The sequence below is a fragment of the Musa acuminata genome, chromosome BXJ1-10, assembly GCF_036884655.1.
Source record: "Musa acuminata AAA Group cultivar baxijiao chromosome BXJ1-10, Cavendish_Baxijiao_AAA, whole genome shotgun sequence".
Lineage (NCBI taxonomy): Eukaryota > Viridiplantae > Streptophyta > Magnoliopsida > Zingiberales > Musaceae > Musa > Musa acuminata.
In genome coordinates this window covers 21,819,766-22,038,377 of record NC_088336.1, presented here as the reverse complement: position 1 = coordinate 22,038,377, position 218,612 = coordinate 21,819,766, and the positions used below count along the sequence as shown (strand labels likewise).

General features: G+C 40.6%; 24 protein-coding genes, 1 long non-coding RNA gene, 1 other non-coding gene and 1 pseudogene across 46 annotated transcripts; 13 read left to right on the top strand and 14 right to left on the bottom strand.

Moving 5' to 3' along the window:
• Positions 1-6,646: 6,646 nt before the first annotated feature.
• LOC135582815 (regulator of nonsense transcripts UPF3-like) lies at positions 6,647-21,330 on the top strand. 4 transcript variants are annotated; one of them, XM_065086487.1, is made up of 12 exons: positions 6,648-7,062; positions 8,188-8,294; positions 10,462-10,557; positions 10,667-10,765; positions 10,896-10,975; positions 13,504-13,596; positions 16,627-16,777; positions 18,401-18,471; positions 18,562-19,258; positions 19,347-19,468; positions 19,548-19,602; positions 20,605-21,330. In XM_065086487.1, the coding sequence occupies exons 1-11, from the start codon at positions 6,923-6,925 to the stop codon at positions 19,584-19,586; spliced, it is 1,695 nt and encodes a 564-aa protein (XP_064942559.1). In that variant the 5' UTR covers positions 6,648-6,922; the 3' UTR covers positions 19,587-19,602; positions 20,605-21,330. The 4 variants fall into 4 exon arrangements, 3 of the variants coding, with proteins under 3 accessions (XP_064942559.1, XP_064942560.1, XP_064942557.1); XM_065086485.1 differs by having other exon boundaries at positions 6,649-7,062; positions 20,624-21,330; XR_010480388.1 differs by lacking the exon at positions 20,605-21,330 and having other exon boundaries at positions 6,647-7,062; positions 19,357-19,468; positions 19,548-19,607.
• Positions 21,331-22,074: 744 nt separating this feature from the next.
• LOC104000760 (phosphoribosylamine--glycine ligase) lies at positions 22,075-26,107 on the top strand. The gene is made up of 5 exons (XM_009422891.3): positions 22,075-22,301; positions 22,385-22,659; positions 23,803-24,176; positions 24,597-25,127; positions 25,474-26,107. Exons 2-5 carry the CDS (start codon positions 22,392-22,394, stop codon positions 25,888-25,890), a joined length of 1,590 nt encoding a protein of 529 aa, XP_009421166.2. The 5' UTR covers positions 22,075-22,301; positions 22,385-22,391; the 3' UTR covers positions 25,891-26,107.
• Positions 26,108-27,412: 1,305 nt separating this feature from the next.
• LOC135595494 (uncharacterized) lies at positions 27,413-29,422 on the bottom strand. Its single transcript, XR_010480387.1, has 3 exons — positions 29,032-29,422; positions 28,349-28,636; positions 27,413-27,620 (listed from the first exon to the last, which is right to left on the bottom strand). It is a non-coding gene; the product is annotated as an uncharacterized LOC135595494 (long non-coding RNA).
• A 5,684-nt stretch (positions 29,423-35,106) lies between these two features.
• On the top strand, positions 35,107-38,202 carry LOC104000762 (GDP-L-galactose phosphorylase 1). Its single transcript, XM_009422893.3, has 6 exons — positions 35,107-35,593; positions 35,691-35,803; positions 35,885-36,187; positions 36,298-36,483; positions 36,605-36,865; positions 37,630-38,202. Exons 1-6 carry the CDS (start codon positions 35,488-35,490, stop codon positions 37,963-37,965), a joined length of 1,305 nt encoding a protein of 434 aa, XP_009421168.2. The 5' UTR covers positions 35,107-35,487; the 3' UTR covers positions 37,966-38,202.
• A 2,233-nt stretch (positions 38,203-40,435) lies between these two features.
• Positions 40,436-58,144, bottom strand: LOC135595493 (phosphatidylserine decarboxylase proenzyme 2-like). Its single transcript, XM_065086484.1, has 21 exons — positions 57,860-58,144; positions 57,691-57,770; positions 55,642-55,666; positions 54,412-54,471; positions 53,936-54,004; positions 52,439-52,531; positions 52,279-52,329; positions 51,086-51,169; positions 50,896-50,987; positions 50,592-50,747; positions 50,377-50,461; positions 49,110-49,221; positions 47,294-47,394; positions 45,187-45,234; positions 43,520-43,666; positions 42,733-42,828; positions 42,568-42,642; positions 42,268-42,360; positions 41,486-41,572; positions 41,337-41,387; positions 40,436-40,794 (listed from the first exon to the last, which is right to left on the bottom strand). The coding sequence occupies exons 1-21, from the start codon at positions 58,055-58,057 to the stop codon at positions 40,645-40,647; spliced, it is 1,953 nt and encodes a 650-aa protein (XP_064942556.1). The 5' UTR covers positions 58,058-58,144; the 3' UTR covers positions 40,436-40,644.
• Positions 58,145-68,521: 10,377 nt separating this feature from the next.
• LOC135582807 (transcription factor CSA-like) lies at positions 68,522-70,184 on the top strand. Of its 2 annotated transcripts, none has more exons than XM_065085485.1 (2): positions 68,522-69,347; positions 69,467-70,184. In XM_065085485.1, the coding sequence occupies exons 1-2, from the start codon at positions 69,176-69,178 to the stop codon at positions 70,081-70,083; spliced, it is 789 nt and encodes a 262-aa protein (XP_064941557.1). In that variant the 5' UTR covers positions 68,522-69,175; the 3' UTR covers positions 70,084-70,184. The 2 variants fall into 2 exon arrangements, with proteins under 2 accessions (XP_064941557.1, XP_064941558.1); XM_065085486.1 differs by having other exon boundaries at positions 68,848-69,335.
• A 2,337-nt stretch (positions 70,185-72,521) lies between these two features.
• LOC135594988 (NAC domain-containing protein 104-like) lies at positions 72,522-73,587 on the bottom strand. Its single transcript, XM_065085484.1, has 3 exons — positions 73,343-73,587; positions 72,927-73,240; positions 72,522-72,830 (listed from the first exon to the last, which is right to left on the bottom strand). Exons 1-3 carry the CDS (start codon positions 73,500-73,502, stop codon positions 72,684-72,686), a joined length of 621 nt encoding a protein of 206 aa, XP_064941556.1. The 5' UTR covers positions 73,503-73,587; the 3' UTR covers positions 72,522-72,683.
• Positions 73,588-76,590: 3,003 nt separating this feature from the next.
• On the top strand, positions 76,591-86,327 carry LOC135582797 (TOM1-like protein 4). 4 transcript variants are annotated; one of them, XM_065086479.1, is made up of 10 exons: positions 76,591-76,779; positions 77,002-77,117; positions 78,012-78,090; positions 79,024-79,122; positions 79,220-79,333; positions 80,005-80,156; positions 81,417-81,498; positions 82,758-82,843; positions 82,936-83,124; positions 85,425-86,327. In XM_065086479.1, the coding sequence occupies exons 2-10, from the start codon at positions 77,011-77,013 to the stop codon at positions 86,071-86,073; spliced, it is 1,557 nt and encodes a 518-aa protein (XP_064942551.1). In that variant the 5' UTR covers positions 76,591-76,779; positions 77,002-77,010; the 3' UTR covers positions 86,074-86,327. The 4 variants fall into 4 exon arrangements, with proteins under 4 accessions (XP_064942551.1, XP_064942555.1, XP_064942553.1 ...); XM_065086483.1 differs by having other exon boundaries at positions 76,767-76,883; XM_065086481.1 differs by having other exon boundaries at positions 76,771-76,898.
• A 2,006-nt stretch (positions 86,328-88,333) lies between these two features.
• On the top strand, positions 88,334-95,961 carry LOC104000794 (nitrate regulatory gene2 protein-like). The gene is made up of 4 exons (XM_065086478.1): positions 88,334-90,002; positions 91,042-91,253; positions 93,472-93,695; positions 94,568-95,961. Exons 1-4 carry the CDS (start codon positions 88,661-88,663, stop codon positions 95,331-95,333), a joined length of 2,544 nt encoding a protein of 847 aa, XP_064942550.1. The 5' UTR covers positions 88,334-88,660; the 3' UTR covers positions 95,334-95,961.
• A 1,539-nt stretch (positions 95,962-97,500) lies between these two features.
• Positions 97,501-98,436, top strand: LOC135594764 (protein BPS1, chloroplastic-like). Its single transcript, XM_065085273.1, has one exon. It carries the CDS (start codon positions 97,501-97,503, stop codon positions 98,434-98,436), a length of 936 nt encoding a protein of 311 aa, XP_064941345.1.
• A 288-nt stretch (positions 98,437-98,724) lies between these two features.
• LOC104000271 (uncharacterized) lies at positions 98,725-104,729 on the top strand. 4 transcript variants are annotated; one of them, XM_065086477.1, is made up of 4 exons: positions 98,725-98,862; positions 98,950-99,207; positions 99,290-99,433; positions 104,433-104,729. In XM_065086477.1, the coding sequence occupies exons 2-4, from the start codon at positions 99,040-99,042 to the stop codon at positions 104,574-104,576; spliced, it is 456 nt and encodes a 151-aa protein (XP_064942549.1). In that variant the 5' UTR covers positions 98,725-98,862; positions 98,950-99,039; the 3' UTR covers positions 104,577-104,729. The 4 variants fall into 4 exon arrangements, with proteins under 4 accessions (XP_064942549.1, XP_009420550.2, XP_064942548.1 ...); XM_009422275.3 differs by having other exon boundaries at positions 98,727-98,866; XM_065086476.1 differs by having other exon boundaries at positions 98,728-98,866; positions 98,953-99,207.
• Positions 104,730-106,002: 1,273 nt separating this feature from the next.
• LOC135594986 (WEB family protein At1g75720-like) lies at positions 106,003-107,725 on the top strand. The gene has a single exon (XM_065085483.1). The coding sequence runs from the start codon at positions 106,855-106,857 to the stop codon at positions 107,551-107,553; it is 699 nt and encodes a 232-aa protein (XP_064941555.1). The 5' UTR covers positions 106,003-106,854; the 3' UTR covers positions 107,554-107,725.
• Positions 107,726-108,460: 735 nt separating this feature from the next.
• LOC135586870 (autophagy-related protein 2-like) lies at positions 108,461-132,526 on the top strand. The gene is made up of 15 exons (XM_065086473.1): positions 108,461-108,619; positions 108,790-109,100; positions 110,380-111,428; positions 113,238-113,386; positions 115,746-116,002; positions 116,118-119,315; positions 119,398-119,510; positions 122,876-123,077; positions 124,136-124,249; positions 128,408-128,515; positions 128,614-128,746; positions 129,553-129,755; positions 130,300-130,496; positions 132,035-132,279; positions 132,376-132,526. Exons 2-14 carry the CDS (start codon positions 108,915-108,917, stop codon positions 132,093-132,095), a joined length of 5,970 nt encoding a protein of 1,989 aa, XP_064942545.1. The 5' UTR covers positions 108,461-108,619; positions 108,790-108,914; the 3' UTR covers positions 132,096-132,279; positions 132,376-132,526.
• A 716-nt stretch (positions 132,527-133,242) lies between these two features.
• On the top strand, positions 133,243-136,732 carry LOC135595492 (isocitrate dehydrogenase [NAD] catalytic subunit 5, mitochondrial-like). 3 transcript variants are annotated; one of them, XM_065086470.1, is made up of 8 exons: positions 133,243-133,438; positions 133,806-134,024; positions 134,858-135,178; positions 135,288-135,449; positions 135,534-135,608; positions 135,771-135,880; positions 135,951-136,023; positions 136,271-136,732. In XM_065086470.1, the coding sequence occupies exons 2-8, from the start codon at positions 133,854-133,856 to the stop codon at positions 136,460-136,462; spliced, it is 1,104 nt and encodes a 367-aa protein (XP_064942542.1). In that variant the 5' UTR covers positions 133,243-133,438; positions 133,806-133,853; the 3' UTR covers positions 136,463-136,732. The 3 variants fall into 3 exon arrangements, with proteins under 3 accessions (XP_064942542.1, XP_064942544.1, XP_064942541.1); XM_065086472.1 differs by having other exon boundaries at positions 133,785-134,024; XM_065086469.1 differs by having other exon boundaries at positions 133,245-133,401.
• A 555-nt stretch (positions 136,733-137,287) lies between these two features.
• LOC135595491 (E3 ubiquitin-protein ligase RGLG3-like) lies at positions 137,288-144,347 on the bottom strand. 6 transcript variants are annotated; one of them, XM_065086464.1, is made up of 14 exons: positions 144,203-144,253; positions 143,754-144,061; positions 143,191-143,344; positions 142,656-142,740; positions 142,396-142,536; positions 142,177-142,290; positions 141,046-141,143; positions 140,889-140,968; positions 140,711-140,816; positions 139,161-139,288; positions 138,919-139,054; positions 138,703-138,759; positions 137,840-137,864; positions 137,288-137,733 (listed from the first exon to the last, which is right to left on the bottom strand). In XM_065086464.1, the coding sequence occupies exons 2-14, from the start codon at positions 143,810-143,812 to the stop codon at positions 137,480-137,482; spliced, it is 1,437 nt and encodes a 478-aa protein (XP_064942536.1). In that variant the 5' UTR covers positions 143,813-144,061; positions 144,203-144,253; the 3' UTR covers positions 137,288-137,479. The 6 variants fall into 6 exon arrangements, with proteins under 6 accessions (XP_064942536.1, XP_064942538.1, XP_064942537.1 ...); XM_065086466.1 differs by lacking the exon at positions 143,754-144,061 and having other exon boundaries at positions 144,203-144,347; XM_065086465.1 differs by lacking the exon at positions 144,203-144,253 and having other exon boundaries at positions 143,645-144,196.
• A 563-nt stretch (positions 144,348-144,910) lies between these two features.
• LOC135595490 (aldehyde dehydrogenase family 3 member H1-like) lies at positions 144,911-149,370 on the bottom strand. 3 transcript variants are annotated; one of them, XM_065086460.1, is made up of 10 exons: positions 149,059-149,370; positions 147,936-148,004; positions 147,752-147,848; positions 146,784-146,990; positions 146,416-146,531; positions 146,222-146,326; positions 145,971-146,143; positions 145,806-145,893; positions 145,519-145,668; positions 144,911-145,326 (listed from the first exon to the last, which is right to left on the bottom strand). In XM_065086460.1, exons 1-10 carry the CDS (start codon positions 149,263-149,265, stop codon positions 145,087-145,089), a joined length of 1,452 nt encoding a protein of 483 aa, XP_064942532.1. In that variant the 5' UTR covers positions 149,266-149,370; the 3' UTR covers positions 144,911-145,086. The 3 variants fall into 3 exon arrangements, with proteins under 3 accessions (XP_064942532.1, XP_064942531.1, XP_064942534.1); XM_065086459.1 differs by having other exon boundaries at positions 145,806-145,896; positions 149,059-149,369; XM_065086462.1 differs by lacking the exon at positions 149,059-149,370 and adding an exon at positions 148,109-149,013 and having other exon boundaries at positions 145,806-145,896.
• Positions 149,371-149,976: 606 nt separating this feature from the next.
• Positions 149,977-152,122, bottom strand: LOC135594985 (aspartic proteinase Asp1-like). The gene is made up of 8 exons (XM_065085482.1): positions 151,766-152,122; positions 151,579-151,696; positions 151,263-151,486; positions 150,960-151,187; positions 150,748-150,886; positions 150,472-150,666; positions 150,326-150,401; positions 149,977-150,253 (listed from the first exon to the last, which is right to left on the bottom strand). The coding sequence occupies exons 1-8, from the start codon at positions 151,975-151,977 to the stop codon at positions 150,144-150,146; spliced, it is 1,302 nt and encodes a 433-aa protein (XP_064941554.1). The 5' UTR covers positions 151,978-152,122; the 3' UTR covers positions 149,977-150,143.
• Positions 152,123-154,475: 2,353 nt separating this feature from the next.
• On the bottom strand, positions 154,476-154,548 carry TRNAR-UCU (transfer RNA arginine (anticodon UCU)). The gene has a single exon. It is a non-coding gene; the product is annotated as a tRNA-Arg (tRNA).
• Positions 154,549-154,755: 207 nt separating this feature from the next.
• LOC135595488 (serine hydroxymethyltransferase 7-like) lies at positions 154,756-159,934 on the bottom strand. Its single transcript, XM_065086458.1, has 4 exons — positions 158,715-159,934; positions 157,427-157,832; positions 155,209-155,310; positions 154,756-155,118 (listed from the first exon to the last, which is right to left on the bottom strand). Exons 1-4 carry the CDS (start codon positions 159,780-159,782, stop codon positions 154,895-154,897), a joined length of 1,800 nt encoding a protein of 599 aa, XP_064942530.1. The 5' UTR covers positions 159,783-159,934; the 3' UTR covers positions 154,756-154,894.
• Positions 159,935-160,729: 795 nt separating this feature from the next.
• On the bottom strand, positions 160,730-163,780 carry LOC104000282 (nifU-like protein 2, chloroplastic). The gene is made up of 4 exons (XM_009422292.3): positions 163,556-163,780; positions 163,371-163,473; positions 162,373-162,683; positions 160,730-161,028 (listed from the first exon to the last, which is right to left on the bottom strand). The coding sequence occupies exons 1-4, from the start codon at positions 163,655-163,657 to the stop codon at positions 160,837-160,839; spliced, it is 708 nt and encodes a 235-aa protein (XP_009420567.2). The 5' UTR covers positions 163,658-163,780; the 3' UTR covers positions 160,730-160,836.
• LOC104000526 (FT-interacting protein 3) lies at positions 163,653-167,385 on the bottom strand. 2 transcript variants are annotated; one of them, XR_010480386.1, is made up of 2 exons: positions 164,082-167,385; positions 163,653-163,788 (listed from the first exon to the last, which is right to left on the bottom strand). XR_010480386.1 is itself a non-coding variant. In XM_065086457.1 (1 exon), exon 1 carries the CDS (start codon positions 167,343-167,345, stop codon positions 164,190-164,192), a length of 3,156 nt encoding a protein of 1,051 aa, XP_064942529.1. In that variant the 5' UTR covers positions 167,346-167,385; the 3' UTR covers positions 163,958-164,189. The 2 variants fall into 2 exon arrangements, 1 of the variants encoding a protein (XP_064942529.1); XM_065086457.1 differs by lacking the exon at positions 163,653-163,788 and having other exon boundaries at positions 163,958-167,385.
• A 78-nt stretch (positions 167,386-167,463) lies between these two features.
• Positions 167,464-171,210, bottom strand: LOC135594984 (transmembrane 9 superfamily member 1-like; annotated as a pseudogene).
• An 18,312-nt stretch (positions 171,211-189,522) lies between these two features.
• LOC104000283 (FT-interacting protein 3-like) lies at positions 189,523-195,669 on the bottom strand. The gene is made up of 5 exons (XM_065086456.1): positions 195,512-195,669; positions 194,348-194,440; positions 193,940-194,208; positions 193,143-193,630; positions 189,523-192,869 (listed from the first exon to the last, which is right to left on the bottom strand). Exon 5 carries the CDS (start codon positions 192,853-192,855, stop codon positions 189,724-189,726), a length of 3,132 nt encoding a protein of 1,043 aa, XP_064942528.1. The 5' UTR covers positions 192,856-192,869; positions 193,143-193,630; positions 193,940-194,208; positions 194,348-194,440; positions 195,512-195,669; the 3' UTR covers positions 189,523-189,723.
• Positions 195,670-196,521: 852 nt separating this feature from the next.
• On the bottom strand, positions 196,522-197,698 carry LOC135594983 (myb-related protein 308-like). Its single transcript, XM_065085481.1, has 3 exons — positions 197,443-197,698; positions 197,222-197,351; positions 196,522-197,128 (listed from the first exon to the last, which is right to left on the bottom strand). Exons 1-3 carry the CDS (start codon positions 197,639-197,641, stop codon positions 196,660-196,662), a joined length of 798 nt encoding a protein of 265 aa, XP_064941553.1. The 5' UTR covers positions 197,642-197,698; the 3' UTR covers positions 196,522-196,659.
• A 3,530-nt stretch (positions 197,699-201,228) lies between these two features.
• On the top strand, positions 201,229-202,180 carry LOC103974872 (dirigent protein 22-like). Its single transcript, XM_009389775.3, has one exon. It carries the CDS (start codon positions 201,404-201,406, stop codon positions 201,992-201,994), a length of 591 nt encoding a protein of 196 aa, XP_009388050.2. The 5' UTR covers positions 201,229-201,403; the 3' UTR covers positions 201,995-202,180.
• A 2,735-nt stretch (positions 202,181-204,915) lies between these two features.
• On the top strand, positions 204,916-205,646 carry LOC135595487 (dirigent protein 22-like). Its single transcript, XM_065086455.1, has one exon. The coding sequence runs from the start codon at positions 204,947-204,949 to the stop codon at positions 205,535-205,537; it is 591 nt and encodes a 196-aa protein (XP_064942527.1). The 5' UTR covers positions 204,916-204,946; the 3' UTR covers positions 205,538-205,646.
• A 620-nt stretch (positions 205,647-206,266) lies between these two features.
• On the bottom strand, positions 206,267-206,644 carry LOC135594763 (uncharacterized). The gene has a single exon (XM_065085272.1). The coding sequence runs from the start codon at positions 206,642-206,644 to the stop codon at positions 206,267-206,269; it is 378 nt and encodes a 125-aa protein (XP_064941344.1).
• Positions 206,645-218,612: the final 11,968 nt, after the last annotated feature.

The window sequence follows — 218,612 nt, the reverse complement described above, 5'->3', positions numbered from 1 at the left end:
AGCTTAAATTTTTTTTTAAACTTTATAATATATTAAAGAGGAATGGATGCAAACTTAGGAGAAGATCCATGTCATTATTAACATGAAACCTCTAGGCTCTATTAAAGAGGTTCAACAACTAACTGGTCGAATCATACTGCTTAGTTGAATTATATATTAAATAAGTGATTGGTGTTTATCATTATTCAAAATCTTAAAATTGGAAGAAAGACATACAGTAGGAGTTATGCCAGAGTCAAGACAATGATCACGTTGGGAGTTCGAGAGTTCGACGGAAGTTCGGACAGTCGTCGGAGGTTCTGCGGGAATAAATCCGAGAAGTCCATAAGCTTGCCAAAGAAGCTCGTCGGAACTCGCCAAGTGAATCGTCGCAAGTCCAAGAGTTTGCCGGAAGTCCGCAGGAGCATCACCGAGGGTTTATTGGATGATCGACGGAAGTTTGCCGGAAACTCGCCGGAAGAAGCGATTGACGCACCGGAGCAAGCTGCAGAAATTGTCTTAGGATTTATCGTAGTTAGCACAATGATTAAGTTGGAAATGGGAGGTGATCCCATTAGCTTAATCTTGGGGCAATTGGGCCCCTGAAAAACCCAAATTGGGCCGAATGGATCTACCCATTCAGACCCTGATTGATGTGGGAGGTGCAACCGCCCAAGCCAGGAGGTAGCACCGCCTGGGCTAAGTCTCCCAGGGAGACTGGACGGTGCAACCGCCCCAGCCAGGAGGTAACACCGCTTGGGCTCAGTCTTCGAGCGAGACCGGGCGGTGCAACCTCCCCTAACAGGAGGTAGCACCGCTTGAGCTCGGTCTTCGAGCTATAGCAGGCGGTGCAACCACCCCAGTCAGGAGGTGCAACCGCCTGAGCTTGGTCTTCGAGCTCTGGCAGAGAGGTGCAACCGCCCCTGATAGAGGTGGCACCGCCTAAAGGCTCAGTCTTCAAGCTCTGCCAGGCGGTGCAACCGCCCTAGTCAAGAGGTGCAACCGCCTGATCCCAAAATTTCGGGAATTGACAGTTTTGAGCTCCAAATTTGAACTGGGTTGGGGCCTATAAATACCCCACCCATTCAGCACTGAAAGAGCAGAACTTACACTCGAAATCTTGATCTTTTTCTATGATTCTTAGAGCTCAAAATTGTTGTAAAGGCCAAAAGTTATCCTCCCTCTATTCTTCAAAGTTTTGAGTTATAAAGAGAGGAGAGAAAATTTCTGTAAGTGTTGTCTCCTAAGCCCGTCAAAATGAGTGAAACTGTAAAAGGGTGGTTGGCCTTCGCCTATTGAAGGAAGGCCTCTAGTTGACGTCGATGACCTCATCGGTGGAGGAAGCCAAAAGTGGAGTAGGTCAAGATTGACCAAACCACTCTAAATCTCGGTTTGCATTTACTTTGAGCATTTTATCTTTACTGCAAACCTCCTAAATAGCTACTGCCTTCTGCGCTTTTACGAACGAGTTTCTAAGTTCAGAGCTTTCTGAATCTGCGTTTAGACGTAAATCGGCTTTTTCGTACGATCATTACATTTCAGTTTACGTTTACGTTTTGATTTCAATCATAACTGCAAACTGCCTTCTGCGCATTTATAAAACGTATCTCAAAGTTCAGTATCTTCAAAATCGGCATTTAAACGTAAACCGGTTTTATCGTACGAACGTCACATTTCAGTTTGCGCTTGCATTCTGATTTTCATCATAAACTGCAAACTGCCTTCGTAGATTTACTTTAACGTCATCTCGCTTAATCTTAAGTTAAAGTAATCTTAGAATCGACTTTTACATCGAAATCATTTTTATCAAACGAACGCAGCTTTCGATTTTAATAGTGAAAGATTTCCGCTACACTAATTCACCCCCCCTCTTAGTGCTCTTGATCCTAACAATCATATTATTGTTTTGATAGATTAGCTAATGTATCAGATCCTCCGTAAGCCAAACATCATGAGAAGGCTTCTTAAATAGGTGATTGGACTTAGCAAATTTGATATTTCTTATAAGGTGAACCGCTATTAATTTTAGAAAATTTAGGAGAGATATCACAAGGCAGCGGAAGAACATTAAAAATAAAACCCTCAATTTTCCAAAGATGTATTCGTCATCGTGTGAAGATTGATGTGCAAAAACCGTGGAACTTAAAACTACGTATATGAAAGATTATATTACCTAGGGAGATCGCATATCCCTAAATCCCTGCAAATCTCGAGGAGAGGGTGAAGGGGGTGATTCATACAGCATGGCCGTGACAATGCTCCTCAAAACTTCAAACCTACTATTTGAGGAGGAGAATAGGAGAGGTATCCCAAAAAGCTCTAGTTTATTAGGTATTGGATCTCTATCTAACTACACAAATCTCTTAGATTAGGGGATCTCTATCCATAATATCTTATTGGCTCTTATTGGATCTCATCCATATGATCCAATAATTCAGGGACTTATTGGATATCTAATAAGATAGGGGCTCTGACTGATATCTCATATCTGAACCTCTACTCATTGCAATGCCTACCATATGTGTTATATAGGCCTAATATCGAGCTAGCTATGAGTCATACATGTCAAAACTCCTTTTGGCTTAGTGAATTATTGTCTTCGTAATAATTCACTCTACTCATCGGCTACGGATGTACTAGGCCACTACGTCGTAGTTCATAGACAATACAGGAAAATCCAATCCATTAGACTTATATGTCCTAAGTTACCATATACCTATAGTTCCTCATTCATATAATATCCAAGAGATCGTATACCGGGTATAGTGCTGTTAGACTCATATGGTATCTGCTCGAGTCTCGCTCTAATCGGATTATCTCATAGAACTCTTTCTCTCTCAATCCGAATGACATTGACCATGGATTTGTTTGAGTAAGAACACATGAGATATTCCTTTCATAATACCGAGAGTGGATGATCCTCTATCAACACTCAATAGTCCTTGACTATCACTCTCGATGATCGGATATGCTAAATCTAGAACCTCAAAACCTATAAGTCTGGTATCAAAGAATGAAGTACTCATACAGGACATCCTTGACATCTCAAGTCTAAGGACTAGATACACTACTGGGATTATAAAATCATTGTCTGATAATAAGGCATCATCAATCATCCAGCATTTCGTGAGCGGATCAATTAGTGAACTCATTTTCCAATGAGCACATGTACTATATCCATAGTGTCCCCGCACGAATAGATATGAGACCAACTACATTCATCATATGGATGGGTATACAACATACTAGTCTGTTCATTTATCTCGATGTTGCTCTCAAGTAACCTATGACCGGGATTATTTATGATCTGTATTTAAAGGCGAATCGGTCTCATTATCGTGATCTCATCACAATATGACATCACAATATATTCAAGCAACATACAATATAAAGTGATGAAATATAAAATAATAATAATAAGCAAAAAGACTACGTGTCAAGTCATATGTATCATCACTCACGTGATTGGCTTGTAGAGCACATATGACTAGTAATTAAAGCACATATGGCTTGTAGAGCACTTTGTAGCAAAAATGACTCTTGCTAAAGGGATATTCATATATGTTATGTGCTAGACTCTACATGTTGATGTGTTTAGGTGGGCATCATTACGCTTGGCCTCTTTGAATCATAGCGCCACTACATGCAGCCTTATCGACCCTCTATGTATCATCATGTCTAGTCTCTTTGGCCCCTAGTGTCACCACTTGCAGCTCTATAACCCTTTATGCACTACCATGCCTGGTTGTAATATATTTTTTCGCTACCATACCCGGTCAAGAACATATCAAGTTTTGATGCTTAATCGACATGCTATATTAATACTACCTAACCGAAAAACTTGAGTTGGGCTTACCAAGTTAGGCAACAAGAGTAGGTTTACCAAGGTTGGTAATCGATTTGAACTTACTAAGTAAAATGACATGAATCAACTATTTTATAGTCACTTATATAGATAACAGATACCAACCAAAGTATACTTCATAACTACTAGTTATCCACGATGTTTCTTGGGAAGTGAAAGGCATGTGTTAAAGCAAGAGTGACACAGTTGTCTTGTCAAAACCATATGTAGTTGATTCATCAACACTCCATGCCATCATTCCTGCTATCAGCCTAGCAAGGGCTCCTTATTACATGTTCAAACTATTAGTCGAGGCCAAGCTAAACAGATAGAACTGTCCATTGATAATTCCAGCCGATAGTAATTTTAACCAACGTAACACACAAATATAACAACTCGAGATTGTCGATTTATTATAATCGCTTATCACTAAATAAACTATATAATACCCCTTCTCAAGCACCCACTATAAAAAGGATAATACAAATATGCCCAATATATAATACGAAATAACAAACAAAATTCGACCAGTGTGACTAGTTTGACTTTATAATATCCTTCATTTTGAATTATTTATGTATCTATAATTTTTATTTAAATATTTTAATAAATTAAATAAATTCTTATTAAAATAAAAAAAATCATGATTGTCATAAACAACTGAATAAAAGATATTACATATTAATCTGACTAGTTCAACTTATAACACTAGAGTATCAAAAGGGTATTATCATGATTACTCCCTAAATTAGTTTTATAAGGATCGAACATCCAACTTGATAAATTTCACTATGACCGGATTAAGAAAGAACTAGGTAAGAAATAAGATAATATTATCAATATAGAGAATGAAGAAACATTAGATGGGTATTTCAACAGAGGAGTCAATCATCAAGGAAGGAAGAGGAGGTAACGATATAGATGAGCTATAGGTGATAAAAGGGATTGTATAAAACGAAACTTATTAAGATCATTGATAACGGGAAGTCAACATATTAGTTCGAGGTCTTCTTTCATCACTTATAAAAAACATAGATAAGCATGATAAAACATGTAAAGGTAATTTGTTTTCTAAACAAAAAATCAAAATTATTTTACTGAATAAATCTAATACAAGCTAATAGCATGCTCATCGGAGCACAAGAAAATTATCCAACTTCTTTTGCTAAGAAGACCTAAAAACTGAGAGGATTTTAAAGAAATGACAAAAAATGTACTAACCAATCAACGCTAATATTTTTCATCTCTATAAATATGACATAACTTATAAGCTAGAAACATTTGAATTAAGCTTTAGATAATTCTGATAAGATTCAACAAGCTCTACGAGGGTGTTTCCTCCTTATTGAGGAACTTCATGGTAAGTTCAGCTCCACCAAATTGCTATGAACCAAAAAATATCCATTAGCATCAAAGTTTAAACCATCTTCTATTAGGTTTGAACCATGTTATAAGGATTTGACTTCTTCCCAGACACCTTCAGATTGTGTATAAAGTTTACAGCATGATAAGTTTGCTATAGCCTTGCAAATGACCAAATTAGGTGAGTAATTTTTTTTCCATTTAAGACTGTCTTGTTTATGATATTCCAGATCAGCCACAGCTAATACACTATCAAGACCTTAAGAGGTAAGAAATTGGATTTGGTGAGATCTTCATCCTCTCTCAATCACCCAAAATCACAAAGATATCAAGAATGAGTAACACATATATTATACTTAGTCAACTTCTTAGAGGCAGGGAATGAGCTTCCACCAAACACAATGACACTAGGAATAACAAGGATTTTCCAAAACAACTTTCATCCTTCCTCACCAAAACTGGTAAATTCAAAAAAGCCCTTCAAGAATCTTTTAAGCTATGATGATTTATGTTCGAGGACAACATTTGATCATGAAGGTGATGATAAAAAGGTTATATAACAAGCACAAATTGATAGTAAAACTTCGACAACTTCTCATGTTATATCATTACAAAAGTTAAAATTATATTCTTCTTGTGAAAAAGACATAGCCACCTATAGAATCTTATTTTATATAATTTCTAACATATCTTTTAAGATTCGTGAAGGTTTGATTATTTTTGTCATGATTCATAAATAAGCCAAATAAATCAAGATCCAAGACTCGATTTGGATCGAGCCGAAGCCACTTGTGACAATTGAACTTGATCATAATACGCATATATTATGTATACATATATAAATTTTTATTAAATTATTATATCCATTATACCTATATACTTTGTGTCTTCTCGTAAACAAAATTTGTGTGATCTTTCAACATTTTAATTGCAAAAGCTCGTATAAGTGAGAACTATAATTAAGAACTATTTAAATGAAGGAGAATATAAATAGGTAAATATGATTATTTGAAATATATGAGCTCAATACATATTTTAAATATGAATTGATATTTTATATTTTTTTTAAATCATATTTGCTTGAATGTTGAAGCTAGCCTAGTGTAGTATTGCTAATAAAAATTATTAAATTTCTTAAAGTATCCTATGATATTATCTAAGGTCATAAGATTATTTCTGTATAATAAAAATCCTATCCCATCTTCTCTTCCCTTCAATTGAATTTTTCTTGACTAACTTGATTTATGTCTAAAATTTTATTTAATTATAGATATTACTTTATATTTAATTATATAGTTATATAGTTATATTTATAATATATCTAAACCACATATTTTTTAATTATACAAATTTATTATATATATGAAATAAATATTAAATATTTCATAAAATTATGAAATATAATTTTTCCAAACAAACCACTGAAGCGACCCACGTCGCCCCTCATAAACCCTTCCGCTGAAATTTGGCTTTTTGTTTCCTTCCGCTTCAATTCATGCAAATATTCTCTCACTCGCGACCTCTTCACATCTGATTGGAGACCCTTCCGCTCTGGTTCTCAGATCGAAACCCTACTTTGGGGGCAAAAGCCCTAGTCATAATTCAAGGACTCGGCGACATCCAGGCTGGAGATGCGAGTCCGTGGAGGATTCGCGTAGTGCCGACTGCGATTTCGGCGCTTGCGGGGATATTGTTCTCGTGGAATTGTCGGGGGTGGCGGTTTCTAGTGTCGAGCACATGAAGGATTCCTCCGATCGGACGAAGGTTGTGGTGCGGCGCTTGCCGCCGTCGATCTCGCAGTCGGTACTGATGGAGCAGATCGATGGCAGGTTTGCTGGACGATACGATTGGGTGTTCTTTCGTCCCGGAAAGAATAGGTAAAGGGGTTTTATTACCCGTTCTCCACATCTCCTATCGTCTATTGTTGGTTCGGCGGCAACAATCGTTATGGAATTTGATAGTTTGATGTTTGGATTTTAGGTAGGATGTTGATGTCGTTGATCGATGTAACTAAACGTGGATATCTTGGTCAGCATGCTCGGGGCACGGGATTTGCTTTGTTGTCATTTGGAGGGGCTTCCTTGAGGCCCTAATTTTCTAGGCTTTCTTTGAGTATTTTTGTTCCGACATATAGGTCGGTGGAAGCCGGCTAAACATGGGGTTTCAATCCTTGTGTCTGCGGACATTATTCTTAAGAATGTCTAATATTTTAAATTCGGTTTTTTTTTTCCCCATAGGTTATCCTTTTTGGTTGTTAAAACGTAGTTTTGACTTTTGAGTACTTATGACACAAAGTTTGTTTACTCTGTTGAACTCGGTTCTGTTCCGGTGATATATTCGGTTGCTTGTTTCTCAAAGTTAGCTGATCTGTGAGTTCCTATATCGTCAGTAAACATTTTTTGTGGTTTACATAAAAGCCAGGTGAGATTTGACAAAGCAAATATGCTTTGGAAGAATTCTTTAGGTTTTTATAACTTTTGATTTCATTCATATGATGCATATCGGATAATTTATCAAGTCAAATTATCCGTGAAATGTATTTGCACTTAAGACTTTTTTTACATATTCCTTTCATTTCCCAACAGGAAAGAAATATGAATTCATAGGAAAGATAGCTTGTTAGATGTTTTTGATTTATTAACTCATAACAGACATCCACTTTGTTTATTTCTTTAAATGTTATATTTTTGTGGAGACATTCCCTAGTGATAACTTTCCAAACTCTGCTAGATGTCATTTTGGCTTGTAAAATTGGTGTCTTGAGCTCTCTGTGTTAGCATCATTGTTTTAGTTCCCTGAATATAATAAAATTTACTAGTTCAGTTACCATTGCCTTTATTATCTACAACTGCTGTATATTCAGTATACTTAGTACTTTGCATCTATAGGCTAACAGGCTGTCTGTAATTGGTTTGTATGTTCATTTTTCTCTCGTTTAAAATTTATATTTAGCATGTCTATTATGGTTTTTTTCTTTCTCTTATATTCATTCAATCTGGCAGCCGAAAAAACCAGAGACATTCACGTGCATACCTTAACTTTGAGAGATCAGAAGATGTGGTTGAGTTTGCTGAGTTTTTTGATGGGCACATTTTTGTCAACGAGAAGGGTATTCATCTTTATTTTGTTCTCATCACTTTTACTTAGATTGAGTTTTTATTGTTCAGTATCCCCGGAAGATCCTAGGTTGTCACATTTTAATGCAAGAGGAAGTATGTTTATATGATAAACTTGATTTTTCTTTATATTTCAGTTGTGTTGTTTGAGGATTTTCATTTCAATCATGACATAATGTAGCATATTCTCGAGTGAGATTTGATATAATAAATCATAATACTAATTAAGTTCAATTGGCTGGCTAATTTCTTTTATAATAGCCAATTCTGCTAATATATCTTTCATTGGGGTATCTATTATATTGGTTTTAGATTTTCATCATGTTTTTTTTTTGTGGGTAAAAGCTGTAGTATTTAAGAAATGATTATAAGGTTTTAGTTTTAACTGGTATGGATGCTCATGTTACTACTAATTCTTGCGAGTGCATGTAAAAGACACAACTGGAGTGAGTCTTTATGATGATAGCAGCATATTAATGCGAATCTTATCAGCACTGCAGCAGTTTTCTGTATATTGGTGGTCCCTGTCTTGCAATGAAAAACCAAATTGCAAGAAGAAAAGGTTTAATAAATGGGTAAATTAGGAATACAAAGATCGAAAGGAAGAATTTAAGACTACACTGGTAAAAGTTTTGCTTGATTTCTATGGTACAGTGAATCATCCCTATTTGTGGTTGACCACAACACTGCAGGTTAACTAGCTGAAGTTTTGACCACTAGGCTTTTGTGGGTAATAATTTGGCTTGGTCTTCACATGTGAAGAAAGCATAAGGCTTACCTCCGAACCTGCCAAGTAGGTAAATGGGGTAGTGTTGTAACTTGTAAGGATTTGATTTTTATTTGTGGGGAAAGGATTTTTTATGTTTCTTGAGAATGAGTTTTTCATTAGACCTAAGGTTGGATATATTAACGTTCCCTAGACTTTGCTTTGGCGGGAGAGCATGGTGGTGGTCATGGCCAGTGAAGGTTATCTTGGACCCCACAGGAGGGGGACCATGACAAGAAACCTCGAAGAAGCAGAGCTGCTTTCGCCTATGGTTAAGGTCTTTCATGCATGCACTGATTTTGTCTAAAATGGTGATTTCATTCTTGTGTCGGGCGTGAACACAACTAAAGATCTCTATTTCACGTGTTTTGGGCAGGAAGCAGTTGGGCTTCTCAACCGAAATCGTTAAGATTTATTTTAAACATAGTTAAGTTTTATTTATAGTATCTTTTCATAATTAGCATATAAATTAAAACATTTAGTTGTATATAGTTATTTAGGTTGTAGATATAAGTAGTATGTACTGTAGTTTAGACTTGTCTCCCTACTCTCATCCCACAAATTTTAATTTTGAATTCTTTTGAGCCATGTCCTTGTATCTTGTATCAGATTTAAAATTTGTTGGACACATCAATCCATATCTCTCAACAACACTTTGTACCCGAGTTAGAGCAACATAGTTGATCACAATATATTCATTAATTAACTATTTTTAGTTAATAATAGGCGCATGTCTAGGCATCATAGAGGATAGATTGAAAACATATTCATGATAATGCGTTCTTCTATGATAGGTTGGTTATTGGGTTCTGTGTGATCTATTGATGATGCTGGTTTTTAAGGTCTTCTATTGGTTGTTTGCATCTCAAAATTCCTTTTTAAGAATCTTCTCCATCGCTGGATGTTAGCACAGTGTAGTTGCTTGTTTACTGATATTTTGAGTTTGGGTTTTCTTCTCTATGTTTTTTGTACCTACTACCTTGGCCACAGTGTTGGAATAATTATTATATTGTAAACTAGAAGTTATAAAGATAAGAATAAATAATCTCTTTTATCAAAACCATTTTCATGTTTTCTGTAAGAGTTCAACCTCCTTCCTTGGCATGGCCAGGCTTGTACGCATGTGTGTTTCTTTGTGTGTGCATGACTTCTTGCTTATCGTTTCGCTGATACACAAAACTTACTTCTTACCCATATGGAACTTTTGTGTTTGTAGGTGAATTGTGTGCGCATGGTTGCACATTTTTTCAAATAAAGTTCAGACTTGAGCACTAAGCTAGCTATTTACTATTCCGATATATTATATTTAATTGTTTAATACTTGTGATCGCCTTTTCTATGTTATCTATGTCATGGTTTTGAATGATGGGTTTTTTTGAAAAATGTCATGCCAGGTGCTCATTTCAAAGCTGTCATAGAGTATGCACCCTCCCAACGAGTTCCAAAGCCATGGTCAAAGAAAGATGTTTGTGAAGGGACTCTATCTAAGGGTACATCTTCCTCTATGTACTTGTTTTTTATATGCTATGACCTGGTATATTATGCTCGTATTTATGGCATTCCATTTTAGTAATTAGTAGTTCTCTGATGAATAATTAGATCCTGAATATATGGATTTTCTTGGGCTCTTATCGAAGCCTGTGGAACATCTTCCTAGTGCTGAGATTCAGCTAGAGAGGAAAGAAGCTGAAAGAGCTGGTCAGTTTTAATACTTGGATGCACTAATGTCATCTTAGATGGTGCTCAATAGAGTAATTCGTAAGATTATGAGCTCATTCAATGAGAAAATAATCTCTTGCCTTATCAAATTTATTTTCCTGTTCCATAGGTGGTACAAAAGAATCACTCATAGTGACACCCCTAATGGATTTTGTTCGACGAAAAAGAGCAGCTAAAGGTGGTGTTCAGGTATAATGTGAATCGTGTGGACTTACAATTTCTCTTTTTGTAACTTTACATCATCTAACATGGGTGTTTGCCTATATCCAACCTTATAAAGGAACTATTGATATATGTATTTTGTAACAGATGCCTATCTTGACACTTGGCCTGTCCTGCCATTATGTGCAGTATCCACCTGCACATTTTAGGGTTTTAAGGCCAAAGGCCACCTAAGGGATGGGGGCATCATCAGGGTGCCAAAGGCTTGCTTGTTGGTTGGGTGCTTGCTTGATTCTTATTTTCTTTCTTATACATCTATACCTACACTTAATGGAATATAATTGCAGCATTGTTGCTTTTGCCCTTTTCTTGTTCACGGCAATAATTCCTGGATGCTCCCATCTCTAATTAGTAACTTGATGACCATTTTAGAGTCAGTGAATTTGTTTTGTTAAGCAAACAAGGTGTTGCTGTTTTCTGATTTCTGTAATGTTTCTGCTGATAGAATTTACCCTAGTTACAAACTTACAATTCGCTATTTTGATTTAAACAATTTAATGGAGTTAATGTCGTTGTATCATGTATGTGTAAAATTTAACGAGTTAATCTTCTTGTGTATAGCTACACATATTTGGCACTTATGAATAACCTATTGTAATTACTTCAGGAAGATTTTTGACAAATTTATTTGTGTTGAAAGAAGTTCTAAGCAGAGCTGTAAAACTCAGAGGATGGTATCGGCTGGTTGAACCAAGAAAACCAGGAATGAACTATCAAGCATGGTATGCGGTACCGAATGGTACCGTCCGGTATGGGCGGTACGTACCGGTCCGACGACATACCGGTACGTGGACCGTCCGATACCGGACGAAACGTGCTATAGTGCTATACTGTAGTAGTGCTACAGTACTACAGTAAAGAAGAAAATATATAAACCCGCTCGGTACGCCTTGGTGTACCGCTCGATACGACGGTATTGTACCATATCGAACCAACCTCGAAACATCGGTATGGTACGATATTGCATACCTTGCTATCAAGTATCAACAACCAGTACAGTTCACTAACTACTATTTGAGATTGAAATGTCCTTAAGGATATCTAAATCTTTAAATTATAAGGATGATGGATACTCATCACTCTCTTGTCCCCTTAACATGTCTACTCTTTTGTCATCATCGTCACCCATACCATTCACTTTCACTGTTGTTCTCTTATTTATTTCTGTTAGAAATATTAAATTTATAACATTATCTATGTATATAATATTTCTAACATAATGCATAATTATATTTATTATTAAAAATATTAAATTTGTGGTCTGACTAGTTGATCCACTGGTTCAACCAATAACCTGATTATTGATCCAAGACTTGAATGGGTTGATAACCTATCCCATTTTGATAATCATGATCCTGATCATTTAATAGCAGCTGTTTATGTTATATTAAAATGTTTACCTTTTTTTTTTTCAGTTGTTACTGCTTACTAGTTACTAGTTACTGGTTACCTTTTGCCCTTGACACTTACCTAGATGCCGATAGTGGGGTTTGAGTTTGGATTTTATAAGTTGAGGAAAAATCAAATTTAACCTGTAAATTTTCTGCTTTATACTGTGGTTTGTAGACAAATTGTAGTTACATAGCCAAACTGATCCAAGAGATACTCCTTCATTGTGAACCAATCCTTACTTTAGTTACATAGTTTAATTCTTATGACATGATTGGTCTTGTAATTATTTAACAAGATTTACCTTTATATTCAAAGTTGTGCTTGGAAGGGCTGCACCTTAGATGGTTTTAAGGGCATGCACAAGGTGAAACCACTACTATGTCATCACTTCCTGCATGCTGTCTACTAGGAACAATTCTTAGAAACCTGACAAGTGTAGTTGAGTACATCAGTGATAATGATGGAGGAGATTATGATACTCTCAAACGGTGGTACATTTGATAGATGTCATCGCCCATTTATAGAAAGAGTTAGCATTTTATGACTTACTTTTTCTTGGAAACAAGCCACATGGTTTTAGACATTGGTTGTGACAAGATCTATGATTCTCTATTGTTTATATTTGAATTAAAAGGTTGTTTCTGACCCTTCCTTACAGTATAATATCTGTTGATTTTTGAAGTTGGTTGTGGTATGATATTTTGATACTTCGTTTAGGGATGCTATATATAGCAGAAGCTTTTGCTGGTAGTGACTCTTAATGGATATTAAGTAATAAGTGATGTGTATGTGTTTTTGTTGAAGTTATAAACTCTTTTTGTGCTATAAGAAAAGGTTTCACAGGCTACAAGTTCTAATTGCTTTCAACAACTGATGAAATTGGCCATGTCTGCTTATGAAGTTACATTTTTTGAGCTACTTTATAGTTTATATATCAAACTTAAACTTGTGTGGATTTTTAGGTTGCCTGATCCATAATAGATATCTTTGGATTTGATGTCAACAACATTTGATGCTTGTTTTGCTTTGCTGGGCTTTTAGATGCAGTGCTTAATTTCTTACTATGCCATTTGGGTGTAAGCTAAGATATCCTTCTGCTGCAGGGACCATGCAGTGGTGGTAAAGTTAGCAGAAGAACTATAGTGGTTTCCACTGGCAGCTTGAGCCCTTCTAAAAGAGGATCTGAGAAGTGTAAGGTTGTGATTTCAGTTTTATGTATTTGCTTACTGTATCATTATTATTTCTTTGAATTGGTTTTGAGATGATGCAAGATCTTGGACATGAATCTGAAGCTTTTTTTTCCTGAAGATGTTTGTATATTTTCATTCTTGTTCAATTTGGAGATTTTTTTTTCTTTTCGTATTTGCCAATTTTTAAAAAATATAAATTGGCAATGAATACAAACTGCTATTCAAAAGTCATTCTGCTCCTGCTGTATCAGTTTGTGAAGTGCATGCCACTTCTTTTTTATTTTCCCAATCTTCTGTTTGCTTGAGCTAACTTGATATTATCGGTCAATCTTCTCATTATGAAATATGAATATGATAAGCATAATATTTGTTGCATCCCCTGTTTATCGTTTAAGCAATCTAGATATTTTATCTCTATAAGCAACCGTAAATCAGCATTTTTGTTTAGAATAGCTTTCTAGAAATATGTGGAGCCACTCAGCCACTATTACGAAGGGAAGCCTCTTTGTTTACATTTATTTACCTGAATAAGCAGTAGTTAAAAGCTGTTGACTAAATTATTGATATGTTTTTGCCATTTTTGATACATGAAAGATGTTTTCTTTTAAGATCTAGTGAGGTTTCTGGACAAGTTACTTGGGTTTCTTGTAAAGGAACTTAATATGTGGGACATAGAAAGCAACTCTATGGTGCTGATGAATTGGGATAGTCTATATTAGCTGTCACTATTTCTTGCTTGAAAAATGGCTGCTTAAGAAATCTATGTTAAATTGTTAATCCATAGTTGGTGCTCCAAATGATGGTAAAAAGCTGTTTCCCCTGCCATACACACAAATTACAATGAAAATCCAAAGTGTTGAGAATTTTAATGTTATTTCCAATATTCTCCTTGCACCAAATGGTTGAGTACGTGTAATGTTTTTTCCAAGTTTCTCTTTAGGCCAATTGGTCAACCATACCTAATACTGTCGCATTGATGCATATATTCATTCTTTATTGCTCACTGGATAATCATGGCTATCTTCTCTGATTTTGGCCCTTTACATTGTATGCTTTAGTGCTGCAAGCATTCCATGTGCTTTGGCTAATGCAGCAACTTCAATATTGTGTTGATATATAAACTCAGGAAGTTTGTGTCAATGTTTTGCAGAATTTTGTAGCTCATGGAGGTTAGGTGATTTGATGAGTGAAGATAGATAACAATGTAAATTAGCATTCTTTAAAACTTCTTATGGTGTATTTATGTGAAATCTTTTATATAACAGGACCTTCCTGAGTGTGTTCGACATGCACTGATTGCTCTTCTGGATTCATCAAAACAACCAACAGATCAGATTACATCAAGGACCAATTTAACTTCATTAACAATCTCTTGGTTCTGAAATTTGAAATATTTATGCTATAACCTAGTTGTCCATGTGTGTATAATCACTTTTATGCATGTGGGTTGATCATTGGTCGTAATCTATTGCAAGTTACACATAAGATGTGTTGAACTGGATTCAACTTTTGTCAAGACAAGTATGTTGTAGTGTATCCTATTTTATCAGATATGTCTACAGTTACTGTCTCCTGCTGTGTCGATGCATGTTTCTGTGTGTAGTTTCTACTTTTCTTCCTTTCTTAACCACCTCTCCCTGCATAAGTTTTTATAAGTATCTCTGCTTGCATAGTCTTTTAAATGATAGTATGAGAAATAAAAATCTGGCTTTCTTGTCTGTTCATGATGCTTTCAAGCAAGGTTCGCCGTACCGTACCGTATCGGCGTTTTGACCCGGGCTCGGTACCGGTACGGTACGGTATACCGCTCGGTACACTCACGTGTACCGAGCACTGTATACTGCTACACTGCTACTGTACGCTGCTACAGTACTCGGTACGGTACGGGGCGGTCCGTGTACCGCTGACCTGTCGGACCGGTACGTACCGCCCGTACCAGGCGGTACAGTCGGTACGGCAAACCTTGCTTTCAAGCACCCCCAGTGATCGTGGAACCAGTGGCTCCTAATAAAGATTGATCGATAATGATAGTGTAGCCAGTAGCTCCTAATTAAGATCAAATTCTGACTTGAAGGTTATTTATGAACCAATTCGATGAATTTGCTTGTAATGATTCCATCTACGATTTTTGGTAAAATTACGTATAACTTGAGCCACTCAAGGATGATAAAGAACATAATAATTTGGCTTTTGAGGAGGTGTATTATCTTGTTTCATATGGATTTTTGCTTACTGTGTGATTGTGTAGATTGAAAGTCAACCATGTGTTATATAATACCATGCCATACTATTGTGGGGTTAGCATCTTTTTGCTAATCTGTGTGGTACTTCATTGCATGCTGGTACAAACAAAGTCATCCTTATCGAACAATGATGTCAAAATGCCTTGGCCACCCGCACACATTCATAACTTTTTGGACAAAGGGCATACACATGCAAAACACAATGAAATGTGGAACTTTACTACAAAAAAGGATCTTTGCAACTCGTTGCCATAAGACACAATGGCACATGGTTCCAAAAGCAGGGAAAGGGGAATTTGTTATTCGTAAACATTGCACAAGAGCAAAGTGGTTGGTTTAACCCTCAATTTCCACCTCCTAGGTACTATCCGGGTGGGTATCCCCCATATGCAACTAGCAAATTTACAAGGTGCTGAGATGGCTAGTGTTTTAACTAGTTAATGATATTTTTGTCCCAAGTTAGTGTACAATGACATGGGAAAAATCCTGCGGCAGCTCTGTAGAAGTGTCTGTTACGAGAATAAATAAGAATGATTTTGTATAATTTATATGTTTGTTAGGCACTGTAACTGCCTAAAAACATTATATTTCATCAGCCAAAGGACCCTAACAGTAATTGCTGATATTAAAATGTGCTACTACCACCTAGCAGTGTAATCAAATGCATGCATTGGAACATCTGAATGTGGATCATTATATTAATTAGGCATCTTGAGACATCATTATAAACCCCATTTTTGAATATTATCTACATACTAAGATGGATGATGATTTTGTTTTTTACTCTCTGCAGTATGTGTCAAGGGAAACTATGAAAAGGGGGAAAACCAAAGACAAATCAAGTTACATTTTGATGTCGATGAGAGAAGAGCAGCAGCCATCAGTAGATAAATCTGCTCCTGTTGCTTCTGCAATGGGAAAAGAAGCTTTGAAAGATGATTTTGGTATGTTGTCGTGTTGTGTTCAATTGTCACTACATAAACATTCTGTCAATTCAAATGTCATCTAATAGGAACTTGGGCTGCCTGTTCTATTTTCTTGTGGATATTCTGATGTGCTTGAATATTTAGTTTGCATTTAAGATGACGTTTCAGTTAAGATTTGTTTGCACTGTTCTGGGCTGCTTTTGCGGGAAAAATTTGTGGCACTATATTATGAGGTAGTTTCGTGAAAATTCGTGAAAAGATCCTTTACTGCAACCTCAGATTGCTGTGATTTCTTTCTGTTGCTAGTGGTGTTTATATGATGTTATGACTGATATTGATATGTGGATAATGGATAGTTTGGAAATAGAATTTTAACTCTTTTATGCTAGCTTATAATTTTTATAGTTTTCCCCTGCTAATTTACTTCATATATAAGAGCATCATCAGGAATTCCAGGATTTTCTGTTTTTTATATGTTCTGATCGGAGTTTTTCATGAACAGATTAAATTCTAGTTGTTTAAATTTTCAAAATTTAGATGCTTCATGGCCAGAAATTGAGAATGCACATTGTTGCTCTTAGTCTCATATTGTCTGTGTATTGATTTAGTTGTTTGATTGTAGTTGTGGCAATTTTCCAACATTTGTGTGAGAATGTTTTGTAAAAATGGCTCGATGAACTTCCCTGAACCTTGTTGCTAGTCAGGTGCTTTAGGTGAAGTTCATGTTTCTAATGAGTCCTTAAATCTCTTAAAAATCTGATATATACCATTGAATATCCTATTGTAGAACAAAATTTGAGTTATGCAGGTTTGCACTCAGGCACAGGTGAAATTCAGTTACCTGAATAAACAGAACAGCTCATATCTGAACCTATATGTGGTTCATGTATGTGTATCTCCATAATCTTGCTTATGTTTACATATCTGATCCTGAAATTGTTTTATATTGTTTCATATTATTTGAAGCAAATTATTGTACACAGATATTTTTTTTAATGGCCAGATGAGAAACAGTTCCTTTAGGACTTTTGTGTATCTGATAGATCAGAAACTCAGCATATTTACATTGCTTATGTTTAGATGCTTATATGGGTGTACACATACTGCTGATGGCCAAAAAGCATCATAAATACTTATGTGATAAGCAAAAGAACTTTGACAGCGCAGTTAAAATGAAATCAGATTTAATTATAATAGGTGCAATGTGGCAAATGACTTTTCCCAGTGATCACAAAATTAAATAATCCATATATTTAGCATATTGGCCATTGTCATTTAAACTCTGAATCCGTAGTAGTAAACCAAAATTAGATGAATAAGTGATTTAAGAAAAGTCAATTAGAATCATGTTTCACTAGTTGAAGTCAAAGTGATGGACTCTATCCATCCACCCTTTGAATAAAACATCTAATAGTTCCAAATCTTACGGACAGACAAAACATACTCACTTCTAATTGCCTAAGAATAAGCCCATTTGTGACCAGATGCTGTTGCAGCAGCAGTTGAAACTTGAGATAATGGTTGATGTATATCGTTATGGTTAAAGGTTTTAAGCTGAGATAATTGATGCTATATCATTATGATACCGCATAAAGTAATAATTGTAATTGTCAGTAACTGGATTTAATGGAACTTCTGTAGCTTCTGTAATTGTTGAATCCGGAAAGAGCAGAATCATTCTCTTGAAAGGGAAGGAGAAAGAAGGTTCTGATGTAAGCAACTGATTTCTTTAGTGAATTTTATGATTCCTTTGTCTTTTATTCTTTATCACCATGGTAACTTCTTTGAATATCCTGGGCCAGCCATTTAGAGGTGTGGTGCAACAGCAGGTTGTGATGTCATCTGCGAGAAACTCACCAACTTCAACATCGAAACACAACCGGGCAAGTGGAATAATCATTAGAAGCATTCTCTCAAAGGAAGGGCATCTGAATCAGTCATGTGTAGCTGCATCCCATCTTGAGCTGCAAATACAGGCAGCAAATGTGGAGAAGGACAATCACTCACCATTGCTTCCCAATGCAAGCTCAAAAAATGACTATATATCACGTAGTTCGTCAATTGCATCTGTTTCTGATGGTGACGATAAAAGATACATAGACACTAAGGTTGTTGCTATAAACAATGCACATGGTTCTTTATCAATCAATGTAAAGCACGAAAAACAGGCCCGAAAAAAAGATAGACATGATCGTGGTATTTGGGCTCTTCGGCGCTCAGACATAGCTCAACCTAGTGATAGAACTCCATCCACTGATGCCCCCCAGATGTTGACAGATTCTTTAGGAAGCATCTACGTTTCTCAACAGGCAGCTGATAAAGTTGAAGAGGTGGATATGTTTGTTCCGAGTGCTTGTGTTAGGAATGGCAGTAATTCACATGCTGCCTATGAGCTGTCATTAGTTCATGGAGAGAGAAAAGCTGATGTGCCTTATACAAGTAGAAGTGAAGACATGAAGATTCATAGAGGAAGAAGTAGTCTTTCTGCAGTCAAGAATGGTGAGAATCTGTCAATTGCAAATTGATTCAATGTCTTTGTGCTTTTTTTACTACTACATGACTGATGAGCATTTGATAACTTTTTTAGTTTCCCATAGGCGTGTTGGCCGCCATGGATCAGCACGTGGTTTAAAGGAAGTGGATAACTCTTTGAGTTTATTAGAGGGAAAAAGTTCCAAGAGAGGATCCACCAGTTACAGTTTCCACGAGGTGAAATATGATAAAATAGTATTTTTAGACCACTTACCCTTTCGCAAGATTGCACTTATTTTTCCTATATAATGTGCAGAGACAAGTATGGGTTCAGAAGGCAGGCTCGAGTTCGTGAATATTCTAGTTGAATAGTAAGATTTTTTTTATAAAATTCCTAATAGATTTAACTAAAAGTTATCTGCGATTGATCTGCATGTCATATATTGGGAAATGAAAAAAATAAATGTCATTAGTATGAAACATTGAGGCATTTTTCGCTATATATTTCATACATATTGCGCCATATTTCATAGGCTGCAATGTTAACCACCATCTTTTCTTTCTTATCGTCTTTCATCAGTCTTCACTATTACCTTAGGTTCATGGTCATTTACGACCCCTTAGCCCTTATTTTTCAGTTACTGTGGCATTTTTTAAATTCATTAAATTGCAATTGTTGTTACTGTTCATTTTACCTTTGATATCTTCTTTCATGGCCAGGTCATTTGTCATCTGCTATCAATGCTGAAAAAGAAGATGACCATGTTTGATAAGATGCATTTATGATTTGTACGAGTTTGTAAATACTATTAGGGAGCTTCAAATTATTAAAAATTAACTACTATATTCTCGGCAATGAATTTGAAAAATCTTCCTCCTAAAGTAACAACTATATGTTATATAGAGTTTTCTTCGACAATATCCATGTAGTTTATCACATCTTGTGATTACTAGCAATTTATTGTTCTTTAGCAACTTTAAGTTGAATCTTGTGATGAGTTATTTGTATCTTTTGTTTGGTTGACTTTATTTGCAAGGAATAGATGTTACATAAACTTCTAATGAAACCCTCTCTTCATAACCCACACTGGTGGGAGCTTCATGCAACTGTGGTGTTCAAATATCTTGTATCTATTATTAAGTTTGTAGTTCAATTTAATAAAACCAAATTTCATGAAACTAGTTCATTGTCGTTGCAGATTTTTAATAAAACCAAATACCTTCAGGAAAATCATGTTTCTGTACTCTGGAAAGATAACAATTGCAAGTGTTTTTCCTATATCATTGTTGTTTCAAACACTTCATGTTTGACTCCTTGCATTATATTATATCCACCTATTTCTTTGATCTGCTTGCTAATGTTTTAACTGCAGGATACATGTATTGTTGCAGATTTTTTGAATTGCGGCAACATTTTGGTTTTGGACCTCAGCCTGTTCTCAGTTTCTGATTATCTAAATTTCACAGAGAGTAAAAAGCCTCTTTGGGTAAATGCTTGTTCAACTATCCTATTATCAAATTGTTCCCATAAGAAATTACATCTCCAGCTTAGTCAAGGGCAGCATGATCTAAAAAGTAGCTAGCAGGTGAAATAATTAAGCTAATGGGTCTTCAAGTTGCATACAAGAATGGGTTCCTCTGTTAGCTAACAGTTTTAAAGGATGGTGGCTGTACTTGGTGTGGAAATGGAAGATCTGTCTTACCCTTTGACCATCCATCAGTGGGTTGGTTCAAATATTACCAGCATGGTGACGTAAACGAAGTTCTTTCTCAGGCATCTTTGCAGAAGAACAAGGGAGCTTTTTTCAGCAACCTCTCTAGTTGAGCATGTAAAGAATGCTTGGTGTTTGTTGTTTTGGGAAACCCTTGTGTGACACGATGCTTTTGTGAACTACCTGATTTTGGTAAATGTAATAGTAGGAAACATCACTTTCTAAGCACCCTATGTTTGTCATTAGTGGTTGACGAGTGGAGTGGTGGTTGGATTTGAGTGAAGAGAGTGATGTAAGTGACTGAAACATTGGAGTGGGTTCTGGGGAAGATCGGTCTGGATGAAATTTGGTGTTGACTGATATTATAAACTAAGATTTTGTGTGTGATGCTTTGTGCTGTTCTTCGTACGAGGCAAATTTTGAAGTATTTCTTAATTGCTTACCTCGTTTATTTTGTATGTCATGATTTGCATCTCTCTGGAAATGATAAAAATGCATTTTTTAAGTTTGAAAACATCTTCCGGCGTAAAAAGTAATGATTTTGCATGAAATTGGTGTTTGGTTATGCGTGAGAAGCAGTTATGTTTTATTTTCTTTTAATCAAAAGGATGATAATTGTTCATTACATTTCTTTATGTTTTTTCATTGGATGTTGTGAAAAGAAATATCCAGACAATTAAATGGCATATGTATATGGTATTTTCTATAATCAGGTAAATCTTCTGCCTGTAAGATTAGAGCGATGATGAGCCTTGATGTTGCTAGAATCGTCAGCCAACAGAACTAATCAATATCCATCCATCTCACTAAACAAAAACATTCATCAACATTTCCTTCATCTATCAATATGCAAACAACAATGTTGCGTATTCCTAGCTTATGGTGCAAGGGTGTCGTTTCGGACCTGTATCCAGATCATCAAATCCATTGGGTCCCTCTTAATCTGGGAGCGACGAAGGAAATGTGCTTCTCCTCGCTACCCGCACCCGACGGAGAAAAGGAAACGCAGCACCTTCTCCTCCTCCACAAAACTAATATAATGGACCTTCTATATCAGCGACCAATGTGGTCTTCTACTGTGAGCCCACCGTAAGCAACAATCCCGCGGTCCCACCCCTCGTTTCATTGCTTTCTGTACGCTTCCAATCTCGATCTCCGCCGTCAGATCAGGTACGCTTTTTTGATCGTTGAGATCATCGCAACGCAGTATACAGCGGGCGCGGTGGCATCGACCCTCAGACGCCGCCTTCCTTCGTGGGTGTATTTAGGCTCTCCGGTTGTCAGTGGCAACGCAAACAACAAAAGCACGAAAGCAGAACGCCTTCGATTTTCCCCTTTCCTCCGCCGAAACTCCGGACGTGAGATCTTTTTCTCTTCTCTACTTCTTTGGTCTGTTTCCCGATCCTCCTTTTGTTGATTTGTTGGTTGTGCTTGACGCTAGGGAATCGATGGCTTGTGTTGGGAACAGCGTCGGCTGCTCGTGGAAGCTACCGGCGATGACACTATCCAAGAATCGTTTTTGCGCCGGTTTGAGTCATAAGGTCTGTTTCCTGGGTCAGCGGCGGACTTGGAGTGCCTTGTCGGTCTCCGGTGCTCCAGAATCTCTCACGTTGTTCCCTCGGGGGAACTTCGTCACGAGGGCTTCGATTGGTGTTAATGGGAAATCTGATGATTCAGACCTTTCCGGCAGTGACAATGGCAGCGCAAAGGATTCCGGTGAGATATTCCGAAACCTTAACTTTAATGTTGTGCGATGTAGTTAATAGTTCTTCGGGGCTTTGATTGAGTGAATAGACATATAATTTTGCTGATGGTTTTAACGGGTTGTTTTAGTTTGATCGATGCTGTCTGAAATTACGGAATCTGTGTGATGATGTTGATTTGTTTGCATCGGCTGTATTTGGTTTAGATTTCAATTTGTTCTCAAAGGGAATGGAAGAAAAATGTTTTGATTGCCTTTGAGAGCAGAGGGGATGGTTGTATGCGTTTGATTTAGAAATCTATCTTTTTTTGTTTTGGAAAAAAAGAAAAAAATGTTTTTCTTATTACCAGATTCTAAAAGTTTGCTGTACTGTAGCAACAGAGGATGACATTCTCCCAAGACCTAAATAACCTACTTGCTTGATAACCTTTGTGGAGTTGTTTCTATGTTGCCGGAAATACTTCAAACTGTGATTGTGATTGGCACTCGAGACGTTGATGAAAGTCTATCCTTTCCTTGTTTCCTGATAGGACCATTGAGGTGTAGAAATATGGACCAATAAGTTTGGACATTGCTGTAGGTATCCTTCTCTGTTGTGCCAAGGTATTAGAAATTACAATGTTCTTCAACTTATAAAGACAGATCTGCATTTAGCATTTGTGACGGAACCTTCTAGTTTAAATCAAAGCACATGATTTTCAGCTTGATGTATAATCTACAATTCATCAGGATGTGATATAGCACAAGCCACTTGTTGTGCATCTTGCTACTCAAGATAAGTACATAGCCCTACTATGTGAACTCTCTCTGTGCAAAAAAGTATGCATATATATTGTAATAGAAGGTTAGAAGATCTTTAATTGGTCACATTCACAAAAAAATTGCACTTTCTTCTAATAATATTCAGGTCTGATATGCAGGTGGCACTTCCAGAATGAGAAATCCCAGCATTACCAGGGGCACAAAAGTCCTTTTGTATCATAATGTTGTTGCTGTTTTCTTACTTGCTGCTTGTAATTTTTCAAATTTACTTTCAAGGCCAATATGTTTTTTTGTTGTTTCTTATTTTTCTTATCTTAATATCAGTTTTTTTCTTTAGCTTAAAATTTCGTTTACCAGCATGATTCTTAACTGACTTTGCTTAGTTTTTCTGTCAGGAGAGAGAGTGGTGGCCTTGGTTATTGGTGGTGGTGGAAGGGAACATGCACTTTGCTTTGCCTTGCAGCGATCACCATCCTGTGATGGAGTCTTTTGTGCCCCTGGTAATGCTGGGATTTCTCATTCTGGAAGTGCCACCTGCATATCAGACCTGAATATTTTTGATAGCAAAGCTGTGATTGCCTTTTGCTGCAAATGGGGAGTTGGACTGGTGGTAGTGGGCCCCGAAGCTCCTTTAGTGGCTGGCCTCGTAGATGATCTAGTTGAGGCCGGGATTCCAACCTTCGGTCCCTCGGCTGAGGCTGCAGCACTAGAGGGATCAAAGGACTTTATGAAGAAGTTGTGTGACAAATATGGCATCCCTACAGCAAAAGTATGTTAAGCTTCTGTTCTGATAGGCTTTATCAGTATATCCTAATACTGGCGCATTAATTTTGCAATACTTCATTAGTGATTCCACTGTGTTTTGGAGGTTGCTTCAGAATAAGTTATCCAGGTATCATAAATGATTAACCTCAGTCATTAACCTAATGAAGTTGATGACCAAGGTTAATCATGGACCCAGCACTCCTGATAGATACTTTTGATCTCGCTTGTTCATTAAAATTTTCTATGTTAAGGTATTATACTGTGAATGTTGAACCCATATATACCCTATGATTATCATTTTTATATTCAAGTCATTCTCTTTCCTCTCAAATGAGTAACACTCATCTTTCGTGGATAATTAATCTCTGATCTTGGTATTTTAATATTAATTTTTTGTTTCTAAAATTTGTGCTCATCCATGCAGTATCGAACTTTTACAAATGATTCACTTGCAAAACAATATGTAAAGGAGCAAGGTGCACCAATTGTTGTCAAGGCGGATGGACTGGCTGCTGGGAAGGGAGTCATTGTAGCCATGACTTTGGAGGAGGCATATGAAGCCATAGACTCCATGCTGGTTGATGGTGCTTTTGGTTCTGCTGGTTCACAAGTCATAATTGAAGAATTTCTCAAGGGGGAGGAAGCTTCTTTCTTTGCACTGGTAGATGGTGAAAATGCCTTACCTCTTGAATCTGCACAGGATCATAAAAGAGTTGGTGATGGTGATACTGGTCCAAATACTGGTGGAATGGGTGCATATTCTCCTGCACCGGTACTAACAGAAGAGCTTCAGTCTGTTGTCATGGAATCGATAATTCTTCCGACTGTAAAAGGAATGGCAGCTGAAGGCTGCAAATTTGTTGGTGTGCTTTATGCTGGTCTTATGATTGAGAGAAAAACGGGATTGCCTAAGCTCATCGAGTATAATGTGCGCTTTGGAGATCCAGAATGCCAGGTAAGTAGTTATCCAATTCATTTTTCCAACACAAAAAGCCAATCATGCGATACAATTCCATTCTAGTATCCACTATCTTCGTGGCAGCAAATTATACAGCAAATTGTCCACTATCTATTTTTCATGGCAGAACATTGCAAACTTATATGATTCAGTTTGGCACCTCTAGACCTACTATCTGACTGAAGCATTTAAATTCTGACACATTAGCATATTGTTACTAGGTTCATCGTTCCATGCTTGTAATAAGATTCGGTTCCTTGTGTGGTCATTTCAAGCCATGAGTTAGTCTCTCAGCAAGCAGTCAACTAACATATTTTTTCTGTTTTGTTCCACAATAAAACAGGTTCTGATGATGCGTTTGGAGTCTGATTTGGCACAAGTTTTGCTTGCAGCCTGCAGAGGAGAATTGGGTAGTGTATCACTGAATTGGTCAACTGAATCAGCAATGGTGGTGGTCATGGCCAGTGAAGGTTATCCTGGACCCTACAAGAGGGGGACCATGATAAGAAACCTAGAAGAAGCAGAGCTGCTTTCCCCTATGGTTAAGATCTTTCATGCAAGCACTGATTTCGACTCAAATGGTGATTTCATTGCTGCCGGTGGTCGAGTGCTCGGAGTTACCGCAAAGGGAAAAGACATTGAAGAAGCTAGAGAAAGAGTTTATGATGCAGTTCAAGCAATTGACTGGCCCGAAGGATTCTGCCGCCATGACATCGGCTGGAGAGCTCTTCACCTCCGGCAGTTAACCAATAACCCATGAGTAGGCTTTTGTAGATATCGTGCTGCCTAATCCCTGATCTAGTTATCTTATGAAAGATCTTGCAAAAAAAACTTCGGGCCAGTCAACTGGAACTGTGCTATTTGATTGATGAACTCTCTTCAACTGAATGTTGAAGCAATTATGGTGCAATGTAATGAGAACAAATTTGGGGTGGTATATTAAAATATTGTCAAGTGGAACTAAAAGGTTACTGAGACTCTGTTATTATGTGATCATAAAGGTCACAATATTTCATCTAACCCAATTTTAGTTTCAGATTACTAGCAAAGTTGCAGCATATCACCGAAGTCAAATTTTCATTGTTTCCACATCCTGAGTCCCCTGTGTTCCCTATGCTGTCATTTTATGGTCAGAACTTTGCAGAAACACAATTGCTTCAGAATAAGCAAATGTCATCACTTTTGGTAGCCATTGGAAATGCTTCACCATATGAATATGAGATTTCTTTGCAAAAGGACCACATGCTGCAACCTGTTTTGGTCCAGCATATGTTGTCTCCCTCCAAAACACTGAAAGTACATAGCAAGATTTAGTACTTAATAGCTGCAGGAGAATGCTGCATGAAACAAGCATGATAAAATCTGGTGAACTCCCAGTTGTAGTTGATGCCCTTGATGAGCATACTGAGTCGGAGATTGAAGATGCAGAACATGAGTAAGAAAAACACAGTTACTTAACAGGGAAATTGAGAGGGCACACACCGATGAACAGCTGAACTTTGTTGATAAATCAATAGGGGAGAAGTACATTTTGACAAGTGACCAAGGGGCATATGGGCTTGTACAAGATCTGAATGGATCAAGGAGGGATTGAAAGCTAGGGAGAAGCGAAGGCATGGTGGTCATGAGAAGGCCAAATGATCCCTTCTCTTGGGCAAGGTAGAGGAGCCGGTTGAGCGAGGTATGTTGGATAGAGTTGCCCTGGCATCAAGACTGAGAAGTCAACTGTGCTTGAAGTTGCCACCTACAGAAAGAGAACCAGAATTAATTTTATGCACAAGTGATAAAAGAGAGAACTAAAAACTGTGGAATTCATGTATAACACAGAACTAAAAGAGAAGTCATCCATGTCAAGGAAGTCTGTGTTACTGAAATCATCATAAAGCTGAATCTTTTCTGGATGTGGAGTTCAATTTTCATGTCCTTTTGGTCGATTGCAGTGGGAAGGATGATATTTCTAAAGAGATTCAAACTGACATGCTTGTAAACTTACATTTTGCCAGTTCTTGATCATCTTTGGAGGCATCTGATCCTGTTCTTGGCGCATCTCCAGGTGTCCATGAGCATTGGTTTGAGATGGTGGGTGAGAGGCCCTTGATCTGAGTAAATGCTCGAAGATCGCCATGACGAGGAACATGGATACCAAGATTGCTGTTGCAATGAAGCCAAAGGAGAGAGCATTCATGGACGAGCTCAAGTCCTTGAAAGCAGCCTCCTTGTCATTTGTTCCTGATGGAGTTGTGTTGTCACTCCACATCTTTGGTCGATCTCCAAAGCCATTCATGGTGATCAGCTGCTGCTGCTGCTACTATTCTGCAACTAGTAAGGCTCTCCTTTTCGATGTGCTCCGGTTGGTTGAAGGATTAGCTCAATAAGGCAGGGGAAACTAAGATGATAGCCATCGTAACTTCGGCACCACCTTTGAATCCTTTTGCCACCACAAGCAGCTGTCTTTGTCCAAGCACTTTCAGAATGAAGCAGAACACAAGTCTAAGAACATGTAGAAGATGACGATCAGAAGAAAACTTACCACACTATCAGAAACATCACAGTAAATAAAAAAAGTTCTGAGATCATCAATTCATTTTGTCAAATTAACATCCAATTTGGATTTGCTTTCAACTTATTATTATACACAGTAATCAAGAGCAGTAGTAATAAACTGTGTAGCAAATTAACTAGCAACAAATTTCTTTCCAACCAAAATCTTTTCCTGGTAAGAAGAGATTAAGATAATCAATCAGCAACCTAAATAAAATATTTTTGTTCATTTGAAGGAAGCTAAGCAAAATGTCATAGCAGCACAACAGACCCAAGAAATAAGCATTAATTAGTCATGCAAATATAAGTTTCCTTGAGGGAGAGTTGGGAGTGATGTTTCCCAAGTACTAAGTTGTAAAAGCTAAGCATGTATTCTACTACACATCCACAAAAACTATGTCAAGATCTCCATAGCCTCAAGAGCTACATATTAATCTGGATCCATACTCCCAAGAAAATAGCTTGGAAATCAACAAAAAGAATTGCAGGTTGGTCTCCATGATAAAAGGAAAACTCTCTCCTCACTATGATTGAGTTCATTTAGCACAAATGTCTCATACTAAAACTAACAATTCCTTGAAAGTTGACAGAAAAGCAATATGATTTGGGAGGTGAAGAACAAGCTCAGCTTCAATAGCATAGAAAAGAAAAGAGGGAAAATGGAAGAAATAGCCAACCTTGAGCTTAAGATCACAGCTGATCTTAAACTGAAGCTTCCTGAGAAGACTTTTGTCCTGTAATCTGGTGCTAATGTGGTCTTTGCCTTGTTGTAGCTTAACTACCAAAGAAGGAATAGTTGACGGTGCCCAGGCTGCTTGATCTCACTGCCTATGAACTCACAAGCTGCATTACTGAAGGCTCAAAAGAATGGCAACCCCTAGGATTCTTCTGAAAGCATAGCTCCGTCCCAGTTTCAAGTTTGCCGAGTTCTAATAATCACCAGAAAGAAAGGATTGGATTGGTCACTGTCACAAGCATAAGAGCATTGCTGTCAGTCTGAAAAGGATAAATACATAAATAAAGATATGATGATGGTCTTCTACTGCATCTTCCCTCCACTTGTGAAAGAGGAAAAGCTGCCAGACCAAGGTGTGATCTTTATTTTAACAGATGAAAGGCTGCAAGAATGGTGGAAGACAATGTCTAAACCACATTTGAATGCTGGAAACACATGATCAGATGCCACAGAGAAGCAACTGAGATGATATCAGAGAGAATAAGACGAAGAGTATTATTCCAAGACAGGAAATCTTACAGACATACATCGACAGAAGTACAATGTTCAAGGAAAGAAACTAAAATGAGAGAAATGAGTCTCAGCATAGCAGGTGCATCCAAGGAAAATGATCGAATTCCTCACCTTTGATGATGAAGATAACATGTTAATCCTCCCTAGGCTTTTGCCTGTGACACACAAGGAAGCAGCAGCAGCAGATTTATCCAGCACATGCAGAGACAAAGAAAGGCAAAAGGATTGTAAAGATTCAATTAGTACTCTAACCAATTGGTGTGCACACTTTGCTTCAAAGAAAAAAGAATATGATGCAGAAGCTGCACTCATTAAAAGAAGAGTTGACAAGGCGGCAAACAAGAAACATGGCTTTTTAGGTGTTTCAACTTGATAATGAAGATGTCCTGGAAGAAACCAAAGCCTACAAAGACCTACAAAGTGATGGATTAAGAGGGACAAAATAATTGGATGATCTTTCTGAATTGTATATGGATTAACAGAGAGACAGAATAATGACACCTTGGTTCTAAACATAACCAGCTGATTCAGTATGTGAACCACACACAATATGGTACTAAGTTTCATGCATTAATTGACATTTATTTCAATAAATCATCATTATTCTGTTTTAGGCTTGTCTGAAGACCAAGAAAGGTTTTGGTTTCATGATCCTGAGGTGATTGTAAAGATCAAGCCACTAACTGTGCACAACCATCTCTCAGAATCATGCCTGTTTCTGCTGAAACCAAAGACTTGAATCACTTGATAGTAACTTAACAATTTATAATTTCATTATTTCATGAAGATATATCAAAAACTTTTTCTTCTTTGTCATCATGAAAAAGGACAGTCATCATGAAAGGACTGGCCATGCAAAAGAAGGTCCCCCACATGGTTGGGATACAGAGACACAAGGTGGGAGCCGGAATGGTAAGGATAACTTCATGCATGAATCAAGGCCCCAATTCAAGCATTGATTTTCTCTCAAGGCACTCGAAAAAGAATTAAAAGAAGAAAAAAAAAAACAGTTCCAAGGCATTAAATAAGTTGATAAAAATTTTGATTGTATTTAAAATTAAACTTAAGCGCATGATGATACAAGTCAACTATATGGAAGAATATTACACAAATATTAATTAAAATATTAGATGAAACAAAAGTATGTAGATACATATTTCGGACAGACGATATGCTATAATACCATGAGAGATTTTTTATTTTAATGGATTACCACTTATCCCAAAAGTTTAAGCTATTAGAAGAAGTTTCAATATTAGATTCATAAATAAATTAATAGTAGAATAATTGGTGACAAGATAAGAATATATCGAGTGCGCAACGAGTTACTATAGAGAGAAGTAAGATAAGTAGTAGTAGAAGTCAACATAATATCAAAGCAGACTTACTATGCTATGAGTTTCCTCAATGGAGACCTGACCAATAATACAACATTTAGGACACCTCACTCAATCTACTAAGTAGTCAATGATACTTCCAGCTAGGGATAGGAAACAATCTAGAGATAGCAATTAAATAAAGTGCTGCTGCTGCAACTAGGGGGGCAGACCAAAAGCATGATGAAACAACTTAATGGTGTTTAAAGGGTTCTCAAATCCTGACATTACCAAATGATTGTACAATAAATCCAAAAAAAATCTGTTTTTTTCACTAATGTCACAAAAAACTCAACTCCGTAATTCCCCTTATTAAGTAGAACTCAGAAAAAAATACTCCATAATGTATGTAATTACCATGCCTAAACGCAATCGACAACCGAAAAGATATTAACCTAATGCATTTGCTTGTCAAAGAGATCTTAACTTATCTGCTCAAAACAAAAAGGAAAAGAATTCTTAGCTTGCTTTTGTTTTTCTCTTTTCATGCCAAGTTCTTTTTGGTTTGTCTCATATTTAGGGAAGTCTCACTTTATTGCTTTTCATTCACAGTCAAACTGAAGTCTGACCTTTCTTTTTTTGTGTGTGAAAAAGTTATTATATATATATATTAAAAAAGTATACAAAACTTGATACCTATCTCTGCTTTGATTCTACAGCACTTATTACTAATTAGGCTATGAGGCAGCATCACCTACATGGCCAAGTTAGACCTTTAGCTGAAGGATTAGGACTTCAGTCAGCACAAGTAGGTGCTGAGACATGTATGGATGAAACCTGACATAATGTATTGAATTGATGCATATTGTTTAATAAGATTGATGCATGCCTAAGCCTAATCCAAATTACTATATAGTGGTAATGAAACCTTAACTCGAAAGAGGCATTTCTTGGACTGCATGGGGTAAAATCTCTGGAATAGCTCATGCAAGCATGGATGAAGACTTCCCACATGTCTCTTGTGAGGGACTAAATCCACAGCCCTACTTTATGGGAAGACAATCTTGCCATCATTGGTCTTTCAAGCTCTTTACACATCTAGAATTTAGCAACAAGAGGCAGCTTTAGATTAAACTTTGACATAATCTCAGAAGTTATAAATTTGATCAACATAACAAAATAAGAAAAAGGTTCTAATTAGAAAGCATAATTGTCTCCCTCTCTTCCCAGTGATGACATAACAGCTCAAATGCGATAGTTACACTACCACACTCATTATGAATACTCCAACATATACTGTTGCTGGTATCTCAAACAAATGGAGGGAAATGGCTGCAGGCTGAGGCCAAAGGATCCAAAGGACTACAAAAGCAAGAATAGCTATGATGAACAAGTAGTGTACATGGACCACAAGTATAGCCACATTCCCACATCATCCATACTTTGTTAAATGAAGGCCTTTACCTTTCTACAACCTAAAATGATAATTGATTTGATTTACATTTTCAACATCTTACTAAGGCATGCAACTTGATCTGATCAGAAAGATATATATAAATAATTATGATGTAATTTCTTTCTAATGTGGTTGCTTCCGCTTTGGTACCTACCATCTTAATTGTCATTTCATATTGAAGTTTAAACAGTCGGATGAAATATGACATATAATTTTGTATTCTTAAAAAGTTTATACCTAGTGGTTTTTGAATTTGTCCATGCAAGTTGTCTTCAATGATGATCTTGTCAAATTGAAAGATATCAACTTGAAGACTGAAGCAATCTCTGTTTTTTCAGCGTAATTCTTTTACAAGTAACATTTAGCATTTGAGTCATGTTGATGTTCAATGTGTCACACTGAATTACATGAGAAGTTTCAAAAAATAAAGAGAGATGTATAATTTAATCTTGTGTTTTGCTTTCAGCAACCATCTGCTTTTCTAGGTTGAGAACTTTTTGTAGCACCATTTGCTCATGTTTGCTGTCAAGGAGTATTAGGATTAGGACTACAGTAATGCAAAACTTTGGTTGCTAAAACCATGAGCTGAAGGAGATCTTGGTGTGTGGAGCTTATGGTCACCTGGTTTTAATGTTGGATTACTTGTCTGTTAGTGTAGGAAGATCTTCAACAGTAGTTGCCAAAGGGAGTTGGAAGCCGACCTCTCCACCGGCTGCTCCTCCTCCATGAGGCATGCTTGCCCACATCTTCCACCACCTCTCCTTGATGTGCTCCCTGCTAATGCAGCAGAATACAGCAAACCTGATCTGAATCTGCTAGGTTGTATTCAGTGACTGAGTCTCCAGTGTTCATATACAGCTGGATCATCTGAAGTCAAACTCAGAGAGCTCAATTTGCTGACATTAATTCCACATTTGTAGTCCAAAAAGTCACCACATAAGATAAATGTCAACATTACTGTTTACAAATCCATGTCCTCCCAAGAAAGCCCTTAAATTTCAGATCTGAATTCATTGGCCCTTTCTGATGTTTTCTGCAGTATGCTAAACCACTAAGCGTGTTTATAAGCCACTTCAACTTAACCAACATTTCCAATTTTTCTTATAAGAGATGTCAAAAAAATATGATTCCAGAGCTGAGTTAACTCTCATCCAGTTTTTATGATGCTTTGAAATCAAGGTTTAAAGCTTGATTGCAGTAGAAATACTTACCATTTCTTTGTTGAGATATATACTGGCATATGGAAGTATGAATCTATCCATATTTAGGTGAAATCTGAACTCTAATGAACACAGATAGAGAGCTATTATTTTATAGGATTAAACCATCCATTTACTTCATCTCCTATGCAACCTTAAAGAACCTACAAAAAAAAAAATAATTTAAATCTCTTTCACATTACAATGGTTCAATTTACACATTGGAATTGTACATAATTCTGGCAAATCCAATATACTATGAATGTATCTGCAGAGCTGCAAGTTCAATTTCAGTTATAGTAGATGCCACCAAATTGTAGACATCAATGCTAATTATTTCATCGAAAAGCCTTTAAAATATAATTAGCAGAAACTTTATTATAATCCTCACTTGAAAATGTCAACAAATGCGAGAAATTCAAACTTTAATCTTTGTAGAGAATGAATGGCCAGACTCATATGAACTAGTGGCAGCTGAAGAAGTGTCATCATCTCAGATGAATGGTGAGGAAGGACAATTCGAATTCCACATCTGCATTCATGGTTGATTTCAATGGTGTCACACATTACCACTCAGCTGTTCTGATGGAGAGTTGCATGCTCTTGAAGCAGAAGGACATCATCTTCATGACAGTTCATAGGATCAGGACCTCACAGGAAGATATTGGCTGTGGCTGTGCCACGAGCTGCTCAGAAATCTCTACAGGAATTATTCTAAATTGTATTCCAGAATATTTCTGGAATATTTTTAATGTGGCCCGTAAGATCCGAGTCAAAGTTTCTGAATGAAAGCAGACAAAGATGTGTGCATTAAGATTATTACGTTTGAGATTTTGACCCCTCACCGCCGTCCTTTCCAGACTTTGTTCAGCCTGACATGTGATCCATGCTAGTCCACCAAAGAAACAAAAGAAAAAGCAACACAACATTTAGGGCAGATGAGAAGAATGGCAAGTAGCAACAAAGATGTCATTTTTCTCTGTCATGAATGAAACCCAGAATATTCTGGTGAATAATATACTACCAGCTTATCAGTCAATGGCTTCTAAAAATGTGATGACTCTCATCAAAATCTCATCTTGCAAATAACATGATTCTGATGATACCAAATAATTAGGACGTAAGCGCTTACAGAAACATAGAAATCTGATGAGCCATCAACTTTGACTCCTCTGTCAGCTAATTATTTATTGAGCAAAGCCGAGATGACCAGCCATCATCATGATTGCAGCCGAAAGCTTTCTCTGAACAAAGAGCAAGCAGGATTCCAAGTTCATGGGCAAAAGAAAGGGACAGAACAGACCACTTGAGATCTCCACAGCCAAGAAAAAAAGTCTGCACCACCACCAGAGAACCAATGAATAAGAAATCAAAAAACGATGTGAGTGGAGAAGAATCACACACGCCTCTCGAGTTCTTTCATATTGGCTTATCGGATGCCTCATGCCCACATGTTTTGTTCTTGGCATGATATGAGGGCAGAGATTTGCCACAGTTTCTGCTTTGCATCCATGTAATCGACGGTAACTTGAGCATGATCTGGAGTCGGACATTCGATATGGTGTTCGCCGAGCTTTTCTGTTCATGCTTGAGATCTTCTGAAAGTTATTTGCTTAATCCACATGTTTTGTAGGCAACAAAAATTCTCTTTTCTTATGTACTATATTCTTTGGTATATGGAGATCTCTTGCAAGTATCTATTAGATTCTTATTGGGTTTTGTTAGATTGAGAAATGTGACTTATAGTGTCTGTTATAATCTCATATATATATATATATATATATATATATATATATATATATATATATATTGTTAATTAATCTCTTGAATTATAAACCCACTAAAATATATAAAAATTAATAATACTGTTAATAATGATGATGATAACAATAATGATAGTGGTCAAGATTTGGGGAGCTATAAATCCAGTGGGGTATCCTCAGATTTGATTCATTAATGATTCGAATCGGATATAATTCGAGCATTCATATTGGATCGAATTGGAATTTAGGTCCATTGACGTTCGTCAGCATAGTTGTCATAATAATACAAACATAATTAAAATAAATAAAAATAAATTATGAGGATGGATGCAAGAGGAGACGTTTCCCACCACGGGGGGATAGCGTTTCCCGCTCCAACCGCGGGTTACTTTACGGACCACAAGTCTTTCCCACCTTCCTGTCGATAAATAGAGAGCGCCCCGATGAGCGAGCGGCAGAGCCGATTCCAACACCGGAAGCGCCGCAAGAGCGATCGAGGGAGAGGCAGCGAGGAAGAGAAGAAGAAGAAGACGTGCGAGGGTTGGGCAATCACGGCGTGTAGCGTTGGAGCCGGCCGGTGGGGAACCCACCGCCTCCTCGACCCCGCGCAAGTGGAGAACCTCAAGGGCCGCCCCGGCCTCGTCTTGGACAAGGCGCGTAGTCCCGCGCCCCACGGTGGTCGCGGTGCCCTCCCAAGCGCCGGCGGAAGCCCCTCTGACCTTCTTTTCTTAGCCGGAGGCGGCCGTTCCTCTGTCGTCTCTCATCTCTTAGATTAGTTTAGCCTCCCCAACCCCTTTCCCTGCGTTCCCCTTTTCACGTACGACGACAGAAAGATGCTGACCATCAAGAGGGTTCCCACCGTGCTTTCCAACTACCAGGAGGATTCCGGCGAGTCCCGTGGCTGCGGCCGGAATTGCCTCGGCAAATGCTGTTTGCCTGGTAACTCACAAAATCCCGTCTTGATTGGTTCTTGTTTGCTTCAAGATTTGCCTTTTCCCCCATCTGATTCTATTGAATTTTCTATCTATATTTGCAGTATCAAAGCTTCCGCTTTATGCCTTCAAGAGCGATGCAAGACCGGAAATTTCTTCCTCTGGGGTGGATGAACCACCATCTGATTTTTTCCTCAACAGCCTTCTGCTGGGAGGGGTATTACTATTTTTCGCAATCAAGTTTTGATCTTTTTTGCTTTTAGTGCCTTTCCTTGATTAAGTTTTGGCAATATTGCAGTGGGAGGATCGGATGAGCCGTGGACTGTTCCGGTACGACGTGACAGCATGTGAGACCAAGGTGATTCCTGGCGAGTATGGCTTCGTCGCGCAGCTGAACGAGGGCCGCCACCTCAAGAAGAGGCCCACTGAGTTCCGTGTTGATCGCGTCCTCCAGCCCTTTGATCCTGCCAAGTTCAACTTCACCAAGGTCGGCCAGGAGGAGGTCCTGTTCCGTTTCGAGGCCGGGGAAGGTGACAAAGCTCGATTCTTAGAGAGTGCTGCTGTTGGTGAAGCCAACACCCCCAGTGTTGTTGCAATCAACGTGAGAGATATTCCATACTGCTTTTGTTATGTGGTCTTCGTTGTTGCTATTTCTCTTTCATCTTTCCTTTCTCTTCGTGCAATATATTGCTGAACTTGCTGCTTCTGCAGGTGAGCCCCATCGAGTATGGTCATGTTCTGCTGATTCCTCGTGTGCTAGACTGCTTACCCCAGAGAATTGACCCTGATAGTTTCCTGCTCGCCCTTCATATGGCTGCGGAAGCAGGAAGCCCGTACTTCAGGCTCGGGTACAATAGCTTGGGTGCCTTTGCCACCATTAATCACCTTCACTTCCAGGTAAATCTCCAGCCTTGCTCAGTCTTGCTAATTATTCTCCGCTTATAACTACTCTTAGATTGACACAAGACAATGGCACCTCAATGAAGAGATTGACGAAAAGCTTTGCTTGTCATGACAGGCTTATTTCTTAACCATGCCCTTCCCAGTGGAGAAAGCTCCTACACAAAGGATTCCAGTTGTTAAAGGTCTGTCCCAGAGCAAAGTTAAGGTTTCAAAGTTGCTCAATTATCCTGTGAGGGGCCTTGTTTACGAAGGAGGAAACACTTTGAAAGACTTATCTGATGTTGTTGCCAACTCTTGCATCTGTCTTCAAGAGAACAATATCCCATTTAATGTTCTTATCTCTGACTCGGGCAGGAGGATTTTTCTCTTCCCCCAGGTAAATTAAATTACCGTTGTCATTCCTACCCACCTCTGTTTATCCTAGTGTTGATTTATCTTGTTGGTAGTTTTGTGGATTCTTCTCTTGTATTTTTCCTAGGCAAGCAAACAAGAGAAATGCTTTTCACATATGAAGTAGGTTTGATCCAGGTAAATCATGTGACAGATAGGGTGAGGAAGCAGCACAAATTAGATACAAGGCTTCTGGAGAGATTTTTCCAAATCAATTTATCTAAATATAGTGCCATATGGGTGGTATATAAAAATTGTTTGCTTTGGATGCTTAACTTTTAGGAGATTTACGCTATTTCAGTCATTATATTTCACTTCTCAGTGTCGAAGGGTGATTAGTACTTACGATTCACTTGATTAACTGCCTCTATTCACTTCTACAATTCATTGGCATGTTACTATTCTATAACATGATTCTCATTACATTGTGTAATGCCTTCATGCCTCTGGAGACTCTCAATTAATAGAGAAGTTGTTGAATTTGCTGTGGCAAAGCATGAGAGATAGAATCCTTTGTCAATCAACAAATTCACAATTAATCAATAGATGGATGCTTCAAGGAACTAGATACTACTACTCACACTGACATAGGAGTTCCCCAATTGAGCTTGCACTTGTCTAGCAGCACTCTTCTTTTACTGCCCTTTCTCAGTTGAAGAAGTTTATAAGCACTCTAACATTAAACAAGTATCTACTTTATGATAACAAAGAACCTTTCTAATCAGTTCTCTGTCTTTCCATACTTTGCAGTGCTATGCTGAGAAACAGGCTCTGGGTGAAGTGAGCCAGGAGATCTTAGATACTCAAGTGAATCCTGCTGTGTGGGAGATTAGTGGGCACATGGTGCTGAAGCGGAAGAAGGATTATGAAGAGGCATCAGAGGAATATGCTTGGAGGCTGTTGGCTGAGGTCTCCCTTTCTGAGGCTAGGTTTGAAGAGGTGAAAGCTTACGTCTTCGAGGCCACTGGTCTGGAGTCTGAGGAGGAAAAGATTGAGCCTGAAGAGAATAAAGGAACACCACACCAGTCCTCCACTACAGCGGTCGCTGCCAATCACTTCCCAGAAGGTTGCCTGATCCTTCAGTGAGAAAGACGGTCACCTGTATTGCCTACTGCTGCTATTTGCTGATGCCTAGTTGTTCGAGGGGAATAAAGAGCAGATGTTCTATTTTCACATCAGCACTGTCTCAACTATTTCCTCCTTTTTTGTTTATCCTTCATTATAGTTTGCTTAAATATACTGCCTTTTGGATTAATCAGATTGTAGATTTCATTGTATGGATTTGGACCTATTAATAGTTGAAGATTCTCATTGTTCACTTCAGATTCTGTTTGTGTGGAGAGCCATGGCACATTGATTCTGTCCCTGTTTCTCTTGCTGTTTGACTTTGTAGCTTGCCTGTGCATTTCGATCATCATATTACTATACTGCCTGATGGATCTCAGCAAGGAAACACACACAGATTGATGGAATTGAGGAATAATGATTAGTAATGCGAAGAAAGAAGGGAAATTGGCTGATGATAGCAGATAACTTATTTGGAAGTCTTGATTGATACTTCAAAGGTTGTCCATTCCCTCCCCTTTTCTTACGTGTTACGGTGATGAAGGAATTCTTGGATCATGCTTTGCACACATCGCAAAGCATTGAGTGCAGCGAAGTGGAACTTGGAATATATATAATGCTAATTATAGCCGTGAGTTTATATATATATATATATATATATATATATATATAAGGATTTATTCGATGGGATGAGAAAAATAAATCAGGAGATACTTTATATTATCTATATAAATACGAGATGAGGACGAATAGAATACTTCTCATCTCATACCCGTACTCGTACACGAATTAAAATGTTTAGCTCAAACATTAAATATATTAAATTATCAATTCAAATTACATGAGATAAAACTACAATAATAACTCCTCCCCGTAGCCCGTGCATACTTAATCCCTAATTGTAGGCTCTCAATATCGATTGTTTGACTTCATCTTTGTTAGTCCTCCATTATACTCCATCAAGAAAAAATGATTTCTCCATCATTTCATACTCTTTCGAGAAAAAATAATTTCTCTGACGACGAACAATGAACAACGAAGATAATTCATCACCATCTATTTCTTTTTTTCTTTCTATCACACACTCCTTTCTCCCTCCCTCCGTCTTCTCGACATCGCAATTCATGTCACTTCATCACAACACCTCTGCCCCCTCGTCATAGCCTTGACAGGTTATCCTTTGCCCACTTCATCGCAACACATCTGTCCCCTTATCGGAGCTTTCGTAGGTTATAGAGGATACAGAGAACCTACACACAATATAACAAATGCCGATGGCACATCAAATATGCTGTATAAGTTGTATCTTTTCTGTACAAGCGAACTGACAAGTACTCGGATCACGTCCTTCGATCTCCCTCACAAACATTTCCCCCTCTTCCTCTCGAAAATCTTTTAGCAACTCATGCCGTCAATACGGGCAACAAAAGAAGCAACGAACGGCTAAAACGATGGCCGGTACGTTTGCTCCATTCCAAGGTAATCCATCATCTCGTCGTCGTCCTCTTCTTCCTCCTCGTCATCGTTATCTATGCGATTGATGTAAGTTTTGTCTTTTATGCACGGCACTGGTTTTACACCCTGTTGAGAGAACAGTCAACAAATCACCAATTAACAACTGAACCCTGAACCTTCGGGTCTTCTTACCTCTGTGAAGATCTTAATGGCTTCTTCTAACGACTTGCTGCTCAGTATCAACATTGCTGCCTCCTGAAACATCAAGAAACGATGGAACAAAAATGCATCAGCAACCTACGAGTGGATCACATGTACCACACAGATCTCTTCTGAAGAAGAAAGAAGAGCAAGTTACCCTCGCATTCTGGAGCTCAGCGTACGTGAGGGTTCGAGGCTCTAACTCGATGGAAGATGTCCTCTCCATCTCACTCTGCCTCCTTGGGTTGGGTGGCTGTAACACGAAAGGCGTGAGGGAACAGCCCTGTACTCCCAACAGTAAGAGAAGGGCGGCAACACGGAACACGCGGCCACGCTGCATGAGAGGGCGGCCAATGCCACACGTGGCGAGAGGTGGACACGCTGGTGGCGGTGGTCGACACGTTTCGACCATGCAGCGGGTTGTGGCGGCCGCCATGTCGTTGTCAGAAAAATTGCATACAGTTCCTCCATTAATGAATTTATCAGTTACCCTTATTACTTTTAACTATCATAAGATCACCATTAATATCATCACAATCATATCATTCATCACCGCTATCGTCGCACTGCTATTGCCACCGTTGGACGCTTCTGGGCACCAGCACTATGTATCACACCATCACCGGGATCATGATCCTACAACACAATCTCATGGTGTTACCCAAGGTACCGACGTATCAAACGATACATCATGATATATCGATCGATTTCTATAGCACTATAGCATTGTTACAGTGTAATACTATAGTACTGTAGTACTATCCGTCCGATAAAGAACGATTCACATATCGATATATTATCGGATCGATATGTATCATCCGTACCTAACGGTATCAATCGAAATTACATATCATAATATTACCATTGACATTTGTGAAAAGATTACTTTTAGAATCATATTTTTGAAGTTAATGTAATTTTTTGCAATGAAACATATTAACAAACATGTAATTATTTTCATACACTTGTTTTAAAAATCAAGTATGTTAAAGAGAAGCAATGTCAAACACAACATTGTAGTCTTCCGCAGCGTACGCAGCACCATCATGCTTCTAACTTGCATGTTTCCATATTTGGCAGTTCATCTATTCTTCCGGACCTTTTGGAGATGCCTAATCTCATACCTACAGAAACTAGAGTCTCGAGTGATCTTTCACTGTTTGAAAGAAGGTCCTCGTCTATCTGAATGGCGTCCTGCAGAAATCAAACAATAGATGGATGATAATGGATAACGACGAATCAGGAGAGCTATTGATTTAAGAAAATTGATGACCACTAATAAGAAAGTGTTTTACCATCAGATGCGTACAACTAATGAGAAATGCAATGAAATCAAACTAGAAGCGTTCAGTGCAGCAAGTGTATACTTTTCTGTTTTATTCTGCTCCCCTCCTCCCGTTTTCTCTCCCGGCATGATGAGGTAGTGTGTGTGCACTGGTACATGGAGAACCCATACCAGTCTAGACCAGGGGTTGGTATCGGTCTCAGACCAAGACACAAAACCTTGCAATGGATCTTAGTTTGAATAGTGATATTGGCCTCCATGAATTCGACCGTACGTATATAGGATCTTCTGGCTTCTTGTTATATGAATTATCTTAAAAAACCACAAAAGTCTATAGAAACATCGCTTACTATTGGTATGAAAAGAGTTCTATAATTTCCAGCAGAAAGATTATTTTGTATAATAATGGAGGAAATAAGATGATTTCTGAGGCATGAATCAGAAGACAAACCTTTTCGAAGACACATATCACAGTGCTTCCACCAAATGAAAAATACCCAAACTGAGAAATAAGTAAAAAAATATTATGTTTAGAGCATATAATATCTTTTTTCCACGTAGGGTAGAGCAAAGTAATAAATCAAAATAAAAAGAAAGAACCTCATCTCCTTTATGGACATAGTCACCCTCATTCTTTGTAAAGGTAATGCTTCCTACCATTGTAGCTCCAATTGCAACAAATGCCACCTGTAAATAAATGTGAAGAAAATAGGAATGCTAGTATGCTTATTATATCGAAAAAATTATTCTACAGAAGAGCCCAAATGCCCTAGTTATTTGCAGCTCTATTCAACTAGAAATATCCACTTGGTAGTAGATTTAGACAGATGCGCTGTAGGATAATTGAAAGGAAAATAATGACTGCTGGAAAATTCTAACTCCAACAAAGTCAACAGTTCAAGAGATTGTATTTGTTCCAAAATAGGAAAGTGAAATTCCTCGAATAACAGAAGTTTCTTATGAAGGAAATTCCTTTTAGTTTTCTGGGGAAGTATTTATATCTATTGGTTGGACTAAATATATACAGAAATAATTATATTCATGGAAACGTATAGCATTGCTCATACAATAATGAAAAAACTGGATATATCAATAATAGAACAAAAAAACAACTGGCAATACAGGTAAATAGTCATAACTTGTCCATTGTCATAGAAGAATGACCAAAGTGTCTGCTTTATTGTAATGCATGGGATTTCAAGAATAAATTCAGACTAAAACAGCCTCTTATAAACCAATAGACATCTTGAAGATATACTATGAAGTATGAACTATGAGCTAATTCACATTGTTCAGAAGAAAATATAGGCAAAATACTTCAGAACATGGATAACCCTTAACATAGAAAGATTTAAGTTCATTATATTATAGAAAGTACAAACCTTCCCAAATTCTGAGGTTGAGATGATAGATACAACTCGTTTGTTCTCGGTGAAAACATTACAGTACTTACTGTTTACAGCAATTGGGTTCACCTTCATCAGAAAATCACAAATTAGGATCAAACAGTTCTTAATGATAAGCTTAAAAGAGACAAAAGCTAAAGAAATTAGAGGAAGATATTTTGACAGGATAAAAGAAAACATGTATATACTGTTTATTAAAAGCCTAATCTTAAAAGAGATAAAGCTAAAATAGAAGAGGAAGTTATTTTGACTTGAGAAATGAACATATGTACATACTGTATATAAATATCCTGGAATATCAACAAAACTTTCGATTGTACCAGAGACAGGAACATGGAAACGATGGTAATCCTGCAACCACGAAATGACTAAATGGTAACATTTAACATATAATAACAAATTCAAAAATCATTTTACAAGCAGTTATGGTGAGAGCTACACCTGTGGAGCCAGTCGAAAAATTACTAAAGATCCATCAACAAAGGTACTAGAGCATGTATCCTTCCCTAGAAGGCCTTGAATAGAGAACTTTCGGCCCTGTAAGCTTAAATAAATATATGTTAGGTGGCCATTACTTTCTCAAGTTATTAACACTTGCCAGTACCTAAATCTTTGTTTCTATGTCCTCAATACACATGCAATTTCTTTACTTGATTTCTGTACTCAAAAGAAGTTCCAACAGTAAAATAAGGAGCCACACTAAGTGAATTGTACAATATATTGCATACAAATGACTGTAAATAATGGATGGCAATACATTAAGTTTCACTGACATAGATCACCTATATCGTTTTGGATAATATGGATATTGGAGTTTAGCAAATGATCACCTTATTTCAGGTTACAATGCATATGGAGCTAAAGTACTACTTGTCCACCTGTTTAAGAGCTTTTGTTTATTTTTTGATAATCCTAGGAGAAAAGCCAAAGTTGAGAACTCTTCTTGAATCAGGAAGAATAGAATAGTTAGAAAGAAATGCTTTTCTTTCCCAGTTTCTATCTTCTTGAAACAAATTTTGTCATATCAAAATTGCATATTAGAAAATGGTGAAAGTAAGTTACTAAAGATCATCAAGAAAGAAAGATGAATCTATCATGTAATGATTTTGATAAGATATCAAATGACAACAGCTTTATGATAAATGTTCCACGATGTTTTTCATTAAATTGTCAAAAAAATATAATTATATTATAATATGAAAAAAACACCTGGAAGAATAAATTTCACCTTAATCCAAAACCTTAAACTCTCATTAGCAGAATTAAAAGCCATCAGGCGGCAATCAGCTCCACAGATAGCAATGTCATCATGTTCAGGGTAAGCGATTGGTCTTGCACCAGGCTTCAACTCTCGTATAAAGAACTCGTTAAAGGTCTGCAGTAGATATATTTAAAATTAGGACTGCAGTAGATATATTTAAAATTAGGACTGCAGTAGATATATTTAAAATTAGGAGGGCAATATATCTCTTAAGAATAAGATGATTACAGGATATATATCCTCTTTGATACAGTTTATGTAAAATTACTGAACAACAAGTGTTTTGAATCCACCAAAGATATAAAAAAAGCAACATCATATCCTACTTTATCCAAAATTTAGCATTACACAACAGAAGCTTTTACAGCTTCTGCCTCTTCCATCAATTTCAAACAACCTTTCTTATGACTGAAACCATATAAGAGATATAATTTGAGAAAGTAATTTGTCAGTGATAGATTCCAATTGATATATCTGCCCTATTTTACTGATTATAAAGTATTGGTCAAATCAAGTTAGAGATAGAGTACATCAAGGTTGACTTGAAAAACATCGATGTTTATATATGGAAGCAACCATTTGTTCAAGCCCCAAAATCTGGTCTACAAAATTTCTCTTCTTTTTTGTCTTTCCAATGTTTACAGGATGTAATTCACAGTTATCTCTCAATTAGCCAGCGAACAACATTTGTAGATATCGTTTGTAACATTCTTCCACCACTCTATTTTGCCTTGTTCACATGCTTTTTGCTAAGGCAACTAAAAAATGATATGGAATTCACAAGAATTGTCTTAGAGCTCTGATTGTCAATAAGGATCTAGTAAAATGTTGGCAAATGCCAGTTTGAGATTTAGAAAACTATTATTTGGAGGTGTTGGATACACAGACTGCAAACATTCACTTATTCTGCTTGTCTTATTACGAGTGATGACATCATAATGTATTAAATCAGATATTTCATTTACACTAGTTCAAGTTATTCCTTGAGTACAGAACATGAGTTAACAAAAGAAGATCAAATCAACTAATAAAGAAATTTGAGTACATCAAATGTGCATTTTGCAGGTGGCAATTGCAGTACAATTAAAGCAATTTAGATTCCTTCGTAAGGTTAAAGCTGCCAACGGTGTGCATAAAGGAACTTCTTCAAAAGCTGTCACAAGTTGAAATGTAAAGAGGGAAAATCAGAAAAACAAAAGCTTCATGCAAGGTTTCAATAACAAGGAGCAAGGAATCAAATACTGGGAGGATCAGTACTACCCATTGCATTAATGGTCCAAGGAACGACTGGGTTCTGGACCCCATAGGTTGCTACGGGTTGCTATTGAATTATCTATTGATATTGGGTGGTATGAGCTGGTATACCAATACTATATCAGTTCAATCGGTTACCTAAACCAGTACCAAACCAAGATTTGAATCCTCAACTAGCATTATGATCGAGCTACTGTTTCCATCACATCACTTGTGTCGTACTGCCTTTAGTTTACCATTCACCAAGTATTCATGCCGCGAGACACTCATATTACCTCCTACTCTCTTTCAGTTGAAACCCTAGCAAACTATAAAGAAGATATAATAAATATGATGCAAAACATGAAAATTGTTGATGATAACTAAATTTGGGAAAATACCTTGAAATATTCAATTGGATACTTGGCCTCATCCATTTTAAGTTGACCCTGCACCAGCATAATTGGACGTAGAAAAAATAATGGCTTAAACAAAAATTGTAACAAGAATACCATGATGTATATACAGAATAAATAAAACTAAAATTTAAAGAGGAATTGGCATAGTGCAAATGTCAGGCTTGCCGAATGCCAACTAAAGAGCCCAGTGTTTGATAATTTTGTTTATTCTCGTTGTTGGACGTCATCTTCAGTTTCACAACACTAAGAAAACTGGAATTAGAGTAACAATACCATCTCTGGATCTTAGTCAAATATCTTAGACAAATAACAGTACATAAAGCAAACTATAAAAAGTTCATATAAAACTATAATTACCTTCATATAATAATGTGAAATGGTAGCAAATTAGAAAGAAAACAGTGTAAGAAGAGCCCCCTACTAATTGTGTATTAAATTTAGATAAAAATAAACTGCCTTCCTGACGAATTCTGAAATTTTGACAAAGTAATGGATGATAGACCACTAAGAACAGATAGCAACCCTGCACAATCTTGTTGGCTCTACTACAGTCAACTAATGTTCGATTATTTGCTCTGTTATGTTATCCATTTAGCACAGAATCTTCATATTTTGCAGAATACAATGATTCCTGCTCTGCAAATCACAATTATCTGGCCAAGACTATATTCTTTTAGGTTTACTAAATATCCACCTAGAACACACATATTATGTTATCCAAGTTTGAAGTATTAGCTGATTCTGATATATTATCATATCATTTTCATTGATGTAGGCCAAGGCTGACACAATTTTAGTTGATTTCTCAGCCAGCAGAAACTAGCCATGATCAGTTTTAATTGATTGTACTACCCCAAAGTAGGCACATTTCAGCCAATTCCAACCAATTCACTAACTCAGAAAGAAAACAATTAGGAGGCCACATCTGTCTGGATGGCCACCATAGGAAGGGAAAGTGAAGAGAAGGATGTAAAGGAGGAAAAGCAAAATAATATGTGTATGTCTCTGAGGCATTCATCATAAGCATCAGAATAGTTATGAGCCCATTTTAATTAATTCCAAAACCTCAAGAGAAGAAAAAGAAGAAAAGTGAGAGGAGCTCAACAACTATCGAGTTCAAGGCGTACCGCCTGATACATGGTTTTTTTTTCTGAAATCATTTTTTCATACACCTATTAAACAGAGTATGCACCTGAAAAAAAAAAACTTGATATCAAGTCATAGTAAGAACATCTGCATTTGAAAATCACATGTCTCTAGAGTCTTATTTTAGGAAGTATGGATTTAAAAAGATTTAATTTTTTAACGCACGCGGTATTATCAAACACAACATTCCATGTTCCAAAGGCTATAAAAAAATCTTCCTTAAATAAACAATGTTTAGAAATAGATGATTCATTCCTATTAACTTTCCAAAAGTATATATTCAAAATCATACTTAACCATAGTGAGCATTTCCGATAACAATATGAATAGTAAAACAATGAAGTATATGCCCCAAAAGTATATGAGCAGTATCCTATAACAATGAAGCAATTCTATTATTCCTTTAACCAGTAAAAAATAATATTCTTTTTATAGCATGGCTAATGTCACAATATCATGATCTATATTTTGACTCCTATATCAGGTCATTTGAACCCTAACAAGAGAAGATGACAAACATCTTGTAGGCATTCCTTAATAAACATTAAATTCATGGATCCTTCAGCTTCATTCTACATATCTACGAGGCAAAAAGCCTCTTTATTCATAGGAAATGGTTGTTTGTACTTTGTATATTTCCTTACTAGAAGCTTATTAGCTTTGAGTGATTTTTCTTGGTCTACACCTTCAGCATGGAGATAATGTGGTTCCTAGTAGATGGAGAAATTGGAAGTAATTCATTAAAGATCTGAAGGAAATTTGTAATCATCAAAATGGCAGGTTACTAATTATTATTACAGTCACAAGTATTTTCAAAATTTAAGCCCTTAGTATGCATGGTGTATATAGGTGCACATGCTTTCTTTTCTTCATTTACACCTAATTTTGTGATTGAGTATAATACTAGAATTCTAACTAAAGAATAAAAACAAAGGGTCCTTACTTTAAAGAATTCAATGAACTTTGGTATGTCTTTGGCAGATTCATGTGAATTCATCCGCTTCCCCTGCTTCTCTGAGATGTTTTGTAAGAGGTCCTTAACTCCTATACATAAGGAAAATATTGAATAGAAATTTTGTAAGCAAAAGTATGCAGAACTACTATAGAAAACATCACATGTGAGTACGTGACAGAGGTATATAGCAACAGAAAAGTTCACCAAGGAAAAAATAGCTTCAAAGGCACCTCAATTCTTCTTATGAAAAAGAAATAGAAGGAAAAATGTCACAATAAGTTTGTTGAAACTTGAAAGCACAAAGCCCACAACGAAAAGCATGAATATGACTTGATACAATCAATTCATTTGCAACTCATTCTTATTGTCCTTCAGAATTTGATGAGGTTTATTGACATATATCAATTATGATTGATTAACTTGGAACAAAAAATAAATTTATGATTGACTAACTAATGCTTGACCTAGAGAAACCATGAAGACACTTTTTGCAACATATGTGGCAAGGATTTAAGTCACTAAGACAACCTTGACTCTTGTGATGATAAGGTCATGTACATGGATCCTTCCTAGACCATGCACTGGTAGGAGCCTTATGCACTTTTGCCACCCTTGGATTTAATCATTTAACTACATATATTATTGCACTATGTGAGCAAAAAAACCTTAAAATTTATTGGTTAAAATGACATAACATACTGGAAGAGTTTCTTAAACATTATGAACGTTTCATTAATGTACCTTAGATTATTACATTGTTTTAGTTGCATCGATTACTTACAGATTCTTACACTTTAAACTTTTGATCATCACGTGCTGGAACTTCATGTGGAATTCCATTCTTAATTTAGACTACTACTAGGACACAAAAGATACCAGAGCATCAATGTAGATTATATTTTATTATCAATCGACATCACATGTTGATCCAAGTTGAATTCTAGCTGAACCCAAAATGCCTGCCATTTACCCATCACATTAATTCCAAAAACCCTGGTCATTTTTGTCTAGTTTTTAACTGAATCAGTTAATCTCAACTAATCAGCAACTGATCCTAATTGGTGTATGGCCATCTCAAAAGGCCTGATCATTCTATGTCATTTGAGTTCTCCAATCTATTCAGTCAGATCCCAGTTATACAAAATCCATCCAGATCTTGTAAAGCTTGATGCAAGATTCATACTCATAACTCACCCTTGCTCAGTAAATGACTTTGTATAATGACTGTGTTGCTGTATTGTTGAACTTTTAATGATGTATAAACTGGATGATGAGTTTAAATCTGAAACATGAGATTTCTTGGTAATAACATGTGGAGCATGATTTCTTGTTGATATGCATTTATCATACAAGCACATGTCAAAACAGGGCCGGTGGAAGTTAAGCTAATGTCGAGCTAGGTAGCAAAAACTTATTTTTAAGCCTTTGTTACAATGTGGGCTTTTTTCGCAAAATTTAGTACAAAGATTACAGTCAACCATACAAAAAGTTCAAGCACGTACTCTGTTCTTGCACAAAATGCAAATTGTTAGCTTTCTGTATGATGAAAAACTTAACTCAGAATTCATGCATTCAGATATTGTAATGAAAACAAAAGTGTATGTCAACGAAGACAAAATGGAATGCTGGAATGTCATAATAACCCTATAAGATGCAAAGTCAGGATAATAATATCAATTATAAAAAGCCCTTGACTTCACAAGGTAATAATGGTTTCATATTCTCTAACACTGTGGAATGCTAGAATAACTGGAAATTTTGCACATGGAGATCCAAAATTCCATATGGTGTTGGATCGGAATACCTGTATTTATAAGTGTCAAGCCTACTTTTGATTGATATATTGCTCTCATGGACAGAACTATCTTTCCATCTATTATTTCTTCAACCAATCCCTTTGTTCTTCGATCAACAACCTAGCATCCAGTTATATGTTAGATATTTTCCTATTATTCACTACAATTATGCTAGAAAGGTGCTGCAAATAGAATGCATTTCTTTTTTTTTTCCAAGTATCATAGAAACACAGTTCTTGAGAATCAAGAACCACTTAGCCGAGGGAAAAACTAGTAATTGGTATTTGGTAATACGAACATAATGAGATTTAAACACTCCAATGATTCACAAAATCAACAAGATAAACTTTATAGATAACTGAAAAACAATTCACTGATTATAGAAAATAATAACCATATCACTTGAGTAGGGGTATATCTTGAAGAGCAAAGAAAAACCAATGTCATATAAGTATGATCATTTTCTTTTTTCCATTTTTCCTTTTGACAGAGTCAAACAGAGTTTATAAATTGCAAAAAAGAAACACAATTGGTTACAAGGGGAACACAACAAAGTGTTGACACATATCATAAAGAAAACCAGGAATAAAAATTTAATGCATGTCTAAGATCCCTCTATTACCCAAATGTTTCTTCTAATTATTCCATGCATTTATGTCATACCCATTTTTTCTTGAGTTCAGAATATGGTTATTATGTCAATTGGATTTGGGTTACCGATGTTAGAGACGATAAAAGAACATTGGAGAAATGTTTTGGACATTCCTTATACCAAGCCAAGAAATAAGAAATTTCTGGTAGAACTGCAGCTTTTTAGCAAACAAAAGGCATCCAGCTAGACTCGAATAAGAATTATGAAGTGATATACTACTGATGAATATCTTATCATTTGACTGCAGAAAATTTAATACCGTGGAAATGAATTCACAACATATTCCAATTTATATTAAATACTGAAGATCACAGATGTAACAGAACCTCATTGTTGCTGACTATGATTTTAACAAGTTAGAATGATGAACCATCTCCGTATAGAGTAAAATGAAGTCGGTAGTGGATGGCCATGTCAGTTGAATATTGATATATGATATATTGGCACAAAGGAACACTAAACCGATCTCAAAGTCAAAACTATCATAGCTTGTAGGATATTCCACCACTGGAGCTTGTCAAATGATGTCATAAAGAAGATAATAAGCCTTAGATCTTAGTATCTTTTTACTAAGTTGATTGTTGTACTTAGTCTGATGCGTGTAGAAACAAAACAAATTGTACCAAAATATGTGAGGCACTGGATCCAGAACGCAGACCAATGTCATATGATGAAACATGGGCCCACTCACTAAGTTTGAATATCCACCTGAAATATAAAGAGGTAGATCATCTCAATTACACAATTAGAGAGTTCAAATATTTCATTCTAGTTGGATGGAACTTGGAAGAACTGCATTTGGATGAATTATTATTTTAGAAAAAATAAGCAAGCTCACCCATAAGATGCTTCCTTATCTGTTAGAAATCCACCAGTCATAACCTGATTTCCAGTTCCCTCATCAAAGCATAATGTCATATGGATCATATCATTCAACTTGTCAAGCTTTCCAAGACTCTCACCACATACAGGGCAGTTATTGATCAGTGGTTCACTGCAGTACTACACAAAGAGTGTCAAGTCATGTTGAAACCAAGAAAAAAATAGTACTACTTATTCATACTTTGGCAATTTTGACAATTGAATTTGAAACCACCAATGGCTAAAAATAGATGGCATATAGAGCAACAAAGGGTTAATACTTTTCTTGTTGAACAGCTATCAGTGTTGCTAACTCATCCAAGTCAACTACACCATCACCATTCTTGTCTGCTTGCTTGAAAAGATCTTCCGTCTGTTTTGCAAACAAATGTTCTTCATGTACCAATTATTTAGAAGTAAACAAAGAGACAAGCAAGAACCGAACACAAAGAAACTGTAAATTGTTTTGACCTTGATAGCAGCCACTTGATTGCCAAATGCATTGATCAATTCGGCAAATTCAGAATATGATAGTTTGCCATCTCCGTTCAAATCCTGATATCAAATTTCAAGAATTCCAGTCATTTGAAATTTTAAAAAAAAATTAAAAAGAGAAGATGTGAATTTATCCAAATCGAGATCATTGAAGTAGAACTAGAACTTAGTAGAGCCAAAAGATACCATTTTTAAATAATTCTTTTATAGTTTGTCTGAAATCTCTGTAGTGTCTTAAGTTGGAAAACAATTGTGCAGTTACTCATGCACAACCTTTAGGAACACTTGAATTGTGGAGATCTGTTTACACCAACTAAACGAGCAATAAATGGACTTTCAGCTCCTTAAAAATAGAAGCTCGGCACTATGTGCATATGGCACCAGATCAAGTTAGCCAATTTCCTTCGAGTTTATGTTACAATATAGATACTGAGAAACACAATCATATTTGCATACACATAGCAAACACCGAGCACCCACTCTCAGATCTAATATCATGCATTGATCAATAGCCAAGTTTCCTCTTTTCATTAATGCAAATTATTATGGATGTATGTTCAGTGTAACACACGCACACACACACACACACACATGCATATATATTGAAATGTGAGTGGATATTTAAAGGCATTCTAGTCATTTTCTAGATAATTTTCCCAGTGCAGTCAAACCATTTGAAAATTATCGAGGTAGTGAGGTACCATGTTAAAAGTGATGATGTTTGGTTGGAACTAGGCTACAAGTATTTGGAACATCACAACTATAATATTATGAATGTAAGAAGCCGCAAGGCATTAGTAAGTTCTACAGGCACTATCTAACTCGCATATTAGAGTGAAGGTAGAGAAGCTATTTTTGAAATTTGAAATATGTGGAATAATGAACAAAATAATGCTAAATGGGAGACATTTGTGTATGTCTAAGTGAGCATCACAACTGAAAGACCATATGTGATATAAATCCAAGTTGATGACAAGAACTTATATGATTAACCACCTTAATGGTTGTATAAAAGGTCCACCTATCAGAGGACAGTGTCCTAATTCAGAAAATTGGTATTCAGAATGTAGTGAATGATACAAAATATGGATATTATGTTATAGTTTGTTCTTACAACCACCAAAGCAAAAGAAGAGATATCCTAAAACATGGAAAGATGAAAGACATACCACAACAGATAAGATACGACGTGCGAAGAATTTTTCTGTTTCAATTGGATCCTGCCATAAAGCCAGAAATATTACTTTTAGATAATTCAAGCTAAACTATGAGCATTTTATTTGTTCCAAACAAAGGAGAAGGAAAAGACATGATAAGTTGTGTATATACCTCAACATAACACAAAATAGATATACTACCCACTGTTGTACTTGATGAAGATGGGTCTAAGAGGCTAAGTTCTTCAATGTTGTTCTCTGATTCCTGCAAGAATCAGTGAGACTCTTATGTAAAATGATGAGATCACATAGTAAATGAGACTATTAGGGAAAAACTAAACTCCAATTAGTTGTACGGATTCTGGAAGCTGAATTATGGTATAAAATAAAAATTTGACATCTTGTCAGACTGCTATAGTATAGTACCGATATATCGATCCATACCATATGATATAAATGAAAAATAATACTAAATGTACATTGACTTGTATGAACCAGTATTGAGCTATATGGTTTGGTATAAATCCTTGGTCAGACCAGTAAAGACCAATTGGTTCACTCTCAGTATTGAGCTATAAGGTTTATGCATAGGAGATTACAAACTTTTGTGGCTCCCCCTTTTTGTGTGCTCTCGAATAACCAAAAATGACAAGTGATGCTCACTTGGCCAAATCCTTTTTTTGCCTGAAGTACCATCATGATTTGCTGGAAATTGACGAGACAGGACAGACTTGTCCTACAGCTGATCCTTGCAATATTGCTAGATACTGCTGGTTAGGTTGATTACGGAGACTCTCAACAAGTTCTAATGATCCTGACCTATTTCCAATGATGGAATACAGCCGATCCAACTGACCTGCAAACTTCTGCACCATAGCACAGACTTATGGCATACACTTACCAAGCACATATTGTTGAAGAAATTTACAACATATTAAAACAAGTTTTCCGCTGCCATTTCATTTAGCCGTGTAGTTGAGCTGCCCACTCCTGAGACCCAAGGTAAACAAGACCATATAATTGGGCTAAATCAGGCCATTTTGGAACAGACTGGATCGATTTGGTCCAAAAAATTTTGAAATGCCTTGATTCTTTGGTCTTGAAGCCACACAGCAGACCTCTCAACCCCCATTCACGAGTTTGCAACACCATACCACCACTTGCTTTCATCAGAGAAGGAAAAATCTGACCAGGCATGAAGTGGCAGGTAGACAATCGGGTTTGCCTTTTTCTTCCAGCAGGCATGGAATACAATTCACCATTCTAGTGACCAGCCAGCAGCTCTAGTGTTATTGAAACTTAGATCCTACTGAAGTGTACAAGTTTGATCCGCTTTGTATGTAAGAGCAGACAAGAGAATTAGGGGCTATAATAACATTGACAAAGTTCAAAATAAAAGGAGTTGGAAAATCTCTGTGGGAGTGGTGTCTCAGTGCCATTTGATCAGAATATGATTACAAGGTACATACAACTGAAGACGTAAGCTCAACATATGTAATAAACTTGTTTGTTTTCATATTAGTAGTTCATAAGATAATATGAATTAGTAATACACTGCTCTTTCCACAGGATCCAGAATGATCTACAGGTAGGAGAGCTTTCATAAAGAGAAGTACTATATGTTGGGAAGCATTAAATAGTGCAGAAACAGAAGATAAAGTAATCTTACTTGACTTAGCACTTCCAAGAGATTGATTTCACAGTATCCAACGAGATTATTCTTGGATAACCTATTTGTCTGCATAAGGGTAATTATGCAATAAGTGCCTTACTGTAATTGTAAGATAAGCTATTCAATTGAAACCAAATCAGGTATTTGGAAAGATAAGAAATGAATGATAAAGAAACTCAACCCATCAAAATTACCATGTGATGAAGACATATACTATAACCAAACAAAACACAGAGGGCAAGGTGTAAAGAGCTCAAATGCAGAAAGATTAAAGGTGATAGCAGTATAGCTGACTACTGAAAAGTTCAAAGATCTCAAGGCTCAAAATCTCTTATTTGATAAAATTGAACATAGGTGAAAAAGTGATTAGTTAGAAAATGTAATCATGCTTCTTAGAACATTGAACCAACTGATCTCAAGTAATGAGAAGAAATGTAAAAGCAATTTTGTTAACAGTCCATATAACAACATACCTCAATTACTGATATACGAGCAATAGTCGGTCCATCTTTTTCCAACACAAGTTTCTTTTCCTACAAAGAAGTAAGAACAGAAGAGACTGAATTACATTCAAATACTGGTTTATTCCATGACCTACACTTTCATTAAAAAAAAAAAAAAATGAGGAGAAGGAATAAATTACTTTCTCAGATGATAGGAATAAGAGAAGTTTCTTGATCACGACATGTTGTTATATTAAAAACATGCAAACTCTATTCTAGTAATAAATCATTGTCTATTATAATGCCAAAATTCAAATATGATTTGCCTTGGCTCTGAGTTGACGAATAAATCATCCAAAGATCCAAACAGAAAGATCGTATGTTCCAAGTTTCTGAAAGTGGTTTACTGTTCCCTCATCTGTTAAGGGATAAACTATTACCAAACAAGAAGTAGGATTAGAATGTATGGTGCTAGATAATGTATGAAACAGGTACAAGTAGATCAAAGGGCACAAAAGGCAGGGACCTCATCTCATAAGATTCAATTTATAGCTTTTTATATGTTCACTGGAACTGGACACAGGCAAATGAACGAGATGTGGTGGTATTAGAATGAACAGATTTTCTTAATGCTTGGTTAAAGATTATCAGACAGCAGTGCTGCAGAGACAGAGAATGTCAAGAAAAACATTAACATCCTCATAGTGCTCTTGGTTTAAGGTGAGTACTGATAATAACAATCAAAAAGTAATGACACTTGAGTTAGTAACTTAGTATCATAATGTTAATTATGTTATGTATCCATTCTAGTCTAAAATCTTAAAATTAACAGTATTGACAACTAAAAGGAATGATGCATCTACAATCAATTGGTAAAAATGTGATATCTCAGGACTAGTTGGCAACACTTGCTAGTTGCTAAAGGCCCTATTATGCTCTAGACAAAGCCACAAGACTTTTGCATGAAAATAAATTGTTATTCAAATAAGGAACATGATCATGTATTATGGGGAGTGGATGAAAATGATCATAAGTGAATTCCCAGTGTCGGGATTCAAAAATTTTTGTTCATATCAGAAGGTTTATTGTGGTCATTTATTCAAAGAGTACTGCAAAAGACAGCATATCCAAGTCATAGCCATAAAAGTAACAAAGATGAAAAATGGAACTCTGCATATTACATGGATGTATTACTAACGTAAACTATGTTATACATAAGAACAGTCCCAGTAGGAATGGTGATGAGAGCCAAATACTCACTGATCTCCAGATGGGCTTCTCAGTGCTGCAGCATTGTGCATGTGGCCGGAAAAAGAAACCATTATAAGTACTTCCATAAAAAGATTCTAAGAGATACAATAACACAGGCAAGGTAAAATCATTTAATAGAGACAAACAGAATCTGCAAATGGAAGAAGAATGCACTTGAGGTAAATTCAGACACTCTCATGAAAAGAAGAGAAATCCAATATCAGAAAAGCTAGTGACACTAATTACAGAGTTATTATCGTGTAATACACTAATGTATACTGGACATACACAACTCATGAGAAGGATGGGGCATAGGCTCTAGTTTGACTCTAAACAGTAGTGCATCGCTTTTAGATGATCACTGTTGGCTATGTTAATAATGGCATTGCCATCATTTGAGTTCTTTTAAACTGTAAGCAATAATGATGTGGAATTAGGTTATTTCATCCTTTTACAGAATGCAAACAAGAAAGATTGAGAATTTTGATGAGGTCATCATGGTCATTGTTTAAGCATTCTATCGTAAAGATGAATATCTAAGGGTCGCACTTCAAATCAACAAGATACTGTGCCAAAGTTTAGACAATTATCCAATTGGCTGGCTACTGTCCTAGTCTTGATCCTCTAGGATCCAAGGTAAGAAAGAGTCAGCTTCTGTGACCTACAAGACAGAACTTGGAAAATTTTTATGTTTTGCTAAATTACCATTGAATCTAAGAAGATAAAAAATTTGTACAAAAATAACCAGCAGCAAATATTCCCACTTACCTGTCGTAAGCTAAATGGATCTTCTCCTGCCATTGACCTCCATTTAAGGGCAAAGCTAGTAAATAGTTCAAAGTCCATCAAATGTTTTCGTTATTTTTTTCTTATTATCTTCCTACCTTTCACCATTAGTCGAAAGTAACTAAAATCACCTTACAAATGCACTAGTAGTTCTTTTGTTCATAAGTCCAAAGGACCATCAACAACTTTCCATCATATTAATTTAAACTGGAAATATCCCTTTTTCTTTTCTTTGTTCTAGCTTTTATGTTACAACTCGACATCCATCTTAACATTATCATCGTATTAACACTAAATATTTTTATATGTTGTTTCCTAGCTACCCAGCATCCTAACCTATAAAGCATAGTTAGCCTTAAAACCAGTAAGAATGTGCAAATGAACCACAAAAACCAAACCTAAATGATTCATTTGTCTCATTTCTTTTTAAGTCTTTTTTTCTCACCTAATTGGTTTTATTTCTATTTATGAAGTTGAAAACCAGACAACTGTTCATCGTGAGCATATTTGTGAATAATAAAAAGTGAATTGAGAATATTAGTTAGGGAAAGCATTAAGTATTAAGCTTTGGTATATTACCAAAGTTTTATTATTATTAATTAGTGTAGGTAAACTAAAATATTAATTGATTCCAAAAACTAAATCATTAATGAGGTAAGTCATAGAATATTTGCTCTTGCATTAATTGAGTTTAGAAGAAGAGTGTCCTAATGCACAAGGTTTATGCCTATAGTTCACAGTCTCATCAGATTCTGATATGATCCGTGTCGATATCAAACACGGCCGATCCAGTTTTGGCCAATCTCTCAGTCTTATAGTTAGAAACTTGGCACATCTTGGCATAGACAACCCTGTTTAATTATGAAACTAACCTATAAAGAACATGGAAACCACGATACTTAAATGGCAAAGATCAGCTGATACCCATCATCTAAGGCTCTCTGCAAAACACTTGGCACTAAACAACGTGGTTTAAAGCTGAATCTAATACATGAAGAACATGAAATTTGTGATACTTAAAATGGCACAGATCCGTTAAAACCACCATTTATACTGTGTGTAAGAAACTTGCCACGATTAGACAAACAACCCTGTTTAGTTTCCAATCTAACCTATGAAGAACTTGAAATCTATAACACTTTGGATTGCAAAGATCAGCACATAATCAAGCATGCAAATGCAAACTTGTAAATTCTGAAACCCAATTGATTCAGGAAATCAAGAACATCTGCTATACAAAGAAGGAAAAGCGAATTAATCATCAAACTCAACTGATCTGAGGTCTCCGTGCGGTACGTACGCTCTCCCAACGACAAGCAGGCGAACCACCGATCCTTGAACTGCATCTCCGCCTGCGGAGTCGACGGGCCCACTAGCATCATCGTCGTCCCTGGAAACAAACCCAATCACCACACAAAGGAAAGGGCTAGGATTAGCTTACGCTGATGATCTCGATGCGGGCGATCCCTGCGAAATCGTCGGCGGCGAGGTTCTTGACGAGCGGGGGGTCGGAGCCGTGGTCGTGTCGGTTGGTCCGGAAGCGCCGCCGGAACCGGGAGAAGCGGGAGTGATGGTGGCGAGCGTGGCCATCGCCGGAGGAGTCGTCGGACGCGTCGGCTCGCGAGCTTCCGTGACCCATTTTGGCGATCGGGCGATCAACGGGCGGGTAAGTGAGCGGAGCAGGTGCGATGGAAGAGCGCTGCAAATAATAGATTTTGACTTCGAAAGGGTGGGAGGACTTCGTCAAAGAGTCCCGTTGTTGGTTGATAATAACAATAGCGCCACCCTCAACGGGTTCGTCCGCTACGCGAGCCAACAGGGATAGAGACTGTCAAAGAGGCGGGCCGACGTGGGGAACGATCAATGGATCGTCGGGTTCTCGGTTCGTGCATTGTGTCTCCGAGTTCTCGAAACTTCTGATCCCATGTCGCGTTATCCCACGGTCTCCGAGTTCTGGGGCCCGCGATTGAGCTCATCGTGACCACTGGTCGTACCTTACCCGTCTTCCCACCGTAGCGGGCCCCAATGCTATTGAACTCATCGTGACCACCGGTCAATCGAATCGAGGAGGGTATATGCGTCCAGGTCCACGGCGGACCCATCTCCTAACCATGGTGGGCCCCACGGCAATTCGCGGGGTACACGCAGCGGGGTTCATCGTCGACCCACATTCTCACTGTGGTGGGTCCCAGGACCAATGAGCTGGGCCCCTGTTCCAACAATTGTGCAACGTAACGCGGGATCATCAGGTCGGGTAATTGGAATACGCGGAAAGATAGCATGTGGATGGCGTGATCTGATTGGAATACGCGCACTAAGCCGCCGTCATGATTAGATGGGCCCCAACCCACAAAGTTATCTGCCATATGTAACCATCGCTTACTTTATGAACCAAAGCACTAAAAAAGCCATTTCTACTTTCTTGGATTTCCATCAGAGCTAATTTTTGGCTAACTGTGTGTACCTCACACAAATGCCAAGTGCTCATGCTTTCACAGAACCCCACTAGAGATGGCAATGGAAGAAAAGTTGTGCCACTTTCGTAAGACAACATATCGACGTCACGCCAAAGTGCAGAAAGGCTCATGTTTGCAGGTATATGCTTAAAGTCGTGACCTGTTTCCTCACACGTTTAGTGGTCCTTTTACTTTATCTCCCACTTCCTAAAAGTTGACTATGACACGATGATCGAAGAGTGGTCAAAGTCAAACATGAACTAAAATTAATTCCATTTATAGTGCGTGCAATATAGATTGCTTGGTTTATGCTTCGGCCCGAAGCCCGAGTCAATAGCAATATGCTTGTTTTGTCCAACAAGTTAAGCCCAGAATATCCAAGCCCAAGTCTTAGATTGTTGATCCATTAACTTGATGAATCGTTTATGTAAAATAATTTTGTTAGGTTACTGATAGTAAATCAATCTACAATGTAACAATCTAATAAGTTGAGTCGTTTGGACTGCAGCTCTGTAAATGCAAACACATGCTATCCGGTGAATGAATGATAACGTTGTTTCGTTACTCTTAATTTTACTGGAGATTCTAATTACGGTTATCGATCGATAAAAAAATATTTATTGATATAATTTCTTAGAAAATCACATTTATAATCTTCTAGAAACTAATAGTGAATAAATGGATACAGAGATACGTGGGTATGCAAATATATGGATACATTATATTATTAAGAGATTATAAATCTTCTCTCATATCTTCTTAGTTTCGTAAACCAACTAATAAGACATTACATATTTTCTTTCATCTTTCATTTGTCCGTGAATCTATCGAAAATATGAAAATAAAAAAGATAAGTCTAATTCTCCTTGTATATCGGTGTCACTATATATTTCAGATCCAATAACAATGTGTTTACGGATCATATAAAGATTTTTCGAGCAGCATTAAAAGATAAGCATCATAGATTTAGATTAATAATTATTTGATTTTAAAATTTAATATTAATATTTTTAAATAATAAATTATTATATTATAATTTTTATACTCATGGTTGGTATCAAAATGATTATGAAATCAAATATTTTAGATTTATTTGTTAACATCTTTCACTCATAAAAAAAGTCTTAATCGATTTTTATTTACGATATATAACGATTTATCTATATTACTAATTTAATTTTTTATTTAGTTCATTTTATCACAGCAATATAAGGTTTCTATGATCGATAAAAATCTCGATCGAGAGATCAGGCTTTCGAAGCATTTGTATTTTCCTTCAAGAGGTCAAAAAGCTAAATATGTGTCCCATCATTTACAGTCGGCTGTTAGGCTCATCAAGCCGTGGGCAGCTGGTGTGCTTCTTTGACTGCAGAGAAAGGATAACATGATTTGATATCTGACATAGATGGCCATTGTTTCTTGCATTATCATCACAACAACAAGCATATATATATATATATATATATATATATACGACTCAAATCAAAAGCAGAGTTGACCCTCAAAGAATTTTCAAGCACTTCAATCGATCGTGTTATGCAACATAGGTAAGAAATGATCTCACTATTTGTCAAAGGTATATGTTAGTTGGCGAGTCTCATAGTCCCACATCGAGAAAATCAGGCTTGTTATCTCCTATTGAAACTATAAATAAGGGTTTGGACTTTGAAGTCAGATGCACCACAAGAGGCACCACAAGAAAAACCTAAGTATTTGCTTTGGGTTTAAGTCCATACTTAGTTCAATAGTTTGGGCTTATAGTTGAGGTTTTTCTTGTTTAGTATTTTCGGGTGTTTTATGGCCTAGAAACATCTTCCTAAGGCATTTGTAATAGTCTCTTTTATAGTAGTGATGATTTGCTCCTCTTTCGTCCGTGGATGTAGGTCAAGGTTAATTGACCGAACCACGTATATCTGGTGTTCTTGTCGCTTTTATTCTTTCCGCTTTATTGTCTTTGTCGGGTTGCCAAAATTACCCTTTGGTAAATTTCCTAGGGCTAGCTTTAACAAACTGGTATCAGAGTTTGGTTTCGGGATCTTTTGGCAATAATGACAATATCAAAGATCATTGTCGAGAAATTCGACAGAAATGTCAACTTCGGCATGTGGTAACTTAAGATGGAGGTCATTCTGGTTCAAGACGGAGTTGATTTGGCACTACAAGGGCTGAGTGTTGAATCTCGTATTTTGATGATGAAACTACTTGATATATGTTTATGATTTAATCTGCGTTTTGAGTGACGCAGGATGCTTCGATCAGAATGAGACAATTAAAGCAGGAAAATCATGTTGTGCCGAAGGAACATGTCAGAAGATTGGACGTCGGGCCGGTGGATCGGTCGGCGTATCGATAGAAGGCTTCGAGCCGTGGACTCGGGCATTCGGCCAAGAAGAGCAGGTATTGTGCCAAGGATATCGGAGTTGCGGAGTCAACTGGCCGATTGGGCAATAGGCTGCAGGAGAGGACGATGCGCCGAAGAATCGGACGAAGCGTCGAGAGACCAATGACATGTCGGACAACTTGGTTAATTGCTTAGAATTAATTGTCTCGATCGAAGTTTTGTTTTTGTTGTGCAGGATTAACTATGATAACGATGAAGACATAAAGCGAAACAAAGTGTCGGAGTCAAGCGCGAAGGATTTGTTGCGAGTTCGAGAGTTCGACGGAAGTCCGAAGATTCGTTGGGAGTTCGCGGAGCTCGCCGAGAAAGATCGGAGCTTGCCGAAGAAGCTCGTTGGAACTCGCTAAGAACAAATCGTGAAGTCTAGGAGCTTGCCGGGAGTCCGCAGAATGGTTTCCGAGAGTTCATCGGAAGACCGCCGGAAGTTTGCCGGAAGCTCGCTAGAAGAAGTCTTGACTTGCGGACTTTGTAATAGCTTAGAAAATGTCTTTAAATTCATAGTTAGCACGTTAATTAGGGTTAGGATTAGGTGTTAATCCTATAACCCAAGTAAGGGCCAATTAGGCCCAAGTTCGGACTGGTTTGGACCAAGTTTGGAGCCAAACCAAGTAAGCTGGAATAGTGAAGAGGTGCCACCGCCAGGGTTGGAGGTAGCACCGCCCAGGCTATGTCTTCCTGCGAGGTTGGGAGGTGCAACCGCCCCAGCCAGGAGGTGCAACCGCCAGGGCTGCGAGGCTGGGAGGTGCAACCGCCCCAGCCAAGAGGTGCAACCGCCCAGAGCTCAGTCTTCGAGCTAGACTGGGCGGTGCAACCTCCTCTGCCAAGAGGTAGCACCGCCAGAGCTCAAGTTTCGAGCTCTGCCAGGCGATGCAACCACCGAGCTCAGTCTTCGAGCTCTGGCAGAGAGGTGCATCAGCCTGAGCTCAGTCTCGAGCTCTGCCAGGTGATGCAATCACCGAGCTCAGTCTTCGAGCTCTGGCAGAGAGGTGCATTAGCCTGAGCTCAGTTTCGAGCTCTGCCAGGTGATGCAACCACCGAGCTCAGTTTCGAGCTCAGTTTCGAGCTCTGCCAGGTGATGCAACCACCAAGCTCAGTCTTCGAGCTCTGCCAGGTGATGCAACCATCGAGCTCAGTCTTCGAGCTCTGGCAGAAAGAAGCAATCGCCTGAGCTCAGTCTTCGAGCTCTGCCAGGCGGTGCCACCTCTCCAGTCAAGAGGTGCAACCGCCTGATCCCAGAATTCTGGGATTTGATCGATTTGATCGTTTTGAGCTCGAATTTTGAATTGGGTTGGGGCCTATAAATACCCCACCCATTCAGCACTGAAAAGATACAGACCTACACCGAAATCTTGATCTTTTCTGTGATTCTAAGAGCTCAAAAGTGTTGTAAAGCCTTTAAGTCTCCTCCTTCTGTTCTTCAAGTTTTCAGTTGTAAAGTGAGGAGAGAAAGGTCTGTAAAGGTTGTCTCCTGAGCCTGTCAAAAGGAGAGAAATTGTAAAAGGGCAGTTTGGCCTTCGCCCATTGAAGGAAGGCACCTAGTTGACGTCGGCAACCTCGTCGGTGGAGGAAGCCAAAAGTGGAGTAGGTCAAGGCTGACCGAACCACTCTAAATCTCTGGTTTGCGTTTATTTTCGAGCACTTTATCATTACTGCAAACCTCCCTCATTACTACTGCTCTCTGCGCTTTCACGAACAAGTTCTAAGTGTTGTTCTTCCGAATCTGCATTCAGACGTAAATTCGTATTTTCATACGTTACTGTTTACGTTTACGTTTGATTCTGCAGAACTGTCTTCCGTGCTTTTACGAACGAGCTTCTTTGCAGTTTATACTTACATTTTGATCCTATTGATAACTGCAAACTTTCCTCTACGATTTTACGAACGAGTTTCAGCATTTAGACGTAAAGCTGCATTCAGACGTAAATCGGCTTTCCTCGCTCAATCATCAGATCTCAGTTCACGTTTACGTCTTGATTCCAACTGCATACTGCCTTCTGCGAGTATACAAACAAGTTTCAAAGTTTAGACGTAAATCTGCGTCTAGACGTAAAACTGCGTTTAAACGTAAATCTGCGTTTAGACGTAAATCTGAGTTTAAGACGTAAATCTGAGTTTAGACGTAAATCTGCGTTTAGACGTAAAACTGCGTTTAGACGTAAATCTGCGTTTAGACGTAAATCTGCGTTTAGACGTAAATCTGCGTTTAGACGTAAAACAGCGTTTAGACGTAAATCTGAGTTTAGACGTAAACTGCGCTTAGACGCAAAACTGCGCTTAGACGCAATCTGCGCTTAGACGCAAACTGCACTTAGATACAAACTGAGAATTTGCTTTTGCATCATAACAGTTTTTGAACGAACGTAGCTTTTGGTTTTTAATCGCTGTAAGATATCCGCTGCACTAATTCACCCCCCCCCCCTCTTAGTGCTCTCGATCCTAACACTGAGAACATTCCAGATGGCACGTCAAAGGAAGATCTTGCGGATATGGATAAGAAGGCTCGATCCTTTTGGCAATAATGACAATATCAAAGATCATTGTCAAGAAATTCGACAGAAATGTCAACTTCGACATGTGGCAACTTAAGATGGAGGTCATTCTGGTTCAAGACGGAGTTGATTTGGCACTATAGGGGGCTAAGAACATTCCAGATTGCACATCAAAGGAAGATCTTGCGTATATGGATAAGAAGGCTCGATCCAGCATTATTCTAAATCTCTTTGACGAGGTTTTACGGGAGATAGCTATGGAGACTACGGCTAAGAGCATGTGGGACAAGCATAAAGCCTTGTATATGAAGAGGATAATAGAAAATTGTCTCTACTTAAAGCAGAGTTTGTATATGCTTCGGATGATTGAAGGTACATCTATACTCTCACATTTTGATAAGTTTAATTCTTTGGTTATGGATTTGGAGAATATAGATGCAAAAATTGATGATGAGAATAAGGCTCTATTACTTTTGTGTTCTCTTCCCCAAGCGTTTAAGCATTTCCGTGATACTATGATTTATGGAAAAGAAACAATTTCGTATCAGGAAATTAAATCTGCACTAAAATCTAAGGAATAGATAGACAGAGATATCACTGGGGAAAGTAGAGAGAATCCGACTGAAGGTCTGGTTGTTATGGGGAGAACAAATAAAAGGGAATTTGACAGTAGTAGATCTAAATTTAGATCTAAATCCAGACATAGAAATTTGGAGTGCAGATATTGTCATAAAATAGGGCACATTAAATCTGATTGCTTTAAATTGAAAAATAAATTAAAACAAAAGGAAAATTTTATTGAGAAAACTATTGAATCTGTTGAAGCTAGTGTAGCGGCTGTTGAGAATGTTGGAAATATTTTCTCTGCTATTGATAACAGGATGATGTCTAAAAATGAATGGATTTTAGATTCTAGTTGTTCTTATCACATGTGTCCTAATAGAGATTTGTTTTTCACTTATGAATCTTATAATGGTGGAATTGTTTTAATGGACAATAATGCAGCATGTGATGTTGTTGGTAGAGGAACAATTCGAATTAAAATGCATGATGGTATTGTGAGGACGCTCACTAATATTATACATGTTATTGATTTAAAAAAGAATCTCATCTCTTTATGTACCCTAGAGGCCCTCGGGTGTAAATACACAGCTGAATGTGGAGTTATGAAAGTTTCTAGAAATGCCCTTGTTGTTATGAAAACTTGTAGGTCTGGTAGCTTGTATATTTTGCAGGGAACTACTATCACAGGATCAGTTGCAGTCTCGTCATCATCATTGTCTGATTCGGACATCACCAAATTATGACATATGCATTTGGGTCATATGAGCGAAAAAGGTTTGAGCATATTGAGCAAAAGGGGTCTATTTTGCGGAAAAGTACTGGGCCACTGGATTTTTGTGAACACTGCGTTTTTGGAAAGCAGAAAAGAGTCAGCTTCAATTCTTCGGTAGTTCACAAAACGAAAGATACTCTTGACTATATTCATTCAGACCTTTGGGGTCCAGCTCATGTTCAGTCTAAGGTTGGTGCCAGGTATATGTTGACTTTCATTGATGATTATTCCAGGAAAGTTTGGGTTTATTTTTTGAAGCATAAATATGATGTTTTTCTAACATTTAAACAATGGAAGGCTTTGATTGAGAAGCAAACAGGTAAACAGATTAAGCGGCTTCGAACAGATAATGGCATAGAGTTTTGTGAATGTGACTTTAATGAATTTTGCAAAAATGAAGGAATCGTTCGGCATCGCACTGTTAAGACGATACCTCAGTAAAATGGTGTGGCCGAACGTATGAACAGAACACTTTTGGAGAGAGCAAGGTGTATGATCTCAAATGCAGGGTTGACAAAGGACTTTTGGGTAGAAGTAATTAATATGGCATGTTACGTTGTCAACCGCGCTCCGTCTGTAGCACTTAACTTTAAAACTCCGGAGGAAGTTTGGTCAGGTATTACTACTGATTACTCTGATTTAAAAATTTTTGGGTGTCCAGCATACATGCATATAAATGAAGGAAAATTAGAGCCTCGAGCTAAAAAATGCATTTTCCTTGGGTATGCTTCTGGAGTGAAAGGATACAGATTATAGTGTTCTAATCCCAAATCCCCAAAATTTGTAATCAGTAGAGATGTTACTTTTGATGAATTATCTATGTTATCTTCTAAAGAGGAATCTACTAGTTGTACAAATGATAGTGCGCAGAAGCAGGTGGAGCTTGAGATTGGTAGTTCTGATTCTTTTCAGTCGAACTCTTCTACTCAAAGAATGCTAGTAGATGGTCCGGAGTCTACTGACGTAGTTGATCCAGAGGAAGAGCAATATTCCATAGTTAAGGATAGACCACGGAGAGACATTCGACCACCATAAAGATATGCAAATTTGGTTGCATATGCTTTGTCTATTGCAGAAGAAACAAGTGAAGTTGGTGAGCCTACTTCTTACTCGGATGTAGTTTCTTGTGATAATTCCGCTAAGTGGTTGATCGCGATGAATGAAGAAATTGAATCTCTCCATCGGAATAGAACTTGGGATCTTGTGGAACCGCCTTCGGGTAAAAAAATTGTTGGATGCAAATGGGATACCATTGCTGAGGGGAAAGTCCTTGTTCAGAAAATTCATATGAAGGACAATCCAGTTGATATGCTTGTGAAGCCTCTTCCGGTTTACAAGTTCAAGCAGCGCTTGGACTTGGTTGATGTTTATTGTTGGTGATTACCCGTTGGGCTTTTATGAAGAAAGTGGAGCAAGTTTTGTTGAGACATGCCAAGGTAGAGATTTGTTAGTTTGGCAAGTCCCATAATCCCACATCGAGAAAACCAGGCTTGTTATCTCCTATTGGAACTATAAATAAGGGCATGGGCTTTGAAGTCAGGTGCACCACAAGAAAAACCTAAGTGTTTGCTTTGGGTTTAAGTCCATACTTAGTTCAATAGTTTGGGCTTATAGTTGAGGTTTTTCTTGTTTAGTATTTTCGGATGTTTTATGGCCTAGGAACATTTCCTAAGGCATTTGTAATAGTCTCTTTTATAGTAGTGATTTGCTCCTCTTTCGTCCGTGGATGTAGGTCAAGGTTAATTGATCGAACCACGTAAATTCGGTGTTCTTGTCGCTTTTATTCTTTCCTCTTTATTATCTTTGTCGGGTTACCAAAATTACCTTTTGGTAAAATTTCTAGAGCTAGTTTTAACATTATACATATATCACCTAGAGCACAAGAGTAGTAAATCTCATTGTCAATCCTACAACTGCTCTTCATGCACAAGAGTAGTAAATTCGGTGTTCTTGTTTGGCATGATGTCCTTTGCATGAGTAGACCTAAACTCTTATTTTTCTTGTGATCACAAAACGACGTGGACATGCAATTTTTCGACCAACGCTATCATGATGTTTGTATTAATATTTGTGGCAGCAGATATGAAGATGAAAAGCAGAGCAAGGAACCACTATCTATAGGCCCTAGAAAGTTAGATCACATCAGATAGCATTTATTGGAAGATCAATCAATGTGAAAAACACTTTTTGAATGAGAGGAACAATTTCAGAGAATACAAATGATAGCCAGAGCACAAAAAAAGGTTGGCACTTAAAGGACCCATTCTCTGCATCTGTTCATGCACTTGATACCTTAACTTGGATTCATGTTGATTGGCTCTCCCAACACAATATTTCTGCTCAAATCATATTGGTTTCTTCTTATGTTCATCCCTCTCGAGATAATGGAGCTTAAAGCAGATAAGAAGTTGCATCCTTTGCGCCAGATGTTAAACTTCGAGTTGGAGTGAACCACAATCTTGCACGTCTGCTTAGCGAAAGCTACTCTCAAACTTTATTACTTGATGACTCATGAGAGAGGGTAAAGGAATGCATTTTGATGTGGTGAAAGGAAAGATGAAACAAAGATGTCCAAATGCAGGATGAAACAGGTGTATACACTATTCTGAAGCATGAATCTGTTTTACTCTAATAACTCTTCCCTTTTTGTGTGATTGTGACTTTGATAATGATGATTCTTAGAGCAGGTTTATATAATCTGCATGTTTAGATTGTTGATCTCAAGTAAAAGCTTGGGATATACTAAGTCAACGAGGTTGAAGACTCTTTCTTGGTATGGGTGCATCACAACATCTATGAGTGGGATTAGGTACCACAATCTTATTTGAGTAATCCTTGTCGTTGCCATCAATGTGGAAGCGACTTGTTGTTGCCGACGATATTAGCTTTTCTCACGTCGCTTCCTACGTGATGACCGGTGGATATATCTACTTTGACTAAGCACCTCCTTGATAACTTTCGTTATGTTATGGCTGTCGTAGAAGAACTTAAACCCTGATGGATTAAACGAGGGATTGCGTGGCTGGTCAAACAATGCATGCTGAGCTTAAATGATTGACGTGGACTAAACCACTTTGGCAAATTGAATTGAAGCACCAGAAACGTATGGCCATGGCGTTGCCATGTTGACCATGCAAACCTAACTTTAATCTCGTCGACCACGGATAACATTGAATCTGAGATATGCTTCTCGTACTTTTGCCACGTGCATCATTTTCTAGTGTCCTTTCGAGAAGGCAGGGATGAACTCCTCGACAAAGTTTCATGAAGAATCTAACTGTTCCTTTTTGAGACTTTTCTAAGCGCATGCGTGTTTGTTTCAGTCAGATTCCATCATAAATTCCCACCTGGTATGAATTTTCTGGGCTTGTGCTAACTTTTAGGGTTGATTTTTTCCCGGTTGCTACTTATCATGCTTCAAGTAATCGCGATTGATACGTCGGAGTTGGAATTACTTGATGGATTCTGTTTGCTGTTTGACTGATGCGGAGAGGAACGACATCGGCTTAGTTTCTGCCAAGTGAGATCATGAAGCTTTTTTGACCTCCGGAGAAAGACTGCTTTGGCGTGCGTGGCGGAAGCAGATTAGGGTTCTTGGTGAGTTGATGAAGAGACCGCTTGCCATCTTTGAGACTATTATTATCCGCCAACGAACTAGTCATTTAAATTATTGTCTACTATCCGATCTTGTCGTTGCTTGGACTTGATTATTACCATATGGCGGCACCTATTCCTACCAAACAACAAGAGATATCATTTCATTATTGTGCTTTAGCATGTAAAGTTCTATGAATCGTGATGCGGGAAAGAGTATTGTCGAGGAAGTTACAGAAAAGGATGTGTATGTTAGGTTTGATGCAAGTTTACAGGAAGAAAGTGATGAACACGCAACTGTAAGGGTGATGGCTGCAGTGATATAATACTACCTCTCCTTGTCGTGCAGAGCTAACAAAAAGGACTCGGCATCCGAACCCTAAGCCAACTCAACTCGCTTATCCTCTCTTCCTCCCTATTACATTCCCTGTTCTTGTCTCCCAGCGCCTGTCTTCGTCGGACTTTTGTGTGGATAGGAGTTATGGAATCGACATCTTCGGCGTCAGCAGGATCCGGTGGCACAAAGACGTGCCGGCGTGGGCACTGGAGGCCTGGTGAAGACGAGAAGCTGCGGCAGATCGTGGAAGAGTTTGGACCTCGCAACTGGAACTCGATTGCTGAGAACCTGAAGGGGAGATCAGGTGCAGTTTCCGGTGATTCTGTCTCCATGATGCACTGCTGTTCATACCGAATTATCACTCTATGTATGCTTTGCCTGTTCCTCCTGTCTTGCTTCCTAAGAAATGGATGTTGTTGCTTTCATCTTCTGCAGGTAAGAGCTGCAGATTGAGGTGGTTTAACCAGCTTGACCCGAGGATCAACAAAAGGCCATTCACAGAACAAGAGGAAGAGAGGCTGGTTGCGGCTCAACAAGTTCATGGAAACCAGTGGGCGCTGATCGCACGGCTCTTTCCCGGGAGGACAGACAACGCGGTGAAGAACCATTGGCATGTCATCGTGGCTCGCCGTCACAGAGAAAGATCAAAGCTCGTGAGGAAGAGACCCCTGCAACGGTTCCAAATCCTATCCGACGTCGAGCTTTCAAGCATCCATTTGTTGCCGCAAACATACCCTAATCCTAAACGTAGTTCTAGTGTTTATAGGAGGAGTTCACAGCTCCATGACCAGCCACCTCGCCGTTATCGTCATCTACCTCGCTGGAGTCTCGTGGCATGCGAGGAGGATGCCAAGTACAAGAAGGCAGCTCCTCTGGATTCCGGTAACTGCTCCTCCGAGAGTGATTGCTGTCATGCAGTAAACGCATGCGAAATGGTCGGACTTGGGGACGATTCTGACATGTCCATCGATCATAGAGGCATGAATGAGAAGACTGATAGAAGGAAGAACGTTCCTTTCATAGACTTTCTGGGCGTTGGGATGACTTCTTGAATCCAAGAACCTTTTTGTTCTTGAAAGTTTGTGGCGAATGCTTGCTGTAATGACATCTTTTGAGTTTTAGGAGAAACAACACACACAACATTTCCAAGAAATCTTTATTCCATGTGCATAATGCGAATATCTGACGATTTATAATGCTTGCAATTTGAGATCATCGAAATGGTTTGGTCTTTCTTACACGCAAAGGGTTTTTTTTTTTTTTTTGGAGTTCACATGTTTCAGACAAAATTGTGCAGCTACATCCATAGCCGCCGGTCGATCGACCAAGTAGTCCCTCTAATTTGAGAGAGCATAATGAGACATTAATAATAGGGTTAAATCGACTTTAATAATTTTTCACAAATGCCTCTCCCTGACACATGAAAATACTAAAGCGTCTTCCAGATATTAGTCGTCAAAATAGACGAGGATCGGTACGCTCATTGTTTAAAACGGATAATTTCTCGTAAGCCTATGAACCGTACCAATGATCGATCGACTAAATAATCCCTTATTAGGGATGTGAAAATAGCAAAGCGTGCCCCGTCGTAGACGGATCGATGTGTGAAAGGACGAGCGTGGCTCGTGTATCCCATTCCAGCGACGGATGTCGAGAAGACCACCTCCTATTGGTTAACGATCAAAGGGCGTCAAAGGGCCCCACAAGCGAGTCTCGGTGGCTCGAGTTCTTGCGTGAAGCATCGCTCGGCCCAGACACAGGAGCCGCATCAAACAACGCCCATCACCCTGTGATTCGTGCTACAAGTGAACTCAGCGTACGGAGTCCGATGATGAGGGAGGCATACGTATCATTTAATTACTTGGATGATGATAAATAGATGAGATTTATTAGCTAACATGCATCTTCATGCGAACCACATGCTGAGTTAAGTAGTTTAGATTAATCTCACCATAAAAAAAAGAGGATTTTGAGTAGTAGATATCCACATTTAATGCAAAACCTTTCGATTAATCATTGGATTTTTTTTAAATATATGATCTATTTAAATCACTATTAATTATATTTCAAATTGAATATAGATTATAAAAAATGGATATTAGAGATAGGTTTACCTTAACCCATTTAAGTAGGACAAAATCTACAACCACAATAGGAAAATGCGAGTCTTATTTTCTACGACAATAGATTACCAAGTAAAAAAGGATTGTTTCCAACTTTATGGGTAAGTTAGGTCGAAATCCAAATGTCGAGTCAACTTCCCAACCCTTGTCTTCTTTTATGTGCACATTCGATCTAATGATGAGCATGGCCATAAGATTCTCTCCAAGGAAGAGCATGGCCCGCTAATTATCACTCTCATGCCTCGCTTAATCCACATCATAACCATCATTAGCCAAGCTGAAAAGGTAGATGATGATGCATTTCCAATGCAACCCAAATAAAGCCCCACTTCCTTCATTGTCAACCGATGGCTCTCATGATCGTCGTCGACAAGAGAGCAAAAGTGCATGGTTTTGCGTAACACGCCACACAGCACATGCTTGGGGATTTTTGAGTAAGCTCATGCATCAAGGAGCACCACTCGATGGGTTTGGAAGGGAAGTTGAGGAGGAGCTATCTATGAAATAAGAACAAATGTCTGGTGAAGTGGGGATGAGTAGAGCTCAATTGTCACAGGATCATTAAGCAAAGATGGTATGGGCAGTGCATGGGATTGATGTGAGGTGTTGTGGATGGAACTCCACCTCTGAGGGGTTTGGCACACATCTCCATCATTCAGATGGATTATAAGACTTCACCAAGAATTGCATACGCTTTGCCAGCAGTTATTGGATGGCACGTAAGTTGGTGTTAGGATTGCATCGATATCCCTCCCATCGATGAAGACATGCGGCTTTTAAGAGCTCGGTGGGTCCGAGAACCCATTTTCGAGAGGTTCGAGCTCAAGCAAGCTCCGCTCGGTGCTTTCGGCAACCTATAGCTAGGCTTATTCCAGTGATGGCAGAGGTGACCTTATGCTAGTGTTGGGTGGTGACATCGGGCTAAAGGAGAGAGGGAATTCGACATGGAACCGATCAAATTGATTTACTCGTTTTGTTGTTATCATCAACTTAATCGCATGTGTTGTTATCAACTTAGACTTTGTTTAATTTTAAGAAAGAGAGATATTTATTATTATTATTATTATTATTATCATATAGTGAATAATTTAAGAATATTGAATCATGTAAATTTTATATTTATTATTGTAAGCATATATTTTATTATTGATTCTCTTTGCTGTTAAGTGTTCTTCCCCACGCTCCACCCATCTTCTTATGGCAAAAAGAAGCAAAAGTACTTTGCTTTGTGGCAGAAGAAAGCCACTATGATCATTAAATACACAGAAAAAGGACATCACAGGGCAAAAAGAAATCAATATGCATGGCTGCTCCACAGCCACTATATATATATATATATATATATATATATATATATATATATATATACCAAAAGTCTACTTGGACCTAAGTATATTGCAATAAGGACAGCATACAGCTCGCTTGACTTAGCCTAGTTTACTTATTGAGGATGAACATGAGAAGAGCACCGAGGGATCTTAATTACACTGTTAGAGAATTACTCTTCGACTGGACCTGCAGATGAGGCCTCAGTTTGGCAAGCTTATGTCATCAAGATCATCCAAGGACAAGAACACCTCATCCAGGCAGGAAAGCTCTGACCCGTCGTCGTGGAAGCTCGACTGCGAACCCCCGGCCGACTCATGAACTCGGCAAACGACCCATTTGTTCGATTCCTGCGTGGTGATCGTGTCACCGGATCGGAATCAGTGGGGCTCAGCGAAGGGATTAGAGAGTTTTCTTGTGTTGGTTGAGATGAAACATGTACTTACTGTTCTTGTCGGTTGACCTGCTCTCTTCCTTCTGCTACTGTTGCTGCTGCTGGTGCTGCCACCATTGCTGCTGCTGCTACTACCAAGACCAGCGTCGGGTAGATGGTACTCGTGCATCAACCAATTGGTCTTGATGCCCTCAGGTGCTTCGCCAAGATAGTACCTGAGAGTCTTCTTTATACCAACAGGCGTGTGATTGCTAGTCACGGTCTCGTCGGTGCTGACAGCATGCCAGTATCCGTTAGCTGTTGCCCTGTTCTGGCTTCTGCGGGTGAAGAAGTACCAATGGCGGTTTCCTCCTTGAAGAGCTTTACCTTCAGGCACAGTCCACAAGAGAGAAAGAGCGAGAGATGCGTCTTATATTAACTGCATGCAGCAACAAGAAAACTACTAGACTTGCAGGGGAGTTTGCTGACCATCGAGGTCCCACGGGTCGCAGTGGTGGAGATCGATCGTGGGGATGATGTCGGGATAGCAAGGAAGGTGCGCGGCCTTGGGACGGAGGAAATGGACGACCAGCTCTTCGTCGGAGGGGAAGAACTGGAAACCAGGTGGTAGGTTGCTCCCTTCTCCCATGCTTTCGCAGGACAACAGCACCAGATAGAGAATGGAGATAAGCAGTAAAAGGTCCACATTTATAGCCCGTGACGCAGGCAAGTCAAGAAGGGCACGAGCGCAGTGCGGAAGTGCAGCAACATGGGAATATTAGAGTTATTATTATGCATAGATTTTATGTCACTATAAAGCTACAGCAATACAGTGTTCTATCAACGACACAGAGATGAGTGATAGCAACATCTTGTCGAGACGACTTGTCCTATGAACGGAAGAGTATAGGCCAAAGCTTAATCGAGAAATCCAATGAATGGTTGCAGTAAAGTCGTTTCATATAAACAAACAGCAAAACAAGGCTAATCTAATGCTCTCTTAACCTATTTTGAAGGATCTCTTTTTCCTCATGTTCTTTGGACGGCTCAGTACAGAGAAGTGGTAATGGTTGGGACGGTCACATTCGTACCGGAGAGTAGAAGGCAATACGAAAAGGACAGTGTCCAACTTGCTGATCCATTCATCTCCTCAAGGTGGCCTTCTGATCCATCCATCTCCCCATCATGCCACTTGCCGCTTTCCAAGTTTCGTAGTGTTAACAGTGAAATCATCGTAGCATCAGTCTTTTGTGTGTGCTTCGACACAGACCATGTGGTTATAATGAAGATGACTGCTGGATGCAACGAGGCCTTCGCGAAGAACCTTCTGATAAGTGTCTGTCTATACCTTCCACTTCCTTGAGATTAATGAAATCCAGCTTGGTATGCTCCTTTCATACATGAGCTCACCTGGGAAAAGGATGTGTGCTGTCGAAGTTTGTGTGCTGGAATCTTTTGTGGTTTGGGTTACATGCATCCACCGTGTTCCTAACACATTTTCTGATACCTTAATGGTGAGTTTTGGCCAACTTGTCCTTAAAGAGAGAACATATGCCCCATGTCATGCCACCCAATTCTGTACGTCACCCCTCTCCACCACGGCACTTCTCTTCTTCACTGTAACCAGAATGATAGCCTCCAGCTCCATGACATGGTGGCAAAGTACGAGAACATCACTTGAAGAAGAAGCCATGGATAAAATATGCACCTATAGAGAAACTATGTGCCCCCGTCTATGGCTGCGGGCTGCCGCTCCCGCTTGCTTCGTGCCTCGCCTCTTAAACCCAGCAATGATTGCCGAAGGATGCAGCTCGGTGCTCCACCGCCCGTGCTGCTGGTTTCACCGGGAGATATACTGCTTCATTAAAACTAGACAAGAAGGAACGAAGCCCTCATGGAGAGGAAAAAGCACCACCTCTTTTAGTGGATGGCAAGCCAGACATAAGAGCTCTCCTTTCTCCGGTGACGCAGACGTGATGCAACCTCGCCTGCACGCAGAGCACCTGTGGTGGGAATGGTGGCACCGAGTCTTGGCCTAGTGTGCTAGCTTCATTGTGGGTTCTCAGAGAGAAGAAGAGGGAGGAGCTGCCACCGCTTGCAATATCCATGTTTGTGAGATGTTCCACTTTCTGCGTTCAGGCTTTTCTGGGTACCTTCACCTTGTTCGGTCAAGCACTGGGTGGAGCTGCCATTCCCAGTAGGATCAGATGGTGGTGGCTTCGGCACAGGCTGCACTCCTGGAACTGAACCTTAGTTGAGCTCCTTGTGATTGCAGCAGCTCCAATTCACCATATGGTTATCGAAGGAAAGTGTGCCTTCCACTCGGGTAGCAGCTGTATTCCACATCCTTATCATTCGAGGCGCAAACAAAGAACATTACTGCTTCTTCATTTACATCGGAGACGATGAAATGAAGGATTGCCATGTCAAGTATGCACTCACTTCTGCTGTTTACTGATAACCAGATCTCGAAGTATCTCCCAGTTCGTCCAAATCTTGGATGACCAGATCAGTAACATGCTGAAACCAAGTGTCAACAATTTGTAAGCCCATCAAGTGTAGTTCATATATGAATTGGCATTTACAGTCTTCAGAAACAGTTTATGTTTGATGGAAGATCAACTGCTGCATGATGTTCATGGACAGCCTATGGCATCTACTTCTGACCTAAACAGTGATACACCTCATTTTTGCTTGTAGTAATTGTCTATGGTGGATCTGATTCCCAGAGACAATTAATTTTGGCACTCAAATGAAACATGGAGCTCAGTCTCTTCCTGATTGTGGAGTTGAAATGGCAGCTTGGATAAGACAGTTACAGCCAAGAAAAAGATCTTAGAGAAGGGGGAAATCAAAGATAAACTAATAGATAATTACAACAAAGAAAGGAGAAACATGAGAGATCTATGAAGAGGAGAAACAAAAGACAAACTACAAGACAATGACAGCTAAGAAAGAGAAAACGTGTTAGAAAAGATTGAGACCATGCTCATCTTCTTTGGACTTATTTGCACCTTTGTGTGCATTCACCTCTCAAGGCATTGACTTACCTTCATTTCTTTGCTGGATGTGGAAAATGTAAGGTGTCATATTGTTAGTTGCAGATCGAAACATTTGGTCATATTAACTTCAAACTTAGATTATCGAATTAATTCAAGTATTTTCTTACTTTAAACTCCGATAAATCGATCACACTTTACAACTCACAAAATCGAGTCAGATCGAGCCGAACTCAATGCATCATCAAGGAAACATATGATTCCTTGGTTAGATCCTATGGCGATAATGGATCCAAAGAGACGGATCCACACAAAATCCTGGCTCCAATCTTAGTTGAATATCCAATATATAAATAGATCCAAGAAGCATCCTTAGTTCGATTTAAAGTAGATTACCAATGAGTCATGTAACTAAAAGTAGATTGCCCGATGGTTAATAATAGCCATGGAAGGGAAGACTTAGCACCGAATCCCCAAAAATCTCATTGTCATGCAACCAAAATTAGATTGGGTAATATTGGTCCATTACACAGTCAAAACTGGAGGGTTGATGATTTTGGATTTACCATATACATATGTATACCTACAAAACCAAAACTTATAGACATTATAGTATTAATTATTGGTAATTAAGTGTAATTTGGAATGTAGAATATTATTTTAGTAATATTTAATACGAGATGGTTTCTAAAATAACAAGCAAAAGAAAGGGAGAAATAAAGGCATGTTTGCCATTTTCTGTGTCACATCTTTGAACGGCTTCCAACTCCCACGACGACTTCTTCTTCTTTCCACTTCTCTTTATTTTTATCAAAGTCGGCTCTTTGATGAGCTAATCCGCCTCGCTTTCTTCCATAATCCCTTCCCCAAGATAAGAATCTGAATAAGAGCTTCTTCGGCGCCCTCTTCGTCTCCTTTGGCGTAAAGGTAAACCCTTTGGCCTTGGCAGCCTCTGATTTCTGCCCGTTCCTGTCACGTACTGATCCGATGTCCCCTGGAATTCTGTGAATCTTTGGGTGCTTCGGTCTTATGTGGGTTTTGATCCGGTCTGGTGCTTTCTCTGAAGGAGAAAAGTATAATTTTGGAAAAAAAAAGAAGAGATGATTTTGAGGGTTCGATTTAGATTTGATGGATGTGTTCGATTTGTAGGACGTTTCGATGGCTGCCGCTGCGGCGTGTGCGGAACGGGCGACGAGCGATATGTTGATCGGCCCGGATTGGGCGATCAACATCGAGTTATGCGACATTATCAGTATGGATCCCGGGTAAAGTTCTTGACTTGTTGTTTAGTTTGGTAGATCTAGTTTGTAGGGTGTTGACATTTGTTTAATTTGGCATAGATATTCGAGTACTGTAGGGAGTACTGTCAAATGATGAGCAACTTGGTAAAGATGGTTCCTTTTTTTCCCCTACCTGGGAACCATAGAAGTAGGTTTTTGGGGTTCCTCCCCAATTGCATCTAATTGTTCGGACTTTTCTGTAGGCACTTCTGTAAAATTACCAAAGATGTGAAACTGAACGTATTAGTTTATGGACCTATACTTCTCTTACATGAACTGTATGTTTGTTCTGGGCATTATCTGGCTATAATCTTTATTGGTTGTTGGATCCAAGTTTTTCTATGCCCAAATACACATGGGCCTTATTTGATATGTACCCTTGAATTATTCTATCTGCTAAATTCAGCATTGTCCTTATCTGGGGCACCTTGAATTCCAAGAAGAAAGTGTGGCTCCTTTTAAATGATAAGCTAGAAATCATGAAACAGACATATGAACTTGCTGGACGTGATACTAAACACTAAACAAAATGTTGAGAACAGTTTCTTTGATGGTACTTTATTTTTTCCACCAATATATAATCCCACCATCAACCACTTCATGTGGGTATTGCATCTTGAAGTATGCAGATTTGTCACCAGATTTACTGTTTCATTGATGTCAAGAGTGATGCAACTGACTATTCCTGGGGATATGGATAATCATTTAGGGAGGAAACCCTTATCCACTTAACCAATTCGCTAAGGAATTTTCTGATTTCGATGTGCTTTATTTTCTTGTGTCCTAACTTCTAAAGAATGTTAGTTTCTTCATAGTAGTAAAATATTTTTATTGTCCTTTACTGAAACTTCATCTAATAATATTTCTTCTCACGAGCAGACAGGCAAAGGATGCACTGAAAGTACTCAAAAAGCGTCTAGGAAGCAAGAACCCAAAAGTTCAACTTCTGGCACTTTTTGTAAGCACATGCTCTTCTCCTTCACTTAGAACTTGGTATACCTTCAAAAGCTTAGATTTCAGTTGTTCGTATCAATCTTTAAGTAATTCATGAGTTACTAACAAGGTTCACAATTTTGAGTATCGGTTAGGGCTCAGGTTGATACTATACCGGTCTGGTATGTTACTGGTATATACCAAGTGTTGGTACATCTGTATGTACTGAGTTTAAAAGAAAAATCTGAAAAAGAAAATTGTCTTTATTTTTCTCATCTTCTTTAGAAGTATTATGTCAATATTTCTTGTCTTTGCTGTTGTCACAGTAGAGAACTCCAAATGCTGTTCTAAGTTTTATGTATATACAATAGGGCCCTGTCAACTTCAACCTACAGCAATTGGTTTAAATGAACGACTCAAGACAAGGGCCTTGAACCACAGTAAGGTTATTCAACTGGAATGACCAAGATTTGAGTATGAAAACATCCTCTCTTCTGTAGACTGTGAACATTGGTCCTCCCCGAACTCCACATTGGCGAGCGCCTCTTACATTTGACTGCCCTAGTTCAACTTGACCATGTTATGCAATTTTTACTCTAGGATCACATGGAAGATTTGTTATATCCACAAGGGTTACTCTGGCTGTGCATGCTTTTCTCTAGCATCTCTAGCAAGTGGATGTAATACTGATGTGTTGTGTGCAAGGGTTTTATCCATGTAAGAATAGATGTCAGAACAGATTCTGCAGCTTATATAAATTAATTTTTTGCATTTATACTTTGGTATGCTCACTGACACAATGAAGCAGGGCCCTTGGGGTAAACTAAACTCTCTAACGGATTATTCTTCTTTATTGGTTTAGTTGGCTTCTCATAGAAAAGTATTCATATTTATATTTTAGATGGTATTCTGTCTTGAATAATAATATTACGGTCTGGAAAATGCTGTTGCTAACTAGGTGCTAGAAACTCTAAGCAAAAATTGTGGAGACAATGTTCACCAACAAATTGTTGAGCGGGATATCTTACATGAAATGGTTAAAATAGTGAAGAAAAAAGTAAGTATCACTTCTCATAGCACATCTTGTAAGTTGCATTTGACATCTTCTTATTTGTTTTCTAATATTCTTTTTGTTTCCTAAATCTTATTTGCAGCCAGATTTGAATGTAAGAGAAAAGATATTAGTTCTGATAGATGCATGGCAAGATGCTTTTGGTGGATCAGGAGGGAGATATCCTCAATACCATGCTGCATACCAAGAACTTAGGGTACTTTCTTTTTCACCTTGATAGATGTGGCCATTCCCTACAAGGTTGTGTGATTTGTTTGCTGTCCTGCTTAAGTTTCTCTTTATTTCGCCAAAGATCTCGAGGGAATTCATTTAAGTGCTAGTCTAAACATATAAATGACACTTAGTATGTTTTGGGGCTCTGATAATTTTACAATGAACTTCTCGTTGCTCTTTTTCATCTTGATATACTGTTATACTCATGTGATATTTTGTTGATGTGTTATCTATTGACCTACAATAGTACAATTTTGCATGGTTGTTGGAGCTACCAGAATTAATGTATCTCCTGTACCTGTGAAATAGGTTGATAGATGCACATGCTTTGCATGTTTTAGATCTTCTGTTTTATTTTAGAGTTTGGCTTTCTTAAAGGCAGATATTTTCAGAATTTCTCCTTTGTATTGGTAACTAAATTTTTTGTTACATAAGTGATTTTGACTGTTTCCTTTTGCTTAGGAATTGTAGACATTATTTGTTCTTGATATTTTGACATCTGCTTGCTAGCAAATATTTGTGTAACCTATGATTTGCTTATTTTGTGCTTGTTACTTGCATTTCATGGTGCGATTAAATCTTGTGTCCATGTTAGTTATATAGTTATTCATCAAAGAATAATTTTGGAAGATTTGTTCATTTTTTTTTGGACAGGCTGCTGGAGTTGAGTTCCCACCCCGTACTGAAAATACTTCACCACTGTTTACCCCCCCACAAACACACCCTATAGTGCATCAACCTGCTACATCAGCAGATGAAAATGCTGCTTTAGAAGCTTCACTTCAGTCTGATGTTGCTGCTCTCAGGTTCTTGCTTTATTCTTTTTTTTAATATGCACATAGTGATATTTGATCTGTTTATGCACCTATATGTGTTTAGTGGCCAGCTAATGATCACTGTTTTACCTTTTTTAACATATTAGTTCCCTTTGTCTATCCAATTTTTTGTCATTTAACTTTTTTGCTGTTTAGACTTTAGACATGATAAGGATATTGCAAAACATTATTGACTTCATAACTCATGATTTCAAGTTTTCAACTACTAAGTGCCAAACATTTATTTCCTATTTAATAGTGATAGATCAAACGTACAATCTTGCATACAACTATGGTGATTACAAATGCATACATCATGCGTGCGACTAGTTGTAAAGTTGGCTGTTGTTTTAAAGTGGAAAGTGGAATGTAAATAATCATTTATTTTTAAGAGGACTGCATCAAGATAAAACTTAAGATGATATGAAGTACATCATGACAAGTAAATACTTGTACTATTGGAGTCATTGGCTATTGAGGAATAGCGTGACCATATAAATTTTGAATGTGTAGATATTTTGCTGGTTTATGTTGCTTTTCTAGAAGAAGCATAAGGTGTGTTGAAGGGGCATTTGGATAGAATGTCCCCTCATTTACTTTTTATTTGGTGATGTACCCATTTGAAGAGGTTAAGTTTGTTTGGTTTAGATATGGATTAGTATGCCAACTTTTTTAGTCCTTTCTGTTGTTTTCACCAAGGTCCTAAACAGAATTCTGAGGGATTTGATGTGTGATTATGAGTTATGGCCTTTGAATAGAGATTTCTTTGGGTATCATAATAACAAGAAACTAAATCGGAAGTTTCTGGTGGAAGCATAATGCTTTGGTGTGGTTAAGGGAACTGATTCAGTCAAGTTTTATCACTCAGATGAATCTTACAGGAGGGGAACCATGTAACCATCCCTAAATAGTTGGGAACTTTGGCTGTGTTGTTATTGTTTGTGTAGGAATTAGTCTGAGGTAACCTGGCTTTTTTGGTGGAAAATGAAGTTTATTAATGTTGAATGAAAATAAAGGCAAAGATATGCATGTGCGTACTAATTAGAGAATGGATCATTCCTGCCAAAGATAGCTGAGTCTGCAATGTACTTATATGGTACTTAAAATTTGTACATGAATTATAAATCATTAATAATTCTTACTCGTATTTTGATGGACAGTTTCATTTTTAAGTAATAAATTTAATAGCTTTCCACATATTTATGAAAGTCGTATTTCAGATTCTAATAGCAATCAATTGTCTTAATTCAGCTTGCAAGATATTCAGAACGCTCAAGGAATAGCAGATGTGTTATTTGAGATGCTCAATGCACTGGATCCCAAGAACCGAGAGGTAGAAACTTTTATTTTATTGCTGTTAGAAAATATGACGTTAGGGGAAAATTTTCTTTTATTGCTTTTAGATATTGACCATAGGGTTCAGTGGAAATATATTATGTACAATCAACTAAACCATTTCATGTTTGTTCAGATCATGAGATGATATAGATCGCTCCTATTTATGCACTTGGCAGATTTTGAAACTTGGAACTTTGGTTCCACTTGGTCACTTGGAATGGCATTGACCCTCTTTTCACGCATATCTTTGGGTGCTGTTGGATCAAACATTCATAATTGTGAGTTTGTGACTGCAACACTGAGACAAGCAAGTGGTAGAAGCTTTAAAGTTGCTTACCAAGTTGAACAAATTATAAGGAATTATGGAGTTGGTAAAGTTGCATCGGTCTGTCTTTATAAAAGAGAATCTAATTTGCATCTAAGGCCTAGAAAAGAGATCCCTTCAATCTATGGTTGGAGTCTTAGCAAGGACATCTTTAATTCTTCAAATGACCGAGTCCAGACTGCAGTTTTCATATTAAGGAGCTTAAAATGTATGGGAATAGCAATTCAAACAGGAGTTAGGAAAGGGTGCCTTGCATCCACATTCTGTGCTGTAGGTCACTTCAATTTCTGTTACATTTTTATGATATAAAGATGGAATTGCTGTTAGAAACTAACTGACAAACATGCTTATAATGATATTGGAGTAATTGTTAAGTTTCATAATAATGTTCCAAATGGGATCTGTTATCTAGAACATCATGTAGCTTTTCATTTTTTTTTTAATGATCTTAGTGGAGGTTCATTTCCTGTGTTCATCTCTATTACTTTAGCAATACAGAATGTTATTGATCAGTTATAGTATATGATCACCAAAATGTCTTCTATAGCTACCTTATAATTAGAACGTTTATTATACAATATACCTCTGTACATAAGTTGACTACAACTTGTACATTGCAGCAAATTTGACATAGTAAAGTATCCATGTCACGTCACTTCATATGCTTACATTTCTTGTAACTCAAGTTACATTTCTTATCAGAAACTGTTGCATGCCAAACATGTGCCCTGATGTGTGTAAGATGTAATTGGCAGGATTAAATGAGTTGTAGTTCAAAATTATCTTGTTGAAATGCATCCTGCTTTCTTCGTGACAGCTTAATCTTTTGCCTGTAAAGTATCCACCGGAAGTCAGAGCATTGCAGGTCAATACATCATTGATTCTAACATCCTTTTTAATGTCGTAGCTACTTGTGCCTCATATGACAGGACTTAAAACAAGAAGTTGTACTTGACCTTGTTGAGCAGTGCCATTCTTATAAAAAGCGTGTCATGCTTCTAGTAAATAATACTGGGTATGGTCCAAATTTTTGGTAAGCTGTAAAGTATCATTGAGTTGAAATTTATATACTGATTATTTTTTTCTTCACTTTGTTGTATGCTACAGAGACGAAGAGCTTCTTTGCCAGGGTCTGGCTCTGAATGATGAACTTCAGCGTGTACTTCAACGACATGATGATATCTTGAAGGGAACTGCACCAAGTCATGAAGCTCCACTTGCTTCAGCTGTACCTCTTGTTAATGTAAATCATGAGGATGACGAGTTTGAGGATGAGTTCTCCCAGTTGTCTCTCAGGTACCATACATGATGGTTCTCTATTCTGTTTTTATGTCTATTGTTTTATTTAGTTTTCTATAATCTATAAAAAGTAAAGAATGGTGTATGTGGTGTCACACCTATACTGCTAAAGGTGTTTTTTTTTTTGGTTGCTGTTAGCATACAAAATTTTGTTTGTCGCTTCAGCTTCTAGGAATTAGTATTGAAGATTTTCTTTGTTGTAATTTCCCACTCATATGATCCTTATATTACTGGTTTACCTCAAAACTAACCTGCTTACGAGGAAAAAATAGGTGTTAGTTTAAATACTCTTTGTCTCATCTTACAAGGGGGGTCCCCTAATCATTTATTTTGAAGAAAATTTATTTAATAAAATCGAGGATACAGGAGCCTCCCAAGGTACAAAGTTTTCCTCATGTTGTTGAGGATTACAAGAATTTCTTGCTATGTTAGCAAAAGAGTGTGCAACAATATTAAGATACTTATTGATGTGTAGCCAACCCAACACATTAGTTTCCTGGGCTAGCAATGACATATCTTTGCAAAGACTTCTTAAAAACCAAGGAGTCGGGTGAGGATGATCGAGAATAAATACCAGTTCAAGTGAGTCTCTCTTGACGAAGAAAAATTGAAGCTTCTTATGTTTGGCTTGTGTGAGTCTATCCCAAATTGCCCAACATTCAGCCTGTAGAGGATTGGTTGCACGATGTCTTCTGCTTCCAGCAAAGAGAATTAAACCTTGGGAGTCCTTGAACTAGAAAACCTACAAACAAAGAGGAATTAGAAAATGAACCATCACAAAATAAGATCCTGTCAAATCCCTTAAACAAATGGGATCGGATAGGGTAATTAGCCGAGGGTGAGATAGTGAAGAAGAGGGTGAGTCTTTTATAACCGTGGGAGGACTATCATTAAAGAGGGGTAAAACTTTCCTTCACAAGGAGGATGGTTGGATGAAGTGATTGTTGAATTTGGAGTCATTTCTATTCTTCCACAAGGTAGTACCAATTAGAGATGATAAATATATGGAGAAATGTTTGTTAATTTGACTGCCTTCTATTGATCTTCATGTTTTGATATTGATGCTCTTGAAGAAGATAAGATGAAATACTCTGACCCAAAGATTGTGATGTTGAATGGTAAAGAATAACACTTGCCCACATATGTATGATCCGTCCAATTCTTGGCCTATGCTGGTGACACACAGATGTGCCGACTGGCATGGCTTTGGATACTGGTCATTCTGGAAGGCTATTGACATATCTCCATAATGCAAAAATGCAAAAGCTCATATTTGCTTATGCCTATAATGGTGCCTGTTTACTTCTCACATGTCAAACCTCAACTGTTCTTTTAGCACAGCGATGGAAACTTTGTTGTTTCCTCAATCAGATTGGATTAATTTTCTAACTTGAGCATCTTGGTGTAATTTGAAGTTCTGTAAGGAGGTTAAGATTTTAAAGCAAAGCCAAATTAGCCGATGGACAAACCAATATAGATTTGTAATATCTTATCTTTGTCAACCAATTGATACCTTCGGAGTTATCAAATTAAACATATTAGAGGCAATCTGATCACAAATTACAAGCTCAAAGTCTAATAAGATTAAGAAATAGTGACTAAAATTTATTTCTGGTGACACATTTACTGACTGATCTCTAATTTTGGATCGTTTTAAAGTGGTGCCTAAAGAAACTCAATATCTCCATTTGTGAATCATCAAAACTGTGATAATACAAGATCTTGTAAGAGCTTTCATAGTTTTGTCTCTTGGGCTCTCATGATGCAGATATAAATAGTTAGTGTGCAATGTGTTGAGTTGGGGTGTTAGTTGGGTGTTGAATTTGTGTGAGAAACTGTGCCGACCCCAATCTCTCGTCTTCCGGAGGTCAAGCTTTATGGACTTGGATGTGAATTATTTAATCAAGCAATTCATGCAGATTTGAATGCTTCTATTAGTTGTTCCTTCACCTACAAACAAATTCCAAACTATGTTTTCTGTGCCAGGAAAGAACCATCCTCTTCATCCTTATTAAATAAAAAAAAAAGAGTGAAAGCAAAGATGGGTATCAGTCTTTTCTTCATTGAACTTTTCCTGATGCATTTTCTTGATATTAGACAAATTAGTGCTATATGTAAAAAAAAAAGTTGACTGCTGGAGTTTGTCCTTGTTCTTCCAAATTAGTTGTTCTCTAGATAGTGTTGGACCTTGTTTTGATGGCAAAAATATTGGTTGACATCCTACAAACGGTAGCAAATATGCTTTAAATTGATATGCATACCTAGTATGATTATATCGTCTTTGAACATTGTTACAGGACTTCAAGGGATAGTGCAACAGGACAGAGCAGCAAATCTTCTAGTGGCAAAATCCCAAGCCCTCTTCTTCCACCACCTCCACCGTCGAGGCCAATTGGTAGAGAGGCAAGCACAGTCGACTATCTAAGTGGTGATGTTTTCAGATCGGAGCAACCATCAGATGCTCCTCTCAACTCACCTTTGCCACCATCATTGTCTCCAACTTCCCCACTCTTTTCTGATTCAGCTCCATCTTCGAAGTCCTCTGGGCTACCCAGGTATGATGAGCCTATTCAAGCAGAAAAATCTAGTGAAGTGCATCTTCCAACGATTCTTCGGGAATCCCCAGCTTCCGGTGTATTACCACCACCCCCATCAAAATATGGCCAAAGACAGCAGTTCTTTTATCAGGAGAAGCATGGTTTATCTGATGGGGAGTCGGTAGGACTTTATGATGGATTGACAGCTCAAAACCAGAACTTCTCTTTGAATCAAGGAAATGCTGGCTTGGGTCTGCAACATAATCAGCAACAAGTGGGTGGGACGGACTCATCACCATCAGCTCAACAAGCCAAACCTGAGGACATACTCTTTAAAGACTTGGTTGACTTTGCAAAGGCCAAATCATCTCCATCAACCAAGCCGACCAACAGTCATCAAACCCGCTAAATGGTGTCCTCAAGCAGGTTTTGTGCATTTCATGGTGTTTGGTCTCTTTATCAGGCTAAAGAGGCGACGGTCGCGAAATAAAGTGTGACATTTATGGTCCTGATTATTGTTCAAGTTGGTTATTCTGTGGTGTATATGATGAATAGAGTAGCATTGTTGCCAGACGTATATCCTGTTTATGTATATCTTAGGCTATTTCTATGTAAAAAGAGATCATGCTTCTTTTATACATTGACTTCCTGCTGTTGTGTTCATTGTTCGAATGCATTATCGTCTCATGAACTCCCTACACATTTGCTCCAAATGTATAGGAGCTTTTGCAGTGCAATATGTTATCATTCTTAGAGCTCACTGAACTCCTCAGCGTGTATGAACAAATTTTACTTGTCCAACTTCAATGATCTGTTCTCGTATAATTTGCTGAGTCTTGAGTTCTGACTCATCAAAACTGTTTGATGAGAGTTTAACAGTAGAATAGGTCCTTCAAAGTCAGGGATATTTGTTTTTGCACACATATGTAGTGTAAATTGCCTATGCAAAATTTACTTGATTCAATTGCTTGCTAATCTTTTTTTCTTGATCTTACCATGGAAGTAAAATATATATTTCAAAAGCAGTTTTTTTAAACTTATTATATAAAACTATTCAGGTGTTCCAATAAAATAATCTTGAACATCGGAAAAGGTCTTTTGATCCTCGGAGAGGGTTTGACTGCAAGAATGTATTGTATTGCTGCTGTCAGTTTGCCCTTTTGAGATCGTCTTGTCTCGTGTTCTGTGTCCAGTCCAAACATTCACACCAACATAACGCAACCCTTTTTTTTCTTTCCTCAATCTTTTCCACGCTATTGAACGATTTTATGTCGCCTTCTTTTTTTTTCCAAACGACGACTTTTCAACATCCTTTTGGTCAAACGGAGGTCGACGTGAGGACGGCGGTTGACTTCTTCTAATGGAAACAGAACATGACCGTCCCATAGAAATATTAAAGGTCATTTGATTGTTTCTGAGAGAATTTATAGTGTTTCTTCATCCCTTCTTTTCCCGTTTGAGTTGTATTATCTTAAAACATATATATATATATATATATATATATATATATATATATATATATAATATTCTAGTCAAACCCCAGCGTAACTCAATTCCAAGCAGGACCTTTCTAGTCCAAACCCCAACCGTACCCACACGTCTTGCTTCCAGAAGCCGACACCTCGTGGTCGGATTCCATGGCTCATAGATCTGCGGGCCCCGCTGTAGCGCCGGTGGGCCCCACGAGATCCTTGGGGAAAGCGCAGATGAATTAGCCCCCACCGAACCGGCGCGAGGATGGCACCGTTACGTGGCGCCCGCGGAGGCGTCGCCTCGCCCTGCCGGTCTAGTTGCCCGTTCCAACTCTCAGAGACCGACTCCACCCGTCGTTCCACCGGTTCATGCCGCATGGGACCTGTTACGGTAAGTAACTTTTTAAGCCGTGGCCTCGGGGCCGACGCGGCTCGGTTCTGGGGCTCGGAATGTCGAGGATCTCGGGCGCAGCTCCCCCGGAGTCTCCCGGTCGGGGTGGTGGCTGCGGGGGGTAGATCGGGTCGGCAGCTCCGCTGCAGCGCCGGGAAGAGGCCACCTCGTCTTCGCTCCTGCACACAGGTCGGGTCGGAAGCTCGGCCCGACCCCTCCGACGATCAAGTTAGAGGAAGAGATGTGGAGGGGGTTTTGGAGGACGGAATGCCTCCATACAAGTGTGGTGTGCGAGTCTCCTCCTCCTTCCTCGTCTGGAACCCTCTAGTATTTATAGATGGGCCTGGGTAAGTACCTCGCGCTGCGTCTGACACGCCCATTGGGGCTGTGTTGGAGGCCGGGCTGCTGCAGGGTATGGCGCATCTCGATCGGTGTGTTCCTTACCCTTGACCGAGCCCTGGCGCAGGCGCAGAGCTGGGCTCGTTGGACGAGGGGTGAGTGTGTGGTGGTGACGGACGGGATCCAGTCCGGGCGTTAATGCGCCTGGGACGGCGTCCCAGGGTTTCGTTGACCGCGGGGTGAAGTCACGGTACAGGGTGGCTGACGTCATTCACGTCGTTTCGCCATTATTGCACTCATCAGGACCCACAAAATATTCTTCGTCGATCCTTCGTGGGGGTAGTCGTAAACACGCGTGAGACCGTAAGTATCGGAAAAGAAATCGCATGGATTGGCGTCCGTGCGTATAACTTTGTGTCCCCCGTTCGCGCCCTCTGCGTCTCCTCTTCTCGCCCGCCTGTCTGTCACCCGCTTCACGATCATTACCGTTACTTTCCCTCCCCCGTCTCCGTTTCCGATTCCGATTCCGATTCGGTTCCCGTTTCGGATTACGGGCCCCGATGCCCCGCCTGCGCCTTCGCCTTCGCCTCGTATAAACACGTTATCGCGTAACTCAACCGTTACGAAGTGGACGTTACTTTGTATTTGGAGCCGAGAGCTCTCCGGGACGGAGACGAAGAGGCGGCCGGGAAACGATCGACCTGGGTTTAGGGTTTCGTGATCGACTGCGTTCGTCCATGTCTGGGTGCGATGGCGGGTGGCGGGGAAGCGATTGAGGCCTTCGGTTGCGGGAGATGGGATGCGGGAGCTCCAAGGCGGCGGCGGAGTCGAAGCCGGTCGAGCTGTGCCGGGAGCGGGTGGAGCTGATCCGTGCGGCGAGGGACCTACGATACGCCCTCGCGGCCGCCCACGCCGCCTACTTCCGGGCGCTCGCAGACGTTGGGGACGCGCTACACCGCTTGGTCTGGGAGGATCTGGCGCCGGCCTCCGCGCTGCCGGCATCACCCGTCCTCGTCGTTCCCTCCTCCGAGAGCAAGGGGAAGCCTGGTTCCGTCCGCGGAAGTGTCGTCGCTGCGGCTGCGTCGACTTCTTCTTCCGCGACTCCGCTCTCGCACTCCCTATCGCCGGAGGGCTCTCACTTGCCGCTTTCGTCCGGGTCGGAGGAGGTGAGCCCTCGGGCCGGAAGCGGGGAAGGAAGTGAAGCTGGAAAAAAGGACGGAAGCGGCAATGATGGTGCTGAAGGGGGGGAGTCATCTTCTCCGCGTCAGCGATTTAGGCCTCGGAGCCCTGATTCTTCTTTCATGAGGTCATCCACAGCGATCCCCACTGTGGTCTACCAGGATCCACTGACTCCACCTTGGTCGAATTCTGCGTACGATGGCTATGGGTATGAATTTGGTTATCCACCCTACGGTGTTCCGATAGCATCTCTGCTGCAAGAAAGAGAGGATAGGATGGATCCTTCTGTGCCGGCGGTTGCCCCTGGTACTCCCCCTCCACCGCCACCTCCGGCAACGTCTTCTTGGGACTTTTTCGATCCGTTCAATTTCTATGAAGGATTCTTTCCTGATTACTCCGGAGGACGGTATGGTGTGCGCTTCTCTGTGAGCAGTCCTGATATAAACGAGGTGCGCAAGCAGGAAGGAATTCCCGACCTTGAAGAGGAAGCAGAGGCACAACCAACGGAGGCAAAGAAGCAGATGAAGGTGGTTACGGATGATTTAGGAAGGAAGAATCCTGTCGTTGGAAGCTCAAACACAGTTTCCACACCAGAAATTGGTCGAAAGGATGACAATGTTGGTGACATTGAGTTGGCAGACAAAGTGAGTGTGAGCAGTTCACCAAACAGTAAAGTGAGAAGCAGTGGAGAGGATGACATATCCATCAGGAAGAAAAAAGGGGTGACATTTGAGGATGTATCGTATGATACAGAGAAGAGTGTGCCTAGTGGTGATAAACCCTTGTCTGCACATATTGATGAACCACTGTCTTTTAAAGGTTCGAAGGATGTGATGGAAGTTGCTCGGGAAATTAAGAAACATTTTAGGTCAGCTGCTGGTTGTGGTGAAGAGGTGTCAAGGATGCTTGAGGTGGGCAAGTTGCCATACCAATCAAGAAGTAATAAAATGTATAGAGGTGGGTTTTTTATTTGGTTCAGTTATCTCTTGTTTGATTTGCTGTGCATGCCATCTACAAAAATCCTGCAAAATGAAGCTCAGAATGGAAGCCCTAGGATCAAATGGATAGCTATTTTAACATTTAAGTTACCTAGACCGAGGTTGTTCACTTCATAGTAGCAGGAGGGATCCATTTAAGGAAACAATCCTTCGTTTAGGAGGCTGAATTTGATTTTTTGTTTATAGCTGTTCTAATTTCTAATTGGTTCCTTGATTCTGGAGAGGAATCACTCTAGTGCCCCTTGGACTCAAATGTAACTGTAAAGAGGCTGCATAGCACATTTAGCAATTTTTCTTATATTATTGGCTCATCCAAATTTTCTTGTTCTATGCATTTATGACAGAATCATTTTGGTTCATCAAGGGATAAATATTTGTTATAGAAAAGTCCATCTGTCTCTAGGTTTCACTTCATTGGATGCCTTTGTTGAGTCGAAAGAAATTATAAAATCATGTCACTTGCCAAACTAGATTTAGCCATAAACCTCTTTTTGAACTGCAAACTCCTAGTTATACAGTCTGCTGTATAAAACTGTAAGCTTTTTGGTGAGAAATGCATCACTTTCATGCATTTGGTAATTGGCTTTTGATTTGTTCAAAATAGGTGACCGAGATCATCTCTTCAATATCTGCTGTGTTTTTGGTTCTTGGTGCTTTTATAATGCTTTTCTTTTCAAGATAGTTCTTTGTAGATGTTAAAAATATTTTTAGACCTCATGCTGTTATAAATTCTCTTTCCCATGTCACACATGACATTTTGAGGTACACATTATATTTACATTTTGAAATTTCTTCTACGATTCTTAACTCACTGTTTTCCTTATTGTGTATGGATGCTTGTATTTTTTCCCTTCAATAGTTCTGTACTGTAATATTGCTACAAATTTAGTGCATGATCATTAAAATTCATCTTAGCGCTATTTTATAAGAATCTCATTTGAAGAGGCTAGTTAATCTAAAATAAATGCAATTTGTTAATCTTATGGATCTTGTTCCAGTCATATCTTCCAGGATTTTGGATCCTAAGACCCTGCATTTGCCATTATCATCATATCCTTCTTTCAATTGGTCACGGCATTCAACTGAGAGTACAACAATAAGCAGAAAAGCTAGCATGACAAGTGACCACTCTACTACAGGGTCTAGCAACATTTCATCAACATTGGAGAAGTTGTATCTATGGGAGAAGAAACTCTACAAAGATGTAAAGGTACAAATCTGTATACAAGAAACCACCTAAATACTGCTCTTCAATATGCATTAGCAGTTGTTCACCATCATATGTTAGCCTATTTGATGTTAGTACTTATCATGTGAAACATGTTGATCTACAACAGGATAATCTTTTGCCAATTGCAATTTATTGCTATTGAAAAACGATTAGGTTGGCTTACTTAAATAATCCATTTTGTAAAAGAAAAATGACAGTTGAGCAAAGGGTGGAAGTTATGAGGAATAACAATAAAGGGATATGATAAAATATCAGGTCTTGTAAATGATTGACTTATGAATCAAATGTTCTAATGATTCATCTCAAATACTTTAGAAAAATATAAGTATTATGGTACATTTTGTCCAGTTATACAGAAGGTAAATGACATATTAGTAGTTTGAAAGTTGGAAGAAACAGTCATATTTAATTTACAAATATAGAGAAGGTCACAAATCTTCTTAAGGCTTTCTCATCCAGAATCAGTCTTTCTTAACATTTTACCTTGCGAACTTAAAGAAAATTAGCTAGATTACACATTTATACCTGTGATTAGGTGGCTACATGACCCTGCTCAGGATTGGTTATACACTGCCTCATAGGATGATTGGGAGCTTGATGGAATAGTGCTTGACTTATTTATGATCTAAATCAGTGTTCGAAAAATGGGTCAGACCAGTATGTACCACCTAGGATTTGCTGGTCCATCCAACCAGGAACTGGCACTCAGACTCAGCAATGTTGTCCGGTCCATTCAAAACTGATTATGTATGTATGTATGGGTGTGTATCTATATATACATACATACATACATACATACATATATGTATACATATATACATATATATGTATATATATGTATGCATATGTATACATATATATACATACACATACATATATACATATATATATATATATACATATATACATATACATACACATATATACATATACATACATATATATATATATATACATATATATATATACATATATATATATATATATATATATATATATATATATATATAATTTTTTGAAGAGTGAAGACAACTTCAGGCCTTCCATCTCCTCAACCTCCTGTCTTCTTCTAAGCCTCTCCTCCTTCTCCAAATGGCCCCATCTGGTCCAAAACTGAACCTTTTAATAATATTTAATGTCAACAGTAGGCCTCCTGACTCATCAGCCTCCTTCTCCCTGTCCCTGTCCCTGTCCCTCTCCTTTCCTCTCCTCCTCCTCCCCTCTTCTCTCCCTTTATCTCTTTAGTCTGTGCTGACCAGTACACCGTACATCGGCATACCATGTTTGGACCCCAGTTAAGCCAGGGACAGTTTGTACAGGTCTCGGACTGAGACTTGTATCCTTGATCTAAATTATGAGAGAGTGGTTATTCTCTTTTGTGTTTTTGAGAACTTTGGAAAATGGATCCAGCTGGTCTCTCAATGATGAGTAATGAAGTACTTATTCGATATAGTGGCCAAACGAGAACACATGCTAGTTGCTCTCTCTCTCTCTCCCCCCGCCCCCCAAAAAAAAAAAACACGCACACACACACAGTCCTTTTGACATTGGGAGCAAGCTATAATTATCATGTATAGATGCAATTACAAATATATGTTATGTGAATACAGGAGCTCTATTGAAACCCATTTTCCATGGTTGATGTAGAATAAAAAAAGAAGATTATGGATCAAACTTTACACTTAGGAAACTGGAATTAGAAAAAAATGATAATTTCATGGTGCTCATGTAATTACACAGATATTCTGTGAGACTGTGGCAGATAAATGTTAATTACTGGACACTCATGTGGAAGTAGATTATTCAGAATCATGCTTATAATCTCAAAATTTCACGCTAATTTAACATATTCAATTTATTGTGTTGCTGGAAATATTCTAACCTTAACTTGTACCAATAAGTCCTGTGTGAAAATCATTTTGATTTTTGAGTAATTGCTAATACTCAGACTTATACCTTTATCAATATTAACATGTAAATAATTAGTATACCGAACCTTAACTTCAGGGGCGAATACTTAAACTATATTATATGCTTGTCTCTTGTGGTAATGATGACCCATAATCTTTTGTCAATCTTTTTTTTCCTTCAACAAATTGAATGACAGTAAAAAATATAGGATCATGATTGGTCCTGTATAGTTTGATGCTTTGTGGGGGTCAACATTTATGTTAAATTGCTTAGGTGGTTTATTTAGGATGAAGAGAAACTACGGGTGAGCTATGACAAGAAGTACAAGCGGTTGAAGGATTTAGTTGATAGAGGGGCAGAGAACTACAAAATTGATTCGACTTGGGCATCAGTAAGAAAGCTGCGCACAAAAATAAGCATCATCATCAAATCGGTTGGTGCTTTCTCAAGCAGGATTCATGAGATAAGGGGTGAGGAGTTGCAGCCCCAACTTATCGAACTAATCCAAGGGTATGAAAGTTTGAAGTTTTTCATATAGTGCATAGTTTGCTTGCATTAAAATGTTACTCTTTTTTCTTGATCCTTTTATGTGCTTACATTTGATGATGATGCTTTTCAAATTAAGTTATTGATAGACAGAGATCTGATGGATTGGATTTTTGGTAACATGTGATTTCTGAACTGCTTAAATCCTAAAAGTCAGTTGGTGGCCCTAGTACAAATTTAGTCTTCTGATATGAACATTTTATATGTTGATGTAGAGGACTACATCAACATATACTTTAAGATCAATAGTTAATTTATTAATTATGATTATTTTATCAAATCATTGTCAATTAGTATATAGTTAATTGACAACACCAATTTGTTGGTTTAAAAATTAAATTAGGAAATAATTAAGAAACCAACCACTCTTTCTTTAAAATTGAAGTGTTTTATAAAATGAAAGTTTGACTTTAGTGTTTCTTCTAAAGTGAGACTAGTATGATAGGAACCAGAAACCAAAGATTTTCTTATGCTATGATCTGCAATTGGCACAATGATCAGTCTATGGAATATTCAAAGTCATTCCTTGCCCCTATATGTTCTATATTTGTACATTCTCTATGCCTTTTATGCTAGTTAGTTTTGGTATGCAATTGTTATACTTGTTATATTGATCACCTTGCCAATGATCAGAAGGAAAAGAGAGGAGAAGGAAAACAAATCTATAATGTACCAGTGCTTGAAGTTATACGATGGCATTTTTCATAGTGATTTTATATACAGGGAATAAGTAGAAATACATTCTTGGTTTATCAACTTGATTGACTATAGATGACTCTCAAGTAGTCTTGTCTAGTTGTAGTACATGCTCAATAGTTGCATTATCCTCACTGCAGATTCATAAGAATGTGGACATCTTTGCTGGATTGCCATCAAAAGCAGTTGCAAGCTCTAGTTGATTGCAAAAGACATAGCTTGGTGATGAAAACCACAAGCCAATGGAAGTCTGCTGTTAAGGTAACAAAGGAATTGGAGCTGGAACTCCTAAACTGGTGCAATTGTTTTCATGACTGGATCAGCATCCAGAAATCATTCATTGAAGCCCTCAATGGATGGCAAATGAAATGGCTTCCTCAAGAACAGGAGCTAACACCTGATGGACCTGCTCCTTTCTCCCCAACTAGAATTGGTGCTCCATCAGTATTTGTCATATCTAATGATTGGTACCATGCAATTAAGTGTGTTTCAGGAGAAAAGGTTATTGAAACAATGCGTGGTTTTACGGAAATTGTCCACATGGTATGGGAGATTCAAGATGAGGAACAGCACCAACGACTCGAAGAAGAGCACCTGTCACAAATTTATGATAGAAAACTAAAATCTTGGCAGGCTATGCAGATAGACCATTTAGAGATTGTGTCCGACATTAATGATGGTCTGAAGCACCATGATGATTCCTTGATGGCATTGGACCTAATGAAACAGAGATTGGATGAGAAGCGAGCAATACGTAAGGAAACTTTAGAACGACTTCAAACTACTGCTTCCAATATTTTGCCAACTGGTTTGGTTCCAACTTTTGAAGAGTTGGGTACTTTTTTGTCAGAGGCGCTGCAAGCTTACAAGGGAATCAGAATTAAAATTGACAGTGGAGGGACATAAGCTATCATAACTAGAGCTGCTTGGCTGTATTACACAGGATTTCAACCGAGGCTTAAAATCATCCAGCTTCAGTGGAACCTATATGATTTTTTCCATCCACTTTGGAAAATTGAACCGAGTGGAGTTTTCAATAAGGTTTATATTTTTGAGAATTAGGGATGGAGTTTGTGATCCAATAAGTTCATGCATTCAAACTTTGATGAAACACCCTATCAAACAGTTTTCAAGGGCAACTAAACAGATGCACAGAATTCACTGATCGGTCCATTGGTTGGATGGTAATGATGTTAGCCATCAACTATGGATGCTGTTTGTTCTGGTGATACATACCAAAATAAAATTTCAATGAGAGTACTAACCACTGAATATTACTGGAGCAATTCTGATTGTGTACAGAATTAACTAAACACATAAAAAGGTTATTCAATTTTTGCTCTCATGTTCTCTGCATCAATCTTGAGAAGATATTGCCTGAAGGTCATTTTGAGTTGCTGTCAACATGGTTGTCTTTGGTCTATCACTGCTGTTGAAACCCTGGAAACACATTTTATATCGCGGCACAGCATGTGTTTGCTTATGTGAAAGATGTCTGAGATCACCTTGTAACAAGTGACTGTACAAAATTAGTGAATGCAGTAAATACATATACCACAGATTTCCTTAACATGAGTTTATACTAACATTTAACTTAAAACTTTTGTTAATATCTCCCCTACCTCAGGTTCTTTATATATTCTATCCCTTAAGCTGCGATAGTGTTTTCCTTTTTCCATATACCAATTCTTATCTTTTTTATTGTTGGTGTATCAGGGGGGGAAAGATCCCAGATCAGCAAACCGGGAGGCAGAATGCTGTTGTACAACACATATATATTGTTCATCTGATCAACCGTCTTGCATAATTTTCACTTTAAATTGGATGTCGCATCAGGTGCTAATATTATCACCTCCTTACTATATAAATTACATATTTCTCTTTGTTATCATTAGTAACTTTAGGCCATTGCAGCTTGCAACTTAGGAGATTTCTTGCATACACAAAGAAAAGGAACATGCTAATATTATCAACTCTCATATGACTTCCTTGTATCATAATTTTTGTAGCTGTTTTCCTTCAATTCCAAGAAGAATATTTCTTGTCCTTCCCACTGGCCTTGTGATCACATCTATCATCTGTTTTCTTATAGGAAGAAGAAGATGAACCAAGGAAACTGGGTCAACCATGTTATGTAGAGTTTGCTCCTCTTCCAGGAACGGAACAAAATGCAAGTATTCTTTCAACAATGTCTTTTTCTTCTCATTCATTTGTTTTAATGGGTTCTTATCTCAATCAGAACCAGTTCTTGCGTGCAGCTGCCCCCCCTTTCTTGCATAAGAAGGATAAGATTTAAATATCAATCAGGTACTAATTTTGATAACTTATGAGACTCAATGCATCAAGTTATATCTCGAACTATATGTTTCCATACTGATCTTGATTGGACTAGCAAATATTAATCAATACATGTTGATTCCTTGCTACAAAGCACTGCTTATTCCCAATTAAAGTACATGACTTGCATCCTTATATCCTTCATCCACAAGTTTAACCTCCTCATCCTTATATCGAGTTAAGTGATCCAAAATCATACTGGTCATGTAGTTAGATCATAAAAGATTGTTGCTTGTGCTCCTCTAACCACAAGAAATATTCATAATCAGACGTCAGGTCAAGGATAAGCTCTCAAACACAAAGTTTTGAATTGACTTTTGACTGCTAGATGATCTACACGTAATTTTTTTCCCAAGTCAACGATGCATCATCTTTCACGTTACCTAGACTTGATCGAGAACTTATCTAGAATAATTATTTATTTCCAGTCTTAGCAGTTGGATTTTATTATTCTTTTATATACTGATTTGGAGAAGTGTTATTGGCAGATATTATTGAAGCCTGTTGTGGCCAATCGAAGGAAGCTAATAGTGGATTCCCCTCTTGCGTGACTCTTCTTCCTACTCTTCTATTTGCTTCACTTCGAAGCTCTTGAGCTTCACGTATTCTTATTGTTCTTCTCCACATTCATCGAGATAAAACAAGTGCGAGTGTAGCAGTTCGCAATCATGCAAGGGGACAACGAGAGTTGCCTTACGCTTGTTGGGTGAACAGGAATTGGACAATCTCCGAGGAAATGGAAGGATCGGCTCTACCATGCTTAAGGTGTCAAGGGCTCAGCTCTACCCCTTTGACAGAGGATGCCTCTACCTTCTGCACTTCCCTCACCGAGGACCTCAAGGGGCTCGAGCTGTCGCTGGCGAAGGACTCCATCTCCCTCAGGTGGTTCGTCGAAGCGATGAGCGTCTTGAAGAGGATGCAGGTGAGACTCCTTGCCCTGCTGAAGAAATCTGAGTTGCCGATCTCGTGCGAAGCCGAAGACTGGTTTGATCAGTACATGCAAGAGTCTGCGTCTCTATTAGATTTCTGCAACTCAATGAAGTCTGCCCTTTCCGGGATCAACCGGTCTCGCATGGCTTTAAAGCTCGCAGTCCATAAACTAAGCGAAGACAACGAGTTCGGATTGGAAAGATTACAGAAAGCTCATGAGGAAATTTTAGATTTCAGAATAGAGAAGGAAAGATTAGGACTAGCTAAAGGTGGAATTTTGCTCGGAGGAAATGGAGGAGACGACAAGAACATGGCAATCGTGATGCTTGCTGCTAAAACCACTGTGACAGTCTTGTCATGGTTTATGATTTCAGCAATGATTTCTCCTGTTCCGGTTAATATGGAAGACAAGGAGCTGACTTCATCGATCCCCGAGCTGCAGCAGTGCATGGAGATGCTTACAGAGCTGACCGGAAGCTTTGACAAGCGGATTTCGAGCCTCGGCATCGGTCGGGAAGTTGCTCTGGTCGAGCATGAGATGGTGAACGAGGCAGTCGAGGAGTTACAGGCGGCGGAGAAGAACAGCCATAGTTTCCTCAGTGGTCTGGAGAAGTTGAGAACAAGGTCATTTGAGCTGAAGGAGGGGATCGAGAGGCTCGGCACAGTAGTGGATGAGGTGTTCGAGGAGGCCATCAGAGGAAGGAATGAGATGCTTGACATCTTCAGGAATGCAACTCTTTGATTCCTGGTGGAAACCATGCATTCTACTGCAATGGAAGAGCTAGTTTTCAGTCTTCTTGTTCTATGATAATGTAAACTACAGTGGATCAGCACAGCCATGTATGTACAAAAAATACAGCCTTTTTCCATTTGTTTTGCATTGTAAAAGGTAATATTAGCATTTTAAAGGTTCTCACATACATCTCTTCATGTGTATTCATTTTTATTTTTAATAACATGATGAAAATTATGAATCTGGGGCGAAAGATGGCACTTTTTTCAGCGCAGCAACGGCGCCGGCGTCGGAGTGGGTGGCGGAGCTGCCGCGGCGTCAGCCAGAAAGGCCATGTGTTTGTTGTCTGCTTCTTTTTGGTCCCACGATATCACCGCCCTCAATTTCTGCCCTTTTGTGGGCCCAACTTTGAGTTCATGATCCTCCAATCATAAGGCAGGTACGAAGTGTTGGTAAGTCATATCGGATAAAATAATTTTCGTGTGGGGGATTAATTGGCGTTCTAATCCTACACCCAAACAGAAGATCTTTCGAACATCGTATCCCTCTCCGCCGTGCGTCGACCACCGTCCACCGTCCACCGGCCACCGGGGCTGCCGCACCGATCAGGATATGATGGATCCAGAGGCGGTGAAGAAATACCTAACCGAGTCCGCCGGAAACGCCGTTGGCGCCCTCCCGGCGCGGTTCTTCGACGTCCTCGTCCTCAACGGCCTCCGCCTCGACCTCTTTGAGCCCGGCCGCGTCCTATGCTCCTATGCCGTTCCTCCTCGCCTTAGCGTAGGAGAGCCATCACCTCCCACTTCCCTGTTTTCCTCCTTCGAGTATATCCATCTAACTTTGTTTCTTCGCTCATCTGCAGAGCTCCGGCAACGTCCTCCATGGTGGCGTCGTGGCGACGCTGGTGGATGTGGTTGGATCTGCGGCCATAATTAGCTCTGGACTTCCGACCACTGGGGTTTCGCTGGACATCAACGTCTCTTACTTGGATCCCGCCTTTACTGGTGTAAGTATATGCATTCGGCAAAGTGTCATCTATCTATAAAATCTAGATCGATTTCCGTTTCATCGTGCCAAGTTCTTTCTTTTAAGCAAGGCTGTTAAACACTTTCGTACTTATCATCAATCAACTTTTCCTTTTAATTAAAACCTGAAGTTGTTCAAGCATGAAAGAGGACAGCAAATAGATAAATTTGGATTTATAGCCTTGTTTGAAACTTATTTTTTCCAGAAAATAGATAGAATATGTAGTCAAAAGAAAGCATAGACGAACTTATTCTAGATGAAAAAGTGGTAATAGAAAAGGGTGGATGACAAACAATAGTATTTGCATTTGGAAGAGATTGAAGGGGGTTTACACCCCAATTTCTTTAAGGCTTTCTATGACACATGGTGGCTTTGATGTAAAATTTAGTCCAACACTTCCCTTTTGTAACTGAAGGAACAAGTCATATTCTCCTGTCAGAGCTGAGTTGCAAAGGAAGCATTCGTTTCATGGTGGAATGCCGTGGAAATCTTGCAGCATAAGAGATATTACCTGATAATTGGTATTGGTTGTGAAGAAATTTAGGTATGTAAAACTTATTCTACTTGTAGAATGTCATGAACTTAGTTAGTTTTGTCTAAACTATGCAGCACCCTTGTGTGTCCATCCACAAACGTCAGCGTCCCCGAAACGTCCTATGGCCCCTTAGAACTTACAAAAGAGAAAACGAGTTAGAGAAAATATTTCATTCAGGATCCACAAGCAACCATTTCAGCAAACACTTTATAGATAATGCAAATTACAACCATAGACTTCACAAGCTCTGAACGGTTGCACAACAAAGAGTCCAAAATGGTCTACTTTAGACCGAATTTGCATAACCATAACCTTTGTTTACAAGCCTAAAGTGACAACCAAAGCCAACGAAAATGGAGCTGCTAAGCCTACTATCAGCTCTCTACATGTTGTGCAAAGCATGAATAAAACCGAAAGACACAGACATACATGAGCATTACATCAAACACCTCGTTTACAATTTTGTTCATGACATTCTCCCCCACTTATTCCTTCAACGTCCTCATTGAAGCCTTTGCAAACACTGCATCTTCTCGCCTTTATTGAGTCTTCAATCTTCTGCTCCAAATGTAATGCGTCTTTTGGCTCCCAGTTGCACTCCGCCGCTATTGTTGAGTAGTTGAACTTTGATTTGTCATGCTGATTCAACTCACCAATGACTCTGATTCTGGTGTGAGGTCGGCTTAGTTGTGTTGATCTATGTTGGTTCCTGCGGATCCTTCATATGAAGGAAAAGACCATCCTTGGTATGCGCTAGTCTCTCAAATGTCTTACGCCGCTTGAACTGGGTGGATGCTTGTTAGAGCTTTAATGAGCATCGCCTCACAGACTTTAAAGTTTTTGGGTGCTTCCTCCACAAAATTTATCGATTGACTCTTCTGTCACTTAGTTGTCACTTCCAAGCAGGTTCGTATTACTTCCGCTTTCAATTGACATTCTATTGGGAAATGAAGTGTTCAATCTACTTTCAGTAGCACCGATCACCATTGGTGAGAATTTGGCAACTATTGTCTTTCATTAGGTTTCTTCGAAGAGTCTTTGAACCTGTGTAGAGCTCTTCTGTTGGATAGATAAGAGAATTAAGGTACTCAATTTTACTCATTCTCTTAAGAGTTGGAAAGACAAAGGTTACTTGACTTCGCCTACCTCCTCGAGGGTTGTACACCATGTATTGAGTTTGTTACTAGCCTTCGCCTACTCTTTGCTCACACTTCTGAAGCACTTGAAGTGTTTGCACTCATTGCGTTGAGTTAGCTACTGTGATTCACCTTCTTAATGTTATCGAACTTCTGGAATGCAAGAAAATTTCACCCTAACTTGGAGCAAGTCTCTAATAGTTTTGGTCGCCTTTGGGATTGTACCGTCTTCTCTATCATCTATATCACCTACTCCTCTGAGTAGCAAAGGTACAACACCACGTATTACCTGTTTCATTCCTTGGTTATACACTCTTGCATCGATTCTGTTTTCCTTAGCTTCCTTGGTAACAACGTTCGCTTACTCAGTCATGTCCTTTGACTTGTCGGGCTCCCTTGAGCGAATATGAGCTTTGGAGTAATCAAACTCTCTAGTTGCTCCAATCATACATCTGCATGATTAAGTCTCCCCTCTCATGGGACTCACCAGTACTTATATTCGAAATTCTCCCTTGGTGGTACACAACCACCTTCATTGCATTCTGATCATTATGGGATGAACTCAGGCTACGATCTCTCCGTGTGTGGGCTCTATTATCACATCGCAAAGCCTTTGCTACCTCCGATTGTGTTTGCTCCTTTGGCAATTGACCTTCGTCCACCCGCTCTCAGGTCAACACCCTGACGAAGAACAGCTTTCGGACAATCTGTCGCCTAGTAGCTCTCGAAGTCTACTAACTTCGCTGAAATTGGTGCACCATTGTCTGGATCTTGGGCCTTTGCCCTCACCAACACAATCTTCGTTGTGCACCGCTTACTTCATGGTAACTCGAATAATAGCACCGTGGCATATTCTTCAAGAGTACCCGCCTCTATGTCCTCTTGCCTCGTGCTAAGGCCTTCTGACCCAACTTCGCCTCAACAAGTTGAGTCGTCTTAGTTCCTCCATAAAATGCTTCTCCGAGATAAGGTGCATGTGCTTCGAAGCTCTCTTCATCTTTGGCACTATGCAGGATGAGTCTGCTCCATCAGAATAAGGGACTCATGGAACAACATGATCCCACTCTTGCCTCTACAAGAGTTCATGTCCTTGACCTCTGTCCAAGGAAAGCTTCATGCCTCCACTCCATGTTTTATTTTCTATGCTGACTTCATTCATGCGGCTCGGGTACTTCAACAAGTTATGCTTAAGTTGCTCCACTCCTCGATTTGCATTGAGTTGATGGTGACCCTCGCACCTACCATTCCACGAGCCAGCCCTCTGTTGAGTCCAATCTCCATATCGGCTTCAAGTGTTCCTTCATTTGTGTTGCCTTGGGTCGCTCCCCAACTTGATCTCGCAATGCGTCCACTAACGCATTATATCTTTCGAGATCATGCGATGACTCCTCGTCGCTTGCTCGATCCGTTGAGCTTTGTGGAGTTGTTATCTTGAGGTACTCCTCCTCAACATGTGTAGTCTGTTGTATATGATTCTCCTTCTAGAGAATCAAGACTTATCTCTTCTAGATATCTGTCCCGTTGGAGCAACTTCTCTCTTCGTATCCTTTTCTCTGGAAGTTTTGGAGACCATCATCCTCTTAGATTACTCTGTCTTGTTGAACAAACTGTGTATTGTTTTGTCCCTGTAAACACACTTGTCAAATTGTGACTTTTCGCCAATACAGCCCCCGCTGCACCCCTCAAGGCCTAGTAACATGCTGAACTTGCTGCACACTTTAGCCTCCTATAGACATATTCTTCTAATGCTGAAGAAAAAGTTTCACTGCTCTATGGCGTCAAGTTTTGGTCGCCTTAGAATTGCCACGAACATTCCATCGTTCATATACAAGCCCTTGCATAAGTACCAAATTCTTTGAGTTAGCAATTCTTTTTACCTCTGTAAGCTTTGCATAACTCTTTCGGTCGCTGAGTTACCCATCCCACTTTGCACAGTCTCATCTTTTACCAAGCGTCTCGCTTGCCTTGAGCACCGTTAAGTATAGTTGCCAACATTGAGCCCCAACTCAAACACAGCCATCCCAACCTTTGTGCGCTACGCATTCTTCATAGTTTACTTGTCATCATGGTGTCTCTCGCACGAAGGGTTGGCCATTCCTTTGAATGTCATTCTCATATGCCCGTTTCTGTAAGTGACTCCTTTCACTACATCTCAATGCCCGTTTTCTCTAAACGATCGCACATGTTAGCTGCCCTCAGTGCAGCCCCGCTAGATCCCCCACGTTTTAATGCCAAGTGTTTCTATGTGTGCTTGTCCCATTCTGATACCAAATATTATGAACTTATCTAGTTTTACCTAAGTCGTGTGGCTCCCTTACGTGTTCGTTCGTGAACGTTAGCCTCTCCGAAACCTCCTATAGTCCCTTACAATCTATAAAAGAGAAAACGAGTTAGAAAAAATATTTCATTCGGGATCCACAAGCAACCATTTTAACAAATACTTTATAGTAAATACAAATTACAATCATAGACTTCACAAATTCTGAACGATCGCATAACAAAGGGTTCAAAATGATCAATTACAGATCGAATTAGCTCACAAATACTCACATGTTACGATCTTTATTTACAAACCAATTAAAATGAGGTTGCTAAGCCTACTATAAGCTCTTTGTGTAAAACATAAACAAAACCAAAAGACACGAATATACATGAACATTATATCAAACACCCCCATTTATAATTTTATGGGTGACGTAGCACATCTCATTTTCTCAGCTTTTGTTGATTGCTATCAATTGTTTTATCATTCTTAGTCACTACATATTTTGTATATATATTTATGCATCTTGAATACTCGTGGAGTAACGAATTGTGTGGGTACGACGATAAGGCTTCATAATTGGTGCTATCATGGTTCCATTTTCTGTTGGCACATATGAAACCTTATTCCGTATGTAGTGAATGAGAATGATTTTTTTTCCGTATGCTTTAGGTCATGATGTCTCGGTTTGCCTTCCTACAAATTGTCACTACTGTTGTCATTCCTATGAGTAAATAAAAAAAAAGCCTCGTTCTTTATAAACTTTTTGCCTTAGATTGTTCTTAGAAAATATCTGTTATGCATAATTAAAAAAAGGCCTGATGAGTAGGTTATCATTACAGAACTCTTTCTTTTTTTTCGTTTTGATGATCAGCTTTCTGTGATTCTATGGATCATGGTTCTTATTAGGGGATTGCAGGAGAAAATGACTACTCTGTCTCTCTTTCTTCTCTCTTGAGCAATGAGTAAATTCATTTGTATAGTCTTGTATTGACAGCTTCCAACTGTAAAGTACTCTGTAAGTGTATGGTGGTTGTTTTTCCAGGAAGAAATCGAGATGGAAAGCAAGCTTTTGCATGCTGGAAAGGCAGTAGCAGTTGCCTCAGTTGAATTTAGGAACAAGAGGACTGGAAAGCTACTAGCTCAGGGACGACATACCAAGTATCTTGCTGCATCCAGTAAATTGTAAATTGCAATGACATGTATGTCATCTTTGCATTTCCATAAAACAACTGTTTAAACTATGTGCAGTTTGTCATAGTAATTTCATGGTATACAGAAATAATTGTTGGAGAGCACAGATGAACTTTATTTATATAGGTTTTTGAGTCTCTTACCCTTCTATACATTGAATGATGCTGGACACTGTTAATCATGTTGTGTAGACCCAAAAAATCCGAATATTAATGTTGTTGGAACATGCATGTAAATTGCCAACCTGTTAGATCTTACACCACCAAAACAAGATGTACCTGATTTGGTTCTTCTGTGATGCACCTTGAATATTTTTACATCCTGCAATAATTGTGACACTTCTTATTCTTTTCAAGCTTATAGTTCTTTGAAGGCCACTTACAAGTCCACCTAAGGAAGAACACAGTCTTTTTCATTCTATAAACAATCTAGAATACTAGCTTTTTTTTGCTTCCCTTCTGTGGTTCTCCTCTTCTCAGAGTCTTGATTGTTTGGGTAAATTCTTTCTTTAAAATGCTTCCCTTAGCAAATATGTTGGAAGTTTTTGGCTGTCAGGCTTAAACAAATATTACTAACTTTATGAATCAAGAGAAAAAGCATGATGGTGTCATCCACCTAACCAATATCTTAGTGTGAATTCAGTAGCACAAGTGGATTAGGGAGGTAAACAGGAATATCAACTCCCTCTCAATTCATTTACCCACATCAACTAAAGAAACCTAATTCCTACCTATCAAGACAAACAAGATTGGTTTGATGTTGAATCTAACAACAGTCCAAGGGCATATTATGTTTCATTCATTAGGTAGTTGGATGTCCTTATTGCTTTGTACAGTCGTCCTTTGCAAGAACAGAAGGGAAAAAAGTGAGAGCTAATACTACTCCAGACAACATGGATTACATACAACTCAGGGAAGAGTAGCATGGAAGGAATTCTCTCTTACAAGCTAGCAAATCGTCACAGATGCGTAGTTCATCGTACTCCTTCAATAGGATTAGAAACATGGATTACATACATCTCACCTTCTGTCTTCACTTGGAGTGGTGTGCTTCCTCTCGAGTGATGACCCTCAAGCTGAGCACAGTGACTGCTTCTTAGAGGACACAACTCGCTGAATCAAGAACAGCTTCTTTAGCACCTTCACCATCAGTATCAGACTTGGCGATCTACGATGAATCAGACCGCCGCTCTTGGCGTCTTTCAATGCACGCACGCAGTGTTGCTCTGACGCACTCGAGCTCCCCTCCTTGGCCATCCTTTTCCGGTCACACGACACCCTCGCAAGCTCTTCATTGAAATCCTCCCACAGCAAGTCCATCTTCTCCTCATCAAGCCGACCGCCGGCGCTATCCGCCTCGAGATCCCCTCTCATCACGTCAGCATCCAGCGATGCTTCTCCGGCGGACGAGGAGCTTTTCCGGCAATCGACGACTGAGGACAAGAACCACAGGGGGGATGCGGCAAAGTGGGGGAAGGGGAGCTGATGGAGCGAGTCTTGATCCGCTGTGATGGTGGGAAAGCTGAAATCATCCATTGCTTGCTCTCTACTCCCCCTGAAACCTCCTTGTGCTGTTGACAGGCACCACCATTAGCCATAATCGGTGCATGTGAGAGCGGGAGATTAATGGCGTTCATGGGTGGTGCGTTTGGTGATGGCGGGACCCGGCAGGGGGCAGAAGTAGCCGTTTGGGCAATGAAGCCAAACCAAAGCAAAGCAGGAGCGCGGCCATTAAGTGGAGTGGAGGGTAATGGTTTGGTCCAAGTGCTATAAAGCATGAAAGCATTTCGTCGAGCAGTTTGAAAGGCTTCATTTAATGCATTCTTTAGCCATCTAAAAGCCAAAAGCTAATCCACATTCTTTAGCAGTTATCTTTAGGGACTTCATCGTGTCTCCCTGCCTTTGTTTGCCCAAAAAGATTTGGTGGAAGCAATCAAATATGGGTCCTCGAGTTGTCCATGTCGTATGCTTACTTCTATCTTGACTCTCTGATGTGTGTGATCTTCAGATTTCCTTTGCTACTCTGGGTCTTCGGTACTGTCCTGCTTTCTACTCGTTGAGATTAGGTGTTCTTGCAAGCTTTAGCTCAAGAGTCATCTTCTCTCCAGATCTTACTTCTCCTGGAAACAATGCTTGGTAGCCCACTGGTGTGCCTTTGAAGTGGACGCCAAGAAACCCAACTCATCATCGACAAGTCGTTGAAGCAATCTCTTGTCTCCTCCTTGCACTCTATAATTGTCTTGCGTTCTTACGCACTGCTATGCTCCCGCCACCATGGTCTCCCAGCGCGCGGAGGTGGACACCACGAGTCCATTTCGATCCGTGAAGGAGGCTGTTGAAATCTTCGGGGAACGCTTCCTCACAGGCAATGTCAATTCTCACAAGACCAGCTCGTCTGCCAAACTCGACATCATCAGAAGCCCCCCGATCTATTCTTTGCCACCTCCGAAGCCTCTCCTTTCAGCAAATTCCTCGCCGCCCTCCTTGTCTTCCACCGCCCGTTTCATTCATGAAAGAGATGACGAGCTCGTATCTCTCGACGCGCTCAAGAAGTTGGAGCACGAACTACACGAGACAAAGTCCGAACTGAAGCTGCTGAAGGAGAGGCAGTCTGAGACAAAGCTAGCAGTGGCGAGCCTCTGTCTCCAGCTCCAGAAGAGCATGTCCAAACTGAGAGAGATCGAAGCAGTTGAGGCGGAACCGAGCAACCTGGCGATCGAAGACCAGCCCTGTAAAGTTAGAAGTGATCGATGGCGAGAGGATAACATCCGGGAGAGCGAGTACTTACCGACTCTGGCTCAAGCGCTTAGCCTTGGGAGGATGGAGCATGACTTGTGTGGAAAAGGACGGAGAAAGCTGCAGAAGAGGAAGCCCATCGTTCCTCTCATTGGAGACATCTTTGCCAAGAAAAAGGAAGCTACTGATTGCAGAAACTCCCTCTACACCCCATCCTTTTACAGTGTTCTGAGCTGATGCTTTGTGTGATTCTTGTTTTGGTGTTGGCCTTCTTGCCTTCTTGTGTCCCATAAGCTTTAGATGAGAGGATTTTGTCAATCTTATGGAGAACATTTGTTTTATGTTCACCTTCATTTCTTGTGTGTTATAAGCTTTAGACTAAGAACTTGTTATTGGTGAACATGGAAATCCTCACAGTATATATATATATATATATATATATATATATATATATATATATATATATATATATATGAATTGGCCAGTTATGTAAAATCATTTAGGTCAGATCAATTATGGAATGCCAATTAACCACCTGATCTGTATTTACTATTGTGCTTCTTCAAAGTTGTATTAGTATTCTTAAAATATTTTAATTTTATTTTTTAGAAAGAAAAAATATGAATATCCTCCTATTGTTTTAGCATGATGTATAAAATCGTAAAAATATTTTAAATATATAAAAAAATTGAGCTAGATTTGAGCTTTTTAAGCTCTATTTGGATAATAGCTTAAGAAAAAGAAAAAGAAAATAAAAGTGTATATATATATAACTAAATATATAATACAAAAAAAAAAAGAAAATATATGCTTTGAAGATTTTTTTTCTGTTTTTCTCATTAATTCACTTCAAGAAGAAACAGAAAAAATATTTTTAGGAGAATCGGTTTCCCCTGATCTATGCATATTTCCCGAAATCGACTCGGCCCCACGTACGTGTCCCCTGGGAAACGTAGTCGCATTAAGCGTCGTAGCTAATATAAACTGGGCAAAGGCAAAATTGCGTGTATGTATAGAACTCCGAAGTCGATAATTCTTGTATTTATCTTCTTAAATTAATAATTTGACATATACGTGCCTACAGAATCTACAAACTTACATATATAACATTGCAGTTAATCTCCCTTTTTGTATATAAGGGAGATATAAAAGGGGTGACGTTTCCGACGCTTTAGGCTTCGAGAACCGCTCTTCCCTTCTCGGATCGAAACCCCTTCCTCCTCCCGGCCGCCCGCCATCGATCGCTTTTCCTGGCTTTCTGCAACTGCGGGGAAAAAGGACGGTTGTCGATCCTCGATTACCGGTCGGTTTCCGTCTTATTTAGTTAGGTTTTGTTATTTGATGATTAATTTATGGGTTTCGGCTGGTTTTGATGGTTTCTTGGATTGGTCGGGGGCTTGTCAAGATTTCAATTCTACGTCATCTTTTCGTTCCTAATTGGGTTAATCGAGAATGTCGCTGTCCCTGTTGCAGGAGTCTTGTGGTGTATGCTTGCTTGCATTCTCCGTCTCCCTCTCCCCTTTCGCGTCGCTGGATGGACACATATTTGAGGGAGCCCTAATCGGGTCTACGTGAAGGAGAGGGGGGCGGGTACAGGAATGTTCTCGGGGTGGGACTTCTCGCGGTCGGGCGCGATCAAGCGCGTGTGCAAGTTTCTCTTGAAGAAGAAGCTGGGGGAGGTGATATTGGGCGACATCGACCTCGACCAGCTCGATGTTCAGCTCAGCACCGGCACGATCCACCTCTCTGACCTCGCCCTCAACGTGGATTTCCTCAATCAGAAGGTGATCGCGTTGCTCCTTTCCTTCTTCTTTCCTGTATTCCTTTTCGTCTAGGATTTCCTTCTTTTGTTTTTTGTTTTTGTTTATTTTCTTGAATTGCAACTGGGACCTGAGGCTGTAGTGGTTTGTTCGTTTTGTTGGTGAATCTTGGATTGTTCCCCAGTACGGTGATATAGGCCAACATGACCATGATTCTTGTGCTATCCTGTATATATTAACAATTGAATATGGTAAAATAGTAGAACCATGACCTTAGGATTATGCCAATATGGTAGAGAAGGAACCAGACTTCTAAAGAAGGACCTGCATACCACCAGTCCATACTGCATACCTTTACAGCAAGGTGTGTCGCCATACACTGGGAAAAAACACATTTCTGCTAGAGTTGTAGTTGATGTTCTACATGCCAATTTGCATCAACTGATATGGTTAAAACAAACCATTATTTTTGTCCATGCCTCTGAAAGAGGATGAGAGGTTGGGAATGAGAAATTTGGGTTTTGTAGGCTCTTTTGTTGTGGTTGGAGCTAGAGGGTTATCATTTATGTGGCATTATATTGAGTGTTCAAATAGATAATAAGCTTTGTAAAACCATTGATAAGTTATGGTGCACCATTGGGTAAAATTATTAAAACAATTAAAATGAATGATATTGTGTCAGTATTGAGCTATATGTTGCCATTCTGGTCTGTATATAAATCCATAGTGAAAACTCTTTTAATGGCAGATTATTTATGGAACAGCATATTTGAATGATAAAGTTCTAGGTTGTCTGCCTTTAATCATATGAGCTAGGTATCTCTCTTGCAGTTAATCATCCAGTTACATAAATATTGTTCTGGAATTTTCTATTAAGAAAATTAACTATTTCATTGTTGACATAGTCTATCCTCGCACATGTTCCATTCCAGTGCAAGGATTGTGGGCCAACTTTTGAAATCATTATTGATAATGTTATGTGAATTGTGGACAGAAGAACTCATAAATAAGACATTTAGTTTTTGTTGTTTCCTAAATTTAGTTTTCCAATACTTTGAGTTGAAATTTGACCTTATTTATTGATGAAAGTGGTTGTAATATTTTGTTTTGCTAATTCTTTTGTTTTTAGAGTTACACTCTGTTTAAAGTGTTTGTCTCATGTCTGGCAGGTGATTGTCTTATCTCATAGTGCAAATTTTAGCTCAAGTTGTTTACCAATTAGCATGTATTTTAACTCATGTCACTATTTACTTTTTTCCTTCCATTTATATGTAAGTTTAATTTTTTTATTCTTATGTTCCAGATCGCTGGTGCACCAATTGTGGTCAAAGAAGGATCGCTGAAATCCTTATCTATTAAGATACCTTGGAAGCTAAGGAATTGTGAGATAGAAGTTGATGAACTTGAGCTTGTGCTTGGACCATTTAGTGAGAGCAATATCCCTCCCACAGATGCTGATTGTTCACCATTGAGTCATGATGGTCAACAACGAATAAGCACCAAAGTTGACAAAATTGAGCCAGGACCTTCCCAAGATTCCTACAGTTCTATTCCTGTGGATGTGCATGAAGGAGTCAAGACAATTGCCAAGGTTGTGAAGTGGATCCTCACAAGCTTTCATGTTAGGCTAAAAGGAATTATAGTTGCATTCGATCCCCGTTCAGGTCTGGATGAAAGCGGAGGCATGTTTCATAGACTTCTGGTTTTTAGAATCAAAGAAATTGAGTTTGGTACTTGTGTTTCTAAGGATTCTATGGCAAAGTTGATGAATTTTGTAAAATTTCAAGAAGCTAACTTGGAGTTTCTTCAGATGGATGATATTGACGATGGTCCTGAGCTTCACAGTGTTACTGGGAGAAGTTTTAATAAAAGATGTTTAGGTTGTGGTACCATTCCAGTTTTGTCTGGGGTAAGTGGTGGGTTCTCAGGCACATTGAACTTAAGCATCCCATGGAAAAATGGATCCTTGGATATTCATAAAGTTGATGCAGATGTTTCTGTAGATCCCATGGAATTAAGGTTGGAACCCAGTTGTATTGAATGGGTCATTGCCATGTGGCAAACACTCTCTACTATTGGAGCATCATCTTCATGGACTCATTATCATCAAGCTGCAGATTCCTCTAATTTAAATTGTAGAAGTCATGATCGATTATCTATGTTACATACGATATATCTAGATGCTGATGGCGAGACATCATTAAAGGATAGTGAATTTAGAAGCATAAATTCTACAATTACTCCAGAAAGAGCATTAGATCCTTTGGTTATGAGGAATGTAATCCACAATTGGGTCCCAGAATATGTTTATCAAGAGGATAAAAGTGAGCTGGAGCCAGATTATGGTGCAAGGTTATATTGTCCATACTCATTATATAATTATATATATGCTCTCCTTCAGTCATCATCTCGTCATTTTGATTTTGTACCCCTCTTATGGGAATTCTTGTTTTATAGAGTAGAATTTGAATTCTTATGTACACTAGCACAGTGAATTCTTTGTTCCATATAGGCACTCCTTATATAATAATTCTTGTGGATGAGACCACATCCTATCATATATTTGTTAGCTTGACAAGTAATTTTTCTCATTTTTTGCTATTAGATTAGAATAACATCTTGAAAAATAAATTTATGAAAAAGTGTTTCTAAATAGAAATGCTGTCGAGCAATATCTTAGACGTTGCTTTTCTTTTCATTGTACTTTTATTTGTTCTCGCTAGTACAGAATTACAATTTGTTTCATTTGAGGTGCAAAATAATTCTGCTCAAACATGGGAACTTACATTTGAGACTCATTGATCAGTAGCACTTTTTATGGGTGCTATACACACTTTCTCACCGCTCCAAAGACCCAGTATCTTGATTGCACCAATTAGCCGCCTGTGAACTGCAATATGCTGGAGAACAGTATCCTGGTTGCCTGAGCACCCCCAAAAGCTCACATGTCATTCGAGACTGAGGTTTGTTGTGCCATAGCATACCGTTCGATACAGTCTGTGTGTATCGGGCCGACAGGGGACTGCTTTGGACGGTATATACCGGTTTGTTGGTACGTTCTACCATACCATATGTCATTATATCGGTATGGTTCAATACATATCGTACCAATGTTCGGTCGGTACACCAGTACAAATCGGTAAGGCAAATCATGTTTGAGATTTTTGAGTTTGTACAACAACAAAGCCGTAAGTTTCAACTATTTGGGATTGGCTATATGGATCTTTTACCGCCATTGAAATATGTAAATAACCATATGCTTAGTGAAATCGGTTAAAATCCATATTCATGAGATTTGACATAATTTTACGCTAGTTGTCAGTGACCTAATGCAATCCTTCACCTTTTTCATCTGAGCTTGAGATCAGCATTAGCGGTGTTAGACTTCTGAGTTAGTATCGGGCTAAAATCTAGGATGAATTAGATATTAAACAGACAGAACTTTGGTTATTAAGGTTTTTAGGTATCGTTTCATTTGCACCTCAGATAGGAATATCCACAATTTCTTTTTCCTTTGCAAAAAGGTGTCAGTTGCAAATTGTATGTTAGCTTCAGAAATTTTGTCAAGAAGCTTTATGAAATTGAACTGAAATGCTAAAGTTTCTTAATTATCTACCTCTATAGAATTAAATGGGTAATTGCTGTCAGTCTGTAAGGTGTCAATTTAGGTGAATTGGACAAATTAGATAACAGCAAATTGTTCTTAAATTTCCTTTAGTTTCCTTGACTTCCACTGGATTTATTTTTAGTTCCTATTAGATTTAAACTTGACTTATGACTTGCTTGTTTCTTTCACATTGGAAAAACAATCATTTATCTGGATGCCTACTTCCACTAAAGTAGCATAACATCCCTTGGATGCACATTTTAAAATGCAAGCATGTCTATGTTTAATATAATATTCTATATCAGTGCATCCCTACACTTTAACAGATGAATATATAATTCATCGTTTATCTATGAATAACCAATGTTGCCAGATCCTTCTGAAAAACTTGCTAGTTCATAAACCTTTTCATTCTATGCTATCTCTGTTGATAGTGTACAGTTAATAGTTCTAATGTGATGAATGCAATTTAGTTGATATAATCAAGTCATATAATCTTGATTTCATTGATATTGTGAAGGATTTCTCAATTCATTAATGTATATCTACTGCAGCATTGATCAGTTTTTTGAATGTTTTGATGGAATGAGGAGCTCCCATGCATATTCTGCTAGTAGTGGTATATGGAACTGGACATGTTCTGTTTTCAATGCTATATCTGTTGCATCCAATCTTGCTTCTGGAATGGGAGATGTTCCTAAAGGTAACTTCTGTTGATCTTTGTGAGTTCCATTGCCATCTGTTGCTATCTCAGTGTTAATCCTCTAACTTGCTTTGAGAGATATTATTTGTTTGTATGGCTCATTTGAATGACATGATACTTCTGTTTCTGCGGAATCATGAAGGTTCAATATCTAGTTGGTCTGTACTATGGTATCGTTGAAAAATAATGAACATCAATTGGTAAGAAGCTATATGGGCCTTGGTCAGACCCATAAATACTGATCAGTGCATACTAATCCGATCAGTGTTTGCAATCTTGTCTATCATTATACCATTATACTTGTAGTATTCCCACTGTATAAATCAAGGAATTCATTTTGGTATACTGGAGCTGTATCAATCTAGGCTTGGACCTGTATGGGTCTGACACAGTCCATTGGTATGCAATTGAAGATTGGTTCTCACATTTTCTTGCCAAATACAATCAATTTTTATAACAATAGATACTAAATCCAAAAATATATAAGATAAAGATCACAAGCAGTATTTAAACTTTAAAAATACATGTAAGGATAAAAGAGATATGGACTACATTGAAGGATCAGGTCTAGATCCGTATGAATCTGGCTTAAATCTACAAGAACCAAAGCTTGATCTTTGTAAATTGTCTTAAATGAGGTCTAAATGGAAGAGATGTAAGCTTAGGTTGGAAGTGAAAGCATAAACCTTAACCTAATTGCATGAAATTATACTAGAGATTAGGTTCAGATTTTTCTTGTTCTGAAGAGAAATTGGATCCAATCTTGAACTCCATCTTTTTCTTGAGCAAATGGTTCTCCCATCAATGTTCTTGAATGATTTTGAAAGAGAATTGTGAGATATTTAGGAGAGATTTAGAAGGGAATAGGAGTGAACAAAACAGAGTTTGTTGGAGAGAACAAAGAAGTGAGTGAGGCAGAGGGTTTAAAGCTGGTTGGTGTGTCTTTGGCTAAGGTCACTACCTGGTATCGTTACTGGTACAAACCCATTACTGGGCGTATACCAGGCGGTAAACACCATTACAGCGGTTACCGACAGTAACCCCTGTACCTGACCTGAATCACCCGGTTGGGCTTGGTCAACATCCCGACAGCTGGCCAGACCAGTAAATACCACATATACCTTACCAGTCCAGTTGGTTTTGCAACCATGGTTCAAATACTTGTTTTTAAGTTTTTGTCTTCTTAAAATGAGCATTTTCTTAAAATGATATTTTTGTTTTCTGCAGTTATTTTTAAGATCTAACATCTAGTCAGACTGTTCCATGGTTTCACTGAAAAGTATAATAAGATAATGAATACCAACTGGTACCGAGCTATATGGTCCGTGGTTGGACTTGAAAATACTGGTCGGTGTGTACTTATCCGATCAGTATTTGCAACCTTGGTCATCATTATACCATAATAGTTGTAGTGTGCCCATTTTTCAAATATTAGTTTAACATTTTTTTACTACTTCTAAAAGTAAGCATTTTCTTAAGCAGCCTTCAAATGCTCGAAATATTTTAACTGTGTAAAGTCAACTTTATGTCTCATTCTTTTGTAAACTGAATTATAGTTATAACAGGATTCAAAATTTACCTTTAGAGCATCACTCTTGTAAACTGGTTTTGTTGTTTGATCCTGAACAGGGCATTAGTTTTAAATTAATAATTTTAGCACAAAAAAGTCATAAAAAGACTATTGTATCTTCTTTGCTACATCAGAATTCCATTAAGATTTTTCACGTACAACATTTTCCGAGACATTCAAGACTTGAATCAGTAACTTTTGTTTCCTACATCTTTCCTGCAACTTTTAGTTCCATTTATCTCCCTTATATGCCTGTTATCAATATATTACCGTACTTAAAATTCAGAACCTTTGTTCCTACATGCACTTTCTACATCTTTGCTGCAACTTTTAGTTCCATTTGTCTTCCTTAGATGCCCCTAATCAGTATATCACCCTGCTTAAAATTCAGAACCATAGTTCCTACATCTTTGCTGTAACCAGCTTTGCATGATTTTGCACTGGTCAATTCAAGGTTTTTGTAACTTTCATGGTGCATGTCTATGTACTAGCATGACGCATAGGCACAGGTCTGGCACCTAGCCAACACAGTATTGTTATGTTCTTGGCGTAACATGAAACCTTGTGCTTATTTTGATCTGGCACAATTGTCATATGTGCCAGTATCCAAGGGTTCGGATGCCCTTTTTTTTGCTCCAAGCATTCATCATTGCTTGTAAACTTCTTGCATGATAGCCAAGTGACAAATTTATTGATTAGAATTCATAATTGTGTTATGTTATAGCAACTATTTTCCAGAGCTTGTACATTAATTGTAGGCTAAACATTTTTTCATTCTTCCTGATGCAGAACAACATGTGGAGACGAGTTTACGAGCTGTAATTGCTGATATATCTGTTATTCTTTTTCTCAGTGATGAACAGCAGTATTTACATGGTTCTAACAAATTTATTGACCCATCAACGAGTGAGCTAAGCTCCGAGTCTTATATGAGCTGCCTTTCATCAATGAATACTAATGTTTCCACTGTCAGTGAAGTTAATCCTGTTAATAGAAAGATGCACTACCTTGCAATGAGGTGTCAGAATGTAGTTCTAGATTTGGAGGTAAAAATTCATCTTCTTTGACTGTTTCTTATTCATTACGTTGTCAATATTTTGAAGCTTTTGTTTTGAATTTTCTTTATGTTGGCTAACTTTGCACATTTGATGTAATCAACAGACATATTCTCAAGATACGAAGTTTAATGCATCAGTAAAGCATATCGAAGTTGATGCATACCACGATACTCAAAACTGTGATGCAGGAATTTCATCAAATAATTGCAAGAATGACTCCAATGAGCAAATGTTTTTGAGTCACTATTTGCAGGAAAAAGTCCAAAGTTCTCTCCCACCATTTCCTTTTCATATACGATATCATGCTTCAGAATCAGCGGTGGAGGATAATGCTGTGAATGGCCTGGTCCAAGTTAGATTGTTGGAATCATTTGGTGACTGCAGCTGTAGGTTCAATGTCAACTCCAAAACCTCAAATGGTGTATCAATGACATTGACATCATTTGTCATCGATTTGCCACCTTTTGTTTTGTGGGTTCACTTCAACCTATTCATTGTGTTGCTGGATCTTTTTAACAGAGCAGAGTCTTCCTTAAAAGAAAATAATGTTTCTGAAAATGTTCAACCTAATATGCAGAATAAAAGAAATAGGATATCATCTCCTGATGTTGCTGAAACTGGCATCTCTAGTAGCATAGCCACTGTGTCTCCAAGAGCATCTTTTCAAGGAAATATAATTATTGCACAGGCAAGGATAATAATTTGTTTCCCTTCCGAGTATTATGGAGATTTTAGAAACTCAACCTTGTTGGATAATCTTATTATTCTGGAACATTCTTTACCTTTAAACACTGAAGAAACTTCAGGTGTCCTTAAAGTTCCAAAGGCGACTTCTGCAAGAGATCAATCTTGCGCACCTTCGAGTTCACTCCATTTGAGTATAAAAAACTTTGATATTTACATGGTAAAATCTTCAGTGGAAAATGCTTTGGATGATCAAATCTGTAATTTAGATAGTCAGCTCTTTTGTGCAGTGAAGATTCTATCTGTAAAAGGGTTAACTCATTCTGGAGTTACTATGCTTTGGCAAAAGGGTCCTGTGACTGGTACATGGATGGCAGATAGAGCTTGGAGTTTGGCCTCATCACGTGATCAAAATAGCAATAAGATTATTGGAAAAGGATCTGAATTCTCTGTATCTAGTGGAGAGAACCTTGAGGAAACAAGCTCCAATATCCGCCAGGAGCTGATCCTTAGTTCTGCATTTTTGTTGCATATTAAGTCGTCTTATGTTTGGATCAATCTTGATAATCATGATTATAAGTTTCTGGTTTGTTTGCTAAATAATGTCATTGATAAATGTTCAAGGGAATCCAACAGTATGGACACTAGTACTGACATGGGCATGAAGAATGAACAGATGTCCCTGAGATCCTCTAATATATCTCAAACATCGATTCTTGTGGAATGCAATGCCATTGACACATGTATTAGGCTAAATGAATTAGTTGAGGTTAGTCGCCCATTGCAAAAGGAGCTACAGGGATTATGGAGTTGCTTTAAACTGAAAATTGAGAAGTTTGAGTTGCTATCTGTCTCTAATATTGGTGGAAAAGAAGATGCAAAACTTTTATGGCTCAACCATGGAGAAGGTGATTTATGGGGTTCCATCTGCAGTAGTGATGAAAAAGCTTGTGCAGTAAGACACGATCTACCTTTGATAACCTGTAGAAATTCTGCAATGAGACGTGGCAATGGCGAAGGTGCTAACACATTGGCTTTTGGTCCTGCTGGTACTGTTGTCACACACATTTGGAATCCACAGTTGCACCAAAGTTATACTTCCATAATTGTTCGTTGTGGAACTGTAATTGCACCTGGTGGTCGGCTGGATTGGATCACTGCTGTATGTTTGTTTTTTAGTTCGCCACCCAGAGGGAAAGGGAACCCAGAGGATGATGGAAAGACTCAAGTGTCATTTTTACTGAATCTGGTTGATGTTGCCTTGAGTTATGAACCTCAGAATAAACAATTTCAAGTCAACAGTGAAGTTCCAGGCCTTGACCATAATTTTCATGTTGAACTCAACAAAGAGAAAGACGAAGGGTACACAGCATGCCTTTTAGCTGCAGCATCGTTGAGCCTTTCTGTTCATACTAAGTCAGATCCAACCACTAATTATGATATTCATATGAAGGATATAGGACTCCTTATTTCTGAATCATTTGGTTCCATCACTGATATTGATGGTTATTGCATTAGTTATCTTCAGAAGGCTCGATATTCCAAAGTTGCTCAAGTATCACTTCTGCAGGCCATTTTGAGAATCAGAGGGATGTTCTGGGAAATTGAATGTGAAGAGTCACATATTGATTTAGAATCTTGTCGTGACACGACTTCTGGTCTTTTTCGTTTAATTGCTCAGCTTCAGCAGCTTTATGCACCTGATGTTGAAGATGCTTTAATACATTTACAGTCAAGGTGGGATACTGTTCAACAGACGGACATGGACCAGAATACAAGTTATCTGGCTGATCCTGTCTCAAGCAATTCTGTAGATTTAGGTTCTGGGTTGTCAACTAGTAACAAAGAATGTCAAGCTTATGGGCTTTTGGATGACATACTTGAGAATGCTTTGGAATGCCATCCTAACTCTGATCACTGTGGCATACAATCTCATGTGTCATGTGAACAGTGCAAACTTGGGGACATATTAAATGTTAATGCTTCAAGAGCTGGTGATGCTTTCGCAGCAAATTATGTTGATTCATCATGCAGCTCAGGAGTGGAAGCTTTTCAAAACCAATCTGACAATGAAAAATCCACACCCCAGGTTATTGAGAGCTACTATGCAACTGACAGGCTTTCATCATTCCCATTATGCGTTGGCAATAATTCACATTGTGAAGATAACAGTTGTGCACTAGATATTTCATTTCATAGAGATACTGAATATAGAAGAGGTGGATGGTACTTCGGTGACTGCTTGACAATAGTAGAAGATCATATCTCGACAATTCTGAATCAGCCTGATGGGAAATATCTGCAGCAAGGAGAACTTGAATCTGACAATTCAAACTCTGCTGATTGTTGTCTTCTGAAAGGGAGAATACTTCTTAAAAACATGGATGCAAGGTGGCGTATGTACTCTGGAGTTGAATGGTATAAACCAGAGGCAGTTCCTACATGTAGTGTGAATTCAAATGGGAGAGATGTGAGCTTATGCCTGGAGCTTAGTTTGGTAGGATTGTATATTCAGTATGACATATATCCTGAAGGAGAAACTAATGTGTCAAAGCTTTCTCTCTCTGTTCATGATTTTAATCTTTATGACAGAAGCAAAAATGCTCCTTGGAAGATGGTATGTACATTTGACTTCGTTGACAATATCCTCTCACTGGTAAATAATAGTGTTTAAATTTTTTATTATTTTGGTATTGAAGGTTTTAGGTAATTACCACTCAAAAGATCATCCAAGAGAATCCTGTGCTAAATCACTCATTTTGAATTTGGAAGCTGTAAGGCCCAACCCACTGACACCTCTGGAGGACTACAGGTACTTGTCAGATGCTTCATTCTATTATTCAATTCATTTATTTTATTTTGTGATAATTTATCATCTACTTAATCTATAATGATGTGTGCATCATTTTAACTGAAATGCTATTGGTTGCTTTAGCAAATCATTAGTTAGTGCAATAAACATAATTATAAAGCGCCTCCTAAATTGCCTACTACATTTTATTTTTGTTTATGATATCTATTGTCAAAGTTCAATTTACACTAATGCCTTGCAGTTTTCTTTATTTGCATATCTTCTGGAACAGGTGCTATTAGTCTAGGTGATTCTCATATCTAATTGCTTCCTTTTTATTAGATTATCAATTATAACTACTCAGGTACTTGAGCGTTGTTGTTCTGAACTTCATTCATACATCACCTTATTTTTCATATAGTGATGTTTGATTCATATTTTAATAACAAAATAACCATGTAAACATAAGTTGTTTATTTTGTTTCTTTATGATCCTTTGCGACAAGGGTAAGGTTGTATGCATTGATCCTCTCACACCCTATATTAGTGGGAGCCTTGTGTTTTGGTCCATCCTTGCTGCATGTGAGCTATATAAGGTTGCCAATTTTAGATCTAAGTCCACATTATAAATCTTATATATGAAACATGTGCTCTAAAATACTTTTATAACCATAGCAGATATGTGTCAAATATAATACTTGTAGCACACTTATATTTCTGAAGTATGTTTCAAGCAAAGTTCATCGTATCGTGGCATACCATCTAATATAGGCAATATGTACCGGTTCAACAAGGGGTTGGTATAGCTGGTACATATTGGTATGTTGATATGTCTCATCGTATTATGTGTCGGTACATCAGTATATTTTGGTGCATACCGTACTGATAGTTGGTTGGTATACTAGTATGGATCGGTAAAGCAAACCATGGTTTTAACTTTTAAGTACTCTCTCAAAGTATTTGTATCTTTTATAATTATCAAAATTGATTGAATAAATTTAGGACATTTAGGTGTTGATTCATATATACTTCTTAGGGGATTTTTTTTTCTTAAATTTTAAAATTGATTGAATATTATTATGACACTTGGGTGTTGATTCATGGATAATTTTTGTAGAACCTTTTTATATTAAAGTTAGTGATTAATTTTTTAGTTTGATAGATTGACTTTGTTATTTGCATTAAGCGAGATATGCAATACCATACCGTACAGGTATTTCGAGGTTGGCTCGATACGGTATAGTACGGTATCGGCATATCGAACGGTACACTAGGGCTTACTGAGCGATTTTCTCCTATTATAGCACTGTAGCACTGCTACAGTGTAATGGTCCGTCCGATAGTGGACGGTCCGCGTACCGGTATGCTGTCGGATCGGTACATACTGCCCGTACCGGACGGTACCATTCGAAATTACATATCATGACATTAAGCACCAAATTACTTGTAATAAAATTAAAAGAATGATCTTGCTTCATTTACCATGTGAAGCACCTTACTAAGACTCTTTGTTCATGATGAATGCATTAGATATGTTAGTTGTTTACTCCTTTTGGCATAAGCTATTGCTATTTTTATAATTTGAAGTTTATTTTAGTATAATGGATAATTTAAAATTCTAGTTATATGTTGTATTTATCATGGTATAGTACCTATTCTTACTCTACAACCAAAGTTAAGGGTCTGACATATATAATATTATATATTTAAAAAACTTTTTTTTTGTTATCATATCTATTGATTCTATTCCATATAACATTCTATCTTTAAGAGTAGGGATTGCCATATATAATAATATATAAATAAAGATCAATTTTTATTATCATATCCATGCCATATAACATCCTATTTTAAACATTTTGTACCAGACCATCCATGCCGTGTTGTATTGGTATCCTATATCTATATTCATGATTCACATTTCACAGCATCTGATTCGCAATAGACCATGATGTTCTGTCAGATACTTTGTATGAGATGGTTCCTCTATTTGATCATTACAAATTAGTTTAGCATGGGAAACAATGCAGGGCAATATGGGAGAGAACATCTGACAAATTTGTTTAAAAGTTAATGTTGGAACATAATATAGGCAAAAAGATAGAATAGCTCTCAATATGGGAGGAAGATAACTTTGTTGAATTTAATGTCAGTAGATTCACCTCAGTATCTTCCCTATTGAGAGCTTAAAAATTATCCAGAGAGAACCTGAAATTCTGATTATACGAACCAACTATCCAATTACAATGCCTCCTTTAGTGCCAGATAATAAGCAATTCCTTTAAAAATGACAATAAGATAGAAATTATTTGGATTGACACAATCTTGAACAGTGATTTAAAAAGCGCTAGACGCCAAAAGGCGCTAAGGTCCAAAAATGCCTAAGGCGCTAGGCGCTCGCCCGAGCGAAGCAAGGCGCTGAAATATAAAAATATATAATATAATTAATAAATATAATTATTTAAAATTAATAATTTCAAATAAACCTAATAATATTAACAGTATATAATATATTGTTAATAGTATACTGTTGTATACCGTTAATAGTATTAACAGTATACATAAGGAGAAGAAGGAAGAGTGTAAGGGGGTGCTGACTGCTGATTGAGAAAAGAGAAAGCAGCAGCGACAGCGGGAGCCGGAGCGGGAGTGTAAGGAGGCAGCGACAGCGGGAGTGGGAATGTAAGGAGGCAGCGGGAGCGGGAGCGGTGAGCGGCGATAGCGACAGCGGCAGCGAGCAGGGTTAGGGTTGGGCAGTGACAGCTGATATCGGTTTTAGTTGGTTCGATTGAACCAACTAACCACCGGAGACCAAACCAGACCTAAAATCCTGGTTCGGTCATCTGGTTTAACCCAGGCGCTCGCCCGAAGCGCCCAGCGCCTGGGCTTAGGCGAGCGCCTCTTTGAGGCGCGCCGCCTAGAAGTTTAGCGAGGCGCTCAGGCCTCGCCTTGCCTCGCCCGAGCGCCTTTTTAAATCACTGATCTTGAATAAGAAATACTCAAATCATTGTTTAATTTAGGGGTGCAAGATATCTTGTAGAGACGAAGAAATCTTTGGAAGCATACAAAAGAATTACTTGTTGAGTTAGCTTTGTCGAACTTGCTGGTCTATTCTGGGTTGCATATAATTGTGATTGTTGAGTTTGTTTGATCCTTGGAGGAATGCTAGTATGAAATGTTTGGAGTGATGGATCTACATTTTTGAAGGGGGATCCTTTGAAGTCTATTTGCCTTTTGAAGCTTTAGCCTACTTATTTCTGCAAATGCTGGAGAAAATTTCTGAGAATAATTTAAGGAGGAGTTAAGACACATTTTATTTCATTTTGACCTGTGTACGTTGCATAACCTTTTTTTCTTTTTTTTGCTAAGTTCTGATGATCTTTCAGGTTACATCTTGAGCTCCTTCCTCTTCGGTTGCATCTTGATCAATCACAGCTCAATTTTCTCATCATTTTCTTTGGCAAGGAATCATTTGATGATCCCTCTCCTATTTCACCGAATAATCTGGATGAGTCTGATATGTCAAAGGCGAGCAGGAGGTTTGGAAGCCAAATAATAGTAGAAGAGGCTCTACTTCCATTCTTTCAGGTTAGTTCTTAGAACTCATTATTTTTCTTTCCTGCACAATTCAAATCATAGCTTGATAACAAATGTATGCTTCTGTTAATATTCCTTGATTGTTACTTTTTAGTTTGTATTTGTAGGTAATTATCTATTTGTAGGAAATTCAAATCATAGCTTGGTAACAAATATATGCTCTGTGTTGTTGAATTTTATCTTCAACCGTGTTATCAAGAATAAAAATATATGCCCTTGTAGATACTTATTCATATTAATAGGAAAATGGTGCTTAATTGTTTTTTTCCTAGTTGCTCCAGATTAAATAACATGGAATAACTATCAATTAATTTTGCAGTCTTTGATATATTTAACAAGTCCTTTCTTGAATGATCTATGCCATAAGACTATGCCTCACGGGGATCACATATGGTCCAATCCAATATAAGCCATTTGTTAATCAACAATTTGATCTAAATTAGTGACCTGATCTGGTTATCCGATCGATTATCAGATCAGTTCCTGATTGACCTTGGTCCAATCTGTTTATGGCTTGATTTATCAAGTCGGTCAAAATGTCCAGAATTAATAGGTCTAGAACTTGATTATATGGTGTCTAGATAAGATTCGAATAACCCTTTTTGGGATGTGCTCAAATCAGATCAGTTTGCAGATTAGATATTTGATCCTTGACTGGATTGGGTTTGGGTTAACTTTTAGTTTCTCCATCATATTGTTAAACTGCATTGTATCTTTAGATGATGGATATATCTATGAAACTCTGTGCTGCCCTGCAGAGTAGTTAGTTGAAACTGATTTCGATCTCTAAGAACCACAATTGGATTAAAATTGAGTGTGTCAAGAAAGCAAAAAATTGTTTTGTAAAGAACAAAATAGTTCCATATAATATGGTTGTGTTCATGGTTTCTTTTGCTACCATGACAATAACAGTTTTATGAAGATTAGACTCTGCTACCTACGTATATTACTGAAGCAATTTCTGTTACATTTCTCTTCTTGTTATAGCAATATACTTGGCATCACACTGACCTTCATTTCTGAACTTTTCCTGATATGCCTCATTCTAGAAATGTGATGTGTTGCCTGTGATCTTACGCGTGGACTATATTCCTCGTCATTTTGATTCAGCGGCACTAAGAAGAGGAAACTATGCAGAACTTCTCAATTTAGTTCAATGGAAGGTATCTCTCTAACTTAGACTTACTTTTTGTTGGTTCTTTAAAATTATCACAAGTTGAAGGGACATAGAGCTGACTAGATCAGTTCCTCTGAAGACTATACCTTTGAGAATATTTTGTCTTTAGTATTTAATTTTCAGAGACTAATAAGTTGGCTGGTAACTTGAGCCCCCTGATGATGAGCAGAATGTTATTAATGAGCCTCTCATCATGTATCAATATGGCAATTCATAATTAAGTGAATCGTTCTTCATAGTGATCTACTGATGTGATGAACTATCATAACTTTTATCAATCATATTCGGAATCATCAAATATGTTTTAGAGCCCTAAAACAGTAATTAAGAGAAGTTAAGCCTATATAAATCATTTCTTTTAATTACCAGTTTTCACTTTGTACTTCAGTTTGCTTCTAGATTTACATTTGGAAAAATGATATTTAGTTCCCTTGCATACTTCTGAAGCTTTTTAACTTCGTAGCATAAAGGATTACAATTTTGTACTGGGTTACTATATCGGTCAGGGATTGGACCGGTATGCACTGTGATTACCGGTGTACACCAGTATATACCGAGAGGAAGAAAAAAAGCTGTGAATTGGAAGGAAGAAGAGAAGGAATTGAAGGAAGAGGAGAAAGGGGATGGAGGAATAGGAGGTGGTGAAGGAGAGAAGGCTGTGGATGAAGAGGGAGAAAGACGAATAGGAAAGAAGAAGAGGAGACAGTATAGGAATATGAGGAGAAGGGAAGAAGAGGAGACGTTGAGGAACAAGAGGAGGAAAGAGGAGGAAGTGGAAGAAGATGAGGCAATGGAGGAAGAGGAGCATAAGAGGATAAGGAAGTGTACCCGACATTGGCAGCGCATGGTCGGTGGCGGGGAGGTAGAGACGGTGGATGATAGCCGCTTGTGAGTTTCCACATGTATAGAGGAGAGGTCGATGGCATCTCATGGGGCTCCGCACGTATGGAGAAGAGAACGCGGAGCCGTAATCCTTGGTTTGAAGTTTTTTTTCCTTTTTCTTAACAGATCAGATCAGATCATCAAACCAGGCGAAACTGTCGTCCTTGCAAAGCACTATGATATATCTCTGTGGAAATTTCGTTGTTAAAAAATTTCCATCATTGACATCTTTCTTCTTTCATGTGCAAAATTATTATTTCCGGAGATCTCTAAAGATTATAGCTTGCTTCTCAAACTTGTTTCCTTTGCTCTCAGCATGTTATTGTATCTCGTATGATTGGAATAACAAACTAAATTTAAATTGTTTGAATGGAATTGATATTGTGATAGTTACAGGATTGGTAGTTGGGAACTTTTATGTCATGTATTTGTTGTCATTTTCCTCTTAAGCACTTGCTTGCTTACTGCTTATCTTTTTTTAGCTTCTCCCTCTCATCTGCTCCATTCAGCTAAATACTTGATGCTTTCATTTTTTGCTCATACAATAAGAGTTCTGCCATTGTGGTGGATTGAATCACCCAGCAATGTTTTTCATGATGATTCCATCTCTCATGTTCCTGATAGAAGGGCCCATACATGTGGCCATATATGTCAGACGTGCAAGAGTTAAGATCACCCCTGAAAATCTTCAGTGTTGATTAAATCCACCAAAATAGCTTTTCCTACACATCTTGGTATCTTAGTCCCACATTCCTAGTTAACATTTGCTATTATTTTTGCCATTAGTGTTTTCCTTTCATCATTTATCTCATGAGTCTGACTTCTTTGATCTTTAAAATGAGCAGCAATTTCATTTGGCTTTCAGTATCATGTTATTTGTGACAATCTTTGATCAGTATTTTCCAACTTGGACTTATCAGTCTGACCAAGTGGTGATATCAAAATACAGAGCTTCATACTGGTACAAAATGATTCATTTTTAACTTTTACTATTTGTTCAACGACACTGGACAATGGACAGTACAAGTTGGTATACTGTCTGGTATACTAGTAGCATATAGGTCCGGTAGGTTACAGAAGCCAGTATAAATCCTTGGTGAACATGAAAATCACTGTTGTCATACTTAATATTGAAGTTGATAGGTGTCTTAGTCCGAATTTTAAGCTTGCTACCCTTTATATGCTTCCTTTGGTTTAAGTCTCACTTTTTTTATTATATGAAAAGAAATCCGGCTTAGGGTTTAAAGATTCATGAACTTCAACCTAATGATCTATGAAGTAGAAATTTTCCTTATATAACATTCTCATCCTGTCAGGATTTCATTGTGACAAGATCTATTATTTTTTTATTTGAATCATAACTCAAATTGAGACACCATAAATACAGTGATATTGTACTTATTGGAAAGACATTTTACAATTAAGTACTCAAGTATGGTAAAATGTCTCTGTACTTGGATTTCATCTAGCTGGATTTGGAGATCATGATGGTTGAAGTGAATGGATGATTGTCATAAAAGAAATGTATAGTTGAATTTTATGGTCAATAAATGCTAAAAAAGAAATTTGGTAATAAGGGGAATACAACGGAGTCCAACTCATACAATATAGCAAAATGATTAAAGTAGATGAGTCATCTACCCCTTGAAAGAAAAATCTTATAACACAAATGTTAGACAAAGTTAGCTTTGGTTTCCAAGGAAAAAATATACATGTTAACATAGCAAAATGAGGATGCTTATTAGCTCTACAGTGCAAAAGACAAGAATACAAGAGGATTGCATTCGATTGGTTGTAGATAGCCCTGATCGACATTATTTGAGAATGTTGAGTAAAAAGTAGTTGCAAGGCAGTTAAGAAAAAACCCAGTGAATTGCCATATCCAAATAGGAGATTAGATAGGGTGAAAGAACTTGAGAAAAGGTATGAGGTCATTTAATTATCTAGAATTGCCATTAAAAAACCAAAGTATTGCTTCCGTGTAGCCAATTCGAAAATAAGGCATCTTGTTGTGGCTGTAATAAAGCTAGCAAAATTTGAAAATAAGGCATCTTGTTGTTGTGGCTGTAATAAAGCTAGCAGATATGAGAGAAAGCACATAAATGAGCAATATTTTTAAGTTTACTTCTTCCTCTATTGCAGAAGAATTTGGCTCCTGTTGTACTGCAGTCCCTGGTGGTGTATTATGTGATTTACCTTATGCCTCGACTTGCAATGATCAGCAAGAGCGTCATTTTCCTCAAATTGAGCACTTTCTCAATTTCTATTATTTATCTAGTGTTTCCTTGTTGGTATGATATTGAAAAAGAATGGTTACCATCATATTACCTCCACACGCTTCAATTGTTGCATTTTCAGTTATAACATTTACGAAATTAGCATCCAGAAGCTAGTTGTAGTCAGTATATTGAGGGTTTCTACTCTTATGCTAACCCCTTTCTTTTAGCCATTTTGTACCAAGGTTCAAAAAATCAGTCAAACCAGTACATACAGATCAATATTTACCCGTCAGGTACAAAACTGATTTTTTATTTTTTTAATCTGGACCTACCCTTGACAGCCGAACAGCTGTCAACAGAAACGTCTTCTAATCCTCGGTCTCCTCCGCGTCCTCCTCGCTGGTACACTGGTGTGCTATGTCTTGTTACACCGGTATGTAACCAGACCTATACCAGTCTCGCTAGGGACTGGTATGTGTCTCAGACCAAGACGTGAACCTTGTTTTGTACATTATAGACTTCTAATACTTAATTGCAGTTGCATTTTGATGATATTACCAAATAGTAAATGGGACATCCTATCATCCTTGGTTACTCAGCTGCCCAAAGACGAACAAGGAAATAACTGCACCTCTTAATTTGTTTGTTATGGGATGTGCTCCTACTTCTCAAGACACTTCCCTGGTGCCTTTTCTTTTTTTTATTTTTTTTATTTTGAGATACTGAATGTGAGAGAAACATTTGCATACAATACTGTGATAAGGAAGCATGGACAGAAGACTGAGGAATATTGCATTCTGAATCATTGTTATTATCTGATACTGACCTTTATTAGCTCAATGGAAGCCCACCATGCTAAGCTAGTGGAGGAGATTTCAATCTTTCTTAAATCTACTATAACCTGAGTTTGAACTTGCTATTTACTGTTAAGAGGTGGGCTTGATGTTCTTCTATTAATGTTTAGGCTGATAAAGGATTGAGGTTTCTAGCCTATATTTTGTGTAAGAAATATTGTAGACAGATTCTTTTGCCATTATTTGTAGGGAATAGATTTGCAGCTCAAGCATGTTTGTGCTATTGGGGTTTATGGGTGGAACAATATTTGTCAAACTGTTGTTGGACAGTGGCTGGAAGATATTGCTCACAATCAGGTTATTATCTTTTCTATTCATGTACTTGTGTTGGAGAATAGCTATGATAATATCTCAAATTTTCATCCTAACTTGTAAGTGTTCTTTTTTTTTTCTAGGTTCGTGAGTTACTGAAAGGGCTTCCTCCCGTAAAATCATTGTTTGCTGTCAGTTCTGGAGCTTCAAAGTTGGTTTCATTGCCTGTGAAAAGCTACAAGAAAGATCACAAGTTGCTGAAGGGAATGCAGAGAGGTAATCAAGTATTCATGTATTGCTTTCTACAGAGATGTTCTTGCCTCGCAACTTGCGTCTTCCACTTGTAAGGCTTTTTTGTAAGATAGATTTATCAGATGACTAGTTCATTTAATTTTATTATTGTTTTAAGTTTTAACCATGCTTTTAAGTTCTAACAGAACTTGTGTTGTTTGCCGGCTACCAAACAAGACATTTGGTGTGGCAAACCATGCCAAAACTTGGCACAAGAAACAGAAGGAAATAGATAAACAACTACCAGAAAATTGAATCTCACTGTTCAAGAGAAAATGGTAGATCTGTCAGATATATACCTAAATCTAAGTGGGAAATAGATAAACAACTACCTAAATCTAAGTGGGAAGTTGAAAACAAAAGAATTTAATTTTAGCTTTAAATTGGAATAAAATGATTTGTTTTCCTTATATCATTTCTTATTCCTGTATGGGAGTAAATCTATCTAGAGAGTACAAGTAACAAAATGCAGAGTGTTGAAATATTTTGTGTCCAATAACATAGTGCTATGGATGGGTTGGGGTTTTGATTTTCCATCAGAAAAGTGTATGCTACCCCAAATGGACCAAAACCTGGATTCTTTGCTTTAAGATTAAGAGATCTTGAAGAAAACCTGATCTTTTAAGGGAGATGCAGTCCACTAATTTTGACTTGGATTTTTTCATGGAACACTTTGACAAAAGCACTTAAGCATTATGCATTTGAAATATGAGCAAGTATTTACTAATTTTTCCAAATTATCGTTCTTAAGGCAAAATAATTAGAATGTACTGAATTATAAACATTTGCAGGAGCAATGGCTTTTCTTAAGAGCCTATCAGTTGAAGCTGTTAGTCTGGGGGTGCATTTGGCAGCCGGAGCCCATGAGATCTTGCTCCAAACTGAATATATCCTTACAAGCATTCCAATGTCTGTACCATTGTCTGAGATAAAGAGAAAAAAAACAGATGTAAGAACTAATCAGCCTGAAAATGCACAGGAAGGGATCCAGCAGGTATGCATTTTCATGCACCCTGTTATTAAGCTTTACTGCTGGGTACACTTTGCAGCTTCAAATGCTTCCCTTTTCTTTATGATCCTAGGATTTATCTTATTGAATGACAACGTTAAGTTCTGATGTTACAAGTTAACTAATGGACAATCAGACTTGTTTGTCCATCTTTGTATAAGGTGATACTAGTGATAATACACTATGGTCACAAGTAGTTATTTACTGCAAATGATGTCCTGAAGTAATGTCAGATGCAATAATCATAATATTAAATTCTTTAGTCTATTATTTTGATATTATTACAATTTTATGCTGTGCTACAACAATCATTCCATTTGGCAGTCAGAGCAAAGGAAATTATGGACCTGCTTTCACAAAGGAAATTCTTTAAATTTTATTTTGTGGTGGCTAAGTATGTACGTGTGGTGTTCTGGTACCGTGGTTGTTATAGAGTATTCCTTTGTCCATTGTAGAAGGAATTATTAAAGATCAGTTGTGAATTGTTTAGTTCTTTACAAATTGATGACATTTATACTTCTGTTTATAGGCTTACGAGAGTTTAAGCGATGGCTTTGGTAGAACTGCATCTGCTATACTTGGGACTCCCCTGAAATCTTATCAGCGTGGTGCTGGTGCTGGATCAGCTCTTGCAACAGCTATTCGTGGAGCTCCTGCTGCTGCTATAGCTCCTTTCTCTGCTTCTGCTCGTGCTGTGCATTGCACATTGCTTGGATTGAGAAATAGGTAATTTTTTTTGCATGAATTGGTTTCAGTGGAATGTCTGATGAACTAATTTATTTAACCTTTGGAACAATTTAATGGTAAATAGTTCATTAATCATCTTATAAATATAAAGTAGTTTATGTAATGGTAAAACAATTACTTGAAAACTGAAATGCAATTACAGTTAGCTGTCCTTTTTTCAGTGCAAATAGGATCTTGAGAATATTGAGGTAGAGGAAGTAGGCAATTGTGTGAATTTTACGCAAAATTAAATTAACTGATTACTCGAACTATCAAATAGAAAATGATCAAAATGCATTTTGTAATTTTTGAAAATTATAAATTTCTTATTTTGATCTAGAAAAGTGAGTTTTTGTTCTAAATGTCTAAAATAATTATATAAAGATGTACTACAAATAAAATTGCAGAAAGTAGAGGTGAATCTTGATAGTTTGTGAAGTTTCAGAGATTATTTTTATCGACTAATGTATTTTTTATACAATAAAGGTGAATTTTAAATTTCGGTTCATTGTTTTCTTAATTATTTAGCTTTTAAAATTTTCATGTATTATTTTATTTTTTAAATTTTTTATGGTTTAAATATTTCTTTTGCATTCAGCCAAAGCTCTATTGGCCAATTATGATCCCAATTATTATCTATCCAAAGGACCGTACCCCATCGCATTCCTTATCTGAGAACTTGGGCCCAACATTATTTATTTCTTTGATTGTTGTAAATTAAAATATTCTTCTTTATATTACTTTATATTTAATTCTATGTATTTAATGTAGTTAATAGATGATCTCTTCTATTTGAACTCACTAAAACATATTTCAGGAACTGTTATCTACTTACCTTTATGTTTCTCTATTATTTGGTGGAAGAATCAGCATTATCTTGAGGAGTATATCAAGAGATAATTTGATGATTAGTTTTTCACATTCACTTTTGGTGTTAGAGTCCAATCATTATAAAAACAGTTTTCATCAATCTCTGCAAATAATCAAACACTTAAACAAAAGGTTTGTTCCACGTCCATGGTTTGTTTTCAATGCTTTTGTGGTGAACAATGCCCGTGCTTCTATTAAATGATGTTGCACTTGGATGCCACCAAATCATCTCTTCCTGAGTAAAAGGTAAGTTGACCATAGAAGAGAAGCAATCATAATCACTGACGTGTTTAAAGTTCTAAAGCGACCCAGATGGAGATTTTGGAATGTTGAGCCTTCCAAGTACTAATATTGTGCTGGAACTTAGACATTCCCCGCATTTGACCATGACATTACTAATATAGGATGTTGTAACTGGATTACATTAGCAATATTTATGGATGGATGACTAATCTGAGGATTCTAGTCGCTTCCTAGGTATAAAGCAAGAACTGGGATGTGTTTTTTTCCTTCATTTTTTCACAGAAGACTGGTACATTATGGTTTTATACTGGAAGACATCAATTTGACAACTTATTCCACTTTTCTCTTTAATCATCGAGGATAGAAAGTATTTGATCACCCAGAAGCCTAAGATTCTTTGTGAACAATGACTTTACTCATTGCAGCTTGGATCCTGAGCACAAACAAGAATCAAAGGAGAAATATTTGGGGCCTTCTCAATCGTAGGATTGCCAAATTTATATTCTTGGGGATTAAATTTCATGCATCCATGTATATTGCATTACAGAGCTGCTGTCTGATTTGCTGCTCAAACTTGCTCTATGACTGCATACTTCTGGTGCTGGTTTCATGGTTTTATAGAAGGGCTGACTACTGTACGTCCATGGTGCTGGTTTCAATTGTCCGTAAGGTATATATGCTTGTATGTTTTGAACATCTTTAAGCTTAGTCGTCATCATAATTGCACTTACATGAGATAATGATTTCATATTTTTGGCTGTTGCAGGTGTATAGTTCTTTAAGGGAGATTCTTTATGCGACAGAATAACATGGTAACCTTTGTACAGAATTAGGTAACGTAGAATGCTCGCCATTTTTTCGAGGAAATTGTGAATAGTGATTTTGTATATAAAGCGTGTTAATTGTGCTTTTTCTTCTCTCCCTCTCTCCCTGATGAAATTTTTGTCAATCATTCAAATCAACTTGCCGGGGCTTGCTATTGCTAGTGAATGTACATATGATTCTTGGCTGCTGTAACCATCCTTTATCGTTCGTTTTAGACATTATATATATATATATATATATATATATATATATATATATATATATATATATATATATATATATATATATATATATATATAAACACAGCTTTTCACGTTGAGACCTCGTTACTACGCAAATATTCTGCCAAGTGATGAAAAGGATAGCAATCTTGCATCCTTCTTAGACACTATCAACACACCTCAAAGCAGTAATACAACGCAGAGGCTGGGAACTCAACAATTCATTATCTTGAACAACATGCTGAAAATTCCAGAACCGCTTGGGTAACGCAAATGAAGGGCAATAAGAGAGGCAATTGTTGCCTTCCCTCCGAGAACGGCGGTTCGATCCGACCTGGTTTGATCCGAGTCTGTAATTTTGTTTCTTTAGATTGATTTTGGTAGTTGTAAGAGTGGTTGCTTCGGTCTGGGATTGGACTCGTCCAATGTAACATGACCCGATCAGACGCGTAGGATGAGGATCACCTGTTTATTAATCCCCATCAGGATTCAGGGTTCCCTACCCATCGTTGCCCGAGTGAGGAAACCCTGGGCCCACCGATTGTTCGATTTTGACTCACGACACAGAAGTCAACTCGCGTCGAACGAGAGCATGGGCGTGGATTATGCGGCTGGACTGACCGTGCCCTCGGCCGTGTCCTCTGTCATCGCCATCGTCTCTCGATCGCCGTCTTCTTCGAGCTAAATTCCCATCTCTCGGCTTCGGCATCTCGCAACCTCCTCGTCGATCGATCTTCCCGTGGGAGGTCAGGATTCGATTCCCCAATTCATTTAACATAACAAGTAATCCCTCTTCCTGTCGTACCTTGAACTTTTTTATTCTCGTTGATCATCTTGTAATTTGCTTCGGCGCTGGACAGTTAAAGTTTTATCACATTCTTCGGTTCAGGTGATTTCTTGATTGGCTTTTTGCGTGCGTGTTTGAGAATTTTGTTATCTTCGAGGTTGTTAGGGTTTTTCTTCTCGATTGGGTTGATTCTTAGTTTTAGTTTTATCGCATTCTTCGGTTCAGGTGATTTCTTGATTGGCTTTTTGCGTGCGTGTTTGAGAATTTTGTTGTCTTGGAGGTTGATAGGGTTTTTCTTCTCGATTGGGTTGATTCTCTGTGATTTCTCATTGGTCTGTGAAGAGAATTGTTTGTCCGTTGCAGGAGTTCTTGATCATCGCAAGAGCCATAACCTAAGTCGGTAGACTGTCTATGGCTCTGCGTCAGATTTTTCGGAGGCTTTCGGTTAATCAGATCCCCGGCAGGATTTATCCATCCTTGGGCCAACCCTTTTATAGCGCTGCGTCGCCGAGTGAACCGATTCGTGCTACTCTCTTTCCTGGTGATGGAATTGGGCCTGAAATCGCAGAGGCTGTTAAACAGGTTTGAGGTTTTCTTATTCGTTTCTAATAAACTTCGAATCATGACTTTATCAGGTTCTAGTTCATGTTTATTTCTTTACTTTCTAACGATGTTCTGACTATGTAACTCCGCAAACATTGATCTTGAAGGTTTGTCGGATGAATCTTGTTTGATTTTCATTTGTGACTCCTAATTTTATCAGGGAAAAATGAGGTGAAGTATTCTTTTGAACCTTCAAATTTACTAGGAGGAGCATGTTAACATTGAATATATATTCATTAACCTTATCGCATATGTTTTCATTTTTTGATGATTAAGATCAATGGTTTAACTTGTCAAGATGTCCGTAGTGTCTTCTAGTGCATTGACAGTTGTATTCATTCTTTGTTGGCTTGATGTTCATGCAAAAGATCCTCAAATTCTAACAAGTTTAGTCTATGTCATAGATCATGCTCAATAAAATAGACTTTCAATACTTGATTCAAACTGGTTGGATTGAGATCTACATCCTATCAGTATACTATACTAGCTCAATTATATATATTTTGGTGAAGATCAAGTTTCTTACAGCTTTGCATATATTGGTAAAGATGAAGCATCTTTGAGCATCTCAACCTCATGCCAAGAATGTTAAAGTCAGTTAAGGCTTTATGTTATCCATGTGCTGGATGAGATGGAGGCATTTTTATGGCCAGCCAGTTCATATGTTTTAAACAATAACCTGTTCCTTTGTAACTGCTTCTTAGTCCTTTTGTTACGAGGAATTACCTTTCTCGTCTTCTTTTTAGGTGAAGAAAACTTGAGTTGGAATATTTAAATACCTGATTATTTTTGACACAGGTTTGGTATTGCAGGTGTTTGGTGCAGCAGAGGTGCCCATAGAATGGGAAGAACACTATGTGAGTGACAAGGTGGACCCAAGAACAGAGAGCTTTCTGACATGGGAAAGTCTGGAATCAGTGCGGAGAAATGGTGTTGGCTTGAAAGGCCCTATGGCTACACCTATTGGCAAGGGACACAGATCATTAAATCTTACATTACGTAAAGAACTTGGTCTCTATGCTAATGTAAGACCTTGCCAAAGCCTTCCGGGATATAAAACTCGATATGATGATGTTAATCTTGTCACAATCCGCGAAAATACGGAAGGAGAGTATAGTGGTCTTGAACACCAGGTAATTCATGTACTTGAACCGAATGTTATTATTATCTTTGAACCTGTTGATGCCTGATAGTTAGGTCACTTGTCTAATTTTTCTATGTATGATGCACACATGACGCTAGGTGGTCAGAGGTGTTGTAGAAAGTTTAAAAATCATTACACGCCAAGCAAGTCTAAGGGTGGCAGAATATGCTTTTCACTATGCCAAGGCTAATGGCCGACAAAGGGTATCTGCAATACACAAGGCCAACATCATGAGGAAGACTGATGGTCTCTTTCTCAAGGTATAATGCATACAGTACTTAGCACTTGGCAGTCCCTTTTCAGACAGAGAAGAGGTTACTTCCTCTCGTTGGATTTGTTTTCAGTGTTGTCGTGAGGTTGCAGAGAAGTACCCAGAGATAACATATGAGGAGGTCATCATCGATAATTGCTGTATGATGGTATGTTTGGACTTCTGTGAAAATTTGGCTGTAGTTTTGTCACAACCCATATAATTGTTCTAAAAATTGATAACTTCTTATAGGACTATATAAACTCGGAGCTGAACTTTTTTGTTATCATGCATTTTACATGGAGCTTACAAGTATTGTTGCTTATGACAGCTTGTGAAAAACCCTGCCTTGTTTGATGTATTAGTGATGCCCAACCTCTATGGAGACATAATCAGTGACCTGTGTGCGGGCTTGATTGGAGGCTTGGGCTTGACTCCTAGGTAACTTATACTTTGCCAGCTTTTTGGTACAAAGGGAGTGCTTTTATATCGGTTGATTTCTTTTCTTCAGTTGCAATATAGGTGAAGGTGGCATTGCTCTGGCAGAAGCTGTTCATGGTTCAGCCCCTGATATTGCTGGGAAGGTAGGATCTTCTGTATCTTGAACAGTATCTGCCTATTTATTTTTCTAAACAACAAACTGATAGTGACTAATTTTGCAAGCACATGCAGTTACTTTTCTGTGGGTTAAATTGTCATTTACTTGTTTGTCTGAATACAATTATAATTCATCTTTCCAACTCCATAAACATGCCGATGCTTCATCCATTCTGTAGTTGGACAAGTGTTTGTTTCTGTTGTTTGATCATGCTGTGCAATCCGTGACTCCAGAATCTTGCAAATCCGACTGCACTCCTGCTGAGTTCTGTTATGATGTTACGCCATCTGAAGCTGAACAATAAAGCTGATCAAATCCAAAATGCCATACTTAGCACCATTGCAGAAGGAAAGTTCAGAACCGTTGACCTTGGAGGCAGCTCATCAACAACGGACTTTACAAAAGCAGTGTGTGATCACCTCTAAGGATTTCATGGTATTTTGGACTAGTTATTGCACATAAGAATTCTATTCTGAGGCCAATATGAGACCCTTGTTTGAGTTTCCAGCTCATTGCTTGACCAAAAATGGTGCTTTCAAAATTTTCCCATGTTATGTTCTTTCTACTTCTGAGGATGCATGTAATAATTAGTATACTAAAATGTCATAGGACATTTACCTGTTCTTCCTTCTTGAAGTCTTGGTTTCAACAACAGATGCAAATAAGGATTTATGGAATTATGGTGACATTCAATATTTGACTCCAAAAGAGTGCAGTAAGTCTCCTTTGCAAGGCAGAAAGTTGTGTTGAAATTATACGCAGTTTACCTCTGCTGAGGAACAGCTTTTGTGGTGTCTTCTTTTGATCATTATTTCCTTAACTGGGTAAACACCAAATGCGACTTGCATGTGATTTAGATTGGGGAAACCCAATCTTCCGCTTCTGATATGATAAACAAACTCCAAGAATTCAAGTGTTCTTCTAGTAGTTTAGGTGGAAACATAATCAGGAGAGGGCACAGAGTATTTGGTGTTGGTTCTTTGCTTTGTGAATATTGACATCCATCAAACGTATGAATAGGTTGCCAAAGAGAATAAATAGGTTGCCAAAGACAGCATGAGGATCATATGAATATGGTAGCGTCGTTTTGGCACTCTCGGCATCGATGAATGACATATGAAGCCCATTGGATACTAAAGAATACCTTCATTCTTCCATTCCAAATGGATCTCTTAATTTATTGCAGCTGCTGCCTTTTTAATCCATACCATGCAATTTTATGATGCAAAACTTTTATCATATTCCATGTATTAAGACCAACCAAATCTGAAAATCCACTCCTAATAAGCAATAGGAAGAAACAAGATAAAATGTTTGTTCAATTGACTCAACAAATGAGTGCTGCGATTCTGCTAAACAGGAGCACCTCTACTACCAGGAGACACAAAAAGATACATAACAATCTCACACAACGCTGATACTATCGAGACTAAAAATGGACACTAATTTATGAAACAGATAATAATTATGTCTAATACAACAAGGTTGGTGAATGAATTTTGTAATGTACATGTTTTCTGCATTGACGGTACACGAAGGGTTAGATCCCGGGATGTATGGTTACCCAAGCGGTTCAGATAGGACACCACAGGCTTAGGCGCCAGACCATCATCTAAGCAAAGAGCCGCAAGCGTGTAGTTATGGGTGCTCGGCATATGGGGCATGTCGATAAGGTGGCACCACATTCCTTGCAAGTCTTGACAAACAAAAAGAATGAAAAACTTGTAAAAGCAAGTAGTCCAAACTACTAAAGAAATAGAAACCACGATAAGGTATTTTCTCACTCAGAAATTTGTCTTTACCGTTTTGCATCACTCGAGACATCATCTTCAAGTAAAAGAGCAATATTGTAATGGGTAGCAGCACAATGGATTTGTAGACATGGACAAATTAATTTGTTGTTAGAATAAGATACGGTGGACTTTGTCAAGCTTAATGCACTTCAAAACCTACAATGGTCTCTAACATCATATTTGTGCCATGGTGCAAGTCTAATGCTGGATATTTCAAGCTAAATACCAATGGAGCCTTCAGTCCACAGAGTAAAGAGAGTCGACCCGATTTTCTAATTAGAATTGCTGATGGACAATGTGTTTATGCAGGTTTTTCGTATATCAAGGATGGTAGCTGCTGGCATTCATGAGTGGATGGCTGTCAAGAAAGGGTTGGAAGCTGCTATTCACGAAAGCATAGATTGTACTGTGGTTGAGACAAACACGAAGCTACTAGCCAATGTGCTCATCATAAACGTATTGCATTGCTAATGGCATCCAGATTGTTTTGGGTCTATTAAGTATTATTTAGGATTAGAGAGTTAAGCACATCTATGGAGAGGGTGACAAAAGTGTCCATCTGTTGGCACAATATGCTATGAATAACAATTTTTTGGTTTTTCAACAAAGGATAGGAATCGTGATTTTAGTGCCATTTTGTGCTCCGAGGAGCATATATGTCTTTTCTCTGTTTCATTAAAAAGGTTCTTCAATTAGAAAGATGTTTCATATTATGAGCCTTGGTGGAGTGTCTCCTGCTGTCTTTTCTATGGCTTCATATTGTTTCCATGACAGTGTGAAGACATTGCACAGCATTTCACCAGCAAAAACAAAAAAAAAGTATAAGATTGACTTATTTCATACAATGGCAAGACACTAAATGAAAAACCTACCAGATGGCCGCAGCCAAACGCCATATCCTTTGGGTTTGTTAAGCATATAGGGCAGACCTTAAAAAACAACAAAAAAGTTTGTAAGACAAAGATTGCATTGCTGATTGGCACATATTATTAACATACCATGAAAAAAGGCATTGACATGCCCTCGTGCTACAGTACAACAATTATTACTGTAAAACCCTAAAATTTGCTTGGATAAGAAAATTATACCTGCTCTGTTGAAGCAGTGGAGCCAGTTGTCTGGGTATCTGCTATACGAGTAGATGACATCATTAAACTATCATGTTCAAGTACTTCCTTCGGAGGAGGAAGAATTTTTGGTGAGCTAAATCGGTCACTCTGGTTTCTGTGAGATGACCTTAAGTTTAATATGGAAGATATAGGACTGGAAAAATGACTGACAGAATCAGGTAATCTACACTATAAATACTAGGAATAATCAGAGGACTTACTCTTGAGGTCGGAGGCCTTGCGTGGCTTTATATTGAAAAGGTATTTCCATTAATGCAGCAAGTGCAAAGGCTGCTTCCTTCTTTGACATTTCCATTTTTGCACTCATGATATTTGTAAAATTCACAAACTGCAGAAAACTCAGAACCTTAGCCAGAAAAGAGAAAGAAGAAGATGCACATAGCTGTGCTCAAAATAAAAAATGCAAGTTATCAGCATGTTGATGCATCACTGTTTCTGATTTTTATAAATAAACATATCATAGACAAACTAATAAAGGATCTACTATTGAAAAGTTGGACCGTGAGAAACATGAGTTCCATTTATCATAGAAAGTCAGGATTTTCATTCTCTCAGCAATCTCTAGCCTTAAGATACATCAACAGGAAATGTTTCAGCATTTGATTCACTTTTAATTGGTCATCAACTTTCTTATTAATTATTGCTAAGGACAGGTGATTTCCGAACATTCAAGTCCATCTTTGTAGATGTTATAATACTAAGAGCATCCAAAGAAGGTAAAACGATCAACCTCATCTGCATACGAGTATTTAGGTGCCTAGCAAGCCTGACCATTGCAATAGACTAAGGGGAACTTATAGAGGTCAAATATATATCAATCAAGCACACTTGCATATGACCATTTAGGAGCATAGCAAGTCCTACTACCCTGGATATCTAATTTACCCCTCAAAAAATATAATGATTACATAAACTGCTGCAAACATTGGAAACTTACATTTTATGTCCTTGACATGACATCACATTTGGATCCGATTTGCAAATATAAATTAACCCTGATGGGTCCTAAAATCAGAACTCACTAAGACCTATTTACATTTGCAAAAAAGGGTTCTGGTGACATTTAACTTTAGAAGCATAAAATGCGGGTTTTCAAGTGTTGTAGGAGTATATATATATATATATATATATATATATATATATATATATATATGACATTTGTATTTTGGAGAGGTGAATAGGATATTATGACACCTTGTAATTGGGTATACCAGAAATCTTCCTAGATGTTAATCAGTCCATCAATGTATTATGATATCACTCTCACATGTATTAAAAACATATTCCTCTTTAAAGTGAATGTCATAGTGCAAAAAAAGAGACCGCTGCCATTTTGGAGGGGTAAATAGAATATTATGACACCTTGCAATTGGGTATACCAGGAATCTTCCCAGATATGCATGTCCATCAATGTATTATGATATCACTCTCACATGTAACTAAGAAATCCTTGTTAAAAAGATATTCCTCTATAAAGTAAATGTCATAGTGCAAAAGAGAGATCAGTTGACAGTGATCTCCAGATATAGATATCAAACACTATTAAGGCTATTCATGAGAAGACACATCCATGAATTACATCTTTGAAAACAACTACATTGTTGACTGTAATTATTACTATTTAAATTAATATATAATCTCATACATGACATTTAAACTCCACCGGTAAATAAAATTAGTTAAGTTAATATATGATCTCATACATGACATTTAAACTTACACCAGTATAATGTTCAACAACTGAACTCACCTGAAAATTATCAAATCTACGTTCAGGAATACAATCATCAAAATGCTCCATTGTGTCCCATGGTCCATCACCAACACCAACCATAATAATTGATAGAGGAAAGAAACTGTACGATATAAGTGCTTCAGAAAAAAGCAATGTCACAATACACAAATGAGGATTCCAGTTAAATGCTCACCTGGCATCAACAATTGCCTTCATGGTTGCACCTTCTTGGGGACTTAATCTTCCTTGTGGTACGTCTGAGTTCCTCGCAACCTGTGGTTGTCAACAAAACAGAAAAGATAGAGAAAAATAAGCCAATTGAATGCTCTTAGTCACAAAATCCTTTTTACCTGTCCATCAGCAATGATGACAAGAACATGATATTGCCAATTACTTTTTTTGACAATATCAATTGATGCCTGGATTACCGGGGCAAACGACGTTGGGCCTGCACATGAGGTAGAAAAAGGCAAAAATATGACCATCATATGAGCTTCAAACATATATGTTACCTTAATTGTAAAGTCTGTGACAAATACTTAATCAGTACACCCGTTTTCAGAACTCATTTTTCAGTGTTGGACTGCTTTGGCCTATAATGGACTAGCCTAAGCTTGATTTACCCCAAACCAGCTATATCTTTCAAGTAACAACTAGTTTTTGACCAAAGTCATGTCATTTCAATTCTTAGCCAAAATAAAAATGTGCTAACTAGCATGGGCCAATACAACCTGAATTTTCAATCGTTGCCCAACACCATTTCATAGGACAGACATCAGATCTAAACATAACATGAAAACTTATTTTGATGTTTTATTAACAAAAACCTTTAGCAGTAAATCTCAGAAAAAAAAAGTATCTGCCAACTTGATGATTCAATGATTTCAACATTTGCATTCATTTCCTGCTCAAAAATTTGTATAGCATGTTTATGGATAACTTAAGAAAGTAGGAGTTCTGTGCAAGCTGGAAAATGGCATCCCTCAACTCCCTGATGAAATTAAATAATAGGTGAGACACTTGGTATCCTATGTGGAAACAACATCTAATAAAAAAACAATGTCATGGATTTAAAAGGAGGAGCTGTTATCATTATAAAGAAAAGATGATGAACCCGGGTGGGCTTACTGCCCAGTTTTAGAGGGTTACAGGGCAGCAACCCTTGAACCGGACTTGAACAACCCAAAATGGACTGGCCCATATCCCATTTGCCTGTCAGACCGGTATCTACCGGTCAGTACAAACTGGTGTGGGTTGCTTTATATTATTTATTTATTCAGATTATAAATTGATAAACCAACAGGGGGGCAAAGCTGCATCAAATTAGTAATATATTACATGTAACTTTTAGACCACGATACAACGTAAAAAAAATAAATGCTTGAGCATTAACATTAGTGTCGCTTTATCATTAGGGTTTGATGAATTGGTAAATTAGCTCTCAAAAGTCATCAAAATGAAAAAGATGTGATGTACACAACCTGAAAGTTTAAGGTGTGGCACAATATCTCTATATCGTGCAAGAGCCTCCTCAAAACCATGACAAGGACGATTATCAGGGTAAAAGCTGAAGACAGATTGGTCACGTGTAGATGCTAGCACATAAAAAGCAGATAGATAAGTTTCAGAAATAATTAATGCATAACATGGTACTAATGCTTCGAAGGGAAGAAAAGAGAAGAGGGGGAAGAAACACTTACTGTCACCAAAGCCATAACATGGTATCAGATTGTCCTCATCAAAAGGAGATAATGTATGCCCAATTATGGTAATGGCTTGTTCATATGGGTTAGGTGTACCACCAATAGCATGAAGAGATCTCCTACCAAACGAGTTCCTACCTAAAATCAATGCCAGGAATATCAGACTACAATTACAAAGAAGTAATCCATTTAGAACAGCCAATGAGTCTTCAAAGAAAGTGGATCCCCTTTTTATCTTCATAAATTCAGTCCATCACCTGTCCATTCATTGCTTTTTGTGAAGTCAATACCAAGGATTAAGTTTGAAGACTCGAGGCCCGATTCTCTCAAAGCTGAAATAACCTGATTAAAGGAAGAAATTATTATTAAATAATCTACTGAAGATGTTGCATATCAGGAAAAAATGATCTACAAATATAGCTTCAGACTACAGTGAGATACTGAGGTTGAGTTCCCTCAGACCAAAAACAACAAGATTAACAATGACTAACAACAACAATAAAATGAATGTCTAAGACCAAAGATACGCATATTGTGGCATCCACTTCTCAAAAATGAGGTTTTAGCAGGATCTGAATGATAATCAACAACACTGAGGTTGCTGCTTGAATGAGTTCCCCACACCATTTTTTCATTATATTTGTGCAAACTATAATACAGCTTTTACTACCTGTGAAAATAAAGTATGCAGTTACATTTTAAATCCTGAATTAATTGATATTTGATAATACATAATTAGGAAGTTCTACAAAATCCATTAGAAGATTTGAAGGCATGATTTCATTCACAAACCTGGTCAAGCGAGGAAAAATTATCTGGAATAAATTTTGCTTGTTTCCCATCATGGCCTTTGGAGCCCTTGGAACTCCTGGAATGATGATGACTATGGTGCAAGTGCGTATGAGGTTTCATGCTCCTCCAAAATAGAGGAATTATATGGCACAATCTGCAAACCAGGAAAAAAAAGGACTAGATTTGAAAGTTATTCATTAGTCAAATCACAAATTCATGTTAGATGCAAAACACAATAATCATTGAATAGCAGCAAGAAATCAGACTGGTATGGGGCGGTATGGTTGGTATCATCCTCGAATAGATTGAATTAGTTATTGATATGGATTACTCATAAATTAGCAACACATTGTGGCAGGAAGTCATAAAATAGATCGGTGAGAAAACCGCTATGTAGAACTAGAAATATGCAAATAATGATCAATACAAGATTATAACTACAAGGAATCCGTACTTGTTAAAGGCCTCTTCTCTTCTTATGCCAAAAGGTAATATACATATATCGAACAAGCAGTTAAACCAAAGAAATCAATACATCTAGTACGACAATGAAATGCTCCCACATTATCCCTCGGTGAGAGCCAAGCCGACAGTAATTATCTCCAAACAAGGGTTGCAGCATACAGAAATTCCCACGACAAGCAACCTCATCCCTGAATTCAACGTGAACTGACCCTAAAGATGATGAAGATCCGGCAATCGCTCAATATCACTCGCCCTGACAGGTTCAAAAGACATTTTAAGCAGGAAGCCCAACGAACCACATCAGCTTTTTCCAGCCCTAATGTGCTCTAATTCTTGCTTTATGTTTCCTTCCAAAAATCAATTCCCCAGAACAAAACAGCCAAATCAAGATTACATCGAGTCAACCCTTCAAAATGAGATTCAAGATCACAGGTTATCGACTTACAACATCCAGAAAAAGAAACGACTAAAGAAACAAAAAGAAGAAGAGAAATCAGAGAAGATAGGGTTCGCGAGGAGGGATGAGAGAAGGTGAGGAGAGCTTTACCTTGCCTATCGCTGTTGATTTCCCGATCTCTTTAGTTCTTATTATAACCGCCGCTTCTTGGCGTGCTCGATTTAAGTCTTGAGGCGGTCACTTCACGCCTTTCCTTCAACCGAGAAGGCCTGAGGATCCGCTCAAATTATCGGTACTGGTCAAAACGATCTTTCACCGCCCATGTAGATGGGACCCACAATTCAACGGACACGATGCGCGAATTGGAGCGTTTTCGGGATGAGCAGCCACTGGAGAGGATCCCCCGGCTTCCGTCATCGTCTCCCACTCACGACGGCGCGATCCGCTGTTGCTTGTCGAACGGGATTGATCCGCACACGCAGAAAGATGCAGCAGCTCGGTCCCACAACGGGACCCACTCGCAGCCACAAATTCGGCGGATATTTAATGCACTCATCAAACCCCGTAATAATAACAAAACTAAGTCATAACTATTTAAAATCGATTATATATTTTTTTTAATCATCATTAAGAATATATATATATATATATATAATTAATTAATTAAATTTTAAATATTTAATTTTTATTTATTATTTCTATTAAAATCTTCCTCTATCCATATATATATATTATCTTAAGTGATAATGTATGTTGTTTTTTTAACTACGCAACTCATCAAATCCTATCAAGATAAAATAAATAAGTCTATTTATGTACGTTATTTCTTAACTGTCCAGCTCGATAGATAAAAAAAAGGAGTCTAAAAACATTTTTTCAATATATCCACATATATATTTAATTTAATTTAATGTAATATAGAAGACATAATATACGTTTCCTGGAAATCAACTAGAAACTACATTTCACAGAAAGATCTCATTAGATGGACACCATGATCAGCTAGAGATATTGTATCGGAGACAATTGGATCTTCAATGTCGAGTCCACCCAATCAGTGCGAGAAACACTGCTATGATGTTGCCGGTGATCAGCCCCCTCAGAATTTTCTGCTTGTGTGCCGTATATGGAGGGTACCTCATAGGAACATCGCCACCAAAACCACGGCTCAACACCGCCTTCTTGTGACTAAATGCATCAAATGAGAATTTTCCGTGGTAAGACCCCATCCCGCTCTCTCCTACGCCACCAAATGGCAGACGAGGGTTGGTGACCTGCACCACATCAAATATGTTTGTCACTTTTGTATTCTTTATGAAGTTGTAAGATGTTGGATGGAATGATTAGCGTAATATGTGCCGTGATTTGTTTTAAATGCTTGAATGCCACACACAAGTAATAAGTCGAGAATTTGCTATGAAACTGTAGGCACATGAGCATGCATGCAGTGAGGAAGGAAAAATTACTTGTAAGATTGTGTCATTGATGACCATTCCCCCGGCGGATACAGTTTTCACAAACTTCTCTTCTAATTTCCTGTCCTTGGTGAAGAGATAGGCAGCAAGCGGCTTCCCTTTTGAATTTATAAGACCAAATCCCTCTCGCAACTCATCAACCTTTGTGAATCAGAAAGAACAATAAAAATCATAAAGTATTATCTACCAACAGCAAGCATCTTGATCAGATCTTATGTAATTGAGAAGTCTACATGACATTCAGAAAATACTGAACTCGAAGAATTATAAATGCTCACCGTGACAATTGGAAGTAGGGGGCCAAATACTTCCTCTTTCATTATTAGTGAATCACTGGGAACATCTAATAAGATTGTAGGAGCGATTCTGCTGCAACCACATTGAGATGATGTCACAAAAGAATAGCTTATCTTATCGGAAATACTATTGCATACGAGGCTTACAGGCGCTTTTCATTCCGCTGGCCTCCATGAACAATCGTGCCGGAAACCTTTTCATCATCCAAAAGATTCATCAAGCGTTCGAAATGGTTGGAGTTCACGATGCGAGATAGATCTGCTGATTCCAATGGATCCTTGCCGTAGAATTTCTCCAAAGTTATTTTTAGAGCATCCACCTGCAGATGTTACATCACTAGTTGGTCGATAGACAAGCAAGGCATAATACCACCAAACTTTTGTTCTGAAAGGGATACCAATTTTGGAGCAAATGATTTTGTTGTAATAATATAATCTGGTGCGATACAAGCTTGTCCACTATTGCATCCCCACTTGCCTGCAACAATTCTCCTTGTTGCGACCTTATAAAACAAAGCCCTATTAGCTTCACAAAGGAAGCAGAATCAGCATACAACAAAGTAAATTCGATGCTTTCCTTCAATTATCATACTTTGATGTCAACATTGGAATCAACAAGAACAGGACATTTTCCTCCAAGCTCCAGGACTACTGGTGTTAGATGCTTTGCAGCTGCGGTCATCACAATACGGCCTACTCTTGCGTTGCCTGTAATGTTATCACTGTATTTCTAATTATACTGCAACTTCATGTCTAAGCCAAGTGCACAGAACCATAAAAGAGTCACCATTTAGTTTACCCCACATTATCCAAATTGGACTAGTGAAAAATGGAAAATCTTTATCTCATATATGCAATAGCTATATCAAAAGTCCTAGAAGTACATATGTAAGCAACATGTCGACCAACAATACATTCTAGTATATGATTTTTATAGGACGGAATGTAGAAAATAATAACCTGTATAGAGTATTTTATCAAACTTCTGATCCAAAAGTGCTGTTGTTTCAGGAATAGATCCTTCAACTACTCTGATACAAGAGTTATCTACATAATCTGGTAGAATTCTTGCGAAAAATGATGATGTGGCTGGTGCAACTTCTGATGGCTTCAAAACAACAGCATTGCCAGCTGCAATGGCTCCAATTACAGGGTCAATGGATAACACTGGCAAAGAGGAAAAAAAGAAGTTATCAACCTTACTGCGAAAACTTATCATGAATGTAGAATGTTTCACCAAATCTGTAGTTATAACATTAAAGCAGAATTCTCGAAACGAAATCAGTAGTAGACTAACAGAACCATAACCAAAACAACCAATGATCGTCTGAAAGATGACTTTTAAAAATAAGTTATCAGAAAAAATGAAAAAGGGCCCTCAATAAGAACTGTCGAGAGAAAGGTCTACAATAACTAGCCCCAAATAGTTGGAACCATAGATCTTTATTTTGTTATCATTGTTGTTGTTGATGCTTTTCGAATATTCTACCCTGCAGAAATTTTTAAAATTATAAAACATACACACATATGATTTTTTTTTTTTTAGAACAAAATCCTCCAATGGCTTAAAGAGTTAGTTTTTGTTCATTCAAGAGCATCACTTAGGGGTATTGTTATCAAGATTTTGAAAATTAGAATTCTTTAATTGACTCTAAGAAAACAAGTTATGGATTAATTCTTCTCTCAATCATTTATATCTTTTTTAACCAATCATAAACTACAATCTTACCTTTTGTGTTGTTCATGTGCATCATGCAAGATCTTATCTAGTAGCTATATAAACAAAGTCTCATTAGAATTGGCAAGAATTTATACTTTTGTGTGCCCAATTAACAACATAAACGAACAATTTTTTTTGTTCTGCAACACATCGATCATACTCACTTTCAGTTTTGTAAAATATTAATACAGAATGATTCTCCACTTACAAAAGGGGTAATTCCATGCTGAAATGATCAGCACAACACCAAGGGGCTCTGACACCACTTTTGCTGATGATGGAAAAGTTGTAACCGAAGTGGCCACCTGCGTGGTTGTTGCAAATGGTGATTTGAGCAGGTTAATTTCTAAAATTTGTCGATCATATATATCTACATAAATGTGTATTTGTACCTTCTCCGGTTTCATCCAGCGTTTCAATTCTTTGAGGGCAAAACGGCATGATTCCCTTACCATTGAAATCTGCCAAATGAAACCATCAGTCATATATGAACACAGACTTCACTACATCTCTTTAGAAGGGTAAAAGCAAAACAAATGCAAGCAGATAGTTAAAAGAATGATACCAAATATATATTTGTTAGAGCCAAGTAAAGAAGCAATGAGGCTCTTGCTTATGCTCCTGTATCAGCTTATGTGTGAGACAAAAGATTAGCAGAACTCAATAACTGCAGAATCTTGTGCAAATTGGAGAGTATCCGAATTAATTGTTATAAAAAGGTAAATTCGATTGACAGAAACAGTAATTTCGACGACTGCACATGTCAAATATTTGGGATATATTACTGCTTAGGAAGATGCATGAACCTAAAGGTTTATATAAGATCAGAAATCAGTTTCAAAGGTTTGCATTCACAATTTGGACGATGTTGGGAGAGCATGTCAACTCAGGAACTGAAGGAAACGAAAAAGGACAAAATCTAATCTTCTAAAATAAGAAAAGAGAAAGATTCTGACTCTGCCTGCCGGTGAAATATCTCAAAGACAACCATATTAACAATATCCAATGTTAGCATGGGAAGACAGAATGACAACCACTGACACCTTAACGAACTACCACAAGTAAGATGAATCAATCCTCAATCTCTATATGAAGAGGACATCAAAGGTAAGACTAGCTATATCGACATAGTTTAATTGCAAACAAGAACGTTTTCGACAATCAATTACAGTTCCAGCTTCTCTGTGCGGCTCATGCTCAAAGTCCAATGCTTTATTCCGCTACATGTAAATTAGTAAGAAGAGCAGCAGCTTTCGCCAAAAGCAGACTCCAATCAAAGTTGATATGTAGGATGAATTGGTTTGCAGAGTTCAAACTGGACCATAAAAGACTTTTTAAGCTTCGGGCGATATGTTCTTTCGCAATACGAACATAGCGATGCAGATAAATCGCCCAAAAGTTCCAGCTATGGGATCCAAGATCGAACCTTTCTAGATCAGAAAGCAAGTACGAGACCAACGAAGAGATAAATTAACCAGACTGATAGGAAAAAGGAAAAGTCCAATCCTGGAGGACCTCGCCAATGAAAGATTCTATCTGGGGTTTGGCGAGGTCGTCATCGAGCGCCGCCGTGATCTCCGCCTCCTTCTCAACGATCAGCCTCGCGATGCCCTTGAGCTGCCCCACCCTCCACTCGAAGCTCCTCGTCCTCCCGGACTCGAAGCTCTCCCTCAACTCCGCCACTACTTCGGCCGCCCCCGCGCCGTCAAATCCTCCCTCCATCGCCTCCTCCTCGACCTCTGCGCCGCCGCCGCTTTAACGAGAGGAAATCGTGAAGACCAAGGAAGTTTCAAATCAGTGGGCAAGAAGAATAGTTTATCGTGAAGATGGAATCTTAGTTTCGATAAGGCCAGGAATAGATTGCAAGAGTCCGTGAACAACAGTCTCCACCACAAACGAGCACTCCCACGTGAATGGGCAAAGTTGTAATTTTGACACCCTCATGCATACTTCAATTAATGCCTGCATTTATTAATAAGATCCATATTTTCCAAAAAAAGAAAGAAAGAAAATAATGATGTAAATTTTTAATATGTATTTTGATATTTGGGTAATTGTAGTGAGACGATATCTCAATTATATGAAATCGAGTAGACGGGACCCACAGAGGCACAGCAGGAAAATAGTCGAAACCACGTGTACTGCATGGATAGGTAACATCCACGTGTGCACGCACACCGATCATTGTGCCTGCCACGTGTGATCCAGAGAATCCTGGTGCTGGATCCTGTTCTGAAAGAACATGCAGTACTTGCCTCCGTAGATTTTGATATACTGTATATTAATTATTCTTTATTGGCTACAAATTTAAAGATAAAAACATAATTAAAATATACAATATCATCATTATTGAGCCTAATGTCAATTATAATTTAAACATACAAATGGACAACAAGAGGAGATTAATTGCAAACCGCACCATTGCTACTGAATTAGACTTTTATTGCATCTTCCTGTAATTAATTACATCCAAGCATAATAAATTATATGCAATCCCCTGTTATCATTACAGGATGGTGATATGACCATCTGCAATGTTTGAAAGCGTGAGAGACCGTCCCCTTTTCCTGCACATCCACGTAAAGGGAAGCAGTGCAGCATCACCGGGAGGAAGCTCCAGGCTTGGGGAGCCTGTCACAGCCGATCTGAACCCACCCAATGTGCTGCCTCTCGTTGTCATAAACGACCATGCGGTCTTGCATGGAGATGTCTGCAAACACCCGACAAGCAAATCAGAAGGTTTACCAGTTGAGGTCTCAAGGTTTACGGGTCGTTTACTTACCTCCAATTATGTTGAGGTCTTTGTTGAGTCCAGCTTCGGTGCCATTGAGGATTCCCAAGCATGCATTCCCATGTTTCTGCAATCGAATAATTGGATTGATGTTCTTGTGATTTTTGTTGGGTAAGAGAGAGGTTGCAGGTGCTTACAGTGATGATCAGGTAGTTCTCGGGAGGTACTTCGAGCAATGCTCGGTTTCCATTCACAAAGTTGAGAGCTAAAGTCTTGAAGTGCTTCTTGACATCCTTCACGGACTTGAATGCCTTCGGCCCTTTCCAGCACACCGGAAGGGATGGGTCATCAAACTCCTCCTTCAGTGGTTTCTTGGAAAGATCACTCTTCACCTGCAACTCCACGCATCAAATTCCCGGCTTGGAAGCTATCATAGAACGAGCTTCCAAAGAGTGAAACGAGTTGTTATTTACAGCCGAGAGGAATGCTTGGTAGGGCTGAAACCCAAAGTAGGTGAAGGTGCTCCCGGTATCGAAAACCACCTCCATTTGATTCACTCCCAGAGACCGAGTGCCCCAGTAGAGGTTTGCTGGCCCAGGTGAGTAGTAATTCCTGATGCAATCCAAGGACATCAGTGTTCTTACTGCAAAGACATTGCGACAAGTCCAGCCGAAAACCAGCTCACCGGGAGCGAGACATGGGCGCCCAAGTCATCAGAGAGGTGGGGACGAAATCATCTCCGAAGAAAAGATAGCCTCCTCCCTTCCCGCCGAGACAGTGACCCATGACGTTCTTGGCCACCCCTTGATCGCTCAGCTGCGACAGAACGCTAATTTTCCCGGTGCCGAGGCCAAGAAGTCCGTCGGTTGGCGTAGGGGCGTTCTGTATCGCGAACTGCTGGTCGTACCCACACCTACGTATACCAAGTGCGCGGTGTAGGGATCGCCAAGATGGGATTTTTTATAGAAGCTGGAGTGTGGCTACTGACCCGAAGGCAAAGACAGGGCGGACGACGGTGGTGTTGATCAGGCGGAGGTTGAAGGCGTCGGAGATGAGCACTCCAAGGGAGGAGCCGCGATCTTCGTACTGGATCTGGTAGTCGCATTGGTCGCAGTTCTCGTCGTGGATGGTGCCGGTGTGGAGGGCGGCGCAGAGGGGGTCCCTGCAGGGCACCAGCTTGTTCCTCGTCGGCCGGTACCACGGGTGAGGCCCCTGAGAGAGTCACCGAATCAAAAAGGAAAGGTACGGTGAATGACATTCGAGTTTGGAGAGGAACAGAAGGGACATGTGCATAAAGGTCCAACCTTGGAGCATCTAACGCAGGGAGCGTCGCATTGGAGCCAGGTGAGGTCGCTGCCGGTGTCGATATCCAAGAAATAGGGCTTCGGCGGATTGCCAATGCTCATCGCTACATAGTACAGCCTGCGAATTCCAACACCATTCAAGAATTAGACCCCGTCTATCGACTCAAACCGCACCCCGCAGACTTACCCGTGCGGGTAGACATCGCCGTAGATGGGGAAGACGACAGAGGAGGGATCCCGGCGGCCGGTATCGACCGGCAGCTGCAACATCAGCGGAGGAGAGTCCGAGCCCTTCGCCTTCTTCGTCGAGGCGGCGGAGGCGGAGGGCGAGATCGCGGCGGTGAAAGCTAGCAAGAAGGCGATTAGAAGCCCTTTTCCGGCGGCCGTCCAGCCTCCCATTATCCTACGATGGAGATCGAGCAACGAAACGTAGGTGGTGCGCTGCTTCACAGGAATGCGACGGCGGGTATCTACGGCCGCCTGCGGCGCGGAAGCGGAAGAAGGAGAACGGAGAGGAGTTGGAGGTGGAGGTGGAGTCGCGACGACTCGCTCGCAGCTTACGAGCCCTTACACGGCGGAGGTACTATTTATACTACAATTCTTTATTTATTTTCTTTTATTATAATCAATTACTGCTATTTTTTGTACGTAATCAGTCCGTCATATTTCAGCTGCTCCAATTCCGACCATCCGATGGTAAATCGACGGAGATGATGCGGTGGGTCCCGACGCCATAAGGAACGAGCTCGACGCAAGCGTACCTAAGCTTCCGCCACCCGAACTTTCTCACCCAACGTGGCTCTCTCGAACGGGGACCTCATCTCGGGGCCCACGAATCAAAGGAAACTTAAAAGAGGAGGAGACGGAGAATGAGTAATACTATAATGGTATTAATGTTAGGTTGGGGGGAGGGGGAACGCATAAGCCGCTTTATTCGAAGCTTTGGAATGGCTTTTGGTTTATCCGAGGCGTCGTGATTAAACTAGGCATGCGCAAAGGAGACCAAAAGGCAGTATGCCATTGTCTGCTCCATGCAAGGCATTAAAATTCCTTGTCGCAGCTTATTTCTTCATTTCGACGTCGATAGAGAGAGAGGAGAGAGAGAATACCTTGAACTTAACATCTGATACATTCAAGATACGTGGAATGAGAATATATATATATATATATATATATATATATATATATATATATATATATATATATATATATATATAATGATATGTAATAGTGAATGGTACCATCCGGTACGAGCGGTACATATTAGTCCAACGATATATTGGTACACGGACTGTCCGACACTAAACAGAATCTAGACGGAACATGCTATAGTGTTACAGTAGAAAAGAAAACATATAAAACTGTTTGGTATACTCTTATATATCGTTCGATATGTCCTGGTGTATCGCTCAGTACATCAATACCGTACGGTACTGAGCCAACCTCGAAACACCGATACGGTATTATATTATATTATATATATATATATATATATTAGAAAAAAGTAATTTAAAATTATATTATCAACGTTAATATATTAGCAAAGAATTCAAAAAAAATCATATGAGAAGATAATAAAGATTTATTTGATCTATCAATCGAATAAATAATTGAAACATCCGACTTAATTTATATCATTATATATTTTAATTGTCTAAACTTCGATAAAAGTTTTTAAAAAATAAAATTTAATATTAATAAAAAGTCTTAAAAAATAAAAAAAAAATAAAAAGTTTTGATTTGAAACTAAGACTGTCGATTCCAAAACTACTCCATAATCAGGTCTTTCATTAACAATTAATTTTTTAAGAGTAAATGATGATTAGAAGAAGCTTATGTTAAATTATTAATGTCTTTATCAGCTGATCAAACTGAAGCTTTCTCTTTCTCTGCATGATCTTTTCGGTGAGGAGATTGCCGAAGGAAACGTGTTCGGTAGCAATTAACCGGTCGACGAACTAATCTGGCCGAACTCTTGCACCAATTCAGCCTCCTTGTGTGCCATATTCTAAGCATGCATGCCTCAATCCGTCAACATGCTTTGTCTTCTCCTATCCAAGTCAATAACTCGGATGGAAATTTCGACTCACCACCACGTTTTTGCCCAATCACCGGTCTTCAATCTCGCCATCATGGCCACCGCTCGTGCCCACCACCATAAGTAGTCGCGTGCAGAAAGGAGCGTGGGGTTGAAGGAGGGAGGGAGGAGAAGCGATCGATCATGGACGATTCCTTCAAGCGGCCCGGAAGAATCCCCTTCCAGTGGGAGATCCGACCCGGCGTTCCGAAGCCTCAGCATCAACCAACACCTGCTGCTCCGCCGCCGCCGACGTCGAAGCTCAGCCGACCTCCTTGCATGACACCGCCTTCACCCTCACCGCAGTGGTCGCGCTCCCTGTCGGCATCTCGCTCCCAGTCCAACGCTCACTCACCGCCTCTCCCCCAGTCCCTGACGCGCTCGGCTTCGCCGCAACCCTCCAGACTCAGCTCTCCGTCATCCCCTTCGCCTTCGAAGGCAACCGCCAGCATTTTCTACCGCTCGGCGTCCGCCTCGCCGTCCAAGCGGCGGAGCGATCCGACTCGCCGATCGTCCAAAGCGCCTGCTGCTGCTGCACCGAAGGTGACCTCCGTCCCACCGGGCTGCTTTCCGGTTCCAGCACTGAAGCGCAAGGAGAAGCACAACAAGAGAAGCATCTTCGAATCTCCGCACCATTCTGCGTCGAGCAGGAGCTCGGCCTCCTTCTCCTCGCCCTTTAGAGGCTCTTTCTTGGTCAGGGATGAAGTGGAGGTCGCATCTAACTGGTTCTTCTGAGAACCTTTTGGGAAGATTGTCTTCGAAACGCGACGATGATGTCGTGCCTTTTCAGCCGAGAAACACAAACGAAAAAAAAGGTTAGCACGCCCGGTGGGACTCGAACCCACAATCGCCTGATTAGAAGTCAGACGCCTTATCCATTAGGCCACGGGCGCTATTTGTTAATGTTGCGTTGAGTATTTACTTTAAATAATTAAACATGTATAAATTATTATCTTCACCGTCTCGAAGCAACGCAATTTTACGGTGATAACGAGCATCGAAAGGTTCTGTAGCATTACATAGTGCAAGGCTATTCATTTCCAGAACAAGATGAGGATCAACCAACGAATGCAAGACGTAGAGATGGAAAGATTTTGAACTTCACAAAACAACATGCATCTATCATCAAACTGGATTGTAAATGGTGGCCTGTTTTGTACAGTAAGGAAGTGAACAAAGGAAATGGGAAGTATTTGAAGAGGGTTACCATATAAGTTATGGCAGTAGAACCAAGTTCTCTTAGACATCACATCCCGGCATTGCAAACTGTATGGCAAAGGACTCGACTTGGTTGCGAAGCTCGATAACGTCCCTACTGCTCTCGAGGCCCTTCTGAAACTCCTTCTGTATCTTTCCGTGTTCTTTCTGTATGGTACTTGCTACGTGTGCTGCCCGTAGGAGAAAGTCGGCAATCATTTCAAAATCTCCTTCTAAACAGCCTCTTGTCGTCATAGCAGGAGTACCTAACCATGCAAACCAACAACAGGTGATTTAAAATCTTTGCGACAACCACAATCTACATGTTTCATAATGAAAAACATGAGAGAGGTCACCTATCCTCACACCTCCCGGAGAGATAGCACCATTATCACCGAATATCGGGGTTTTATTCAGAGAAATGTGGCATGCCTCGCAGACCTTCTCAAAGTTCTTACCTGTTTCAGGATATTACTCTCAGTACAAAAACATGTCTCTAATAAAAATACTTCAAGGAGTATCTCAGAATAAGCACACAAATGTCCTGTATTGATAAAAGAAAAGCTCGATGGGAAAAGCTTTCTCGACAAATTATGGCTCTCGATAACTAGCCTATTGAAGTGGCCTCTTTGATGTAAGTTATATATTTCTAGACGATAGCTAATCTTGTAATTTCCACATAAGCTCTATGTGTTACAGCTTAAAAAGCTATTAGGCATATAATCAGGAAAAATAACATCAAATGCCTACCACAGAATTTGCTACTGATTGAGAAAGAATCAATTATTGTTCCATTAAAACCTAGGGTTTGAAGTCATATGATATCTTCCAACTTATACGTTAATCCTGGTTCAGCTACAGTTTGATCAAATAATCTTTAAAAAAAATGATGTGTTCCATGTCAATGCTAAAATCTCTTGCCAGAAAAAGCCCCTTCTAAACCTACTTCTATAGCTACCGAAAACATTCTATCTTCCACAGGTGCATTCAAACGAAGATCTCAAACTAGGTGATTAAAAAAGCAAAGAAACAATATTTTCTATCAGTATTTTGAATCCATGATTGGTAATTTTAGTGACAGTAGAGGGTCCATTATTTGATCCAACTGACAGAATTATCTCGAGCAAGGAATTTCTTGATTAGTAGAAAACAATCCTGTTGTAACTTAGCAGATGCAGTAGCCATTTCACATTATTTGACATGGATATTTTTATACAAAAAACATGTTAAAGTACACACATTCAGAGCATTTCATAACAGTTCATGTAATACAGGTACATTAATTATTTGCCCTGTTGGTACCAAATACGTCACATATGATACTGAATGCTTCCTATAAACCTGATAAATGCTGGTCCCAAAGTATCCAAAACTTTACATAATAATTAATAAGACAAGATATTCTTAGGTTACTTGGCGGATACTTCTCAATTTTATTTTTTCTTTAAAATCCTTCAACTTTTGCACTTTATTGTGCTTTTCATTAAGCCCATCCATGCACATGCCAAGGTTAGTATAAAATAAAAGCATTTTTATTGCATCAAAACAATTGTTTAAAAAAGCCTGCAATCTAAAATATCTTAGTCTCCTTTTCCCACAAATAGTTTAAAAAAGTCATCAAATGGGATTCGTCCAATCATGTTTTCCTTGATGAAACATCTTCATTAGATGACATTCCATAACAAAGGACTAAATATCTTCCATGACCAGTACAGGACTTATAGTTGACATATGTTCAATTAAATGTAAAGATGTAATTCTGGTCAGAGAGGTCTAAAGAACTCCACGACATGCAATTGTGTCTCCTAAGCAAAGTCAACCAATATATTTGCAAGTTGAACCGCATGAGTAAAGAACTAGCTGCAACAAAAAAAATAACTAAAGAAAAGCACTACAAAGTATTAACAATTTGGGAGCTCATGTCGGAGGACAATCTATTTCCTCAAAATGGCATTTCCAACATAAAAGGACCATTCAGATTTAAAAAACAGAAGCCCCAAGGTATATTCTATGCAACCACTAATTCTGTAATATAGCAATATATCTCCTGTTTTCCTTTAAGAGATAAAATTCTTTAGTTGGTACTTGGTAGCAACATATCACAATGAAGAGATATATCCTCTCAACGATCACATAACTTTGCTTACGGACCTAAAGCCACAAAAAAGAATTCAAACTACCAAATTAATGGATAACACAATTAAGCCAAGCCTCAAAAGATTTCCATCCCACCGAGTCAAGTTATGTTAGTTTGTCAAAAATCATCCAAACCCCAGTATAGTGCAGTAGTTATAATTCATGAATCTGAAGAAAGAGAGTACATGCAACACAACAAAAACCAAATGATAGTCAGAAAAGATAAATCCCTTGTATCTTTAAGGAAGCAATTTTGCACTTCGATCTGTAACTTGAGAAGTACAAGGCAGTTTTAATAAATCAATTTTTCAGTTTCACAAAATTTTGGTTTTTATTTTTGATTTTATTTATTTATTAAATCATTTATTTTGCAAACATTAACATATCTAAGAAAAAAAATTTCACGCCTGAAGACTGCATAAGTCTCTTCTTAAGTACCTGTTAATCCAAAAGTTCTGAGATCCCAAACTAACAAATGGTTGTCTGTGCCCCCAGTAACCAGCTTGCAATTTCTTCTTAGTAAAGCAGATGCCAATGTTTGAGCATTTCTCTTGACCTGTCGAATATATGCTGTGTATTCAGGTGTAGCTACTTGCTTTAGAGCTACTGCTAAAGCAGCTATGTGGTTATTATGAGGACCCCCTTGAAGCGATGGGAAAACAGCAAAGTTTATTCTCTCCTCAAAATCATATCTACCATGATCATCTGTTCGACCAAGACAAACCCCTTGTTTCTTTTGTATTTTTCCCTTCCTAAAGAAAATTATACCACCCCTAGGACCTCGAAGGCTTTTGTGAGTTGTTGAAGTAACAATATCACAATAATCAAAGGGGCTAAGGCATTCCTGCAAATCCATCCATGCACAAAATAATGTTAAGCTTTTATTTATCTAAACAAATAACAAAAGTACATGCCTTAAGCAAAAATAAATTAGTTTCAGAAGACATGCTAATACTGAACAATGAAAAAAAGTATGAAAAAAGTAATGCAAATGTAATATATCACACACAAACATGTACTAACAGAATAAAATTAGGTAATTAGGATAAGGTAGCTATGTCGGTTGTCTGTATCGACTCTCATGTTGTGCAAACCTCATTAACAAGAATCATTATCAATCAACTAAAATCGAGTACACAAAAGATTATCCTATCTCAGTTACAACAAAGTTGTGTTCATATTGAAATTATTTGTTATACTGTCATGACTTTCTACTGAATTAACTTGAAGGAACAAAAAACATAAATGCATTCAATACAAAAGCCGGTGCCAAGACAGATTTACAGCTCAAGATGTCAATTTTCGAAAAGCACTAGACCATAAGACATACAAGTAAAATAATTTAACAGGATATAAAAACAAATTTCAACTCATTTTTATCAGTCTATAATCACTTAAGATATTAGGTTCATCTTGCACATGATCTAACATCTAAATTTCATTGGGACTCAAGAGGACAGTAACAGCCAAAAGGTAACTTCCATACAAGAAAACAGATGTGATAAATGATGCACATGGTTTTTTAAGAAGGTGCCATCTTTAAGTGCAGCTGTATATAAGGACGACAGTGTCCTCACAGCTCGCACGCACTATAATAGTAGAGACATGTAACAAGTAGTTCATAATCACATTATTGTAATAATAGAAAGAAATCTTGTAAGTTACTTGGCATGCCAAGGGCCAAAATGAAAAGACAATTTTGCAAGGTTAAGTAGAGGATTTGAACCTTGGCAGCCACAAGACCGCTAATGTGAGCCATGTCACACATCAAAATTGCTCCACACTTGTCTGCAATCAGCCTAAATCGGGCATAATCCCACTCTCGTGGGTATGAGCTCCCCCCACAGATCAGTATCTTTGGGCGATAATCGATCGCCTTTTCCTCAAGCTTATCATAGTCAATGTAACCTGTGAGTGGATTCACCTTATATGACAAGCTCTCGAAGAATATTGAAGCCCCTGATATCTTCTTCCCACCAGGAATGTTGTACCCATGACTGACGTGACCACCAGAAGGTGAATCCAACCCCATAATTCGATCCTTTGGGAGCAATAGTCCTGTGTAGACCGCAAAATTGGCTGAGGTACAAGAGTAAGGCTGGACATTCACACCCCAGCACCCAGGATCGAGATCGAATGCTTTGAGGGCACGGTCATGACATAGCCATTCAATCTGATCTATGTACTTGTTCCCACCATAGTATCGAGCACCTGGAAACCCCTCAGAGTACTTGTTTGTCAAATGGCTGCCAAGGGCGTCGAGCACACCCTGGCACACAAAGTTCTCAGATGCAACAAGCTCAATCCCCAACACCTGCCGCCGCCTCTCCTTCTCCATGATCTCAAAGATATCGGGGTCGGCAACAGATAAGGGCCGGTTTCCCCAGGACAATATGTATTCCCTCCGTAACTCGAGATCAGGTTCCACCTTGGTCCTCTTCGAGGGGAGCACCGACGACGACGAGCAAGAAGAGGGCGACTCCCATCTCCTCTGCCTCTTGATGCACATCGAGTAACCCAAGATCCTGACTTCCTTCCCCTCCTGTTCCACCTCGTCAGACTCCTCCCCGAGGTTCGTGTCCACGTCCACGTATCCGAACCCGCCGGTCTCTGCCAGCTGGTCCAGGAGCTGCAAGGGGATCGGCCGGTTGTGCAACGAGTCCCGGAGGTAGGCATCACGCAGAAGGTGCACCGAGTCATCCGCGATCGGGGCACGGTAGGAGGGCTGCGACGAAGGAGAAGGATCGGTGTGTAACGCCAGGGATAGGCTCGATTCGAAGTTGGTAAGATCCATGACGAAGCTTTCGAATCAAAGATTAGAATCAACAACAAGAACACGAGCGGTGACAGAAGCGCCGGCGGGCGGCGGAGAGGCGGCACGCTTACATCAATGGCAAATAGAGAGAGACAGAGAGAGACGAAGAAACCAAAACCACGGGGGGGAGAGGAGGTATGAGAGAGAGAGAGAGAGAGAGAGAGGAGGGGTGGTTACGACCGGCACCAGCACGAGCACGTGGCGGAGGCGGGGTTATGGGGTTGTTTGGGGGAGAAGGAGCGAGCGAGCCTGGACGGGATTGCGGGCCGGAGACACGGTTGGTGACACCGGGGACACCAGGTCACCGCCCGGCCCCCTCGCAACCGTTTCCGCTTCGCAAATTCGCCGGTTGTGCGAATGGAAGGGCAGATTTGTATTCCCATTTGAAGTTCTGGTGCGAGCTGGAACGGAGTGTACCACATCGTGCGGGGCGAACGATCTCCAAACACGTGTAAAATCTGACGGATGGCTATTTTTACACGTACAATAATTGCACGAAATCTTAATTTAGGAGAGGATCCCAATGCGATTGCCTTCAAATAACAAGGCATTCATTGGTATCATAAGAAACCATTCTACGATCGATTTGTTGGTCAAAGAAAGACATGTTTTCCATACCATAAATTCTTAGTTCAGGTGCACTGTGATGGCTATATTGCTATATGAAGAGGTTGGGATGCAGGTGAAGTCACATATCTCTGCATGCAGTACTGAAACTAATGTACACAATAAATTAATTGTAGGAAAATGGTGCCTAATAAAATTTCCAGATGATGTAATGTAGGTTTAAATTTTACACAGCAACATTGTAGCCAATTGGTTATTTCAAAATTCATACAACACAAATGGATGATATGTCAGAATGAGTAATATCAATATTGCATAAATCTATGGCACCATTTGATTCCTCATTTTAACCATAAGGCTTCCGAAAATGATGATGACTTTGAACTTTTGTAAAAAAAGTAAAATTATTCATATACAATGTTTTATTATATCATCGAATGAACAGAAATAGTGTCTTTCGATAAACCTATGATAAAAGCTGAACAGCCGCAATGGCAGGTATCTTTTCTCGCAGCTTCTGTGTTACTGCCACTCGAACTGTCATGATGCCGGCTGCTTGGCCTGTTAGTCGAACCTTCACGATAGGCTCCTCAATTTTGACTAGCTCAAGCTCACCGCCACCGGTTCCAGCAAGGTATGGCCTTATCTCGTCGAGTACCTAACAATGGAACCAAAGGCGAGCATCAGGGTTTTCATTCATGCTTTTTTTTTTGTAATCACACATAGAAATGGTAATATCCAAGCTGCCAAGATTTCAGAACAGTTATGGTATAATATCACATGCATTAGTGGTGGAAAAAAGCCACAAGAACAAAGTAGAAGCAGGTAAATTCAGAAAAAAAAAAAGAAAAAAAAAGGGAAATAAGCATCCTCCACCAATTCAACAAAAATTGTAGTGCAGAGGGGATATCAACTTTTTATGAAACCAATTCTCAGCTAAAAACAAATCATCAGAAAATGATATACAAGGGGTTCCCAGATGAACTTCGATTTGCTTGAATTAAAATTATCAGAACTGGGAAGGACTCGCTAGTTCGATCAGAAAACTGTGAACTGACCTTAAGACAGGTTCAGTTATATTAAAATGTTAATCCAGTCTCAAATAAATCAGGTTGGACTGGCTAACCCAATCAGTTCATTGATGTAGAGAACCTCAAGCATAAAAAAAAATATAGTAATATCCTTATTTTGTAAAATAAATCGAATCATAGTCAGGCATATTTAAGTAATATCAACATCATAAATTATAAAAAAATGCAATACTTTGCTCTCCCTGCTTGTCTTATGCAGCTATAGAAAATATAGGTATAGGAGGATCAAACTCCTTAGTTTTAGCTTCCAAGAAATATAAGGCCCATATCGATCAAATTTCGTCATTGACGTGTTCCAGGTAGTGTCACATCATATACATAAGATAGATAATTGAGATTCTGAAATGATGACATAACACATGCATATATGCATATCATGATGCATTACACAGAATAATTTTATGCATTATGCATATCATGATGCATAATCCTTGCTTTTAAGCTATTATTATGATGACTTAGTCTATTGGGTGCACGTGTATGTTCATGGGACCCACACCATGTTTCACTTAGACAAAGTAACCATTTAAACAGATGGAACAAAGAAGGATAGCACTAGTTTGGTTCGTGCATCTTCAATCAATTACATTCTCATGGTAGCTACTGTAGACATTTTAAGATCTGAAAATCGAGAATAATGAAAAAATAGGTACATGAGGAATGATTTCTCACAGAACATCAAAACAATCCCATAACAAGGTAAAATAAGGAAATCTGTCACTGCTAAAAGTAGATGGTAATTATTTCAACCCTAAGTCTGGATATTTACCAGAATTGTGAAACTAATAAAAAAAAAAACAAACTCTTTATAGCCACAAGCATGATAAGAAAGAAGAGTATCCACAACCAAAATCTAAAATTACAAAGGTAAAATCATATTTTAACATGATAATTATTTTGCCATTGGTTACCTTCTCTATGTTTTCTTCATTCAGCTGAAGCCCTGTCTCTTGGTCGGTGATTGGTTCCACTGCAACTATTTCTGGAATTTTTTCCATTAACCGACGCTCGATGCCCATCTTCATCGTCATTACAGAACTTGGACAAGACCCACACGCTCCTTGCAGTTTTAGTCTTACAATATTTCCATCTATCTCATGAAGTGCTACATTTCCTCCATCAGCGATAAGATATGGTCGCACTTCATCCAATACTGACTCGACATTTTCAGCAGTTAGGGGCAAATCAACCAATGGGTCTTGAGTAGCAATTGATTTAACCACTGTAACAAAGAAAGAAAGAACTATTAAGCTCACATAAATCAACTAAAAATAGTGGAAAATAGAAGCATCCTTTTCCATTGCTTTTTCAAAACCATAGAAAGTAGATCAAAATTAAGCATCCTTTACAGTTGAATTCTTGAGTTATACTAACATATGAAGAACCCTTATAGCACGATTAATACAAAGACATTGGTGCAACATTGCAACCTCAAATACAGTTAACTATGCTTGGAAAGATATGATCCCAAGATAATATGAACTTGACCCTGAAAGATTCTCTCTATATGTCCATGTAGTCTTATTTTGTGGCTTGTCCAGTGAGTATATGGCTTCAATATAAATGAAAAAGATACTGATAGCACCGTTCATCCATCGGATTGCTACCCAACCTTTTCCGGGCCTTTGATAAAGTGAAGAAGTTTTGTTTTCTCTCACACTCTACATCGTTCAGCAAGTTCTCCTTTATCATTTATGGCAACACATTTCAGATGGATATCATATATGCCAGTTTTCCCATCTATAGAACAGTAGTTAATATCAAGGATATGGTAGCCATAAAATACGTATGCCTCGAACCAATAGATCTCCTATGGCAGTCATCAAGGGAAGCACTTCATCTCACCCCCCTTTGTCTAACATAATAGGAACCAAACAAGAACAACAATTAAAGACGTCAAAAGGCTCACCAGGTGGCTTCCTAGATCTGGTAATCCAACGAAAAGAGGAAGCCCTCTGCGACCGAAACCCACGCGTCTCGATCGGAATTCTGGTTCCCCGAAAGGCCGATTCCTGTAATTCACAGAGCAAACCCGAGTGATTCATAGAAGGCTGGGAACCCTCAGAAAAAATAAGAAGTCAAGAGAAAGGAGACCTTAGAACAGAGCGGACGGAAGGGTAAGAAGGCCGCGACAGCAGAAGAGGAGGCGGCTTCGGTACAAGGAGAGGGATTCGGCACCACCAAGGGTTGCATCATATCAAAAACAAGGGTTCGCACGGCTCTTCTGGCAACTCTTCTTCTCTTGTTCGCTCTTCTCTTCTTCTCGCTTTAACCTTCGGAGTCGGTCGATAGGCGAGGCGGTCGAAGAAGGAAGGAAACGAGACCCTCTTCAATAGGAACAATGATTATTAGCATGGGCGGTGAAAGTGATCATGGTCAAGTTGGATACGACATCTGCCAACCATGCTAAGTAATTTGGTTTGACCTCCAACGTGTTGTCAAAATGGTCAACCATAGGGATATCACACGACTTACTGAAATTTTTACCATGTAACATAAATTTATATCTGTAATTCCTGTGATATCCCTCTAAATTACATATAAGTATGTGTTTGAGCGGTCATCGACCACATGATGATGAATTGGTGTTATTTCACATGAAAAGAGAGGATGACATTACCAGAACACGTACAACCTTCGGACACTTTCTTCATCTTCCCCAGTAGAAAACAACACTGATTGCTATGACGAGCGCACACCATTGCGTGTGTTTCCACATGCGATTTGTTTACAGAAATGTATCGGCGTTGCTCGGCAGCCTCCGGAAGAAGTTATAAGCCGTCGAGGGCCTCTTGCTCCGGAACTTGGGGTGGCGCATGAAGTACAGCCCCAGGAGCATCACCACCAACTGGAACGGCAGGAAATAGAAGACTGCAGCCATTATGATGGCAAATACTACGAAGATGGCCGTCGCCCGGGGATCCCTCCAGCTCAGCAAGGCCTGTATCCTCTCCGCGTGGTTGGCCAGATCTGCCACCACCGACTGCACCCTACTGGCGACCACCCTCAGCCGGTCGTACCTGCTCATGACCATCTCGTTCGTCCTCGTCGACGGGTAACTATCTAGCTCCTCGTCGAGCTCGTCTGGGACGGCCGACTCGGCGAACGACAGATTCGTGTCCAAGTGCGGCGGGTGGCGCGGGCGACGCCGGGAATTCCAGGCGCCCACGATGAACAGGTGGAGGAATACGGAGGGAAGGATCAGGGACGGCGTCCAGGCAACGACGCAGAAGAGCAGGAGGACGAGAGTGGTCACCGCCGGCCTGGTCCAACTCCGGACAGCGTCGAACCATTTCAGGTAGGCCTGGACGTCGGAGAACAGCATCCTGATCCGATGCCAATTGGTCTTGCCCTTCCTAAGGCTGAACGTGTTGGAAGCATCGTCGAGGATATATGCGACCACATCTCTCCCCAGCGGCGGCTCAGCCCGGGCCAGCTTCGCTGCCACTGTCTGCTTCGCCTGGTAGCGGAGGTACTGCATCTGCTTGAACGGGATAGGCTGCTTGTAGTGCATCTTGGGATACAAAGGCTTGACGTACAAGAACAACATGTTCAGCCACGACGTGCAAGTGAATCGGAGGCCCAGATGCAGCTCGCCGGTCTTCTTCAAACCGGAAGGATGCACCGCTAGCAAAGGATAGAAGTGAGTGTAGACACGGTCAATCGCCAGCGTCGATAGCCGGATTCGGATCTTTCCGAGGGGATCGTCTTTGGCGGCGTCGTTGTTGCCGTCGACGTGGCCGTTGTTGAAGACGGCTACGGTGAGGACCGTGCAGGGGTCGTGGACGTCCCATGAGTACTGCTCGTTCCACCGGGGTTCCGCCGTGCCGAGGATCGTCCGTGTGCGCACCCACTTGGGGCCGTACTTCGCGACACAGTACGCGTCGACTCTCCTGCCCCCGCCGTTGTTGCTCCTCAGTGGTGCAAGATCCCGGGCGTTCAGTATCCCGAGCTCGAGTAATCCGATGTTGGGCTTCCGGAGCGGCTTGGCGGAGGGCTGGAAGTCGCTGCAGAAGTGCGCGGACTCGTCGATCACATGGTAGTTGTTGTCGTAGTAGACCCGAAGCTGGAGCTTGCCGTAGCCGCTGCCGTTGCCGCTGCCGCTGCTTCCATTGGGGTTGTCGAGGTTGAACCACTGAGGGGCAAAGGGCTTGTGGTGGTCGGCGCGGGTGCGGATAGCTCCCTTGCGGATCTCCAGCTTGGCCAAGGTCTCGTCCTTGTTCGGCAGGAGACGGTCCTGGACCATGAGCACGAGCGGCTCGTCGAAAGGCTCGCAGGCAACGAGCATGAGCTCCTCGTTCTTCCATGTCGGGTTCGGGGAGCGGTCCGAGGAGACGAGAGTCCACCGCAGCTGGGCACCGAGCTGGACCTTGATGTAGATCGCCGGGTCGGGGCGGGACGGCTTCAGGTCCTGGGCCGAGATGACGTTGACCCGGAGGTAGCTCATGCGGGGGCTGAAGTAGACCTTGGAGCGGGTGTGGGGGATGCTCGCCAGGGGAAGAAGGTGAGCGTCGGAGTGCAACGCGTCCGGGTACACCTCGTCCGCCTGCGTGCCCATCCACACGGCCATCATGATCTCCCCCCGGTAGGCGTCATCGTCGTGGTTGTTCCCCTTCCACAGCCTGTACCACTGAGGGGCGACGGGGCCATCCGGCGGAGCGCGCAAGGGGACCTCGGCGAGCTCGATGGCGACGTTGCCCACGATGTCGTCTTTGATGAAGTTCTTGTCTTTCACCACCACCTCCAGGCGCTGCGCCTGGATGTGGCCCTTGGAGAAGGCGAAGACGTTTTCCCACTCCGGGTCCCGGTTTCGCTCCCGGTGATTGGTCTTGTTGGTGAAGTTGCCAAGCTTCACCACGACGTAAGGATCGAGGCTGCCGACGATGTCCATGGCAGGGAGGTTGCGGGCCCTGACGATGCGGACGAAGAGGAACTCCATCTGCTCCACGAGGTCGTAGGTGCTTTTGATCTTGTCGCTGTTTCTGGCGAGCCGGTAGCCCATGAGGGCCGCGAGTGGCGGCTGGGTCTCGACGATCCCGTACTCAATTTTGGGCGGAGGAGCGTACTCAATTTTGGGCGGAGGAGCTTGCTGCACTGATGCCGCCACCGCTGGCCCCGCCAGGTCATGGTTCGCCCGGTAATAAGACTGCGGCGAGCGATGGTGGCTCCTTTCGTGGTTCGAGAAGAACCCTGTTGTATGGCTAACTTGACTCTTTCCTGTCGCGGATGGGGTCCCGACAGAGTGGAACTCTCTCCGCTCCTTTTCCTTGGTAAACGAACGATGGCTCTTCTTCTTAGGCGGCATCATCTCGCCGACGGATATGGTGGACTTGGGCGGCAGCGTTTCCGCGGCGGATATGGTGGAAGGAATGGACTTGAGGATAGTGGATGATGATGGAATGGATTCCAGAACAATAGTAGGTGCAGAGGCGGAGGAGAGGGGACGGTGGCCGTCGGCAGCTTGGGCTTCGTAGGCGTCAGGGACGGCGTAGAGGCGGAGGGTTATTTCGCCACGGACGTTGAAGAAGAGGCTGCGTTTGTCGAGGGGGCAGAGCTGGAGGGCGGCGTCGAGGCGCGAGGACGCCACGGAGGATCCAAGGAGGCAAACGCGGCCGAGGAAGCTGCGACGGCGACGGCGGTGGTCCACGGAAGAGGATAAGCGCTCGTGGAAGACGGAGACGTCGACGGTGCGGTCGGGGAGATAAAGAGGGTCGGAGACGTCGAAGACGAGGGTCTCGTTCCACGAGGGGTTGAGGTCGTTGAGTTTGGTCGCGGTGCGGCGTCTCTGTCCATCGAACTCCACTTCGACGAAGGGGTTCGTCGTGCCATGCCTGCCTATGGGCTTCAGGCGGTGGGCTCGAACGACCTCCACCGCCAACTTCATCTCCTCGTTCAAAGCTGCAAAACTCCGTGAGTTCAGTTATACGACGTGACTAGTAAAAGCCATACCGATTAGATCATTTAGATTGTCCGAACAATGAGGCAACAAATAAGATGGATAGTTTATATCATGACACTGTTCAACGATCAAATGGTTCAATCATCAGCGTTGGACTCGAATAGTCCTTCCTGGAAAAGATAGTAAGGTCGAAAAGATGATGCAACTAACAAAACTAGAACATAACATGATTTGGTAGGGGCAAATACTGTCGTTTTCAATGTTCAAATTACCTGATTAGAATAGTGTCTCGAGTTGGGAGGAAGGAAGGATCCTTATCAGAAGACTGGGATTGGCTGTTGGATGTGAGACTAATAATAATACAGAATCGTTGACTTGACTTGATGTGGGGAATCATTCGCACACATCCAACATCAGCCACGAAGTCATCGCGAGCATGAGTTTGCTCGAGAGGAAGATGACAAGAAGACAGGACTTAAGAAAGCAAGAGTCAATGTCTAAATACACCTCTTTGTTGGATGCTTTGGCGTTGATGACTGTGTGCCGATCACATAACAAACGTCATGAAGGATGGGAGTGGAAGGGTTCAAAGGCAAGAAAATGAATACTCTGACCATCATCAAAGGGTGACAAGGCGTTGAAGCTAACGAGGAGACTGTAATGTATCAATGAGCCTCTCGACTTGATGACCGCCATTGTTGTTAAAGTCAAGATCAGCTCAAAAACTAGTAAGAAAACGCCCCGAGGGTGGCCAGTTACATCGCAAGGGAGATTCCTAGAAGAACATAATCGGAAGGTTTGTTTGCTCGTCTTTGCTTGCCTTGCGCCTTTTAGTTGTCCCTGATCTGTAATGATGACACAATAAAGTTGACTTTAGTCAACGGAAATGAAAAGATTAAAAAAGGATATTGGCTCTTCATGGTTCATATAATAATTACATCATACATGAAAATGTCGAAAGTAACAGAGGGGTATGAAAGTTGCAGTAATGGTAGATGTTGCTTCTCATCCAATTCTATAACAAAACTAAGATTAAAATGGCGGTCAAATGAATTGGTTGAAGTATGTTTTGTAGAATTATATAAATCAGGATAATTGCCTATAGTATAAATAAGAAATATGCAAGACCACCTAGGATCGAATCTGAAGGGAAACAACAGCGATAGGGCATTTGCTGTTACCTCCATTTATCAAATAGAACATCTATGTATCAAATAGATTTTATCATCATTTTACCTCTTACCTCCATTTGCTGTTGTTTCAATAAACCGTAGCCAGTTTACAATCCCCATATTCTGGTGTGTATGAAGCTAGTCGCATTTAATATTTCGATAGATCTTCGTCACGAACAAGGTGGAGTCAAGATAACCAACAGTACCTGAATTTTGCACAAGAGGAATTAGCAAAGTGAAGAAATTGGAAGAATAAGATCAGAAAATTTGGGAACTCACCACAAATAATTCCTAAACCCAAACAGAACATTAAGGTGTAGCCAACATAGAAGGTGGTCTGGGAAAAGCCTGATATCTTTGTCTTTATGTAGCAGTAATATACCGAGTAAAGGTGTACACAACCAGTTGTCAAAGCAGCAGAAAAGTATGAAGTCTACTGCCCGCGATAGTTCTCAGCACTCAGTAAGAAGTATGTGCCCACAATAGTCACACACACTGTGACTATGATGAGGATTAAGAAAAGTAGTAACATAAAACCATAAACATAGTACACCTGTCCAAGAAAGACAATAAAATTTAATTGTTTCGCTTGTCATAATCCATTTACTGCACCAGCACATTTTATTCAGTATGTGACTTTTCAGATAATTCGGGATTCAAAGCTGAATGGCACTGCAATAACATTCCAAATTAATTCAAAAACATAAAAGGACTGGGTCTTCCCAGGAAAATATAGAAATATTCCACTGGCTAATATTTAAACGTATTAGGTACGAATCAATTGCCATCGATGCAAATAACTGAACGAGCTTACCTTGTAAATCCAGAATGATGTGAAGACAAAATACATCTTAATGAAGACACTGCAAAAAGGGAGACGTCCCCCATATGTGAGGCGATGTAGGGCATGACATACCAGTTCTCAGGGATAGTACGTGGAATAGTCTTCACAGAGCATGGATTGTTTTGGAAACCATTCCAGTTCCTACCAAAGGCTGTGCTGAGAAGTGCAAGAGGGAGTGAAATGAAAGCCCATGATACAAACACGGTTAGTATTGTCCCAAATGGAATAGCTGCCAGTAAGCCAAAAAATATAGCAACTGTATTAAGCATGAAGCCTATTCCAAAGCACATAAATGCAAACAATGATGCTCTCTAGATCATTTGTCTTCATCCAGTTTTTTCCTGGCAATGAGGAATATGAGACAAATTTAATTGTAAAATAAAGACTAATTTAATCATATTTCAAGCCAGGACCTTCTTAAGATTGCCATATATTTGCTATTTCAGAATATAAAGATGACTAATTTGTGACAAACCATACCAATTCCGTGCATAAAGTCCACCACTTAAATAGCCTGAAATGAATGATGTAAGAGCATAGCACACCATAAAGGTTGTCACAATAGCCCCGCGTCTGTCACAAACCAAAACCCATTACTGATGAGTAGATAATCATTAGAATCCACTTTTGGCAGTTAGATAAGATAATGATAAGAACACAACTGTGAACCACCACCAAGAGATCAAAGAGGTAAAATATTCATGTTTATAAAAAAACTCCTATACTTTTTGGAAACTCTACGCAGAGAATCCATCTTACTGATGGTATATCAGAGACAATTAGCCTCCTGCCGTGAAAGTATATCTGCAAGCATGAAGTTAAATTTACAATAACCGCATGACAGGAATATCCTAGTTCTATCTCAAACACTTTATTGATAATGAGTAAATTTGATGGACCTGTTCTAAGGGATGAACTTCTAGGCCAGGCACATAGAAAAGGCAATGAGATGGTCCTACTAGCTCAAGAACCTTGTTAGAATGAGCATTTACCGTATAGTTAAAACTACTAAGTGCAATTTATTAATAGTAGGGCCAACTCATCTAGTCTCCTATACTAATCCAAGTCACAATCATCTTCCAATTTTGAAGTACTGGGATGTTGCAATATAATCCTTGAAAGCACACCAACATCATATGCTCAAGCAGTATCATAGAGTGGATTTAGTGTCTAAACTGTCGATGCCAGTAATGATACTAGACACACATAGTGTTTTTTCACCTTTTTTTTCCCTCGGAAACATACTATGAAGCCGAGTTATTTTGGCCAAGGCACTCTGTTTCCTTCCAAGTGAATCTGTATTAAACTATTGGAACATCCATCCAAAATAAGATAACATAAATACCCATATGTAGAGAATACATTTGAAGGTAAGACCTGTAAAGGTTTTGTTCATGTTTCTCTTATAAGGGATCCACAATTTGTTGAGAGTCATGAAAGATTTCAGCAATCTCAAGAATTAGAAACGAAGAACCTACACGCTAACACAACACCCGAACACAAATGAAGAACTAGAAACCCTAATGCTTGAATCGATCCTGCGTAGACGGATCGACCCGCCCATCGTGCCAATACAATTCTTCGATTCCAAGATCACGCGTGCGCACAGAACCAGCGAACAGATCAAAAACTCACCAGCCAAGAGTCCCGCAGAGCATCCATCCGTTCACGGTCGCGAACAAGATCTCGAAGAACAACGCAACAAGAGATCAATAAACCGATGGGGATGGAGGGAGGGAGGGATGAAGGGGGGTCGGAATCTGGGGCAGAGGCAGCGAGAAGGCGAAGGGTTGGGAACTACGGAGCATCGCCGCGGAACGAGACGAAGCCGAGTTTAAACCGATTGACCGCTCCATCGATTTGGGAGGAATCAGTCCAAATCACAAGCGGGACTCCGCTATTCGGAGTTCGGATCAGCGAAGTCTTCGGTTCGGATTCACATCCGAAACCAATAAGCTTATCGGATCATTTAGAAGTCTATGCCTACATCATTAGTGCATCTCCACGCTAACACAGTAATGCATGCAGGAAATCTTACGTATAAATTTGTCTCAAGACAATGATGAAGAGATTTTGGTCATTGTCAAAGGAATAATGACGTATAGGCGTCGAGTAGTCGATTTATCGCAATCAAGTTGGAAAGAGCCACACCACTTTCTTTAGCGTTAGCTAACGCAAACTACGAAAGTGCAAAGTCCACTATAACAAGACTTTCTCAATACAAAAAATCTTCTTAATTCATGTCATTTAGAGGGTCAACAATAACACATGCTTAAGTAGATATAATTAATCCATATACCATCCTTGAGCTCGGAGCTTGTTCTGCCATACATAACCACAAATAATGGATAGAGTACTTAGAACAGTCTCCAGAGCTATATTGCCATGAGCAGTGTGTCACAGAGAAGATTAAACAATTATTAGCCACGCTTCCATTGCACATGACACTCTGTTCATCCTTAGACCAACAAACCCTAGTTTCTCTCTGTCTGTCTCTCTCTCTCTCTCTCTCTCTCTCTCTCTCAGAGTACTTTTCATTTATTTAGTGAAGATCAGATTAACCTACCAAACCACATCACATATCGTTGAACAAACTGGTTCCAGTGAGACACCCAACACAAGGAAACTGGCATCCATGGCCACCATTCCCCATCACCTTTGGCCTCCCTTTGCTTGCACCATGAAAGCACAGAAAACGTAAAGAAAGATTAAACCCTACGACTTGAGCATTTCAAAAAGACCAAGACAGGCTTCCGCACTGAGAGGAAGTAATGCTGTTTTCATATAGTCTTTGGAGAGTCTCTGCTAGTTTTGAGCTTCTTCTAATGGTCTGATAACTCTTAGTACATTAGGGTGTGCGGTGTTACGGCAGCTGCAAGCTTCACTACCTTGGAAACCAAGATGGCGACACAAACAGATGGTGGCTGGAGAGTAACTGCTGGTCGCAGCTGATGAGAGAGCCTGTGAAGGCTGGGCACGTTTTGGGGAGTGCTGAGGGAGGCTTACGGAGAGGTCGAGGTTGAGGTCGATGTAGCGAACGTCGTCTCATCGGAGGAGTACTCAGTTAGTTTGGCAAGTCCCATAGTCCCACATCGGGAAAATCAAGTTTGGTATCTCCTGTTTAACCTATAAATAAAGGCCTGAGCTTTATAGCCAGATGCACCACAAGTGGCACCACAAAAAAAACCTAAGTATTTACTTTTGGTTTAAGTCTACACTCAGTTAAATAGTTTAAGCTTACAGTTTGAGTTTTTCTTGTTTAGTATTTTCGGGTGTTTTATGGCCTAGGAATATCTTCCTAAGGCATTTGTAATTGTCATCTTTTATAGTAGTGATTTGTTTCTCTTTCGTCCGTGGATGTAGGTCAAGGTCAATTGGCCGAACCACGTAAATATGGTGTTCTTATCGCTTTTATTCGTTTCGCTTTATTGTCTTTTTTGGGTTGCCAAAATTACCCTTTGATAAATTTCCTGGGGCTTGCTCTAACAAACTCGTATCAAAGCCTGGTTTTGGGATCTTTTGGCAACGATGACAATAACAAAGATTATTGTCGAGAAATTCGATAGAAATGTCAACTTCAGTATGTGGTAACTCAAGATGGAGGTTATTTTGATTCAAGACGGAGTTGATTTGGCACTATAAGGAGCTGAGAACATTTCAGATGGTACGTCAAAGGAAGATCTTGTGAGTATAGATAAGAAGGCCCGATCCAGCATTATTCTAAATCTCTCTAACGAGGTTTTACGGGAGGTAGCTACGGAGACTACGGCTAAGAGCATGTGGGACAAGCTTAAAGCCTTGTATATGAAGAGGACAGTAGAGAATCGTCTCTACTTAAAGCAGAGTTTGTATATGCTTCGGATGACTGAAGATACATCTATACTCTCATATCTTGATAAATTTGATTCATTGGTTATGGATTTGAAGAATATAGATACAAAAATTGATGATGAGGATAAGGCTCTATTACTTTTGTGTTCTCTTCCCCAATCTTTTAAGCATTTCCGTGATACTATGATTTATGGAAAAGAAATAATTTCGTATCAGGAAATTAAATCTGCACTAAAATCTAAAGAGCAGATAGATAGGGATATCACTACGGAAAGTAGAGAGAATCAGGCTGAAGGTCTGATTGTTAGGGGGAGAACAGATAAAAGGAAATTTGACAATAGTAGATCTAAATCTAGATCTAAATCCAGACATAGAAATTTGGAGTGTAGATATTGTCATAAAATGTGGCACATTAAGGCTGATTGCTTTAAATTGAAAAATAAATTAAAGCAAAAGGAAAAAATTATTGAGAAAACTACTGAGTCTGCTGAAGCTAGTGTAGCAACTGATGAGAATGTTGGAAATATTTTCTCTACTATTGATGACAGGACGAGGTCTAAAAATGAATGGATTTTAGATTCTGGTTGTTCTTATCACATGTGTCCTAATAGAGATTTGTTTTCCATATATGAATCTTGTAATGTTGGAATTGTTTTGATGGGCAATAATGCAGCATGTGATGTTGTTGATAGAGGAACAATCCAAATTAAAATGCATGATGGTATTGTGAGGACGCTCACTAATGTTAGACATGTTCCTGATTTAAAATAGAATCTCATCTTTTTAGGCACCCTTGAGGCCCTTGGGTGTAAATACATAGCTGAATGTGGAGTTATGAAAGTTTCTAGAAGTGCTCTTGTTGTTATGAAAGTTTGTAGGTCTGGTTGCTTATATATTCTATAGGGAACTACTGTCACAGGCTCGGTTGCAGTCTCGTCATCATCATTGTTTGATTCTGATATCACCAAATTATGGCATATTCGTTTGGGTCATACGAGTGAAAAAGGTTTAAGCATATTGAGCAAAAGGGGTCTACTTTACGGATAGAGTACTGGGCTACTGGATTTTTGTGAACACTATGTTTTTGGAAAGCAAAAAAGAGTCGACTTCAATTCTCCGACAGTTCACAAAACAAAATGTACTCTTGACTATATTCATTCAGACCTTTGGGGTCCAGCTCATGTTCAGTTTAAGGATGGTGCTAGGTATATGTTGACTTTCATTGATGATTATTCCAAGAAAGTTTGAGTTTATTTTTTGAAGCATAAAAATGATATTTTTCTAACCTTTAAACAATGGAAGGCTTTGATTGAGAAACAAATAGGTAAACAGATTAAGCGGCTTCGAACAGATAATGGCATGGAATTTTGTGAATGTGACTTTAATGAATTTTGTAAAAATGAAGAAATCGTTCGACTGTTAGGATGACGCCTCAGCAAAATGGTGTGGCCGAACGTATGAACAGAACACTCTTGGAGAGAGCAAGGTGTATGATCTCAAATGCAGGGTTGACAAAGGACTTTTGGGCAGAGACGATTAATATGGCCTATTACATTGTCAACCATGCTCCGTCTACAGCACTTAACTTTAAAACTCTAGAGGAAGTTTGGTCAGGTACTCCTGCTGATTATTCTGATTTAAAAATTTTTGAGTGTCAAGCATACATGCATGTAAATGAAGGAAAATTAGAGTCTTGAGCGAAAAAGGTGCATTTTCCTTGGGTATGCTTCTGGGGTGAAAGGATACATATTATGATGTTCCGATCCCAAATCCCCAAAATTTGTAATCAGTAGAGATGTTACTTTTGATGAATTGTTTATGTTATCTTCTAAAGAGGATTCTACTAGTTGTACAAATGATAGTGCGCAGAAGCAGGTGGAGCTTGAGATTGGTAGGTCTGATTCTTTTCAATCGAACTCTTCTACTCAAAAAATGTCAGTAGATGGTCCCGAGTCTACTGACGCAGATGATCCAGAGGAAGAGCAATATTCCATAGCCAAGGATAGACTACGGAGAGATATTCCACCACCACAAAGATATGCAAATTTGGTTGCATATGCTTTGTTTGTTGCGGAAGAAACAAGTGAAGTTGGTGAGCCTACTTCTTGCTCAGATGTAGTTTCTTGTGATAATTCCGCTAAGTGGTTGATCGCGATGAATGAAGAAATTGAATCTCTCCATCGGAATAGAACTTGGGATCTTGTGAAGCCGCCTTCAGGTAAGAAAATTATTGAATGCAAATGGGTCTTCAAAAGAAAGGAAGGTATTCCAGGGGTTGAAGATGCAATGTACAAAGCACGATTGGTTGCAAAGGGCTATAGTCAGGTACATGGTGTTGATTTTAATGATGTATTTTCACCTATTGTTAAACATAGCTCTATTCGTGTTTTACTTGCTTTAGTTGCCATGTATGATTTGGAATTGGAGCAACTTGATGTTAAGATAGCTTTCTTACACGGTGAACTTGAAGAACAAATTTATATGGAGCAACCTCATGGATTTGAAGTTGATGGTAAGGAAGATAATGTTTGCTTGTTAAAGAAATCATTGTATAGATTGAAGCAGTATCCAAGACAGTGGTATAAGAGGTTTGATTCTTTTATGTTGGGTCATGGTTCCGTGAGGAGCATGTATGATAGTTGTGTCTACTTTCGGAAGCTAACTGATGGCTCTTTTGTGTATTTGTTGCTTTATGTTGATGATATGCTTATTGCAGCTAAGAATTTGTCAGAAATTCATACTTTGAAAATGCAGCGGAGTAGTGAATTTGAAATGAAAATTTTGAGAGTAGTTAAGAAAATTCTTGGCATGGAGATCAATAGAGATCGAAAATTGGAAAATTATTTTTGACTCAGAAAAATTACCTCAAGAAAGTCTTGGAGAGGTTTGGCATGAAAAATGCTAAGCCAGTTAGTACTTCTCTTGCTAGCCATTTTTGGCTATCTGCTACTCAATCACCACAATCAGTTGAAGAGGAAGAATATATGGTGAAAGTTCCATATTCTAGTGCCATCGGCAGTATTATGTATGCAATGGTTTATACTCATCCAGATATTTCACAAGCAGTCAGTGTGGTCAGTAGATATATGTCTCGCCCGGGTAAAATACATTGGCATGCTGTGAAGTGGATTCTCATATACTTGCAAAGGACTTCAGATGCGTGTTTGGAGTTTGGGAAAAAATCGTGACACTTTGGTTGGTTTCATCGACTCTGATTATGCTGCGGATCTTGATAAACAAAGATCTTTGACAGGTTATGATTTTTGTGTTGGCGGTTGTGCTGTTAGTTGGAAAGCTTCCTTACAACCTGTCGTGGCTTTATCTACTACAGAGGCAGAATATATGGTAGTGATAGAGGCAATCAAAGAAGTTTTATGGTTAAGAGGTTTGTTCAGCGAATTATGTCTGCATCAAGGTGTTACTACAATTTACTGTGATAGTCAAAGTGCTATTCATTTGACTAAAGACCAAATGTATCATGAGAGGATGAAACATATTTATGTGAAGTTTCATTTTATTCGGGATATCATTGCTGAGGGAAAGGTCCTTGTTCAGAAAATTCATACGAAGGACAATCCAGCTGATATGCTTACTAAGTCTCTTCCGGTTTACAAATTCAAGCAGTGCTTGGACTTGGTTGGTGTTCATTGTTGGTGATTGCCCATTGGGGCTTTTATGAAGAAGGTGGAGCAAGTTTTGTTGGGACATGCCAAGGTGGAGATTTGTTAGTTTGGCAAGTCACATAGTCCCACATCGAGAAAATCAAGTTTGGTATCTCCTGTTTAACCTATAAATAAGGGCTCGGGCTTTGAAGTCAGATGCACCACAAGTGGCACCACAAGAAAAACCTAAGTGTTTACTTTGGGTTTAAGTCCATACTTAGTTAAATAGTTTGAGCTTACCGTTTGTGTTCTTGTCGCTTTTATTCTTTTCGCTTTATTGTCTTTATTGGGTTGCCAAAATTACCCTTTTGGTAAATTTCCTGGGGTTAGCTCTAACATACTCGGCCGGGGCTTGTACGACAGCTGCCATGTCCTGCACCATGGCGGTTTTTGGTTGTTGGGGGATCGGGCGATGAGTCTGGCGATCGATGCCTCAGCCGAGGAGCTTCCGTTTGATGTGCGTGTTCCAGTAGTTCTTGATCTCGTTGTCGGTCCTCCCCGGTAGTCGACCGGCGATGAGGGACCATCTGGATCATCAACCACCGTCGCATGCAACTCAAAAAGGTTCTTCACCTAAGCAATGCCTCGCTTGAGGTCGGGCCGGAGGTAGTTTATCCACCTGAGCCTGCAGCTCTTTCCGCATCGAAGCAAACCTGTAGGCAAGCGGAGAACAGCATGAGCTGCAGAGCTTAAAGGAATTGCTAGCTAGCTAGCTAGCTGCGCATGAAGTGCTCCGAAGAGGACCTGCAGCTTTGGGGAGTGATCTCCAGCAACCTTCACCATGGGCTTTGATGTAGCAGACGAGCTTCTCGTCTTCCTCCTTGGTCCATGCTCCCTTGTTGGAACGAGCCTTCTCACAGCACGGAGACCTGCCCATATTCCCAACACCTGTGTAGCGGGGTTTGTTGGGATTCTTTTAACATATCAAATATGGATCAAACAATTGTTTTATAGAATCAAAACCTTCATCTTTGATTCAAAAACATACTTTATAGATCCAAAATAATGGATTAAGAATATTTCCATAAAACTTATTTAATCCACTATAATATGCATGAAATCCTACAATAATTGATAAACAGATTAATACGGAAGCGTACCTGATGAATCCATTAGAGTATTTTCTGAATTGATCGGTGATTTGGTCTTCCAATTGCAAAGTATCATTAAGAACTTTAGATTTCTCCTTGACGGGTGAAGAGAAACTTCATTTTGATACTGCAACCGGGGACCATAACCTTATTTATAGTCATAACTGATGAATCTACAATTATGATTGTATTCATAATTGATGAATCTACAATTATGCCTCAAGAGTTTCATATTCCTAACTTATCTCGTCATTAAGTTAGTAACATGATGGTATCCACATAATTAATTTTCATAACAATTATGTCCCTTAGCCAAATAACTTTACTTTAATTAGATCACTTTAATTTTGGCTAATCAAAATAATGGCTTAACACATTTAATTATACATGTGTGACTCTTAAAATTCTAACAATCTCCCACTGAGTCACATATGTATCCTTATAAATGTGATATTCTTTATGAGCTCAAAACTATTGTCATTATTAAACAGGACATACAAAACAATCTCGTCCATTGACCATATTAATATAGGACCAAAGCGATTTTCGCTATATCAATCATAGCTAAACCCATCAATGAAAATTACATGTCAATTTTCGCTATAGGACCGTAGCATGAAAATTACATGAATGTGATCTGTACATGTCAATTTTCAACTGGTCCAACTTTATCTTTATGAGATCATTAATAACTTTAATAGCCATAATGTACAAAGTATAATAAACTGAAGCTTTATTTCTGATCAGAAAATATCTTTACAAATACAGAATCTGGCATAGAACATATAACAAACATATGACAGGCTCCCACTAAACTGAAGTTTTCTCAAATTCTGATATACCCATATGAGCAGTATGCTCATGAAAGACCTTGGGTGGTAAACCTTTTGTGAGAGGATCTGCCAACATAAAGTTTGTTCCCAAGTGTTCTATAGAAATTTGTTTACTTTGTACCCTTTCTTTCACAACTAGGAACTTGATGTCAATGTGCTTTGACTTAGTCAAGCTCCTATTGTTGTTGGAGTATAAAACAGCTGATTTGTTATCACAGTATATCTTTAGTGGTCTTTCAATCCCTTGTACTATTTGCAGCCCTGTGATAAAATTCCTCAGCCAAATTCCATGATTAGACGCCTCAAAACATGCTACAAATTCCGCTGCCATAGTGGAAGAAGCAATAAGAGATTGCTTGGCTCTACGCTAAGAAATCGCCCCACCAGCCAACATATAAATGTAGCCTAAAGTGGATTTCCTATTGTCTTGGCATCCAGCAAAATCGGAGTCAGAATACCCAATGATCTCCAAATGGTCTGATCTCCTATATGTGAGCATATGATCTTTTGTCCTCTTTAAATATCTCATGACTTTTTTAGCTGCCTTCTAGTGATCCATTCCAGGATTGCTTAAGTATCTGCCTAACACTCCAACAATGTACGCTATATCTGGACGCGTACAAACTTGTGCATACATTAGACTCCCTACAGCTGATGCATAGGGAATCTTCTGCATTTCTTGAGTTTCCAGATTTCCTTTAGGGCACTGATTGAGACTGAACTTGTCTCCCTTTGCGACAGGGGTGTCTCCTGATTTACAATCATGCATGCTAAACCTTTTGAGTACTTTATCGATATAGCTCCTTTGTGATAATCCTAGAATACCCCGGGATCTATCTCGGTGTATTTGGATTCCTAATACAAAAGAGGCGTCACCAAGATCTTTCATCTCAAAATTTCTAGATAGAAATCTCTTGGTTTCGTGCAATAAGCCTATATCATTTGTGGCAAGCAGAATATCATCCACATATAATATCAGGAAAATAAATTTGCTCCCACTGAATTTGTGATACACGCAATCATCAACAGCGTTCATCTCAAAACCAAATGAGATAATTACTTGATGAAATTTGTGATACCACCGACGGGATGCCTGTTTTAGTCCATAGATGGATTTTATCAATTTACAAACCATTTTCTTTGGGTCTCCTGACACAAAGTATTCTAGTTGCACCATATAAATTATTTCATCAATGTTTCCATTGAGAAATGCTGTTTTAACATCCATCTGATGAAGCTCTAAATCAAAATGTGCAGCTAGAGCCATAATTGTCCTAAAAGAGTCCTTCGTTGAAACCGGAGAGAAGGTCTCTTTAAAGTCAATCCCTTCCTTTTGAGTATAGCCCTTTGCCACAAGACGTGCTTTATACCTCTCCACATTACCTTTAGAATCCCTTTTGGTTTTAAAAATCCATTTACAACCAATGGGTTTCACACCTTCTGGTAATGGGACAAGTTCCCAAACTTTATTGTCTTGCATAGACTTATACTCTTGATTCATTGCTTCAATCCACTTATCCGAATTAGAATCCTCCATGGCTTGACGGAAGTTGATTTGATCATCTTCCATTATACCACTACTTTCTTCATGTTCCTGGAGAAATACCATATAATCATCTGAAATGGTACTCCTTCTTTCTCTAGTGGATCGTCGCAAAGATACTGGCTCTTGCGGCACAGATTCTTGAGGATGTTGAGTTTGTTCCTCATGAATAATTTCTTCATACTGCATAGGAGTTGAAATGACTATATCCTTTTGAGGTATAGATTTTGCCATATTAGTAGCAACTATATGAATCGGATCAGACTGAACCAATTCTTCCTCAAAGGTAAAGTCTTTAATCTTATTTCTCCTCCCAAACTCAATATCCTCAAAGAATGTAGCAATACCCGTCTCAAAAATATTTCTTGATTTGGGATCATAAAATTTATACCCCTTAGATCGCTCAGAATAACCAATAAAGTAACTGCTTATTGTTCGGGGTTCCAATTTATTTTCATTAGGCTTGTAAGGCCTTGCCTCAGCTGGACAACCCCATACACGAAAGTGTCTTAAACTAGGCTTTCTCCTAGTCCAAAGTTCATAAGGAGTTTTTGCAGTTGCTTTAGTTGGTACTCTATTAAGAATGTAAGCTGCAGTTTTTATTGCTTCTCCCCAGAGTGACTATGGCAAAGTAGATTGAGAAATCATACTTCTTACCATGTCCTTAAGTGTGTGGTTTCGTCTTTCAGCTACACCATTCATGCTAGGTGACCCAGGCATTGTATACTGAGGGACAATTCCACACTCCTCTAGGTATAAAGCAAATGGTCCTGGACGTTGTTCACCTGAGCCGTCATTTCTACCGTAATATTCCCCTCCACGGTCAGATCTGACGTTTTTTATCCTTTTGCTGAGTTGATTTTCAACTTCAGCTTTAAATGCTTTGAACACATCCAAAGATTGAGATTTTTCATGTATTAGATACAGGTATCCATATCTAGAGTAATCGTCTATGAATTATATGAAGTATTGTTGACCATTCCATGAAGGTGTAGGAAATGGTCCACAAATATCTGTATGTATCAATTCTAAGACGTCTGTAGCTCTATATGCACCTGATCTCTTAGGTTTGGTTTGTTTACCTTTAATGCATTCAACACAAACATCTAGACTTGATAAGTCAATGGGATCAAGAATCCCATCTGACACAAGTCTTTCAACTCTATTTCTAGAGATATGACCCAAACGTTTATGCCATAATATACCAGAATTTTTAATTTTACATTTAGTACCTCGCAATTCCGCATTCAAGGTTTCATGAAAGGATGCTATAGTATCAAGTAAATATAGATTGTCATAAGTCATAAGTGAACCAGTTCCAATCATATTTGAATTTAAAGACAAAGTAAACTGATTGTTTCCAAATGAACAAGAATAACCAGATTTGTCCAAATAAGAAACAGAAATTAAGTTCCGTCTAAATGACGGTACAATAAAAGTGTCTTTTAAATCCAAATAATATCCGGTACACAATAACAATCTAAATATTCTTATAGCTTCCACATCTACCGATTTTCCGTCCCCCACATAAATGCTTCTCTCAGCATTATTGGGCTTTCGGTAGCTTAGGCAACCTTGGATTGACACACTGATGTTAGTTGTTGCACCGGAGTCTAACCACCAAGTGTTTCTAGGTACTGAAGTTAAATTAACTTCTGAACAAACCAAAGTAAGGAATGTTCCCTTTTTAGCATGCCAAGCATGATATTTAGCACAGTCCTTCTTTAAATGCTCAGATTTCTTGCAGAAGAAACAAGTATCATCCTTATTTTGTTTCTTCTGTACTGGACCCTTATCAGCCTCATTCTTTCCACATTTGTGTTTTCTTTTCTTGCCCTTAAAGTTGGTTTCGTTTAAAACCAGTTCTGGATTGAGGTTAGCAGATATTTTTATAAGAGAACCTAAATAAGAGAACAACGGATAACTAGAAATTATGCTCATATTTATTGCCATAAACTTAAGTAAATTCAAATAATAATTTAACCCATCTCAGGATACCAAGTGCAACATTAATATCTTGTCTTTGGACTTCAATATTAATTGCTAATGGTAGTCTTGTTGTAATGATCAAATACTGATAATAAGGCATGTCAAATGAAAAACCCATCTTTGGATTGATTTATCATTTACATGTATAACTTTATAATTATCACGTATTTATCATTACAGGTATGTATAAAATCCTGCTGGTCATTAACCTTCCTTTGGGCCGGATAATTACTACATGGATGTAAATACATACTACATTTAATATTTTCATGAGAAATGTTATATATGAGAGGTCACTTTGGCGACTTCATATATTAAATTACTTAATCTAATATTAAACTATCATTAATTGAATTTAGACCATATTAGTCAAATTGGTTTGATCTTAATTTGTTGACTAAAATATTTAAAGCATGTAAATCATTCAATTTATGTCAACAAACAACTTTATAGAACCAATATTATGTTTAATCCAACATAATATTGCAACAATATTATTAAACCAACATAATATTACAATAATATCTAATTAATTAAATTCATATTAATTAGATAAAATCCAAAAAGAATTTGGGAAATTTATGCCTTGTGCAAAAATGAATTTTTTTATATTAATGAATAGGAAAAGACACGAAGTGGAAAAGATGATCCAAAATTAAACTGATATTACATCAAAAAAGGCACTGAATTGAATGTGAAGCATGATTACATAAATCCATAATCTTTTCCAACAATAATAGAACCAAATCACTTCAAAATAGCATGATTACATAAAACTATCATCTTTCCCAATGATGATAGAACCAAATTACTTTAAAATATTGATGAAAACATCATTAAAATTCATGAGAAAACAAGCTTAAATGTTCATCAATCATTATAGGATGGCTCTGATACCATTTGTTGGGATTCTTTAACATATCAAATATGGATCAAACAATTGTTTTATAGAATCAAAACCTTCATCTTTGATTCAAAAACATACTTTATAGATCCAAAATAATGGATTTAGAATATTTCCATAAAACTTATTTAATCCACTATAATATGCATGAAATCCTACAATAATTGATAAACAGATTAATACGGAAGCGTACCTGATGAATCCATTAGAGTATTTTCTGAATTGATTGGTGATTTGGTCTTCCAATTGCAAAGTATCCTTAAGAACTTTAGATTTCTCCTTGACGGGTGAAGAGAAACTTCATTTTGATACTGCAACCGGGGACCATAACCTTATTTATAGTCATAACTGATGAATCTACAATTATGATTGTATTCATAATTGATGAATCTACAATTATGCCTCAAGAGTTTCATATTCTTAACTTATCTCGTCATTAAGTTAGGAACATGATGGTATCCACACAATTAATTTTTATAACAATTATGTCCCTTAGCCAAATAACTTTACTTTAATTAGATCACTTTAATTTTGGTTAATCAAAATAATGGCTTAACACATTTAATTATACATGTGTGACTCTTAAAATTCTAACAGGGTTATCTGTGGACTACACTTTGCGATTAGAGAGCACAAAGCATAAACAAGAGAAAGAATCAGAAGGGAGGAGTGGGACAAGGGAAGAGAGAAAGAGAGAGAGAAGGGAGGATGGATTTATATGAGAGGAGGGGGAAGGTGTGAGCTTGCATTGAATCGATGCATGGATCGAGTGGCAACAAAGCCAGGGGTTGGATTTGTTAGGTAGGCCTTCTTTTACGTGAGTCTTTCTAGTTCTATATTAATCTTCCTTCGCATGAGGGTAATAATAATGATGGGACACGAACTAACATCACCTGCTCCCGAGTGACGTCTCTTGGGTCACGCAGACCGAGGAGCTACGGGGGTCGCTTGCCTAGGTTTGACCTGACGGCGCTTGGCCGAAGCAGACCAAAACACCGACCGAGGCACGTCGCCACCCTGCAGGAGCCTGGTCCTTCACTCCTCGCCAATGCCAGTGTTAGACGTTATCCATGGTACAACCCTACTCCCTGCAAGCAGGCACATCAGGAAATAGTGACCTTCCCTATAAAAACCCTCATGTTCGGAACAAATGGGGGGAGAAAAAAATAAGAAAAACCTCGGAGATTATCGACTAACTTGATCGTCGGAGGGGTCGGGTCGAGCTCTCCCAACCCGACCCATGTGCAGGTATGAAGACGGAGTGCCTCCCACCGAACGCCCAAGCGAGGGATCCCCTCACGGAGAAAACAATGACCCCGTCTAGATCGGACTACCGCGGTCGGCTACCTCAGCAGTCTCAAGGGTCGTTCAGGAAGATCTCTAATCATTTGGACCAGAACCCAACCGTATTAGCCCTAAGGCCACGGCATAAAGATGTTGACACTAACAATTTGGCACTAAAAGGAGGGCATGAATGTCGAGGGATCGACAGATCGACCCAGATGAACCCATAGCTGAGGGGTCGCACCTGATTGGGGCTCTGGGGGAATGCCCCCCACATGGTGAACCTTGCGCTGAGCACCCCGTCATGACCTCAGAGCATTATTTATGGTTACTCAACGACCCGGGCTTGTCGCCGCCGAAGGCGCCCCAATCGACTCGTCGCCCGTATCGCCCGAAGCCTTTCGGGACCTCGCTCATCAAGTCCGAGCTCTGACTGGGATGGTGCAGACCATTATCCTACTCATTTCTCATCTGGTGCACCTACCTATGATCCAACCACCGTGGCAACAAGAGCCGCCCGTTCGGGCTCACACGGTACCTCCGGAGCTCCTCGCGTCACCTCGGGTCTGATCGGCCCCGCTCGAGGATCGAGCAATGGGAAACCCAAGCGCCCGCCCGGAGCCTGAGGTGTTATCTTCAGATTCAACAGGCTCCCTACAAACCCAGCTGCGCTTCGTTAACCAGCGACTCGACGAAGTGCAGAGGGAGGTTCGTAAGTCAAAGGAAGAACTCGGGGAGGACGCGCACCGGGGGTCTCCATTTACGCTTGAGATACAAGATCATTCAGTCCCCCCGAACTTCTGGCTCCCCTCTCTCGATGCATACGATGGCGCCACCGACCCGGCGGACCATGTAGCCGCTTTCCATGCCCAGATGGCACTGTACGGAACCTCAGACGCTTTGATGTGCAGGGTGTTTCCCACGACTCTGAGGGGGCCAGCCCGCGCATGGTATAGCAGCCTGAAGACCGGGGCGATCACTTCCTTTGATCAGCTCACCAAAGACTTTGAGCTTAACTTCCTAGCTTACGCCCGACCAAAGCTGTTCGTTGCACTGCTCCTCGAACTTAACCAATGGGAGGACGAGCCTCTCTCCCATTTTGTGAATCGCTTTGCCATAGAAATTCGGGGGTTGTCGGATGCTCATCCCTCTCTATTGATGCAGGCGCTTATGATAGGCCTGCGACCTTCCAGATTCTTCTAGTCCCTCGTGGAGCAACCCCCCACCGCGGTACCAAAAATGCTCCAGCGGGCTAACCAGTACATCGCGATGGAGGCCTAGATGGCTGGGAGGCGGGAGGAGCACAAAAGGGTCAGGCCGGAGCCACCCCGGGGGCAACAGTCTACTGCACCGAGGTGCAGGTTAGACTGACCTGACCCACTGGCGTCGAGGTCCCCGCTTCCCACCTCGGGCATGTCCCGAACGGAGATATTTCTCCAAATAAGAGAGAAGGGGTTGCTCAGAACCCCAACCCGATGAGAAGTCCACGGGAGCTCACAGACCAATCGAGGTATTGTCGTTTCCATCGACAAAACGAACATGACACCGAGGAGTGCCGCGAATTGAAGCGACAGATCGAGGAGCTCATTCGCGGAGGACACCTCGGCCAGTATCTCCGATAAGGTAAGGAGCTTTCGCCCCGCCCAGAGGGCCTCGTTGAGCAACAGATCGACGTGATAACAAGCGGCCCAACATCCGGAGGGAACAGTATGTCCGGACGAAAGGCATACGCCCGCGCCGCCGCGGCCGAGGCCCCCAGACATGGACTCGAACCCGAGGTCACATTCCCGACCGACAACTGGCTGTCCATGATGAGGTTGAGCGACTTTTTGTAGCGGGCTTCATAGAAGAGGCCAAGTACCTGCGGTGGCTGTCCAATGTAGTCCTCACGAAAGAATCTAATAGGAGTTGGAGGATGTGCTTTGATTACACCAATCTCAATCGTGTGTGCCCGAATGACTGCTACCCCCTCCCGAGGATCGACTAGTTGGTCGATGCGACCGCCAGGCATGCTCGCCTCTTGTTATTGGACACCTTCTCCGGCTACAACCAGATCAGGATGGTGGTCGAAGACCAAGAGCACACAGCCTTCCTCACCAGTCGAGGGGTATATTTTTATAGAGTCATGTCATTTGGATAAAGAATGCTGGGGCTACATATCAGAGAACCATAAATAGGATGTTCGCCCGACAGATTGGGCGAAATATGGAGGTCTACATCGATGACATGATCGTAAAAAGCCGTATGGCAGCGGCCCACCTGATCGACTTGGCCGAGAGGTTTGCCACATTGCGAAGATACGACATGCAACTCAACCCGACAAAATGTGCTTACAGTGTCAGCTCGGGAAGATTCCTTGGATTCATCATACACGAAAGGGGAATGGACGCCAACCCTGAGAAGGTCTAGGCCATCATCAGTATGCTGGCCCCTCGGACAATCAAGGAGTTGCAATAGCTGAACGGGAGGCTCACCGCTTTATCTCGGTTTCTTTCCCGATCGGGTGATCGATGCCTCCCCTACTTCTGGGCCCTGAAAAACCCAAAGAAATTCCAATGGACGGCATAATGTGAGGAAGTCCTTGTACATGTAAAACAACACCTGGCCAGCCTCCCCCGCCTTGCCTCAGTCTCTTCTAGGGAGAAGCTCAGTATCTACTTGGGCAACTCCCGGCACGTGGTTAGCTCTGTCCTGACCAAAGAAGCCTCCGGGGAGCAGCTACCAGTCTACTACATCAGCCATGTCCTAAGCAGGCCTGAGGAGCGATACTAGCCGATTGAAAGATTGGCACTGACACTCGTGTTAACAGCCCGAAAGATGCGCCCCTACTTCCAAGCCATCCAATTGAGATAATTATCGACCGACCGCTTCAGCAGGTTTTGTCTGAATTCGACATTGCAGGTCACCTCCTCAAATGGTTGGTGGAGCTCGACGAGTTCGACATACAATATGTACCAAGGACCGCCATCAAAGCCCAATTGGTAGCCGACTTCATCTCAGAACTGACTTAGCTCGAGGACAAGGATTCTGAGCAGGTTAGAGAAGGATGGGTCCTACGCGTGGATGGATCGGCCAACTCGAAGGGCGCGGGCGCGGGGCTAGTGTTGGAAGCCCCTGACGAACGTTCGTTCAAACGCTCCCTCCGCTTCGACTTTTAAGCCACAAACAACGAGGTAGAATATGAGGCGCTTCTAGCAGGACTCAGGTTGGCCATTGAGATGCAGGTGGATGCCATACACGTCCTCATCGACTCGCAGCTAGTGGCCGAGCACCTCAGCGGTGGATACGAGGCACGGGACCCAACCATGTCAAAGTGCCTGGCAAAGGTAAAACACCTGAGTCGTGCCCCTCGACCGTAGTCTGCTCGAGTCCACCTCTACGTGGCCTACCCGCCTGAGCCATGTCCCTCGGCCGCAGTCTGCCCGAGTCCACCTCTACGCGGCCTGCCCACTCGAGCTGTGCCCCTCGGCCGCAGTCTACCCAAGTCCACCTTTGCGTGGCTTCCCCGCTTGAACCGTGCCCCTCGGCCGCAGTCTACCCAAGTCCACCTTTGCATGGCTTGCCCACCTGAGTCGTGTCCCTCGGCCACACCTTTGCGCGGCCTGCCCGCCTAAGCCGTGTCCCTAGGCCATAGACTGCCCGAGTTCACCTCTGCGCGGCCTGCCCACCTAAGCCATGTCCCTCGGTTGCAGTCTGCCCGAGTCCACCTCTACGCGGCCTACCCGCCTGAGTCGTGTCCCTCGGTCGCAATATGCCCGAGTCCACCTCTACGTCGCCAGCCCGCCTGAGTCGTGCCTCTCGACCGCAGTCTGCCCGAGTCTACCTCTACGCAGCCTGCCCGCCTGAGCTATGCCCCTCGGCCACAATCTGCCCGAGTCCACCTCTGCATGGCCTGCCCGCCTAAGCCGTGCCCCTAGGCCGTAGTCTGCTCGAGTTCTGCACGGCCTGCCCGCATGCCTCGATCGCAAACTGCATGATTCCTACACCTCGGCGCCACCTGTTCTCCCGAGTCTTCTGCCTTGCTCAAGTCATACCCCACGGACACACGTCGCATAGGACGACGAGCCAGCAACCGACCATCGCGACCCTCTAGGAAACCTCCCTGGCACTAACCAGAGAGCAAACCGGCAAGGACAACCACTTAAAGCAGAAGCCACGCCTCGGACCCCCCTAGCAACAATCAATTAATGGCTCCCTTTGGTTGGGGGGGGGGGGAGGTGGGGGGAGGGGGATGATGAGAGTAATAATAATGATGGGACACGAACTAATGTCACTTGCTCCCGGGTGACGTCTCCTAGGTCATGCAGACTGAGGAGTTGCGGGGGTCGCCTGCCTCGGTCTGACCTGACAGTGCCTGGCCGAAGCAGACCAAAACGCCGACTAAGGCACGTCGCCACCTTGTAGGAGACTTGTCCTTCACGCCATGTCAATGCCGGTGTCAGACGTTATCCAAGGTACGACCCTGCTCCCTACAAGCGGGCACATCAGGAAACGGTGACCTTCCCTATAAAAACCCTCGCGTTTGGAACAAATGGGGGGAGAAAAAAAAAAAATCCCAGAGATTATCGACTGACTTGATCGTCGGAGGGGTCGGGCCGAGCTCTCCCGACCCGACTTGTGTGCAAGTACGAAGACGGAGAACCTCCCACCGAACGCCCAAGCGAGGGGTCCACTCACGAAGAAAACAGTGACCCCGTCTAGATCGGACCACCGCGATCGACTACCTCAGCAGTCTCAAGGGTCGTATAGAAATATCTCCAATCATTCGGACCAGAACCCAACCGTATTGACCCTGAGTCCACGACTTAAAGATGTTAGACACTAACAAAAACCAACATATTAATCTCATATTAATCTCTCTCTCTCTCTCTCTCTCTCTCTCTCTCTCTTCCATGGTTTAAAGAAAAACAAAAGGCTTGTAGAAGCTAACTTATCTGTGTGGAGTGTAGGAGGAAGAGAGAATTTTTATTATGTAACATAAATTTATATCTGTAATTCCTGTGATATCCCTCTAAACGACATATAAGTATGTGTTTGAGCGGTCATCGACCACATGATGATGAATTGGTGTTATTTCACATGAAAAGAGAGGATGACATTACCAGAACACGTACAGCCTTCGGACACTTTCTTCGTCTTCCCCAGTACAAAACAACACTGATTGCTATGACGAGCGCACACCATTGCGTGTGTTTCCACATGCGATTTATTTACAGAAATGTATCGGCGTTGCTCGGCAGCCTCCGGAAGAAGTTATAGGCCGCCGAGGGCGTCTTGCTCCGGAACTTGGGGTGGCGCATGAAGTACAGCCCCACGAGCATCACCACCAACGGGAACGGCAGGAAATAGAAGACTGCAGCCATTCTGATGGCAAATACTACGAAGATGGCCGTCGCCCGGGGATCCCTCCAGCTCAGCAAGGCCTGTATCCTCTCCGCGTGGTTGGCCAGATCTGCCACCACCGACTGCACCCTACTGGCGACCACCCTCAGCCGGTCGTACCTGCTCATGACCATCTCGTTCGTCCTCGTCGACGGGTAACTATCTAGCTCCTCGTCGAGCTCGTCTGGGACGGCCGACTCGGCGAATGACAGATTCGTGTCCACGTGCGGCGGGTGGCGCGGGCGACGCCGGGAATTCCAGGCGCACACGATGAACAGGTGGAGGAATATGGAGGGAAGGATCAGGGACGGCGTCCAGGCAATGACGCAGAAGAGCAGGAGGACGAGAGTGGTCACCGCCGGCCTGGTCCAACTTCGGACAGCGTCGAACCATTTCAGGTAGGCCTGGACGTCGGAGAACAGCATCCTGATCCGATGCCAATTGGTCTTGCCCTTCCTCAGGCTGAACGTGTTGGAAGCATCGTCGAGAATGTATGCGACCACATCCCGCCCCAGCGGCGGCTCAGCCCGGGCCACCTTCGCTGCCACTGTCTGCTTCGCCTGGTAGCGGAGGTACTGCATCTGCTTGAACGGGATGGGCTGCATGTAGTGCATCTTGGGATACAGAGGCTTGACGTACAAGAACAACATGTTCAGCCACGACGTGCATGTAAATCGGAGGGCCAGATGCAGCTCGCCGGTCTTCTTCAACCCGGAAGGATGCACCGCTAGCAAAGGATAGAAGTGAGTGTAGACACGGTCAATCTCCAGCGTCGAGAGCCGGATTCGGATCTTTCCGAGGGGATCGTCTTTGGCGGCGTCGTTGTTGCCGTCGACGTGGCCGTTGTTGAAGACGGCGACGGTGAGGACCGTGCAGGGGTCGTGGACGTCCCATGAGTACTGCTCGTTCCACCGGGGTTCCGCCGTGCCGAGGATCGTCCGTGTGCGCACCCACTTGGGGCCGTACTTCGCAACACAGTACGCGTCGACTCTCCTGCCCCCGCCGTTGTTGCTCCTCAGTGGTGCAAGATCCCGGGCGTTCAGTATCCCGAGCTCGAGTAATCCGATGTTGGGCTTCCGGAGCGGCTTGGCGGAGGGCTGGAAGTCGCTGCAGAAGTGCGCGGACTCGTCGATCACATGGTAGTTGTTGTCGTAGTAGACCCGAAGCTGGAGCTTGCCGTAGCCGCTGCCGTTGCCGCTGCTGCTGCTTCCATTTGGGTTGTCGAGGTTGAACCACTGAGGGGCAAAGGGCTTGTGGTGGTCGGCGCGGGTGCGGATGGCTCCCTTGCGGATCTCCAGCTTGGCCATGGTCTCGTCCTTGTTCGGCAGGAGACGGTCCTGGACCATGAGCACGAGCGGCTCGTCGAAAGGCTCGCAGGCAACGAGCATGAGCTCCTCGTTCTTCCATGTCGGGTTCGGGGAGCGGTCCGAGGAGACGAGAGTCCACCGCAGCTGGGCACCGAGCTGGACCTTGATGTAGATCGCCGGGTCGGGGCGGGACGGCTTAAGGTCCTGGGCCGAGATGACGTTGACCCGGAGGTAGCTCATGCGGGGGCTGAAGTAGACCTTGGAGCGGGTGTGGGGGATGCTCGCCAGGGGAAGAAGGTGAGCGTCGGAGTGCAACGCGTCCGGGTACACCTCGTCCGCCTGCGTGCCCATCCACACGGCCATCATGATCTCCCCCCGGTAGGCGTCATCGTCGCGGTTGTTCCCCTTCCGCAGCCTGTACCACTGAGGGGCGACGGGGCCATCCGGCGGAGCGCGCAAGGGGACCTCGGGGAGCTCGATGACGACGTCGCCCACGATGTCGTCTTTGATGAAGTTCTTGTCTTTCACCACCACCTCCAGGCGCTGCGCCTGGATGTGGCCCTTGGAGAAGGCGAAGACGTTTTCCCACTCCGGGTCCCGGTTTCGCTCCCGGTGATTGGTCTTGTTGGTGAAGTTGCCAAGCTTCACCACGACGTAAGGATCGAGGCTGCCGACGATGTCCATGGCAGGGAGGTTGCGGGCCCTGACGATGCGGACGAAGAGGAACTCCATCTGCTCCACGAGGTCGTAGGTGCTTTTGATCTTGTCGCTGTTTCTGGCGAGCCGGTAGCCCATGAGGGCCGCGAGTGACGGCTGGGTCTCGACGATCCCGTACTCAATTTTGGGCGGAGGAGCTTGCTGCACTGATGCAGCCACCGCTGGCCCCGCCAGGTCATGGTTCGCCCGGTAATAAGACTGCGGCGAGCGATGGTGGCTCCTTTCGTGGTTCGAGAAGAACTCTGTTGTCTGGCTAACTTGACTCTTTCCTGTCGCGGATGGGGTCCCGACAGAGCGGAACTCTCTCCGCTCCTTTTCCTTGGTAAACGAACGATGGCTCTTCTTCTTAGGGGGCATCATCTCGCCGACGGATATGGTGGACTTGAGCGGCAGCGTTTCGGCGGCGGATATGGTGGAAGGAATGGACTCGAGGATAGTGGATGATGATGGAATGGATTCCAGAACAATAGTAGGTGCAGAGGCGGAGGAGAGGGGACGGTGGCCGTCGGCAGCTTGGGCTTCGTAGGCGTCAGGGACGGCGTAGAGGCGGAGGGTTATTTCGCCACGGACGTTGAAGAAGAGGCTGCGTTTGTCGAGGGGGCAGAGCTGGAGGGCGGCGTCGAGGCGCGAGGACGCCACGGAGGATCCAAGGAGGCAAACGCGGCCGAGGAAGCTGCGACGGCGACGGCGGTGGTCCACGGAAGAGGATAAGCGCTCGTGGAAGACGGAGACGTCGACGGTGCGGTCGGGGAGATCAAGAGGGTCGGAGACGTCGAAGACGAGGGTCTCGTTCCACGAGGGGTTGAGGTCGTTGTGTTTGGTCGCGGTGCGGCGTCTCTGTCCATCGAACTCCACTTCGACGAAGGGGTTCGTCGTGCCATGCCAGACTATGGGCTTCAGGCGGTGGGCTCGAACGACCTCCACCGCCAACTTCATCTCCTCGTTCAAAGCTGCAAAACTCCGTGAGTTCAGTTATACGACGTGACTAGTAAAAGCCATACCGATTAGATCATTTAGATTGTCCGAACAATGAGGCAACAAATAAGATGGATAGTTTAAATCATGACACTGTTCAACGAACAAATGGTTCAATCATCAGCGTTGGACTTGAATAGTCCTTCCCGGAAAAGATAGTAAGGTCGACAAGATGATGCAACTAACAAAACTAGAACATAACATGATTTGGTAGGGGCAAATACTGTCGTTTTCAATGTTCAAATTACCTGATTAGAATAGAGTCTCGAGTTGGGAGGAAGGAAGGATCCTTATCAGAAGACTGGGATTGGCTGTTGGATGAGAGACATGAGTTTGCTCGAGAGGAAGATGACAAGAAGACAGGACTTAAGAAAGCAAGATTCAATGTCTAAATACACCTCTTTGTTGGATGCTTTGGTGTTTATGACTGTGTGCCGATCACATAACAAACGTCATGAAGGTTGGGAGTGGAAGGGTTCAAAGGCAAGAAAATGAATACTCTGACCATCATCAAAGGGTGACAAGGCGATGAAGCTAACGAGGAGACTGTAATGTATCAATGAGCCACTCGACTTGATGACCGCCATTGCTGTTAAAGTCAAGGTCAGCTCAAAAACTAGTAAGAAAACGCCCTGAGGTTGGCCAGTTACATCACAAGGGAGATTCCTAGAAGAACATAATCGGAAGGTTTGTTTGCTCGTCTTTGCTTTCCTTGCGCCTTTTAGTTGTCCCAGATCTGTAATGATGACACAATAAAGTTGACTTTAGTCAACGGAAATGAAAAGATTAAAAAACGATATTAGCTCTTCATGGTCCAAATTAATTCAAAAACATAAAAGGACTGGGTCTTCCCAAGAAAATATAGAAATATTCCACTGGCGAATATTCAAACGTATTAGGTACGAATCAATTGCCATCGATGCAAATAACTAAACGAGCTTACCTTGTAAATCCAGAATGATGTGAAGACAAAATACATCTTAATGAAGATACTGCAAAAAGGGAGAAGTCCCACATATGTGAGGCAATGTAGAGCATGACATACCAGTTCTCAGGGATAGTACGTGGAATAGTCTTCACAGAGCATGGATTGTTTGGGAAACCATTCCAGTTCCTACCAAAGGCTATGCTGAGAAGTGCAAGAGGGAGTGAAATGAAAGCCCATGATACAAACACGGTTAGTATTGTCCCAAATGGAATAGCTGCCAGTAAGCCAAAAAATATAGCAACTGTGTTAAGCATGAAGCCTGTTCCAAAGCACATAAATGCAAACAATGATGCTCTCTAGATCATTTGTCTTCATCCAGTTTTTTCCTGGCAATGAGGAATATGAAACAAATTTAATTATAAAATAAAGACTAATTTAATCATATTTCAAGCCAGGAGCTTCTTAAGATTGCCATATATTTGCTATTTCAGAATATAAAGATGACTAATTTGTGACAAACCATACCAATTCCGTGCATAAAGTCCACCACTTAAATAGCCTGAAATGAATGATGTAAGAGCATAGCACACCATAAAGGTCGTCACAATAGCTCCGCATCTGTCACAAACCAAAACCCATTACTGATGAGTAGATAATCATTAGAATCCACTTTTGGCAGTTAGATAAGATAATGATAAGAACACAACTGTGAACCACCAAGAGATCAAAGAGGTAAAATATTCATGTTTATAAAGAAACTCCTATACTTTTTGGAAACTCTACGCAGAGAATCCATCTTACTGATGGTATATCAGAGACGATTAGCCTCCTGCCTTGAAAGGATATCCGCAAGCATGAAGTTAAATTTACAATAACCGCACGACAGAAATATCCTAGTTCTATCTCAAACACTTTATTGATACGAGTAAATTCATGTCACAAGTCTGATGGACCTGTTCTAAGGGATGAACTTCTAGGCCAGGCACATAGAAAAGGCAATGGAGTGGTCCTACTAGCTCAAAAACCTTGTTAGAATGAACATTTACTGTATAGTTAAAACTACTAAGTGCAATTTATTAATAGTAGGGCCAACTCATCTAGTCTCCTATACTAATCCAAGTCACAATCATCTTCCAATTTTGAACTACTGGGATGTTGCAATACAATCCTTGAAAGTACACCAACATCATATGCTCAAGCAGTATCATAGAGTGGATTTAGTGTGTAAACTGTCGATGCCAGTAATGATACTGGACACACATAGTGTCTTTTCACCTTTTTTTCCCCTGGGAAACATACTATGAAGCCGAGTTATTTTGGCCAAGGCACTCTGTTTCCTTCCAAGTGAATCTGTATTAAACTATTGGAACATCCATCCAAAATAAGATAACATAAAGACCCATATATAGAGAATACATTTGGAGGTAAGACCTGTAAAGGTTTTGTTCATGTTTCTCTTATAATGGATCCACAATTTCTTGAGACTCATGAAAGATTTCAGCAATCTCAAGAATTAGAAACGAAGAACCTACACGCTAACACAACACCCGAACACAAATGAAGAACTAGAAACCCTAATGCTTGAATCGATCCGGCGTAGACGGATCGACCCGCCCATCGTGCCAATACAATTCTTCGATTCCAAGATGACGCGTGCGCACAGAACCAGCGAACAGATCAAAAACTCACCAGCCAAGAGTCCCGCAGAGCATCCATCCGTTCACGGTCGCGATCAAGATCTCGAAGAACAACGTAACAAGAGATCAATAAACCGATGGGGGTGGAGGGAGGGATGAAGGGGGGACGGAATCGGGGGCAGAGGCAGCGAGAAGGCGAAGGGTTGGGGGAACTACGGAGCATCGCCGCGGAAGGAGACGAAGCCGAGTTTAAACCGATTGACCGCACCATCGATTTGGGAGGAATCAGCCCAAATCACAAGCGCGACTCGCTATTCGGATCAGCGAAGTCTTCAGTTCGGATTCACATCCGAAACCAATAAGCTTATCGGATCATTTAGAAGTCTATGCCTACATCATTAGTGCATCTCCACGCTAACACAGTAATGCATGCAGGAAATCTTACGTATAAATTTGTCTCAAGACAATGATGAAGAGATTTTGGTCATTGTCAAAGGAATAATGACGTATAGGCGTCGAGTAGTCGATTTATCGCAATCAAGTTGGAAAGAGCCACACCACTTTCTTTAGCGTTAGCTAACGCAAACTACGAAAGTGCAAAGTTCACTATAACAAGACTTTCTCAATACAAAAAATCTTCTTAATTCATGTCATTTAGAGGGTCAACAATAACACATGCTTAAGTAGATATAATTAATCCATATACCATCCTTGAGCTCGGAGCTTGTTCTGCCATACATAACCACAAATAATGGATAGAGTCCTTAGAACAGTCTCCAGAGCTATATTGCCATGAGCAGTGTGTCACAGAGAAGATTAAACAATGATTAGCCACGCTTCCATTGCACATGACACTCTGTTCATCCTCAGACCAACAAACCCTAGTTTCTCTCTGTCTGTCTCTCTCTCTCTCTCTCTCAGAGTACTTTTCATTTATTTAGTGAAGATCAGGTTAACCTACCAAACCACATCACATATCGTTGAACAAAATGGTTCCAGTGAGACACCCGACACAAGGAAACTGGCATCCATGGCCACCATTCCCCATCACCTTTGGCCTCCCTTTGCTTGCACCATGAAAGCACAGAAAACGTAAAGAAAGATTAAACCCTACGACTTGAGCATTTCAAAAAGACCAAGACAGGCTTCCGCACTAAGAGGAAGTAATGCTGTTTTCATATAGTCTTTGGAGAGTCTCTGCTAGTTTTGAGCTTCTTCTAATGGTCTGATAACTCTTAGTACATTAGGGTGTGCGGTGTTACGGCAGCTGCAAGCTTCACTACCTTGGAAACCAAGATGGCGACACAAACAGATGGTGGCTGGAGAGTAACTGCTGGTCGCAGCTGATGAGAGAGCCTGTGAAGGCTGGGCACGTTTTGGGGAGTGCTGAGGGAGGCTTATGGAGAGGTCGAGGTTGAGGTCGATGTAGCGGACGTCGTCTTGGCTGGCGCCGCCGCAGTTAGCCTCGTCGGAGGAGGAGTACTCGGCCGGGGCTTGTACGGCAGCCGCCATGTCCTGCACCATGGCGGTTTCCGGTTGTTGGGGGATCGGGCGATGAGTCTGGGGATCGATGCCTCGGCCGAGGAGCTTCCGCTTGATGTGCGTGTTCCAGTAGTTCTTGATCTCGTTGTCGGTCCTCCCCGGTAGCCGACCGGCGATGAGGGACCATCTGGATCATCAACCACCGTCGCATGCAACTCAGAAAGGTTCTTCACCTAAGCAAGTGAAACATTCATCTTATTGGGACTGCAAGATGACATACTTGTTCCCGAGCACGCCATGTAGCTTGATGATGTGCTCGTCTTCCTCCTCCGTGAAGTTGCCTCGCTTGAGGTCGGGCCGGAGGTAGTTTATCCACCTGAGCCTGCAGCTCTTTCCGCATCGAAGCAAACCTGCAGGCAAGCGGAGAACAGCATGAGCTGCAGAGCTGAATGGAATTGCTAGCTAGCTTGCTAGCTGCGCATGAAGTGCTCCGAAGAGGACCTGCAGCTTTGGGGAGTGATCTCCAGCAACCTTCACCATGGGCTTTGATGTAGGAGACGAGCTTCTCGTCTTCCTCCTTGGTCCATGCTCCCTTGTTGGTATGAGCCTTCTCACAGCACGGAGACCTGCCCATATTCCCAACACCTGTGCAGCGGGGTTCTCTGTGGACTACACTTTGCGATGAGAGAGCAAAGAGCATAAACAAGAGAAAGAATCAGAAGGGAGGAGTGGGACAAGGGAAGAGAGAAAGAGAGCGAGAAGGGAGGATGGATTTATACGAGAGGAGGGGGAAGGTGTGAGCTTGCATTGAATTGATGCAAGGATCGAGTGGCAACAAAACCGGGGGTTGGATTTGTTAGGTAGGCCTTCTTTTACGTGAGTCTTTCTAGTTCTATATTAATCTTACTTCGCTCTCTCTCTCTCTCTCTCTCTCTCTCTCTCTCTCTCTCTCTCCATCTTCGATGGATTAAAGAAAAAAAGGCTTCTAGAAGCTAACTTATCTGTGTGGAGTGTAGGAGGAAGAGAGAATCCATCAATTTGTTGACCAACCCTTCTCTTCTTTTATTCTCTCTCCTATATGTTTGTGTAACAAGTGGAGAACTGTTTTACCTACTACTAATACTGCATTCCTTATAATTAGCTTGAGCGTATACAAGAGATTAGAAGCTAGTAGGATTTGGAGAGCAATATAATTTCTTGTCGGAGATTAAAAGTTGAATTTAGATAATGACACGAGAATTTTAGAACTATCAAGAAATCCATAATTAACGTATGCATTAAATACTATGAAGACATCTCTACCCCTTTTTATACGTAAAATTATGTGTTATTTTTTATTATTGAAGGAGAAATGAATCATTAATCTTCATATTGTTCTTCATTGGATGTCCCCTCTGAAGAGAACTGGTTTACCTCCCTTGCTAATAAATCTATTGACAGTATAATCAGCAGAGTACTCATTAATATACTTGCCATCCACCGGTCACTGCTACACTGAGAACACTATCAGGAGGCCCAAGCAGAGGTAGAAGGATGGGGGATGACAAGAACAATCATCTGGGGAGAAGTGAGATCCTTGGCTACTCATCAATCCAGCTCCAACAGCTGGTGTGTGCTTCATTCAATTAATGCATTTCTGCTGCTGCACACTCATCCAGTGTTTCTCACTGATTGATAGACATCTACCCATTGTTACATCTTGGTGATCTCTTGACCAGTCAAGGTGGACTGTGACCCTGTTCCAGAGGAGGAAGTTGGCAGATGTGTGATGAACCCAGGGTTTCCAGCTCTCCAGCAGAGCTCAGGACCCTACAAGACGGAAAAAGATGGCAGCTTTTCTTCTGAGGTCAAGTGGTGCATTCATTGTCCCCTTAGCTGAAAGAGGAAGGGGCACAAATGTCTCTTGACACCCTCTTCTCTCTGACCTCACTCCCCTCCTTTTAACTCATCCACCAACCTCCCTGAAGGACTGTAAGAAACAAGCAAGGATGGGAAATGGCTACCTACCCACCCTGGTACCCATGCTTTTATGACAATGAAACCTGGGGGGTTGGGAAGGCTTCTAGAGGAGGGAACTGTCATGGGCTTTTGGTTCCACCTAACCACTGGCTGCTTGTGGCATGGCAACAATTTTTCTCTACCTCTTCACTGGCAATGGCAGGAGTTGAAGTATGGCAGCGTGACTTTAAATCCTGATGGCAATAAGCTGCTTCCAATTCAAATGAGAGTTGTTAATCCATGAAAAGGATCCCAGGAATCAAACCACTTGAAAGCTAATGTGATGATGCTAATTCTGACAGGCTACCAAATGCTTCAGGAACCCAATGACATATGATTTCTAGAAGAGCTCACCAACTTCTTTTCTTCTTCATCATCTTCTTTCTTAACTAATTGCTGGCTTTCACAGGCCTAACACAGGGCATTCATTCTGGAAGGGGTGACAACCAAATACTTGGTAAGCACACCAACCGATCCCACTGATACGGGGATCAAATATATTATCATGAGCCCCCACCTACCATTGCCTCCTTGTCATGCCTGCATAAGAACACAAACATCCATGCATGCCCAACACTTTTGTCTCCAGCCAAGCCTCTGTCTTGACCAACCCAGAGAGAGTGCTTTCTGCTCCTCAACAAACCCATTCTTCTTGGGAAACATATACAAGCGAAGAGTGAAGATAAAACAAATAGGTGTGGTCTAGAAGATAGTTTAAAGGTTGAAAGCTAAGCGCATGACCTGCAAGATGTACTGGAAGATGCTTCTTCCCAGTGTGTGGAGGATGAAACAATCAAAACAACATTGTGATCTACTATGCAATAAATATCTACTTGTTCAAAAGAGAATTGCAAGAACAATTAGGTTCATTCTCAACATAAACAGAATAAACATTATGGTTCATTTTGTGGTACACTAACATGGGAACAAAGAGGAGTGCTTTGCTACCACACTATTTTGCATGGCTGTGAAGAAGCTTATTAGACTTGAATTGTTGGTGTGACTTCATCACCTTATTAGGCAGTGTAGGCCTGGCAATGCAGTTGTTGACCATCTCACTCTCACCCTCAAAGAGACTGGCAGCTTCCGTGCCAGTGAACAACCACATCACTCCATCATCCAAGCTCACCAGAAAAGACCAACAAGTGCCCAATGGTTAGCAAGAGCCAGGAAGTGGACACTGGTAGGTGGAAAAGATTGCTCATTTCCCCAACCAGTGTAAGGCATGAATAGGATTTAAGTTATGGAGATAGATGACTGATACAGGTAGGTCATTTACATCAATGTTGGAAGATGCTCAAGGTAGCTATGCAGGACAAACAAGAATATTGGTGATGGGAGTGAGGTGTGCAATGTTAGAGATGGTGACTATGGTTGATTTTGCATCATATGCAGGGGAACCATGGAATCTTATGTGGACTTGGATCCTCTGTTCTTTGTTATCAGTGCTGAAAATTCTCTTCATTGGCATCCTGAACTAGATTTTGTCCATGCAGTTTGTCTAGAACTCTTCATTTGCTCTGGAAGATGATACCACTGGAAGCAACTCGATTACTTCTCTTAATGGCATCCTCTGTTGATCATACTTCTCTTTCTTTTATCATTTGACTTCTTCAATTGCAATAAAAAATGTAACTAAGATTATCGAAAATTTCAGCCAACTTCTGCTTTGAAGATCCATTCAATATAATATTTATTGCCTGATAGATGAATTATAATGCTCTATTATTTTTTTCTTATAAAGAACCAGTTTGACTATTTCCATTTATCGAATTACATATCATCTGTCATATCCTTCAGATCCTTCACAACTATTTTCTCTTCAAACTTTATAATCCGAGAAAAAACCTTTATTAGGAATCTCAAAACCAATTCTTCTCAAACATAAACTACAATTTATCTTCCAATAAATCTAATCATTTTGGTGGTCTAAACTTCAAAGAGTGTTGCATGCATATTGATTCTTCTAATTTAAGACTGCAGTGGACGGCGAGAAGAATCAACAAAGAATTCCAACTTATAATGACTTGAGATCTGTTGGTTTCTTTCTCCTTTGGAGACGATTTCCACTGTTCTTGACGGACGTCAAGATCTCCATCATTTGATGTGATCCTGAGAGCAGCAGAAGTCTCAACTGGTCGGCATGGTCCTTCACACAATGCGTTAGGGTGGCCATTCTGACACGGTCGAAGAGAGAAACGCACGTGTTTGACCTGCTGAAGCAAGACAATGATGGCACATAACCTACCCAAGGAAAGAGCTTTTCTTGGCACCGGCAAAACACTTTATCTCGCCTACTTGCAGCCAACCATTCCAGCCCATCCAGGAATTTTGCTCGCCTTCTCGCTCTGGAGACATGGTTACTGTGCAGCCACATCTGTCACTTCTCCTTTTCTTTTAAGAAGGATTGGGAACGAAGGCCTTCACTTCCGAGTCCTGAACACTCTCCAGCGTGGGTGCAGCCATGGCCGAACTCCGTGGCTTTTCCTTTACCACCGTCTTCTTCTTCTTCTTTGCTGTTGTGTTCGCTATTGCTTCGGCAGCAGAAGAGCCGCATGGGTTCCTCCAGAGCGAGAAGCTGGTGAAGAAGCCGGTGCGCGAGAAGCTGAGCCACCTGCGGTTCTACTGGCACGACGTGGTGAGCGGGCCGGACCCGACCGCCGTCCCCGTGGCCCGGGCAGCCGCCTCGTCCACGAACGCGTCGGCCAGCGGGTTCGGCACGGTGGTCATGATCGACGACCCGATGACGGTGGGGCCGGAGCTGTCGTCACGGCTCGTCGGCCGGGCGCAGGGGTTCTACGCGCTCGCCGCCAAGGAGGAGACCGCCCTACTCATGGCCATGAACTTGGCCTTCGTGGAGGGGAAGTACAACGGGAGCACGATCACCGTCCTGGGGCGGAACGCGGTGTTCTCCGGTGTGCGGGAGATGCCGGTGGTGGGCGGGAGCGGGCTGTTCCGGCTGGCCCGCGGCTACGCCCAAGCCAGGACGTACAGCGTCAACCTCGGGACCCGCGACGCCGTGGTCGAGTACAATGTCTTTGTCATGCATTACTAGTGGTTTGGTATTATTTCGTCATCTTGCTTCACATGTCGGACCTGTTCACGAGCTCTGTTGTCTTCTACAATAGTCGCTACAAACTCCGTGCATAAGTCTTCTCTCTCGATCGATAGATGTCTAATGTAACGATGATTTTATGTACGATAATTTAAAATAATGATAATTTTATATTTTAAAACTATACATGATGATTTTAAATTATGCACGTAATTCTTTAACTTATGATGTAACCATTTCCACTTAAAATTCTAAAATTATAAGTTTACTCTATTTCGATATGACATATAGATTATCATCATTAAAAAAAAAAAATTATTAAATCTCAAATTTTGATGATGAAATTCTGATCTAATCGGTGTTTAAGTGACGTAGAACTAATCTCGATCATGGAAAGATAAATCGATTGAAGTAGAAAGAATCAGATGTTGGACTACTGTATATCATGTTAGAAAATTTGTCGACGTGTCGGCATAAGGACTTTGTACCATGAGTTCGAGCACCGAGCCAAAAGGATTAGATATTACACCAAGAAAATCAGCTATTACATAAGGTCAATATGTTGATTGGGCAATACATCGGAGAAGACGATGCGCTGAAGGTTTGGACAAAGCGCAAATGAACCAATGACATGCCAAACAATATAATATTCTCCTATTGTAATCGGTCATATCTTGATCAAAATAGATTAGATCTAATTAAGTTAGTTTTGAGTGTAACTATACTAGCTCAGTTAGGAGCTCAATGGGCCTAAGTGAGGGTTGATTTGGGCCCATAGTTGGGTCAAGTAATGGTACCGCCAGACCAAGCGATGGAATCGCCTATGAGTTGAAACATACGAAATGTACAATTCCGGAAGACCCAACGATGGTATCGCTAGTGTCAAGCAATGATATCACCTAAACTAGCGTTGGTATTACCCAATCATAGTCTTCCAAACTATATTAAGTGATGGTACTGCCTAGATTGGGCAGTGGTACCGCCTGAGCTGTTGGCAGTGGTACCACTAGAACCCCTGAAACCCAAGATGAGACCTTTTTATTTTTGAAGTCATTTGAATAAAAAGAATAGTGATTTTGAGTTGTAAAAGCTTGAAAAGTCTTAAGTATTCCCCTCCTTTTCTTTAAAAGTTTAGAGGGGAGGTATGAGACTCGTAAAGGACCACTCCTAAACTTATAAAAGCAGAAAGAGTTGTAAAGAATGTAGTTGATTTTCGTTTATTTAAAAAAAAATTGTTAGTAGATGTTGATGGTTTCAACAGAAGAGAAATCAGGAGTGGATGTATGTCGCAACGAGCGAACCACTATAAATTTGATGTGCACTTCTTTTTGCTTTTCATTACCATTACTTATTGATTTAATTGTCTACTACTCTCACTTGCTCTCTAAGTTTAAACACATTTTCGATACAATTTCATCGAATGAGTTTTTAAATTAATGAAAGTTTTACAAAAGCACTAATTCATTTCTTCCACCCCCCCCCCCTCCTACCCCTCTTAGTATTGATACGATCCTAACAAGTATTACTAGTCATCTCAGCCCTTTTTTGCATCAGACGGATGCCGATGTGTTTTCCACATCAATTCTATGGTAGTTGCCGGTAGTCAAATAATGATTGGTGCTAGAATATTCACTATCATTCATCCACCGCAGAAGACGTGTCTATGTGTGGTTTGGGTCAGGTCCCATTGATTCAAACATTCCGAGCGCTTTTCTCAAACACCTTATTGTGGATCGAGATATCTCAACTCGCACGTCTTGGGTACATTTCGCCTTGAGATCTCATTGTAACAAGCCTCCTCTTCTCCCGACTTACACATCTTGGGCATATTAGGTTTTGACAACCTTGTCATAGTAGGCATCTTCCTTCATTGTTGTAGCGGGACTTGATCTTCCACTATCCCCTTTCAGACCCGCATAACTCGGGTACTTTCGGCCTCGTCATAATAGGTATAATCTTTCTCCACTGTAGTTGGACGTGATCTTGGCACTTTCGATCTCACTGTAGCAAGCATCTCCTGTCCCCACTATGGCGGGTCTCGATCTTCTGCTATCTCTTTCCCGATCTATACAACTCAAGCACTTTCAACTTCGTCGAAGCAAACATCTTCTTTCTTTGTCGTGGTAGGTCTCGATCTTTCAATCTTCTGTTACCTCTTCCCTGATCTTGTAAGATGATACCACCAGAAGCAACTCAACGACTCTTAAATGGCATCCTCTGTTGATCATACTTCTCTTCGTTTTATCATTTGACTTCATCAATTGTATACAAAAATATAACTAAGATTATCGAAAATTTCAACCAACTTCGGCTTTGAAGATCCATTCAATATTGGTATTACCTGATAGATGAATTATGATGCTCTATTATTTTTTTCATATCGAAAACCATTTCTTCTCAAACATAAACTACAATTTATCTTCCAATAAATCTAATCATTTTGGTGGCCTAAACTTTAAAGAGTGTTGCTTCAGATACAAAGTAAAGACATGCATGCATATTGAATCTTCTAATTTAAGATTGCTGTGGACGGCAAGAAGTATCAACAAAGAATTCCAAACTTATAATGACTTTGAGTTCGGTTGGTTTCTTTCTGCTTTGGAGACGATTTCCACTGTTCTTGACGTACGTCAATATCTCCATCATTTGATGCGATCCTTAGAGCAGGCAGAACAACTTGCCGGTATGGTCCTTCACATTTGACCTGATGTGAAGAGAGCAACGCATCTATTTGACCTAATGAAGCAAGAAAATGATGGCCGCTAACCAACCCATGGAAAGAGCTTTTCTCGTTTTCTTGCAGCCAACCACTACAGCACATCCAGGACTTTTGACCGGTTACTGTTCAGACAATGGACGATGGTTCCTTTGCAGCCACATCTGTCACTTCTACTTTTCTTTTAAGAAGGATTTGGCACGGAGTCCTGAAGACTCTCCAGCGTGGGTGCAGCCATGGCCGAACTCCGTGGATTTTCCTTTACCACCGGCTTCTTCTTCCTCTTTGCTGTCGTGTTCGCTTTTGCTTCTGCAGCAGAAGAGCCGCATGGGTTCCTCCAGAGCGAGAAGCTGGTGAAGAAGCCGGTGCGCGAGAAGCTGAGCCACCTGCGGTTCTACTGGCACGACGTGGTGAGCGGGCCGGACCCGACCGCCGTCACCGTGGCCCGGGCCGCCGCCTCGTCCACGAACGCGTCGGCCAGCGGGTTCGGCACTGTGGTCATGATCGACGACCCGATGACGGTGGGGCCGGAGCTGTCGTCACGGCTCGTCGGCCGGGCGCAGGGGTTCTACGCGCTCGCCGCTAAGGAGGAGACCGCCCTGCTCATGGCCATGAACTTGGCCTTCGTGGAGGGGAAGTACAACGGGAGCACGATCGCCGTCCTGGGGCGGAACGCGGTGTTCTCCCATGTGCGGGAGATGCCGGTGGTGGGCGGGAGCGGGCTGTTCCGGCTGGCCCGCGGCTACGCCCAGGCCAGGACGCACAGCTTCGACCCCAAGACCGGCGACGCCGTGGTCGAGTACAATGTCTTTGTCATGCATTACTAGTGGTTTGGTATTATTTCGTCGTCTTCTACAATAGTCGTTGTAAACTCCGTGCATAAGTCTTCATCTCTCAATCAATAAGCGGCAGGTTCGGCAAACCGCATTGGTGCCAGTAATCTTATGAGCAATGGTAGATAGAACAACAGGATAGAAGACGTCATCCGAGGATTAAGCTCATAGTTGTAGACGACAGTTTATAGCTTCCATCCACCCTGATTGGGATTCTTCGCATTCAAAGTTCCCAGTTCTCCCCAACTACAGAGTATAGCCAAGATCTCCCCAACTACATGAAGATAAATATGTTAAGAAAAATCTTCCTAAAATTCTCCCTTCCAAACATGTATAAATATGGAGTATTGTGAATTGTTTCAATCAATGTAATCTTTTTTTTTTATATTTCATTTCTATCATGGTATCAGAGTTATCACTGTGAAGGCCACCACTGAATGGACCGCGACTCCATCTCAGTAGCTCCCACCCTCCGTCGCTGCTCCTGCCATCAAGTGCTGTTGCTGTAGATAATCAGCAATAGCGGCATCTTCCTCCGTCGAGCTCTTATCGCTGCAGCGTTTTCCACGGGCGTCGGCCTCCTTCGAAGCTGAACAAGGGCCAGCATCGCCACTCCTTCTACTCCTCCCTACGCCGACGGTATTTTTTACTGTCGCCTTTCCTCTGCCTCTTCCTGCAGAAGCAAAGCCGACGCAGCCTCACGATTGCTCCCCGGCCTGCTACCTATCCTCGTTCCCGCATCTCGCTCGAGCGAGCCGTTGCCGCCATCTTTGACATAGCAATCGCAGCAGCCCTCTCTACCGCAGCCACAACAACTCTCTTTGCCGCAGCAGCCGCAACAGCTCTCTTTGCCGCAGCAGCCGCAGTAGCTCTCTTTGCTGTAGCAACCGCAGCAGCTCTCTCTGCCACAATAGCCACAGCAACCCTCTCTGCCGCAGTAGCTGCAGCAGCCCTCTTTGCCGCAGCCACAGCAGCCCTCTCTGCCGCAGCCACAGCAGCCCTCTTTGCCGCAGCAGCTGCAACAGCAATGATTTGCTCTTCTCCCAAGTCGATGTCCTCTGCTCCACCTTCTTCGTCTTGACAAGCAGCATTCAGAACCATCTCCAAATTCCCAACTGTCTAAATTCCTAAATTTACTGCCCAAATCAGTGTCGCCTCGACATGCACATTACTGCCCAAATTGAATTGACTTCACATAGACGTTAAGCGCTGTTGTTAAACCCATAACAATCTTACTGAATTTGATATCTCAAAAAGTTGGCATTTACGTCAACTGGATGTTAATAATACCTTTCTACAAGGAACCTTAACTGACGATATCTTCGTGCAACAGTCTCCTGGCTTCATCCACCCTTAATATCCAAAACATGTTTGTAAACTACAAAAAGTTATTTATGGACTTTGTTAGGCTCGAAGAGCTTGGTACACCTAACTTAGCTCGTTTTTGGCATCAATTGGCTTCATCAACTCTAAGTCTAATACCTCCTTATTTCTTCATCACCAAAGTGGTAATATATTATATCTTCTGATATATGTAGATGATATTATTGTCACAGGCAATAATCCTATGTAAATCAAGGCATTCCTTAAGCATTTAGCATATCGATTCTCCCTTAAAAATCTAGAAACCTTGAGCTATTTTTTGAGAGTAGAAGCAACATATACATCTTTCGGGCTCAAGATCTATTATCTAAAACGAACATGCAAGATGCAAAGACAATTACAACACCTATGTCTACTAGCGAGTCGCCCAAACTATGTGATGAAAGCCCTGTTATAGACCCAACTCGATACCATCAAGTCCTTGACTCCTTACATAACTTATCTCTCACCCGTCCAGATATCTCAGCGGTCAATAAATTATCTCAATTCATGCATCGACTATCTATTATGCATTGGTCTGCAATCAAACGAATATTGCAATATCTTTATGGGACTATCAATCATGGCTTCTTTTTTCGCAAACACTCTCCCCTTCATCTCTATGCCTTTGTTGATGTTGATTGGGCAGGGAATTTTGATGATAGAACATCCACATCGGGATATATTATCTTCCTTGGACCTAATCCGATAAGTTGGAGTTCCAAGAAGCAAAAGGCAGTTGCATGTTCTACAACTGAAGCTGAATACCGTGTCATTGCCACCGCTGCTATAGAATTCAATTGGGTCATGAATCTCCTTAAGGAATTTGGCATCAATATCAACTCTACTCCTACAATATATGGTGACAATATTAGAGCCACTTATCTATGCATCAATCCGGTATTCTACTCACGCATGAAATACATCATCATCGACTTTCACTTTGTGCGAGAATAAGTTGTCAGACATCAACTACGTGTTTCTCACGTAGTTGACAGAAGCGTCATTTTACGAGGGCGTCAATCAATACAATCTTCTCTTTATATTTCATTTCTATTACGGTATTGTCCAGTGTGCGGGAGCGGGGTATTCAGCTTTGGCCCGTGGCTACAGGGCATGAAGTATAGTTTCAACAACCCCACGACTGACGTTGCCATGGTGGTGTACGGTGTCATCGTCTTCCATCATTAGTGATTTGGTTTTAGTTCGTCTCTTTTCGCATGCCAGACCTCATCACGAGCTCTGTTATCTTCTGTTATGGTAAATAACTTTTTTAGCCGTGGCCTCGGGGCCGACGCGACTCGTTCAGGGGTCCAAATGGCGAGGACCTTGCGCGGCGCGTCTCGGATCCCCCTGGTGGTCGACCGCGGTGATCCGGATGTCCCGTCAGGGGGAGAGCTCCGCTGCAACGTCGGGGAAGAGGCAACCTCGCCTTCGTTCCTGCACACAGGTCGGGTCGGAGGCTCGGCCCGACCCCTCCGACGATCAAGTCAGATCATGTGGAAGGGAGCTTTTCTAGTGAGGAAGTGTCCCCCCGTTCGTTTAGAACTCCGGGGTATTTATGGATGAGTTTGCTGTTACCTGATGTGCCCGCTTGCAGGGGCAGGACAATACCTCGCGTGGCGTCTGACATTGCCACTGGGGTTGCGTGGAGAACCGAAATGTCGCAGGGTATGGGCGAGGGTCGGCCGTCGTCCTCCTTTGCCTCGGTCGCGGGGTTAGACAACGATGAAGTCGTTGTCTGAGAGCGGGTGACGTCAGCGCATGTCAAGTCAGCATTATCGCCCTCTAGTCATCGGGCAGAGTGGCGCCCAGGGGAGGCCGACATCGTGACATGTCATGTCACCATTTTTACCCCTATCATATCCCCCCCCCCCCCCGGAAGAAGCTATGCGTCGATTTTCGCCATTGGGGGGGGGGGGGACGGGGGGACGGGGAGTCTGAGGCATGGCTTTGTCCCTTGGTGTTTGCAATAGTCCTAGGCGACATGAGGTGGAGCTTGTCTCGAGCGGGCAAGCGGGCGTATGGAGCCGAGGGGCCGAGGAGCACGACGAAGGCGGGCTGGCCGCGCAGGCGTGTCCCGGGCGATGTAAAGCCGAAGAGCCGAGGAGCACGACGCAGGCGGGCTGGCCGCGCAGGCGTGTTTCAGGTGGCGTAAAGCCGAAGAGCCGAGGAGCACGACGCAGGCAGGCTGGCCGCGCAGGCGTGTCTCGGGTGGCGTAAAGCCGAAGAGCCGAGGAGCACAACGCAGGCGGGCTGGCCGTGCAGGCGTGTCCCGGGTGGCGTAAAGCTGAAGAGCCGAGGAGCATGTGTCGTGCTGGCCGCGCAGGCGTGTCCCGGGTGGCGTAAAACCGAAGAGCCGAGGAGCACAACGCAGGCGAGCTGGCCGCGCAGGCGTGTCCCGGGTGGCGTAAAGCAGAAGAGCCGAGGAGCACGACGCAGGCGAGCTGACCGCGCAGGCGTGTCTCGGGTGGCACAAAGCCGAAGAGCCGAGGAGCACAACGCAGGCGGGCTGGCCGGCAGGCGTGTCCCGGGTGGAGTAAAGCCGAAGAGCCGAGGAGCACGACGCAGGCGGGCTGGCCGCGCAGGCGTGTCCCGGGCGGCGTAAAGCCGAAGAGCTGAAGAGCTGAGGAGCACAATGCAGGCGGGCTGGTCGCGCAAGCGTGTCTCGAGCGGCATAAAGCTGAAGAGCCGAGGAGCACAACGCAGGCGGGCTAGCCGCGCAGGCGTGTCCCGGGTGGCGTAAAGCCGAAGAGCCGAGGAGCACGACGCATGCGGGCTGGCCGCGCAGGCGTGTCCCAGGTGGCGTAAAGCCGAAGAGCCGAGGAGCACAACGCAGGCGGGTGAACCATGCTGGTGTGTCTCGGGAACATGGGGCCAAGGAACACGGCGCAGGCGGGCTGGCCGCGCAGGGTGGTCTCGGGCATTATGCGGCCGAGGAAGTGGCCTCGGGCGTAATGTGGCCGCGGAACGACTTTGTTTTGGCCAAGGATTGGTCGTTCAACCATGCGTGGGCGCGGGCGGCCAGGTTGCTTTTTTCCTGGGGAAGTTCAAAGGGCCACCCCTTTTGGGAGTCGCCGGCTTTCGAGGCTGACATGATTAGCGCTTCCGTACTTTGTACCGTGCTGCCGTTAGCTATCACGTCAGGCTATATTTATGGCGAGGTGACACTTGTGTCTTTGCAACGCACTTCTGGAGAGGAAGGGTCGCTGTTTTGGCGGGATGTAAGATATAAATAGCGCACCGTCGGTTTCCTGCGCGCGCTGGTGCTTGCATTCTCTCAACTCTCCCTTTGGGCGTCCTTGTTCCATACCCTATTGGCTGCCCTGTCTCTACCCTCTTCTTCCTCGCCTCCCGCTTCCGATATCATCGGAGAGGGGGTATTGCTGGCGAGTCCTCGCTCGTCGTCCGAGGAAAGGGCTGTCAAGGCCCTTGAATCGCTAATGTGGCCACACGACCTCGACTCAACTATGAGCGAGTCATTGCTTGGGTCCCTTCGGGATCGTTACGGTATCCCGGCGGAATTCACGCTCATTGCCCCTGAGCCGGGGCAGCGGGCGTATGATCCTATACCTAGGGGCTTCGCCCTAACCTTGGACGCCTTTGAGGCCGGGTTGCGCCTCCCATTCCATCCAGTCATAACTTCCTGTGTCTCGTGGTGGCATATCTCCCCGTCTCAGATGGCGCCGAATTCCTGGCGCTATCTGGTGGCGTTCCTAGAGGAATGCTACCATGCTAAGATTCCCCCGAGCCGGTCTCTTTTCCTCTCCTGCTTCCGTCTATCCAGGGGGTCGGGGAGTTATTACCTGTCCGCCCGATCGGGCTTCCGGGTTTATGGGGCTCCTTCCAGCAACAAGGGATGGAAGGAGCGTTTCTTCTATGTATGTCATCCGGAGGGTTGGAATTTTGGGCTCCGGTGGGCGGCGCGCGCCGTCGATAATACCGCCCCGGTTCTGGACGGGGAGGAGCTCCAAGCCCTTCGAAGATTAAAGGAGATCCTCCCGGCCTCCCGAGTCATCCGGAAGATGATCGAGGCGTGGTTGGTCGAGGCGGGTCTGAACCTGGTACCTCGAGGTATGCCTTAAGAAGGTAGCAGTAGGCCTTCCTATTGGTGTTCTAACCGAGGTCTGTGTTTTCCTACAGAAATGGTGAACCTCACAGCTATGCGCGGAGGGCATACTTGGTTGGCTACATCCCCGCGGCGTCTGACCGGCCCGGGCATCGGCACGAGGGAGGCACCGGTGGAGCTCGAGGCCGACCGTCCTCGAAAGAAGGCCAAGGTTGCTGTCTCGAAGAAACTGACTCCCCCGAGGGCTCGGACGTGTGAAGTGGCAGCGGAGCCGGGCTCGCGCGACCAGTGAAGGAGGCATGGCCGGGGCGATGCCGGTCCGAGCAACGAGGAGGCGGTGAAAGTGCCCTGGGAGCCCTCGATTCAGGACTTGTGTCGTTTGCCTACGGGGGCACCGAACGAATCCTACCATGCGTGCGTGATGGGCGAGCTTTCGGAGGGCCAACCCTTTGACCGGTTGGTGGCCCGCTGGGGGGGGGGGGGGGGGCTGACCCGCGAGACCCGGGTATGGGCTGATGGGGAAACTGCAGTCGCATTCATCCGAGGAGGGCTTCATCCAGATATGGCTCGCGAGCTGTACACCATGCCCTCGGATGTCTTGCTCGGTAAATCCATGAAGTCATTGTTGTGGGTAAGCGCCTTGCTATTGAATCCCAACCTCCAGTTTGTCCAAGAGGGGTCCTGACCTTTCTTCTACAAGGCCAGCACTATACGATGGCGTTGGCGGACCGCGCGCATGACGCAGGTCGAGCCCTGGGCATCCTGTGCTACCGGAATGTCGAGCTGGTTTGCGCGGGGGCAGCTCCGGAGGCAGTTGCGGCGGCCGAGCAGCACTCTTCGGAGCTCGAGGCAAAGGTGACGCGCCTCCAGTCTGAGGCGGGGGCGACCGATCAGCGTATGTCGGCGCTGGAGGCTGAAGTCCTTCGCCTGAAGTCTGAGGCGAAGGTGGCTGAGGAGGAGAAGGAGGGTCTCCAAGGGCTCCTAAGGGTGACACAGACCGAGGCTCGCCTAGCCCGGAGCGAGGCGGTAACCCTGACTCAGAAGTTGGAGGGGGCCCTAGCTGAGGCGAAGGGGGCCTCAGAGGCTCTAGCGGCCAAGCGGGATCGGCGGCCAGAAAAAGACAAAGAAATAATTGAAGCCTACAAGCAATCTTCAGGTATTTTGCTCGGGCTGGTCCGGTCAGAGCAGGTCACCTATGAGTATGGGTCCGGATCGCCCTGGTGCTAGTCATAGGTGCCCAGCAAGCCAATCACGTGAGTGATGGCACGTGTGACTTGATACAGAATCTTTTTGCTTATTATATTTTGGCGTATATCACTTTATAACTATTGCATAAATGCATATATATTGTGATGTCCTTGGATTTGTGCAATGGGAATCGGATCGTGATGAGATCACGATAATGAGATCGATTCACCTTTAAACACATATCCTAAATAATCCCGGTCATAGGTTACTCGAGAGGGACATCGTGATAACCGGATAGACTGGTGTGCTGTATACCCGTCCATATGATGGATGCAGCTGGTCTCATAGCTGCTCGTGTAGGGACACTAGGGATACAGTACAGGTGCTCATTGGAGAATGAGTTCACTGATTGATCCGCTTACGGAATGCTGGATGGTTGATGATGCCTTATTGTCAGACAACGATTCCGTAGTCCTAGTGGTGTATCTGGTTCTTAGACTTGAGACACCAAGGATGTCCTGTATGAGTGCTCCACTCTTTGATACCAGACTTATAGGTTTGGCTGTTCCCAGATCTAGTACAGCTGGTCATTGGGAGTGGTAGTCGACCTTACGAGGGCTATTGAGTGTCAATAGAGGATCATCCACTCTCGGCGTCATGAGAGGAATATCCTATGTGTTCTTGCTCAGACAAATCCCTGGCCAGGGTCATTCGGGTTGAGAGAGAAAGAGTTCTCCGGGAGAATCCGATTAGAGCGAGACTCGAGTAGAAACCGTATGGGTCTGACAGCACCATGCTCGATATACGGTCTCTGGGATATTAGATGGATGAGGGACTATAGGTACATGGTAACTGAGGATAGACAGGTCCAATGGATTGGATTCCCCTGTATCGTCTGGGGACTACGGCGTAGTGGCCTAGTACTTCCGTAGTCGATGAGTCGAGTGAATTATTACAGAGATAATAATTCACTGAGTTAGAAGGAGTTATGACAGGTATGACTCACGGCCAGCTCGATATTGGGCCTAGAGGGTCACACACATATGATAGGCATTGCGATGAGTAGAGGTTCGGATATGAGATATCCGACGGAGCCCTTGTCTTATTGGATGCAGATCCAATACCCACTAGGGAAAGGACCCATTAGGGTTTTGACACGGGATCTCTATAAATAGGAGGGATTCACAGCCTCATAGGCTAGAGTCTTTGCTTGCCCTTCCTATTCTCCTCTCCCTCTCCACCTCAGAGTAGGCCTGGAGTTTTGAGGAGCGTCGTCGCAACCCTGCTATGTGGATCACCGCTAGAGAGGAGGACGCTTGACCTCCTTCACCCTCTCCTAAGGATCTGCAAGGAAACAGGGATATACGATCTCCCTAGGTAACACAATCTCTATACGCAGTTTTGTGTTTTTTGCGGATTTTGCGCACCAATCTTCGCACGACGATGAACATCTTTTTGGGAATCGGGGATTTTTGTTTTCTTGTTCTTCCGCTGCGCATATGATGTCGCCCCCTATGATTTCCCAACAGTGGTATCAGAGCCAGGTTGTTCGTGCGAATGATTGGTTTTGAACTGCGTGTGTTGTGTTTAGGAAGAATTTTGACGTCAAAATCGTTGACGCAAAAGCGAGGAAGGGCAGCAACAGTTGCTGCCCTCGATCTGCATGCCTGCAGCCACCTGCAGCGGCAGCCGCAGTCGCAGCCAGGCAGCACAGCGCCGGCGCATGCGCAAGCGCTGTGTCTGCAGCAGCCGGCCGGCGGCCTGCTTGCAGCAGGCTTGCTGCCGGCGGGGCTGGCAGCCCGCGGGTAGAGGCGCCTGCGGCCGCTGAGCCCGCGGGTAGAGGCGCCGCGGGGCAACAACGCGAGCTGAGGCACCGCAGGGCAGCGGCGCCTGTGGCCGCTGCTCCCACGGGCAAAAACCCCGCAGGGGCGGCCGCCAGCGAGGCAGCACCGCCTGCGGGCGCTGCCTCGCCGGCAGAACTGCCCGCGGAGGCGGCGACGCCCGCGGGGGCCAGCGGGCGTGCCGCCCGCAGGCGAGGGCAGCGCCCCGCCCCTCGCCGCACAGGCCGCCGCCGGCAGGGTGGCGGCGGCGGCAGCAGCAAAAAATGGGCAAAGGGTATTAGGGTTTTCTGGGCAAAAGACAGTTTTGCCCCTCGGAATTTGAGAAATTCCAGTTTCTGTCTTTTGTCCAAATTATGAAAATACCCTTAGGAATTGAGAAATTCCCTATATATCCCTGATTTCAGAAAATATTAATTAATTAAAAGGTTTAGTTGATTATTATTTTTATTATTATCTAGTAGTCCTACATGATGATGATTATTTATACATGTGATGTATGATGAGTGGACGGATGATCATGGACCGTGTGATGTGTGTACTTGTGATTATTATTATTGAGGTCTGCGAACCTCCATTATATTTCTCGTTTATTGTCGGGCCTGCGTGCCTATGATTAAGTTGTAATCACATGAGAAGGCGCAGCGGGAGCGTGGATGCCATAGCGGGACCCACGAGACGGACGATCGTGATGCATGGAGATGCATCAAGATGTCGACGGAACCGACGAGGACGAGATGGACGATCACAAGGCATGGAGATGCACCGTTGCACACATAGATCTTGATGTGAGTGATTAGGCCTACTGGCTCGGGCCTAATCATATTAGGTTGTGGTCCATGATCATCTGGTGTGATTGCTTATACACATACTAGATATGTATATATATTTGCATGCGATGTAGATATATATTAAATATGCATATGTGTGACATGTCATATTAGGAGACCAAATCATAGAAACATCTCTCGATAATATTAAGTCGGTAAACGTGAGGCAATTAGATTGACCCACGTGGCCTTCCATCGTTATGAGTAGGAACCGAATCCCGGTGTAGGTTGAGTTGGTCGAGTCCCTCGAGACTCACCTATATCGCGATTCGCTATCTTGCTTACGACATAGAGATGTCACCGGTGACCTGAGGGCATGATATGCTTGGTCGAGTCCCTCGAGGGTATATCATCAAATCAGACTCATCTTGTAACGAAGGTGTTGACTTAACCGAGCATCATGGTTGGTCGAGTCCCTCGAGGCCATGGTGATTCGGAGGCCGAACAGGACGGGAATCACAAGGAGTTGTGATCGGCAAGAGTTGTCTACCTTTTAGGCTTAGTGTGATTGGTCGAGTCCCTCGAGGTTACACTAAGACGCTGATTGGATCCTGATCCCCACTAGAAGTCTGCCGGAGACTTCCGTTTCACGTGCTGAGGGTGTCGCGTGACTCGTTAGTAAAATAGTGGGAGCATATTAAGATAGAAGTCCATATCTTGATAGTTTATTTCTTGCAAAATCTGCATGTTATTCATTTTTGCTACATCTTTATTTTCAGAAAATGTCGCTTTCAAATCCCTTACGTGGCATACTTGATGTCAACCGCCTCACTGGTCCAAATTATACGGATTGGCTCCGTAACTTGAGAATTGTTCTCACAGCGGAGAAAATCGTGTACGTCCTTGATACAGTGATGCCTACGCCCGAAGAAGGGGCAAGCGAGGATGAGATCGCTCGCTACGTGAAGTACATTGATGACTCCACTCTTGCTCAGTGCTATATGTTGGGCTCTATGACTCCAGAGTTACAGAGACAACATGAAAAGATGGATGCCAGATCCATTCTCCTACATGTCCGTAAATTGTTTGAGGAACAGGGAAGGACTCAACGATATGAGATATCCAAGAGCCTTTTCCGCGCTAGGATGACTGAGGGGACACCGGTTCAGAACCATGTCCTAAAGATGATTGAGTGGATAGAGAAACTCACAGGTCTAGGAATGGTCCTAGAGGATAACTTGTGTGTGGACATTGTGCTTCAGTCCCTACCAGATTCCTTTTCACAGTTCATAATGAATTTTAATATGAACAAGCTTGAGGTGACTCTCCCAGAGCTCCTCATTATGTTGAGGGAGGCAGAGAGTACTATTAAGAAAGAGAAGCCAGTTCTCTACACTGGTGAGACCAGAAAGAAAAGGAAAGCAGAAAGGTCCCTTAAGAAGAGAAAGGGCAAGGGCAAACAAGGTAAAGCAAAGGTTGCTAAGAAAGACCCAACAAAGGACAAAGGCCAGTGCTTCCACTGTGGTAAAGATGGGCACTGGAAGAGAAACTGCAAAGAGTACCTTGCAGAAAGGGCGAAACAAAAGCTTGATGAAGCTTCAGGTACATTCATGATCAGTCTCCATTTGTCAGACTCTTATGATAACACATGAGTATTAGATACCGGTAGTGCTTATCATATATGCAATTCGTTGCAGGTTCTGGCAAGGCCTAGGAGACTAGAGAGAGGCGAGATGGACCTCAAGATGGGTAATGGAGCAAAAGTTGCTGTATTAGCTGTTGGCGAGGTCGCCCTACATCTGCCTAGTGGAGCTTTTATTGCATTAGATGCATGTTATTTTGTTCCTTCTATTATCAAAAACATTATCTCCATTTCATGTTTAACAGTTAGTGGATATAAATTTGTTTTTGAGAACAATGGTTGTTCGATATTATTAGATGATAAGATCATCACGAAAGGAACATTGCATAATGGTTTATTTATGTTAGACACCACTCCACATATCATGAATATAAATGTGTCCAAAAGGAAACGAGATGAGTTGAACAGTGCATACCTGTGGCATTGTAGGCTAGGTCACATCCATGAAAGAAGGATTCAAAAGTTGCTAAATGATGGATATCTAGATCCATTCGACTATGTGTCATATGCAACTTGTGAACCTTGCATTCGTGGAAAACTGACCAACTCTCCATTTAGTGGAACTAGAGAGAGAGCCACTGAGTTGTTGGAACTCATACATAGTGATGTATGTGGACCCATGTCAACTCATGCCATTGGAGGTTACTCCTACTTCATTACATTTACTGATGATTTCTCAAGGTATGGATATGTGTACTTAATGAAGTACAAGTCCGAGGCCTTTGAGAAATTCAGATAGTATAAGAATGAGGTGGAGAACCAGACTGGAAAGAGTATCAAAAACTCTTCGATCAGATCGAGGAGGTGAGTACTTAAGTACAGAGTTTACTCACTTCCTCAAGGACCATGGGATATTATCCCAATGGACACCTCCTTATACACCTCAGCTCAATGGTGTCTCTGAAAGGAGAAATCGTACATTATTAGATATGGTACGGTCCATGATGAGTTTCGCTGACCTACCCATCTCATTCTGGGGATATGCCCTAGAAACCGCAGCTTACCTTCTGAACAGAGTTCCAACTAAGTCGGTGGTGTCTACACCATATGAGATATGGAAAGGGAAGAAGCCTGATCTTAAGGTTGTTAAGATTTGGGGCTGCTCTGCCCATGTTAAAAGACACAACCCCGATAAGTTAGAATCAAGGACAGGGCGATGTAAATTTGTGGGATACCCCAAGGAAACTTGTGGGTATTACTTCTATCATCTCGAGGACCAAAAGGTCTTTGTATCTAAGAGAGCAGTGTTCCTTGAGAAGGAACACATTCTTGACGGAGACAGTGGGAGAATGATAGAATTGAGCGAGGTTGGAGAACCAAGCTCAAGCACCACTCTACAGCCCGAGTCTGTTCAGGTATCTAATACACAAGTTTCAACTTTACGCAGGTCTGATAGAGTATCCCATCCTCCTGAGAGATATGTGGGACATATTAGAGCAGAGGATGTAGAGGATATTGATCCTCAGACCTACGAGGAGGCTATTATGAGATAGACTCCGGGAAGTGGAAAGAAGCCATGAATTCTGAGATGGATTCTATGTACTCCAATAAGGTTTGGAACCTAGTTGATGCACCCGAAGGTATTGTACCCATCGGTTGCAAGTGGATCTTTAAGAAAAAGATCGGAGTAGATGGAAAGGTAGAGACCTATAAAGCAAGACTAGTGGCTAAGGGGTATCGTCAAAGGCAAGGTGTTGACTACGACGAAACTTTCTTACCCGTAGCAATGCTAAAATCCATCAGAATTCTATTGGCTATTGCAGCACACTATGATTATGAGATCTGGCAGATGGATGTGAAAACCGCATTCCTCAACGGGAACCTGGAGGAGGAGGTGTATATGATGCAACCTGAGGGATTCGTGTCCAAGAACTGCCCAGATAAGGTGTGTAGGTTGCTTAGATCCATTTATGGACTAAAGCAAGCTTCCCGAAGTTGGAACATAAGATTTGATGAGGCAATCAGATCTTATGACTTCGTTAAGAACGAAGATGAGCCTTGTGTATACAGAAAGGTAAGTGGGAGCGCTATTAGCTTTTTGGTGTTATATGTGGATGACATCCTCATCATTGGGAATGACATAGGAATGCTATCCACAATAAAGGCTTGGTTATCTAGACACTTCTCCATGAAAGACTTAGGAGAAGCATCTTATATCTTGGGGATTAGAATCTATAGAGATAGATCCAAAAGGATGCTT

Excerpts from the sequence above, each read along its gene's own strand:
- LOC135582815 (XM_065086487.1), top strand. The coding sequence starts at position 6,923 with ATGAAGGATTCCTCCGATCGGACGAAGGTTGTGGTGCGGCGCTTGCCG. Across the intron at positions 10,558-10,666 it reads TGAAGGGACTCTATCTAAGG|ATCCTGAATATATGGATTTT; the intron begins GTACATCTTCCT and ends ATGAATAATTAG. Across the intron at positions 10,976-13,503 it reads CAGCTAAAGGTGGTGTTCAG|GGACCATGCAGTGGTGGTAA; the intron begins GTATAATGTGAA and ends CTTCTGCTGCAG.
- LOC104000760 (XM_009422891.3), top strand. The coding sequence starts at position 22,392 with ATGGCTTGTGTTGGGAACAGCGTCGGCTGCTCGTGGAAGCTACCGGCG. Across the intron at positions 22,660-23,802 it reads TGGCAGCGCAAAGGATTCCG|GAGAGAGAGTGGTGGCCTTG; the intron begins GTGAGATATTCC and ends TTTTTCTGTCAG. Across the intron at positions 25,128-25,473 it reads TTGGAGATCCAGAATGCCAG|GTTCTGATGATGCGTTTGGA; the intron begins GTAAGTAGTTAT and ends ACAATAAAACAG.
- LOC104000762 (XM_009422893.3), top strand. The coding sequence starts at position 35,488 with ATGCTGACCATCAAGAGGGTTCCCACCGTGCTTTCCAACTACCAGGAG. Across the intron at positions 35,594-35,690 it reads CGGCAAATGCTGTTTGCCTG|TATCAAAGCTTCCGCTTTAT; the intron begins GTAACTCACAAA and ends CTATATTTGCAG. Across the intron at positions 36,866-37,629 it reads GGATTTTTCTCTTCCCCCAG|TGCTATGCTGAGAAACAGGC; the intron begins GTAAATTAAATT and ends CATACTTTGCAG.
- LOC135595493 (XM_065086484.1), bottom strand. The coding sequence starts at position 58,057 with ATGGGTCACGGAAGCTCGCGAGCCGACGCGTCCGACGACTCCTCCGGC. Across the intron at positions 50,748-50,895 it reads ATAGCTGTTCAACAAGAAAA|TGAACCACTGATCAATAACT; the intron begins GTATTAACCCTT and ends GTAGTACTGCAG. Across the intron at positions 43,667-45,186 it reads ATCCAATTGAATATTTCAAG|ACCTTTAACGAGTTCTTTAT; the intron begins GTATTTTCCCAA and ends TATCTACTGCAG.
- LOC135582807 (XM_065085485.1), top strand. The coding sequence starts at position 69,176 with ATGGAATCGACATCTTCGGCGTCAGCAGGATCCGGTGGCACAAAGACG. Across the intron at positions 69,348-69,466 it reads GAGATCAGGTGCAGTTTCCG|GTAAGAGCTGCAGATTGAGG; the intron begins GTGATTCTGTCT and ends CATCTTCTGCAG.
- LOC135594988 (XM_065085484.1), bottom strand. The coding sequence starts at position 73,502 with ATGGGAGAAGGGAGCAACCTACCACCTGGTTTCCAGTTCTTCCCCTCC. Across the intron at positions 73,241-73,342 it reads CGACCCGTGGGACCTCGATG|GTAAAGCTCTTCAAGGAGGA; the intron begins GTCAGCAAACTC and ends CTGTGCCTGAAG. Across the intron at positions 72,831-72,926 it reads CAGGTCAACCGACAAGAACA|GAATCGAACAAATGGGTCGT; the intron begins GTAAGTACATGT and ends ATCACCACGCAG.
- LOC135582797 (XM_065086479.1), top strand. The coding sequence starts at position 77,011 with ATGGCTGCCGCTGCGGCGTGTGCGGAACGGGCGACGAGCGATATGTTG. Across the intron at positions 79,123-79,219 it reads TTAAAATAGTGAAGAAAAAA|CCAGATTTGAATGTAAGAGA; the intron begins GTAAGTATCACT and ends TCTTATTTGCAG. Across the intron at positions 79,334-80,004 it reads CTGCATACCAAGAACTTAGG|GCTGCTGGAGTTGAGTTCCC; the intron begins GTACTTTCTTTT and ends TTTTTTGGACAG.
- LOC104000794 (XM_065086478.1), top strand. The coding sequence starts at position 88,661 with ATGGGATGCGGGAGCTCCAAGGCGGCGGCGGAGTCGAAGCCGGTCGAG. Across the intron at positions 91,254-93,471 it reads AACTCTACAAAGATGTAAAG|GATGAAGAGAAACTACGGGT; the intron begins GTACAAATCTGT and ends TGGTTTATTTAG. Across the intron at positions 93,696-94,567 it reads CTTATCGAACTAATCCAAGG|ATTCATAAGAATGTGGACAT; the intron begins GTATGAAAGTTT and ends TCCTCACTGCAG.
- LOC135594764 (XM_065085273.1), top strand. The coding sequence starts at position 97,501 with ATGGAAGGATCGGCTCTACCATGCTTAAGGTGTCAAGGGCTCAGCTCT.
- LOC104000271 (XM_065086477.1), top strand. The coding sequence starts at position 99,040 with ATGATGGATCCAGAGGCGGTGAAGAAATACCTAACCGAGTCCGCCGGA. Across the intron at positions 99,208-99,289 it reads CCGTTCCTCCTCGCCTTAGC|AGCTCCGGCAACGTCCTCCA; the intron begins GTAGGAGAGCCA and ends GCTCATCTGCAG. Across the intron at positions 99,434-104,432 it reads TGGATCCCGCCTTTACTGGT|GAAGAAATCGAGATGGAAAG; the intron begins GTAAGTATATGC and ends TTGTTTTTCCAG.
- LOC135594986 (XM_065085483.1), top strand. The coding sequence starts at position 106,855 with ATGGTCTCCCAGCGCGCGGAGGTGGACACCACGAGTCCATTTCGATCC.
- LOC135586870 (XM_065086473.1), top strand. The coding sequence starts at position 108,915 with ATGTTCTCGGGGTGGGACTTCTCGCGGTCGGGCGCGATCAAGCGCGTG. Across the intron at positions 123,078-124,135 it reads CTCTACTTCCATTCTTTCAG|AAATGTGATGTGTTGCCTGT; the intron begins GTTAGTTCTTAG and ends GCCTCATTCTAG. Across the intron at positions 128,747-129,552 it reads GCTGAAGGGAATGCAGAGAG|GAGCAATGGCTTTTCTTAAG; the intron begins GTAATCAAGTAT and ends AAACATTTGCAG.
- LOC135595492 (XM_065086470.1), top strand. The coding sequence starts at position 133,854 with ATGGCTCTGCGTCAGATTTTTCGGAGGCTTTCGGTTAATCAGATCCCC. Across the intron at positions 134,025-134,857 it reads TCGCAGAGGCTGTTAAACAG|GTGTTTGGTGCAGCAGAGGT; the intron begins GTTTGAGGTTTT and ends TTGGTATTGCAG. Across the intron at positions 135,450-135,533 it reads CTGATGGTCTCTTTCTCAAG|TGTTGTCGTGAGGTTGCAGA; the intron begins GTATAATGCATA and ends ATTTGTTTTCAG.
- LOC135595491 (XM_065086464.1), bottom strand. The coding sequence starts at position 143,812 with ATGCTGCAACCCTTGTTTGGAGATAATTACTGTCGGCTTGGCTCTCAC. Across the intron at positions 143,345-143,753 it reads GGCTCTCACCGAGGGATAAT|ATTGTGCCATATAATTCCTC; the intron begins GTGGGAGCATTT and ends CCTGGTTTGCAG. Across the intron at positions 137,734-137,839 it reads GTCTCGAGTGATGCAAAACG|ACTTGCAAGGAATGTGGTGC; the intron begins GTAAAGACAAAT and ends TTGTTTGTCAAG.
- LOC135595490 (XM_065086459.1), bottom strand. The coding sequence starts at position 149,265 with ATGGAGGGAGGATTTGACGGCGCGGGGGCGGCCGAAGTAGTGGCGGAG. Across the intron at positions 145,897-145,970 it reads CAGCGGAATGAAAAGCGCCT|CAGAATCGCTCCTACAATCT; the intron begins GTAAGCCTCGTA and ends ATGTGGTTGCAG. Across the intron at positions 145,669-145,805 it reads CCCTACTTCCAATTGTCACG|GTTGATGAGTTGCGAGAGGG; the intron begins GTGAGCATTTAT and ends TGATTCACAAAG.
- LOC135594985 (XM_065085482.1), bottom strand. The coding sequence starts at position 151,977 with ATGGGAGGCTGGACGGCCGCCGGAAAAGGGCTTCTAATCGCCTTCTTG. Across the intron at positions 151,697-151,765 it reads GGCGATGTCTACCCGCACGG|GCTGTACTATGTAGCGATGA; the intron begins GTAAGTCTGCGG and ends TGGAATTCGCAG. Across the intron at positions 150,254-150,325 it reads AGACCTCAACATAATTGGAG|ACATCTCCATGCAAGACCGC; the intron begins GTAAGTAAACGA and ends GGGTGTTTGCAG.
- LOC135595488 (XM_065086458.1), bottom strand. The coding sequence starts at position 159,782 with ATGGATCTTACCAACTTCGAATCGAGCCTATCCCTGGCGTTACACACC. Across the intron at positions 157,833-158,714 it reads GCGGTCTTGTGGCTGCCAAG|GAATGCCTTAGCCCCTTTGA; the intron begins GTTCAAATCCTC and ends ATGGATTTGCAG. Across the intron at positions 155,119-155,208 it reads TCCGGGAGGTGTGAGGATAG|GTACTCCTGCTATGACGACA; the intron begins GTGACCTCTCTC and ends TTGCATGGTTAG.
- LOC104000282 (XM_009422292.3), bottom strand. The coding sequence starts at position 163,657 with ATGATGCAACCCTTGGTGGTGCCGAATCCCTCTCCTTGTACCGAAGCC. Across the intron at positions 163,474-163,555 it reads TCCGTCCGCTCTGTTCTAAG|GAATCGGCCTTTCGGGGAAC; the intron begins GTCTCCTTTCTC and ends TGTGAATTACAG. Across the intron at positions 162,684-163,370 it reads CAGATCTAGGAAGCCACCTG|TGGTTAAATCAATTGCTACT; the intron begins GTGAGCCTTTTG and ends TCTTTGTTACAG.
- LOC104000526 (XM_065086457.1), bottom strand. The coding sequence starts at position 167,345 with ATGAAGTTGGCGGTGGAGGTCGTTCGAGCCCACCGCCTGAAGCCCATA.
- LOC104000283 (XM_065086456.1), bottom strand. The coding sequence starts at position 192,855 with ATGAAGTTGGCGGTGGAGGTCGTTCGAGCCCACCGCCTGAAGCCCATA.
- LOC135594983 (XM_065085481.1), bottom strand. The coding sequence starts at position 197,641 with ATGCTCTTTGCTCTCTCATCGCAAAGTGTAGTCCACAGAGAACCCCGC. Across the intron at positions 197,352-197,442 it reads ATCACTCCCCAAAGCTGCAG|GTTTGCTTCGATGCGGAAAG; the intron begins GTCCTCTTCGGA and ends GCTTGCCTGCAG. Across the intron at positions 197,129-197,221 it reads CATGGCGTGCTCGGGAACAA|ATGGTCCCTCATCGCCGGTC; the intron begins GTATGTCATCTT and ends TTGATGATCCAG.
- LOC103974872 (XM_009389775.3), top strand. The coding sequence starts at position 201,404 with ATGGCCGAACTCCGTGGCTTTTCCTTTACCACCGTCTTCTTCTTCTTC.
- LOC135595487 (XM_065086455.1), top strand. The coding sequence starts at position 204,947 with ATGGCCGAACTCCGTGGATTTTCCTTTACCACCGGCTTCTTCTTCCTC.
- LOC135594763 (XM_065085272.1), bottom strand. The coding sequence starts at position 206,644 with ATGGTTCTGAATGCTGCTTGTCAAGACGAAGAAGGTGGAGCAGAGGAC.